Raw genomic sequence first — 288,358 nt, forward strand, 5'->3', positions numbered from 1 at the left:
GAAACACTCATCACTGCACAGATAAGCTCAGCATTGCCCAATTCAAAGACCAGCTAGATTCCCCATAGAAAACAGAGCCGAAGACACAAGCTTGTGTGAAGGCAGTATATATTGGGAAGTAATCCCAGAAATGCAGGAAAAGGCAAAACAATGTGTGTTATTAAGCTGTGGGAAACTGGAACTTGATCTCACTGGGACCCCCTAAGGAGTCCTGTAGAATGCATTTCAGAATTAAGGTAACCAACAGCAACATGGGATTTCCAGTGCTAACTCAGAGAAAACTCAGATCCGTGGAAAGCCAGGATGAGTTCATCACCCTTTCAGAATCATCTGCTCAAGAGTCAGAAGAGACGAATATTTATCAACTAGTTCATGTCCTGCAGTGGTTACATTGCCCCATGAGATGCCAACTCCCTTGCACTTGCATACTTGCATATGTGACAGTCAAAATACATTTCTAACAATGTCCAAGGAAGTTGAGCAAGAGCAGCCCCAGGGCAGAATGAGATGCAGGGCAGCCACGTTGTAACTGAATGCAAGTCTGGCTGCTCGTGACTTGAGAGCCAAAATATGAGAAGCAAGTAAAAGGAAAGCAACTTTATTCAAATGCTAGCAATTGGGAAATGGCCAGGCTTGTGCCTCCAAAAGACCATTTCAAGTGTTAGACCGAAGGAAGGGATTTTAAAGGGGGAGACTTGGCCAGGTGCAGTGGCTCATGCCTGTAATCCCAGCACTTTGTGAGGCCGAGGCTGTCCGATTGCTTGAACCGAGGAGTTTGAAACTAGCCTGGGCAACATGGTGAAAACCCATCTCTACAAAAAATATTAAAAAAAATTAGCCAGATGTGGTGGTGCACACCTGTAGTCCCAGCTACTCTGGAGGCTAAGAGTTGGGAGGACTGCTTGAGCCTGGGAGTTGAGGCTGCAGTGAGCCATGTTCACACCACTGCACTTCAGCCTGAGCAACAGAGAGAGACTCTGTTTCAAAAAATATATTAAAAATAAATAAAAAATAAAAAGGGGAGACTTAGTATGAGAACCATGCCAGAGTATCACAAGATACAGGCCTGCATGTCTTCTTCCAAGGGTTATTTTGAGTTGTTGTCCACTTGGAGTGCTGGCTGGTGCCATCTCAGTTGTAGCCAGGTTATAGATGTCTGTCATGAGGTAATCTCCAAGTAGAGGAGAATTCTGCAGCTGGGTCTCCTTGCCTGGCTGTTATGTAAAATCAGCCTCTGGAATTTATTAACAAGTATACAGTTAGATACGTGTCCATGGTGCAAGGGAGAATCTGGTGGGAAAGAGAGGGAAGCAGAGTTTCAAAGTACATTTCAAGGTATATTTTAAGACTAAGGAAAAGAGAGTTTCTACAGTCTGTTTCAAGGTTACATCATAAGACTTGAAAGAGAGGAAAAAAGTTTTAAAATGCATTCAAAGTTGAAAGACTCATTTACAAAGTGAAGGAATGTAGATTCACTTCTCTGGGTGCTGGGTGCTGCAGCAGGGACTGGAGAAAAGGTAGGTTGAGAGGACGTGAGGCAGTGCAGAAGCGGTGTCTCACACAGGGCATGAAGGGCAGGCAGCCTTGGTCCCTAGGCTGGTAAGACTTCAGTACCAAGTGACCCTTTGGGACCTGGAGGATGGTGACTACAATCCATGAAAGGACACTTTATCAAACTGATCCACTTTGTGGCTTTCCTTCTTGCCTTTATCACTTTCTTCTTTCCTCCCTCAACAAATATTTAGTGAGTACCTATCATATGCCAGAGACTATGTTAGTTACTTAAAACATAACTAAACATAATCCTTATCCTCAAGAAGCATGTAGGGGAGGGACCAACCAGAAAACAGACAGCTATAATACAATATGATGCTGCCAGAGAGAATGGGCCAGAGGGGAAAGGGAGAAGAAAGATTTCATGTAAGGAAGTAATATCAAAGCTGAGTCTCTAAGGATTACAAGAATAGTAACAATAGTAGATAACTTTTATGGGATGCTTACAAAAAGCCAGGCAATGTTCTAAGTTCTTTACAGTACTAATGCAATTAATCCTTACAATAGCCCTATGAAGGAGGTGCCACGATGATCCTCAACTTTGAAATGACAAAGCTGAACTATAGGAAAATTAAATAAGCATGCCAAGGTTTAAGGCACAATGGCACACACTGCTAGCTGGTCATTCACCAAAACTCATTTTCTCTTCTTCTTGGGCACACAGTTAGATGACGTTTCCCAGCCTCCCTTGCAGCTAGATGTAGCCTTGTGACTGAATTCTAGCTAGTGGAATGGGAGCAGAAGTGATGTGTACCATGTCCAGAGCTAACCCATAAAAGCCTCTCACATATACCCTCTATATGCTTCCCCCTGTTAATGGAGAAACTGAACTCCATAAAAAAATTGTTTTTCTTTCTTTCTTTCTTTCTTTTTCTTTCTTTCCTTCTTTTTCTTTTCTTTCTTTCTTTCTTTCGTTCTTTCTTTCTTTCTACCTTTCTCTCTCTCTCTCTTTCTTTCTTACTTTCTTTCTTTCTCTCTCTCTTTCTTTTCTTTTCTTTCTTTCTTTTTCTTTTCTTCTTTTCCTTAAACAAGGTCTTGCTCTGTTACCCAGGCTGGAGTGCAGTGGAATGATCATAATCATAGCTCACTGCAGCCTCAAACTCTGGGCTCAAGCGATCCTCCCACTTCAGCCTCCTGAGCAGCTAGGACTGCAGGTATGTGCTACCATACCCAGCTAATTTTTTTTTTTTGTAGAGATAGGATCTTGCTATGTTCTTCAGGCTGGGCATTAAACTCCTGGCCTCAAGCTAACCTCTAGCCATGGCCTCCCAAAGTGCTGGGATTATGAGTGTTAGCCACCACACCTGGCTAAAATATTTTAAAGAGGTTATTCTGAGTCAATATGAGTGACCACGGCCTGGGGAACACAGTTTCAAGAGGTCCTGAGAAAGTGCACCTTTGGTAGTAGGATTACAGTACAGTTTTACACATTTTAGGGAGGCAGGCGTTACAGGCAAAGATATAAATCAATCACATGGAAGGTATTTACACTGATTCAGCCTGAAAAGGTGGGATATCTTGAAGCAGGTGCTTACAGGGTATAAGTAAATTCAGAGACTGTTTAATTTACAATTGGTTAAAGAAATAAAGCTTTGTCTAAAAATTTGGAGGCAGCAAAAAAGGAATATTTCATATTAAGATATTGTTTTCCAGTACACTGGGTTACAGTGAATTATAAGAATGTGTGACTCAACCCTTCTTGTGTCGTGTTAGGTCCTATTTGTAATTTGGCATCTTATTGTGACAATAAGTCCATTTTGTTAGCTTTACGATCTCTATTTTAACACTAATGCTGTTCAGTTGTGCCTAAACTCCAAAAGGGAGGGAGGATAACAAAGCATATTGGACCTTCCCTTCTTGTGATGGCCAGGAATTCAGTTTTTAAGTTTTTCTTGAGGTCTCCTTGGCCAAGAGGGGGTCTGTTCAGTTGGTTGGAGGGCTTAGGATTTTATTTTTAGTTTACATTCTCTTCTGGATGTCTGGAAAGGGTGACCTTGGAAAGCAAATGTTGAAAATGGTTGTCTCAGGCTAGGCGCAGTGGCTCACGCCTGTAATCCCAGCACTTTGGGAAGCCAAGGCGGGCAGATCACCTGAGGTTAGGACTTTGAGACCAGCCTGGCCAACGTGGCGAAACCCTGTCTCTACTAAAAATACAAAAATTAGTCGAGCGTGGTGGTGGGTGCCTATAATCCCAGGTGCTCAGGAGGCTGAGGCAGGAGAATCGCTTGAACCCGGGCGGCGGAGGTTGCAGCAAGCCTAGATCGCGCCACTGCACTCCAGCCTGGGTGACAGAGCAAGACTCCATCAGAAAAAAAAAAAAAAAAAAAAAAAAAAAAGAAAGGAAGAAAGAAAGAGAGAGAGGGAGGGAGGGAGGGAGGGAAGGAAATGGTTGCCTCTCTATTAGTTTAAGTCCCTACATAGAGAAGGGCATATGCCACTGATTATTTGCTTGCCTATAATTGTTATTTGAGCAAGAAATAAACTTTTACAGGGTTTAGGCCATTGTAGACCTTTGGGTCTTTCTGTTGCAGCAATAATTCCACCAATTTTATGAGTCTATTTGGTAAAGCAGTTAGTCTACCATAATTAACATGGGCACATATAAAAAGATGGCAGAAAATCAGGTTGAAAAGATAAATGAAGGGTGCCATGCATTGTATTTAAAAGTTTACCTTTTTCCCAAAAGTATTGATGAATTTTTCTTCTAAGATGGAGCAGAAGGGGGAAAAACAGACAGATACAGTTCCAGTTGGAAAGAAGGGATAGTTGAAGTTCATATAACTTGCACTCCTTTTGTGAGCACTAAGAGGCAGTGTCAACTTCTTAGGGCATGCTGGATGTGTGAGTGTGTGTGGGTTGCAAAGGAGCAGGCCAGGAGCACCAGAAAGGTTTAGAACAACGCGAGAGGCAGTTAGGAGGGCAGACTTTGGAGCTTGAATCAGTCAGACTCCAGTAGAAAAAACAGGTATCACTCTAAGCATTTTCAAGAAGAAGGAATTTGATACAGGAAATTGAGTGTTCACAGAACTTATGGAAAGACCTGAGAAGGCAAAATTCAGGCAACTCTCCACTAGCTTTCAGTTTCGTTGCCTCAGAGCTGGAGAGCTGCTGCCATCCAACTTAGAATCCTGCAGGAAACGACTGCCAACTTCAGAGACCTCCACCATCCCAAGGCAGGTAAACTGGCAGGGAAATGTAGTGTCTGCTGTAACAACTCATGCTTGCGAACTCTACTGGGATGTTTTTAAAACATAACTGCACATTCTTTCATGTTCTTTTCATCAAGAGATGTGGCCTGTGTCCCTTTCCCTGGAATCTGAATGGGCTGTGACTGCTTCAACCCATGGGGTATGGAAATAAAGCTATGTGACTTCTTTTTTTAATATAATTTTTATTTTTATTTGTTTATTTTTATTTTTTATTTATTTTAAGATCTGGGATACATGTGAAGAACATGCAGGTTTCTTACATAGCTATACATGTGCCATGGTGGTTTGCTGCACCTATCAACCCGTCATCTAGGTTTTTTTTTTTTATTATACTTTAAGTTTTAGGGTATACCTGTGCACAATGTGCAGGTTTGTTACATACGCATACATGTGCCATGTTGGTGTGCTGTACCCATTAACTCGTCATTTAGCATTAGGTATATCTCCTAATGCTATCTCTCCCCTCTCCCCCCACCCCACAAGAGTCCCCGGAGTGTGATGTTCCCCTTCCTGTGTCCATGTGTTCTCATTGTTCAATTCCCACTTATGAGTGAGAATATGCGGTGTTTGGTTTTTTGTCCTTGCGATAGTTTGCTGAGAATGATGGTTTCCAGCTTCATCCATGTCCCTACAAAGGACATGAACTCATCATTTTTTATGGCTGCATAGTATTCCATGGTGTATATGTGCCACATTTTCTTAATCCAGTCTATCATTGTTGGACATTTGGGTTGGTTCCAAGTCTTTGCTATTGTGAATAGTGCTGCAGTAAACATACCTGTGCATGTGTTTTTATAGTAGCATGATTTATAATCCTTTGGGTATATACCCAGTAATGGGATGGCTAGGTCAAATGGTATTTCTAGTTCTAGATCCCTGAGGAATCACCACACTGACTTCCACAATGGTTAAACTAGTTTACAGTCCCACCAACAGTGTAAAAGTGTTCCTATTTCTCCACATCCTCTCCAGCACCTGTTGTTTCCTGACTTTTTAATGATGGCCATTCTAACTGGTGTGAGATGGTATCTCATTGTGGTTTTGATTTGTATTTCTCTGATGGCCAGTGATGATGAGCATTTTTTCATGTATTTTTTGGCTGCATAAATGTCTTCTTTTGAGAAGTGTCTGTTCATATCCTTTGCCCACTTTTTGATGGGGTTGTTTGTTTTTTTCTTGTGAATTTGTTTGAGTTCATTGTAGATTCTGGATATTAGCCCTTTGTCACATGAGTAGGTTGCGAAAATTTTCTCCCATTTTGTAGGTTGCCTGTTCACTCTGATGGTATTTTCTTTTGCTGTGCAGAAGCTCTTTAGTTTAATTAGATCCCATTTGTCAATTTTGGCTTTTATTGCCATTGCCTTTGGTGTTTTAGACATGAAGTCCTTGCCCATGCCTATGTCCTGGATGGTATTGCCTAGGTTTTCTTCTAGGATTTTTATGGTTTTAGGTCTAACATGTTAAGTCTTTAATCCATCTTGAATTAATTTTTGTATATGGTGTAAGGAAGGGATCCAGTTTCAGCTTTCTACAAATGGCTAGCCAGTTTTCCCAGCACCACTTATTAAATAGGGAATCCTTTCCCCATTGCTTGTTTTTCTCAGGTTTGTCAAAGATCAGATGGTTGTAGATATGCAGCATTATTTCTGAGGGCTCTGTTCTGTTCCATTGATCTATATCTCTGTTTTGGTACCAGTACCATGCTGTTCTGGTTACTGTAGCCTTGTAGTATAGTTTGAAGTCAGGTAGTGTGATGCCTCCAGCTTTGTTCTTTTGGCTTAGGATTGACTTGGCAATACAGGCTCTTTTTTGGTTCCATATGAACTTTAAAGTAGTTTTTTCCAATTCTGTGAAGAAAGTCATTGGTAGCTTGATGGGGATGGCATTGAATCTATAAATTACTTTGGGCAGTATGGCCATTTTCACAATATTGATTCTTCCTACCCATGAGCATGGAATGTTCTTCCATTTGTTTATATCCTCTTTTATTTCACTGAGCAGTGGTTTGTAGTTCTCCTTGAAGAGGTCCTTCACATCCCTTGTAAGTTGGATTCCTAGGTATTTTATTCTCTTTGAAGCAATTGTGAATGGGAGTTCACTCATGATTTGGCTCTCTGTTTGTGTGTTGTTGGTGTATAAGAATGCTTATGATTTTTGTACATTGACTTTGCTGAAGTTGCTTATCAGCTTAAGGAGATTTTGGGCTGAGACAATGGGGTTTTCTAGATATACAATCATGTCATCTGCAAACAGGGAAAATTTGACTTCCTCTTTTCCTAATTGGATACCCTTTATTTCCTTCTCCTGCCTAATTGCCCTGGCCAGAACTTCCAACACTACATTGAATAGGAGTGGTGAGAGAGGGCATCCCTGTCTTGTGCCAGTTTTCAAAGGGAATGCTTCCAGTTTTTGCCCATTCAGTATGATATTGGCTGTGGGTTTGTCATGGATAGCTCTTATTATTTTGAGATATGTCCCATCAATACCTAATTTATTGAGAGTTTTTAGCATGAAGCGTTGTTGAATTTTGTCAAAGGCCTTTTCTGCATCTATTGAGATAATCATGTGGTTTTTGTCTTTGGTTCTGTTTATATGCTGGATTACATTGATTGATTTGCATATGTTGAACCAGCCTTGCATCCCAGGGATGAAGCCCACTTGATCATGGTGGATAAGCTTTTTGATGTGCTGCTGGATTCGGTTTGCCAGTATTTTATTGAGGATTTTTGCATCAATGTTCATCAAGGATATTGGTCCAAAATTCTCTTTTTTGGTTGTGTCTCTGCCAGGCTTTGGTATCAGGATGATGCTGGCCTCATAAAATGAGTTGGGGAGGATTCCCTCTTTTTCTATTGATTGGAATAGTTTCAGAAGGAATGGTACCAGCTCCTCCTTGTACCTCTGGTAGAATTCGGCTGTGAATCCATCTGGTCCTGGACTTTTTTTGGTTGGTAAGCTATTGATTATTGCCACAATTTCAGATCCTGTTATTGGTCTATTCAGAGATTCAAATTCTTCCTGGTTTAGTCTTGGGAGGGTGTATGTGTTGAGGAATGTATCCATTTCTTCTAGATTTTCTAGTTTATTTGCGTAGAGGTGTTTGTAGTATTCTCTGATGGTAGTTTGTATTTCTGTGGGATCGGTGGTGATATCCCCTTTATCATTTTTTATTGCATCTATTTGATTCTTCTCTCTTTTCTTCTTTATTAGTCTTGCTAGCGGTCTATCAATTTTGTTGATCCTTTCAAAAAACCAGCTCCTGGATTCATTAATTTTTTGAAGGGTTTTTTTGTGTCTCTATTTCCTTCAGTTCTGCTCTGATTTTAGTTATTTCTTGCCTTCTGCTAGCTTTTGAATGTGTTTGCTCTTGCTTTTCTAGTTCTTTTAATCGTGATGTTAGGGTGTCAATTTTGGATCTTTCCTGCTTTCTCTTGTGGGCATTTAGTGCTATAAATTTCCCTCTACACACTGCTTTGAATGTGTCCCAGAGATTCTGGTATGTTGTGTCTTTGTTCTCATTGGTTTCAAAGAACATCTTTATATCTGCCGTCATTTCGTTATGTACCCAGTAGTCATTCAGGAGCAGGTTGTTCAGTTTCCATGTAGTTGAGCAGTTTTGAGTGAGTTTCTTAATCCTGAGTTCTAGTTTGATTGCACTGTGGTCTGAGAGACAGTTTGTTATAATTTCTGTTCTTTTACATTTGCTGAGGAGAGCTTTCCTTCCAACTATGTGGTCAATTTTGGAATAGGTGTGGTGTGGTGCTGAAAAAAATGTATATTCTGTTGATTTGGGGTGGAGAGTTCTGTAGATGTCTATTAGGTCCGCTTGGTGCAGAGCTGAGTTCAATTCCTGGGTATCCTTTTTAACTTTCTGTCTCATTGATCTGTCTAATGTTGACAGTGGGGTGTTAAAGTCTCCCATTATTAATGTGTGGGAGTCTAAGTCTCTTTGTAGGTCACTAAGGACTTGCTTTATGAATCTGGGTGCTCCTGTATTGGGCGCATATATATTTAGGATAGTTAGCTCTTCTTGTTGAATTGATCCCTTTACCATTATGTTGTGGCCTTCTTTGTCTCTTTTGATCTTTGTTGGTTTAAAGTCTGTTCTATCTGAGACTAGGATTGCAACCCCTGCCTTTTTTTGTTTTCCATTTGCTTGGTAGATCTTCCTCCATCCCTTTATTTTGAGCCTATGTGTGTCTCTGCACGTGAGATGGGTTTCCTGAATACAGCACACTGATGGGTCTTGACTCTTTATCCAATTTGCCAGTCTGTGTCTTTTAATTGGAGCATTTAGCCCATTTACATTTAAAGTTAATATTGTTATATGTGAATTTGGTCCTGTCATTATGATGTTAGCTGGTTATTTTGCTCGTTAGTTGATGCAGTTTCTTCCTAGCCTCGTCATCTAGGTTTTAAGCCCTGCATGCATTAGGTATTTGTCCCTCCCCTCATCCCTCATCCCACAACAGGACCCAGAGTGTGTTGTTCCCCTCCCTGTGTCCATGACTTCTCATTCTTCAACTCCCACATGGAATACAAAGCTATGTGACTTCTAATGTGAATTCATAAAAGAGCATGGAGCTTTTGTTTTGCTTGCTGGAAACACTCATTTTTGTAGCCTTGAGCCACCATGTCTGTCTACCCTGTGGCCACCATGCTGTAAGAAAGCACAATCCATATGGAGAGGCTGATAATGGACAGGCAAGAGTGTCAGAGAAGGCAATGAGACAATGGAGTCAAGGGAGAGGCGAGGTGATGGCGGAAGCAGAGATTGGAGTGAAACAGGCCATAATCCAAGGAATTCTGGCAGCCTCTAGAAGCTGGAAAAACCAAAGAAACAGATTGTCCCCTGGGGCCTCCATAAGGAACAGCCCAGATGATCCATTTCAGACTTCTGACCTCCAGAACATATGTTGTTTTAAGGCACTAAGTTTGTGGTAATATGTTGCAGCAACAGCAAACTACTACAATGCCTGACTCGCAGTAGACTCTCAGTAAATGTTTGTTAGTAAGTAAACAAATAAACCAGATTATAAATATCTCTTCTTACAAGAAAATGTGAATTTATACTCCAGGTACTTTTAAAAGATGAATTCATTCTTTGCCACCTAAATATTTAGTATTATGATATTTTCAGCTCTCTTGAATGCCTAAACCCAGACTAAATGCACACAAGAACAAGCCAAATAGGAAAATGCTGTATTTTTAGAGGAAATATAATAGCTAAAATTTATTGAGCACTTGCTATGTGCTTTATTTTCTTTCTTTCATTTAATCTGCCCAACAACCCTATGAGGCCCAGTACTATTACCATCATTGATAGAGGGGTTAAATAATTTGTCCAAAGTCTCATAAGTAATAAGCAACAGGCCAGGTTGAATACCCAGGCTGGCTGGGCATGGTGGCTCACGCCTGTAATCCCAGCACTTTGGGAGGCCGAGGTGGGCGGACCATCTTAGGTCAGGAGTTCGAGAGCAGCCTGACCAACATGGAGAAACCCTGTCTCTACTAAAAATACAAAATTAGCTGGGCGTGGTGGTGCATGCCTGTAATCCCAGCTACTCAGGAGGCTAAGGCAGGAGAATAGCTTGAATCCGGGAGGTGGAGGTTGCAGTGAGCGGAGATCACGCCATTGCACTCCAGCCTGAGCAACAAGAGCAAAACTCCGTCTCAAAAAAAAAAAAAAAAGAAAGGAAGGAAGAAAGAAAACCCAGGCTAACTGCCTCCAAAGTGCAAGCACGTGGCCACTGCTGTGTTCTTGGCGTGAGAAGAGAACAGCACAGGACCGTGGAAGGTCTGCTGTGTGGGGAGTCAGCAGGCAAACATCTAGACCCACGTGTGTCCCTCACTCACTGTGTGGCCCTGGGCAAGTCCCCTAACTTTGGTGCCTGGTTTTTTTTCTGAAAAAATATGGAGATTGGGCCAGATGATCCTTAAGGTCTCTTTCAAAACAGGGTCTCTCTGCCTATTTCCAACTCAAAAAAAATCACATATGCTAAATGGGTGGAATCAGGATAGGATAGCTTCATCCCCTGCATGTACTGAGGAATTTGTGCTTAGCAGGCACCTGGTTATGCTCCAGTATCCAGTTGCTCCTTTTCTCTCTACCACCACTGTTTAATTATGGGAACAATTATGATAAATGTGGTAGACTGATTGCAAAAATGTCTCCAATTCTCCACCCCTCCCTGTGGTAGCCATGCCCTTTGCAATAGGAATTTGCAGCTCTTCGGAGTAGAGACTATTTCCTCCATCCTTAAATATGGACCTTCCTTGTGACTTACTGTACCCAACAAAATGCTGTGGGAGTGGTACTGTGACCATTATGAGCTTAGACCTTGCATTCTACCTGTCTGTCTCAGAACCCTGCTTTACCATGAAAAAAGCTCAGGATAGCCTGATGGATGATGAGAGATGCTGTGAAGCAGAGCCAGGTAGTTGGGTCATTTAAGCCAAAACTGTGCTAGATTAGCCAGCCCCCAGCCAGTCTGCCAGCTGACCACAGACACATGAATGAGCCCAGCCAAGATCAGCCAAGACCAATCCAGAATAGCAGAGCCACTCAGCCAACTGTAGACTTGTTGCATGCCACTGTGGTTGTTTTACAAGCAACTTCATTGTGGCAAGAGATAACTGATACAGTGAGCTTCCAGGTTTCAAGGTGAGGCAGAAAGTCTAGTATATAAATTATTCTTGTACTAATTGGAACAATTAATTAATCAGAAAAAATTAATCTAGGTTACAAGTGACAGAAAGCTGACTCAGCCTTGCCTATACACACAAGGGGATATATTGCCTTATGTTACTGAAAAGTCCAAGCGTTGGGGAAGTCTCAAAAAAAAAAAATTTCCTCTCATGTAACAGCTAAGAATCAAACAGACTACAGCTGGGGGTTCTGCTGTCTTCCACTTTTGGCTTCCAAGGATTCTTCAATCATTATTTCCCAGCCAATAGGAGAGAGAAAGAAAGAATCCAAGGCAAGCAGCTTTATCTTTTAGCAAATGACCTGGAAGTTACGCAGAGCACTTCCCATGGGGCTGACCTTGATCACAAGGCTGTATCTAGGTGCAGGGGGGCAGGAGAGTAGAATGGATCTGGGGAAATGAAGATTGTAATGTACAGATGCATAATCAAGTAAACTTTGAGATGAGTCTTCTTTTTCTAAAAGATGAATGGAACAATGAATTCTACGGAACAATTAACAGCTTCTGCCACACACTACTCACCAGCTATATTATCTCCATGGCACTTACTGCATCTGACAGTCTATAAATTCACATGTTTTTTTCTTTTTGTCCCTCCAAACTAGAACCTGAAAGTAAATAAATTTTTCTTTTCCAATTGGTGTCTGAGGCACTCACTTTTCTTTCTGATCCACTTTGGATGTGAGTGGATCCAAATTTTCCTGGTTTCTAGTACTCCTGAGATTCCAGTCCTACTTCTTCTTGGGGCTCCCAGGATTCAAGAGTAAGGTGTTGTCTTTCCTGATTCCATTTCATAGAGGACTTCAGAATGAGAGGCAGAAGGAATTACAGAGAGACATATTTTTTAAAAAAAATTAATAGACTTTATTTTTATAGTGGTTTTAGGTTTATAGAAAAATTGAACAGAAAGTACAGAGAGTTTCCATATGCCTACTTTCCCTCCCCGCACAATTTTCTTCATTAATAATATGTTGCATTAGTCATGTATCTATAATTACAGTGTCATAAAAGTAGTGTCACTGACCTAAGAATGCCCTGTGTTCCACCTAATGATCCCTCCCTTCTTTCCCCCACCCACTCTAGTACCACTGATATTTTTATTGTCTCTACAGTTTTAACTTTTCTAGAATGTCATAGTTGGAGTCTTAAAGATGAAGCCTATGTAGCCTTTTCAGATTGGTTTCTTTCACTTTGCAATAGCCTGATAGTTAGCTCGTTTCTTTTTATCCCGGAATAATATTCCATTGTCTAAATGTTCCATGGTTTGTTTATCCATTGAAGAACATCTTGGTCACTTCCAATTTTTGGCAATTATGAATAAAGCTGCTATAAATATTTGTGTGCTGGTTTTTGTGTGGCTATAAGTTTTCAGTTCATTTGGATGAGTACTTAAGAGCACAATTGCTGGATCATATGGTAAACCTATGTTTCGCTTTCTAAGAAATAGGTGTCTCCTAAAGTGGCTGTGCCATTTTGTATTCTCACCAGCAATGAATGAGAATTTCTGCTGCTCCACGTCCTTTCCAGCATTTAGTGTTGTCAGTATTTTGGAGTGGAGCCACTGTAATAGGTGTGTAGTGGTATCTTGTTATTTTAAATTTCAATTCTCTAATGACATATGATGTTGAGCATCTTTTCATACTGTATATATTCTGCATTGAGGTGTCTGTTCAGATCTCTCATTCATTTTTTAATTGGGCTATTTGTTTTTTATTGTGGAGTTTTAAGGGTGTTTGCATATTTTGAATACAAAACTTTTATTAGATATGTGTTTTGCAGATATTTTTCCCAGTCTGTGGCTTGTCTTATTCTCTTAAGATGCATTTTTAAGTGTATCTTTAAAGGTATTCTGTCACCCAGATCAGTGCATATGGCATATGAGAGACTGAGAAATGTCCACTCCTAGGTCTTTCCTTCACTAATATTGAAAACTAATTATTGGATATACAGAAGAAGTTCTGGGAGCAACTCTAATAAATTACTTACTTGACTTTATATCATGCAACATTCAAAATATGTTTGTGTACATTACTTTTTTGTTGCAGGGTTAATTTTTCATATTTTACAGCATTAGTTTCACACATTTTACAAAGTCACATGGCTAAGTGAACCTCCTAGGATCAGCACCCAGGTTTTCTGACTCCTAGTCTGAGACACTTTCCAATCCATCCCATTGACTGTTATCATCAAGACTTTGTATTTGACTTTTTTAATTCTTACTCACATATTTGTGTTCAGAGGAAGGCTTAGGTTTCCAATCTTATGAGCTACATACAAATCTTAAATTATCGGCAGAAATTCTACATTGTTTTGGTTGCAAATGACAGAACCCAACTCAAATTGGCTTAAACACAAAAGAGGGAATTAGTGAACTAAGGTTACTGAAAGTCCAAGGACTGGATGGATCCAATAAGCTAATCAATACTTATTATCAATTTCTCTCTCCCTGTTCCCTCTGTTTTCCTTTGCATAGGCTTCATTCTCAGGCCGACCTCTCCATGAAGTGACAACGAGGACCACCAAAAACTTCAGGCTCCTAGCATCCTGGCAAATCTAAGAAAAAGAAGCACCTTCTTACCTATGGCTTAGCTCTAGTAAAAGTTCAGCTCAGGGGCTTGGCCCAGCTTGGGGTACCTGCCCATCTCTAAGCCAATGATGTTGTCAAAGAAATGCAGCCTAGGACACAGACCTTCCCTGGACCCTAGCTCGAACCTCAGACACTAAGAGTGAAGGCAGATTGATTCTTCAAAGGAAAATCAGGATGCTGTTTCCTGAAAAGGGGTCCCCAACCCCCGAGCCACGGACCGGTACCGGTTCATGGCCTGTTAGGAACTGGGCTGCGCAACAGGAGGTGAGAGATAGGCAAAAGAGCATTACAATCTGAGCTTCGCCCCCTGTCAGATCAGCGGTGGCATTAGATTCTCATAGGAGTGGAACCCCATTGTGAACTGCGCATACAGGGATCCAGCTTGCAGTGCTTCTTATGAGAATCTAACTAATGCTTGTTGATCTGAGGCAGAACAGTTTCATCCTGAAACCACCCCCTCACTCGCAGCCCCCAGTCTGTGGAAAAATTGTCTTCCACGAAACCAGCCCCTGGTGCCAACAAGGTTGGGGACTGCTGCTGAAAAGAGAGGACAAGGAAATCTACAAATATCTACAACAGCCAAGCATTTATTTATCTTTTTTTCCTTTTTTTGAGACGGAGTCTCGCTCTGTCTCCCAGGTTGGAGTGCAGTGGCATGGTCTCAGCTCACAGCAATCTCTGCTTCCTGGGTTCTAGCAATTCTCCTGACTCAGCCTCCTGAGTAAGTGGGACTACAGGCATGTGCCACCACACCTGGCTAATTTTGTATTTTTAGTAGAGACAGGGTTTCATCATGTTGGCCAGGCTGGTCTCAAACTCTGACCTCAAGTGATCCACCCACCTCAGCCTCCCAAAGTGCTGGGATTACAGGCGTGAGCCACCATGCCTGGCCAATTTATCTAAATTTGCCCCTATTAGTTTACACTCTTAAGATGTGGGATAGTGTGGGGACATGAAACAGAGCACTGAACATGAAGTTAGAAGACCCAGCTTCAACTCTTTCTACCATTTAGCAGTTCTCTGAGCCTCAGATCCCTCATTTAAAATGAGGCTACTTATAAAGAACAAAGCTAGAGGTATCACATTACCTGACTTCGAATTATATTGCAAAACTATAGTAACCAAAAACATAATATACTGGCATAAAAATAGACACATAAAACAATGGAACAAGATGGAGAACCTAGAAATAAATCCACATGTTTACAGTCAACTCCCCCCTCCTTTTTTTTTTTTTTGAGATGAGTCTCACTTTGTTGCCCAAGCTGGAGTGCAGTGGCATGATTTTGGCTCACTGCAACCTCCGCCTCCTGGATTCCAGTGATTCTCTCACCTCGGCCTCTGGAATAGCTGGGATTACAAGCGTGTGCCACCACATCTGGCTAATTTTTTGTATTTTTAGTAGAGATGGGGTTTCACTATGTTGGCCAGGCTGGTCTCAAACTCCTGACCTCAAATGATCCGCCCACCTCGGCCTCCCAAAGTGCTGGGTTACAGGCAAGAGCCACTGTGCCCAGCCAGTCAATTCTTTTTTTGACAAAGGCATCAAGAACATACATTGGGGAAAGGACAGTGTCTTCAACAAATGATGCTGGGAAAACTGGATATCCACATGCAGAAGAATGAAACTAGACTCCTTTCTCTCATCATATACAAAAATCAAATCAAATCAAAATGACTTAAATACTTAAATCTGAGACCCCAAACTATGAAATTACTAGAAGAAAACATTGAGGAAATGCTCAAGGACATTAGTCTGGACAAAGATTTCCTGAGTAAGACCTCAAAAGCATAGGCAGCCAAGGCAAAAATGGACAGATGAGATTACATCAAACTATAAAAGCTTCTGCACAGCAAAGGAAACAACCAACAAAGTGAAGAAACAATCCATGGAGAGAAAATATTTTCAAAGCCCATCTGGCAAGGGATTAATAACCAGAATATAGAAGAAGCTCAATAGTAAAAATAAATGTGATTTAAAAAATGGGCAAAATATTTGGATAGACATTTCTGAAAAGAAGACATACAAATGGCAAATAGGCATGTAAAAAGGTGCTCGACATCACTTATCATCAGAGAAATGCAAATCAAAACTACAAGTAGTCCCAGCTACTTTGGATGCTGAGGCAGGAGGATGCCTGAGCCTAGGAGTTCAAGGCTGCAGTGAGTTATGATCATGCCACTGCACTCCAGCCTGGGAAATGCTCAAGTCTGACAAACAAAACAAAATTTTAAAAAGCCCCACAAACCACTACAATGAGGTATCATCTCACTCCGGTTAAAATGACTTTTATAAAAAAGACAGGCAATAATGGGTGCTGGTGATAATGTGGAGAAAGGGAACTCTCATATGTTGTTGGTGGAAATGTAAATTAGTACAACGGCTATGGAGAACAGTATAGAGAGTCCTCGAAAAACTAAAATTAGACCTATGATATGATCCAGCAATCTCACTGCTGGGTATATATCAAAAGAAAAGGAAATCAGCATATCAAAGAGATATCTGCATTCCAATATTTATTGCAGTACTATTCATAATAATCAACATAGCCTCAATCTAAGTGTTCATTAATGGATGCATGGGTAAAGAAAATGTAGTAAATATACACAATGGAATATTATTCAGCCATAAAAAATATGAAATCCTATCATTTGCAACAGCATGGATGGAACTGGAGGATGTTATGTAAAATGAAGTAAGCCAGGCACAGAAAAACAAATAATATGAGTGTTCTCACTCATATGTGGGAGCTAAAAAAATTGATCTCATGGAGATAGAATGTAGAATGATGGTTACCAGAAGCTGGGAAGGGTAGTGGAGGAAGCATAAAAAGGGGCTGGTTATTGGATACAAAAATACAATGAAATTGAAGGAATAAGATCCAGTGTTTGGTAGCATAATAGAGCAACTGTAGTTAACAATAATTTATTGCACATCTCAAAATAACTAGAAGATGGGAGCTGGATTGTTTCTAACAAAAAGAAATAATAAAAGCTTGAGGTGATGAATATCCCAATTACCCTAATTTGACCATTACACATTGTATACTTGTATTAAAATATCACATGTAGCCCATAAATATATATAATTATTATGTATCCATAAAAATAAAAAATAAAAAGGCTAATACTATCATACTACTATATCAGAGAGATGAATAGAAGAATTAAATAAAGAATTAAATAATAATGTTTACAAACATTTATGTAAAGACTAGACAGTAATAAGAATAAACACTTTCTGTAGCACATGGTATGTGTTGGACAATGTTCTAGGTGCTGTAGTATATGTTAAGTCAGTGATTCCCACACTAGAGCCTGCCTCAGAATCACCTGGAAGGCTTATGAAAGCAGTTTGCTGGGCCCCATCCCCAGAGTTCTTGATTCAGGAGGGTTGGAGCAGGGCCTGAGAAGTTACAGTGCTAACCAAGTTCTCATGAGGTGCTGATACTGCTGGTCAGGGACCACACTTGAGAAGCAATGTATGAGGTCATTGCCTCCTCATAACCACCCCATGAGGGGCACTAGTATCCCCCCTATTGATGAGTAAATGGAAGCTCCTAGAGCAGTGGCAGCCCAAGTGTGTGAGCCTGGGAGGGCTGGGTGCAGAGTCCAAGCTCCTTTGTACTGTGATGTAGCGCCTTGTGTTCAAAGAAGCAATCACACTGTAACAATGGAAACCAAAACCAAACCAAGAGAAAGGTGAGAAAATAAAGGGGAGATACAACCCAGTGGTGAGACTACTCATCCTTCCTAAACATGATGCCAACAGTTTAGCTAATGATCAAAAGAAAGGATAAAAATCATAAACAGGGGTAGGTAAAAGTATGTGGATGTTTAAATTGTTCTAAAAGCAGGTTAATTTAGATTATCCTCTGAGATATCTTACTTTAAAGAATAAGGAAATTAAAGTCCATGACAGAAATGCAACTGGTGAGTGAAAGTGAGGAAGGAAAACAAGCTGAATACAGACCACAGTGGTGTGTGTGTGTGTGTATGTGTGTGTGTGTTCAGGGATAGGGAAGGTATTTGAATACCAACTGAAAAACTGCACTGACTCCCTTATAAAAAGTTGAGTCACTCAACTGGGCGCGGTAGCTCATGCCTGTAATCCCAGCACTTTGGGAGGCCGAGGCAGGTGGATCACTTGAGGTCAGGAGTTCGAGACCAGCCTGGACAACATGGCGAAATTCTGTCTCTACTAAAAATACAAAAATTAGCCAGGCATGGTGGCGGGCGCCTGTAATCCCAGCTATGTGGGAGGCTGAGGCAGGAGAATCACTTGAACCTGAGAGGTGGAGGTTGCAGTGAGCCGAGATCACGCCAGTGCACTCCAGCCTGGAAGACAGAGTGAGAGTCTGTCTCAAACAACAGAAACAACAACAGCAACAACAAGTTGAGTCACTCACTGCATTAAACAATAAAAGCAGCTGCAGACGCAACAAAAAAATAATCTGCTGCCTATGAGGCATGTTTAAAACCAAAGACGAGAACAGCCTTCTGCCTGAGGAATATTCTGAGGCAGAGGCTACACACTGAGCTTTCCACAGGGGCCAGGTATCCACCTTAAGTCATGACATGGGCCTGGGGTAGGACAAAAAGGAAGGAGTGGTGTGCACAGAGACAAAGTGGTGGCATCAAAGAGCCACTACTACTCAACTCCAGCTGGTTGTTGCTTCTCAAAATATGGGCCCAGTATTGCAGTTTTCTTTTTTTTACTTTTCAAGAGAAGTTGAAAATCTAGAGTTTTACCTAAAATTTTCAGATTTTTAACAAATTAAAACATTTGTGATTCTGCTGAGAGAGTATCTGATTATAAAAAATAAAAATAAATTTCAAGAATATCATCTGGTATGCTGGGCATGGCAGCTCATGTCTGTAATGCCAGCACTTTGGGAAGCTGGAATAGGAAGATCACTTGAGCCCAGTAGTTCGAGATCAGCCTGGGCAACACAGCAAGACTCACCTCTAAAAATGTTTTTAAAATTAGCTGGACATGGTGATGCACACCTGTAGTACCTGTAGCTACCAGGGAGGCTGGGGTGGGAGGATTGCTTGAGCCAAGGAGCTTGAGGTTGGCAGTAAGTGACGATTGTGCCACTGTACTCCAGCCTGGACAACGGAGCGAGGCACTGTCTTAAAAAAAAAAAGAAGAAGAAGAATATGTTTGGTAAACAAAACTTATCTGTGGGCTACCTGAGCTTATAGGCCCCACAAATCTGCAATTTCTGGTCTAATGTTTCTAATGCCTGAGCTTCAAAATAAGGAAAGGAGAATAGAAGCTCTGTGGTCTCAGGGCTGAACATGATCACACAATGCAAAGGGAAACAATACTTAGTGTTTCTGTAACTCCTCTGTATTGGTTACAGGGGACTTTGCCTGCTTTATATTGAATGGTCTTCTTAGCAACCGTTAAGGGAAAAGGCAGAACTAGTTATTATGCCTGCTTTAAAGATGAGGAAACTGAGGCTGAAAGGTTAAGTCAGTTGCCCAGTTACTGGCTAATACATGAAAAATGCTAGAACTGGGACCCAGTTGTCCCAAATCCAAACTCCATGCTCTCACTGCTTCCTGATTTACACACACTGTCAACAATACACAGTTTTCTCAAGAAGAGATGCGTGGATCAGCTTTCCTTACTACCACAGTCAAGAACTACTCGGCTGGGCAGGAGGATCGCTTGAGCCCAGGAGTTCAAGACCAGCCTGGGCAATGTAGTGAGACCCCTGTCTCTATTTAAGAAAAAACCAACAAAGAATTACTAAAACTTTCTCTTCTCTTTCTTTTTTTTACATTCACTTCCTTGGTCCCTTGTTCTGAGTCAAATCCTCTCTGCCCTGATACACAGCACTCCTTGAACTGCTTTCTAAACAAGACCATGCCACTAGGTCGACTTGCCCCCTTCCAGATCACCACATACAATGTGTTAATTACTAGACTTGATCTTAGCCAAAAGGCTGAGAAGTGATACAATGTGTTAATTAATCTTTTAACTGTCTCATATGACTGTTGACTTTCTCATATGTCTATCTCACTTTACAGATGAGAAAACCAAGGCTCTTCTTACCTCTGAGCTTCATCTTGTCCCTATTCTTTCCTATTATTAGTCCAAGGATGCTAAAGATGATACCCATGGCCAATGCTAATTTGACAGGGTGTGGCTTTGCCTTGGAAACTAAAAGTAACCAAATTTGTCTCAACCGTTTTGAGACAAATGCCTATACTCCTCCCTCTACCTAGATAACACCATTCATGTCCATTCCTTGCCTGGCTAATTCCTATTCATTTTCCAGGTCTCAGCTTAGATGTCACTTCCCCCAAGAAGCCTTCTCTGGATTCCACTTTCTTATCTAGGCTGGGTAAACTCCTCATGTGCTTTCTTCCCTTCCTTTCCCTCCTCTCCCCTCCCTTCCTTTCCTTTACTTTCCCTTCTTTCTCCCTCTCCTTCCTTCCTTTTTTTTCTTTCAAGACAGGGTCTCACTCTGTTACCCAAGCTGGAGTGCAGTCGCAGGATCACAGCACTGGAGCCTTGACCTCCTGGATCAAGTGTTCCTCCCACTTTAGCCTCCTGAGTAGCTGGGACTACAGGTGCACATCCCCATGTCTGGCTAATTTTTGTATTTTTTGTAGAGATGGGATTTCACCATGTTGCCCAAGACTGGTCTCAAATTTCTGGGTTCAAGCAATCCTCTCACCTTGACCTCCCAAAGCTCTGGGATTACAGGCATGAGCCACTGGGCCTAGCTCTCACATGCTCTTAAAGTTTCTTGGCTTGAAATTGCAGCACGCTAAGCAATAAGGAAACAAAAATTAAAAAGCAAAACTTCCAGGAGCGCCCTATAAAGCTTAAGAATAAAAGAATGAAAAAATAATGTATGTTATTTACTGGCTGGAGTAGTTAGGACAGGCAGAGCCCTAATGGAAAAAGGATATAAAGGATGGTATAGGATATTCAAAGGCCTTGACAGAGGACAAACGCTGGAGGCAAGGAAATGTTTATAAGAAACACTCGTGCTCTTCACGGATGCTTTCGGTATTCCATTAAAGCTTAGAAACTTAGTTTTGAGAGATACCAAAAATCATGTGGTGCAATTCACATCCAATGCTGGAACTATATTACTCTTAAATTTGTCCGGGTCAATGTAAGTATTATAAGCTTTGGTAATTCAACAGACATTCATTAAACAACTCTTATGTTCAAGGGAACTGATGACACAAAGTTGAAAAAGTATAAGGTGTCAGCCCTTAAGGAACTTGTCAGGTAGCCAGGTAGTAGAGAATAAATGGTCATTTATTTATCCACTTAGCAAACATTTATTTCATGCTCTATGCACCAACACAGTATCTTGAAAGACTGGTATTATTGTCATCTCTATTTTATAGATGAGGAGATTGGGTCTCAGAAAGGTTAAGTAATTTCTGAGCTTGCGCAATTATGGTGTCTGGCACATTCTAAGCATCTTTTATCCATTAGCTTATTTACTCTGCATAATCACCATCCGTGAGGTAGCTACTTTTGTTAGCTTCATTTACATATACGGAAATGTCACTCTGAAAGGGTAATTGACCCTACTAATAAATGGCAGAACCAGGATTACCTCCAGACAACCTGGTTCCAGCATCTATGCTCTCAACCACCATGTTCTATTGACATATTGTTAAGCCAGTCAGAGTCAAGTCAGTGTATGAGGGTCATGTAATGAAGAACAATGCAAACAATAAATGGTCAATATAACATGTGTCAGTTCTTTCAGTTTCTTTGATTTTTCTCTTCACTCCTTATTGTCCAGTTAACTCCATTACCAAAAATAAATTGCAGAGAAGGAAAATGGCACAATGATGTGGGGGTGATTTTGGCAACAGGTTGGGAAAATATTGCTTTGAGTGGGGGCTTCTACCCTCAGTTAACTGCAGGCTTCTAACTCTCTGAAACGTGCACATTTTAGTGTGGATGAGCTTCTTTGCATCTTTCTGGGAGAAGTTCTACAGCTTTCTTAGATTTCCCTGTGACCCATAAAAGGCTTTTAAAAAAAAAAAAGACCAATTATTAGCCTACTGAAAGCCAATGGAACATTAGGCACGTCAATATTTTATTATAAAAAAATCTATAAATGCTATGGAGGCATTAAAATATTTAGAACAACCCTGTGGTGACACAGAAAATGTTGATGTGATAATGCCAATAACAATTTGAAAGTGTTATGTTCACTTTCTCAACTCTGATTACCTCCTCAATCCATGCATATTTCACTTCCTTTCTTCCAACTAGACTGTACTTAGCAAGGTCACCAGTGACCTTCACCTTGTCAGATCCAGCAACCACTTCTCTATCCTCGAATTTGCAGTATAGTTGGCCACCAGCTCTGCTTCCATGCCATAACTAGTCTGTTTCTACCTTACTGGCTCTCTTTCCCAGTCGCAAATGCCTCACACTTGAGGTATTTAGGTGTATTTAAGTCACGTCTGCAGCCCAGACTGCTACAGTGAGCTCTGTACAACAATATATCCAATTGTCTACTTAACATCACTCCTTGACTAAAATGTAAGCATCTCAGACCAAGTATTTCCAGTCTGGGCATGGTGGCTCACCCCTGTAATCCCAGCACTTTGGGAGGCCAAGCCAAGAGGACTGCTTGAGTCCAGAAGTTTGATACCAGCCTGGGCAATATAGCAAGATCCCATCTCTACAAATAATAATAATAATAATAATAATAAAAGAGCTGGGTGTGGTGGTGCATGCCTGTAGCCCTAGCTACTTGGGAGGCTGAGGTGGGAGGCTCACTTTAGCCCAGGAATTGAAGGCTGTGAATATTTTCAAATAATTATTAATACTATTATTGCCTTTCTCGTTTGGCTCCCAGAACAGTACCTGGTCCACAGAGGACTCTCAAGAAATAGTTGCTGAATGAATGAATGTAAAATGGGGTAAATAATTATATTTTTAAATTATTTTTTAAAATTGTACATATATATATATAACTGTACAATTTAACAACATGCTATGTGTAGACAGTAAAGTGATGGGAAAAACACCAAACATTAACAGCGGTTGTGCATGAAATTAAAAGATTTTTCTTAAAACTCCTTCTCTATTTTTCAATTTTATTTACAGCGTAGTGGTTAAGAATACCAAAATTTAGAGTCTGAGTGAAGACTGCCAGTTACCAGCTGCACAATCTTGGTTTCCTCTTGTGTCAAATTGGCTTAAAAATATACACAGTACCGGCCAGGCGCGGTGGCTCACACCTGTAATCCCAGCACTTTGGGAAACCGAGGCGGGCGGATTGCCTGAGCTCAGGAGTTCGCGACCAGCCTGGGCAACAAGGTGAAACCCCGTCTCTACTAAAATACAAAAGAATTAGCCGGGCGTGGAGGCGGGTGCCTGTAGTCCCAGCTACTTTGGACGCTGAGGCAGGGGAACTGCTTGAACCCGGGAGGCGGAGATTGTAGTGAGCCGAGATCGCGCCACTGCCCTCCAGCCTGGGAGACAGAGTGAGACTCCGTCTCAAAAAAAAAAAAAAAAGTATATATCTATATATAGATATATAGATAGACGCAGTACCTCCTTTGTATTAACATCCCTAATAAGCTTTACTGTGAAATTATGGATGAAAGGATCTTTGCACGATGCAGGGTACGTAGTGAGGGACAGTAATGTTAGTTGATAACGATGACAGGTATGTTTTATTTTATAATGAAAATACATTTGTCTTCTAAACCTTTACCGAAGGGAGTGAAAAGAACACCTCACCCAAACGCCCGCCCTTATGTGCGCAGCCCCGCCTCCTGTAGGCCCCCGCCAAAGGGTGCGCCTGCGCCGTTCTATTTTTCCGTCCACGTGACCCACTCAGGCTCCTCCTTGTCTCCAACATGGCGGCGCCCAGGGGCTCAAGCCGCACGTGAGAAAGTCTGGGCATCTGGGAATCGGAGAGTATAGCCTGTGAGCCGCTTTCCCCTCCTTACTGTCGGTTGCATCCCTTCGACACTCCCGAGGCCGTCGCGGGCCACTGGCCCTCTGCAGCCATGAAGACAAAGCCCGTTTCCCACAAGACCGAGAACACCTACCGGGTGAGCGCGGGAGCTTAGGCAGGGAGCCGCGGGTCTCCGCTGCCTCAGTCGTGAGACAGGCTCTGAGCGAGATTCCAGGGGCCTCAGACTTCTAGGCCGAGTGTGTCACTTTCCTGGAGGCTCCGGCGAAAGAGGGAGACACTGAATGTAGTAAACATGGGTTGGGGGAGGAAAGAAGTCTGGACAGCAAGTTTCACCCATGTTTTATGGGGTCTGGCCAGTCCTGGGAATTTCCTGTAGTCCAGAATTAAATTCACTATTCCAAGAGATTGCTTAGGACCAATTCTCCCCTGCTCTTTTATCTTTAAAGACCGAATTGGGCGAGTCGGCTGGCGGTGAGTGATTCCCAGCTAAGGGCAAATATACAGCGCTTTCTCTGTTTGCCCCTTGATAGATTGTTTCCAGGTCTTCGTTAGGATACAATCATAGGTCTGTATATGTTTAAAAACACTTTTATTGCAGCGACTTTGCTAGGTCCCCATGCTTATGGGAGGGTATGAAACCTAATAGATCTAGCGAGACTAATTGCCAGCATCCACCTAGGCTCACCAGTCTAGCAATGGAAATTTTATTTGAAATGACATAGCTGAGAGAAATTATGCAAACATATAGAAGTATTCATTATCTTTGAACAGTGATGCAGTAAATTTGTTTATGGCCGTATGTTTTTCAGTTTATTTTTCCACTTATCCTTTGTGATTAGAGATGCCTACATGCAGCATTCAAATAGATATTAAAGATCTGATAAATATTAAATAATTATGTATCTTAAATATACTTTCCCTTCCAGTTTCTTACATTTGCTGAACGACTGGGGAATGTTAATATTGATATTATTCACCGGATTGATAGAACTGCAAGCTATGAGGAGGTAAGAGAATGTGATACTAGTCAGTCTTCAAGTGTTCATGGTGTTTTAGTTTCTTCTGTTAGTAGAAGTGAATTGTTTTTCAAGGTATTCCTTTTTGGACATGAAATGCTTTAGACCTGTGCTGTTTCATACAGTAGCCACATATGACAAATTGGATTTAAAGTAAATTAAAAATTTGGGTGCCCAAATGTGGCTAGTTGCTAACATATTGAATAAATATAGAATTGGAACATTTTCATCTTTGCAGAAAGTTCTATTGGGTGAAGCTCTATTAGACAATTGACTTGACTTTCAGCTTCCTTTGTGATTCTAGCCTCTCCCTTTCCCTTATGCATTCCAAGCACTGCTGCAGATCCATATTCCTGAAGCTATAACTTTAAAGTGATTTTGAGGAAGCCCTTTTCCCAGGGCTTAATTTTCTCCTTTATAAAAATAAAGGGGCTAGACTACATAATATTTTCCAGTTTTAACCATACTCTGACTCTGTCATCCCTTTATTTTATTTTTATTTATTTATTCATTTTTTTGAGATGGAGTCTTGCTCTGTCTCCAGGTTGGAGTGCAGTGGCGTGATCTTGGCTCACTGCAATCTCCACCTCCCAGGTTTAAGCGATTCTCCTGCCTCAGCCTCCCGAGTAGCTGGGATTACAGGTGCGTGCCACCACACTCAGCTAATTTTTGCATTTTTAGTAGAGACGGGGTTTCAACATGTTGGCCAGGATGGTCTCAATCTCCTGACCTCGTGATCTGCTTGCCTTGGCCTCCGAAAGTGCTGGGATTACAGGTGTGAGCCACCACGCCCGGCCTTGTCATCCCTTTATGCAGAAGTCTTTTTCTGCATCATGTCATTATTCCTCCTAGCCTTTTAAGGTCCTGTGTAACATGCCTATACCTTGGCGATCCAATCTCAGTTCTTAATATTCTTCTTTACTATAATCAGACTCCACTCACTGTGTCTTTGAATGCATTATCTCTACCATATAAATTCAATGTGTTAAATGATGTTGTCTAGGTGAGCACATTGTGCTTTGGGAACTCATAGTAAAGGGAACCTAACCTACATTCTTTAGGGGTGTCAAAAAGGGTGATCTAGACGAGGCGACACCTGAATTGCATCTTGTTTATATAGGTTTTAACATGATAAAGAGGACAGGAAAGGCTGTTCCAGGCGGAGGGAGAAGCCTATATAAAGGAACAGAAGCTAGAGAATGCATGTCACATTCAAGAAACTGCAAAGCAGTGCAGTGTGGTTATAGGTGTGTATAGGGTGTTTTTTTGTATTCATAGTGACTGGGATGGGGCAAGGGGGTAGCTGGTGAGATAAAGCTGGAGAGGTAGGCAAGGATCATAAAGGGCTTCATATGTCAAGCTAAGTTTGGGTTTTATCCTGAAGCCATAGGGACTTAGAGTTCTAGGACTGTAAGCAGAGGAATGAATGACATGATCAGGTTTAAATTTCCAATCTCTGGCTTTAGTGTGGAGAAAAGAGCAGGACTGCAGTCCTGCATCATGTCATGATTCCTCTGCTAGCCTTTTAAGGTCCTGTGTAACATGCCTTTAACTTGGAGATCCAATCTCAGTTGTCCAGTTGTGAGGATTTGACTGTCATCTAAGTAAGAAATGATTATGGTAGCAGGAATCAAGATAGAGAGAAGAGAAAGATTCCAGAGATATTGAGGAAGTAGAATGAATGGATAGGACTTGTGACCTGCTGGGTTTGCAGCAAGGAAGATAATGAGGTTAAGGCTGAATGGTTGAGGATGTTACTCATCAAGATATATTTATAGGTAAAGGAGCACAAGGTTGTAAAAATAAGATAATTAGTTCCATTTGGGGCTTGAGTTTGAAATATCTGTGGCCATCCAAATGATAGTGTCCAAGAGATGTTTGTATATATGGATCTGGAGTATAGGTGACTTCAGAGGTGAAATTACAGATTTGGCATTTAGAATATGGTTAATAGTTTAAGCCACAGGAGAGGTTGAAAGTATCAAGAGGCAGTGTTAAGAAGGCAGAGAAGACAGCCTGAAATTAGAATCCTGGACTGGATGGTCCAGAATGGCCTCTGTCATGTGTCTGGCAGTTGGCTGTGGCTTGTTGATCTTGGTTCTTTTCATGGCCTCTTATTCCCCAATAAGCTAGACTAGGCTTCTTTTCATGGTGGCAGAATCTTTTCAATAAAGTGAAGGCAGAAGCTGTCAAGACCTCATAAAGTTTTGCTTTGGTCATCAGAGTCACTTTCATCGCATGTTATTAGTCAAAGCAAGTCAGGAGGCCAGGCCAGATTCAAAGGGTGAGGAAACAGGCTCCGTCTCTTGGTGAAAGGAGCTCCAGAATTACCTTGCAAAAGGATGTGACATGGTCTCTCACACATAGCTGACATGTGCCAGGTCTGTGCTAGGCTAGAAATGCATTCTGCATTTAAGTTTTAAACTGTGTGGCATATTTTCCTTCTGCCTTAAAGGACATGAAAATGCCTTAAAGGACATGAAAACAACAAAAAAATTTTTTTAAATATTTTTACTTTTGAAAAGTAGAGATAGGATCTCGTGTTGTTGCCTAGGCTAGTCTCAAACTCCTGGGCTCAAATGCTCTTCCTGCCTCAGCCTCCCACTGTTGGGATTACAGGCATGAGCCATTGTCCCCAGCCTAAAACAAAATTTAATGGGATTCTCTTTCTTTTCTGCCTTTTTTTTTTAATTTTTAGTTTTTAATATTTGTGGTTACATAGTATCTATTCTGCCTAACTATTGATTTTAAAGATTTCCAAAGAACAGTTTAAGGATTTTTTTTTGAGATTGTAGATTTGGCATGCTGTTTGCATGTGTGCTTATGTGTTTATTCTCTCTTTTTTCTCTCTGTCTATAAACACGTATTTGTATTTATTTTTATTTTTATTTCAACTTTGATTTTAGATACAGGGGGTCCCTGTGCAGGTTTGTTACATGGGAATATTGTGTGTTGCTGAGGTTTGGAGTATGGATCCTGTCACCCAGGTAGTGAGCATAGTACCCCACAGGTAGTTTTTTTTAACCCATCCCCACTTCCTCCACCCTCTAGTAATCCGCAGTGTTCATTGTTCTTATATTTATGTCTACGTGTACTCAATATTTAGCTCCCACTTATAAGTCAGAACATGCAGTTTTTGCTTTTCTGTTCCTATGTTAATTTGCTTAGTATTATGGACTCCAGCTGTATCCATGTTGCTGCAAAGGACACGATTTCATTCTTTTTTAAGGCATATAATATTCCATGGTGTATATGTACTATATTTTCTTTATCCAATCTACTGTTGATGGACACCTGGGGCAATTCAATGTCTTTGCTATTGTGGATAGTGTAGAGATGAACATACGAATGCATGTATCTTTTTGGTAGAATGATTGCTTTGGGGGGGTATGCATTTATTTATACATCTATATACACACATACATACATGTATACATACATGTCATACATGTATGATAATTTATTGGCTTTACCTTTCAAAGTACAAAGTAATTGATACCATGTTAACAAGTTAAGTAACATAGTGGTAAACTTACGAAAAGCCCATTATCTCACTCCTCCCACCCCTAATTCCCAAGGAAGCCAACACTGACAGTTCAGTATAGTTGTATTCTTCCATACTGTCCTCTCATGTTCGTATGTACAAACATTTATAGAGGGTTTTTTATTTTTGTTTTTTAAGGAAAATTGAATCCTGCCATACCCTCTCACTGCATAACTTTTATCATTTTGGGGGCATATCTTCAGTGTAGTTCTAGTTCAATAGAGATATAGCTCTTTTTAGTAGCCACATAATATACCTTAGTATATATAGACCATGGGCTATTCCAACCATTTTCCTATTGTCGGATATTTTAGCCTGTTTAATGTTTCCCCACACTGTAGTTAAGCTGAATAAACATCTTTTACTTATAGGCTTGCAAACTTTGTAAGAACTACCTGGGTCAAAGAGCATAACTATTTTGAATTTTAATAGGAATGCCATATTACTTCTTTATAAGGTTGTAGTAATTCATATTTCTAAAAGCAGAATGAAGGAACTGTAAAGAACCAACACCTTATTCTTTGCCTAAAATTATAAAAAAACACAGAAAATAATTTTCCCTTAGTGGACAATATATATAGGCTACAGAAAATTATTTGCTGAAACCAAATCAACAAAACAGTATTTTATAAGTGGCCTATTGATAACTTCTGATTGCTTTTTAGTGTGTTACTTAATGGCCTGTTTTAAAGAACTAAAAGGAGTTCTTAAACTCTTCAGTATCATTGTCTTAAGATATTAATATATCATTATTCTATTTACCTTGATCATTGCTTTCTTAGAGTTATTTGATTAATGGACTGCTTTAATCTTGACAGGAGGTTGAAACCTACTTTTTTGAGGGTCTGCTGAAATGGAGAGAATTAAACCTCACAGAACACTTCGGTATTTTCTATTTTGTTTCTATTTTATTCACCCATAGTTTGCACTTTATATGTTCCATACAGCTGAATAGTGGTGTGATAGAAAAGAACATATTTTTTTTCCCCCACTCAGGAAAATTTTACAAAGAAGTTATTGACAAATGCCAATCATTCAATCAGTTGGTGTATCATCAAAACGAGGTAGTTCAGAGTTTGAAGACTCACCTGCAAGTTAAGAACAGTTTTGCCTATCAACCCCTTTTGGAGTAAGTAGCATCTTGAGAGAAAGCTCACAACTATATTTGTCTGAATTTTAAGAAAGATTGTGTTTCAAAGCTACATATACCGCAGATCAGGTGCTCATAATTTAGAAACAAGAAGGATTTTCCTTTTCTGTTAGGAATGAGTGCATTACCATAAAGTGGAATCTTGGGATATAATTTCGCATTTGTTATATACTAAGATAATCTCATTTTTCTTTGACACTATAGGAACAGTTGGCTACAACTTGTGATGGAATGTAACTTCTTGCCTGATTTCTTTGCTGAGGTCTTAAGATTTAAAGAATTTTATAATTTTTCAGACTTGATTTAGAAGTATTTTTATTTAATTAATCCTATGATCATAGGCCACCTACTATCGTTAAGTAGATTTGTAGCCTTTTAAAAAAATCCACATGATCAGTTGCTTCTTTTTTTAATCCAGTTTGGTTGTACAGTTGGCACGAGATCTGCAGATGGATTTCTACCCACACTTTCCAGAGTTTTTTTTGACTATCACCTCGATCCTGGAGACTCAGGACACAGAGTTGTTAGAATGGGCTTTCACCTCGTTATCATATCTTTATAAGTACCTGTGGAGACTGATGGTGAAGGACATGTCCAGTATATACAGGTAACCCCTTTCTCTCTCTAGTATGTTTTTTAATTGCCTGCTTCTTTTTCCCTGGCTTCTTTATGACTCCAAACCACTTTGCCAGCTCAGTGCCTAATTGTTTCCATGTACAAAGTTGATTCTCCAGCCAAAGTGGTCCACAATCTAGTCTGCCAGTCTGAGTTGCCATGACCATCTCTCCTCTCCAGCTACTGGAAGTGTACCCACCCAAGAAGGCCTGACTCGGTCCCTACAGCCTCCACAAACAGGCACCTTTGCCAGAAGTATTAATAAAATTTTGTACTCTCTATCCTCTTGGCATTTTTTAACCACCTATGTCACACAACTTTTACCAGAATTGTTTGGTTATAATGTATTGCTGTCCTCTCTACACCTGGTATAAGGGAGGTTTAAGACAGGTTAAGAGCCCTGTTTTAAACACTGACATTTCCCCAGCCACTAATACTTACTAAGGTGAAAGAGACACTCAGTATTTGTGAGTAAATGTGGACAAGGAAAGAGAATGAATTTTGTAGTAACCTTTTGTTTAAAGTAAGCATAAATTGTCTTATTATCTGTTTAAGTCTGGGGTTTGGTGGGATTTTCCACTTGGTCTTCCGGTTGTTTTCATGTTCTATAATTGCCACGGGAGTGTTTAATATCAGTCATCAGCCCCTTACCCCACAGTAAATGGTGTATGCATGGTATGGGACAATAGACTTTGTTTTATGCCACCCCTTTCACTCAGCCCACCGTTCTCTTTTAGGAACTTTGAATGAAGAAAGAGAAAGAAATCTTTTTCCAGCTTTTACTAGTTCCCTATGAAGCTTTTGGTCAAATATGTTAGAAACCAATATTATTTCATTAAACAACCAACAAGGTCTTTGGGGAATAATTGATTTAGTTTTATGACTTCAGCTGTCATAAAAGCTGCCACTTGTATGTCTCCTAAGTCAGGCTCTTCAGTTCTAAATTTATTTGCTTTCGGTATGACAACTTCAGTAGCCTGGCTATTTTCACTTGTATTACTGAAACTGAACTCAACACTTTCCTGTTAAATCAACTCCTCTTATCTGTACATTCATTCAAGTGTTCAGTAAATAGGTATTGAGTGTCTGCAGTATGCCAGGCCCTGTTTGGTTGCCCATTTTCTGTCATTAATACTAACGTTCTTCCTGTCTCTGAGTTTTGGGATATCAGAGGCATCACTAACCCAGTTGTCTTCAGAGGTATCCAAATCCTCTTGATTCTGTCATTCATGCATTTGCTCAGTCAATATTTATTGGACACTGTCTGTATGTCAGGCACTTGAGATACAGTCACAGATAAAACAGATAAAAAACGCTCTTCTCACAAAGTTTACATTTTAGCAGGGGGAGAACGTCTTGGGCACATGCCCGGCAAGAAGTTTTAGGTGGCCGAGCAGTCTGTATAAGGGTGAGACTAGCTAAGTGATGTCAGAGAAGCAGTAGTAAGGCGCCAGATCATCCAGGGCCCTGTGGACCGCTGTAAGGTCTTCAGCTTCATTGTGGGCACTCCTGAAATGTCTACTGGGTTCATCCCTTGCCATTTTGCCTCTCCTTCCAGTCTCTTTCATGCCTGTTAGCCCAAGCTTGTATGACTTGAGCACCTTTCTGATTGAATTAGCAGACTCTTCTTTCCTCCTTTATTTTATCCTGTATATTGCTGCCAAATTAGTCTTTCTGAAAATAGTCATTTCTCATTCAGCCAACATTTATTAGTACCTGCTGTCAGCAAGGAACTATTAGGTACTGGGGTTATGAGAAAATTGGAGAGAGATATTCCATACCCTTCTATCATTAGGGAGACCAAATTTAACAATGTGATTATATATAAGTAATTATTTAGTTATAGATGCATGGCTGCTTGACCTTGAGCAAGTTGCTTATGCTTTCTGCCTCACTTTCATTATCTGTAGAATGGGGGGATTATAATAGTACCCATCCCATAGAGTTATTGTGCTGATTAAATGGAGTAACACAGAGTAAGTGCTTATACAGATGTAAGCTAGAGCTGTCTACCTGACCAACTTTATCCATAGCTGCCCTCCTCTACTGTATCATCTTTCCTCTTTTAGATGGACCAGCCTCCTTGTCATGACCATGATCATTTCCACCTGCCTCATCTTTGCTCTTGCTTTTATACCAATAATATGGACTGCAGTCCCCACCTAATTCTTCTTTCATTCAGAGCTCATTACAAATTTCAACTTTTCCTGGAGTCTTGTTTGTAAAACCAGTACCATCAGTCCTAGGACTCTTCATGTCTGTGGTCAAGTCTTCCTTTCAACATGTGGGTGTCTCCATAAATGAATGAGATTTTAAATTTGTTTGATACCTGCTGTGTATTCCTTGCATACCCAGCACATTGTTGCCCATATTGTTGACATGTAGTATGTATTTATTACAATTATATGATTAATGAAATATATCTTATTTTTTTCATGTATAGCATGTACAGCACACTCCTGGCTCATAAAAAGCTACATATAAGAAATTTTGCTGCTGAAAGTTTTACTTTTTTGATGAGAAAGGTTAGTCTGGTATTTTATCTGTTTGTTGCTAATCATCAAGAATCTGATGAATAGGCCAGGCGTGGTGGCTCATGCCTGTAATCCCAACACCTTGGGAGGCCGAGGCAGGTGTATTACCTGAGGTCAGGAATTGGAGACCAGCCTGACCAACATGGCAAAACCCTGTCTCTACTAAAAATGCAAAAATTAGCCGGGCATGGTGGCGTGCACTTGTATCCTCAGCTACTCGGGAGGCTGAGACGTGAGAATTGCTTGAGCCCAGGAGGTGGAAGTTGCAGTGAGCTGAGATCACACCACTGCACTCCAGCCTAGGCAACAGAGCAAGACTCCATATCACACACACACACACACATACACACACACACTAGTAATAATAATAATAATCTGATGAATAGAAGTAGATATCTTTTAAAAATGTGGTTATTATGGGCTAATTTTTTCTATGTATCTATATATATACTTAACAGAAGTCTGTTACTATTTTGAATTTATCTTACAGTAAGACTTATTTGTTGCTCACAAATTGATGTGATCTAATTTGGGTCACTATTGTATTGTTATTTAGGTTTGTGATAGCTTTCAGTGTGTATATATCAAAAATGCTCTCTAATTCAAGTCAGTAAATACATGAACTGTGACATTAACAAGAACTTTTCTAATAGTTTCCTGGAAGTAACTGGTAGCATGGTGTCATTTGTGTTTGTATAAAATATTCATAGTAAATTTTAGAGGGTTTTTGTAATAAAACAAAAACATTAATATTAAATTTTTTATTTCATAAAATACAAATATTTTACTGTATACAATACAAAATACAAATGTATTTACTTTAAAAGATAGAATGTTGACTTCTGTAGTTTTTTTTTGTAGTACATATCTTCCTGTAATACCAATGAATTCACTCTTTTGTGTGACATTCCAAGTGAGAACACACTATTAGAGTAGTTTGAAATCATTACAAATGTCTGTTCCTTTCACAATTTTTTCCTAAGTATATTTAAATAACAATATGTAGAATAGCAAATGAGAGTTCTTCATTTGGATATGTTTATGTTTGTGAATATAATTTTCCATTTCTACTTTATATTTTAGGTCTCTGATAAAAATGCACTTTTCAATTTAATGTTTCTTGATCTTGATAAACATCCAGAAAAAGTTGAAGGTGTTGGACAGTTGCTCTTTGAAATGTGCAAAGGAGTTAGAAATATGTTTCACTCCTGTACAGGCCAGGTACATAATGGGGAGGGGTGCTTAGAGTCTCTGTGGATGGATGAAACAGAAAGTAGAAAAGAATGAGGCAAATGATGTGGAGGGAAGACAGCCTAGAGTAGGTAGCACTAGATGAGGAGTGTTGGGTGTTCAGTAACAATGCTTACCCAATGTAGGCCTTGGACAGTGAGATGTTACTTACAGAGCCATTGATGTCTTCTTTATTTTGGATGCTAGGGGGTAAGATAAATTGATTAATGGGCAAGGGCAGGTGGGGAGGGAACAGTTGTAATGGTAAAATTCCCATCCTAGTTTAGAAGTTCCTTTTGGGACACGTTATTAACCATCAAAGTTGCCATATCCTTGACTATTCCAGACCTGATTTTTAAGGTAGCTAATGTAATCAGAGTGGTGACTCCCAGAGCAATACTTGAAAATAAGAGTTTATATATTAATGTTAATGACTTGTATTCCCACAGGCAGTGAAGCTAATTTTGCGAAAGCTAGGACCAGTCACTGAAACAGAAACTCAACTACCATGGATGTTAATTGGAGAAACACTCAAAAACATGGTCAAATCCACTGTATCCTACATCTCCAAGGAACATTTTGGTACATTTTTTGAATGTTTGCAAGTGAGTTCTAATCTTTAAGGATGGGTTTTTGATAAGGAGTCTAAGGATTTACTGTTTCTGCTCTCAGTTTTGCAAATCACTCCTAGAAGTTATATTTTATAATTGTTTTATTTATACTTCTATACACATATTAAAATTTTCCTTCCCTCTGCCCCCCTGTGCTATTTTTTATTTGATATGTTATCTTGAGATGCAGTAGAAGGCTCTGGAGCCAGACTGCCTATTTGAATCTTGACCCTTCCACTTACTGCTAGTGTAACCTGGGAAAATTATTTGAAATCTCGATTCCCCAGTCTCTTCAGATAATAAATGGGGGTAGTAATATTCTCTCCCTCAGGGTTGCTGTGAGGATGATGAGTGAATACTTGTAAAAAACTTAGAATGGGCCAGGCACAGTGGCTCACACCTGTACTCCCAGCACTTTGGGAGGCCGAGGTGGGTGGATCACCTGAGGTCGGGAGTTCGAGACCAGCCTGAACAACATGGAGAAATGCTGTCTCTACTAAAAATACAAAATGGCGCATGCCTGCAATCCCAGCTACTTGGGAGGGTGAGGCAGGAGAATCGCTTGAACCTGGGAGGCAGAGGTTGCGGTGAGCCAAGATTGCGCCATTGCACTCCAGCCTGGGCAATAAGAGTGAAACTCCATCTCAAAAAAAAAAAAAAAAAAAGACTTAGAACAATGCCCTCAGCCAATGTTAGCTGTTATCGTTAGTGAGTCCTCGTAAATGTATCTTTTTCTTCCAAAGCAAAAGAATGGGAAAAGTTGAACTGTCTCACAGTTTTTATTGTTGGATTAACAGTTGAGTTTGATACTTTATATTCTCTCTGTTAAATTCTTTGTTTGCAGGAATCGCTCTTGGATCTACATACAAAAGTAACAAAAACTAACTGTTGTCAAAGTTCTGAACAGATTAAAAGGTTGTTGGAAACATACCTTATACTTGTAAAACATGGAAGTGGGACAAAGATAACCACGCCTGCTGATGTCTGTAAGGTGAGTTCCCAACTTAATATGCTCGAGAGTCTGGTTTTTAAAAGCTGATTGCTGAGTATGCATTGTTTTTTCTTTTTGCAGGTGTTATCTCAAACACTGCAAGTAGCCAGTCTCTCCACATCTTGCTGGGAGACCCTCTTGGATGTAATTTCTGCTTTGATCCTGGGTGAAAATGTTTCCTTGCCGGAGACCCTCATCAAAGAAACCATAGAAAAAGTAATTTATTTCAACAAATATTAATTGAGCAGTTAATAATATGTTTAGCATTGAGTAACCTTCTGAGGAATACAAGTGAAGTGTGACAAAGGCTCTGCCCTCAAGGAATTTATAATCTTGTTAAGGAAATGGGAATTGCATGCAGTAATGTAAATAAGCAAAATAAAGTGTGATAAAAGCTTAATTTATATAGCAAATAAGCAAAATAAAGTGTGGCAAAACCTAAATCTATACATATTCTGCAATATATGTAAGCACATATTGCAGTAAGCAGTAGAGCTTACTGTGTGCTGGGTATGAGCTGGGTATTCCAGGGTAAACAGTGATGCCTGCAGGTTTTGATAGTTGTTGGAGAAATGGAGCCTGGAACCGAGTAGTTATAGTCTAGCGAATTTGTCTGTTGGAGATATATTGAATTATAACTATTAATTCTGCCTGGGGTTTAGGAACAGAGAAAGCTTTTCAAAGGACTTGTATTTGGGATAGTCCTTGAAGGCTGAAAAGCAGTCTGCCAGTCAGAAGCGGGGTTAAAAATACTAAGAGAGGGAACAGAAAGGACATGTGTTCATAAATGTTTGCAGTCTGAGCACATGGACACATGATATGACATGATATCAGCAAAGCTCTGGCTTGGCTTTGAAAAGTTAGGTTGGGTTTTATCCTGCATTAGTGGAGGACCCTGAAAGAATTCCAAGCAGGAATATGATTTGATGAGATTTGCATTTTAGTGAATTTGGAAGTGGGATTGAAAATAGAAAGGTTGGTTAAGTTCTTTCTAGCTTAATGGAGCACAGTAGTACACTTTGAGGGAAGATATACAATCATGCTGTTTGCCCTTTCATAATTCACTGTAGCTGGGCAAGAGTTGAGCAGCCTTTAGGCAGAGCCCTGTGTAATCAGCAGAAGCCCTTTGCATCTGTGGAAGCACCTTTGGAGAAGGCCGGGCAACTGGACGGAGCACTGAGTGAAGTGTGCCTGCCATTCCCTTCTATAGCTGCTTGCTGGGGGGATGGGGAAAATACTCTCTGTGTACTTACATTAATATTTTTTACCTTGGTCACAGATATTTGAGAGCAGATTTGAAAAACATTTAATTTTCAGTTTTTCTGAAGTCATGTTTGCCATGAAGCAGTTTGAGCAGGTAAGCAAGTTACCAAGTTCGGAGTATTTTTAAAAACAAATCTGTCAGGAAAAAACGATCAAATTTGAAATCCTGTTATTTCTGTTTGTTTTTTGAGAGGAACAGGATAAGTGCTTGATGTTTTAGTCAATATGTTTTTTAAAGAAATTATATTCAATTCTAGATTACTTGTTTTTTTTAATAATCCTTTAGGTAGTTACAGAGCCGTGTGGTAAGATTGAAAAAACAGTTTAAGAAACTTTTATGTGAATTTGAAGCATAGAAAATAGTTTGTGAAACAATTTGCACTGGCGGAAGTTTGCAAATTGATTTCATTGCTCCAAAATAAGGTAACTGAGTGAGGGAGAAAATGTTCTTATCTAATCCTGAATTTATTTTATTTTTTTCTCTTCCTTCTCATCAAACACTTGGCCCTCCTCCTAACTAGTAACCCTACAGTATATGTCATGGAAACATATCTCTGTATCTGTCCTCTCAATATTCTTCCTTTTAGCCTTTAATACTATATATTCTCATTTGCCTAAAAAGAACACTTTTGTACCTGTCCAAGATCTGTTTCTTTCTGCCCCAGGAAGACTCTTCATCTCGCTCTGTTTAACAACTGCATTTTTCCTTTCTCCCGTGTTTCCTTTGGTCTATTTATTTTTTTTAATCTTATTTTTATCCAAATACTGCTTACACGTCTGTAGTTTAGGAAGTCAAACCAGGTTAAACGGCAGTCATTTGTTTTCTGCTCCCATCTTATTAGCAGCCATCGGGTCTAATGATTTTTAGCTATTTTTTTTCTTTTCTTTCTTTTTTTTTTTTTAGAGACAGAGTCTCACTCTGTCGCCCAGGCTGGAGTGCAGTGGCACGATCTCGGCTCACTGCAACCTCTGCCTCCCAGGTTCATGCCATTCTCCTGCCTCAGCCTCCCAAGTAGCTGGGACTACAGGCACCCGCCACCACGCCTGGCTGATTTTTTGTATTTTTAGTGGAGAGGGGTTTCACCATGTTAGCCAGGATGGTCTCGATCTCCTGACCTTGTGATCCGCCTGCCTCGGCCAGCTATTTTTTTCTTATATTTACTTTATACTTTTAAATCATCTGAATATACTGCTTTACCTTGGTTTGCTAGTTTTGGTTCTCATGTGTAGACTTCCTCCTATGGCAGATGGACTTTAGTTCCTTTATACCTCTCATGCTCCCAATAGAATTATATTAGAAATTTTGGTTGAATCCATATTCACCACATACTTATATAAACAAGGAGTATTTTATGATTATATGACCTTTTTGTATACATTCTCGTTTTTCTTTCTTTTTTTTTTTTTTTGTCGAGACATAGTCTCACTCTGTCACCCAGGCTGGAGTGTAGTGGTGCCATCTCTGCTTACTGCAACCTCCACCCCCCGGGTTCAAGTGATTCTCCTGCTTCAGGCTCCTGAGTAGCTGGGATTACAGTCATGTGCCCCCACGCCTGGCTAATTTTTGTATGTTTAGTGGAGACGGGGTTTTACCATGTTGGCCAGGCTGGTCTCTTAACTCCTGACCTCAGGTGATCTGCCTGCCTCGGCCTCCCAAAGTGTTGGGATTACAGGCATGAGCCACCACACCTGGCCTCATTTTTCTTAGAGTTTATAATTGCCTCGTTCTTTAAAAACTGGAAATTGTTTTCTTTGAATGGCTGGCCAAAGAGTCTGTCTTCCAGCAGCTTTATAAATGTCCTTCACATGACAAAACTGTCAGATAATTTAGCAGCTCAATTGTTCTTTTTCTTCTTTCTTGGAGACATTTCTCCTGGAGCAAGTCCAGTCTAAATGCATTGCTTTCTCTGCCCAGTGCACAAATGTTGTACTGGGACTTCCTTTTGCTTCTCTCTTGTTTCCTGGGTTCCGTGTTTTCTTCTTCTTATAGTTTAGTCTCTAATTTTGGTGGAATTTATTTTTCATAATTTCCTGGGGGTAGGGAGGGTTCATGGAGATAAAATATTGAGATGTAATACATCTGAAAATGTCTTTATTCTCTCCTCACACTGCATTATTAGTAGACAGGCTATAGAATTCTAGATTCTAAGTCATCCTTCCTCAGAGTTTTTAAGACATGGCTGCACAGTCTTTAGTTTCCATTGTTCCTATGTAGAGGTCTAATGCCATTGTGATTCTTGATCCTTTGTTTTTGGTCTAGTTTTTTGAATTGTTAGCATCTTCTCTTTATTATATCTGTTAATAAGTGTGATTTTTTTTTCTTAACTTTAGCTTTTTCTACCAAGCTTTCTGTCATATATTGTGAATTGCTTCTTAATTGATGATGCTGTAGTCAAAGATGAAGCTCTGGCCATTCTGGCCAAGCTCATTCTGAACAAAGCAGCACCTCCCACTGCTGGCTCGATGGCAATTGAAAAGTACCCTCTGGTTTTCTCACCGCAGATGGTGGGGTGAGTTCTAACTTTTTATTCCTGTAATGATGGTAAGTTTACCCATTTAAATATAATGTATCAAGAATACTGTAAAAAAATGATCTATATGTAACGGGAAAGATGTGCATGATAAGTTGTGTGAAAAAAGCAAGTTGTAGAGCTACACACATAGTACGTATAGTATGATCTTATTTTGCAAGGTAAAGCAAAAAGTGTGTATGAACATAGAAAAACATGTGGAAGGATACACAAACTTGTTAACTTTGTTTAATCAGAAGGATGGTAAGGGAAAGACAGAGGTGACTTAATTTTTTAACCATTTATTTTAAAGTTATTGTAGATTCATGTGCAGTTGCAAGAAATAGTACAGAGAGGTTTCCTATACTCTTCACTCAGATTACTCCATTGGTACATCTTGCATGAGCATACTGCGATATCACAACTGTAGAATTGACATTGGTGCAATCCATCAATCTTATCAGATATCATCAGTTGTATGTGCACTCATCTGAGTGTGTATACTTATATAGATATATAGTCGTATGTAGTTTTATCATGTGTTGATTTGTAACCACCACCAGAGTGAATATCTGGAACTGTTCCCTCACCACGAGGATTCCTCATGCTACCTTTAATAACCACACTCCTGGCCAGGCGTGGTGGCTCACGCCTGTAATCCCAGCACTTTGGGAGGCCGAGGAGGGCAGATCACGAGGTCAGGAGATCAAGACCATCCTGGCTAACACGGTGAAACCCTGTCTCTATTAAAAATACAAAAAATTAGCCAGGCGTGGTGGCGGACGCCTGTAGTCCTAGCTACTCGGGAGGCTGAGGCAGGAGAATGGCGTGAACCCGGGAGATGGAGCTTGCAGTGAGCCGAGATCGTGCCACTGCCCTCCAGCCTGCACGACAGAGCGAGACTTCATCTCAAAAAAAAAAATAAAAAGAAAAATACAAAAAATTAGGTGGGTGTGGTGGCGGGCACCTGTAGTCCTAGGTACTGAGGAGGCTGAGGCAGGAGAATGGCGTGAACCCAGGAGGTAGAGGTTGCAGTGAGCCGAGATCACGCCACTGCACTCCAGCCTGGGCGACAGAGCAAGACTCTATCTCAAAAAAATAAAATAAAATAAAATAAAAATAAAAATTATATACCTTTGTATTGTTTCAGTTGTGAAGTGTCATGGATTACTTTCTTAATTTCATTCAAAATGACACATTCTTTAGAAGTTAAAAACAGCTTATTTACATACATGAGAAGATTCATTGTATCATTTCTCAAATAGTTAAGTGGGTATGCTTCTAGAAATTGTAGCTTAGGAAACCAGTTCCCTTGTCATTCCTTTGTTTTTATACTTAATCTTCTTATTTCTCTTGGAGTAGTTAGACCTGTTGTTGTGTTTTTGGTTTGCTTTGAGGCGGAATTGATGGGCATTCCTTGAGTTTGTGCTGAATACTCGACTTTGAAACATCCATGGAGGTGGGAGTTACTGCCCCACAGTCACAGAGCAGAGCTAGCTTTTGAGTTTGATCAGCTTGAGATTCTGGAGGAACCTATTTTCTTTTTAAAATGTTTTATTTATTATTATTATTATTTTGAGAGCAGGTCTTGCTCTGTCGCCCAGGCCGGAGTGCAGTGGCAAAATCACGGCTCACTGCAGCCTCGATCTCCAGGGCCTAAGCTATCTTCTCACTTGAGCCTCCCAGGTAGCTGGAACCATAGGCACGCACCACCATGCCCAGCTAATTTTTTAATTTTTGTAGAGACGAGGTCTCGCTATGTTGCCCAGGCTGGTCTCAAACTCCTGGACTCAAGTGATCTTCCTACCTTGGCCTCTCAAAGTGTTGGGGTTACAGGTTGAGCCACTGTGTTTAGCAAACTCATCTTAACACCTACTTATATCTTCTGTATACCTTACAAATTGCTTCTCTATTAAAATATGCCAACAGAATCTTGTTGGTTTTTAAATGTATTGAATTCTGATTCCTGAGGAATGGGTAGTGAGTAACTCCAATAGAATTATTCCTTTGAAACTTTTCCCTTGATTTGTCAACACCCAAGCCCATCTCCAACAGGCAGATTCCTTGCACATGCCAAAACTGGGTTCTGTGCAGGGATAGTGAAGCTGCTTTGTTGTTTGGCTTCCATGAGGTGAAGCTAAGGGACTGACTGAGACTGGGCGTCAGACCTTCTTACCCCATCATCTCAGCCATCTCAGATCCTCCCAGGAGGGTGACGTGTTAAATAAATAAATTTCGATGTGCTAACTCATGGCAAGTTCTTCCACTTCTGTGTTTCTTTCTCTGCAAAAACACCCCTCTGCCACCCCCAACGGAGATATGGTATGTGTGAATGGTCACCTTTGTTTTGATTCCTTCTATGAAGATTTTAAAATCATAGTTTGAATATTACTAGTAACACTCTATCTACCCATCTCACCAGTTTGCTGTGAGAAAAAATAAAGATAATAAATGTGAAAAGACTCTTTAGGAGATAAACTTACTGTCATTTGACAACTACTTACAGTATCAGGCACTGGATACTGGGGTGCAACAAAGAATAAGAAAAAAGTTCCTTCTTTTGGGGAAAGGAATGTGGTGAGGCGGGTAAGCAAATAAGCGAGATGATTTCAGATCGTGATCGTGGTAAAAGAAGACAAAGCAGTGTTGAGAGGGAGACTGAATGGAGAGGGGTCACTTTCCAGAGAGGGAACGTTTGGTCCAATTTTAAGCTGGGAAGGATCCAGCCTTGCAAAGATCTCAGTGAGAGACTCTCCAGACAGAAGGAAAAGTTAACTGCAGAGACTCTGGGACAGGAATAAGCTCAGCATGTTTGAAGTACAGAAAGAAAACCTCTGTGGGTAAAGAGTAAGGAGGAGATTGGGATGAGAGGAGATGGAGGTGGGCGAGGGTCAAATCACAGAGGGCCTTACAGGATGACTTAAGGAGTATGGACTTCATTGGTGGAGCCATTGGCAGGTCTAGAAAACGGGAATGACGTGGCAACTAATGACTCATTTTTGTTTTTTAAAGCATCTTAGTATTTTGTAAGATTTTTGCAGATTGTTGAGTCATGATTATTACTAAAAAGACTATATATATCAAGATGTGGTGACTTTAAGGAATTGATAATTAAATTAACTTAATTATCTATCATGATTTCCAAACACTAAACATCCTGGTAAGTATGAAACAAAAGAGAATGTAGCTTTTTGGAGAATTTTTTTTCTTTGTTTTTGGTTTTTTTTTTTCCTTCCTTCCCCTACCTGACCATTTTTTGGTGAATTTTAATGATAAAAAGGGTGCAAGAGTAAAAACCTGATATTCCACTTCTATTGCATAACAAGCTAACCAAACTGGAGTTGGAGGATAAATTGTAAAACAGATCATTTAACTTAAGATTTCTGTGATTTTTCTTTTGATTAGATTTTTGTCTTTCAAATAGGACCGAGGTGTAGTACACTGGCAAAAATAAAAAGAGGCTAACAAGAATAGTTAGCCTCTATCTAATCTGTGACCAGAGTCACAGATATTCAAAACAGAACGTCATGTCAGAAAATGTCATTGAGCAACTGTGTATCTGATCAAAGCAGCAGGAGAAAATTACTTATATGTCATAATCATTTTAGTGGTATTCGTCAACTTCATCACAGTAACTTTGCAACATCATTCCACATTTGTGGAAAGTAGTAAAATTCATGTCAAAAAGGAAAGGGAGAATGGAGGAAGTCAGTTCACTCCAGTGAATTGCCAATCAAAAACATGCCCAGGAGCACAAAATTGAGAAATCATACTTAAAACTAGAAGAAACTTGGTTTAAGTTATAAAGCAAATTAAAATAGAAGTGAAAGGAAGTAGAGCCAGTGGAGTTGAAAAAGCTTCTCACTGAAAACTCAGTAAATGACTCACATTTGTTTAGCTCAACCACCACCACCAATTCCTTCCCTCTAATGCTCCACAATGGTAAGAATCCAATTTTGTTTCAGACTTCAGAGGGCAAGAGCGATTACATTCTCTGTTATTTTAAACATTTTTTTTAATCCTTCAGATCCTATATAAAGCAGAAGAAGACTAGATCCAAGGGAAGAAATGAACAGTTTCCAGTATTGGACCATCTTTTATCTATAATTAAGTTACCCTCAAATAAAGATACTACTTACCTTTCACAATCTTGGGCAGCCCTCGTGGTGTTACCTCATATTAGGTAAGAAAATAAACTATGTTTAATTTTGAAAGAGATAACATGCTGATTAAAATATGTTAGCCATTCCTTGCTGTTCTCTGAAACAAACCATTGAATGCCAGTTTGAACTTTTCCCTTTTTCTCCCCCTTGGACAGACCTCTTGAGAAAGAGAAGGTGATACCACTCCTCACCGGCTTCATAGAGGCACTCTTCATGACTGTTGACAAAGGAAGCTTTGGGAAAGGTCAGTTACAATCATCATTTGTTCTCTTCTTTTCTGGCACACTCAAAGTAATTGTAAACACATGAGCTATTAGAGAATAATACTTACATTGTGTTCTGGCATAACCCCCTGGATGATAAATCTGGAAGAAATGAAGATATGATGGGCATGTCTCACTTGTACCACATAATGTGGTGACTGGGTCACGGTGGCTTGAGCATAAGGAAGGGGACATATCAAAAGGATGCCATGGCTTAGAAGGCCATTTGTTTTTGAGCCCCATACCAGGTCCTCTTTTTCATCTCCCACATACATCTGACTCCTAGTATACACCTTATGCTCCAAGCAAATCCATTTGCTTACGCTGAGAAAGACACATTCTTTTGCAACTTTTACAACTGTATGGCTGCCTTTGCCCATGTGTTTTCTCTGCATGGAGACCCTTCTAGGTCTTTGTCATTCAGTGAACTCTTGCTTATCTTTCAAAACTCAGCTCAGGCACAACACCTCTAGGAAGGCCTTTATGACTCTTTAGGCAGAATTAGACTGCCCTGCCCAAAACACCATTTCCTATTAGATATTTATATGTCTCCCCCGCTAGCCTGCAAATGGCAATTCAAAAGCAGTTATTTAATATTTTGTTTTATTCTAATGCAAAATTTTTTAAAAATCACGTGTATATAGTGGTCATTCATTCACTTAAATATTAATGTGCTACATTCTGTGTTAGATACTAAGCAGACATATTAGAGAATAAAGTGGACTCGCCGCATGTCAAGTGCTCTGTAGCCATATGTGACTGGTGGCTGCTGTACTGGATTGTGGCGACATATTAGGACAAGTATTTTTACCATTGTAGAAAATTCTGTTATACAGCACTGATCTAGAGCCTAGAGCAGGGACTGGTAAAATCTTTTTGTAAAGGACCAGACAGTAAATGTTTTAGGTCTTATGGGCCACATTCAGTCTTTGTGGCATATATATGTATATATACACACATACATGTATATATTTTTTTAAACAACCCCTTCAAAATGTAAAAAACATTTTTAGCTTGCAGTCCATATAGAAACAGGCTGCTTACCAGATCTGACTTGCAGACCATATAGTTTGCTGACCTCTGGGCCAGAGACTAAATGAGTGTTTAATTAATATCATTAATTATGTTGGATATCATGGCTTAGGCCTGTAATCCCAGCACTTTGGGAGGCTGAGGCGGGAGGATCACTTGAGGCCAGGAGTTCAAGACCAGCCTGGGAAACATAGTGAGACCCCCCCCGCCGCCGACTCTCTATTTAAAAAAATAAGCCTGGGTGTGGTGGCTCATGCCGGTAATCCCAGCACTTTGCGAGGCTGAAGTGAGTGGATCACCTGAGGTCAGGAGTTTGAGACCAGCCTGGCCAACACGGGGAAACCCCATCTCTACTAAAAATACAAAAATTAGCTGGGTATGATAGCACATGCCTGTAATCCCAGCTACTGGGGAGGCTGAGGCAGGAGAATCACTTGAACCTGGGAAGTGGAGGTTGCAGTGAGCCGAGATCACACCACCGCACTCCAGCCTGAGCGACGGAGCAAGATTCTGTCTCAAAATAAATAAATAAATAAATAATATCATTAATTGAATGTATTATGGGTAGTAGCCATTGAACATGTGACTTCTTATAAACTTGAAAAATAAAATCAACAAGTTTTATACCAAGATAATTTCTTAGCTATTGATAAATCCAAGCCTGCACTCCTCAAAAGTACTAGTTTTGATAACATCAGTGAGTGGGACCATTATACTTGGTACTCATTTTGGTTAATGGAACATACACATTTTTATTCTCTACTTCTGAGTATTTATTTATTTATTTATTTTGAGACTGTCTTGCTCTGTCACCCAGGCTGGAGGGCAGTGGCACGATCATGGCTTACTGCAGCCTTGATCTCCCAGGCTGAAGCAATCCTCCCATCTCAGCCTCCTGAGTAGCTGGGACTACAGGTGTGAACCACCATGCCCAGCTAATTTTTAATCTTTTATAGAGATGAAGTCTCACTGTGTGGCCCAGGCTAGGTGTTGAACTCCTGGCCTCAAGTGGTCCTCCCACCTCAGCACCCCCAAAGTGCTGGGATTACAGGTATGAGCCACCATGCCCAGCCTGTATTTTTCTTAAGAAAGGTAAAATATAGGACTTGGAAACTTCTCTTTTCTGTTTCTTTCTGCTATATTCGGATGTTTGACAGACAATTCTTTGGAAGGCATAAATTCACTTTAAGAACTTCCCATAAGTAGCAAGTATTCAATACATAAGGTGTTTGATAGTTAATAATGTCAAAGAAATAAGTAATGTGGTTTCTTCTGTTTTTCTGCCCTTAGGAAACTTATTTGTTCTTTGTCAAGCTGTAAATACTCTACTAAGTTTGGAAGAATCTTCTGAACTTCTTCAATTGGTTCCTGTGGAACGTGTGAAGAATTTAGTATTGTAAGTAAACATCTTCCAGTTGGCTTAGTAATGAATAAAATATAAAAGCCTCTGTTGTTGTGAAATCTTGGACACAAAGAAAATCCCTTTGATCTATTTTATACCTGAGTTGTATTCACATAGTGAAATTTAATATTGATTTAGATCCTCCAGTTAAAATAAGTACATTTGACACAGTCTTTAAATACAGATTCATCTTTGTAAAGGGTGTTTTATTGCGTATGTAGATTAATGTCGTAAAGTTTGAAGGGTTTGTAATGCTGATCATTCCCAACTGTAACGTGGCATGGTGTTGACCTTTTATAACTTCTTTAGTGGTTCCAACATGCACATTCCCACTCTTGTTCGGCCTCAACTTGAGGTGATCAGCATTTCAGAAAACTTCCCTGTGGTCTTTTTACTACACACTGAAACAATCCAGTTTCTTTTTTTTTGTTGGTTTGGTTTCTCTGTTTGCTTTTTAAGTGTAGTTTAGCCAGCCTTTGATTTTGATAGCAGCACAGAGCCATTTGAGAGGAGCCAACAATATATCTTTTCTAAAGGTCAAGCCTTGCTGCTTTTTCCTGAAGTCTACTCCATTTTATTTCCAAGTGTTTTAAAGATTTATTCATTCACTTTGTTCAGTAGGTAATCATTTGCTTTTCTCACATGCCAAGCCCTGTTCCAGGCACTGTGAAACATAGTGAATAAAACAGACAAAATTCCCTGCCTTCTTGTAGCTAATGCTCTAGCCAGAAGAGGCACTAAACAGAATTAAAAGTAAACTATATAGCGTGTTAGGAGGTGCTAAGTGCTGTGAAGAAAAACAAAGCAGGGTCAGGAGATAGGGAGAGTCCAGAGGTGAGGGGAGCGGTAGCAGTTTTAAATCAAGGTGAACTTACTGAGGAGGAGACACTTAAGCAGAAGGCGGAAAGCAGTGAGGGATGTAAGCCATGAGGATACCTGCGGTCTGGGCTGCTCCCTGGGTTCCAGACCTAGAGGCGACATGAATGCCAACGCTCTGTGGGGGTGGTGGGTGCCTGGCTCGAACAGCAAGGAGAGGTCATCTTGGCTGAGCAGAGCATGAGAGTGGGCGGTAGGAGAAGAGGACAGAGAGGTGGAGGCAGTAGACCTCCTTAGGTCACCGTAGGGCCTTGGCTTTTACTCTGAATGAAAGGGGAGGCCATGGGAGGATTTTTGGCAGTGGAATGACTTTGACCTAAACAGAATCACTCCGGCTGCTGTGTTGAGACTGTAGGGGAATACTATAATAATCTGGAATCTCTTTGCCTTTCCAAATCTGGGTGAAGTTGGCATTTCTCCATGGTTAATTGCATTGGTTTAAATTAACTTCCTGTAGAGAGGATTAGTTCTTTGACATCACCACATTTACCATATTACATAGTCTCCCTTTTAAAATAATTCTGTTTAAACTTCTCATACTTTCACCCTTGGTATAAACAATTGAAGGTGGCTGTAGAAGTTGAAACAAAAGACACACATAGCGCAGAATGGGGTTCATGTTCCCCTTGGGGAAGGCCAGCTTGCCTCCCAGCCAGGTGGCTCTAAGCCTTGGAGACACAGAGTTGTCCAACAGGAGTGGCTCTGGTTTTGAGGGCAGGGGCATAAACTTGCAGAGTAGACGCAGGATTCTGTTCTCTTTGCTATGCTAGTAGACTGATGAGCACCTAGGTTTCACAGCCAAGATTGCCTGGTTTTGACTCTTGAATCCACCACTTACTAGCTGTAGCCTTGGGTGACTTAGTTAACCTCAACTTGATTATCTCTCAAAAAGGGGTAGTGAAGAAAAAAAGGAAGGAATAGAAATCTCACCTTGTAGAGATTAAGTTGTACAATGCATGCAATAATAGTAATAAACAATTGCATTGATTGTGTCACAATTCCATGATGTGTGGGTACTGTTATCAGTATAGATGGAGGAACTAAAGTTTCAAAAGAAAGCCCTGGTCTGAACTCCTTTCTTCCGCTCTTGCCCTGCTGCTTCTAAGTATAGGACAGATCATGCCACTCCTTTGCTCATCACCCTCTAATACAGTGCTTCTCAACTGGGAGCAACCCTGGAGACTTTCCAGCTGTCACAGCGTGGGGAAAGAGCACTGTTACTGGCATCTAGTGGGTGGAGGCCAGGGATGCTGCTGAGCCCCCTGCAGTGGGCAGCACTGCCCTCCACCACAAAGAGTTCTCTGGCCCAAAATGTCAGTAGTGCTACTGTAGAGAAACCTTGCTCGAGAGGTATCCCATCTCACTCTATAAAATCCAGCATCCTCATCATGTTCCTCGGGGCTCCGTATGAGCTAACCCCTGGCTAGTTCTGACATCTTCAGGCACTCTTTGTTAGTTCCAGCTGAGATGGCCTCCTCGACGTTCCTGCAGGCAAGCACACCTCAGACTGGCATTGCAGTTCCCTCTGCCTAGAATGCTTTTCTTTCAGATACCCTTTTAGCTGACTTTTTCACTTCCTTTGGTCTCCGTTTTTTAGGAGCACCCCTGTATCAATGGTGCTTCTCTTCACCTCCACACTGTCTCCCCACAACTCCCTGCATGTCAATCTCTTTGTCAAGCCTTTTTCCCCTGGTTTTCTGGAGAAAACCAGGGTTTTCTCCAGAACCTGGTTTCTCCAAACCTGGTTTCATGGAGCCTTTCTCCATGACGCTCATCACTGTCATAGTACTTATTTATTGGCTACTTTCCCCTACTAGAATATAAGTTCCAGGAAAAGGAACTTTGTCTTTTGTTAACTGCTATATCTACAGTATCTAGAAAAGTCACAGTACATAGTAGGTACTCAATGAATATTTGTTGCATAAGGATGGTACCAAGAGGTTAAGCAACTTGCCTGAGGTTACACTGCTTATGAGTAATGGTGCCAGATTCAACCCTGGGCTGCCCTACCCCAGAGCTCGTGTGTCAGACTACTCCTCTCTACTATCCTCATTAGCTCGGTGCCTGGCACATGACAAACACTTAATAAATATTATATATATATATGTATTTTTTTTTAACAAAAGCCACATATATATATATAAAAGTGGCTGTCATTTCCAACTATGTGGATTGAAGAGGCAACATTGGAGTCTAGCATATTCTGCTCCCGCCTCTGCCTGCAACCAGCTGTGTGTCCTTGCATATGTCACTCATTGTTGCTGGGCCTCAGATGCTTCATCTATGAAGTGAGCCAGATATCCACGTGAGACTTTTGCCTGTTACCTTTTACATTTTCTTCATCAGTGATCATTTTCTGTGGCTTATACTATAGTCTAGATACTCTGGGTTATATGGTACAGTTTGGGTCTAATGAACATCTCGTTGCAGAACCTTTCCCCTGGAGCCGTCTGTGTTGCTGTTGACTGATCTCTATTATCAGAGATTAGCCTTGTGTGGCTGCAAAGGGCCACTTTCCCAGGAGGCTTTAATGGAATTATTTCCCAAGTTACAAGCAAACATTTCAACTGGTGTATCCAAGGTAATGGTGTTTTGTGGTAGTGTGTCCTCAATCTCTCTTCTCCTGTTTCTATATGGACTGCAGTGGTTTTCAGAGCATCTTAGTTAGAAAGTGTTGCTGTGGGATGATTTCTGTTTAAAGCAATGATTCTTAAATATTGGCCTACAAACCGATTGCAGTAGGATTAGTTAGGGAGATAAATAAAAATATAAATTCTGGGTCCCTACCCTCAAAGATTCCAATTCAGTAGGGCTAGGGTAGAACTGAAAAATCAACATAGTTTTTTTTTTTAAGTCTTCTAGGTGGTTCTCCTGCTCATTTAGGTATGCAGAAATACCTGAATATTGTACATTACTTAGGAATAAAAATCACTAACTTTAATTGAATTGTCAACTTAATCAACTTCTTTGTACTTATTTACAGACATGGTTATAGTGTCATAGTTCAAAGAGACTACTGATTGTTCCATGTACTATTTTAACTAGGTGTTGGTTGGTGTTGAATATGAAATAAGGGCTAGAATAGGCACATATTACTCTGGTCAAATGGTATTTTTTTTTTAATTGTATAAAACTTAAATCTTGCTGACTGTGAATCAGTTTCTTTTTATGGTTAAACTTTGGAATTTGAAAGATGCCTTTTACTTTCTCCAGATTCGGCTTTTGACAGTAAGGATCCTAAACCATTTTGATGTCCAGCTTCCGGAATCAATGGAGGTATTTTAACTGTTTGAGTGGATAGGTTTTAAAAAAATATAGTTTTACATATTATTGTGGTTTCCAAAATGATACCTTTGCAGAAAATTAACACACTATATAAATATCTATCGTAAAAATTGATTTTTTTGGCTGGGCGCGGTGGCTCACGCCTGTAATCCCAGCACTTTGGGAGGCCGAGGCGGGGAGATCATGAGGCCAGGAGATCGAGACCATACTGGCTAACATGGTGAAACTCCGTCTCTACCAAAAACACAAAAAAAGAAATTAGCCAGGCGTGGTGGCGGGCACCTGTAGTCCCAGCTACTCGGGAGGCTGAGGCAGGAGAATGGTGTGAACCCGGGAGGCGGAGCTTGCAGTGAGCCAAGATCACGCCACTGCACTCCAGCCGGGGCGACAGAGCGAGACTCCGTCTCAAAAAAAAAAAAAAAAAATTGATTTTTTTTTTTGGTAACTCTTACTCCTGTCTACCAATAAAGTCACCACTGAAAATCCACCATTAATCGGCGAATATTCTTTCAAACTTTTTGAACACACACACACACACACACACACACATAATTTAAACAAATGGGGTTTTTCCATATGATTACCTCTATATCTACCTCATACCTCATTTCTTTTCTTTTTACGGGGTCTCACTCTGTCACCTAGGCTGGAATGCAGTGGCGTGATTTCGGCTCACTGCAATCTCCACCTCCCCGGCTCAAGCGATCCTCCTGGCTCATCCTTCTGAGTAGCTGAGATTATAGGTGCCTGCCACCACGCCTGGCTAATTTTTGTATTGTTAGTAAAGATGGAGTTTTGCCATGTTGGCAAGGCTGGTCTCGAACTCCAGACCTCAAGTGATCTGCCCACCTCATCCTCCCAAAGTGCTGGGATTACAGGTGTGAGCCACTGTACCCAGCCAATATCTATCTCATTCCTTTTGAAGTTTGAATACTACTCCACAGTTGAAAATGTCTTATTTAGCCATTTTCTTGTTGACGGATGGTTAGGTAGGTTTTGCATTTTTTTAGGATTTCAAACAATACTGCAGTGAACATCCTTATACGGATATGTTTATGTAAGGAAATAGTTCCATAATGCAGATTACTAGGAATAGATTTGTGAAGCAAAAGCATATATGCATTTTATTTTTATTTCAACAAATGTTGCCAATCAATGTGAGTGACTTGAGAATGATTTTCCTGTTGTTTAGTTGTCATTTATGCACTAGACACTAAATTATCTACCAAGAAGTAAATGGTATGGGGAGAAAAGAATCATTTACCAAAAAAAAAAAGTGTTGCTTATTTCATTAAAAATATTAACATATTCCAGTTTTTCTATTTTTAGACCTTTGGTCACATTTAATGTTCTTTTTGGAAAATCAAAATACTGACCGGTCTTCTCCATGGCTTTCTCTGGTTATTCAGGATGATGGGCTCTCAGAGCGGCAGTCTGTCTTTGCTATATTACGCCAGGCAGAACTTGTTCCAGCAACTGTGAATGATTATAGAGAGAAGCTTCTTCATTTGAGAAAACTAAGACATGATGTGGTACAGACTGCTGTCCCTGATGGGCCGTTACAGGAGGTAAAAATAGTGTTCTTTTATTTTTCCTTTTTAATTCATGCTTTAAATCCTGTTTGGGGAAGCACACCAAGTAGTCACCAAAATAATAATAATAATAATAATTTAAAAATGATAAGGGAAATCCCCAGTTCTCTTAGATGCTTTGAGTTAAACAGCTCTACCAGCTTTTTAAGTAGTAGGAATAATTTAGTATTCTCTGTTTCAGGCATGAGCCACTGTACCTGGCCACGTTAGTACCTTTTTAGAAATGAGTAAGCAGGGGCTCATTGAACCTGAGTGACGCAGGTAGGTAGGTAGGTAGTGGCAACAGGACTTAATGTCAGGTTTAAAGCTTGCTCTTCTTCACTAGATTTGTTTGCTGCTGCAGAACATCAGCCCTCTATGTTTTTTTTTTTTTTTGGAGATGGAGTCTCGCTCTGTCGCCCAGGCTGGAGTGCAGTGGCGCGATCTCTGCTCACTGCAAGCTCTGCCTCCCGGGTTCACACCATTCTCCTGCCTCAGCCTCCCGAGTTGCTGGAACTACAGTTGCATGCCACCATACCTGGCTAATTTTTTTGTATTTTTAGTAGAGATGGGGTTTCACCGTGTTAGCCAGGATGGTCTTGATCTCCTGACCTCGTGATCCGCCCTCCTCGGCCTCCCAAAGTGCTGGGATTACAGACATGAGCCACTGCGCCCGGCCCAGCCCTCTTTGTTTTATATCAGGGTTTTCATTCCATGACCCTTGAAGATACATCACAGACCTCTTTGGGAGTAAGGCCAAAAGGAGGCATTCTCCCTTCAGTCAGAGCAGTTCTTCTCTTACCTGTTTTATAAATTAGGTATATAAATATACTTCTGTTTCATTTGGAAAAAAGACTGCTGCTAGAATATATACAAACACCCCATCCCTAAATAATAATAAAACTACCAGTCTGGATGGTGCCTCCCTAGCACATGGGAATGTTAGTAATAATGACCCTTATTCCAAAAGGTGACCGGGAAACTTTAGACCCTCTTACTGAACTTGCAAAGCCTCAGTCATTCACAGCATGTTTCCTTGCGTTCTTCGGCATGTGTGCATTTCTGACTACTGTTGAAGTTTTGTCTTAATCTGGTGACAGCAACATTTGTTAGAAGGGAATTTAATCATTAGTCAAATCTGTTCATTTAAATGAATGAATACCTGGAGTGAATTTGAATACTATGTTTGCTGTAGCGATTCTTCTATTTTAAATAGTGAGTCACATTTTGGGGAGAAGAGGAAAATTAGTATACATTGAATTTTGGATTGGTGCCTGCAACTTTTTTTCTTATCGCACAGGCTTCTTTCCAAACCTCAGGTTGTCCAACTTGGGATGTTTGCATTTCAGTACTTCTGTTCTATACTGTATTTCATTACCCAATACTAAACTAGTCTTTTGTGATTGCAGGTGCCGCTTCGTTATTTGTTAGGCATGCTATATATTAATTTCAGTGCACTCTGGGATCCTGTTATTGAACTCATAAGGTAAACATGGGTTAAATGGGATGAAACTATTATACTTTAACTACTGCAGAATGATGGGGCCCAGATTATACTCCTTCTGGGTGTGATTTAAATGAATGGGTGTATATGGTATTTACAGTACTTTAAATCCTTTGTGAGACAAGGTGAATTAAAAATAAACATGAATTATTCTCTCTGATGCCACATCTTCAGTAGTTCCAATATTATACGTGTGTTTCTTTGTGTGTTGAAATAACTTTGAAGGAGTTTCTCTTTTTGCTTTTTATGATACTTTTGTGTTATTAAAATTTGTTACAGCAAGGAAGTATAATAATTGCATAATTTTATTTCTATATTTTGAGTCATTGAGCCATACTTTAAAAATAAAGACTTTTTCAAAACCTTGCTGTCTAGCATCCAAAATCCCTTTAGCCCCAAAATGTCTTCAGTGGTCACATAGAAAATACATGTTATAGGCCGGGCACGGTGACTCATGCCTGTAATCCCAGCACTTTGGGCGGCTGAGGCAGGTGGATCACCTGAGGTCGGGAGTTCGAGACCAGCCTGACCAACATGGAGAAACACCATTTCTACTAAAAATACAAAATTAGCCAGGCATGGTGGCACATTCCTGTAATGCTAGCGACTCGGGAGGCTGAGGCAGGAGAATCACTTGAACCTGGGAGGTGGAGGTTGTGGTGAGCCGAGATTGCACCATTGCACTCCAGCCTGGGAAACAAGAGTGAAACTCTGTCTCCCAAAAAAAAAAAAAAAAAAAAAAAAACATGTTATGGCTCATGTGTAGAAATCTGTCTTCAGACATTTGTCTTCAGATAATACACACTCACTTTTTTTTATCAGATTGGAAATATGTCATGTGAGGCCTTTCAAAACCCCAACGATTAGTTATTAGTTCTTATTTGACAGAATAAGAGAGTTAACATTTATAGACAGATCCCTTTACAATTTGAAACTAATTTGTCTACCTTTACTACCCTTGTCTACCTTTTACTACAATTTGTCTACCTTTTACTACCTTTCAAAGCCATCAAAACCAGTGTGCCAAAAGCAAGATTCTCCCAACATTAGCTTCATTATTTTGTTTATTACACTTTCAGAAGAGAGAATTTGACATACATGTTACCAGTAGCACACTATCAACAGTGTTGGTTCTTTAATTACTGAATGCCATGAGGCATTCTCCCTAGTGGCTGGGCTGTCTTCCTGTTGGGTATCTCTTTCTGTTTGGAAGGATAGAAACAACAACATACCTGTTGGTTTGTTTTCTGAGTAGAGTCATTTCCCAACATATATAATACATGTCATGTGTAAAGTTTATGCATATTCTTAGAAAATTAGTGACAGAATATTTGAGAGTATTGTTGCTAGGATATCAAACTACATAAGCACTTTATGTGATCCATCTAATGTCTCCTTTTAAGTTCTGAAAAGTGTGTTTCATGTAGTTAGTGAATGTTTATTTTGTCTTTGTGTTAATAAATATATTTAAATTTGGTGGAGGGAAACTCATTATTTTTAAGTTAGTTTTGAACAAACTGACTTTTCTCTCCAGAGGGCCCCTTCTTCTCTTAATGGATCTTATTCATGCCCCATGCCCCAGTTTCATCAGTGTGCCTTTAAAAATGATTTTCTCTTAAGGATCTACTTATATTTTTAAAAATACTCTTTAGTGCTTTATGACTATAAAAATAATTTGTGCTCAGTGCAGGCATTTTGAAAAATATAGAAAAATGCAAAAGGTGTTTACAACTCCACATTGAGGGATAACCTAATTAACATTTTAGTTATATCCTTTCACTCTTTTTTTTTTCTATGAGCAATCTTAAAATGACCATACCACACTTTTTATTTTGTGATTTTTTTTTCCTTAGTTCTCATGCACACGAAATGGAAAATAAGCAATTTTGGAAAGTCTACTATGAGCATCTAGAAAAAGCAGCTACGCATGCTGGTATGTAAAGGGGTTGTGAGGAAGCTGCGAAGAAAAGTGGTTGTTTAACTGTTTTGTTTTTACTGCTTAATTACTCACGAAATTGGAAAACAGAGATGAAACATATATTATCATGATAACTTTTGGGAGTGACATTCTTTCCTTACATTATAGAGAAAGAAATGCCCTCTCTTGAGAAAACACTTAAGATAAATGTTGATATTTGTCTGGTGGTTATGACAACTTTCTTTCTTGCAGAAAAGGAACTACAGAATGATATGACAGATGAGAAGTCCGTTGGAGATGAAAGTTGGGAGCAGACCCAGGAAGGAGATGTTGGAGCTCTTTATCATGAGCAGTTAGCATTGAAAACTGACTGTCAGGAAAGACTTGACCACACCAACTTCAGATTCCTGCTCTGGAGAGCTCTGACCAAATTCCCAGAAAGAGTAGAGCCACGGTCCAGGGAGCTTTCCCCGCTTTTCTTGAGATTTATCAAGTAAGTTTCCTCTTCTAAGAATATGTCCCTGGTGGGGCATGAAGAAGAGAATGTGAGAAGTATTAACCTCCCAAAGTGGCTGAGTTCTTTGTTTTTTGCCTTCTTTCTTTCTGCTTCTAATCATCCATTAGGCTGAGGTATTTTTTGTTTGTTTGTTTGTTTGTTTGTTTTTAGACAGAGTTTTGCTCTTGTTGCCCAGGGGTGCAGTGGTGCGATCTCGGCTCACTGCAACCTTCACCTCCCAGATTCAAGCGATTCTTCTGCCTCAGTCTCCCAGAGTAGCTGGGCACAGGCATGTGCCATCACGCCTGGCTAATTTTGTATTTTTAGTACAGACGGGGTTTCTCCATGTTGGTCAGGCTATTCTTGAACTCCTGACCTCAGGTGATCCACCCACCTCGGCTTCCCAAAGTGCTGGGATTACAGGCGTGAGCCACCACGCCCAGCCTAGGCTGAGTTCTTTATACATCTGTCATGTTTTCAAATCATTGGCACAGCTACAAAGCACTGGCTCTATCAGATAACAACTAAACTAGTTTAGTTCACCATTTGATTTTGATCTAAATCAAAATTTAACCAGCACACAAGTGGTATTAATAAAAAATTCCGGGTTACAGTATAAGAAGGGCCATACTGAGTTTGATTCATGTAGAAAGGCCTTATTATTTCTTGCCCTGTTATTCATTATTTTATTGCCTGCCTGGGGCTTGAAGGTATTTTCCAGTGACCCAACAGCAACACTGCTTGGGGCCTCTTGATGTTTCTGCCTATGATGCTGAGGAATAACAAGAGTTTTCTGGAGCATTGTTTTGTTTTAACTGGGTATGCTATGTGAGAGTCTGATTGTATTAAAACTAAAGATGAGGGGTGTGGTGTGCAGAACATTACTAAGTAATACATAAAAAGCATGTTTTCCTATAGTAGTTTCCTGGGAAAATGCTGTAGGGTTAGGTCAAGCAGGCCATAAACCACAACATGCCTGGCTTGTTCAAAGAACAGCAAGGTCTGAGTGGTTCTAGCAGAATGATCCAGGGAGGACATGGTTGGAGATGAGGGCAGAAAGTCAGCAGGAGATGAAAGTGTGTAGGCCTTTAAGTGATAGGAAGGACTTTGGCTCTTACTTTTGGTGAAATGAGAAGCCATTTGGAGGTTTAAGCAGAAGGCTGACCTGACCTAAGTTTTCTTAAGGATTTTTATGGCTGCTGTGTTGAGAATAGACTGTAGAATGACATTGGTGAGAGTAGAGAGACCAGTCATGAGGAGATTGCAAGTCCAAGCAAGAAGTGATGGCGACTTAACCAAAGTTATAGCAGTGAAGATGGGTATTTTTTGAATGATTTCAATTCGATAAGATAACATTTATGAAAGGTTGCAACTAGATCAGCCTGTGAGATTTGCCAGCAGATCAGATGTGGGACGGGTGTGTGTGGTGGGGAGTGGGACAGGAAGGAGGGAGGGAAGGAATGGGGGAGGGACAGAATCAAGGATGTTCCCTAAGGCTTTGGCCTGAGCAACTAGAAGAAAGTTCTCATTTACTGAGATAGGAGGAATGCAGGAGTTGCAGGTCTGTGGGGGAGAATTAGAAGTTCATTTTTAGATGTTTTAAGTTTAGGACACTGAATAAATAACCAAGTAGAGTTGTCATGTAGAGAGGCATTTAATTTAGAAGTTCAAAGCTCAAGGGAAAGGTTTGATCTGGAGATAACAAATTGGAAATTATCAATATATGGATGGTATTTTAAATGATCAGATAGGGAATAAAGTCATCTAGAGTGTGACTGTAGAGAGAAAAGACTTTCAGGGACTGATACCAATATTTAGAAGTTGGGAGATAAGGAACCAGCAAAGGAAGCCAGGAAAGAGTGATAAAAGAAGAAAGACCACTTGCTATCCTGGAAACCAAGTGAAGAGACTAAAGGCGGCAGTAAACAGTTGACTCAGATGTGTCTGAAAAGTCCATCAGGTGAATAAAGTGACCATTGGCTTTGGAGTGACCTTAGTCAGAGTGACCCACATGAAGGTGACCTTAACGAGTTGTTTTGATTAATCTGATAGGGATGACAGCCTAATTAAAATAAGCTTGGCTGGGTGCGGTGGCTCATGCCTGTAATCCCAGCACTTTGGGAGGCCGAGGCTGGTGGATCACAAGGTCAGGATATCGAGACCATCCTGGCTAACACAGTGAAACCCTGTCTGTACTAAAAATACAAAAAATTAGCTGGGCATGGTGGTGGGCGCCTGTAGTCCCAGCTACTCGGGAGGCTGAGGCAGGAGAATGGCATGAACCCGGGAGGTGGAGGTTGCAGTGAGCCAAAATTGTGTCACTGCACTCCAGCCTGGGCGACAGAGCGAGACTCTGTCTCAAAAAAAAAAAAAAGAAACTCAAGAAAGAGGAAAAGAAAAATGAAAACAGCAAGTTTGGACAGTTTTTGTAGTAAAAAAGAAACAGACATAGGGATGTAGGTGGAGGGAAATGCGGGGGCAGAGAGGGAGCTGTTGTTGTTGGGGTTAAGACTTAACAGTGTTGGCTGGGCACAGTGGCTCACACCTATAATCCCAGCACTTTGAGAGGCCTAGGTGGGCAGATCACATGAGGTCAGGAGTTAGAGACCAGCCTGGTGAAATCCCGTCTCTACTAAAAATACAAAAATTAGCTGGGCATGGTGGTGCCTGCCTGTAAGTCCCAGCTATTTGGGAGGCTGAGGCAGGAGAATCACATGAACCTGGAGGCAGAGGTTGCAGTGAGCCGAGATCGTTCCATGGCACTCCAACCTGGGCAACAGACAGAACGAGACTTTGTCTCTGCTCCCAAAAAAAGACGTAACTGTGTGTGTATGTGACACCAGTGCAAGTGATCCAGACGGGAGGGGAAAATTGGTAATGCAAGAAAGGATAAAATGGCTAGAACCTGCCAGGCACGGTGGCTCACGCCTGTAATCCCAGCACTTTGGGAGGCCGAGGTGGGCAGATCATGAGATCAGGGGTTCAAGATCAGCCTGGCCAATATGGTGAAACCCTGTCTCTACCAAAAATACAAAAATTAGCCGGGCCTGGTGGCATGCACCTGTAGTCCCAGCTACTCAGGAGGCTGAGGCGGAAGAATCGCTTGAACCCGGGAGGCAGAGGTTGCAACGAGCTGAGATTGTGCCACTGCACTCCAGCCTGGGTGACAGAGCGAGATTCCGCCTAAAAAAAAAAAAAAAAGGCTAGAACCATGTCTTCAAATAGGTAAGAGGAGATGGACACAGTACATAAATTCAAAGGTTTGCATGGATAATTCATTCTGGCAAGGCACAAGCAAAGATGTAGCAGGTCAGTAGATATAGTGGCAGAAAAGCAATGATTTTCTCTTTTTCAAATAATTCTTTGGGCATAAATTTATGGAATGAGAATGATGTTTAGCTTTTTTTGCTTTGTTTTGAGGGTTATATAAAATAACATTTATCAGTTTTTTGAACTGCAAGGGCTGTACATATGCCAGCTGGCATTTATGGTGTTAGTAGCATATAAACTTCATACCATGTTAATTTTCCAAGTTTTTCCCTAAAGAATTAGTTTACCCCACGGCTTAAGGATAAGATCTTAGTCTAATGGTACAAGATTCTGTGGGGTAGAGGTAGAAACAGGAGCCTGTAACAGGGAGTGGGTCTCTGAGTTTAGAAAGATTTAGATACTAAAGATACACAATTCTAAGGAATGTTTAATACTGATTGGCATGGATTACCTATAAATAATACATTTATAGATGATCCGAACTAATGGAAAACCCAAATGTCACCTTTAATTCTGACTTTGAAGTATATTACAGGCTTTTTATTTTTTGGCTAGCAATTTATATTTCTAAATATGTTTCAATTAATTTGGTATTAGAACTAATTTGTGAATCCCTTGTAAACATTCTCTGAGACGAACCAAACCAGGAACAAGAACGAATGACTAACAATGGCAACAGCATCCCAATAAAAGGTGACATTTAGTGAGTACTCACTGTGTGCTGGACACTCTTATGGATGCTTTGTGTGAATTGTTTTATTTAATAAATGAATGAGTGAACATGCTGTTCACGGAGATAAAGGTTACAGTATGTAATGTGTGGTTAATTGAATGTTGTAAGTATAATAGGTATGATATTAAGTGGATGATGGTGCAGTTTGTAACTTATAGAAACTTTACTTGTTTCATTCATCCATTTTTTGATTTATTAAGTGCTAGATTCTGCCAGATGAAAATACCAAGTACCACAGTGTCCCAGCCCTCAGATTGTAGTTTAGTGTTATTGATCTGGAGGTTAACTTGGGCTAAGCTAGAGTTTCTTTTAGGAGGGTTGGTAGGGTGCTGTCCTCAAACATGTTATTTTATCAGTGTGTTTTTGAGTGAGGACTTGAAAGGCCATCCAATCAGTTTCCTAGCATCTTTAGCCCAGTGCCCTGCATTCAATAGACAACAAAAGGTTAATTGTTTGGGTGAGTGAATGAAAGTGACATAAACTAATGCATTAAATGACAGACTTCAAGATAATATTCATTAATTGCAACATTGGACTAAAAATAAAGGATGAAATTTAATAAGAACAAAGTGAATACTGTATTAAGCTTAGCTGCACAAGCTTAGTTTAGAGAGATAAAACATAAAGACTCACTGATTTTCATTACATGGACATTCAGTTTCAATCTTTGTCATGTTGTGGCTTCTCAAAAAAGTTCTGGAGATGGTAGTTCCATGTGTCTTATCAATCCATACCTGGAGGACTAAATTTTGTGGTGGTACTATATTTTCAAGAGAACTTTGGCAAAGTAGAATGTATCTGATGGAAAGTGACCAGCACAGTCCTAATGCTATACTTTAATCATTTAATATCATCCATCCCTAACCCCTCATCCCCCAGTGGTGGTTCCAGAGATAGGGAGGCTGATTTCCACTTAGTCCAAAATAGACATTTCAAATATTTTCAACAGTATAACAGTGGAATGGGCTATCTTCTACAGTTAGTGATTCGCTTGTCAAATAGCATACTAAAGAAGGACCAAGTTAGAAAAGAGTAATATTGCGGAAGCTTGACTAAGGTGCCACTATGTCTCTTCAGTGTGTGATTCTGTGAACTGTGGACATCTCTCATGAACAGAATCAGCACCTTTCAGATTGGTGTGCGTTCTTCATCAGTATCCTGTGACTTTCTTTCCACGGTAGCAATGAGTATTACCCAGCAGATCTGCAAGTTGCTCCAACCCAGGATCTACGGAGAAAAGGCAAAGGGATGGTGGCAGAGGAAATCGAAGAGGAACCTGCCGCAGGAGATGATGAAGAGTTGGAGGAAGAGGCAGTGCCCCAAGATGAATCCTCACAGAAGAAAAAGACGAGGAGAGCTGCAGCAAAGTAAGTTCACCATTGCTGAAAGATCACAGATCCACAGTTCTGGGAGGAACAGGAAGAGGTCTCTTACGGCTTTATACAAAATCAACTACTCAGATAATTATTTACGTAAGCACTACATCTTCCTGGGATTTTCTTTAACAGCCTAAAACTGTCAGGCTTCCAAGTTTTTTGGCTGATTACTTATTAGTTTTTTCTTGGTTAGCTACATAATGTTAGATTGGGGGACTTTTGAGAGTCATCTAATTGTAGCTCCTTTTTATAGATGAGAACTTTGGGACCTGGAGTGTTTGGATATTCTTTTGACCTTTGTCGTGCACTTTCCCAGCGTGAGGGTGTTGTGTTTGCATGCTAGGGGAACATGTAATGGAACATCCTTTTTCTTAAAAATAAGCATGTTAGCACTTTTTTTTTCCTTCCACCCACCTTCCCCACCATCCTGTTAGCACTTTTCTCTGCCTTTTAACTTGCCTTCTACTGGTTACTTTTTTCTCATGCTGTTGTTATACTCTCTTTCTTATTCTCTTAGTTGTTCATTTACCTAAATTGTTAGAAACCTAAAAGAAGAAGTGATCATGCTTTTAGAAGTTACTTCAGCTTACTTGATGATTGTCTGAATTGAGTGTCTCAGGTCCACTGGATTGGTGCAAATGTTATTTTAACACTTTAGATCTCAATCTGATATGCCCACTTGTTTGCATATTTCCCCTGAGCCATTTATTAGTTCATCCATTCCACAACTGTATTGAGTACCCTTTGCTAAGTGCTGGTGTGCAGAGATGAATTGTACAGAGCCACTGCAATGCAGGAGTCATAGTTAATCCTGCCTGGGTGAAATATTTTTATAGGAGAAATATTTTTAAAGAAGTTATTGCTGCACAGTAAGGAATTCCAGGCGTGGTGGCTCACACCTGTAATCCCAGCACTTTGGGAGGCTGAGGTGGGTGGATCACTTGAGGTTAGGAGTTTGAGACCAGCCTGGCCAACATGGTAAAACACTGTCTCTACTGAAAATATAAAAATTAGTCAGGCATGGTGGTGCACGCCTGTAATCCCAGCTACTTGGGAGGCTGAGGTAAGAGAATCACTTGAACCCAGGAGGCAGAGGTTGTTGTGAGCCGAGGTTGTGCCACTGCACTCCAGCCTGGGCCACAGATTGAGACTCCATCTTGAAAAAAAAAAAAAAAAAGACCCAGGGAAGGCCCTCTGATGCTGAAAGATGAAAATTTGCCAGACAGCTAGAACCAAGAAAGTCTTGTCCACTAACAGAAGTAGTGTATGAAGCACAGGGGCAGGAAAGATTATGGCCAGCCTTCATGTCACTATACAATACTCTCCCCTTATCCATGGTTTCACTTCCCACGATTTCAGTTTCCCATGCTCAACCACAGTCTGAAGATATTCAGATATATTTCTTCTTCCTTCTTGGTGAGCAACAGCCATTGGTTGCCTTAACCTGGACCTCTGTTGCCTGACATCTGTATTTACATTATATGAAAGTGAGGGAGAATATATTCTACTACTTTCCTGTCTGCCACATAGAACCTAGACAAGGAATAATTCCAAAAATCATCTGAGTTCAATTTTGGAATATTTTACTAGTTTGGTTACTTTCTAATTTTTGTTCAATTTAAACCATTCTGAGCACACACTGAATGATTTTTTGGTGTGGAGAACCTGAATTTTAGGGACAGATCTGCCCAAAATATGGGATTTCTGGAGAATAATTTCCTAAATGTAAATAACTAAGCCTTGTTTATATAATAGTGAAACTATAGGCGGGGTGTTTGAAGTTCTAGTCGGAATAAAATTGTAGATGTCAGTTTAAGAAAATGATCTCAATTCTTTAATTCTGTAACACTCTCTGTTTTGTTTTTGTTTAGGCAATTAATTGCTCATTTGCAAGTTTTCTCTAAATTTTCAAATCCACGGGCCTTATATCTGGAATCCAAACTATATGAGTTATATCTTCAGGTCAGTAAAATAAACTCTTGGCATTATAATTCTTTGTGAACTTTTCTCTATCATTTTCTTTGTCAGAGTAGCTTAGATTTTCAATAATTGCTGAATAGGGCCCATGTCTACATTTTAAGTATTAAAGCCTTTTTTTTTTTAATTAATAGACATATTTTCTGTTATCTTGAGAAACAATTTTAGTACTAACAGCTGATTTTGAAGGCATTTTGGGTGACTAAACGTTGATTGGCTGTGTTAACAGTGAGAATAGCAAAGCATGAATTATATCATGGAAATTAGCTTTTAGAAGGGAGTAGGGTTTATACAAAAAAACAAGTGACTACTTTTCCCTTCTAGTTTAGTCAGACTTCATAGAGGACTGGGATTTCAGGATCTGTTGTAGTCCATTGCAGTCATAATTACGTGGCCCTGAATTTCAGATAAGCTTGCAGAAAAAAATTAATATCAGAAATGAAGTAAACATTGGATGTCATTCTAAGCCATCTGGGGAAACAAAATTTTCATTTTTCATTTGGAAAATGAAATTTCTTCTGGCATCTTATTGACTATCGTTACCTTCATAGGATAAGAGATTTTCCTTAGTACATGACCAGCCTAGTTGGCTTAAATCCAGATTCACATAGAGAATCGGCCTCACCAGGCCGCACACAGTAGCTCACGCCTGTAATCCCAGCACTTTGGGAGGCCAAGGCGGGCAGATCACCTGAGCTCAGGAGTTCGAGACCAGCCTGGGTAACATGGTGAAACTGCGTCTCTACCAAAAACAAAAAAATTAGCTAGGTGTGGTGGTGGGTGCCTGTGGTTCCAGCTTCTCGGGAGGCTGAGGCAGGAGAATCGTTTGAACCCAGGAGGCAGAGGTTGCAGTGAGTCGAGATCGTATCACTGCCCTCCAGCCTGGAAAACAGAGCAAGACTCTGTTTGAGAAAAAAAAAAGAGAGAGAGAGGATTGGCCTCACCCAAAAGCTGGTAGACCCCAGGGTATGACTGTGGGATGCAGGTGTCAGAGAGTTTTGTTTCCATTTTTACTTTGCACGTATTCTGTTCATCTTTTTTTACTTCCAGGAAAATGTGAAGCTGTTGTTAGCAATCAGGTTTAGGTCTTGTGTAAAAATTTAGAATTTTTCAAATCTCATTTAGCAAATAACCACAAGTAAATTGCTATCCTATGGTATATGTATATATGACTTCATTAATTCTGTAAAATACCGTTCTTAGTTGTTGCTACACCAAGATCAAATGGTGCAAAAAATAACCTTGGATTGCATAATGACATATAAACATCCTCATGTCCTCCCTTACAGGTAAGTTACTTGAAGCTTAAAGAACTGTTATTTCTTCAGCTGATTTTTATATTTCTGCCTAAGAGCCTCTTCTAGAATAATTTATTAAAGGCCTAGAAAGTTTCCCTTTTTTCTGAGGTCATCGTATTTCCAAGCAAGAAATGAAAACGAGTAGTATATTTGTTGGGTTGTTCTCCATGATACTAAAATAGAGAATGTTAATTTTAAAACTGTGTTGTAAATATTATGTCATTTTCCTCTTCTTATTAATATAATGCCATAGAATCTTGGTGGTTACTTAGAGAATCAAAGTCACTCTAAGAACTGAGGAAAGCTTTTTGTATCATGCTTTTTTAAACAGCTGAGTTATGGACAGAATCTAATCTTTTCTAATCCATTATACCTTTTGAAATGTACAAATCTGTCATTTTAGGAGATTTTTTTGAGGATTTTCCTTTATGGATATCAACCATAATATGTACTATATACCTTATTTTAGTTATTACTCTGTGTACATATTTCACTCTTTCATTATTCAAAAGCACTGTTGATAAAGTGGTGATTTGTGCTGTTCTCTGTTTTTAAAGGGAAAACTTACAAAGGTTGCTTGAAGACAGAAGTTTTAAGGAAGAGATAGTGCATTTTAGCATTTCAGAAGATAATGCTGTAGTGAAAACAGCCCACCGAGCAGATCTATTTCCTATTCTGATGAGGTATTTATGCTGTTCAAACACTGATTTTTAAAAAGTTAATAACAAACACAATTGTGAGTACAGTATTATGGTTCTTTCAACAATTGTAATAGAAAATTTCATTTTCTATTTTCTTTTGATTGCATTTTCTTTGGAGATGGGGTCTTGCTCTGTCACCCAGGCTGGAGTGCAGTGGCATGATCACAGCTCATTGCAGCCTAGACCTCCCAGGCTCAAGTGATGCTCCCACCTTGGCCTCCCAACGTGCTAAGATTACAAATGTGAGCCATCACCGCCAGCTGCTTTTTTTTTGAATTGTACCTTTGGGAGAAGTCAAATTGTTATAGAGACTAAATTTTGTTCCTAACATAAAGAAAGATCTTTATTTATTTTTTTTTTTTAGAGGGAGTCTCACTCTGTCACCCAGGCTGGAGTGCAGTTGTGTGATCTCAGCTCACTGCAACCTCCGCCTTCCCAGGTTCAAGCTATTCTTGTGCCTCAGCCTCCTGAGTAGCTGGGATCACAAGCGTGTGCCACCATGCCTGGCTAATTTTTGTATTTTTAGTAGAGAAAGAGTTTCACCATGTTGGCCAGGCTGGTCTCGAACTCCTGACCTCAGGCGATCCACCCGCCTCTGCCTCCCAAAGTGCTGGGATTACAGGCGTGAGCCACCGCGCCTGGCCCCTAATATAAAGAAGATCTTACCATAGTATTATTGTGATAATAATATAATTAAATTTAATATTTTCCTAAATTTTACTGTTGAGATACAGTAGAAATATTTCACTCTGTTGTCCAAATATCATGTGATATTTAATGATGTTATTATTCCTTTAATTATAAATGGTAGAGCAAAAAGATGATCCATAAATAATACAAAGTTTATATTTGCTGGGTATAAAGAAAAATGAAGCTTAAATCTTTCATCTCACCAGCTCTGGAATGATGAGAATTGGAAAGATCATGGGATTGGGATTTAACAGGTTTGCTTTTGGTCCCGCCCTGTACTGTGTAGTTCTATCAGATAGAGAAAGTCTTTTAGATCCACTGGGCTTCTGTTTCCTTAATAGGAGCTGGTTCAGATATGCTCAGGGACTCTGCTAGCACTTATCTAATGGCTCTGTTTAGTTCCATTTGTAGCCAGCATTAAGATTCCATTTATAGCAAGCTTTAAGAACTTTACTATAATAGACATAAAAATATTTGAGGGAGTGAATAAGTGAATATACAAAATTACAGTTATTGGTGGATTACAGAAACAATAAAAATAGAAAGCAGAAATCATCTTATATCCAAACACTCAAAAATAACTACTATCAACTTTATAATCTCAAAAACAATAGTAAATAGGAAACATCTGCAATACTTGTATATTTTAAATGTCTAAGAGTAAAAAGCAGATGTGGTTGTATGAAGTCCAGAGTAGTTGAATACAAGCTACCAAAAAACATCTAAATAATACACCCATACAAGTTTTTGAAAGAAAATTGAGATGATATTTTATAAAATGTTTTATAACCTTTTTTCACTTAATATTTTACAAGAATTTTCTTAGATCATGAAATGTTTCAAAATGTGATTCTTCATCATATAGACAAGCTGTCATTTACTTGTGTTGAGCATTTTGCCTGTCTGTAGTTTTTGTTGTTTATTTTGGTTTTTTTGCAAAATAGAAAATCTTACATTGAATACCTATAAATCTTATTCGATTGATGGATTAGAATAGATTCTTGATAGGAAAATTGATGAAAATTTTAAAACTTTTTGGTGTATATTACCAAATTGTTGTTCAGAACTACTTCTTTCCAACCATAAGTTTGAACCACTTTATATTCCTACCAGCAGTAGGATGCCTGTTTCACACCATTCCAACACTAGGGTGTTTGTTGTTATTATTTTTTGATTGTTTTAATTCTTGCTAATTTGTCAGTGATAAATGATATCATGTTGTATGACTTCACATATTTTAGATTTACTAGTGAAGATGAATTGTTTTAAAAGATTATGGGTCATTTGTGTTTATTTTCTCATGAAATTTTTTTTTAATGTCTGACAACTTGTATTTTCTAAAACCAGGTAAATAATATTCCTCTCTGTTTTCTTCTCATTCTGTTTGTTTTAATTTGATTATTTTATTCATCTGGAATTTATTTTGATGTATGAAATGAAGTAAGGATTAAACCTAATTTCTTTCCAAATAATGTTACCCAATTGTCGCAAGACCATTTCATTTAAAAAATCCAGACTTTCAGCTGGACGCCCCCTGGTGGCTTACGCATGTAATCCCAGCTCTTTGGGAGGCGGAGGTGGATGGATCTCGAGGTCAGGAGTTGGAGACCAGCCTGACCAACATGGTGAAACCCCATCTCTACTAAAAATACCGAAATAAGCTGGGCGTGGTGGCGCGTGCCTGTAATCCCAGCTATTTGGGAGGCTGAGGCAGGAGAATCACTTGAACCCGGGAGGCGGAGGTTGCAGTGAGCCGAGATCGCGCCACTGTACTCCAGCCTGGGTGACAGAGCGAGACTCTGTCTCAAAAAAAAAAAAAAAAAAAAAATAATAATAAATAAATAAATAATAATTTTTTTTAAAAAGTCTAAACTTTCTCTACTGATTTGAGAGCCACATTTATTTATTTATTTCAGAGACGAGGTCTCTCTCTGTCACCCAGGCTGGAAGGCAGTGGTGCCAGCACAGCTCACTGCAGCCTCGATCTCCTGGGCTCGAGTGATCCCCCCGCCTCAGCTCCCCAAGTACCTGGGACTACAGGCACGTGCCAAAACGCCCAGTTAATTTTTGTATTTTTTTGTAGAAATGGAGTTTCACCGGCTGAAAATTTTTGTATTTTTTTGTAGAGATGTTGTCCCGGCTGGTCTCAAAACTCCTGAGCTCAGGCTGTCCACCCACCTTGGCTTCGCAAAGTGCTATGATTACACACATGAGCCACCACGTCCAGCCAGAGTGCCACTTTTAATATGCACTAAATATCCATGTATAATTGACTCTTCAGTTGGCTTTTGCTGGTTTTACATTAATCTGCCTTGTTCCAATTCTGCACTGGTTTGTTTATAATAACAATCACAAATCTCATTAGTCCTTTCTTTCCAAAATATTTTGTTTTTTTTCTAGAATCTAGATGAACATTTACTTTGATTTTCCCAAAGTAATTTCCCCTTTTGATTTGAGGAGAAGTTGCATCAGTATTTATATTCATTTATTCAAATCATTCCTTTTTTGTAGTCTTTCAATAAAGTGTTTTCATTTTATAACTACGTTTTGTTCTTGTAGAGGGAATTTTCCATTTTATATTTTCTAGCTTATTTTTGCTACATAACTAATTATATATAAAAGCTATTGATTTTTGTGTTATTTAGCCATCCACATGACAAAACTTTTATTAGTTTTAGTAGTTTTCATTGGGTTTTCTTGTATTTTCTCTATTAAAAAAATCATAAATGGTAATAACAGTCACAGATTATGTTAGTCCCCTCTTTACAAACCTTTTGACATCTCATTTTACTCAGAATATAATAGAAAGTCCTTACTGCTACCTACAGGGCTTGATATGGTGGCTTCAAATGATATCTGTAACCATATTTCTTCCTGTTTACCACCTCTCTCAGAACCCACTTTAAATTCTTTGCATTTGCTCATCCCCCTGCATAGAAGACATGCCAGCTGACATCTCATTCATTTGGTCTCATCTCAAATGCGTCCTTATCAGCGATGCCTTCTTCAAGTAGTTTGAGCCTCTGCTGCTGGCCAAAAGTTTTTTATGCTACTACTACTAAGACATTATCTTTTTTCACTGTGTTGACATTTGTACTGACAAGGCAAAAACAATGGTGGGTAAAACTCCTAGTACCCTAGCACATGAATCAAGACGGTGGCACCAAATTCTACTAGTCATTCTTCATTGCCACATACTTGGAGTTATTTAACAAACAAACACACTTGATGAATCTTGACCCTGAGTACATGTATGATAAAGTGGGAAGAATGCATAAAATACTTTTGCTGTGCATGGGCTGTCTCAATGAATGGCACCCGTGTGAGTATTTGATGTACAAGCTGAACTAGCTACTTTTCTTATTTGTAAGACATATACGCTAGGATTCTTTTCACAGGCATTTTCTTGAACATGAACGCAGTGAGCCTGCCACTTCAAGGAAAACAACTGTCAGCATTTATTTCCAATAACTAAATTCTAGCATTCAAGTGGAAATTAGGATTGGAGAAAACTTTTATCTGGTACTGTGAACCTGACATCTTCCCAATGCTTAAAGACTTTTCTGATGAGATGATTAGTGATATTAACAAATGTTAATAAACAAATTTCTTTTTTTGGTTTGCAGTGAAATGTGTCAACATTTGACATTTCTGCATAACTTAGTAAACCAATATTTTCCGAGTAACTGATGCATGTAATAGTATCATGTATGGGTAAAAGATTCATTCAAAGTGCAAGATAGATGGATTTTAGTGTAACAGAGTTCATAAGTTTGTTGAACATATATTAAAATGATTATATTAACTTTTACCAGGAACGATTAATCTGTATTAATCTAGTAGATTTTACTAATGACTCTTTCTTGCATTTCCTGGGGCAATCCTTATTTGATTTCAGTGCAGCACTGGATACTATAGTTACAAATGTTGTATTTTATGTTTGTAAGCAAGATTGGCATGTAGTTTTATTTTCATTAACCCTTCTCAATATCATAATTATGCCACATTAATAAATGAGAAAAGACTGTTTCCCTCTTTCTCTCTGCTATGAAACTTCATAGCATAGAAATTATTTTTTTTCCTTGAAAGTTTAAAAAGCCCACTTGTAAACTGTATTAGCTTTGTGTTTTCCAATAAGTATCGGTCTCTGTGGGTTTTCTTCTCAAGTTCCTTTTATTTATTTATATTTATGTGTTTTTTCCTGAAAATTAGCTTTTTCATTGAACTGTTTCCAGCTTCCTTATTTTACTTACAATTGTATTCTCTTATTTTATTTCCTTTTAATCTATATATTCTTATTTTCATTTTTTCTTGATTAGACTTACCTTTGATTTGCCTACTTTTTCTCCCATAACAAACCACCTTCTGGCCTTTGTCCTTCCTGCTTCCCTTAGCTTTGTTTTTTGTTGTGTTTTGTTTGAATTTTTGAATTTTTTTATAGAGACGTGGTCTCACTAAGTTGCCCAGGCTGGCTTTAAACTCCTGAGCTCAAGTGATCCTCTGGCCTCAGCCCCTCAGGTAGCTGGGACTACAGGCACGTAGCACTGCACCCAGCTCTCTTAGCCTTATTTTGTTGTTGACTTTTTTCATTGTCTGTGTTAAATATCTAATTTCTGTTTTCATGTTTCTGTGTTTTATAATATATCCATTTAAATCTATTGAGTTGCTCTTCTGGCCTTTTAGGCAAATAAAACAACTCATATTTTAGAATTAATGTGCAAACAAATAATGTGCTTTTGCCTTTTCAGAATTTTGTATGGGCGAATGAAGAATAAGACTGGGAGTAAAACTCAGGGGAAATCTGCTTCAGGCACCCGCATGGCCATTGTCCTGCGGTTCCTGGCCGGGACCCAACCTGAGGAGATCCAGATATTCTTAGACCTGCTGTTTGAACCTGTGAAGCATTTCAAGAATGGTAACTATCAGCTACCTCTCACTCTAATACCTGTTGTCTGCGGTGGACTTCTCACATCTCAGGCTACATTTCCCATGCTCCTGGGCGTCTTTCTAACAGGGTTGTTCCTCCCAATCTTGATGGCAATCTTTTTGCTGAAGTGCAGCTCATTTTAAACTTCGATTAAATTGCGTGAAACTGACTGTTGGCCCTGTGGATTATCGGCACCCTTGTGTTAGAGCCCCTGATGAGAAATGTGTATTTTTATTGCATATTTAGGCCATTTGAAAAATGGTTATTACTTACCCATATAATACAAAGAATAGGTTTCTTCTAAGAAATTCAAAGCACACTGCAAATTAATCTTAATTGTTTGGCATTTATTCATTCCCTGAGTCATTCATCTATTCAGTAATGATTTATTGAATACCTCCTGTGCCCTGGACACTCTGTTAAGTTAAAAATAGAAAAGTACAATCTCTGCCCTCAACCTGATAGTTGAGATGAAATGAATGTGTCGTGTATACATTGAGCTAGAGTGCTCTGTGGTATGTTCTTTGGTATGCAGTGTCAGTAATTATTAATAACAGTAATGACTAACATGTATTGAGTGCTTACTTTATGCCAGATGTTATGACAGACCCATTTACTTATAACTCAGTTGGTCCTTCAGACAATCAACCACATGAGCTGTCATTACTTGATTATCCCCATTTTACACATGGGGAAACTTAGGCTTAGAAAGGTATTTCGCCCATCGTAACTCAGATGAAAAGTGGTAGAGTTGGGATTCAAACTCAGACCTTTCTGGTTATGAAACCTCTGTTCCAGTCCCCAAATTGCTTTGCTTGAGGCCAAACATAGAGAATTATTTATAGGGTATTCTGTTGCATTTGTTTTTGTATTTTTTTCTATGATAATAGGTCCAGCTGTTAACAGGTTTTTCATTCAGTATAATATTGCCCTGTAAAGGAGGTTGGCTCTGATGAATGCCAAAAAAAGTTTCTGTTCAATGTATAACTCCCAGTGTAGGAGGTAGGTATAGATGATACTCTTATGGATGGCCCGTTTGGGAGTATGAATCCATAAGCTCATGACCTCACATCAGATGGTTTGAAATAAAGGTCAAGCAATAACAATTCATATCTTTTCAGTAAATTTTGAAATTAATATGGCAGCAGCTGTTTATAAGGGACTCTGATTTTATTTACTAACTAGGATTTACAAGAGAAATAAAACTTGATTCTCAGCCTTCAAGGAACTTGTAATACAGAAAGTTACTTCTAGTGAAACTGCCAAACTCAGTACAGCTGAGTGAAACGGAAAGTAAGAAAAGTGTATAGAAAGTTACCAGATGGAGGGCCAGGCGCAGTGGCTCAGGCCAGTAATCCCAACACTTTGGGAGGCTGAGGTGGGTGGATCACCTGAGGTCAGTAGTTCGAGACCAGCCTGGCCAGCATGGTGAAACTCCAACTCTACTAAAAATACAAAAACCAGCCAGGTGTGGTGGTGGGCACCTATAATCCCAGCTACTTGGGAAGCTGAGGCAGGAGAACCGCTTGGACCCGGGAGGCAGAGATTGCAGTGAGCCGAGATCGCGCCAGTGCACTCCAGCCTGGGCGACAGAGTGAGACTCTGTCTCAAAAAAAAAAAAAAATTACCAGATGGAATAAGAAACTATTCATAACTCAGGTTTTGAGGGATGGTGTAAAGAAATTGGATGAGAATTAGGCTTAGAGACTTAGTTCTGTCGCAGATTTCTTACCCTCTATTTCCTTAGTTTCTTCTTCTCTAAAGTGGGGGTAGTTAAACCTGTCTTATGTCGCTCATTGAATATTTGGTAAGAGTCAAAAGGAGATAATATGTAAGAAAAATGCATTGTCATCTATAAATTACCATGACAGTAGAAAATACTGTATTATTAAGGGAAATGGAAATAAAACTACAATTATAAATAGTAACAAACTAACATGTTACCTTACATGACCTCTCGTCCTCTTTGTTTCACTAGGAGAGTGCCATTCTGCAGTCATTCAAGCAGTAGAAGACTTGGATTTGTCTAAAGTTCTTCCTTTAGGTCGTCAGCACGGTATCTTAAACAGCCTTGAGATAGTACTGAAAAACATTAGTCATCTGATCAGCGCATACCTGCCAAAGATTTTGCAGATACTGCTCTGTATGACAGCAACCGTATCACACATCCTTGACCAGCGAGAAAAGGTTAGAGATTCACTATAGATGCTTTCTTCTTGGGCTAATGGGTGTCTGTGTTGTCCTTGGGCATTGGGTTGGGCCTGGTTTACTAACACTCTCCCAAGTTAAATCCTTATACAACCCTTTGAAAGTATCTTCTTAAAACAGTCTTCCACATAGTGGGACTCTTTGCTGTTATAAATATTTACTTATAACCAGAAAATGCAAATTGTTTCAAGTGTATATTTTAAAAAGAGATGGATTAGTAGTGAGTGGGTTAGTTCTCTGTGTTTCTCAGGAATCCAAGTCAAGTGCTTGAGCTGATATTTCTTGGATTTTAATTCCAAGAGCCTAGAAGTATAAGGTATCTTCCAACTCTCATTTCTCCAGAATGGCTGGAGAATGAATAGACCATTGTTACCATCAGCCCTGTTATTTTGAAAGTTGCCTGGAAGTCTTTAAAAAGTAAATGCTTACCTACAATAAGTGCAGTGTTTTGAATAAATGTAAGTAGCAAGATGGAGCAAGACAAAGCAGCTGGCCAACTGCCAAAAGGTACTCAGGAAGTGTTTTCTAATTGTCTTCAAAACTATTTGTGTTGTGTTGAAATAGATCTGTGGACATGAGTGAACTCTTTGGAGTTTAGGGAAATAGTCCATAATGTCTTTTTTTTTTTTTTTTTTGAGATGGAGTCTCGCTCTGTTGCCTAGGCTGGAGTGCAGTGGCGTGATCCCGGCTCACTGGAACCTCCGCCTCCCAGGTTCAAGTGATTCTCCTGCCCCAGCTTCCCGAGCAGTCCTCAGCTGGGACTACAGGCGCCCACCATCACGCCCAGCTCATTTTTGTATTTTTAGTAGAGACGGGGTTTCACCATATTGGCCAGGCTGGTCTCGAACTCCTGACGTCAGGTGATCCACCTGCCTCGGCCTCCAAAAGTGCTGGGATTACAGGCATGAGTCACTGCGCCCAGCCTCATAATATCTTAGGGACTGAAGGCTTCTGGGAGAAAATGCAACTGGAAGTAGAGCTCCAGACTCAGATTTCTGCTGTTGACTCTCAGTTAATTCCAGATAGGCACAGTTTTAATTTGGCCAAAATTTATTTCATTTGATTTCTAGATATGCCCAGTGAACTGCCTGTCAAATATGATCATGATAAGTGAAAATTGACTGCCAAAATTTTAGGCTGCTGATTTGGGCTATGCATGGATGTGAATCTGTTTTAGTAATGAAATTATATTCTCTGATAACCAAGATGCAGAGATTTAGAACACTTCTTCCATTTTGGTAGGCACCATTTTGTTTTTCTCATTCTTTCATTCATTTCTTCAATAAATATTAATTGAGCCTCTACCATGTGTCAGGCACTGTACTAAGCACTGGGAATAGTCAACAAAGCACACAGACATTTATGTTCATTTATTTGTTCATTAAGTACTTATTGAGCACCTACTGTATGCCAGACATTGTTCCGGGTAGGGAGTGAGACATGTGAGGACTCAGTACATGGGGAGAAAAAGAATAAATAAATAAATACACATAATTAAAATAATGTCAGAGGGAAGTATATTCTGAGAGGAAAATAAAATGAGGAGACCCTTCTGCAAGTCCCTGAGGCTCATTCTCTGTGTAGCTCTCTCCTGTCCAGTACTCTGCCCTGTGAGTTCTAGCTGCCTTTGCCTCCCCAAGTTGCCCAGCTCTGTCTCTTTATCTCAGGGTCACTGGACTCTGCCTGGACTCTTCCTCCCTGCACTGAGGCCTGAAAACTCTCCAGGCAGTAAGCTAGGGAAATCACAGGGCTCATTTCCATTGCTTTCCGCCTCTCAGGGATCACTGTTCTCTGCTGCCTGATGTCCAATGTCTGGAAATTATTGTTTATATATTTCGTTCACTTCCTTAGTTGCTTAAGAGAGGAGGGTAAATCCAGTCCCTTTTACTCCGTCTTGGTTGGAAGTGCAAAACCACTATAAAGGAGCAGGCAAAACAGTCCTCAGACTAACACAGGACTGGAAATAGCCTACATCCCCAACAGCCACAGTAGAAATCCCATAATACACAATGCACCAGGGGAGAGTCTTTGGAAGATGTTGCCTCTGTCATGGATCCAAATTAGCACTAGAATAGAGGCTGCTATGGGCTCACTTTAAAAGGTCAAACGTTTTTCAAGTTTGATCCCAGAACAAAGCCCAAAATTTTAAATGATTTAAGTGAAAATAAATTTCACAATATCTGACATGCAGTCAAACATTACTAGGTGTACAAAGAAGGAGGAAAATTTTACCCATAATGAGGAGAAAAGGCAATCAATAAAAGCAGATCCAGAAATGACACAGATAATAGAATTAGACAAGGAGGCTGATGCCACCACTTTGGGAGGCCAAGGTGAGAGGATCACTGGAGGCCAGGAGTTTGAGACCAGCCTGGACAACATAGCAAGACCCCATTTTTGCAAAAAAGTAAAAAATTAGCCAGGTGCGGTAGTGCACACCTGTACTCAGGAGGCTAAAGTGAGAGGATCACTTGATCCCAGGAGATTGAGGCTGTAGTAGGCCAAGATCACACCACTGCATTCCAGCATGGGCAACAGAGTGAGACTCTGCCTCTTAAAAAAAAAAAAAAAGAAAGAAAAAAAAAGGGACATTAAAATAGTTATTATAAAAACACTCCATATATTAGAGAAAGTAGAAGAAATCATGAGCATGTTAAGGAGAGACATGGAAGATGTGCAAAATTTAATGTAAGACGAGGAAATATAATAGAAAGTGATCAGTGTAGGGGTGGATAGGTGCTGCATTTACTAGGATGGTGAGGGTCCTCTATAAAAAGGTGATCTTTGAGCTTACACCTCACCATGAGAAGAACATTTCAGGCAAAGAAAATGACTAGTGCAAAATCCCTGGTTGGGAATGGTCTTGACATGTTGTAAGAATAGATGAGGCTGTGGTGGCTAGAGCACCAGGAGCAGGAAGAGTCATGTAAGGTGAGGATGAAGAGGTAGGTCGTAGGGGCTCTGTAGGACTTTGTAGGCTATGATGAGGGGGTGAATTTACTTCTAAGGATAATGGAAACTGCTGAGAAGCTCGAAGCAGGTGAGTGATAAGGACTGTGTAGTGTTTTAAAAATATTGCTTTGGTTGCTTTTTGGAAAAGGGACTATAGGAGACCAAGAATGGAAGCAGAAAAGAGGTCTTAGAAAGTTCTTTCTCTGTTATATGAGAGTGTAATAAGGGCCATGGGAAGAATCAGGTGAGAACCTGTTTATGCTTTGTAGCAAGTGATAGTGACTTTGTCTGTATATGAATATATTAAATTGTGAAAGGTTTGCCTGTGTAGTGCCTTCACATTTTTGGTTAACTTAGGAGTTACTTAGTAATGCAGCCTCACTCCCAAGTCAATAATCAGTAACTCAAAGGATAATTTATGCAGTTTCACAGTTCATTAGTTAATGAGATTTTAAGCTTGTTGACAGATAGGAGCTTTCTTATATTTTCCTTTGAAATTCTTGGACCCATCCAAGGAATTCCTTAAAGTGAATTATTGCACAGTAGTTTTGCTTAAGTGAGTTAAAGTTCTACATTTATGTGCTTGAGCTCAGTTATATATTTACTTTTTTGTGTCTTTCCTTTAGGGCATTGATCGGCATTGAAAGATACTTGAAAATTGTTGGTTTTGAGGTTTTTTTGTACATTTAAGCAACAGTGTAACTTGTAAACATACACAAACTCAGTCATATTGACTGTTCCTCTAGGAATTAAATTCTATGATTGCTCATTTTCAGGATTTTTCTCTAGTTTATTCAACAATTATTGAGTAAATTGGGCAGCTGGCACTTTAGTTACAGAAATGAATAGAACATGCAGATTGTACCCAATGGGAAGGGTGGTTGGTGGGAATGGGAGATGGATGGGGAGTGTCTATTTGATACCATGTTTGCAGTTGTGAGCTTCATATTTGCTCCAGATACTATGTTTTTTCAAATATCAGGGATAATTTTTATCTTTCACTAAACTTGATGTAGCTGATGAAAATATTGCTAGTAGAATTGAAGCAGAGCAGAATGACTTGTAACTACATCACCTTGTGCTTGCTTACCTGTCATTTCCTTTGTAACTTGTATAAGATAATAAGCTGAAAGTAGACCATATGTGAGATACCGTGATTCCTGAGGCTTGCTCACCAAACTAGTGACATCCTTGTTCATATTTACTTGAATTTAAAATGTGCTGTATCAGATTCAAATACCTCTGTCTGTCAGATTATCAGATTTTCATGATAAGTAATTTTCCTATTAGTTTTCTTCATGTTATCTTGGCCATAAGACTTGATATTCACTATATGAGAGCATTTGTGTTGTCTTTATAAATTGCAAGGTGGCTTTTAGGTTTTAATGTAGGTAATTAAGGTGATATATAAAAATAAATTATCACTTGTATGTCTAGAGCCCACAGTTTACTAATCAAGTGGGAAAACAATTAGGGGTTGAATCTTCTCCCATTTGTTTTGTTTTTTTTTAACATTCTGTGCTAGGGAAAAATCCCTTTGAGGCCCTTGTCTTTCCTCTGCTTGGCCTAAAGCTCTTCATTCTTTAATACCCAGTAGAAATCTGCCTATTCCATGAAGCTCTATCCTGAAATTTGTAGTAATTCCTCCTACTGAAATATCTTTGGGCTGGGTGCGGTGGCTCACACCTGCAATCCCAGCACTTTGGGAGTCCGAGGCGGGCAGATCACCTGAGATGGGGAGTTCGAGACCAGCCTGACCAACATGGAGAAACCCCGTCTCTACTGAAAATACAAAATGAACGGGGCGTGGTGGTGCATGCCTGTAATCCCAGCTACTCGGGAGGCTGAGGCAGGAGAATCACTTGAACCCAGGAGGTGGAGGTTGCGGTGAGCCCAGATTGTGCCATTGCACTCCAACCTGGGCAACAAGAGCGAAGCTCCATCTCAAAAAGAAAAAAAAGAAATGTCTTTCGCATTTTCAGTCTCTCACATACATTCAATAAATTTGCCTTTAATAAGATTTTCAGTTGAATTGAGGTCAGGACCTCAATTCATACTAATGGCATGCCACTGGAGCCATTAGTAGGGACTCAATAAATTGTCCTACTCTGAGCCTGAACAAATTGGCTGCGTATTTGTGATTTTATAACTCACAGCGAAGGAGATGCCAGTGGAAGTAGCAATATTTGTTATTTTAAAGGTTTGCTTTTATTTCACACTCATTCCAGCCTCTATGCCTCTAAACAGACAAATCGTATTTCTTTCTAAATTGCATTTTTCTTTGAACTATGTATGTTGAGATCTTCCTATCCCTTGACTCAGTCACATCATCCTCTTGCTGTACAAAGTATTTCACTGTATGGAAAAATCATAAATTCCTTAACTAGTCCCCTAGACTAATTTTAACAAGAATAATTTATAACTTCTAGTCTTAAAAAAGTAAAATATTAAGTATGGAAATAAATAGAAAAATGGCTTTTATTTGAAATGAAGATTTAATTTTTTTCCCCCTAATATAAGGCATTATGTTGGGAAAAAAATTTAAAAAAAAAGTTTTGCTTTGTTTAGAATGTTCTGTTCATGGGAAGAAATCAGGATTTTACTTGAATGAAAAAGTAAAACAATACAGAATACAAAACAACTATTCCAGTTGTAATATTTTTTCTTAAGGATAACTAGTGTGACTACTAGGCAGTGATATTGTTTTAAGACTCTGCTTTCTTTTCTTGTTCAATGAGAAAAGTAAGACAGTTTGCTTGGTTGGTGTTCCCATGTAAATCAAGTCAGCAGATTTAGTAACAGGATTTCCAGTTTGATTCTTAGCCACCTGAGCAAGAGTGCCTCTCTGAGGAATCAGGGATAAAAATGATACATACGTATTTTTTGAACAGAAGATCTTTGTTTTACAGATACAGCTGAGATTTATTAATCCATTGAAAAATTTAAGACGTCTTGGAATCAAAATGGTAACTGATATCTTTTTGGACTGGGAATCGTATCAGTTTAGAACAGAAGAAATTGATGCTGTGTTTCATGGTGCAGTTTGGCCCCAGGTAAACCTCAATTTCTACATCTGCCTATGTACCTTCTGCTTTTTCCTTTATTACTAACTCACCAACATAGCTACCACCCAGACATGAATGCTTACCTGGGTCTTTCCTTTTACATTGAGCCCTTCTTTCTGGAAGTTTTTAGAACACTTTTCTTTGCCTTCACTACCACCTAAAACTCAAGAGTTAGTTTCTGCTATACCATGGCATTTACACTTAAGGCTCGGTTGAATATGAATGTGTCTCTTAAGCAACTGTAACATAACTGTTTTTTTGAGATAGAGTCTTGCTTACTGCAACCTCTGCCTCCTGGATTCAAGAAAGAGATTCTCCTGCCTCAGCCTCCCAAGTAGCTGGGATTACAGCCATGCACCACAATGTCCAGCTAATTTTTGTATTTTTAGTCGAGATGGAGTTTCGCCATGTTGGCCAGGCTGGTCTTGAACTCCTGACCTCAGGTGATCCGCCTGCCTCGGCCTCCCAAAGTGCTGGGATTACAGGCGTGAGCCACTGTGCCCGGCCTGTAACATGACTTTTATAGCACCTCACATAGCGTTGCCTCTGGCTTTGGACAAGTGTGAGGGAAAACACTCAGGTGTTTTTATTACATACTTCCTATTTTGATTTCTCTGGTTGTAACCCCTTGGTGATGGTAACTGGTATAGGTATAGACTGAAGGAGAGATTTGATTTTAGGAAATGTTTCTAGGTGTTTGAGGTCCCAGTCATTTCCAACACTCTGAAACCTAAAATACCATTTCCTTTCAGGCGTCTAGCACTTCCATGCATCACCTTTGCCATTTTTCCTATGTAGATGTTCTTTTGGATCTCTTTATACTTTTTCTTATTGTGTCATTTGGATGTTCATCTCTGTCCCTTGTCTTTTTCATCCTGTGCTGTGATTTCTGTACTTGTTAGTTATTTGTGGTTTTTCTATAATTTGGTATATGTATTTGGTATTCTGTTTTTTACTTTGTCTCCTAGATCAGCAGGCTTGGATCTGAGAGTCAATATTCTCCTACTCCTCTGCTGAAACTGATCAGTATCTGGAGCAGAAACGCAAGGTATAACCTTTCTTTTTTCCTTCTTTAAAAAGGGCAGTGTTTTAGATGAATCTGGTTAAAGCAGTCCAGGAAACTAATAGTGTAATTTATGGTCTTTCCATACAGTGAACTACTTTTGGTACAGTTAGAGAATGAGGCAGCTGAGTAAAAGCAAGGAAAGATCTCAAAATACATAGTTTAAAGAAAAATGTAGCCATGCACAGTGGCTCACGCCTGTAATCCCAGCACTTTGGGAGGCAGAGGCAGGATTGCTTGACCTCAGGAGTTCGAGACCAGTCTGGACAACGTAGTGAGGGCTTGTCTCTACTGAAAATCAAAAAATTGGCTGGGCCTGTGGCGCATGCCTTTAGTTCCAGCTACTTGGAGGCTGAGGTGGGAGGATTGCTTGAGCCGACAAAGTTGAGGCTACAATGAGCCATGATCATGCCACTGCATTCTAGCCTGGGTGAAAGCGAGACCCTGTCTCAAAAAAAAAAAAAAAGATAAAAAGATAAATTGCTAGACAGTATATATAGTGTGATCCAGGAAGGTATGTGTCTATGTGTATAAATATGAAGTGAAATAGAAACTGTCCAGAAGGACACATGAGAACTGTTAACAATGTGGCCATAGCACGTGGAGGTTTGGGTAGACCAGAGCAGGGAGAGGAGACTTTTCATAATACATCCTTTGGACTGTTTGAATTTTTTATAATAATTAAACAGGAAAAATAGGTAAAATAACATCTTGCAAAGTAATGAAAATTTTAGAGTACGTATTACAGCTAAAACTAATACTTTTTAATAATTTTTACAGTTTGATTAAAACTTGAAAATTTTAAGTATTAGAATTGATAGAGATGTTCTTCCAATATATGTAATAATTATGTCAGCAGTTTGATTTGGCCTGGCAAAGGGAGAAACAGAATGTGAAACACACCAGATAGTTATATCATCACATAAATATTATCATTTTCTGCATGCTTGCTTAAAAATAAATGCTGACTTGTAATTGGCATTCTGTGTCTTTCTCCCAGTTCCCACTGAAAATCAGGAAAACTTCACAAGCTTTCTAGATTTTCTAGACCATTGTCTTCTTTGTGAAACTCCATCTAAATGTACATTCAGCTCTCATGGTCAGAAAAGGTTTTATTATTGATTCAGTGATGTTAAAATCATAGTCTTGGTTTTTACAAGATTGGAATCATACTGTACTGGCTTTTGATTTTGTTTTTTTCATGTATCTTTATGTCATGAACATTTCTTCATGTTACTAGTCTTCAGAAACAAACCAAAAACCGTGACATTGTCTTCCTCAGGAAAACTTGTTTATTTTACTAATAGTATGTTCTCTACATTTATTCCCCAATTTGACACAGCAATTTTATATCTTTATCATTGGACATTTGTAAGCGACACTTCATAGGCTTACTTGAGAAATGCTGTATAGTTTTGTCATTTCTATGCAAATAAGCCATGAAGGACTTTCATCCAGGAAGACTTTACAATAGAGATTCATTTTTATATTCATTGGGTCCTTATTGAAGGTATTGAGCCACATTGTTGGATGCCACTTCATTCTTTTCTGCAATTTCTCATTTTTTGGTTGGGTAAATAGAAGCCATATAGCAATGGAAGAGTTAGGCAGCAGAACCTTTTTTTCCCTTTTATACTTAACACTCACCTGAAGAAATCTATAAAAGTGTTGACTTCCCTTGGAATCCACATAACAATAGATATGCATATGAAGTTGTGTGTGGAAGAATTAATGAATGAGTATTTCAGAACCCCTTCAATGGGAATGTTACTTTTTAATTTAAAAAATTTAGATTTTGAAGTGTAGTTGCAGTTTACATAGTGTCAATCAGAAATTAAAACAGATTTTTCATCTATAGAGAAGTCTAGCATTTTACTAGCTTATAAGTAAGTTTAAATTTTCTCAGAAATAGCTGAACTCAGGACAGCAAAAACTTACTAATTAGGGTGAACATGTACTTTTTTGTCCAAACTGAAAAACTCCTGAGGTTGAAAAGAGTTGTAGTAAGTAAGTCAAAACAGCCAATGTAAGCTGGGACTGTCCCAGACCCCTCTCTTAGCTGCTCTGGTTCTAGTCACCACAGCCCCAGCATAGCAGTCTCTTCTTCCTGCATGCTCTTTCCAGCTCTGTAAGGCCCTGTCATCACATACTGCCTTTGTTGTATTCATCTATCTTCATAACGTATTATCCACAGCTCCTTCAGGGCAAAGACCATGTCTCATTTATTACTCCACAGAGGGTTACACATCTCCATCCATGTGTAGCTGATGATCATTGCATGTTGTCTGAGTGATTGGAATTGCTGATTGAGCCATTCACGTTAGCATGTAGCATGCTCATTGTACTGTGGCAGCAAGTTACGTTGGTCAAGGGAAAACGGTTTGGTCACTGGGAAGTTGCATTGTATCTGAATGGGCTCTTGCTAGGACTTTACTCGCAGTTGAAAGCAGTTCCCTTCCCTTTTCTGCTAGAAAAATTTTAAGACGACAAAACAACAGTGGTTAAGAGCACAGTTTCTGAAGCCTCACTAACCTAGCTTCAAATCCTAGCACCACTGTGCGTTCTTTTGGTCAAGTTTGCCTCTGAGCCTCAGTTTCATCACCTGTAAAATGGATATAATAACAGACCTACTTCATTGATAATAGAGATGATAATATATAATATAGTGTCTTGTGTAGAGCCTACCCGTACCATGCACAGTATTTGTTGGACTGAAAGATGTATGAATATAACCTCTTAGAACTTTTCTGTCAGTTTGTCAATGCTAAGTATGTTAAAGAGCTCAAGCTCTTTTGTTTTTTTTCCAGTGATGATAAATTGAAAAAGGCAAACTATCTGAATTGTTTCTGTTTGACCTTCCTAGTAATTGTTAGGATTGCATTTCTGACGGAATCAACTGCCGGTTTACCCTTGGCTGGAAAGCCTTTGTCTCTCTGCCCTTGTTGGTGCATTTGCATCAGGAAGGATATTTATAACTTTCATGTGAGTCTTTCATTATTGGGGATGGATTCATCCCTGTCTCCCAACATTGAATGTTCCATATCCTAATCAATAAACGTTTGTTTGGTCTGTACTCCTAACTCCTATGTTCTAGTACATAGGGTTTTATGTGAGTGTATAAACATTCACATTCTTGAAAGCTTATAATTGAAAAGTAGTTTGTTTTCAGTAAGTCTCTTTTAGAAAGAGCTTAGACATTGGAATTAGATTGTGATTCAAATCTCAGCTCTATTATTAGCTCAGTGGCTTCGGACAAATCTGTTTTTTCATCTGTAATGTAGGGATAATGATACGACCACATAGAAACGTTGTGAGAATTAAATGAGAAATATATATAAAGTTCCTAAGTAATATGTTTGTAAGGTAATACTTAGAATTATTATCCATCAAATTTTAGATTTAAACTAATTCCCCTTTGAATAATCTTATTAATGTTGAATATTTGTTAAACTCATGGTGAACATTCATATGGACATGTTTTTAGAAGTGAACATATTGAGAATAAGATGATTACCACGATGTTTTTTCTTCCAGATATTTCCCTTTGCTGGCTAAACAGAAGCCTGGGCACCCAGAATGTGATATCCTGACCAATGTTTTTGCAATTCTCTCAGCGAAGAATCTTTCTGATGCCACAGCCAGTATTGTAATGGACATAGTTGATGACCTTCTTAACCTTCCAGATTTCGAGCCTACAGAAACAGTTTTGAACTTGCTGGTAACTGGATGTGTATACCCTGGCATAGCAGAAAACATCGGTGGTATGTATGCTGACAAAGCAGATAATTCTTAGACTTCTGCTGTAGCATTTGTTTCCTTAGAAGAGAAAAAAAATCAGTATAATTTGACTCACTCGAGAGCATATGCTCAGAAGTTTCTTTTCCCTGGGAACTAATACTAATTTATATAAACTGAATTTTCTTTGTAGTTATAAGAATAGATTATTTACTCTCCAAGAAGTCTCAACTCTGCTGCAGGAAATTATGAAAATGATTTCTACTGTCATGTCTCTACATTCTTCTTACCATATTATCCCAAATAATTCCCTTACTATTACCAAAAAATGGTTTAAATAAAGCCTCAGGGGTCTCTTAAATAAGTTCTTGATTTAGCTAGTAATATAGCTATTTTGAATAAGAAGAAAGTTGTTTATTTAGAATTTAGAATTTATTTAGAATTGAAATTTAACTTAAATGTTCATAGTGGTTGAGTGCTTTTCTTATCATGAAGATTTTGTACAATTATGCCTTAAGAGAGCTTATTAAAATCAAATCAAATCACTATCTATTTCAGAGTCTATCACAATAGGAGGAAGATTAATTCTACCTCATGTACCTGCAATTCTTCAGTATCTCAGCAAAACCACAATAAGCGCAGAAAAGGTGAAAAAGAAAAAGAATAGAGCACAAGTCAGTAAAGAGCTTGGCATTCTTTCAAAGTAAGTGATATGTTGATACTTAAAAGATAACATTACCATCCTTGGTTTTAACTTTTTAAAAAATTATTATCTTGGCCAGGCGTGGTGGCTCACACCTGTAATCCCAGCACTTTGGGAGGCTGAGGTGGGTGGATCACCTGAGGTCAGGGGTTCAAGACCAGCCTGACCAACATGGCAAAACCCTGTCTCTACTAAAAATACAAAAGTTAGCTGGGCGTGGTGGTGGACACCTGTAATCTCAGCTACTCAGGAGACTGAGGCAGGAGAATGGCTTGAACCCAGGAAGCGGAGGTTGCAGTGAGCCAAGATCGCGCCACTGCACTCCAGCCTGGGCGACAGAGTGAGACTCCATCTCAAAAATAAAATAAAATAAAATAAATTTAAAAAAATTATTATCTTGTTTTTCAGGTGTTGGAATCTGGCAATAAGAAGCTAAAAAGTTTTTTAGTATTTTTGAATGCCCTTTACTTTTAAGTTAATGCAGAATTCCCTTTCTCTGCTGGATTACTTACTAGAAACCGTTCATAGCATCTGCCTTTATTTAATAAAATTAAAGGGGACAGATTTTTCAAAATCCTAAAGTAGACTAATAGATTTGTTTGTTTAGCCTTTGTGTATTTTGAGTTTTGTGGAATTGCAGTTTTTTACTCTTCAGTGTAATGATAAAAATAATTAACTTAAAAGAGCAGATTGTTCGGTTTTTTGAGTCAAGATCTCACAAGGGTTGTTAAAGAGTCTGTTTGGCAGTAGACCTAGGAGTGTATTGTGATTTCGGTAAAGGGAAAGGTTAATAAACCTGAGTGCAAGAAACAATTCTATCTTAATTTTAAGTTGACCATTACAAGGCTTAGTTGTTGAAAATGTATTTTTTCTGTTACTTACAACAATATCAACAAAAAGTGATATGTTTGAATCCTCTAGAAACTTCTTTGCAATGCATTTTAAAATACTATTGTATTTCTAAGTTATGCAGAGTGGGAAATCATACTAATACACTCATTAAATTTCATCCCAGGCTATGTAGTAGTAGAAAGATGATGAGAGGAGATTAGGAACCAGAAAGACCAGAGTTTGAAAGACCTGCTGTACTTCTTCTAGCTGTGAGACATCAGTTTCTCTGAGTCTCAGTTTTTTTCCGGGCAAAATCAGGCTGATGATTCCTATATTGCAGGGCTATCGTGGGTGTTAAATTGAAATACTGTACATAAACCCTTAAGTCTTGGCACTTAAAAATGTTATTTCTTTTCGAAATAAAACAATTACTAATTACCAGACTGGAGTTCACGCTAACCCACCTATTCACCTGTTCACTCTAACCCACACAATCAGATATTGCAAAAGAAATAGAATAGTGGCCATGAGCTTGATGTTGGAGAGGAGTAAGAGTGAGCACAGCTAAGTAACTGAGGTAAACTTTTTATACATGCACACATACTTAAAAGCTAGCTGCGTATTGGAATGCTAAAACTGTCTTTAGTCATTGTTTTTCTACAAAAAGTTTAACTTCTTAGAGAAATATCCTTGTATATGTTCCTTACATATCCGTTTTTTCCTTCTTTAGGATCAGCAAGTTTATGAAAGACAAAGAACAAAGTTCTGTACTCATTACGCTTCTCCTTCCATTCCTCCACCGTGGCAATATTGCTGAGGTACAAACTCATAGGACACTTACTTTGTCTCTAGAGTGGCACTTTATCACTAGGTTTACTTGTGAGCAGCAATTTTACTGGCTAGATTTTGTGATGCATTTGTCCCAAGGAACTTAAAATACTTTATATAGACATAAAAAAAATTAGAAATAGAGGGAAAAGATTGGGACAGACACTAGGAATGGGGGCAGGCAAGAAAGCAGAGACATCGTCATCTACAACAACAAAGTACTAGCCCCTTTATTTCCCTTGTTTAGCTTCTGATTCATTTCAGGGGTTTTTCTTTCTCTAACAAGCCTGGAACCCAAGAAGTGCATTGTGTAATCTTTTTTTTTTTTTTTTTTTGAGATGGAGTTTCACTCTTGTCCTCCAGGCTGGAGTGCAGTGGCACAATCTCGGCTCACTGCAACCTCCACCTCCTGGGTTCAAGCAATTCTCCTGCCTCAGCCTCCCAAGTAGCTGGGACTACAGGTGCCTGCCACCACGCCCAGCTAATTTTTTTGTATTTTTAGTAGGGATGGGGTTTCACCGTGTTGGCCAGGCTGGCCTGAAACTCCTGACCTCGGGTGATCTGCCCGCCTCGGCCTCCCAAAGTGCTGGGATTACAGGCATGAGCCATCGCGCCCGGCCTCATTATATAATCTTAATTGTAGATCACAGTGGCAAAACAGAATAAAAATCAGACTTTTAATATTCAGACACAGCTAAGTGTTCCTGATACGATTTTCAAACCCTAGTTCAATCTTAATTAGGAGTCCTCCAGTGGCTCAAGCTCATTTGTCAGACCTCAGTAGTGATACTAAACATTTCTCCCCACATAGTTGTTCAATTTAGAAGACTACAGATCTGTAGACAACCAGAAATGTATACAGTTGGCCCTCTGTATTCACATTTCCACATATGTGGATTCAACCAATCATAGATGAAAATATTTGGAGAAATAACAATATAATTATAAAAATGATAGAAACTTTAACTGGCAGGGCACGGTGGCTCACGCCTGTAATCCCCGCACTTTGGGAGGCCGAGGCGGGCAGATCACGAGGTCAGGAGTTCAAGACCAGGGTGGCCAACATAGTGAAACCCTGTTTCTACTAAAAATAAAAAAATTAGCCTGGCGTGGTGGCGTATGTCTGTATTCCCAGCTACTCAGAAGGCTGAGGCAGGAGAATCGCTTGAACCCAGGAGGTGGAGGTTGTGGTGAGCTGAGATCATGCCACTGCACTCCAGACTGGACAACAGAGTGAGACTCCATCTCAAAAAATATATAAATAAAATAAAAATAAAAAATAAAAATAATACAAATTTTAAAAATGCAGTATAACAACTATTTACATAGCATTTACATTGTATTGGGTATTATAAGTAATTTAGAGGTGACTTAAAATATACAGAAGGGTGTGTGTGGGTGATATGCAAATACCATGCCATTTTATATAAGGGACTTAAACATCCTTGGAGTTTGGTATTTTTTGGGGTCCTGGAACCAGTCCCCCTTGGATACTGAGGGACGACTGTACTTCAGCAAGCTCATTTTCTTGTATCTTTTTTGATTAGACAATAGAAGAAATTATGTTTCAAAACTACATATATTGCTTATTAGAATTAACGGAAGAAACTGGTTCACACATTCTTATGGGTTTTACATTAAATTAAAATGCTAAAAACTTTTAAAAGACGATAAAATAATTTTTCCAATTACTACTTTTACATCTTATTCACAATTGTTTTCTGTGCTATAATATATTAAAGTATAAGTTGACCAGTTTATAACTTACTGAAATATGATTTCTCTGATTATTTCTTCTCAAGGATACAGAGGTTGATATTCTGGTGACAGTACAAAACTTGTTAAAGCATTGTGTGGACCCTACAAGCTTCCTCAAGCCTATAGCAAAACTTTTCTCAGTTATTAAGAACAAATTGTCAAGAAAATTGCTTTGTACGGTTTTTGAGGTCTGTACTATTCATTTTTACTCCAAATCACCCTTTTTAAAAAAATGTAATTATGACTTGTAAACCATATTAGGGGCTTTCTTCATGCCAGGGTGATGTTTTTATATGAATTTGAATGGGGACAGGTAGCTGAGGGGAGGAGGGCAGAAAAGTTAAAGTTTTATTCACTGATAAATACACTGTTTTCTTTCCTTTCAGACTCTTTCTGATTTTGAGAGTGGGTTAAAATATATTACTGATGTTGTCAAGGTAAGAAAGAAGGGTTTCTCTTTGGCTTCAAAAGTATTATCATTTTTGTTTACTGAAGATTTATATGCCTTCTTTTATATAATTTCAATGGCATTTCTTATAGCTTAACGCCTTCGATCAAAGACATCTTGATGATATCAACTTCGACGTTCGCTTTGAGACTTTCCAGACCATCACCTCTTATATTAAAGAAACGCAAATTGTGGATGTTAACTACCTAATTCCAGTTATGCATAATTGTTTCTATAATCTAGAGGTAGGTTATTATAGCAAAATTTTTAAATTATTTTTTATTATTTTGGTAATACGGCTGCCTAATACAGTGACTTGATCTTTAAATTTGTTTTTTGAGGGGGGACAAAGGTTTTTAGGATTAAATTTCTTTTAGATGAAGAATCTTATGTCTGGCAAAACAGTTATTCTCATGATTTAAAAGGCAAATATTGTGAATAAAATAATACATATGAAAGCATTTTGAAAAAAATCAAGAAGTTATGTATTAGAATAGGGAAATCCATAGAGATGAAGTACATTAGGTCACTAAAGGCTGCAGAAAGGGAGGAATGGGGCATGATTTCTAATGGGTATAGGGTTTCTTTTGGGAGTGATGAAAATGTTCTGGAATTAGTGGTGATGATCACACAACCTCATGAATATACTTAAAACCACTGAATTGTAAATTTTTTTTTGGAGACAGGATCTCGTTCTGTCACCCAGGCTAGAGTGCAGTGATGCGATCTTGGTTCACTGCAGCCTCTGCCGCCAGGTTCAACCAATTCTCCCACCTCAGTCTCCCGAATAGTAGCTGGGATTACAGGGGCACGCCACCACACCCACCCAATTTTTGCATTTTATTAGAGACGAGGTTTCACCATGTTGGCCAGGCTAGTCTCGAACTTCTGACCTCAGGTGATCCGCCCATCTTGGCCTCCCAAAGTGCTGGGATTATAGGTGTGGGCCACCGCACCCAGCCAAATAGTAAATTTTTTAAAAGGGTGAATTTTATGGTGTGTCAATTATGTCAATTTTTAAACATGCAACTATACTAATTGAAAATTATCCCTTTTTTATTGAAGTTATAAGAGAATTAAAAAGTGTTTGGAATATATTAAGTGCTATGTTGCTGAACTAAATTAAAATCCAAAAATGCAGAAAATGAAACCTTTGATTATTGTTAATCATGTAGTGGCATCAGTGATCTCTTTGTGGCATTTTATAGTTATTCATCTAATATTAAGGATTACATAATATATGAAAAAATAATCTCCCCGTTTTATACTCATTCTTCATAATCATGCCAAAATTCAGCACAAAAAATTCTAAGTCGCTGCCTGGCTGGCTGAGTCAAGGATACCTTCCCTACACTCACTTCGACATTCTTCAAACCACAAACTCTGGAGCAGCCAATTCTGTCATTTTCAGTAATGACCTGATACTGATTATTGAAAACTGGCTTTAGTGAACCTTTTAGACTGCCTGCTTTGGGAAGTAAAACTAATTAACAAGGACATTTCATAGTGCTGCCTGAAATTAAATGACACTTCTTGGGAAGCGTGGTTTTTCAGCCATTTACAGTATTATATTCCTCACAGAACATTTGGTTCTCCCTTAGGTTTGAAATATTTGTGGGAACTTGCTTAGTAGGCATTTTTACAAGCACAGTGACAGAATTTTGTAGATGCTTGCACTGGGAAGTAATATTCCATATTGTAGTTATTACAGAGAATAATTTCTTTTTTATTTCTCTTTTTTGCAGTTAGGAGATATGAGTTTAAGTGATAATGCCAGCATGTGCCTGATGAGTATCATCAAAAAGCTAGCTGCCTTGAATGTCACAGAGAAAGACTATAGAGAAATCATCCACCGTTCACTCCTGGAGAAATTGAGAAAAGGTCTGAAGAGCCAGACAGAGGTATATAACTTTGTGTTTTAGGCACTACTGTCTGAGGCTGTGTTTTGTTTTGTTTTCCCATGTTTGCTACTGTTGTATAGAAAAGTAGTCAGGCTTAGTGCATTTAATGAGAATACTTGGTTGAGTAAATAGTCACCAGACTTTTAATGGGAGTGGGTCTAGAAAGGAGAGCACTTTTTTTTGTTTTTTTTGTTTTTTGTTTTTGAGACGGAGTCTAGCTCTGTTGCCCAGGCTGGACTGCAGTGGCGTGATCTTGGCTCACTGCAGCCTCCGCCTCCCGGGTTCAAGTGATTCTCCTGCCTCAGCCTCCAGAGTAGCCAGGATTACAGGCACATGCCACCACGCCCAGCTAATTTTTGTATTTTTAGTAGAGACGGGGTTTCACCATGTTGGCCAAGCTGGTCCCGAACTCCTGACCTCAAGTGATCCACCTGCCTCAGCCTCCCAAATTGCTGGGATTACAGGCATGAGCCACCATGCCTGGCCACCAGTCACTTTGGATCTAATATAGCTGTCAGGTTTTTTTTGTTTTTTTTGAGACAGGGACTCACTTTGTTGCCTAGGCTGGAGTACACCACCACACCTGGCTGATTTTTGTATTTTTTGTAGAGACAGGATTTCACCATGTTGTCCAGGCTGTCCTCAAACTCCTGGGCTCAAGCAATCTTGATTTTTTTTTTTAACAGTGGAAATATTTTACTTTTTAAAATTTTATGTTTTTTTCTGTTTCCTCATATTATCTCAGAAACAAATTCTTTTTAAAATAAAATGTTTTTTCTCCACTTCATATTTACAGAGTATTCAGCAGGATTATACCACGATACTTTCCTGTTTAATTCAAACCTTTCCAAACCAACTGGAATTCAAAGACTTGGTACAACTTACTCATTACCATGACCCAGAAATGGACTTCTTTGAGAACATGAAGCACATTCAGGTAGAAGACAATTCTGCTTTTTCCTACCTACGACATAAGCATACATATTTCAAACAGTTCTACCTCATTTGGAAAGACATGTTTTAACTTTCCAAAAAGGTTTAAGCTTCTCTTTCCTTGGTCTTTATGATCATCATTGAAATTTGTATTAAGATGATCATTTCCTGGATTCTAATTTCTTTGGTGGTATCACAAACCACAGTTAATAATAGTGTCGCTTTTCTCTGCCTTTTCCTAAGAAGTGTAAATGCTTTGGGTCCATTGTTAAACAAATGCTATGGATTATATCTCTGAAAGCAAATCAAGGCACAGGTGTTTGCTCTTGTAACACATGGACTGTGTTTCACTTCCTTAATCTTTGTCTTTTTTTTTTTTTTTTTTTGAGATGGAGCTTCGCTCTTGTTGCCCAGGCTGGAGTGCAATGGCGCACTCTGCTCACTGTAACCTCCGCCTCCAGGGTTCAAGTGATTCTCCTGCCTCAGCCTCCTGAGTAGCTGGGATTACAGGCATGCACCACCACACCCACCTAATTTTGTAGTTTTAGTAGAGACGGGGTTTTCTCCATGTTGGTCAGGCTGGTCTTGAACTCCCGACCTCAGGTGATCTGCCCATCTCGGCCTCCCAAGTGCTGGGATTACAGGCATGAGCCACCGCACCTGGCCACTCCTTTAATCTTTTCATGAAAAGAGAATATGATACTAAAATGGAGCTGGTTGTAGGTGAGATTATTTGGTAACTAATTCATATTTTATCTTACTCATAGATCCACAGAAGAGCAAGAGCCTTGAAGAAACTTGCAAAACAACTAATGGAAGGCAAAGTTGTTCTGTCTTCTAAATCTCTTCAGAATTACATCATGCCTTATGCCATGACTCCAATTTTTGATGAGAAAATGCTCAAGGTAGGTCATTAGATCTAGAAACCAAGGACCCTCTTCCCATACCATGACACACTTTGCCAAAATAAACATGGAGTTGGTGGTGTTTGTGTTGATGTCATCACCATAGAGGTTTAGAATAGTTCTAAAGTTCTTAGAACTGTGCCTGACACATAGTAAATGCTATATAAATGGTGACTATTATTTGTGTTTTTGCTATTATTAGCTCACAAAAGCCGAGGGCAAAATATTCTTCCTCCTAGAAATTATCCCATTATTAAAATTGCATACTTTTATTTTTGTGTCATAGGACTTAAATCTGGTTAACTCCCCTAGTCAGCAGTCATTATTTTTGCAAATGATTTACAAGAAATGAAATGAAATAGTATGTTATCATTAACACCATACCAGATACCAGGCACTATTTCAAGTGCTTCATTCTCACAACAACTCAACCCCCTGGAGTAGGGTAGGGACTATTCTTCAACTACTATTTTACAGGATAGTAATCTGAGAAGAAGTGAGGTTGTATAACTTTCTCAGAGACACCCAGAGTCGGAACTGGTATTCCAACTTAGGGCTGTTTTAACCTTTATATTACACAGTGCCTAGAATGGTGCCTGGCACATAGTAAAGACTAGATAAGTAATTATTGATTAAAAAGATGAATGAGGTCAAGTGCAGTGGCTCACACCTGTAATCTCAGCACTTTAGGAGGCCGAGGCAGGTGGATCACTTGAGGTCAGGAGTTTGAGACCAGCCTGGCCAACATGGCAAAAACCCATGTGTACCAAAAATATAAAAATTAGCCATGCCTGGTGGTGCATGCCTGTAATCCCAGCTACTCGGGAGGCTGAGGCAGGAGGATCATTTGAACCCAGGAGGCAGAGGCTGCAGTGAGCCGAGATCATGCCACTACACTCCAGCCTGGGTGACAGAGCGAGACTATTTGAAAAAAAAAAAGATTAATGAAAGGTGGTATTAAATGATCATAGAAATTCAAATCTAACTGTAGTAATGTCAGGATTTGTGACTTAAATTTATACTGTTGATTACATGGCCTTATACAATAATAGATTTCCTCTGTTGTTTCAGGATATTCAAAATGTTTAAAAGAATTACCTAAGTAGTTAAAAGATAGCTCCCTTATATTCTAGTTTAAAAGCTAGTAAGCACAACCTAACTGTTTGATGCCATTGAAATATGAATGGTATGTAGACAGGAAAAAAATAAAGTATACTTAGCTTTGGTTGATGTTCACATGGTATCTCCTTTTTTTGAGATGGAATCTCACTCTGTCACCTAGGCTGGAGTGCAGTAGCGTGATCTCAGCTCACTGCAACCTCCACCTCCCAGGTTCCAGTGATTCTCCTGCCTCAGCCTCCTGAGTAGCTGGGATTACAGGCGCCCGCCACCACGCCCAGCTAATTTTTGTAGTTTTAGTAAAGATGGGGTTTTGCCATATTCTCCAGGCTGGTCTCTAACTCCTGACCTTAGGTGATCTGCCCACCTCAGCCTCCCAAGGTGCTGGGATTACAGGCGTGAGCCACCACGCCCGGCTGGTATATCCTTTTCTAGCCTTATATTTTTAACCTAATTATGAGTTTACATTTAAAGTTGGTTTCTTATTGGTAGCTTTTAACTGGGTCTTGTTTTTTATCCAGTCCAACAACCTTTTAACTGGTATTTAGACCATTCACATTTAATATGATTATTTATAAGGTTGTGTTTAGATCTGAGTCTTGTTATTTTCCATTTGACCCAATTTTTTTCTTTTTTTCTCTTTGTCTTTTTTCTATTGGATTAATTGTACTTTTTGAGATTTTATTTTATCTCCATTGGCTTATTAGTTATTGAGGGATTTTTGCCATAGGTTTTTGCCTCTCCATTCATTTTAAACCACACAGTACATTGTTGTCATTTTCACTTTAAGTAGTCAATTATCTTTTAAGGAGCTCTTTGAAAATAAAGAAAAGGTCTTTTATATTTGCTTACATATTTGTAGTTTCTGGTGCTCTTTGTTTCTTTGTGGAGATCCAAATATTGATCTGGTATCATTTTTCTTCTTTAAATTATATTTTTAAAATTTCTTATTTATTTGTTGTGGCAGGAAACAAAGGAGGATTTTTTTGTTGTTGTTTGTTTTTTTGTGTGTGTATGTGAGTTTTTGGGTTTTTTTTTGGAGAGACAGGGTCTCCTTTGTTGCTCAGGCTGGTCTTAAACACCTGGCCTCAAGCAACCCTCCCACCCTAGCCTCCAAAGTACTGAGATTACAGGCATGAGCCACTGTGCCTGGACTTCATTTTATTTCTGACAAGAGGACTTCCCTTAAGTTTTAGTACAGGTCTGCTAGTGATTGATTCTTGCAGCTTTTGTTTGTCTTTTCTTGTCTTTGTTTTTGCAAGGTAATGTTGCTGGGTATAGAATTCTAGATTGACAGGTTTATTGTTTTTTTTGTTTTTGTTTTTTCCTTCCAGTACTTTAAAGATGGTGCTCAACTGTATTCTGGCTTGTATTATTTCCAATGAGAAGTTATTCTTAACTTTGTTCCCCCAAATGTAATGTGTTTGGGGTTTTTTTGTTTTTGTTTTGTTTTGTTTTTTGTTTGTTGTTGTTATTGTATGGCCTGGCCCTTGTAGACAGTTTCTGGATTTTTTTTCATAGTTTTTTCTTAACTGCTTTTAAAAATGTATCTCTTTACCTTTGGTTTTAAGCCATTTGATTATGAGTGCCTTAGTGTCATTTCTTTTATGATTCTTGTGCTTGGGGTTCATTGACCTTGAATATGTAGATATGTAGTTTGCATCAAACTTGAAAATTTTCTTTTTCTTTTTTTTTTTTTTTTTTTTTTTTTTGAGACAGAATCTCACTCTGTCACCCAGGCTGGAGTGAGAATGTCACTCTGTCACCCAGGCTGCAGTGGCACAATCTCTGCTTACTGCAACCTCTGTCTCTCAGGTTCAAGTGATTCTCCTACCTCAGCCTCTCTGGTAACTGGGACTACAGCTATACACCTTGACTCTTGGCTGATTTTATTATATTTTTGGTAGAGACAGGGTTTCATTATGTTTTCCAGGCTGGTCTCGAACTCCTGACCTCAAGTGATCCACCCACCATGGCCTCCCAAAGTGTTGAGATTACAGGGTTGAGCCACTGTTCCCAGCCAAACTTGGAAATTTTCAAATATTATTTCTTTTAATATTTTTGGGTCCCCTTCTTGCCTTTGGAGACTCCAGTGTACATTATTAGGTCACTTGAAGTTGTTCCATAACTCAGAGGCTTTTATATTGTTTTGCTTTTTTTTTTCATCTTTTTTTTTTCTCGGTTTCATTTTGTTTCATTTTTCTGTTGCTCTGTCTTCAGGTTCACTAATCTTTTCTTCTGCATTGTCTAATCTGCTGTAAATCCCATCCAGTATATCTTCCCTCTCAGAATTGTCTTTTTTATCTCTAGAAGTTCAATTTCATCTTTTTAAAATATCTTTCATGTCTCTCCTTAACATGCTCATATTTTTCTCTCACTTCTTTTATTTTTCTAAATATTAATGTTTCAACTGCTTATAACCATATGAGAATTTTATAAATTATTGCCAAGGCTGTTAGAAAACTTGCACAGTGTCTCGCTCTGTCTCCCAGGCTGAAGTGCAGTGGTATGATCATAGCTCACTGCAGCTTCAAACTCCTGGACTCAAATGATCCTCCTACCTCTGCCTCCCAAGTACCTGGGACTCCAGGTGTACACCACTGCACCTGGCTAATTTTTAATTTATTTTTTTGTAGAGATGGGGTTCTCACTTTGTTGCCCAGGCTACTCTCAAGTGATCCTCCCACATTGGCCTCCCGAGTAGCTGGGACTACAGGCAAGCACCACCATGCCCAGCTGTAATTTCTTATTAGGTGCCAGACATTATGAATTTTACCTTACTGGGTGTTGGGTACATTTGGATGTCTTTAAGTATTCCTGAGAATTATTCTCAGGTGCAGTTAGGTTACTTGTGAATAGTCTAATTCTTTAGAGTCTTGCTTTCAAGCTCTCTTAGGGCAGGAGCAGCCTTTAGTTTATGACTAATATGGCCCTGGTACTGAGACACTACCATTCTAAGTACCTAAATGCCCAATGCCCTGTGTAGCATGAGGCATTTCACTCTGGCTGATAGGACTGTGAACTAGCCTCAACCTTATATGGTCTTTGATGATTGTTTTGCCTGTTCCCTTCTGTGGTTCTTTTCCCGTGTCTTCCTTACTCACGCTTACTGCTCAGTACTCAGCCGAAGACTCCGGGGGCTTGCTCTGTGCAGCTTCCCTCTGTGCAGCTCTCCTCTCTGGTGCTGTGCCCCGTGGACTCTAGCTACCGTAGCCTCAACCCTGTCTCCTAACTCAGGAAGACCACTGGGCTCTTTTTGGGTTTCTCTTCCTGTGCTGCAACTTAACAGTTCTCTCCACACAGTAAATTGGGGTAATTATAAGCCTCACTTTATTTATTTCTTTTCTCTCTCAGAGATCACTGGCCTGTAGTGGTTGATATCCAAGATTTGGAAACTGTTGTTTCATGTATTTTTTTTTTTTTTTTTTTTTTTTCCGAGACGCAGTCTCACTCTGTCGCCTAGGGTGGGGTGCAGTGGCACAATCTTGGCTCACTGCAACCTCTGCCTCCCGGGATCAAGTGATCCTCCTGCCACAGCCTCCTGAGTAGCTGGGATTACAGGTGCACACCACCATGCCCAGCTAATTTTTGTATTTTTAGTAGAGATGGGGTTTCACCATGTTGGTCAGGCTGGTCTTGAACTCCTGACCTCGTGATCCACCAGCCTCGGCCGCCCAAAGTGCTGGGATTACAGGCGTGTGCCACCGCGCCTGGTCCGTTTCATGTATTTTGCCTGCTTTTCTAGTTTAAGGTCTAAAGGTAAATCCACTCTCTGTTTTTCATCATGGCCTGAAAGAGATGTCTCTGAGGCAGTGTACTTTTTTTTTTTTTTGATAAAAGTTGCAGGGTACATGTGCAGGATGTGCAGGTTTATTACATAGGTAAACATGTGCCGTGGTGGTTTGCTGTACCTACTAACCCATCACCTAGGTATTAAGCCCAGCATGCATTAGCTATTTTTCCGATGATCTCCCTCCCCTCGACCCCCACCACCCACAATGTACTTTTGAGGGCTGAGTAGCACAATATATAGTTTTTGTCATTTGTCGATTTTTCTACATTGAATTTATTTCATTCGCTTTCTGTAGTCTTGAACCTATCAGGGAGGTCTGAGTGGAAAAGAGTCCAAAATATGTTAATAGCCTTTAAAGAATGATGTCATTCCTTTAAATCTATAGCATATTTTCCTAGGGTTAGAGGGAAAAAATTAGTATAGTTTGGACATTCTTTCTCTTCTGTAATTACTGAGAACTTATTAACTTTTTCAATATACTGAGTTAGCCTTGCATTTTATTAGCAAATACTTGTTCTGCATTGATGTTCTTGATTTATTTTACAGCATGAAAATATAACCACTGCTGCCACAGAGATTATTGGAGCCATTTGCAAACATCTCTCTTGGTCAGCGTATATGTATTACTTGAAACATTTCATTCATGTCTTACAAACGGGACAGATCAATCAAAAACTGGGTGTCAGGTGTGGTCAAACTTCTTATTTTTGTTTTGTTTTTTAAATGTAATTTTAAAAATATTTTCTGAATTAGTCTTTCTGTAATCTCAATTTACTTTTATCTTGTATTAATAAGGTTATGCTAATACTTGTTAAAATTAAAAATACTAATAAAAATAATTTTAATGTTTATTAGTGTTTAAATTTCCTCTCCTTTTATAATCCAGTGATATTAATAATCAAATGAACATCTCTGTGTACTTTTTTTTTTAACAGTTTGCTAGTGATAGTGTTAGAAGCATTCCACTTTGACCACAAAACTCTTGAAGAACAAATGGGAAAAATTGAGAACGAAGAAAGTAAGTTTCTTAAACTTTCTTAAACAAGTTTTTCATCTTATTCTTGGATAGTGTATGATAATGAATTAAAGATGGTGATGTTCAACTTATTCCCTTTGTCTGCTCTTACTAGCAATGGACAGTTAATGAGTCAGGAGGGAGGCTAAAATAAATGGTTTAAGTATTCTTGGAAAACTTTATTTAACAAAAGAGAAGGCTAGTCTAAATTGTATTAGTGAAAAAATGTTAGCTGTAGATTATTTATATAGAAATCCAATTTTATCACTTTTTTTTTTTTTTTTTTTTTTTTGAGACGGAGTCTCGCTGTGTCTCCCAGGTTGGAGTGCAGTGGCGCGATCTCGGCTCACTGCAAGCTCCGCCTCCCAGGTTCACACCATTCTCCTGCCTCAGCCTCCCAAGTAGCTGGGACTACAGGCGCCCGCCAACACGCCCGGCTAATTTTTTGTATTTTTAGTAGAAACGGGGTTTCACCGTGTTAGCCAAGATGGTCTCGATCTCCTGACCTCGTGATCCGCCCGTCTCGGCCTCCCAAAGTGCTAGGATTACAGGCGTGAGCCACCGCGCCCGGCCATTTTATCACTTTCTTTTGTGAAAAGAGCAGTACGCAATGAATGGAAAGAAAGTGTAAGAAAATAAGTAATTAAAAATTAAAGCAGCAATTGGTGAAAAATAAACTGGATACAATAGAAAAGATCAACAAAGCTAAAAATAAGTAAGTATTTGAAAAGATTATAAATTGGGCCAGGGACAGTGGCTCACAACTGTAATCCCAGCGACTTGGAAGGCTAAGGCAGAAGGATCAGTGGAGCCCAGGAGCTGGCTGCAGTGAGCTATGATCACCATAGCACCACTGCCTTCTAGCTTGGGTGACAGAGTGAGACCCTATGTCTAAAAAAAAAAAAGAAAATAAATTTTTTAAAGATTATAAATTGGCAAATGCCTGACAAGATTGATCTGTAAAAATAGAAGATGTAATAAACATTACTAGGAATTAAAAAGGGTCACAATTAAGTGAAAAGGTATCTTTGTATTTATAAATGTGAATACTTGGCTGAGATGTACAAATTCTTAGAAAAATATAATACAAAAACTGACTTTAGAAGAAAATAGAAAATCCAGATAGATTTCTAACCATTAAAGGAATTGAATGCACAGTTAGGTTGGGGCACGGTGGCTCACACCTGTAATCCCAGCACTTTTGGGAGGCCTACGCAGGTGGATCACTTGAGGCCAGGAGGTCGAGACTAGCCTGGTCAACATAGTGAAACCCTGTCTCTACTAAATATACAAAAAATTAGCTGGATATGGTGGTGCACACTTGTAATCTCAACTGCTCAGGAGGCTAAGGCATGAGAACTGCTTGAACCCAGGAGGCAGATGTTGCGGTAAGCTGAGATGTCACTACTGTACTCCAGCCTGGGTGACACAGCAAGACTCTGTCTAAAAAAAAAAGAAAAGAAAAAGAAATTCAATCTGCAGTTAGTCGTCTGATGAAAACACCAGGCACAGATTGTTTTATGGCTAAGTTTTACCAAACATTCAAGGGGTAGATCATTTCAGCCTATACCAGCTATTTCAGATGATTGGAAAAGAGGAATTCCCACTAACTTGTAAAATTGTTGTAATCGCATACCAGAAACTGACAAAGACTCTGGGCAGTTGGCTGTCATTAGGATTTTCATGCTCATGAAGGGAGGTGCTTTATTTGGTTAAGATGTTCCTGCCCCGCAAGCCTCCCAGTGTGTTCCCCAATTACCCTGTACTTGCAGTTCTGTGTTCTTTTATAATCGGCAGTTTATTTGTCTCTCTTTAAACTCTAAACTGTGAGAAAGCAAAACCCATGGCCCTCTCATTTACTGCTCTTTCCTCAGCACTTACCTTGCCTGCCCACAGTTGCTGATTAGATATTTTTTATCGGAAGTTGGATGTTGGTGGGAAAAACTGCTTACCACAACTGTGTGGTTTCATTATTTGCTTTAAGGTGACTTTTGTTGTTTATTAAACATAGATACAATTGAAGCAATTGAGTTACCAGAACCTGAGGCCATGGAATTAGAGCGTGTGGATGAGGAAGAGAAGGAATATACATGCAAGAGTTTGTCAGACAGCGGACAACCGGGAACCCCTGATCCAGCTGACTCTGGAGGAACATCAGCTAAAGAATCCGAGTGTATCACAAAGCCTGTCTCTTTCCTTCCTCAAAACAAGGAAGAAATAGAGAGAACAATTAAAAATATCCAAGGAACCATAACCGGGGATATTCTCCCCAGGCTACATAAATGCCTTGCATCTACGGTAATAACTTTATTCGGGGTCCAGCAGGTCTGTGTGAATTCTGGTGTTGGTGGGGCCCTGTCACACTGAGGCTCTTGGTGATTACTGATTGATTTCAGCTTTTAGATTTCCTTTTATCTCAACACTTCACAATTCACCCCTCTACTCTTATCTCTTCAGCTTCAGGCTTATCCTGCTGCAACTAAGCAGTAACGCTCCTTCTTTATGATTTTGATAGGGTAGATAAATGCTTTTCCATCTCCAAAGTAGTTATTAAGAGACTCCCATGTCCCAAAAAGGTTATTAAAAATTAGAATGTTTCCATTTTCTACTTTTTGGTCAGTTCTGCACTATTCAAAATTCATCTTTCCTAGTTAACAGGGATAACATTCAGCAGTGCATTCTCATGAAGCCAGAGCCTTTCCTTCCTGCTCAGGGTGAAACACGGGTTGGCCAACTATGGCTCAGGGACTAAATCTAGCCTGTGGCCTGTTTTTATATGGCTTTATTGGAACACAGTTATCCACTTGTTTACGTAGTGTTTAGTACTGCCTTTTCATCACAACAGCAGAGTTGAGAAACTTCAACAGAGCCCATAAAGCCACAAATACTATATGGCCTTGTTCAGAAAAATTTTGCTAACTCCTGGTATAAAATATTGATTTATATTTTGTATATTTGTAAATATTTATTTATATTTTGTATATTTGTAATACAAATTTATATATTTGTAAATAAACCTTTATTTGAGGCCCTGTATTTATTATATACTAACAGTGTCACTCACACAGTTGACAGTTCCCACCGACACACGTTTTATATGAGTTTCCTATACTTGACAGCAGTCTTAACCCACATTGGTGAAAATCTGGCTTTATTTTTTTCTCATGGCTTCTTCGAAAAGTAGAACATTCTTACACCTGTTATTTTGATAATTTTTAGAGGGTTATCCTCAAATTGGATATTTGGTTTGTTTTTAAATAAACTTAGAAATGGGCTTAAGATCTATAGAAAGAGCTGTTTTTCTTTTCTTTCTTTTTCTTTTTGAGATGGACTTTCCCTCTTGTTGCCCAGGCTGGAGTGCAGTGGCACGATCTCGGCTCACCACAACCTCCGCCTCCCAGGTTCAAGCAATTCTTCTGCCTCAGCCTCCCAAGTAGCTGGGATTACAGGCATGCACCGCCATGCCCGGCTAATTTTGTATTTTTAGTAGAGACGGGGTTTCTCCAGGTTGGTCAGGATGGTCTCAAACTCCCGATCTCAGGTGATCCGCCCACCTCGGCTTCCCAAAGTGCTGGGATTACAGGCATGAGCCGCCGCACCCAGCCTTTTCTTTCTTCTTTTTATGATCATCCATCCTTCTAGAAAAACTTGCCTTTCAAATACAAAGTTGCAGTGTTGGTAGATCACTGATCCATTTATTTTCATTTTAGCTTAACCTAAATTTTTCTTACAGACTAAAAGGGAAGAAGAACACAAGCTTGTCAAGTCAAAGGTTGTGAATGATGAGGAAGTCGTTCGAGTTCCATTAGCTTTTGCCATGGTTAAACTAATGCAGTCCCTTCCACAAGAAGTTATGGAAGCTAATCTGCCAAGGTATGTTTTTTAACAAATTAGAAGTTTAGTGAAACTCAAAAATTGGTTCTTTTCTTCCTTACTTTTGAGTCTCTTTTGTCAGGAAGAGGAAAAAGTACTGTCATAACTTGCTGTGGTTTCGAATCTTAACAGGAAAATTTGAGTTACGAGTAATTAAGAGACTAAAGGATATGTGTATGTTTAATTGCTTCTGTTTATTTGATTAGTCATTTTTCAACTTCTCATTTTCTAGTATTTTGCTGAAAGTGTGTGCCCTACTCAAGAACAGAGCCCAAGAAATCAGAGACATTGCACGCAGCACTCTTGCGAAAATAATAGAGGATCTTGGTGTGCACTTCCTCCAATATGTTTTAAAAGAATTACAGACTACTCTTGTCCGTGGATACCAGGTAAATTGCATCTTGTGCTTTATATTCAAGTTGTATTGGAGTTAAAATATTTGCAGCTTGAACATTGTAAGTTATGGAACTTCGGGCCTGTCTTTAATAAATTTGATCCACTGAAACACTGAGCAGTAATATTCAAAAGTTTCCACTTAGTATTAAGGAAATCTGTTGTTTAAATAGTTCCTATATCTGATTTTTAAAAGATGCTTATAGGCCTGGGTTACATGACCTATCTTTTTCTCTCAAATTACTTCATATCAAGTTTTATATTCTCGGAGTTCTTAATATAATTCTTTTGGGATGTGTATTGACTATTATCACTGGTGTGAATGATAAAGAACATACACATCTGTTTAAGAGTTGGAATATAAAATGTAAATTACAAAATAAGGGGCTGGGTGCAGTGGCTTATGCCTGTATACCCAGCACTTTAGGAGGCCAAGACGGGAGGATCACTTTAGGCCAGGAGTTCAAGACCAGCCTGGTTAACATAGTGAGACCTTTTCCCTACAAAAACTAATAATAAAAATAGCCAAGTTTGGTGGCACACGTTTGTGGTCCCAGCTACTCAGGAGGCTGAGGTGGGAGGATTGCTTGAGCCTGGAAGGTCAAGGCTGCAGTGAGCTGTGATCGTGCCACAGAACTCCAGCCTGGGCTGCAGAGTGAAACCCTGTCTCAAAAAATAAAATAAGAGCGCCAAGTGGAATATACAGCACTCCAAGTAGTTATGTGGTATCTAGCCCCTCGCTGCTCCAAGCATGGCACCTGGACAGACAGTATCAGCAGCATCTGGGGGGTTGTGAGAAATGTAGGATTTAAAGGTCCTACACCTGACCCTACAGAAACTGCATTTTCATATGATCCCTGGGTGATTTAAAGTTTGAGGAACGCTGCAGCTTCTTTTCAAGTAAGCAGCCATGTTACTTGTTGGGGTGGGGATGAAGAATGATGCTCAAAGAAAACAATTTTGGTACAGTCTACATGATTAAGACTCCTGGTAGTTAGCTTTACTTTGTACATCCTAGTTTGTTGATGGGTAAGGTTCCTAGTCTACAGACTGTAAGTCTAACACACTAAGAAATGTCATATTCATTTAGACTATCTTTCTTTGTATAGATTTTTAGTAGTTGCTCTATCGATTACCATATATTTCAATAGTCTACTGAGAATCAGTATTTTACCAATTCAAGTGGAATGTAGAAACCATATCACCCTGTATGGCCCTTTGCCCTTCACCCTTTGTATTTTAGCTCTTTATGTATTAACGTCTCCGTACATTGAAAACTTCATTAGGCAATGTTATAATTTTTGCTTATAATTGTCAAACAAGTTTTAAGCACTCAAGAGGAGAGTAGTCTGTTCTACCTAGATATTTACTATTTCTGCTGTTCTTCCTTCATTTCTGAATTTCCACACTTCTTTCTAATATCATTTTGCCGTAGTCTAGAGGGTGTCCTTTAGCAATGCGGTGGAGCAGGCATGATGGGAACAGATTCTGTTAGTTTTCTTTCTTCTATGAATGTCTTCCTTTTACCTTCATTCCTGAAACATATTGTTGCTGGATATATAATTTCACTTTAACAGTTCTTTCTTTTTAGCTGTTTAGTTCTTTCCTTTAAAAATATTGTTCTATTTCCTTCCAGCCTTTGTTTTCTTTTCTTTTTTTTCCCACATCAGGCAGATAATGCCCAACTGTTGTAACAAGGTTGAGGGAGACATATCTCACACATAAACACAGAAACCCAACCATCACACTTATAGATTATGAAGCATCCCTTCCTACCTTTCTGATGAGTTATTTAATTTGTTGTCCCCCTCTTACTAATGTGCTGTTTTTCTCAGGCTGCTTTAAAGACTTTATCGTTATTTTTCAGCAGTTTGATCATGATGTGTCTAAGTGTGGATTTCTTTGGTTTACTCTGGTTGGCATTTTCTGAGCTTCTTGACCAAATTTGAAGACTTCGGCCAGTATTTCTTTGTTTTTTTGTTTTGTTGTCTTTTGTTTCTGGAGACAGAGTCCTGCTCTGTTGCTCAGGCTGGAGTGCACTGCGATCTTGGCTTACTGCAACCTCCACTTCTCGGGTTCAAGCAGTTCTCATGCCTCAGCCTCCGAAGTAGCTGGGATTACAGGCATGAGCCACCATGCCCAGCTAATTTTTTTGTATTTTTAGTAGAGATGGGGTTTCACCGTGTTACCCAGGCTGGTCTCAAATTCCTGGCCTCAAGAGATCTGCCTGCCTTGGCCTCCCAAAATGCTGGGATTACAGGCGTGAGCGACTGCACCCAGCCCCAGTATTTTTTAAAGTAAATTTCCTGCAGTGCACTCTTTCTTCTCTCCTGGGACTCCAGTGAAATGAATGTTTATTTTTCTCCCACTGGTTCCTGAGGCTGTGTGTGTGTGTGTGTGTATGTGTGTGTGTGTGTGTGTGTGTGTGTGTGTGTGTGTGTGTGTATATATATATATATATATATATATATTGCTCTTCTTCCACTCTGTTTAGGTTGATAATTTCTTTCAGTCTATCTGCAGCTTCACTGACTCTTCCCTCTTTCATATCTTTCTGCAGTTGAGCTCATCCAATGAGTTTCTTATTTCAGTTTTTGGGTTTTTCAGTTCTAAAATTTTCATTTATTTTTTTCTTTAGATCTTCTGTTTCTTTGCTGACACTTAATTTTTGCATTTGTTTCAGTCTTTCAGCTAGAAAACTGGGGCTTTATTTTTCCCACTCTGCCATGTGCCTCCTGCAGCTGTGCCCATGTCAGGGGCCAAGCAATGGCAGCACAGAAAGAGAAAAGCAACTAGACTAGGCCAACCCTCTCAGAACTGTAGTTCCAATGAATGGAGAGGAAGCTTCCCCTCCCAGAGTTGTAGCTCCTGCCCTTCCCTGTTTCAAGGCCACTGCCACCACCACAGCATTGCGAGACATGGTATATTGAGAACTGGACATACAAGGAGGAATACATCTCTGTTCTTGAGGATTCATGCACACATTTTTAAGGAACACCTGAGGCGTTTAAATGAGTAGCCCTTTTTTTCTCTAACCATCTGTTCTTCAAGTCTATCCCATTATTAGTTAAAATAACTAAATTAGAGTTGAGAGAACAACTGATTTCAGCTTTAGTGTTAATCATGTAGACTGTACCAAAATTGTTCTCTTCGAGCATCACTCGTCATCCTCACCTCCACCAAAAGGATTTTTTACAGTTACAGGAAAGTTGGGCACAGTGGTGTGTACCTTTAGTGCCAGCAACTCAGGTGGCCGAAGTGGGAGGTGAACACCTTGAGCCCAGGGTGTTCAAAACCAGCATGATAACATAGCAAGACCCTGTCTCAAAATATGTATGTTAATTTCACAGCAAACATTTCAAATACAGGTGCTTTTTGACTTTTATGATGAGACAGTGTCCCAATAAATCCATCATAAAGTTGAAAAATCATAGATCAAAACATTGTAAGTCAGGAACCGTCTATATATAAAAGTACTTAAAGATCACAAGTAGGGGCCGAATGCTGTGGCTCACACCTGTAATCCTAGCACTTTGGAAAGCTGAGGTGGGCAGATCACTTGAGGTCAGGAGTTCAAGACCAGCCTGGCCAACATGCCGAAACCCTGTCTCTACTAAAAAATATCTGTATATAAAAATTGGCATGGTGGCACATGCCTGTAATCCCAGCTACTCGGAAGGCTGAGGCATAAGAATTTCTTGAACCCGGGAGGCAGAGGTTGCAGTGAGCTGAGATCGCACCACTGCACTCCAGCCTGGGTGACAGAACAAGACTCTGCCTCCAAAAAAAATAAAAGATCACAAGAAGGTACATAAGAAACTATGCGTTTAAGACCCAGTCTACGTTTTGACAACTAAATGTTTCCTTAGCCTATAACCATTATCTGATATTTACCTTGTTAATTTCACAGCACTAGAAGCAGCATAAAGAATTCAAAAAGCTTGAGAGGCAGGATAACCTGTTGTGGAGCCTGGGACTCTGGTTTCTAATCTTCACTCCACCAGTTCCTACCTATGACCTCTTTGTGCCTCAGCTTCCTCATCTAAAAACTGCTGATGATGTAGTACCTACTCCATAGATTGGATGAGTGAGGCTTAAATGATTTAATACATGTAAGGTATTAATATAGTACCTACCTTGTAGTAAGCTCTCAGAAAACATCAGCTTGATTTTTGTTGGGTGCAAAAACTTGTTTCCTTCATAATATTTTATTTACAAGCTTTGATTACATTCAACATGGGCAAGCTCCTTAATTCACAGGTTGGTCTTCTTTCTTTAAAGTTCAGGACTCTTGGCCAGGCATGGTGGCTCACTCCTGTAATCGCTGCACTTAGGGAGGCTGAGGCAGGCAAATCACCTGTGGTCAGGAGTTCGAGATCAGCCTGGCCAACATGATGAAACCCCATCTTTACTAAAAATACAAAAAAATTAGCCAGGCATGGTGCCGGGTGACTGTAATCCTAGCTACTCGGGAGGCTGAGACAGAAGAATCTCTTAAACTCGGGAGACGAAGGTTGCAGTGAGCCAAGATCGCACCATTGCACTCCAGCCTGGGCTACAAGAGCAACACTCTGTCTCAAAAATAAATAAATAAATAAATAAATAAATAAAAATAAAGTTCAAGACTCTTGTGCCTTTCTTTATAAATCACTGGCCTGGTTTAGTCACAACAATAGATCCTAAGAATGGTAGTGGGTTTCTGAACACCTTTGGTACAAAGTGATCATTTGGTTACAAGATTTTAGATAGTGAAATAACTATGTGTCATTTGTCGAAGCTTCTCCTGGCAATAAAAGACTTATAAACTCTGGGTGTTCTCTTTGCAGTGCTTCCTAGATCTTATGTTTTCCTAGTGTGACATTGTTAATATTCATGTTGTTGCTGTGTGTCTCATGTTAGGTCCATGTGCTGACTTTCACCGTTCACATGCTGCTGCAAGGCCTCACCAATAAGCTGCAGGTCGGAGATTTGGACTCTTGTTTAGATATAATGATTGAGGTAAGACTTACAGAAACGAATTCTAATTTTTTTTTAAGTGGGCCAACGACACAAAAAAATCAATTCACCAAATAAGAAATAATAATAGCCCATAAAAATGAAAATAATGTAACACCTCATCTTTTAGATTAGCAGAGGTTTAAAGAGCTAAGACTAAAGCGAGATGGGCACTCTGTCACTGCAAGGAGGTCATAAATTGATATGATCTTTCCGGAAAGTAAGTTGCCATTTTGTATCAAGAGCTTTTGAAATGAGAAAAGATTTTCAGTCACATCTAAGAATCTATTTTTAAGAAAGAAGTTATGTTCACAGGAGCTTTATTTATAATACAGTCGGAAATTAATAATAACTTTTAAAATTGGGCCGGGCACTGTGGCTCATGCCTGTAAACCCAGCACTTTGGGAGGCTGAGGTGGGCAGATCACTTGAGTCCAGGAGTTTGAAACCAGCCTGGCCAACATGGTGAAACCCCGTCTCTAACAAAAATACAAAAACTAGCCAGGCATGGTGGTGTGCACCTGTAATCCCAGCTACCCAGGAGGCTGAAGCAGGAGAATCCCCTGAACCTGGGCTGTGGAGGTTGCAGTGAGCACAGACCGCGCCACTGCACTTCAGCCTGGGCAACAGAGTGAGACTCTGTCTCAAAAAAACAAAACAAAACAAAACAAAATTGGATAGTGTGTTAATTTGGAGGCTACCATTGTGAAGATAATAAATTTGCTACATAACCTTTTGTTCATTTGTTTTAAAATGTAGACACTAACATTTTGAATCTCAATTTAAATATTTACATTAGGCCAGGCACAATGGCTCACACCTGTAATCCCAGCACTTTGGGATGCTGAAGTGGGTGGATGACTTGAGACCAGGAGTTTGAGACCAGCCTGTGCTACATGGTGAAACCCCGTCTCTGCTAAAAATACAAAAGTTAGTCAGGTGGGGTGGCACATGCCTGTGATCCCAGCTACTTAGGAGGCTGAGACACAAGAATTGCTTGAACCCAGGAGCTGGAGGTTGCAATGAGCTGAGATCATGCCACTGCACTCCAGCCTGGGTGCCAGAGTGGGACTCTGTCTCAAAAAATAAGGTAATTAATTAGACTAATAATTAGATTGCAAATATTTGTAGTTTATAATTAGAATGTAAATAATTAATTAGATTGCAAATATTCTGAGAACTTCTTGAAGGGAAATTAAGCTACTCTTTGGTACATCAAAAAAGAAGTAACTGTCTGTAAAGTCATACAATTATATATGTACATCTGTGAAGGATTTTTCTTTGTTTCCCGTTAGTATCACCTTTAAGTGTTTCTTATGTGTTTGTTTTTTTAGTAATTGGTCCCTAAATTGCATTGAAAACAAGTGCATTCTAAAAGAAATTTCTTCCATCTAATTTGAGTCCAGTCCAACTTGCATTTCTTTGATTTGGACATACCAGGGCCTTTTTTCAGTGACTGCTTATGTTGGCATATCTTGCTGAGTGCATATAATTGCCATTTGTCCTTTTTCTTCCAAAGATTTTTAACCATGAGTTGTTTGGTGCTGTTGCTGAAGAGAAGGAAGTAAAGCAGATCCTCTCCAAAGTCATGGAAGCACGAAGAAGCAAAAGTTACGACTCTTATGAAATCCTCGGCAAGTTTGTAGGAAAAGATCAGGTTACAAAACTCATCCTTCCATTAAAAGAGGTAAGGACGTAAATGCAATTCAGGAGATCACAGCTTTACAGTCTCATGAGTTCCTAAAAGGAACCATGCGGGGCAAACTGAAACACTGTTCTTGATCACCCATGATTTCCTTTGGTGATAGGGCCCCAGGACCATATGGCCAGTGAGTGAATGCTTTGATTCAAAAATCATAGTCCCCTATGTAAACCATGAGATGAGAAAGAAAGGCAACAAGAATTGAGTGCAGGTGAATATTATAGCTGGGTCAAGTCAGCAGCTAAGAACATGAAGAAATCCAGAGGCACACAAGCCGCATAGTGCTTATCTTTGAGGTTGAGGTTGTGAGTAACATTTCCTTATATGTTATGTCCATGTTTGAAATTTTATTAAGAATTTGTTTTAGGCCAAGCATGGTGGCTCACACCTGTAATTCCAGCAATTTGGAAAGCCAAGGCGGGAGGAATTGCTTGAGCCCAGGAGTTTGAGACCAGCCTGGGTAACATAGCAAGACCCTGTCTCTATTTAAAAATGTATATTTACATTTACAAAAAAATTCATTTTAGTTAGGAGTAAATACATATTAGAAAGCCTTTGGACAAATTGCCACTTCCAGGTTGCCAAGAGGAAGAAAACTGGCATTTATTGACATACTATATTCTAAGCACTGCTACATTATCTCTCCTAATCTGCACACCCTGTGAGATTGATGGTACTTCCATTTTACAAATAAGAAAATTCAGGCTTGGAAAGGTAGAAAGGAACATGGTTAAAGAGAAAAGTCAGGGTTTAGGGTTTAGTTCCAGATCTTTCTGATCCAAGTTCACATTCCTACCATGGTTTCATTCTGCCTCCTGAAGATCAGGGAATGTAATTTACCCACCTTCCTATTGATTTCTGTGCCTGTTGCAGAGGTGAACATCCAGTAAATGTTATTAATTTATTAGTTTTGTGTATTAAAACTAGAGCAAAGAGCACTATCTGTTGACATGAATTACATTAGGTCTAAATGTTCTGGTGCTAGATGAACTCCATAATTACTCCTAGAATGCATTTAGTTTTATCTGAGCCTTATCTTAGAATGTTAGATGCATTTTCAGGATGAAAAAGAGTCAACAGAGCACATATATCCGTGATGTATATTACAAAGTCCCTCCAAGGTATTGAGAGTTAATACCATGTCTCATGCAAGATAATAGCTCTGAAGCACCAAGTATTTCCTGAGGTTGCTGATCCTGGTTCCTATTAGGTTCCTCTGATTTGGCCCAATAATTGATATCAGACCCTGAGGCTTGGCCATAGTAGCACTTCATTCTCGTGGTTTTCTATGAGGAGTGAACACATTTTGTTGATTGTGTGTGTGTGTGTTGTGTGTGTGTGTGTGTTTGCCTCTAAGTCACCCCTGTTAATGTACCAGGAGAGTTGATGTTAACTTAGAAGTCTCATATCTCTGGCATTGTGCCCTGAGGCCTCACCAGCAGAGAACAGGGAGGGAGTGGAGGAAACCCCGAGGCTCACAAGCCTGCACAGTGGTTCTTCCTGGGATTGAGATTATAGTTAACTTTCACCTTATATGTTATATCTGTGTTTGAAATTATATTAAGAATGCTTTTTAATTAGGAGAAAGCCAAATGTATATTAGAAAGCTAATATAGAAAAGAAAACTGCCATTATGACAAATCAAAATGCATTTCTGTGTCATCTCAGCATGACATTTATGTTTTGCCTTTAGATCTTACAAAATACCACGAGTTTGAAACTGGCCCGGAAGGTTCATGAAACTTTACGCCGAATCACAGTGGGATTAATTGTAAATCAGGAAATGACAGCTGAATCCATTCTATTACTCAGTTATGGTTTGATCAGTGAAAATCTTCCCCTGTTAACAGAGAAAGAAAAGTAAGTTGGAAAAAAAACAAACTGTCATTTAGGTCTCTGCGTCTGATAAGCCATTCTGTGGGTTGTTTTAATAATTTGCTTTAGTAAAAAATAAAATTATATCCACCTGAGTTCTCAGATGGTACTTTATGGTGTGATACATTTCAACATGAGATTTTCTCGTAAATGAGGTAGCAGTGACAACAGCCAATTATTTTGGCATTTCCCTGATACCATTTTTTAAAAAGATTTATTGATTCAAAGATAGGATAGATTTTAAATCTGTATCTTGTATTCTGATTAAACAGAGATTGAGACCTTAAAAGATTTTAAAATATCTTATAGGCTGGGCACAGTGGCTCATGCCTGTAATCCCACAGCACTTTCGGAGGCTGAGGAGGGCAGATCACCTGAGGTCAGGAGTTTAAGACCAGCCTGGCCAACTTGGTGAAACCCCGTTCTCTACTAAAAACACAAAAATTAGCCAGGCATGGTGCTGGGCACCTGTAATCCCAGCTACACAGGAGGCTGAGGCAGGATAATCACTTGAACCCGGGAGGCGGAGGTTGGAGTGAGCCGAGATCGCGCCACTGTACTCCAGGCTGGGCAACAGAGCGAGACGGTCTCAAAAAACAAAATCTTATATATTAGTAAACTTCATTTTGGTCTTGCTTCTATGGTCTAAGAGAGACTCGTTGGCATTTATTTTCAGAAATCAAACAAGGGAGTATCCTGCTGTTGATCCTAATATAAATATGTTGTCCTAGTAACCTTAGTCAACAGCCTAATAATCTCTTCTGTGTCTCATGGTTTGGGGGTTCGGGGAGGGGCAGAACCCAAGCAAATGGCACATTATTTAGTGCTGGGCTCTCGTCACTTTAGAAGGGCCACTCTAACTTCTTGGAATGCAGCTGACAGTGTTCTTTACCCTCTTCTCATGCCACGTGATTGACAGAAATCCAGTAGCCCCAGCACCAGATCCACGTCTACCACCCCAGAGCTGCCTTCTGCTTCCCCCAACTCCAGTTCGAGGTGGACAGAAAGCTGTTGTGAGCAGGAAAACCAACATGCACATATTTATTGAGTCCGGGCTTCGGGTAAGAATTAACCTTAAAATGAGACTTGCTACTTTCAGGGAGTCTGTACCTTTTAATCTTCTGTTGAATTTCTAGTACTGCTCACTTCCATTGGAAATGCCTTACTGTAAATACATTTTAGATTTTTTTTTTTTACAGGTGCATTGGTCCATTTACTATTTATCTCTTGCAGCACTTACATTTGAAGATGTAACTGTCCCAGAATTAATGATTCTGCTCTAATATGTATTAAGGTCTTACTGATGCTTTGCCCATGAGTCCCTCTGAACTACTTTGAATTTTTTTAAGAGATGGTGAGTGGCCAGACATGGTAGCTCACACCCATAATCCCAGCACTTTGGGAGGCTAAGGCAGGAGGATCACTTGAGGAGAGGAGTCTGAAACCAGCCTGGGCAACATAGCAAGACTCTATCTCTACAAAAAAAAAAATATTTTTTAATTAGCCAGGCATGATGGCACGTACCTGTAGTCCTAGTTACTCAGGAGGCTAAGGTGGGAGAATCACTTGAGCCCAGGAGTTTGAGGCTGCAGTGAGCTATTAACGCACCACTGCACTCCAATATGGACAATATGGTGAGACCCTGTCTCTAAAAAAAAATAAATAAATAAAATAAAAGATGGTGAGCTTTTAAAAGCATAAATCTAATCATTTCCTTTTTAAAACCCTTCATTGACTCGCATTTTTCTAACACACGTTCCAGCCACCCTGGCTTCCCTTCCCATCTAGAAAGTCACCATACTCTTTCCTGCCCTAGGAACTCACCGCCCACTCTTTGCTCTACAAAGATTCCCACAGAACTCTCAAAGCACCCTACCTGTACACATCATCATTTCCTTAGAGTCTGGCTAAGATCCATCAAGACAGAGACCATGTCCATCCTGGTTATTGCCATATCCTGCGTACTGAGCCAGTGCCTGGAATCACAGTAGATGCTGAGAAAATTGACTGGTAAACAGTGGTAGCATCTCAGCTGCACAGCGAGCTCTCACTTTGACTTACTGAGACCCTCCCAGGCAGTTTGTCATTCCTTAAAAATTTTTTATCATTTTTAATAGAAGTATCTTAATATTTCTTGCTTTTCTCTAAACATCATTTCACATTTACCTAACTCATCTGGTCTAATGGGCAACTAATGTGAAATACCTGTTTGAACTCTCTTAGCTGCTGCATCTGAGTCTGAAGGCTTCCAAGATCAAGTCTTCAGGTGAACATGTCCTGGAAATGCTGGATCCTTTTGTGTCTCTCCTCATAGACTGCCTGGGCTCCATGGATGTAAAGGTAAGCATCGGTTTGCACTCTGCATTGGAGCATTTATTTCTTCAGAAGATCTATGTTTTGCAGAATACCTAATGGTTGTATTTGGGCTCAAGCTTTATGAGATGATTGAGGTTTTTTTGTTTGGTTGGTGGATTTTTTGGGTTTTTTGGGGTTTTTGGGTTTTTTTTTTTTTTTGAGACAGAGTGTCGCTTTGTCACCTAGGCTGGAGTGCAGTGGTGCAATCTTGACTCATTGCAACCTCCACCTCCTAGGTTCAAAGGATTCTCCTGCCTCAGTCTTGCCTCAGCCTCCCAAGTAGCGGGGACTACAGATGCACACCACCACGCCCGGCTAACTTTTGTATTTTTAGTAGACACGGGGTTTCATCTTGTTGGCCAGACTGGTCTCGAACCCCTGACCTCAGATGATCCGCCCTCCTTGGCCTCCTAAAATGCTGGGATTACGGGCATGAGCCACCGTGCCCGGCCGAGATTATTGAGTTTTTAAAGAGATTTATGACATCGTGAACCACCACTATTTGCTACATTAAATCGCTTCTCAATTTACTAATTCTATAAATTTGGATAGCCTTTAACAGTTCTAAAAGCCCTCCTAGGTACCTTAAGTATTTCACTGGATCCTCACAACTTCATGAGGGTGAATGATTTTGTCCCCTTACCAATCATCATCATCACCTTTGTCACTATTACTGCTCCGTGCTATGAATCCCAAGAACATTATTTCTGATCCTCACAACAAACCCTGAGGCATATATTCTTACTATTTATGTTTTATAAATGAGAAAATTAGGGCGAGGGCCTAGGTACAGATCTAGGCTATGAACCTAGGTGCCGAGAGGTTAAGTAACATCTCTAGAGTCAAACAGGTAATCAGTTGCAGAGCTGGGATGTAAGCCAAGGTCTTTCCGACTCCCAAGCTCGCTCTTCTGTGTCTTAATCCAGCCCACTGAAGAGCTCTCAGCAGCCAGAGCAGCACGGGTGTTATTAGATGGAGCTGAACTAGCTGATCCCGGTGCTTTCAAAGGTTTGGCCTTAGAGGTTCAGGGATCTCAGCACACTTTTCCCATATCTTTTGCCATAGCACTTAACTATATTAAATGATAGTCAATTGTTCCCGTGCCTAATTTCTGAGTTAACTGTCTGCTGCATAAATGCAGAGATGGTATCCTTTTTATCTTTGTATTTATAATACCCAGTAGAGTGCCTTGTATACCTAATTCAAGCTTAGTAAGAGTAGATTACATTAAAGTACCATTCTAGAAAACAGAAAAGTCATTTAAGATGTATTTTTCCAAAAAAATTGTAAAATTGACCAACCTATCCAAATCATATAACCTCCATAAACCCCTATAAGTAGGTTAAAAATATGGCCGGGCATGGTGGCTCAGGCCTATGACCCCAGCACTTGGGAGGCTGAGGCAGGGGGATTGCTTGAGCCCAGGAGTTCAAGACCAGCCCAAAAATGTTTAAACAAAGATTAAATTGTAAAAAGAATATGGTGCCTTTTGTTATTTCCTCATGATCTACCATCATAAGGATCCATTGTTACGGATAAGCAATAAATTCTTCTACAACCAGGAATTGTAAATGTCTTTATCTTCTTATATTTTGGGCACAGTTCTTCCAGAGTGGGCTGCGCTTAGCATCTTATTTATTCAGCACAATCATTTAAAGAGTCTGCATAGCCTCAGGTGCTGCATAGTTGGATTCGGTCACATCACAAGTTGGTGGTGTTTTGTTTTGTTTTTTTCAGGTGATCACAGGTGCTTTACAGTGCCTCATCTGGGTCTTGAGGTTCCCGCTACCTTCCATAGAAACAAAAGCAGAGCAGCTGACAAAACACCTCTTCCTTCTGCTGAAGGACTATGCAAAGCTCGGGGCCGCCAGGGGCCAGAACTTCCACCTTGTGGTCAATTGTTTCAAGGTGAGATGTCTTCACTTGCACTTGGAAAAAGCCAGGATGGAGCCGGATGCAGTGGCTTGTACCTATAATCCCAGCACTTTGGGAGGCTGAGGTGGAAGGATTACTTGAGCCTAAGAGTTCAAGACCAGCTGGGTCAGCATAACGAGACCCCGTGTCTACATTAAAAAAAAAAAAAAATTAGCTGGGCATGGTGATGTGTACCTGTAGTCCCAGCTACTTGGGATGCTGAGGCAGGAGGATCACTTGACGGGAGTTAGAGGCTGCAGTGAGCTATGATCACATCACTGCACTCCAGCCTGGGTGACAGAGCGAGACCCTGACTCATAAAAAGCTAGAACCAGGATTAACATCAAAGTTAGTTTTCCCCATTGCCCTTTGTGGTTATGGCCAAAATTTTTTCCGGAGTAATTTGCCAAGGCTAGAGGGCTGGCACCCTGTGTGGAAAAGCATACTTGTGTGTTGTGTTAAGTCCTTGTCATTTCACTGGATCCCAACTGTGGGATGTGCTGGCTGTTAACATCACTATTGTAACTTGCAGTGTGTGACCATACTTGTCAAGAAAGTCAAGTCTTACCAGATAACTGAAAAACAGCTCCAAGTTCTACTGGCCTATGCTGAGGAGGACATTTATGATACTTCAAGACAAGCCACTGCCTTTGGTCTTCTGAAGGTATGGTGTCACCAGAATGTTGACTGTTACGGTTTATGAGTTTCACAGCAGATATTTTGAACACATAGATCATAGTGTTTTGACTAGCCGTAGACTTCTGAAATTGAGTAATTTGTAAAGATTATTATGATTTTGGTGGGTCAATTACAGGCGAACATTTGCTTATGAAAAATGTTTAAATGTGAGCTCTGTATTAACATTTCCGGGGAATTCTGTACAAATACAGGTATTCTGTTTTTATTTATATGTTTTTCTTCTTAGTGTAGTAAAATGTACATAACATAAAACTCACCATTTTAAAAAATTCACCATTTTTACCCATTTGAAGTGTATGTTTAAGTGTTGTGTGTTCTTTGTGCTTAAGCGTGTATCCTTTTTCTTTTGAAGATACTTTCTTGTGTTTGAAAATGTCCTGTGGTTGCTTTAGCATCAAATCTGCTTCCACGCATCTGCAGCAAAACACATGAAATGAGAATGTCTTTTCCTTTTGTATCTTAGGCAATTTTATCAAGAAAGCTGTTGGTCCCAGAAATCGATGACGTCATGCGGAAAGTATCCAAGTTGGCAGTCTCTGCACAAAGTGAACCTGCCAGGGTCCAGTGCAGACAGGTTTGTAGAGAGCACTTATCCCCATAGCAAGGGCTGGGCCCTGCCGCATCTTTGTGGCAGAGGTGTCAACATTGGCTGAATTCTGAAGACTACCTTGTGTCGTATTGTTGCTTTATGCTGAGACTTGTGCGTCCTGGTGCAGGTGGTCAGGGGAGGCTTTTCTGGGGACTGACAGGCAGGCCAAAATTTGAAGGAAGAAAAAGGCTTAGCTTTCAAGGTGAGGGGGCAGTAGAGGCTTGAGGTGAGTGAGAGCTTAGCTTGGTTGAGGAGCTCAACACAGGTAAGTGAATTGAGGGGTGGGGAGCCAGGTTGGGCAGGACCTTGTGGTCTTGTTAAAGATTTGGGGCTTTGTTCTTTTTTTTTTTTTTGAGACTTAGTCTCACTCTGTCGCCAGGCTGGAGTGCAGTGGCGTGATCTCGGCTCACTGCCACCTCCACCTCCCAGGTTCAAGTGATTCTCCTGCCTCAGCCTCCTGAGTAGCTGGGACTACAGGCATGCACCACCACGCCCAGCTAATTTTTGTATTTTTAGTAGAGATGAGGTTTCACCATGTTGGCCAGGATGGTCTTGATCTCTTGACCTCGTGATCCACCCACCTTGGCCTCCCAAAGTGCTGGGATTACAGGCATGAGCCATGGTGCCTGGTGGGGCTTTGTTCTAAGAATAGCAAGGAGCTTTTAAATCCTTAGGGAGAGGAGTGACAGGATCAGGTTTATATCTATACATCTGTCAATCTCTAATTTTATGAGCACATACTGTGCCCAAAGAGGTGGAAAGGTCTAAATTGGAAATAGGAACTCAGGGTTGCAGGTGGGTTTGGGCTGCTGAGGAGGCCAGGGTGGAAGGGAAGATGCATGTCTCTGGAAATAATTGCTTGGCCACTATTAGGAAGAAGAAGGGTCAGCTGCTATTAAGCACTAGCTGTGTGCCTAGCACTTTAAATGCATGACCTCTGTTTACAGGTACCCTTCAGAAGAAACGGTATCCCCATTTTACCGCGAGGGAAAGGCAGGCCTTGGAAACTTGAATGATGTCGCTTAGTTCTCACAGTTTATTAATAAAGGAGGCTAGATACCATAGTGGTTTGAAAGTGCAGCCTTTGGACACAGACTAGGCATGGAATTCTGGCAGTGTCACATGAACAAGTTTCTTATTGTCTCGGCCAACTTCATTCCCTTCAACTAGAAAATGGGCTATTATCACGAACTTCTTAAGGGAATGATGAGATTTAACTGAGAAACACTTAACGCAGTGCTTGGCACATAGAGGGTTTTTAGTAAATGCATTAGTTATTATTATCAGTATTGATATTATCACTATGTTGTTATTCTTGTTGAAGGGGAGATACCAGATTGGACCACAGTCCATACTGTGGTACACCTGTCACCACCTGTCACAGAGAGATCAGCTTCCAACCTGTGGGCTTAGATTTGAAGTCTTAAACCAGTGCCAGTGGCAGGCCAGGGCTTGCCTCTGTCAGGCACATAGGGCAGGACCAGATAAATGGTGGGAGAAATGAAGGGTCACAGTTGCTATTGACTTCATAGGCAGATTTAGCTGGAGTGCATTGGAAAGCCTGATTGATTGCCATTCTGTAAAGTTTTTATAACCTACCAGTGAGTTCCAGAAAGCAGCTTAGGAAACAGCAGTACTAGAGCTGAGATCCAAATAATCATCTGTGTGACTTTTGTTCCTAGGTTTTTCTGAAATATATTCTTGACTATCCCCTGGGTGACAAATTGAGACCAAACTTGGAATTCATGCTCGCTCAACTGAAGTAAGCTTAAGCTGTTAACTACACAGGGGCGGAGGGTAGTTTCTTCCTTCCCTTTAACATGGCGGCTGTCTTAAAAAGGATGGGGCCTAAGTATAATGGTACATTCTCTGAGCATACTGTTATATGACTCATTGACTTGATAATCAGACATTGTGCTTGGCTTCATATAGCCGTTCTCTGAGTTGCTTTTCAATCTAGTTTAACCGTTGATTGTCATAAGAGTCCACTTAGGAGAATGTTGAAATCTGACACACTTACATTTAAAACTGTACAATGATAGCTTAATGGATACATACAAGCATTAAAATTAGGAAAACAGAGCATTTTCCATTTTTTAAAGAAGTAAACTGACACCTTGATACAATATTTTCATTTTTAAAATAATTATTTGTAAATTTAGAAGATACTAACAAATCCACCTAATGTCTTTCCCCTAGTTACGAACATGAGACCGGGAGAGAGTCCACCTTGGAAATGATCGCCTATCTCTTTGACACGTTCCCTCAGGTACTGTGACCCCAGAGATAAGCCCCACGACTCCTGGAAGTCCTCAGTCCCCCTTTGCTAGAGCATCTGTAGGAATTCCATTCTGAGTGCTCGCACGTGCCTCTTTTCTTTTAGGGGCTGCTCCATGAGAACTGTGGAATGTTCTTTATCCCTCTTTGTCTAATGACGATCAATGATGACTCTGCCACGTGCAAAAAGATGGCATCCATGACAATCAAGTCCCTACTTGGTAAAATCAGCCTCGAGAAAAAAGATTGGCTGTTTGATATGGTTACCACTTGGTTTGGAGCAAAAAAGGTATGCATTGCTTTTAGTCACAGTTCAGTGACAAGTCCTAGCTTTGGGATCATAGTTTAAGTAAGAATGTATGTCATACACTGTTGAATTGGTTTTTTTCCCAAATAGTGTTATTTTTGTCTGATTATGCAAATAGTATATTCTTAAAGTTTCCCAAAGTGTAAGAAGTTATAGAAAGTAATATAAAAATCACCCGTATTCCTACTACGTTATTGTTAGGAAAGTATTCCACTACATGAATGTAACATAATTTACTTAACCAGCTCCTAATGATGAATACCTTTGTTTCCAGTTTTGCATATTTGATTACTGAAATGTAATTTTTATCCTTTTATCCACTTGTTACCTCTGCCACCATCATTGTTGGCCCATCTTTGTGAAACATAAACAACATGTGCCCTGTGTTAATGAGTAACTTGTTGCATACCCACTTAATGTGGGGTGGGCATGAGACTTCTTTCCATTTCCTTTTAATTAAAAATGGAAAAAAAAATTAAAGTATTCACTGGATAATAATAATGCCTCTTTTTAAAATGTTATTCTTGAGTGTAAAAATTTCCCCACATTTTGTATATTGGCCATCAAAGCTCCATAATTTACTGATTTCTGGCATCAGAAAGAAATGTTTATTTTCTCTGAATGTTGAGGACAAAATAACGCCCACCTTTATTTTACAGTTTCAGTAAAGGCCTCCCAAGTTCTCTTGACATTGTCTTGTGGTTTATTTTTGGTAGCGCTTAAATAGACAACTTGCTGCCCTGATCTGTGGCTTGTTTGTGGAAAGTGAAGGAGTTGATTTTGAGAAAAGACTTGGAACTGTCCTTCCTGTGATTGAAAAGGAAATTGATCCTGAAAACTTTAAAGATGTAAGTAATTTGCTAGGGAATAAAACTTTTCTAACTTATAGTTTTACTTGAGGTGATGTAGCTAACAGATTAGATATCAGCTTATAGGTTAAATATTTACATTTATAGCTATAGCTATTTATAGCTAATCAATTAAATATTTGTGTTCAAATAGTGTCCTTTATCATAAAAGCAAAAATTCAGTGTAATTGGAACTTTTTAAAATGAGCATTATAGCCAGGCATGGTAGCGCATGCCTGTATTTCCACCTTTTCAGGAGGCTGAGGCAGGGGGACCGTGCCAGTGTACTCCAGCCTGGCTAACAGAGCAAGACCCTGACTCAAAAAAAAATGGGGGGTTGGGGGATTAAAGTTAAAGTATCTTCATGGTATATGAAGATCAAAGGTTCTCAACTCAGGCGATTTTACCCCCCCAGGTGACATTTGGCAATGTCTGGAAACATTTTTGATTGTCACAACTGGAGGGTGGAGGTGCTACTGGGATCTAGAGCATAGAGAAGCAGGGATGCTGGTAACATCCTACAGTGCACATGGCAGCCCCCACAGGAAAGGATCATCTGGCCCACAATGTCAGGAGTGCCGAGGGAGGTTCAGAAACGGGTGGATTGACGTGCTGGAGTAAAATTGTCCATCAGATACTTTCAGATTGTTGTTTTCATTGATTTACATCCGCCTTGTTTTTAGATCATGGAAGAAACTGAAGAAAAAGCTGCAGATCGCCTTCTGTTTAGTTTTCTTACACTGATAACTAAACTTATCAAGGAATGTAATATTATTCAGTTTACCAAACCCGCTGAGACTTTGAGTAAAATCTGGAGTAAGTATTTCCTTTTTTATTTAAATCAAACACATTTGTTGTCAAGAATTACTGAAAGTAGATTTGAGAAATTTGAATATGAATACTTCAGAAAGTATACAATGTCAGGAAAAGAGTCCATGAGAAAAAACTTAAAAGGTTCTATCAGAGTGATCACAGTGAAAATGTTCCCTTCTGAAAAAAAAAGTATCTATGATTTCATAAGTAATACCTTTCAAAGTCCTGTTTGGTACTTAATAATTTCAGATATGTGTCTCTTTTTTTCCTATTTATTTATTTTCCCTCAGGTACAACTGACAAGTAAAAACTGTATATATTTATGGTGTACAATGTATTATTTTGATGTATGTACTTGTGGTCTGTATTTCCATCCAGTCTTTCTTTTTATTCAGTAGGCATAGGGTTTTTTTGAGAGGTTGCTTAGTTCCATATAAACTTTGATATCCTGTTTGTACCTAAGTAAGCATATTACTATCTATAAGACACCTAGTAGATATCCTTTTAAATAGCTATATAGTAGTCCATTATGTACATATGCCATTATTTACTAAATGATTTCACAAGTTGTCACACAGTTGCGCATCACCTAACAATAGAGATACATTCTGAGAAATATATTGTTATGCGATTTTGTTGTTTGAACTTCATAACAGTATACTTAGACAAATCTAGATGGTATAGCCTATTACACCCCTAGACTATATGGTCCAGCCTGTTGCTAAAAACCTTTACAGCATGTACTGTACTGAACACTGTAGGCATTCGTAACAGGGTCATTGTGAATCTAAACACAGCCAAAAATAGAAAGGGTACAGTAAAAATACAGTGTGTATTTTTTTTTAATGAGTAGTGCCAAACTGTTTTATAATCTTATGGAACCACTTTTTTTGTTTGTTTGTTTGTTTTTGAGACAGTGTCTCGCTCTGTCACCCAGACTGGAGTGCAATGGCATGATCTCAGCGCACTGCAACCTCCTCCGCCTTCCGGACTCAAGTGATTCTTCCGCCTCAGCCTCCCAAGTAGCTGGGATTACAGGCACATGCTACCATACTGGCTAATTTTTGTATTTTTGTAGAGATGGGGTTTCACCATGATGGCCAGGCTGGTCTTGAACTCCTGACCTCAGGTGATCTACCCGCCTCGACCTCCCAAAGTGCTGGGATTACAGGTGTGAGCCATCACACCCGGCTAATTTTTGTATTTCTGTAGAGATGGGTTTCACCATGTTAGCCAGGCTGGTCTTGAACTCCTGACCTCAGGTGATCCACCTGCCTCAGCCTCCCAAAGTGCTGGGATTACAGGCATGAGCCACTGTGCCCAGCAGGGACCACGTCTTATGTGGTCTGTTGTTAACTGAAATAAAGTATTCACCTGGTTTAAGAGCCAGAACTCAGATTTGTGAGAAATAACAAGGTTACTGTATGACCTTCTCAGGTGTGGCTTCATTGCAACATGGCCAGATTATTACAAAGATTCATGTAGATCAAAAGTAAAAACATGTCTATGAAATATAGCAGCAAAGACTAAAACTGAGATATGACATGGTTAATCCATCCTGTTCCCCAAAACCCACATTATAAAACTTTTTTTTTTTGAGATGGAGTCTCACTCTGTCGCCAGGCTGGAGTGCAGTTGTGTGATCTCAGCTCACTGCAACCTTTGCCTCCCGGGTTCAAGTGATTCTTCTGCCTTAGCCTCCTGAGTAGCTGGGACTACAGGCACGTGCCACCATGCCCAGCTAATTTTTGTATTTTTTAGTAGAGACAGGTTTTCACCATGTTGGCCAGGATGGTCTCCATCTCTTGACCTCGTGATCCACCTGCCTCGGCCTCCCAAAGTGCTGGGATTACAGGCATGAGGCACTGCACCCAGCCTAAAACTTTTTTTTCTTTTTTTTCCTTTACACAGAGGGGAGATACAGCAGGGAAGGGGAAGTTTGGGTCTCAATGGAGTGGTGGTCACTGGAGAGGGGTCACACTCAACGCCAAGTTTTCTTCAAAGATGATTTTTAGACCATTAGTGTAGTCAGACTTTTAATTTGCGTATTTAGCATGCCCATCTTCCATTATATGTTTAAGTCCTTTACCAGCATTGGGAAATAAGATTAATACTGTCTGTGCTGCCTCCTAAGAACTTTGTTGATGGTTAAATATGATCATATTCATGAAAATGTTAGGGTCTCAGCTGGGCATGGAGGCTCATGCCTGTCATCCCAGCACTTTGGGAGGCTGAGGCTTGCAGATTGCTTAAGCTCAGGAGTTCAAGACCAGCGTGGGCAACATGGTGAAACCCCATCTCTATAAAAAGTAACTTTCTGAGTGTGGTGTATGGAGAATGGCCACGTAGCCAAATGTTGAAGAATTAAGAGTTTGAAGGTCAGATCAAGCTAGGGCCCAGGCCTGGCTCTGCCTGTTATAGCTTAGCATGTCACACAGCCTTTCTGGAACACTTGTTTCTTCATCTGTAAGATGGAAATTATAATTCCAATGTCACAGAATTGTTATGAGGTCTAAATGAGATAATACATGTAACACAATTAGCCCTGTCCCTGGCATATAGAAAACCTTCAGTAAGTAAATGATAGCTTTACAGGCAGCTACTTGGAGCCACCAATTCTGCTGATTAGAAACAAGCCTGTACCTATATACATACTTACATTACTCACTTTAGAAAATGTAACTGTTGGCCAGGCGCAGTGGCTCACACCTGTAATCTCAGCACTTTGGAAGGCTGAGGCAAGTGGATCACTTAAGGAGTTTGAGACCAGCCTGGCCAACATGATGAAACCCTGTCTCTACTAAAAATACAAAAATTAGCTGGGTGTGGTGGTGAGTACCTGTAGTAACAGTTACTCAGGAGGCTGAGGCAGGGGGATTGCTTGAACCCAGGAGGCAGAGGTTGTAGTGAGCCGAGAGTACACCACTGCACTCCAGCCTGGGCAATGGGAATGAAACCCTGTCGCAAAAAAAAAAAAAAAAAAAGAAAAAAAGAAAAAAAGAAAAAAAAGAAAATGTAACTGTTAATGTCACCTTATCTCCCTTGAATCTGAAACTAGTTCTTATGGAACTGGTCTGTTTGAGGGCTGTTTATACCCCATTAGAGTCATTTAACCACTCTAGGAGTTGGTTTTCTAGTCGTTTCCAGTACCTCTCCCACCTCACTTCTCTCTAGCTCCTGTGAGCTTCTAAGAAGCAAGGACTATTTGTCTTTTTCTAAATTGATACATAATTATGCCTACTTATGGGGTATCTATGATATTTTGATACATGCATACAATGTCCAATGATCCAATTGGGGTAATGAGAATATCCTTCCCCTTGAACATTTATTCTCTCTTTGTGTTGGGAACATTTCAAATCTTCCAGCTATTTTGAAATGTACAGTACATCAGTGTTAACTATAGTCACCCTACTGTGCTGTCCAACACTAAACTTATTCCTTCTGTCTAATTCTATTTTTGTACACATTAACCAATCTCTTTTCATCCCCTGCCCCCACTTCCCAGCCATTGGCTTATTTTGTTCATCTTTGGTTCCCCACTCCAAACACATAATACTCTGTAAATGCTTAACTTAGTCATATTTACCTCTAATCAGGAAGGCCATGTGACATCCACGAATGCTTTTTGGTTCCCTTAGGTCATGTGCATTCTCACCTGAGACATCCACACAACTGGGTGTGGCTCACAGCAGCCCAGATTTTTGGATTACTCTTTGCCTCTTGCCAGCCAGAGGAGCTTATTCAAAAATGGAATACCAAAAAGACCAAAAAACACCTCCCAGAACCTGTAGCAATCAAGTTCCTAGCCAGTGACCTTGACCAAAAGGTAAGGTTTCTCTCAAACCTTTTCCTTCCCTCATGACTGTAAGATGTTCCTTCTGGTTCATGTAACTATCTTCGGGCCAGCCCTTGGGAGAAACTCTTCCAACCAACAATTTGTTGTACAGGTGAATCAATAGGAATATTAGTCACTGGAGAGGGGTCACTCTCAAGGCCAGGGTTTTTTCAAAGATAATTTTTAGACCATTAGTGTAGTCAGACTTTTAATTTGCTTATTTAGCATGCCCATCTTCCATTATATGTTTAAGTTTTTTTTTGTCTTTTCTGAGATGGAGTCTCACTCTGTCACCCAGGCTGGCGTGCAGTGGTGTGATCTCGGGTCACTGCAACCTCTGCCTCCCGAATTCAAGGGATTCTTCTGCCTCAGCCTCCCGGGTACCTGGGATTACAGGCACACGCCACCACGCCCAGCTAATAAGTTCTTTATCGGCATTGGAAAATAAGATAAATACTGTCTGTCTTGCCTCCTAATAACCTTGTTGATGATGTAAATGAGATCACGTTCATGAAAATGTCAGGGTCCAGGCCAGGCATGGTGATTCACATCTGTCATCCCAGCACTTTAGGAGGCTGAGGCAAGCAGATCACTTGAGCTCAGGAGTTCGAGACTAGCCTGGGCAACATGGCGAAAACCTATCTCTACAAAAAATACAGAAATTAGCTGGGCATGGTGGTGTACACCTGTAGTCCTAGCTACTTGGGAGACTTACATAGGGGGATCACCTGAGCCTGGGGAGGTCAAGGTTACAGTGGGCTGTGATCATGCCACTGCACTCCAGTCTGGGCAAGACCGAGATCTTATCTCAAAAAAAGAAAAAGAAAGAAAGAAAAGAAAAGAAAATGTTAGGGACCATGATATATGTGTCTCTGGTTTCCTAGGTCCTAGCACAATGTCTCACTCATAGTGGAACCCCATAAATATTGAATGAGTGGAGGGTAGAAGGGAAGAAAAGAGGAAGAAAAAAATATTGGACTGTAGTAAAGTGCTCTACTAGTAATGTAGAGAATTGGCCGGGCGCGGTGGCTCATGCCTGTAATCCCATCACATTGGGAGGCCGAGGTGGGTGGATCACCTGAGGTCAGGAGTTCGAGACCAGCCTGGCCAACATGGCGAAACCCCATCACTACTAAAAATACAAAAAATTAGCTGTGTGTGGTGGTAGGTGCCTGTAATCCCAGCTACTTGGGAGGCTAAGGCAGGAGAATTGCTTGACCCCAGGAAGCAGAGGTTGCAGTGAGCCGAGATCACTCCACTGCAGTCCAGCCCGGGCCACAGAGTGAGACTCTGTCTTAAAAAAAAAAAAGAAAAAGAAAAAAATGTAGAGGATTATTACCTGTTTCTCCCCAAAATGTGAAAGTATCCCATTTATTTGGGATGAAATGCTTAGGGCAGGTAGAAGGGAGCAGTACACCACTTCTGGTCATGAACCTTTCCTCTCCATATCTATACAGGTGGTCATTCAGAGCAAAATCCAGTACGTTAGTTGTATTACAGTTGTTATGTTTAGCTTTTTAAAAACAATCAGAAATGTCCTGTGTTTTGTCTACCAATGTCCATTTTCTTTTCACAGATGAAAAGTATCTCTCTCGCCTCTTGCCATCAATTGCATTCCAAATTCTTGGATCAGTCTCTAGGAGAACAGGTAAGAATTGTAGTTCTCCCAGTTTAAAAGAAGGGGCCGGCTGGGCATGGTGGCTCGCGCCTGTAATCCCAGCACTTTGAGAGGCCGAGGCGGCCAGATCACCCCGAGGTCAGGAGTTCGAGATGAGCCTGGCCAACATGGCGAAACCCCATCTCTACTAAAAATACAAAAAAATTAGCAGGGCATGGTTGCGGGTGCCTGTAATCTGAGCTACTCGGGAGGCTGAGGCAGGGAGAATTGCTTGAACGTGGGAGGCGGAGGATGCAGTAAGCCAAAATCACGCCACTGCACTCCATCCTAGGTGACAGAGCGAGACTCCGTCTCAGAAATAAAGAAGGGGCCTATTCTATCAACAGTCTAAGCTTACATTTGTTATTTTGTTTTGTTTTGAACCTATCTTAATGCTTGGGGGATTAGATGAAATACAGACATACACTCAAATATATGTTCAAATACACATATGTCTTGTCAACGCTGGGTCCGTATTGGGATTACTCTTTGCTCCATTTAAAATTCCCAATAAGGGTCTGGGTGCGGTGACTGACGCCTATAATCCCAGCACTTTGGGAGGCCGAGGCAGGTGCATCACTTGAGGCCAGGAGTTCAAGACCATCTTGGCCAATATGGTGAAACTTCATCTCTACTAAAAAGACAAAAATTAGCTGGGCATGGTGGCGCATGCCTGTAGTCCCAGCTACACAAGAGGCTGAGGCAAGAGACTCACTTGAACTGGGGAGGCAGAGGTTGCACTAAGCCGAAATCACCACACTGCATTCCAGCCTGGGCAACAGAGCTAGACTCTGTATCAAAAAAAAAAAAAAAGAGAGAGAGAAATAGTTATTTCTATGTAGAATGGCGGAAGGAATTTAATGGAGGTAGAGATGAAAGCTGTTGTTAAAAATGTAAAATGGGGCTGGTGTGGTGACTCTCACCTGTAACATCAGCACTTCAGGAGGCCGAGATGAGCAGATCTCTCGAGGCCAGGAGTTCAAGACCAGCCTGGCCAACATGGCGAAACCCTGTCTCTACTAAAAATACAAAAATTAGCTGAGCACGGTAGCCTGTAGTCCCAGTTGCTAGGGTGGCTGAGGCATGAGAATTGCTTGAACCCAGAGGCAGAGGTTTCACTGAGCCGAGATCGCACCACTGCACTCCAGCCTGGGTAACAAAGTGAGACTCTGTCTCAAAAAATACCCAAAAAACAAAACAAAACAAAAAATGTAAATGGAGGGCCTAGAAGGAAATTGTTTCCTTATTCTGTGTGACTTTAAAGGGTAGAACTAGTCCAGATAGATCAAAATCACATGGAAATGGGTTTGGATGCCCTATGAGGAAGAACTTAAGAATGATCTAGGCCAGGCACGGTGGCTCACACCTGTAATCACAGCACTTTGGGAAGCTGAAGCAGGCAGATCACCTGAGGTCAGGAGTTTGAGACCAGCCTGGCCAACATGGCGAAACCCCGTCTCTACTAAAAGTATAAAAATTAGCCAGGCATGGTGGTGCACGCCTGTAATCCCAGCTTCTCAGGAGGCTGAGGCATGAGAATCATTTAAACCTGGGAGGGGGATGTCACAGTGAGCCGAGATTGCACCACTGCCCTCAGCCTGGGTAACAGAGTGAGGCTCTGTCTTTAAAAAAAAAAAAAAAAGGAATATCTAAAAATGGAGCCTTCATCATTTAATAGTTGTTAAACAGTTGTAATACCTAGTTTGTTTTTGTTTTCTAATTGTAGAATACCTATTTTAGCTTATGCTCTACTAAGCCTTATTTATTTCAAAATCAATGTCCAATTTCTTCCCCCACCCCGTTTTTTTTTAAAGGTTGTTAAGAATTTGTTGTTCGCAGCCAAAGTCTTGTATTTACTGGAACTTTATTGTGAGGATAAGCAAAGTAAGATAAAAGAAGACCTGGAAGAACAAGAAGCTTTAGAAGATGGTGTGGCCTGTGCAGATGAGAAGGCGGAGTCTGACAGAGAAGAGAAGGAAGAGGTGAAGGAAGAGCTCGGCAGGCCGGCCACGCTGCTGTGGTTGATCCAGAAGCTGTCCCGGATTGCAAAACTGGAAGCTGCTTATTCGCCGAGAAACCCCTTAAAGGTGCGATGAATGCACAGAATGACTGAGAGTAGTCATTTCTCTTTAAAAAGTATTTTAATGATATTAGTGATCGTCCTAAGTCCCTAGAAACTTTATCTTTGAACCCCAAACTGCAGCAATAACATCCGTCCCAAAATAGACTGAGCCCTGTTTTCTCAATTAATGCTGTGTCTATGATTGAGTGCTAAAGAGAAGTCTTTCAAATGAAAAAAATGATCTGTACTTTCAGAGAACATGCATCTTTAAGTTCCTCGGTGCCGTAGCAATGGATCTTGGGATAGACAAGGTAAAGCCGTATCTCCCAATGATCATAGCTCCTTTGTTTCGAGAACTCAACAGCACCTATTCAGAGCAAGGTAACCCTGCCTCGTCTGTTCTCCTGCCTTTTGCACATGAGGATTTCTAACTTCTCTCCTGAATGTTTCCTTCTTCCTTTCTGTCCTCCCTCCCTGCCTGAGATTTATTTTTATTTATATATATATTTTAATTATATATTATATACTTATATATGTTTATATTTATATATATATACACACACACACACACACATACATTTAAAAAAAAGAGAGAGACGAATAGTGGTCTATGTTATGCCAGGCTGGTCTTGGTCTCAAACTCCTGGCTTCAAGCAGTCTTCCAACCTCAGCCTCCCAAAGTGTTGAGACTATAGAAGTGAGCTACTGTACCCAGCCAGAGTTTATTTTTAAAAAGAACACTTATATCAAGATAATTAACAAATAGGCATATTTGTATTATATTTGATTGCCCTCTTCTGTATGCTTTCTGCTGTCCCAGAAAGAATGTTTCTCACATAAAAGATGATGCTTTATCCTCAACATAGATTAAATAGTCAAAGAAAACTATGGTTCAGGGTAGTTTTAAACCTCATAGCACAATGAATAATAATGAACAATAAAATGTCATTACATTCTCATCTTAAAAATTATAGGCTGGGCGTAGTGGCTCACGCCTGTAATCCCACACTTTGGGAAGCCAAGTTGGGAGGATCACTTGAGCCCAGAAGTTCAAGACCAGCCTGGGCAACATGGCAAAACCCCATCTCTACAAAAGATACAAAAATTAGCTGGGTGTGGTGGTGCACACCTATAATTGCAGCTACTTAGGAGGCTGAGGTGGGGGCATCTCTTGAGGCTGTGAGGTCGAGGCTTCAGTGAGCCGTGATTGCACCACTGCACTCCTGCTTGGGCAACAGAGTGAGACACTGTCTCAAAAGAAAGATTATATGGCAAAAATATAAGTATTATCATTTTTATATGAAATAGTTTTAAAATATCATTTTAACATTTCTTCTTTTTCCTTGCCTGATACATTTCCCTCACTTATTCTAATTGTTGGTAATAACAGGTAAAGAGGGAACTGGGGGCAGGAAGGAAAGGAGGTAAAGTGAATGTTCAGAGTTTGAAAATAAAACAAATGAAGCAAATGTCAAAGCAAGAGCTTTTACATTCCTACAACCTTGGGAGAAAGTTTCCTCACTCTTACAAAGGAAAAAGCAATGGTAAAGGTTGAGGCTGCTGACAAAAGCAGGTTCAGGTGTGCTTTGGTTCAACCCAGTCAACATTTAATGAGCATCTAATATCTGCCAGGCACTAGGGATTCAACAGCAGGAAAGTTTTCAAGAAGCTTGTGATCTAGAACAGATGTCCTGAGCTCCTGTGAAATTGAAATCGGGGGTTATTTGTATATAGGGGTGAGTGGCAGAGAAGGGTGGGAGAAATGGCTTTTTTGTCAACTTCACAAAGGAGGCTTTGACACTCCCCCGCCGAAAAAAAAAAAAAGTTACTGTGGGCAGAGCTAAGCCTCTGTGACCCATCATGGATTAGAGAGGGAATCTCTTACTTTTCCCCCCATCTGCAAGAGCTCAACAGGTAAACAGAGGTAATTCAAAACGTTTCTGTCAAGGTCCCAAGTTACTTTAATGTCTTCAGGGCCAGGTTTCCGCTGGGAAGTGGGCCTCATGTTCTCTGATTTCTTATTGCATCCTGGGTGAGGTGGTGGCTGGAGTGCTATGTCTAGCATTGCTGGTTTCTCCATCCCAGGAACATAGAGGCTAGTTTTATATCAGTGTTTAATGTTGAAGTAACAGTGATAATGCTGCAAGAGTTGAAATTTTTTTTTGTTTTATTTGGGGTTTCTTGCCAGATCAGTAGCTGGATATAAATGTTGTACATATTGTTGATTTTGTTGATGTTCAAATGTGTCCTTTCCTACCTGTCTCTGATCATTACTCTTTGTGTGTGATTAGATCCTTTGCTGAAGAATCTATCCCAGGAAATCATAGAATTACTCAAAAAGCTGGTTGGGCTTGAGAGCTTCTCATTAGCCTTTGCCTCTGTACAGAAACAGGCTAATGAGAAAAGGGCACTCCGGAAAAAGAGGAAGGCCCTGGAGGTAAGTTTGCTCTTTGAAAATATGGCATGTTCACTGGACTTGATAACTACTAAGTGTGCATGTTTGTGTCACACTTACACTTAGGGAGGATCAAGGGTTTGAGCGGTTGGGGACTTTATAGCTGGGACTTCAGATTTTCTTTAATGAGCATGTGTTTTTTACATTTATTTCTGTATTTGATTCTTATTGGTTTAACATTTACTTTAAAAGTAATATAAAATTTCTATTCTCTTTTCCAGTTTGTAACTAATCCTGATATTGCTGCCAAGAAAAAAATGAAGAAACACAAAAATAAAAGTGAAGCAAAGAAGAGAAAGATAGAGTTCCTGCGTCCAGGATATAAGGCCAAGAGACAAAAAAGCCATAGCCTGAAAGATTTAGCAATGGTGGAGTAATGTCTCCCTGTGCTGATACAAGCATGAACTTTCTGGAATATTCTGCTAGTCTGAAATTACAGCAGGTCGTCTGGGGTAGGGGGGAGGCGTTTTTTTTTTTTTTTTTTTGAGACAAGGTCTCACTCTGTCACCCAAGGTGGAGTGCAGTGATGACATCACAGCTCACTGCAGCCTCAACCTTGGGTTCAAGTGATCCTCTCACCTCAGCCTCCCAAGTAGTTGTGCCTCCTAGGCACACACCACTATGCCCGGCAAATTTTTTGTATTTTGTATTTTTTGTAGAAACAGGATTTCGCCATGTTGGCCAGGCTGGTCTCGAACACCTGGGCTCAACTGATCCGCCTGCCTCGGCCTCCCAAAGTGCTGGGATTACAGGTGTGAGCCACCCTGCTCAACCAGGTTTTATTATTTAAGTTAAACTTTGGATAGATTGTATAATATATAGTTTAATGTAATCATGCTCATATTTTTTAAATAAATAAAACACTATACTACTGCTGGGTCTTCACTGTCTAAAAAGCATGTGACACTAGTCAGAGTTTAAAATATACTTTGTAAATAAAAGGATACATTTTTAAATAGCAAGAAAAAATGTAGAAGTTAGCAATTAATCAAACAAAAGATTTGCAAATACTGCTCTATAGTACTTGCTAAAATTTTAGGAAAAGGCAGTAAGAAAGATCTGCACAAATGGAACTATAACCATGTTCATGGCTAGGAAGATTCAGGATCATAAAACGCTACTTTTTCCCAAGTTGATCCTTTGGTTAAATGTGTATCTGAGCAAAATCCCAAGAGTTCTTCACGTTAACCCAACAAGCTAATTCTAAAATGTATATGGAAGATGATATTAAGCCAAGAATAACCATGACACTCTCACGAAAGTAGAACAGGATGAGGGGCTTGCCCTATTGGATATCAAAAGTAAGACACAAAAACTATCTATAGAGAGAACGTGTAATAAATCCTACTTCATTAAGAACTTCTGCTTAGGAAAAAACACAAACTGGGACATGGCATACAACACATACTGTTAAACAATTAGTAGTACCAGGACATATAATGAATACTGATGAATCAACACAGATAATCTAGTGGAAAAAGTGGCAAAAGAGAGAAATGAGCATTGCACAAAAGGAGAAACATAAATGGTCCTTAAACATTGTTAGCTGATATGGCTGTAACTTTTTTCTTTAAGTATTATGCACCGCTTGGTAAGTCATTACATTGAGACCCCCAAGTGCCACCCTGGCTACATGAGGTTCTTAGATTACATACCTTCTCACACCAGAAGTTAAAGAATACCTGGACTAGTCGGAGTCCTACTGTACTAGCTATGTCTAGTTGTTAAATTGTTTGAGTCACTCCTGTATTTAGCCTCATTAGTAATTAGGAAAATGCCAGTTATCACCAGAATTAGATTCCATTTTGAAATCATCAGATGGATAAAGCTGACAATACCAAGTGCTGGCAAGCATGGTGGAGCCATAGGAAATTTATAAACCACTTTGGAAAGCAGTTTGACATTATCTTGTAAACCTGAAGACAGGTATACTCTCTGATCCCAAATTCCACTCCTAGAGAAACCATGAACCATGGATCTGAAGAATGTTCTTGAACCATTGCTAAAAGTCAAGAACTAGAAGCAATCCAAATGTCCTTCCACAAGAGAATAAATAAAATGGTTTATTCATATACTGAAATAAAGTAGCGGAAATCAGCTAATTATATATATATATATATATATAGATGATATTCTAGAAACAATGTTGAGTGGGGGGAAAAAATTAGAGTTGAATAACACTAATAAAATTTTGTGTACATATATAAATTTGTAGAAAAAAATTAACGATTTCAAAGTTTTCAGGATAGAAGGTACTTCTGAGCAGGAATAGGATCAAGGGAGAAGAACATGGTGGGGTTGGGGGACTTAAACTGTCCTCATAATGTTCAGTGTCTTACATTTGGTGCCAGATTTCCAAGTTTATAATGCTTCATTACATTACTTTCTGTACATAAAATATTTCCTGATAACATTTTCTAACGTTCGGCCAAAACCACATTAATACAAAGTTATTAGTACAAAGAAAACAGGTGGTTTCTTTGAAACTTTACTTTGAAGGCAAATTGGATAAAGAGTCAGGACCCATCAGTGTGTTGTATTCAGGAAACCCACCTTACATGCAGAGACACACATAGGCTCAAAATAAAAGGATGGAGGAAGATCTGCTAAGCAAATGGAAAACAAAAAAAGGCAGGGGTTGCAATCCTAGTCTCTGATTAAACAGACTTTAAACCAACAAAGATCAAAAAAGACAAAGAAGGCCATTACATAATGGTAAAGGGATCAATTCAACAAGAAGAGCTAACTATCCTAAATATACATGCACTCAATACAGGAGCACCCAGATTCATAAAGCAAGTCCTGAGTGACCTACAAAGAGACTTAGACTCCCACACATTAATAATGGGAGACTTTAACACCCCACTGTCAACATTAGACAGATCAACGAGACAGAAAGTCAACAAGCATACCCAGGAATTGAATTCAGCTCTGCACCAAGCGGACCTAATAGACATCTACAGAACTCTCCACCCCAAATCAACAGAATATTCATTTTTTTCAGCACCACACCACACCTATTCCAAAATTGACCACACAGTTGGAAGTAAAGCTCTCCTCAGCAAATGTAAAAGAACACAAATTATAACAAACTCTCTCTCAGACCACAGTGCAATCAAACTAGAACTCAGGATTAAGAAACTCACTCAAAACTGCTCAACTACATGGAAACTGAACAACCTGCTCCTGAATGACTACTGGGTACATAACGAAATGAAGGCAGAAATAAAGATGTTCTTTGAAACCAACGAGAACAAAGACACAACATACCAGAATCTCTGGGACACATTCAAAGCAGTGTGTAGAGGGAAATTTATAGCACTAAATGCCCACAAGAGAAAGCAGGAAAGATCCAAAATTGACACCCTAACATCACAACTAAAAGAACTAGAAAAGCAAGAGCAAACACATTCAAAAGCTAGCAGAAGGCAAGAAATAACTAAAATCAGAGCAGAACTGAAGGAAATAGAGACATAAAAAACCCTTCAAAAAATTCATGAATCCAGGAGCTGGTTTTTTGAAAGGATCAACAAAATTGATAGACCGCTAGCAAGACTAATAAAGAAAAAGAGAAGAATCACATAGACGCAATAAAAAATGATAAAGGGGATATCACCACCGATCCCACAGAAATACAAACTACCATCAGAGAATACTACAAACACCTCTACGCAAATAAACTAGAAAATCTAGAAGAAATGGATAAATTCCTCGACACATACACTCTCCCAAGACTAAACCAGGAAGAAGTTGAATCTCTGAACAGACCAATAACAGGAGCTAAAATTGTGGCAATAATCAATAGCGTACCAACCAAAAAGAGTCCAGGACCAGATGGATTCACAGCCGAATTCTACCAGAGGTACAAGGAGGAACTGGTACCATTCCTTCTGAAACTATTCCAATCAACAGAAAAAGAGGGAATCCTCCCTAACTCATTTTATGAGGCCAGCATCATCCTGATACCAAAGCCTGGCAGAGACACAACCAAAAAAAGAGAATTTTAGACTAATATCCTTGATGAACATTGATGCAAAAATCCTCAATAAAATACTGGCAAACCGAATCCAGCAGCACATCAAAAAGCTTATCCACCATGATCAAGTGGGCTTCATCCCTGGGATGCAAGGCTGGTTCAATATATGCAAATCAATAAACGTAATCCAGCATATAAACAGAACCAAAGACAAAAACCACATGATTATCTCAATAGATGCAGAAAAGGCCTTTGACAAAATTCAACAACCCTTCATGCTAAAAACTCTCAATAAATTAGGTATTGATGGGACGTATTTCAAAATAATAAGAGCTATCTATGACAAACCCACAGCCAATATCATACTGAATGGGCAAAAACTGGAAGCATTCCCTTTGAAAACTGGCACAAGACAGGGATGCCCTCTCTCACCACTCCTATTCAACATAGTGTTGGAAGTTCTGGCCAGGGCAATTAGGCAGGAGAAGGAAATAAAGGGTATCCAATTAGGAAAAGAGGAAGTCAAATTGTCCCTGTTTGCAGACGACATGATTGTATATCTAGAAAACCCCATTGTTTCAGCCCAAAATCTCCTTAAGCTGATAAGCAACTTCAGCAAAGTCTCAGGATACAAAATCAATGTACAAAAATCACAAGCATTCTTATACACCAATAACAGACAAACAGAGAGCCAAATCATGAGTGAACTCCCATTCACAATTGCTTCAAAGAGAATAAAATACCTAGGAATCCAACTTACAAGGGACGTGAAGTACCTCTTCAAGGAGAACTACAAACCACTGCTCAATGAAATAAAAGAGGATACAAACAAATGGAAGAACATTCCATGCTAATGGGTAGGAAGAATCAATATCGTGAAAATGGCCATACTGCCCAAGGTAATTTATAGATTCAATGCCATCCCCATCAAGCTACCAATGACTTTCTTCACAGAATTGGAAAAAACTACTTTAAAGTTCATATGGAACCAAAAAAGAGCCTGCATCGCCAAGTCAATCCTAAGCCAAAAGAACAAAGCTGGAGGCATCACACTACCTAACTTTAAACTATACCACAAGGCTACAGTAACCAAAACAGCATGGTACTGGTACCAAAACAGAGACATAGATCAATGGAACAGAACAGCGCTCTCAGAAATAATGCCGCATATCTACAACTATCTGATCTTTGACAAACCTGAGAAAAGCAATGGGGAAAGGATTCCCTATTTAATAAATGGTGCTGGGAAAACTGGCTAGCCATATGTAGAAAGCTGAAACTGGATCCCTTCCTTACACCTTATACAAAAATCAATTCAAGATGGATTAAAGACTTAAACGTTAGACCTAAAACCATAAAAATCCTAGAAGAAAACCTAGGCAATACCATTCAGGACATAGGCATGGGCAAGGACTTCATGTCTAAAACACCAAAAGCAATGGCATCAAAAGCCAAAATTGACAAATGGGATCTAATTAAACTAAAGAGCTTCTGCACAGCAAAAGAAACTACCATCAGAGTGAACAGGCAACCCACAAAACGGGAGAAAATTTTCGCAACCTACTCATCTGACAAAGGGCTAATATCCAGAATCTACAATGAACTCAAACAAATTCACAAGAAAAAAAACAACCCCATCAACAAGTGGGCGAAGGACATGAACAGACACTTCTCAAAAGAAGGCATTTATGCAGCCAAAAACACATGAAAAAATGCTCACCATCACTGGCCATCAGAGAAATTCAAATCAAAACCACAATGAGATACCATCTCACACCAGTTAGAATGGCAATCATTAAAAAGTCAGGAAACAACAGGTGCTGGAGAGGATGTGGAGAAATAGGAACACTTTTACACTGTTGGTGGGACTGTAAACTAGTTCAACCACTGTGGAAGTCAGTGTGGCGATTCCTCAGGGATCTAGAACTAGAAATACCATTTGACCCAGCCATCCCATTACTGGGTATATACCCAAAGGACTATAAATCATGCTGCTATAAAGACACATGCACACATATGTTTATTGCGGCACTATTCACAATAGCAAAGACTTGGAACCAACCTAAATGTCCAACAATGATAGACTGGATTAAGAAAATGTGGCACATATACACCATGGAATACTATGCAGCCATAAAAAATGATGAGTTCATGTCCTTTGTAGGGACATGGATGAAATTGGAAATCATCATTATCAGTAAACTATCGCCTAGAACAAAAAACCAAACACCACATATTCTCACTCATAGGTGGGAATTGAACAATGAGAACACATGGACTCAGGAAGGGGAACATCACACTCTGGGGACTGTTGTGAGGTGGGGGGAGGGGGGAGGGATAGCATTAGGAGATATACCTAATGCTAGATGACGAGTTAGTGGGTGTAGTGCACCAGCATGTCACATGTATACATATGTAACTAACCTGCACGTTGTGCACATATACCCTAAAACTTAAAGTATAATAATAAAAAAAAAAACCTAAAACTGTAATAAGTCACACTTATTTAGAGGTGGCTCAAGTTGTTTCTGTTGTTCAACCACATAGCATCTTTTGCCTCACCCTATACTTGATGTGGAAGAAATATTCTTTAGTGCCCCATATATTTGGGGACATATGGGGTGGGAAATCCACCCTATGTGCCAGGCACTTTGGATACATTTTGTTTAATCCTAGTATTCCTGAGAGATTTCTACAATTGGTTCCTATTTTACAGATGAAGAAACTGAGACTCAGAGTAAATAACTTGCCTAAGGGTGATACAGGATGTAGGTGCTACAATCAAGATTCAAAGTCCATGCTTTGAGCTGAGCATGGTGGCTCACACCTGTAATCCCAGCACTTTGGGAGGCCAAGGCAGGTGGATCACTTGAGGTCAGGAGTTCGAGACCAGCCTGGCCAACATGATGAAACCCTGTCTCTACTAAAAATACAAAAATTAGCCGGGCGTGGTGGCACGGCACCTGTAGTCCCAGCTACTCGGGAGGCTGAGCCAGGAGAATCGCTTGCGCCTGGGAGAAAGAGGTTACAGTGAGCCGAGATCGTGCCACTGCACTCCAGCCTGGGTGACAGTGTGACTCCATCTCAAAAAAAAAAAAAAGTCCATGCTTTATAATTTGTAATTACGGGCTTAGAATATGACAGTATGTGGCACAGAAATCAAATGTTCATTCACTTCAGCATCTGTGCTTTGATGTAGTGTGTATCTCAAACGGGAATTCTCACCCTTCTAAGGGCTTTGTAATGTATCAAAAGGAGGCCATCTTAGAAGACTGATTTTAATTAATTCTAAGTGACTTAAATGCATGTATTGCTTTCATAAAATTTTTAAAAATAAAGTACTAAGGCAAAGATCAGAAAGGACAAATATATCTGGCATATTGAAGACGTCTTTGTTTTTAATCAATACATATTTATTGAGTGCCTACTGTGTGCCAGGTGCACCACACTAGATGCAACGGATACTAACAGTAAATAAGATACGGTCCCTGCCCTCAGAGCTTACATTTCGACAGTTTAAAGTGCATCTCAGGTATTTCAGATAACAGAAGTAATTCTACCACTCTCAAAATTTTTTTTTTAATGCAAGACACAACACAATCATAGGCCAGAGTTATAAAATAGAATGTTAGAAAGAAACGTTTGGTATCATTTGTCCAGATCCCATTTTACAGAAAAGAAACTACAGGAGTGGCCATTTGCACCTATGTTCTGATTTCAAGTTTGGTGTTTTACCCATTGCCAGGCCTCTCATAAAACAATATTCAGATTTGCCATGTATATATCAATATCCAAACGCTGGTAGCATACCTGTGCAGTTGTCTCCTGCTAGACAAGGACCATATAATTTATAGCTTATTTAAGTGTCCACTTTCTTTATCCCATCCTATTCTTTGTGATAAACCAGAGGAATCAGGCTTAACCAAGTGCTGAACTTTGGGGAAACTTCATGCCCTAGGATTCAAGATGGCCAGCGGCTACATGCCAGGTCTGCCTGCCAGGACCTTACTTCCCATTTTCTGCAGTTTTCCTGAACTGCCGGGAGGCAGCTGTACAAGCTTTATAAGCCTCAGGCCGTAAGTGAACTTGCTTTCTGCATTTTCCAGCCATGTGCCATTGACCAGGAGTGAACTCAAGTATAAATTGCAAAGGGCTACTTGTCAAGATGACAAATATCTATCCCACTGTTTCAACTATGAACATATTCTGAAATGCCATATGCCAGGCGCCATATCAGATACTAGGGACATAAATATGAAAAAGTCTTTGCCCCTCAGGAGTAATATTGGTTGTACTGGAACACTTGTAGCTGAAGGAAAATCTCCAAAAAAGATTTCAAAGAGACTAAAGTAGGAATGGGTGCTGGAGAATGAGCAAGAAGGGTGAGAGTCCCACGGGTGAAGGGAGAAAGCAGCAGAGAATGAATATAAGCCCAGAGAATGAACATAAATGTGAGGGGAAGAGGCCAGAGGCCAACACTGGAAGGACAGTGAGGGCCAAGAAAGGAACTACTAATGTTTCTGAGACCTGCGGGGAACCATGGTATTAAGCTCTCATTACCAGCACCTAATTTTTTAGAGGCTGGTTTTCCAACTTAAGTGAAAGAAATTCACCCTGTTTTTAGCAATTATGACGCACTATATTTACTTCTGTCACATTAGCTGATTCTGTGGTGGACTGGGTAATCTGAAAAGCTCCTTTGAAAATGAATTGTTTTTAAACTTACAGTGTAGCAATAAGCCTAATTTTTAAAACAGAATGCTTAATTTCTCCCTGTACAATCAGTAAGATTTTGATTTTTAACAAGTTTAGGCCGGGCGCGGTGGCTCACGCCTGTAATCCCAGCACTTTGGGAGGCCGAGGCGGGCGGATCACGAGGTCAGGAGATCGAGACCATCCTGGCTAACACGGTGAAACCCCGTCTCTACTAAAAATACAAAAAATTAGCCGGGCGTGGTAGCGGGCGCCTGTAGTCCCAGCTACTCGGGAGGCTGAGGCAGGAGAATGGCGTGAACCCGGGAGGCGGAGCTTGCAGTGAGCCGAGATCGCGCCACTGCACTCCAGCCTGGGCGACAGAGCGAGACTCCGTCTCAAAAAAACAAAAAAAACAAAAAAAAAACAAGTTTACATGTCCAATTACCTGTAGATAAAAGGAATGAAAACCAGTAAAGACACCTTTTATAATCTGAAAATAGATTTTTAAACCTTCCTTTAATGTGAAATTTTCTCTTTAATGTGTTATGAATTCCATCAAATATAACCATTTAGGATTATTTATAGTATGTCACTGATCACTTCTACTAGTATAGACAAATAAATTTATAAACATTATTTTGAATGTAACTAATTAGCATAATTTTATTTAAGAGTTAGACTGTGTTGTCAATACTGACATTTTTGGGAATATATAGTATAGTTTATGAGTCAAGCTTCTGAACCAAAAGTTTTACTTTGAGCCCTATTCCTACCTTACCAGCTAGCAGGTGACCTTGGGCAAGCCAACCTATTAGAACCCTGGGTTCACGTCCATACAGTGAAGACATCATAACCTGTCCTACCTACTTCACAAGCTTCCTCTACCGATCAACTAGATCAATATATGTAAGATTTTTTTTGACAACTGTAAAGTACTATAAAATGACACTTACAGATAAGTCAGTGAAGTTAACCATCAAAACAATATTCATGCCTATAACCAAAAGCTTTTAAACAAAACAGCTTAATAAAAAGTGGTCAGGTAAGCAAATAAAGATTATATTACACAAACTATGTTCCTCACCTACTCTCATACTAAGTCTAATCTTTGGAAAGATAATTCATTTTAAGGGGAAAAAAATCTGTTAAGGTATTTTTTAGTATTTATACAAACAAGCTGCAACTACTATTCAAAAATAGGTTTTTTTCATCCAATAGGAGTATACTCTTTAATAGAACTGTATTTGAATAAGAATTCCATACAAATAGAATATATACCTTAACACAAGAAAGCAAGAAAAGAATATTTTACATTACATAGAACATTCAGGTGATTCGATCAAATTATCCCTCCAACTAAATACTTATTTTCCCTATTTACTACAAATATTGCAGTCAGTCAGTATATGCCAATAATCATATAGTTTTAACATCTAGTAGTGTGAAGTACACTTGACTGTTTCCAAAGGGAGAGAGGTGATGTAGTCTTCATTTCAGGGGAGAAGAATGGACTGAATTACTGTCTGCTTTTTAATGTTTCAACTAACCTGTAAAGAGAAAATGAACTGTTTTATAAAATTAATTTTCAGGTATAAAGCATGATCATCTATAATAAACTTTGTATTGGAGGTGGATTCCAAAGTACTTAAAATGATGACAGCTAACACAGATGAGGTTATGCACTAGATATCCATAAGGTTCCGCTAAGCTTTGAATTTGTCTATGATTTGAATGAAAAATTCAAAAAAGACCAAATACCTATTTTCCAGGCTACTACTACTTCTGGGCTACATATGGATGACTCAGAGGTGAAACTAGTCTCAATCCTCAAGGAGGTGATTATCTAATGAGTAGATGAACAAATCAAACTTACAAGACAGCAAAACAAGTACTATGTCACTAATCTGTGACAAGAACATCTAACTTTAAGTGAGTGATTAGGCAGTAGGAATAGAGATACATTAGGAAAAGCTCTTCAGAAGAGAGTCTTAAGCTAATTCCTGAAGGATAAGGAATTGGAGGGTGAGGTGAGGCAGGGAAAAGGCTAAAAATTGGCAAAGAATTTGCTTATCTAAGTAACTGTAATCAGGTAGGTGTGGTTGAGAAGACAGATGCACCTGAAGACCAGTGAGAGAAAACGCTTGAGGAACTTATTAAATAAGCTGCTAAGTAAATCAAAGTTTCATCCTCAACACGGGAGAAAAATTACACGTGGACGTGCACAGCTGCAAGCACACACAAATGCACAGATGGCTTCTGGAAGCATGATACTTGCCATTCCATTGCCTCATCAAGGCCGGTGCCTTTGGTTGCTGACGTTTTGAATATCTGCCATTTTCGGTCCTTCAAGGCAGGTAACCCAAGTGAATTTGCCATCTCTGAGGAAGTCATGGCCTGTTCCATGTCCTGTTTATTTGCAAACACCACTAAAATGGCTTTTCTCAGCTCTTCTTCCTAAATGAAATTGAAAATATTTAATTTCTTTTAACTAATGTGCTCTCTCGAGTTTAGAAAATGTCCAAAAATACATTTTAAACGTGTATTTTATAATTAATATATTACACATTATGAAATTATATAGAAATTATATAGAGAAGTATAAAGAAAAGAAGCTTCACTCATAATCCTACCTCCCAAATATGATCACTGTTAACATTTTGGGTGTTTTCTACTAGTACTTTGTTTTGCAGATACTTCACAGTTTATTTAGTAAATACATTTACACATTTAAGATCACATTTATATATAGTTCCATACCCTGCCTAAAAATTAAAATCACGTTTCTCCAAACTACAACAACTTTTTCAAAATAAAAAAATGGCTAAATATGCTCTACACTATGGATGCATGCACCATAAACTGTGTTAACTATTTTCTAGTATCTGACTCTTATTAGAGTCTTTCCACTAGACTATTAGATAAACCCAAGTGACAGGGTCTTTATACAAAAATTTCTGTTTGAATCTGTTTCCTTAACACAATATTCTAAAAATGGAGTCAAAGTATGAACAGTTTTTTTCAGGCTTTGATAAACTGAATACATGCATGAACAGCTTTCCAGAAAGGTTACCCTACCAACAGTGTATAAAAGTCTCCATCTTCAATGCAGCCTTTGTAGAGTTGGGAATTATTTACTTTTCCAAACATAGCATCTCATTATATATTACTAGGGTATTCGAAATGCACATGGGCTGAGGCAGGAGGATCGCTTAAGTCCAGGAGTTTGAGACCAGCCTGAGCAACACAGGGGTCTCTACAAAAATTTTTTTAAAAAACAAACAAAAAAGGAAGCAGAGAGGAGCTCAAGGTTATAATAAGCTTTGGTTGTGCCACTGCACTCCAGCCTAGGGGACAGAGGGAGACCCTGTCTCTTTTTTTTTTTTCTTTTTTTAAGACAGTGTCTTGCTCAGTTGCTCAGGCTGAAGTTGCAGTGGTGCAGTCTTGGCTCACTGCAGCCTCTGCATCCTGGGTTCAAGTGATTCTCCTGCCTCAGCCTCCTGAGTAGCTGGGACTACAGGTGCCCACTGCCACGCCCAACTAATTTTTGTATTTTTAGTAGAGATGAGGTTTCACCATGTTGGTCACTCAGACTGGTCTCGAACTCCTGACCTCGTGATCCACCCGCCTCGGCCTCCCAAAGTGCTGGGATTACAGGCATAAGCCACCGCGCCCTGCTGACCCTGTCTCTTTAAAAACAAATGCAAATGTTATTAGCAATGTTTTTCCCCTACGAATTGCCTTTTGCTCATTTTGCAAAAGATCTTGCTATGATTCAGATCACTAATCCTTAGTCATTGGCTTCTGGTTAGGCCTGGTTTCTTATCTTAATCTTGTTTATATTTGCCATATCTGAGCTTTGGGGGAGTTTTGTTTACATTAATATAATTAAATCTCATCTTTTGAATTCCTTATATGTTCTTATAATTTTCATTTTTTACATTTAATTATTTACCCATTTAGAATTCATTTTTGTGTATAAGAAAGTTGAAAGGCCAGGCGCGGTGGCTCACATCTGTAATCCCAGCACTTTGGGAGGCTGAGGTGGGTGGATCACCAGGTCAGGAGTTCAAGACCAGCCTGACCAACATGGTGAAACCCCGTCTCTACTAAAATTACAAAAATTAGCCGGGTGTGGTGGTGTGCGCTTGCAATCCCAGCTACTCAGGAGGCTGAGGCAGGAGAATTGCTTGAACCTGGCAGGTGGAGGATGCAGTGAGCTGAGATTGCACCACTGCACTCCAGCCTGGGCAACAATAGTGAAACTCCGTCTCAAAAAAAAAAAAAAAAGTTGAAACCTAAACTGCTTTTGTGTCTATACTATATATTTTTTGTTTGTTTGTTTTGAGATGGAGTCTCACTCCATCACTCAGGTTGGAGTGCAGTGGCACTATCTCAGCTCACTGCAACCTCCGCCTCCTGGGTTCAAGTGACTCTCCTGCCTCAGCCTCCCGTGTAGCTGGGATTACAGGCGTGCGCCACTACACCCGGCTCATTTTTGTATTTTTAGTAGATATGGGTGGCCAGGCTGGTCTCAAACTCCTGACCTGAAGTGATCCACCTGCCTCGGCCTCCCAAAGTGCTGGGATTACAGGCATGAGCCACCACACCTGGCCTGTGTCTGTATGTTTTAACATTAACAGTTGACTCGTACTTGGCCCATACTTAACATAACATGATATTTATTGATGAATTAAAAGTGACTTCCTAAAGAAAGAATCCAATTTTTACTTCTCTCTCTGTAAGACTTTATAAGTCAAATCCTAACACTGCAAGTAACAACAATCCTGCACAACTCAAGAATTGTAAACTGAAGTCAATAATCCATTCCTTTTAAGCAATACTTTATATGATAAAAATACACTATATCATATGACTTATACCTAAATAAAACTGTTCTTTAAAAAACCTATTATACCCAAGGCAATTAAACCTTATCCTTACATTTAAATTTGGTCTAAGAAGCTCTTATAATAAATATAATGCTATGATGTAAAAAAAAAAAAAATTAACCAAATGTTTAAAACTATTAAGTCTGCAATTTATAACTTGGAAGCCATTAAGTCAGTAGTTCAAGAAATCAAAAGTCCTGGGCTGAGCGCGGTGGCTCATGCCTGTAATCCCAGTACTTTGGGAGGCCAAGGCTGGCAGATCAGGAGGCGGGCAAACTGCTGAGGTCAGGAGTTCGAGACCAGCCTGGCCAACATGGTGAAACCCCATCTCTGCTACAAATACAAAAATAAGCCGGGTGTGGTGGCAGAAGCCTATAGTCCCAGCTACTCAGAAGGCTGAAACAGAAGAATCGCTTGAACCCAGGAGGCGAAAATTGTAGTGAGTGGAGATCACGCCACTGCACTCCAGCCTGGGCGACAGAGCAAGACTCTGTCTAAAAAAAAAAAAAAAAAAGAATTCAAAAGTACATAGTCCCCTCGTCTGAGGATGCTTTTACCTAGGTATCAACTGGCCTAGAACTTATATTTAAACATCCCTTGATTAAACAATTCAGAATCCAGTTTTTGACAAGAGAAAGAAACTTATCCATCTAATTTTCCAGAGCAAGGGCAATTTTATTATTATCATAGTACATTTGATTATTTTTTCATTTTTAAAAAATGGATTATTTAATGCATCCTCTGAATTTGATCAGTTAGCCAATATATGATCTTATTAACTTCAGTGAATAAGATGTATTGAATTCTTAATTAAGTACTATACATTGTTCCTCCTATCAGGGTAAACTCAAAGAATTTACATTTTAGAGGGAGAGATACATAAGTAAACAAATATACTTTTTTTTAATTTTTATTTTTTGAGACGGAGTCTCACTCTTGTCACCCAGGCTGTAGTGCAGGGGCACGATCTCGGCTCACTGCAACCTCTGCCTCCTGGGTTCAAGTGACTCTCCTGCCTTAGCCTCCCAAGTAGCTGGGACTACAGGCACACACCACCATGCCCAGTTAATTTTCTTGTATTTTCAGTAGAGATGAGGTTTCACCATGTTGGACAGGCTGGTCTCAAACTCCTGATGATCTCTGGTGACCTGCCTGCCTCGGCCTCCCAAAGTGCTGGGATTACAGGCGTGAGCCACCACGCCCAGCCAACAAATACATTTAAAAATAATGTAAAAAAACAGTAAGTGGGGTGCAATGGCTCACACCTGTAATCCCAACACTAGGAGGCCGAAGCAGGAGGATCACTTGAGGACAGGAGTTTGGGACCAGCCTGGGCACCATAGGTAGACCCCGTCTCTACAAAAAAAAAAGAAAAAGAAAAAAAAGAAACAATATAGGTATAAAGAATAAAGAAGGGTAAAGGATTAGAGAATAAATAAGACTTCTTTCTGGGGAAGAGATGTGGGAAGAAACACATCAGGAAAGCAGCCATGCAAAGATGCTGGAGAATAGTATTCCAAGCAGACGGATCAGCAAGTGCAAAAGGCCCGAGCCAGGTGTGCAAGCTCGTGTCCGAAGAACAGAAAGAAGGTCAAAAGCACTGTAAATACTGGGAAGGATAAAAAAACGATAAACGTGAGGCCAGCATTGTGCCAGTAACCCAGAAATACATATTTCTCTGAACTTGAATCCTTCTAAACCAGCTAAAAATAAAAAGACATATTTTAAAAGTCACATCAAAGAAGTGACTTAGAATAGATGCTTTTGTTTAAGTGAACTCTGAACCTCCTGGAAAATCAAGCAATCTGGCTTGAAGAGGAAGTTACGAGGTTAATTTTTGTTGTTGTTTTGTCTCCAACCCTCCTCAACTGTATTTTTGGAATAGAAAATCATTTCCATAAAAGAAAATAATTTTAAAAGGATGGAGGGAACAACCCCTGCATTCTTTTTAATTATTCTTCAATGTAATAATATGTAAATGACTGCCCCACATTTTAAAGTGGTTACGTTTTCTTACCTCCAACATGGCAACTAACTCTGATTTGGAAATGCCAATTCGGTCTCGGTCACAACTGTCTACTACATAAATGACTGCATCTGTGTTTGAATAGTAACATCTCCAGTATGGCCTAGAGAAAATTTAAAAGGGGAGAACATATTGTTATTGTTTTAAAGAAGAAACTGACATATCAATTGCCAATTCTGTCCCACACATGTTAGAATCAATGCCTTAATGATTCACTGTTTCTGGTGGATATATGTACCATATCCCTCAGATGTGATGGAGTCAAAAGAATGTTGATAAACATTGGCTGGGCACGGTGGCTCACATCTGTAATCCCAGCATTTTGGGAGGCTGAGGCGGGCAGATCAACTGAGGTCGGGAGTTCGAGACCAGCCTGACCAACATGGAGAAACCCCGTCTCTACTAAAAATACAAAATTAGCTGGACATGGTGGCAGGTGCCTGTAATCCCAGCTACTCGGGAGGCTGAGGCAGGAAAATCACTTCAACCAGGAAGGCAGAGGTTCCAGTGAGCTGAGGTGGTGCCATTGCACTCCAGCCTGGGCAACAAGAGTGAAACTCTGTCTCAAAAAAAAAAAAAAAAAAAAAAAGAATGTTGATAAACATTGACTCACAGGACCAGGGAGTTTCCAAATGAATTCAGACTTCAGGCTGACAAAATTTATTTATAATCTATGAAATCACTAAATATACTGATAGAAAAGTTGTACACAGACCTGATCATTACATCTTCTTAAACAAATCTTTAACTAGGCACCCCTTAAGAGGAATAAACTTTTTAAACGTGATTTTATTTAACAGTCATGAAATTAATCACTGACATCAAGCAGTAGAAATGGCTAAAATTATAAATAAACTCAAAAGTGATTCAATGGAGTCTCTCTGAGCCTACTCTGGCTTGGGAGGCTGCATAATTTAAAAAAAAAGAAACGTGATTCAAGAAATGAGTTAAAAGAAGTCAGAATGTTTGGAGAATGCATTACTAATCTTTTAAGATGGTACTATCGTGACCAACTACTGACGGTCACCAAACATTCACTGTTGCCATGTCAAGCCCAAAATGCTAAGCAGAAGACCTGAACTTCAGAAGGCATTTATTTTTTATTTATTCATTTATTTTTTTTGAGACAGAGTCTCGCTCTGTAGCCTAGGCTGGAGTGCAGTCGCGCGATCTCAGCTCACTGCAACCTCCAGCTCCCAAGTCCCGGTACAAGTAATTCTGCCTCAGCCTCCCAGGTAGCTGGAATTATAGGCACGCACCACCATGCCCAGCTAATTTTTGTGTTTTTAGTAGAGACGAGGTTTCACCATGTTGGTCAGGCTGGTCTCCAACTCCTGACCTGATGATCCGCCCACCTCGGCCTCCCAAAGTGCTGGGATTACAGGCGTGAGCTACCATGCCCGGCCAATGGCATTTATTTTTATATTAGCCCTAAATGGTATGCCTGCAAGGTACTTTAATGAATTCTAAAACAATGTGTTTCAGAGAGGAGAGACTGACAAGAACTAAATGGAGGGTCCTTTCTAGTTGAGAATAGCTGAAGTAATAAGGTCTTGAGATTTTCGTGAAAAGATTTTCATTAAACAGGTATCTGGAAAACTGGGCTTCCTTAAGTTTTAACTCAATGGATGCTCTAAGGAAATAGTTCCCAATTTTACCTCATTTTAAACTAGGTGGCTCCATTTAAATTACAATAGAACACATATTCGGGTTTACTGATTTTAACCCTTAAAAGAATCAATAAATGTCAAATACTACCAAATAACCTGGTCTTTGTACCATACCTGATACTTGTCTGTCCTCCTAAATCCCAGACTTGGAATTTAAGGTTTTTGTACGTCACCGTCTCTACGTTAAATCCAATGGCTGGAAGAGAAATCAAATCAGTGGTATGTGTAGACTAATACATTCCACCTTCAAAATATCCTATCTAATTGAGTTACAGCAATTAATGGTAACTGTTATTAGAGTTTAAAAAATATATATATATAATTTGTCTTAGGATTCGAGTGAAAAAGAAATGGTAATTGTTGAATCACATTATTGGTTGAGATTTTATACCATTTAAGACGAAATAGTATGCTCTGCTCCCCCACACATGTGCAGGTGTGTGCACAAAACATCAATTAGCAAGATCAATACCATCTTCAGGATATTTTTTAAAAGCCAGCAGTTCTGCAAATAAAGTATATAATTTTAGCTCAAATAAATTAAAAAAAGAATTTAAAAAAGAAATAAAAAGGAAAACATAATTTTTAGCTCAATGGAAATCCTATTATATTAAACTCCCCTCATAATAGAGTAGTTAAAAGTGTTGGAAAGCTGTATTTAGAAAGTACAGTTGTGGATGTACTATAAAAAGCAGAATTTTGGCTGGCAGCAAATAAACAGACCAAAAGCAAAAAAAGCTAAACTTCAGTTCTAAACTACAGCATGGACACAGCCATGGCTGCAGCTTTCAATCTCACAGCCCATCTGCAGACATTCTCCAGAACTCACTTGTAATAAGGTCATGGCTGGGTGGTCAAAGGGCAGGTGTCCCATCCCTTTTCTCTGCCATCCTTCTTAGGTGAAAAATAGGTAAAAAATAACTTCCATGGCTGGGTGCGGTGGCTCACACCTGTAATCCCAGCACTTTGGGAGGCCAAGGCGGGTGGATCACCTGAGGTCAGGAGTTCGAGACCAGCCTAGCCAACACTGTGAAACCCCATCTCTTCTAAAAATACAAAAATTAGCCGGGTGTGGTGGCACATGCCTGTAATCCCAGCCACTCTGGAGGCTGATACATGAGAATCGCTTGAACCTGGGAGGCACAGGTTGCAGTGAGCCGAGATCTTGCCACTGCACTTCAGCCTGGGCAATAGAGTGAGACTCTGTCTCAAAAAAATAAATAAATAAAAAATAACTTCCAGCTATAACTGGACAATTAGCTTTTGTTTTATATTTAAGTCTGCAGTGGTAAGTGATACCTTTGAGTATTTGGCAAGTATGTCTATTACAATTAAAAAATAACAATACTATGACAAATTTAAGCAAAAAACTAAAATGCAAGTTCATGATGTCTCCCTTAGAATTAGGTAGGAGTGTAATCACAATGTTCACCAATAGTAAAAAACATCGTTTATATATGCAAGACAAGAGAATGGTGTAGACTGGGTGCAGTGGCTCATGCCTGTAATCCCAACACTTTGGGAGGCTGAGGTGGGAAGATCGCTTGAGCCCAGGAGGTAGAGGTAGAGGTAGAGGCTGCAGTGAGCTATGAATGTGCCACTGCACTCCAGCCTGGGCAAAAAAGCAAGACACTGTCTCAACAAAGAGTGTGGTGTAAAGCAGCACTCACTGAAACTCCAAACTATCCACTGCGCTGCTCTGTGCACTGCAGGAGATGCCCAGATAGAGATGGGTGATTTTGAGAAGCAAAAACTAAGGGCACTAAAATTTACTGAAGGTAGCAAAAAGGAATAACAGACATTACAGGGTTCAAAACGCTCTTCTTTCTTAGAGGCTAGCCTCTTTCATTTTAGTCCATAAATTTAAACAGTAACAATATAGAAATACCCTGAGTGACAGACTAACATTAGAGGCATAATTTAAAAAATCTTGAGCAAACTGTATGAACTCTTTAATTTAAATGTACTACTCTTCTCTAAGTAAATTCAAGGCAACAAATGAAAAAAGTATAAATAACAACAGTATTCTCATATAGTCAGTAAGACTGCTGGAGAATATTTTTGTAAGACAGTAATAATTGATTAAAATTGAGGTATTTCTTCTCTTAATAAATATATACATATACACATATATATTTTGAGACCTAGTTTTGCTCTTGTTGCCCAGGCTGGAGTGCAATGGTGCAATCTTGGCTTGCCACAACCTCTGCCTCCCAGGTTCAAGCGATTCTCCTGCCTCAGCCTTCCGAGTAGTTGGGATTACAGGCATGCACCACCACGCCTGGCTAATTTTGTATTTTTAGTAGAGATGGGGTTTCTCCATGTTGGTTGGGCTGGTCTCCAACTCCCGACCTCAGGTGATCCACCCGCCTTGGCCTCCCAAAGTGCTGCCATTACAGGCGTGAGCTCCTATGCCCGGCCTTCTCTTGATATTTTTAAGGTACCAAATTACTTCAACACTCAGTCTCTGCAACTCAGATCTTTAAAAGTAATCAATAGAATTACCTAAGATAAACTAATCTTAATTAAAATAGTAACAAATACAGGAAAAAAAGGCACTTCACATGTAACATCACTTAACATTTATATAATTCTTTACACAGATTTAAAAGGTACTTTTACCTACTTTGTTTATTTTCCCCTGAAAACCAGTGGGTATTTGTTATCTTATGTATTTTATTAGTAAAGATACTGGCTCTCAGTAAGATTTAGTAACTTAAACCTATAAACAGCCCAACCCGGCCGTAAACCAGAACAAGGGTCCTTAAATTACACTAAGCTGCCTCTTAGTTGATGGAAAAAGTGTTATCAATGTTATGTTCATACTAGCAGTTTACAAACTTTATCAAATACTTTATTATATGAATTAATTTATTCAGAAATAGGCCTGGCATAGTGGCTCATGCCTGTAATCCCAGCACTTTGGGAGGCCAAGGCAGGAGGATCACTTGAGGCCAAGAGTCTAAGACCAGCTTGGGCAACATAGTGATGATACCTGATCTCTACTAAAACAAACAAAAAAGAAAGAAAGAAATAGAGTTATGTTGGATGGAGACCAGAAAGTCCCTACAATTAGCTCATCATACCAACACTTACTAGGTATAGTAGTAACAACTTCTCCAACTTGTAATCTGTACAAAATTGTGGTTTTTCCTGCTCCATCTAATCCCAAAATTAAAATTCTCATTTCCCGAGTTCCAAACAGACTGGAAAATATACTTGAGAAAAAGCCACCTAAAAAATAATAAAAGAAAAAACATACACAATGTCATTTTGTGAACTAGGTATACAAAACATCTAACCTTGTCCTTTGAGAGCTAAATACCAAATTAAATATTATAATTTCCTGGATGCGTAGGTGCATATTTTTCCTCCCAATGAAATATATTATTCAATATCAAACAAGTAATTAGTTATGTTACTATGTCCTTAGTTATGTTACTACTGTGTCATGCAGGCACAGAAGATAAACCAAATAATAAGAGAAATATGGCCGCGGCCTTTGGGAATCTCATTTTCTAATCGGCAGAATAGGAATATTTTAGCATGATCCCCTCACTACCCCTAAAAACCAAGGGGCCAGTAAGGAGGAGAGTGGGACAATGTAATCCTCGCACAGGAAAAGTACTGTACAGCAGCAGTACCACTATAACCAATTTCAATCAGAGTTCTCCACGAAGCAATAGAGCTAGTACAAGAAATTGAGAAAAAAGCTGAAAACAGTAACTATTTTTGACAAAAAACCCACTTTTAAAAATAATAAAGCTCTATCCAATGCATCACAAAATATTCCCAGAAAGCTTCCTGTACACCAAGTATTGTGTAGTATAAAAAGCACAGTCCTTTTCCCATCCAGAGCCATTAGAGAAGATTAAAAACAAGTTACATTAATACAAAAAAAATAGTTAACATCAGAAGTGACGCCACACTGTTATTTGGCAAAGACATGGCATAACTAAGAGCTGCGAGTTGAAAAATGAACAACACCATGGGCTAGAGAACCTTGGGAAAGTTCAACAGAATGGGTGTGACTTGACAAAGTCCTTTCTACCATTTACAGGTAGAAGAGAGGCGGAACAAAACTGAAGGCGGTTATGGAAGACAGGACAGCGCCTGTGATGCTTGGGAGCAAGAAGTATGCTCCCCAGAAAACTGTGGAGGGATTTAACCAAGCCAAAGAATCTGCACCTTCATTTGGAGGGTGAGAAACGAGTTAAAGAATGTGCACCCTCACTTGGGTTCTAGCGGGGCGAGGGTGTTACCTGATGCTTGTGAGAATGCAGTTCCCTCAATCAGCGGGCCAAGAACTGAGAATAAAATTTCATTCGCCGACTAGAAATACCCGTATTATTACATTAAACGCTACAGCAGATTAGCAGACAAATGCCAAACTGGCCATAAAACAACATAAGCAACACCTGCTCTCAGGTTTTTCAAACTGACGCCGTCCCAGCGCCCCTGGTAAAGAGAATAATTAAGCTTCCACTCTGGGGCCGCAGCTCATCTTTCACCAAGAAACCTCGGCGAACCTGCGACTGACGCGTTGCCAGCCTCCGCAAGAACAACTCTGCCCAGCAAGTGGAGCTGGGGATGAGGGAAAACTTCATGATAAGGGTAAAGAACTCGAACCCAGGCTCTGCGGACGTCCCCAAGCTGTCCGGCTCCCTGGACTCCGCGGGATTGAAGCGGAACCGAGAGAGGGCGGAGGAGAACGCGAGAGGCCGGATCCACCCCTACAGATGAAGATCCAAAGTATGTCAAGTCCTCCGCGACCCGCCCCCTGAGGAGCTGGCTACTCTAGGGTATCCTGGCCGGCCCCTCTCCTCCTCTGCACCCCAGCCCTCGGCCGCGGCTCCCTCGAGCGCGCCCAGGTGCCCTTCTCGAACCCCTCACCCATGATGAACCCCCTGTCCTCCCTCGCCGATCTTCAGTGATTCCTTGGCCTTCGGCTGCAGCTCCGAGGCGGTTTCCTCGCAAGCCCAGTCAGCCAGCAACTTCCACGTCGGACTCCAGGCGGGGGCGGGAGCGAGGGTCAGCTGCGACTGCGCGCCGGGAACGGTGGCCTGAGCATCCGCGTCGTCGCTTTCGACTCACGGTCCCCGCTCACTGGATGTAGATACCGTGGAGGCCAGAAGAGACGAATAATTCAAAAACCTGAAGTCTCTCCTGCTTGTGTTTTCCTGGACAGAAAGAGCTTCTGAAATAGAGAAATTGGAATTTTTGTTTTAAATTCTGACACCAAAAAGTGGCGAATCTGACAACTAAAAATGCGAGTCGGGCCTCGATGAGTCGTCCCGGTCGAACGCTGGCGCAGGCTGCGGCGTTGCAGAGGACGCGTGTCCCGGAGCGCCCTGCGGGGCCAGCCCAACTGTCCCTAGGTGCTTTCTCCCAGAAAGAAACAAGACTACGTAATAATAATAGGAATGGTACCGCGCTGCCAATGCGGAGCAGCCTTGCACCTGAGGCCAGTAACCAGAGGTTTTTGTCTTCGCTGTAGCCTGCAGGACGAGGACCTCGCCGGCTTTTTTTCTCGCTGACCGAGCAGCTGAGACCGCCTTTCAGGGGTCGGCAGTGTGGACTGGCTGGTCCCGATCGTGGGGACCAGGGACTTATTCCCTCGAGGGTCGACTGTTGGAAGTAATGTAGGTTTTGATAGTGAAGTGTGTGGAGAGGAAGAAGGAAGCACACCTATAGGATGTGGAGAAGGGATTTCCCCTAGAGAAATTTTTAAAGGTTGAGCATGTATGTTTTGAAACTTCCCAAAGATCCATTGAAAAGTAAACCTTCCGGCCGGGCGCGGTGGCTCACGCCTGTAATCCCAGCACTTTGGGAGGCCGAGGCGGGCGGATCACGAGGTCAGGAGATCGAGACCATCCTGGCTAATACGGTGAAACCCCGTCTCTACTAAAAATACAGAAAATTCACCAGGCGTGGTGGCGGGCGCCTGTAGTCCCAGCTACTCAGGAGGCTGAGGCAGGAGAATCACTTGAACTCAGGAGGCAGAAGTTGTAGTGAGTCGAGATCGTGCCACTGCACTCCAGCCTGGGCGACAGAGCGACACTCCGTCTCAAAAAAAAAAAAGAGAAAAGTAAACCTTCCATCCCTAATACCTTGTATCTCGGTGATCCCCAGTAGTCACTACTGTTAATACTCTCTTAGGTTTTCTTCCAAATCTTATTAATACCTTTGCATATTATGTTTATATTTATGGTAGAGATTTTCATCCATTCAACAGAAGCTTATGGACTGCCTTTTTAGTTTATTTTAAAAGAATTTTTCTAGCTTTAAATAAAAATTGTATATATTTACAGTGTACCATGTGATGTTTTCATAGATGTATATGTTGTGAAATGATAACATACCCATCAGCTCACATAGTCCTGTGTGCTTGTGTGCATATGTTTATTTTGTGCTAAGAATATTTAAGGTCGGCCAGGTGTCGTGGCTCAGGCCTGTAATCCCAGCATTTTGGGAGGCCGAGGCGGGCAGATCCCTTGAGCCCAGGAGTTGGAGTCCAGCCTGGGCAACATAGTGAGACCCCATCTCTACAAAAAAATAAAAAAATTAGCCAGGCACAGTGGCACCTGTAGTCCCAGCTACTTGAGAGGCTGAGATGGGAGGATCACTTGAGCCTGGGAGGCAGAGGTTGCAGTGAGCCAAGATCCCGCCATTATTCTGCTCTCTAATTCTATGAGTTCCACTTTTTTTGACTCTACATATAATTGGGATCATGAAGTATTTGTGTTTCTGTGCCTGGCTTATTTCCCTTAGCATAAATTCACCCATGTTGTCACAAATGACAGGATTTTCTTCTTTTTAAAGGCTGCATAGTATTCATTATATATATAAATATACATACATATACCACATTTTTATATTTCACGTTTTCTTTATCCATCAGTTCACTCTTAAGTGATTCCATACTTTGGCTATTATGAATAATGCTGCAATGAGCATGGTGATGCAGATATCTCTTTGACATACTGATTTCATTTTCTTTGGATATATACCCAGAATATATGGTATATACGTATATATTGTATGTATGGTACATATGCATATATGATATATATGGTATATACTAGATGGTTTATACTGTAGTTCTATTTTTAATTTTTTGAGGAGCCTCCATACTGCCTTCCATAATGGCTATACCAATTTACATGCTCACCAACCATGCCTATCTTGGTTTTGATTTGTTTGCAGACCCCACTAGTTGTCTAGGTTCTGAACTAGTTTTTGCCTCTTGCTCTCATCCTTGCCCCCAAAACCACAGGTTCATGGAAATTTTCCTGCAAGGAAAAGTTTTGTTTTGTTTATTTTTATTTTTGTTAATGGTTTGAGAAGGGGAGAAGGGCTCTACCTAAACACCTGAACCTTTCTAAGGCTATCCTTTGTAAGCACTGTGTGGTCTAATTATTGGACCTCTGTGCTTATGATTCTATAATACCTCCTCTTAAACAAGATTAGTTTGCTGCTGCTTGAAAGATCTTGGCCATTACTACTTCAAACTTCGGTCAATGTCAGATTTATATTTGAGTATGATGTGTGTAATTCTTGAAAATACAGATTCCCTTTAAAAGAGAACTGAGGCGGGGCACGGTGACTCATGCCTGTAATCCCAGCCCTCTGGGAGGCCGAGGTGGGTGGATCACCTGAGGACAGGAGTTCAAGACCAGCTCGGCCAACATGGTGAAACCCTGTCTCTACTAAAAATGCAAAAATTAGCCGGGTGTGGTGGCAGGTGCCTGTAATGCCAGCTGCTCGGGAGGCTGAGGCAGGAGAATCTCTTGAACCCGGGAGGCGAAGGTTGCAGTAAGCTGAGATCGCACCACTGCACTCCAGCCTGGGCGACAGAGCAAGACTCCATCTCAAAAAAATAAATAAAATAGAACTGAAAGGAAAAATATGCTGTAATATAATTGTGTATTCAAACTACATATTCTGAACCAGATAAATGAGATATATATCGCGATGCTTTGTAAACTGAAATACTATATACAAATTTAAATGTATTGACAGCCTTTCAGAATCTATATTAAGCACCTAATTACAAGTCACTGTGGAAATAACAGTGTAATAAAGACTGAAAAAGACCCATTAGGCATTTTGACAAAAAATCTCATTTTTCAAAATTTGATCATATAATGCTTTGCTTTGTTATTAAAGAACTGACATAATTCCCTACAGGCATTGAAAACAAAACAAAGGCCAGAGCAATGGCTCATGCCTGTAATCCTAGCACTTTGGATTGAGGCGGAAGGATAGATTGAGGTCAGCAGTTCAAGACCAGCTGGGCAATATAATGAGACCCCGTATCTAAAAAAGAAAATTATTTTTGTAATTAGCCAGGCCTGGTGACACACACCTGTGGTCCCGGCTACTTAGGAGGCTGAGGCAGAAGGATTGCTTGAGCCCAGGAGTTTGAGGCTGCTGTGAGCTATGATCAAGCCACTACGATCTAGCTAGGGCAACAGAGCAAGACCTTTTTGCTAATAAATGGATAAATAAAGTGTTGAGACATTGAATAAAGAGATTTAATGAGCCAACACACATGAAATAGAATAGTTATCAACACATAATACTCAAGGTTTTTTAAAAAAGTATTGAGAGCTTGTTTCAGCAGCACATACACTAAAATTGAAGAATACAAGGAAGATTAGCATGGCCTCTGCACAACAATGACATGCAAATTGAAGTGTTCCATATTTTAAAAAATTTTAAAAAAGAATAAAAGTGTTGAGACAAATTTATAATTAACAAAGTCATAAATAGCCAAGAGAAACTTAGCTAATCTTTATTGGTGATTACATCCCACCTCCACCACTGCTTCTCTCAATTTATGACCACAGCAAGGTTCCTACTTTTATAGGAACGCAAATGCATAAAGGTCATGACAAGGTGTTGAAAAATAAAATAACAAAACTGCCATTTCCTGTATATTTTATGATTCTAACTAATGACAGCCATTACTCTGTAGGAAAGATACATATCTTTAGGGCAATGTTGCTTTTCAAAATGTAGTCATTCCTATTAATATTGACCTAGCATTATAGTTTCCTGCTTATTAAAATGAAGTCTTTGAGGAAGTAGAATTATAGCATCATGCTAGAATTAAAACTAAATGTTTGGTTTTCATTTATTTATGTATTTATTTATTTGAGACAGGGTCTCACTTTGTCACCGAGGCTGGAGTACAGTAGTGTCATCATGGCTCATGTCAGCCTAGACCTCCAGGGCTCAAGCGATTCTCCCAGCTCAGCCTCACAAGTAACTGGGACCACAGGCGTGAAAAGCAAATTAAAAAATTTTTAATTTGTTCATAGAAATGGGGTCCCATTATGTTGCCCAGGCTGAGCTTGACTTCTTAGACTCAAGTGATCCTCCTGCCTCAGCCTCCCAAAGTGTTAGGATTACAGGTATGAGCCACTGCACCTGGTCAAAACTAAATGTTAAGATTGTAAGTCTTTGGAATTTTTTTCTTTAAAGTCTTTAGAAGTTTTTTCTGTAGACAACCATGTAGAATTGATCTCACCTCAAATGTCATCCTATTTAAAAATTGCAACTATGAACTGGCTCTCTGTTTGTCTGTTATTGGTGTATAAGAATGCCTGTAATTTTTGCACATTGATTTTGTATCCTGAGACTTTGCTGAAGTATCAGCTTAAGGAGATTTTTGGGCTGAGACGATGGGGTTTTCTAAATATACAATCATGTCTTCTGCAAACAGGGACAATTTGACTTCCTCTTTTCCTAATTGAATACCCTTTATTTCTTTCTCCCGCCTGATTGCCCTGGCCAGAACTTCCAATACAGTGTTGAATAGGAGTGGTGAGAGAGGGCATCCTTGTCTTGTGCCAGTTTTCTTCAAAGAGAATAAAATACCTAGGAATCCAACTTACAAGGCATGTGAAGGACCTCTTCAAGGAGAACTACAAACCACTGCTCAACAAAATAAAAGAGGACACAAACAAATGGAAGAACATTCCATTCTCATGGATGGGAAGAATCAGTATTGTGAAAATGGCCATACTGCCCAAGGTAATTTATAGATTCAATGCCATCCCCATGAAGCTACCAATTACTTTCCTCACAGAATTGGAAAAAACTACTTTAAAGTTCATATGGAACCAAAAAAGAGCCCGCGTTGCCAAGTCAATCCTAAGCCAAAAGAACAAAGCTGGAGGCATCATGCTACCTGACTTCAACTATACTACAAGGCTACATTAACCAAAACAGCATGATACTGGTACCAAAACAGAGATATAGACCAATGATACAGAACAGAGCCCTCAGAAATAATACCACACATCTACAACCATCTGATCTTTGACAAACCTGAAAAAAACAAGAAATGGGTAAAGGATTCCCTATTTAATAAATGGTGCTGGGAAAACTAGCTAGCCATATGTAGAAAGCTGAAACTGGATCCCTTCCTTACACCATATACAAAAATTAATTCAAAATGGATTAAAGACTTAAATGTTAGACCTAAAACCATAAAAGCCCTAGAAAAAACCTAGGCAATACCATTCAGGACATAGGCATGGGCAAGGACTTCATGTCTAAAACACCAAAAGCAATGGCAACAAAAGCCAAAATTGACAAATGGGATCTAATTAAACTAAAGAGCTTCTGCACAGCAAAAGAAACTACCATCAGAGTGAACAGACAACCTACAGAATGGGAGAAAATTTTTGCAATCTACTCATCTGACAAAGGGCTAATATCCAGGATCTACAAAGAACTCAAACAAATTTACAAGAAAAAAACAAACAACCCCATCAAAAAGTGGGCAAAGGATATGAACAGACACTTCTCAAAAGAAGATATTTATGCAGCTAAAAGACACATGAAAAAATGCTCATCGTCACTGGCCATCAGAGAAATGCAAATCAAAAGCACAATGATCTCACACCAGTTAGAATGGCAATCATTAAAAAGTCAGGAAACAACAGGTGCTGGAGAGGATGTGGAGAAATAGGAACAATTTTACACTGTTGGTGGGACTGTAAACTAGTACAACCATTGCGGAAGACAGTGTGGTGATTCCTCAAGGATCTAGAACTAGAAATACCATTTGACCCAGCCATCCCATTACTGGGTATATACCCAAAGGATTATAAATCGTGCTGCTATAAAGACACATGCACACGTATGTTTATTGCAGCACTACTCACAATAGCAAAGACTTGGAACCAACCCAAATCTCCATCAATGATAGACTGGATTAAGAAAATGAGGCACATACACACCATGGAATACTATGCAACCATAAAAAAGGATGAGTTCATGTCCTTTGTAGGGACATGGATGCAGCTGGAAACCATCATTCTCAGCCGACTATCACAAGGACAATAAACCAAACACCACATGTTCTCACTCATAGGTGGGAATTGAACAATGAGAAAACTTGGACACAGGAAGGGGAACATCACACACCGAGGCCTGTAGTGGGGTGAGGGGAGGGGGGAGGGATAGCATTAGGAGATATACCTAATGCAAATGACGAGTTAATGGGTGCAGCACACCAACATGGCACATGTATACATATGTAACAAACCTGCACCTTGTGCACATGTACCCTAGAACTTAAAGTATAATTTAAAAAAAAATTGCAACCTACCCTTAGCCTGATGTTTTAATACAACTTCTCACCAGATTATAATTTACTTGCTTATTATGCTGATTATTTATTGTCTTACATTCACTAGAATGCAAGATCTATGAATGCAAGTATTTTTGTCTATTTGTTCACTATTTTGTTCTTGTACATGGCCATTAAACAAATATTTAAATTACAAAATAAGTTTTTGAGGCCAAGGCCCTAAATATTAGTTTAGTTCTTAAGCATATATTCTGCAATATGATTAAACTTGTTTCCTAAGATAGTCGTAACTGAAGCACTTGTCCTAATTTGATACAAGAGGCCAAACCATCATCTTCAAGGAAATTGTGATATTTGAAGAGAAGCCACCAGGTGGTGGTGGTGTTTCAGACTAATTCCTACTAGGATCAGGTCAATTGGTCAGTTTACTAAAAGCTGAGAGGGCAGTTTCATCCTTTTCAGATCTTATGGTCCAGGAATCACTAAATTTTAAAATGTGAATGTTTTAATGCAGTTCAAGCAAATAAAATAATTCAAAAACTCCTTTGACTATAAGTCACAATAAGATCAAATAAGCTCAGAATTTTAAAGCTAGAAAAATCCTCAATTTCAGCCACCTCAATTACACATAAAGAAGTAAAAACAAGCTAGACAACAAAGCCAGGACAGAAAATTTGATAATTTAACTTGGCCTGGAATAACTAAATTATGATGTCTTTTGTAACTGAGCCATGATCTATACATTTCATAAATTTCTTTTCAAATACATACCTATGCCTCAAGTATTTGCTGTAGTTTCCAAAGTTAAGAACTTAGCATTTATGTGTGTTCCATTGCCTATTGGAAGTTACATTCTGTTGTTCAGATTTTATTCTACGAAGAAGAAACCCATAATAAGCATAAATATATAAGTATAATATAGGCTTCATAAGGGCTTATAACTGTGTATATTTATAATTGTATTTTAAATTTAGGAGCAATTTGAGATCATAACTAGGTGTGTTGAGTTTCCCAAATTAGGATGTGTATAGTGTGTTTCAAACATGTTTCCTTTTAATGACATGTATTTTGCCAACAAAGCAGAATTTCTCTTTAGACTAAAGGTTGTTATTTTTTCAATTAAGATAAAATTCACATACCATAACTCACCATTTTTAAATGTACAATTCAGTGGTTTTTAAGAGATTCACAAGGTTTGCAACTGTCACCACTATCTAATACCAGAACATTTTCAGCACCCTGAATAGAAAGTCTATACCCATTAAGTAATAATTCTCTAGTCCTTGCCCCAAATTCCTGCCTCTGGTAACCTCTAATCTACTTTCTTTCTCTATGAATTTGCCTAATCTAGGTAGTTCATATAAGTAGGATCATACAGTATTTGTTCTTTTGTGTTTGGCTTATTTGGCATAATGTTTTCAAGGTTCATCCATATTGTAGCATGTATCAATATGTCATTCCTTTTTATGGCTGAATAATATTCTGTTATATGAACATACCACAATTTGTTTATCCATTCATAAGTTAGTGGACATTGGGTGGTTTTCACTTTTTGGCTATTTGAATAAAGATGCTATTAACATCTCTGCACAAGTTTTTGTGGGTACATATGTTTTCAGTTCTCTTGGGTATATACCTAGGAGTGGAATTGGTGGGTCATATGTATGTTTAACTTTTTGAAGAACTACCAAACTATTTCCCATGGTGGCTATGCCATTTTACATTCACACCAGCAATGCATCTGGGTTCTGTTTTTTCCACATTCTCACCATCACTTATTTTCCACTTTTTAAATTATAGCCATCCTAGCAGGTGGTTTGCATCGTGGTTTTTTGAATTTTGCTGATAAAAACTAATGATTTTGAAAATCTTTTCACATGTTTATTGGACATATGTATATCTTCTTTGGAGAAATGTCTCTTCACATCTTTTGACCATCTTTTAGTTGGATTATTTTTCTATTGTTGAGTTGTAAAAGTTCTTTATATATTCTGTGTACTAGATCCTTATCAGATTTATGATTTACAAATATTTTCTCCCATTCTGTGAGTTTTTTCACTTTGTTGAGCATGCCCTTTGACACACAAACGTTTTTAATTTTTGTTTGTTTGTTTGAGATGCAGTCTTGCTCTGTCGCCCAGGCTGGAGTGCAGTGGCACAATCTCGGCTCACTGCAAGCTCCGCCTCCTGGGTTCATGCCATTCTCCTGCCTCAGCCTCCTGAGTAGCTGGGACTACAGGCGCCTGCCACCATGCCCAGCTAATTTTTTTATATTTTTAGTAGAGACGGGGTTTCACCGTGTTAGCCAGGATGGTCTCGATCTCCTGACCTCGTGATCCACCCGTCTCGGCCTCCCAAAGTGCTGGGATTACAGGCTTGAGCCACCGCGCCCGGCCAAAAGTTTTTAATTTTGTTGAAGTCCAGTGCTCTGGTTTGAATGTGTCCTCCAAAGTTCATGTGTTGGAAACATGATCCCCAATGCCACACTACTGAGAAGCGGGACATTTATGAGGTAATTAGATCATGAGGGCTTTATCCTCATGAATGAATTCATGTTGTTATCAAAGGAGTGGGTTTGTTATCACTAGAGTAAATTTGTTATGAAAGCGAGTTCTGCCCTTTCTCTCAAGAATGCTCTCTTGCCCTTCCACCTTCTGCCATGGGATGACAGAGCAAGAAGGCCCTCACAGGATGCAGGCATCTTGATGTTGGACTTTCCAGCCTCCAGAATTGTGAGAAGTAATTTTTTCTTCTTTATAAATTACTCAATCTACAATATTCTTTTATAACAACACAAAATGGACTAAGACATACAAGTTATCTATTTTTTTTTTCAGCTGGGTGTGGTGGCCCATGCCTGCAATCCTAGCACTTTGAAAGGCCAAGATGGGTGAACCACCCGAGGTCAGGAGTTCAAGACCAGCCTGGCCAATATGGTGAAACCCCGTCTCTACTAAAAATACAAAAATTAGCCAGGTGTGGTGGTACACACCTGTAATCCCAGTTACCCAGGAGGCTGAGGCAGGAGAATCCCTTGAGCCCAGGAGGTGGAGGTTGCAGCGAGCCAAGATTGTGCCACTGCACTCCAGCCTGGGCAACAGAGCAAGACTCTCTCTCAAAAAAAAAAAAATCTACTTTTTTCTTTTGTAGCTTGTGCTTTTGGTATCATATCTGAGAAACCATTGCCTAACCCAAGCTCACAAAGATTTACAGTTGTATTTTCTTCTGGGAGTTTTATTGTTTTAGCTCTTATATTTTGATCTTTTTCTATTTTGGGTTGATTTTTGCAAATTGTGTGAAATATGGATCCAAATTCATTTGCTTGGCCAGGCTTGGGTGGCTCATGCCTGTAATCCCAGTACTTTGGGAGGGCAAGGCAGGCAGATCGCTTGAGGCCAGGAGTTTGAAACCAGCCTGGCCAACATGGTGAAACCTGTCTCTACTAAAAATACAAAAATTAGCCAGGTGTGGTGTTGCATGCTTGTAATCCCATCTACTCGGGAGGCTGAAGCAGGAGAATCACTTGAACTTGGGAGGTGGAGGTTGCAGTGAGCCAAGATTGTACCACTGCACTCCTGCCTGTGTGACAGAGAGACTGTCTCAAAAAAACAAAACAAAACAAAAAACAAACCCTGCCATGTGAATATCCAGTTGTCCTGGCACCTTTTGTTGAAGAAAGTAGACTTTCTCCATTAAATGGTCTTCACACCTTGTCAAAAATCAATTGATCATAGGTAATATAAATTTCTTTTTTCTTTTCTTTTTTTTTTTTGAGACAGAGTCTCTCTCTGTCGCCCAGGCTGAAGTGTAGTGGCGCAGTCTCCACTCACTGCAACTTCCACCTCCTGGGCTCAATCGATTCTCCTGCCTCAGCCTCCCAAGTAGCTGGGACTACATGTGTGTGCCACCACGCCCAGCTAATTTTTTTTTTTTTTTTGAGATGGAGTCTCACTCTGTTGCCCAAGCTGGAATGCAGTGGTGCAAACTCGGCTCACCACAACCTCCACCTCCCAGGTTCAAGTGATTCTCCTGCCTCCTCCTCCCAAGCAGCTGAGATTACAGGCGCCTGCCACCGTGCCTGGCTGATTTTTTGTATGTTTAGTAGAGACAGGGTTTCACCATGTTGGCCAAGCTGGTCTTGAACTCCTAACCTCAGGTGATCTGCCCACCTTGGGCTCCCAAAGTGCTGGGATTACAGGTGTGAGCCACTGCACCCAGCCTCTTTTTTTCTTTTTTCCCTTATTTTTTTTTCTTTTGAGATGGGGTCTTGCTCTGTCACTTAGGCTGAAGTGCAGTGGCATAATCTCAGCTCACTACAACCTCTGCCTCCCGGGCTCAAGTGATCCTCCCACCTAGGCTTCTGAGTAGCTGGAACTGCAGGTGTGCACCACCACACCCAGATAATTTTTGTATTTTTAGTAGAGACAGGGTTTCACCATGTTGCCAAGGCTGGTCTCAAACTTCTGAACTCAAGTGATCTGCCTGCCTTGGCCTCCCAAAGTGCTGCTGGCATTGCAGAGGTGAGCCACCACACTTGGCCCATCTTTTTTCTTTTTTTAAATAATTTTAACTAAGTTTACAAAAAAAGTCAGTATTCATTTCACATTACTACATTACAAGTTTATTTCTGAATTCTCTCTCTTTTTTTTTTTTCTGAGACAGAGTCTCCCTCTGTTGCCCAGGCTGGAGTACAGGGACACAATCTTGGCTCACTGCAACTTTCACCTCCTGGGTTCAAGTGATTCTCATGCCTCAGCCTCCCAAGTAGGTGGCATTACATGTGCACACAACCATGCCTGGCTAATTTTTGTTTTTTTAGTAGAAACGGGTTTTCACCATGTTGGCCAGGCTGATCTCAAACTCCTGGCCTCAAGTGATCCGCCCACCTTGGCCTCCCAAAGTGCTGGGATTACAGGCATGAGCTACTGTGCCCAACCTCTGAATTATCAATTCTAGTCCATTGATGTATATGTTTATCTTTGTGCCAGTACCACACACACCGTGTTTTGTTTTTTTTTTTTAATTTTGAGACAGAGCATCACTCTGTTGCCCAGATTGGAGTATGATGATGCAATCATAGCTCACTGTAGCCTCAAACTCCTGGACTCAAGCAATCCCCCTGCCTCAGTCTCCTGAATAGCAAGGACTATGAGTGTAACACCATCCCTGGCTAATTTTTTAATTTTTTGCAGAGATGGAGCCTCACTATGTCGCCCAGGCTGGTCTTAAACTCCTGGCCTTGAGTGATCCTCCCACCTTAGCCTTCCAAAGCAGCTGTTGATTGTTGTAGCTTTGTAGTAGCTTTTAAAATTAGGAAGTATGAGTCCTCCAACTTTGTTCTTTTCCTACTTTGTCTTGGCTATTCTGGGTCCCTTCCATTTCCATGTGAATTTTAGAATCAGTTTATTCATTTCTGCAAAAAAAAAAGGCAGTTGGAATTTTTATAGGGATTACATTGAATCTGTAGATTAATTTGGGAAATGTCTTAGCTTGTTCCTGCTGCTATAACAAAATACCTTAGACTGAGTAATTTATAAACAATAGAAATTTATTTATCGTTGTTCTAGAGCTGGGAAGTCCAAGATCAACACACTAGCAGATTTGGTGCTTGGTAAGGATTGCTATCTGCTTCCAAGATGGCACCTCTTGGTCCTTTCTCATATGGTTGAAGGACAAAAGGCATGGAGCACTCCTTTCTACCTTTTTTTTTTGAGATGGAGTCTCACTCTGTCAGCAGGCTGGAGTGCAATGGCGAGATCTCGGCTCACTGCAACCTCCGCCTCCCAGGTTCAAGCGATTCTCCTGCCTCAGCCTCCCAAGTAGCTGGGACTACGGCACGTGCCACCACACCTGGCTAATTTTTGTATTTTTAGTAGAGAGGGGGTTTCACCACGTTGGCCAGGATGGTCTCGACCTCCTGACCTCGTGATCCACCTGCCTCGGCCTCCCAAAGTGCTGGGATTACAGGCGTGAGCCACCACGCTCGGCCCCCTTCAACTTTTTAAAAAAGAGTACTAATCCATACATGAGGTCAGAGCCCTCGTGAATTAATCCCTTCAATAGAAGTCCTACCTCTTAATACTGTCACATAAATAGAGTAGTTTCCCCTTATCTGTGGTGAACTTTTCGAGGTTTCACTTACCCATGGTCCATCTCGGTCCAAAAATATTAAATTGAAAATTCCAGAAATAATTCATAAGTTTTAAATTTCTTGCTATTCTGCGTAGCATGTTAAAATCTCACACCATCCTGCTCTGTGCTGTCCTGGATGCTAATTTTATCCCTTTGTTCAGCATATCCCTGCGGTATATGCTACCCACCTGCTAGTCACTTAGTAGCCATCTCAGTTATCAACTGTCACAGTATTACAGTGCTTGTGTTCAAGCAACTCTTGTTTTGCTTAATAATCACCCCAGGCTGGGCGCGGTGGCTCATGCCTGTAATCCCAACCCTTCAGGTGGATCACCTGAGGTCAGGAGTTTGAGAACAGCCTGACCAATGTGGTGAAACCCCATCTCTACTAAAAATACAAAATTGGCGGGACGCGGTGGCTCATGCCTGTAATCCCAGCACTTTGGGAGGCTGAGGTGGCAGATCATGAGGTCAGGAGTTCAAGACCAGCCTGGTCAACCTGATGAAACCCCGACTCTACTAAAAATACAAAAATTAGCTGGGCATGGGGGTGTGTGCCTGTAATCTCAGTTTACTCAGGAGGCTGAGTCAGGAGAATCACTTGAACCCTGGAGGCGGAGGTTCCAGTGAGCTGAGATCGTGCCCCGCATTCCAGCCTGAGCAACAGAGCAACACTCTATCTCACAAAAATAAATAAATAAATAAATAAATAAGCCGCATATGGTGGCGCATGCCTGTAATCCCAGCTACTAGGGAGGCAGAGGCAGGAGAATCACCTGAACCCAGGAGGCAGTGGTTGTAGTGAGCTAAGATTGCACCATTGTACTCCAGCCTGTACAATAAGAGCGAAACTCTGTCACAAAAGAAAAAAAAAAGAAAAGAAAATCACCCCAAAATGCAAGAGTAGTGATCCTGGCAATTCTGATATGCCAAAAAGAAGCCTTTGCTTTTTCCAACCCTCCCTTCCATACTACTCATTTTCTGACTCCCATGCTTTGTACTCTGATGCAGTACTCTTAGTAATCAGCAGTGAGGAGATCTAGTCCTGGGCGCTCCAGAGCATTGTCATATACAGTTTGATACTATCTGCAGTTTCAGGCATCCACTGGGAGTCTTGAAACATATCCCCCATAGATAAGGTCAAGAGGAGGGTACCGTGTTGAATTCCAACATATGAATTTTGGAGGGATACCTACGTTCAAACCATAGCAGGAAGTGCTGTCATCTTAACAACATTTATGGGCCAGGCACAGCAGTTTATGCCGGTAATCCCAGCATTTTTGTAGGCCAAGGCCTGGGTTTTGTAGGCCAAACCCAGGAGTTTGAGACCAGCCTGGGCAACATGGTAAAACCTCATAACTATTAAAAAAAAAAAAATTAGGCTGGGCGCTTTGGCTCACGCCTATAATCCCACCATTTTGGGAGGCCAAGGCAGGCGGATCACGAAGTCAGTAGTTCGAGACCAGCCTGGCCAACATAGTGAAACCCCATCTCTACTAAAAATACAAAAATTAGCCGGGCGTGGTTGCATGCGCCTGTAGTCCCAGATACTTGAGAGGCTGAGGTGGGATAATCACTTGAACTTGGGAGACGGTGGTTGTAGTGAGCTGAGATCATGCCATGGCACTCCAGCCTGGGCGACAGAATGAGACTCCCTCTCAAAAAAAAAAAAAAAATTACAAAAATTAGCTGGGCATGGTGGCACACACCTGTAATCCTAGCTACTCAGAAGGCTGAGGTGAGAGGATCGATTGAGTTCAGAAAGTCAAGGTTGCAGTGAGCTGTGATCTCACCACTGCACTCCAGCATGGGAAACAGAGAGAGACCTTGTCTGAAAAAAAAAAAAAAACCATAAAAAACAATATTATATAGGCCAGGAGTGGTGGCTCATGCCTGTAATCCCAACACTTTGGGAGGCCGAGGTGGGTGGATCACCTGAGGCCAAGATTTCGAGTTCAGCCTGGCCAACATGGCGAAACCCCATCTCTACTAAAAATACTAAAATTAGCCTGCGTGGCGGTGTGTGTCTGTAGTCTCAGCTACTCGGGAGGCTGAGGCAAGAGAATTGCTTGAACCCAGGAGGCAGAGGTTGCAGTGAGCTGAGATTGTGCCATCACACTCCAGCCTGGACGACAGAGTGAGATACAAATACATATATAAATTTTTGTCAATGTTTTGGAGTTTTCAGTAACAGGTATTACAGTTCTTTGGTTAAACTTACTTATTTTGTTGAGACAAATGGTTCTTAACCTGACATTCTGTTAATTCACAGTAGACTTCTGGGAGCCTGCACACCTATTAAAATTATTTTCAGAATTTTATCTCTGTGTGTACATGCATTTTTTTTTTTTTTTTTTGAGATGGACTCTCGCTCTGTCACCTGGGCTAGAGTGCAATGGTGTGATCTCGGCTCACTGCAACCTCCGCCTCCCAGGTTCAAGCAATTCTCCTGCCTCAGTCTCCCAAGTAGCTGGAATTACAGGCGCGCGTTACCACGCCTGCTACCACGCCTGGCTAATTTTTGTATTTTTAGTAGAGATGGGGTTTCACCATGTTCGTCAGGCTGGTCTCAAACTCCTGACCTCATGATCCGCCTGCCTCGGCCACCCAAAGTGCTGGAATTACAGGTGTGAGCCACCACACCTGGGCCATGCATTCTTTTCTCAGAAAGACAGTCTGGAACCTCTATCAGAATCTCAAAGGATCGGTCTCTGACCAAATTTTTTTTTTTTTTTTTTTTTTGAGACGGAGTCTCACTCTATTGCCCAGGCTGGAGTGCAATGGCACGATCTCGGCTCACTGCAACCTCCACCTCCCAGATTCAAGTGATTTTCCTCCCTCAGCCTCCTGAATAGCTGGGATTATAGGCACGCGTTACCATGCCTGGCTAATTTTTGTTTTTTTACTAGAGACGGGGTTTCACCACGTTGGCCAGGCTGGTCTCGAACTCCTGCGCCTGGCCTGTGACCTAAATTTGTATTTTTGTTTTTATTTATTTATTATATATAATAAACAGAAATGTATTGGCTCATGATTCGGGAGGCTGGGAAGTCCAAGACTGAGAAGCTGACATCTGGCAAGGGCCTTATTCTGTGTTATCCCATGGTGGAAGGGCAAAGAGAGGGCAAGAGAGAGCCAAAAGGGGGTCAAACTCATCCTTTGATAAAGAAACTTTGATGCCTGGGAGCAGTGGCTCATGTCTGTAATCCCAGCATTTTGTAAGGCTAAAGAGGGTGGATCACTTGAGCCCAAGAATTTGAGACCAGCATGGGCAACATGATGAAACCTCATCTGTATAAAAAATTTAAAAATCAGCCAGGCACAATGGCTCATGCCTGTAATCCCAGCACTTTGGGAGGCTGAGGTGGGTGGATCACGAGGTCAGAAGTTCGAGACCAGCCTGGCCAATATGATGAAACCCCGTCTCTACTAAAAATACAAAAATTAGCTGGGCATGGTGGCGTGCTCCTAGTAATCCCAGCAACTTGGCAGGCTGAGGCAGAAGAATCACTTGAACCCAGGAGGTGGAGGTTGCAGTGAGCCAGCATTGCCCCACTGTACTCCAGCCTGGGCAACAGAATGAGACTCCATCTCAAAAAAAAAAAGTTGCCTGGCGCAGTGGCTCATGCCTGTAATCCCAGCACTTTGGGAGGCTGAGGCTGGCAGATCACCTGAGGTCAGGAGTTCGAGACCAGCCTGACCAACATAGAGAAACTCTGTCTCTACTAAAAATACAAAATTAGCTGGGTATGGTGGCGCATGCCTGTAAGCCCAGCTACTTGGGAGGGTGAGGCAGGAGAATCGCTTGAACCCGGGAGGTGGAGGGTGTGGTGAGCCAAGATTGCGCCATTGCACTCCAGCCCGGGCAACAAGAGCGAAACTCTGTCTCAAAAAAAAAAAAGTAAAAAGTCCTTTCTGGCAGTGATGACCTACCCACGAGAACATGCCTCTTGCAAAGGATCTCCTTCATCCCTCTTCAGGAGAGAAGAAGAGGAAACCCAAGAGGAAACGCCTGGTGCAGAGCCCCAATTCCTACTTCATGGATGTGAAATACCCAGGATGCTATAAAATCACCATGGTCTTTAGCATGCACAAACAGTAGTTTTGTGTTTTGGCTGCTCTACTGTCCACTGCTAGCCCACAAGAGGAAAAGCAAGGCTTACAGAAGGATGTTCCTTTAGGAGAAAGCAGCACTAAAAGCACTCTGAATCAAGAGGAGTGGGAAACCATCTCAATAAGCACATTTTGGATTAAAAAAAAAATTAGCCGGGCATGTTGGCACACATCTGTAGTCCCAGCTATTTGGGAGGCTAAGGTGGAAAGAATCACTTGAGCCTGGGAGGTGGCTCATGCCTGTAATTCCAGCAGTTTGAGAGGCTGAGGCAGGCGGGTCACTTGAGTCCAGGAATTCAAGACCAGCCTGGGCAACATGGTGAAACCCAGTCTTTATTATTTAAAAAAAAAAAAGTTCAAAAAATTAAAAATTAAATTATTAGTTACATAATTTTTAGAGGAACTTAAAGTACCCAGCTATGCATTAACTATAATAACTATTTATATAGTTGATCAAATTTTTTAGGCTATAGGACAGCTGTTGTTTCTGAAGTTAAAGTTAGCTAAAATATTTTAAAAAGTGAACACTTGCATGATAAAATATATTACAATAGGACTTGGAAAATGGAGTTAAAAAAAAACTTGGTTACTGGCATTTTTGCTGTTAATGTTGCACTGGCAGGAAAAAGAAATTAGGTGACTTTTGTGATGTAGGGGCCAAAGGAAAGGTTCCTTTTGGCCTTCTGAATGGTATTGAAAAACCAATCCACAAAAAAGCAGATTAATTGAAGAAAATGCATACAACAACTGGGGACAGTTGGGGCACATCTGTAATCCCAGCAACTCAGAAGGCTCAGGCAGGAGGATTGTTTGAGGCCTGGAGTTGGAGACCAGCCTGGGAAACATAGCAAGACCCAGTCTCTAAAGAATAAAATAAAATAAATGAAAGACAAAAACAGAAAAGACATACGGATTTATTTAACATGTATACACAGAAGCCTTTAGAATGAAGATCCAAAAATACAGGGAAAATTGTCCTTTAATGTTTAGGTTTACAAACTAGAACAGTGGTGTAGAAATGTGATTGGACAAAAAGGTTATGACCTAATGCTAATAGCCTGAGTAGGACACCCAGAAATGCCTGTGTGTCTAGATTCTTTTCAGCCTCTCTGGGTATTTTTTTTTCTGGTTATGGGGCAGGACCCTCTCTGGAATGGAGGGTCTTAGGATCAACAGTCAAAGAAGATAGCTCAGATAATTTTTTTTGGCCAATTTTTACACAGAAAGATAGAAGGAAAATAAAAGTAATCTTTTTAGGTTTTATGGCTGACTTTGGGGAAAAAGGGTTCTGATTTCTATGATCTGCCTTGGGAAGAGGGATTCTGGTTTCTATGGCTAGTTTTTGGGGAGAATGGGACTGAAAGAACATCAGGAGAAAGACAAAAAGTTTTGCTTCTGAGGCCTTCATTTTGGGGGTATTGTGTTTTTTTTAAGAGACAGGGTTTCACTCTGTCACCCAGACTGGAGTGCAGTGGCATGATCTCGGCTCACTGCAGCCTCAGCCTCCCAGGTTCAAGCGAACCTCCCACCTCAGCCTCCCAGGTAGCTGAAACTACTACACCACCACATCCAGCTAATTTCTAAATTTTTTTTGTAGAGACGGGGTCTCACTATGTTGCCAGGCTGGTCTCAAACTCCTGGCCTCAAGTGATCCTCCTGCCTCAGCCTTCAAGTAGCTAGGATTACAGGCACATGCCACCATGCCTGGCTATTTTGTTTTTGTTTTTGTAGAGACAGAGTCTTGCTGTGTTACCCAGGCTGATCTCGATCTCCTGGCCTCAAGCAATCGCCCGCCTCAGCCTCCTAAAGTGCTGGATTACAAGCATAAGCGACTATACTCAGCCAGATATCGTTTTCTGAGTCCCAAAAGTGACACAACGATTGTTATAATGAAACATAACTGTGTTAGTTGTAGCTGAGAAAGCAAAGGCTTTGGAACTTTATTTAAAGGCAAACAAAGCCAGGCGTGGTGGTGCATGCCTGTAGTCCCAGCACTTCGGGAGGATGAGGCAGGAAGATTACTTGAGCTGGGGAGATTGAGGCTGCACCAGTGAGTAATCATGCCACTGCACTCCAGCCTGACCAACAGAGTGAGACCCTGTCTCTAAATAAATAAATAAAAGCAAACGAAATATATCTAACCAATCAAAAACTTGAAACTGCCCAATCAATCCTATTGACTTACCAGTGATTAAAATGAACTGTTGGCCTTTTTTTCTTTCTTTCTTTCTTTTTTTTTTTTTTTAAGAGACAGGGTCTCCTTCTGTCACCCATGCTGGGATGTATGGCACGATCATAGCTCACTGCAGCTTTGAACTCCAAGTCTCAAGCAATCCTCTTGCCTCAGCCTCCCAAAGAAAATGGATTCTTATAAACAAAAACATCTTATGAACCCTTTCTCCAGTCCTGATTTTCTCTCAAGCTTCTGTTCTGAATCTCCAACTACTTACTAGAGAGTTCTTTATGGGATATTCACTCAAGCTTCATATGTCTAAAACCAAACATACCTTTTTGCTAACTAAAAAGTAAAACAAACACAACTCTAAAAATCTGATTTACTCTCCCAACTTTCTTATTTCTCTGCTCAATGAGCCAAATTCTACCTCTCCTTGCCACCTATGGGTTAATGCAGAGGGCCTTTCTCTGGCCTCACAGTGACCAAATCTTGTTCATTCATCCTTTATCTCCTACTCTCGGACAGTAGCCTATTTTTCCTCACCCTCAAATACCTTTGAATACCACCACTTTGCATCTAATAAAGTCTGTCCTGTACTAGGTACTCAATAAATGTTCACAGAATATGTCATGTTAATTTCTCTATTAGAAACCTTTAAAACTCATTGCCAAGGATGTTTGTAATGGTTGGTTACTATCTTAATCAGTTTTCTGCTGCTATAATGGAATACCACAGGCTGGGTAATTTATAAAGAAAACAAATTAATTTCTCACAGTTCTGGAGACTGGAAAGTCCAAGAGCTTGGCATTGCCTCTGGCGAGGCCTTTGTGTTGCATCATAACATGGCAGAAGGTTAAGCAAGCTTATGAGAACAAGAGGAGAAATAGAACTGAATTCATCCTTTATCAGGAGCCCACTCCTGAGATAATAGCGTTAATCCATTTATGATGGCAGAGCTCTCATGACTGAATTACCTCTTAAAGAAAGCACCTCTTACACCTGTAATCCCAGCACTTTGGGAGGCCGAGGCAGGTGGATCACAAGGTCAGGAGATTGAGACCATCCTGGCTAACGCAGTGAAACCCCGTCTCTACTAAAAATACAAAAAAATTACCAGGCGTGGTGGCGGGTGCCTGTAGTCCCAGCTATTTGGGAGGCTGAGGCAGGAGAATGGTGTGAACCTGGGAGGTGGAGCTTGCAGTGAGCTGAGATCACACCACTGCACTCCAGCCTGGGTGACAGAGCAAGACTCCATCTCAAAAAAAAAAAAAAAAGAGAAAGCACCTCTTTTTTGTTTTGTTTTGTTTTGAGGCAAGGTCTTGCTATGTTGCCAAGGATGGTCTCAAACTCCCGGCCTCAAGTGATCCTCCTGCCTCAGCCTTCCAAAGTGCTGGGATTACAGGCATGAGCCTCTGTGCCCAGCTAACAGCACCTCTTAATACTGTTATAATGGCAATTATGCTTTTTTTTTTGAGTTGGAGTCTCACTCTGTCACCCAGGCTGGAGTGCAATGGTGTGATCTCAGCTCACTGCAACCTCCTCCTCCCAGATTCAAGCAATTCTCCTGACTCAGCCTCCCAAGTAACTGGGATTACAGGCGCCCATCACCACACCCAGCTAATTTTTGTATTTTTAGTAGAGACAGGGTTTCACCATGTTGGCCAGGCTGGTTTCGAAATCCTGACCCCGTGATCCGCCCACCTCGGCCTCCCAAAGTGTTGGGATTACAGGCGTGAGCCACCGCGCCCGACTGGCAATTACATTTGAACATGAGTTTTGGCAGGAACATTTAAATAATAGCAGTTACTTACATTTTTAGAAGGCTAACTTTTTAAGGGCAGCGTCTTTCTTATTCTTCTCTGTATCCCCAGTGCTACCACACTGGAGTTCAATAAATGTTTGTTGAATTCATGAAGGATGAGGCTTGAATTTCTTAACTTAGCATTCAGATACTTCCATAATCAGATCCAACTGACTACCTCTCTCCAGTTCAGTCAAACATTGTGGAATCGGGGGGAAACTCACTGTTTCCAGGACTCTGTAGATTTTGCTTCTATAGTGAGGTTTGCCATTACCATTGGGAAAGCCATCCAGCCACTCTGTGGTTCAGATTCCTCTGCAAAATGAAGGATTAGTCAAGAGTGAAACTCCTCAGACTTTAATGTCTACATACAAAGCACCTGGCCGGGCGAGGTGGCTCAAGCCTGTAATCCCAGCACTTTGGGAGGCTGAGGCAGGTAGATCACGAGGTCAGGAGAACGAGACCATCCTGGCTAACAGAGTGAAACCCCATCTCTACTAAAAATACAAAAATTAGCTGGGCGTGGTGGCGGGCGCCTGTAGTCCCAGCTACTCGGGAGGCTGAGGCAGGAGAATGGCGTGAACCTGGAGGTGGAGCTTGCAGTGAGCCGAGATGGTGCCACTGCACTCCAGCCTGGGCGACAGAGTGAGACTCCATCTCTAAAAAAACAAAACAAAAAAACAAACAAAAAAAGCACCAAAGACCTTGAACATGCACAATCAGACTGTGATTCTGCATTTCTACAAGCTCCCAGGGGATGCTAATGCATGAATATTTGTACCTTTTTCTACCTTTCAAAGATCATGTTGAAATTTAATCCCCAGTGTGGCAGTATTGAGAAGTGGGGCCTTTAAGAGGTGACTGGGCCATGAGGGCTCTGCTTTCATGACGGATTAATCCATTTCTGGATTCACGGATTCATGAATTAATGGATTATTATGAGAGTAGGACTGGTGGCTTTCTAAGAAAAGGGAGACACCTGAGCTAGCATACTCAGTCCCCTTACCATGAGACATCCTGCACAGCCTTGGGAGTCTGCAGAGAGTCCTCACCAGCAAGAAGGCTCTCACCAGATATGGTCCCTTGACCTTGGACTTCTTGGCCTCCATAACTATAAGGAATAAATTCCTTTTCTTATAAATTACCCAGTTTCAGTTATTCTGTTTTAAGCAACAGAAAACAGACTAAGACAACTATTGAAGTAATTTTGAAGTTCTATGTTCTCTGGTCTATTTATTGTCTTTTTCATGACTGATGCTATAAAGTTCTGTATATTGCTTCTCTTTCCTGAGATGCTTTCTCTATTCATTTCCCTCCATATAAATCCAACTCACCTTTTCAAGCTCTTTCTCCTGGGCAAAGCCTTCCATTACTACTCTAGTTCCCCAATTCCCCCCATCTTTATTATATTATAGTATCCATTGCTGGCACTTGGAATGTTACACTAATCACCTACAACTATTAATTGTTGCTTATCATTATGTACACAAGTAACCAGTTATATATATTTTTTTCTTTCCTAGGAGGCTTACCACAGTGGCTCAGGTATAGTAAGTTGCAAGTTTTGTTGAATAAATGAATGAATGAATGAATAACTTACTACAGCATTGGTGCTCCAGAGAGATATCAAATGTTTCAGTATTTTATAAAATTGTTTTCCAGAACATAGAGGAAACTGCCAATTTGGAATTTCCCCAGCCTATTCAAATGAGGCAGTCCAAGCTAAGCAATAATTTGATCCATTCAAAAGTTAACGATATTAAAAATAAATGTTGATATTAAATTTCAAATTTCTCTTTAGCTTCTGAAACACTGGCATTTGCTACTGCTGTTTTTGTCTCACTTTTCAAAGCCAAATACACACAATATATTATGCATGAGAAATTAGCATCATATTGCATAAAAGATTTGTCCATAGAGTATGATTTGTTATTATATCATGATTTCAACAGCTTGGTCAAACAATCTGCTTTATACTAAATATCATGCTGCATGCCAAATAATGAAGTGGACTTTCTGCCTGTTGAAAGACAAAGAATCTTTATTATTGATATAGAGAAGTTGTTTTAATCTTAAAGTTAAAATAAGGAAGTTCTTTGAATATTGCTTAACTCACAACTGTGGGAAAAAACGTAGAAGCATTTCAGAACCTACCATCCTACTTTGCATTTCTATTGAACAGTTGTGTTTTAACCACCTTGCAATATTTGTTGTATAAAATACACTTTAACCCTAATATAAATTTATAATTTTTGACAAGAGTAAGTAACTATATTACATATTACCAAATTTTTGATCAGATAAATATTTTGGTTGTAAGTCATTATAATTGAAATTTACTGTAAAATCTCTTGGTAAACTTGTAAAGTATTAGCTCCACAAATGTAAAGCATTATAATCATTACTATGCAAAACATATAATATTTCTGAAAATGCTGGAAAATATAAGCTAAATGAGTACACCTAGTAAAAGTAATGTATCACTTGAATAGGAGCTATAAAGTATAATGAATCTTATTCTTAACAGATTTTAGTCATTTAAGTTTGTTTTCTTTAAAGAATTTCTATTCTTAATTTAGTTTACATACCTCTGATGGAAACTTCTCTTCACAAAGTAAAGTGAAAATTCTCAGAAGACAGACATTAATATTCACTTTTAACTATCTTTTCATTTATGTAGTTCTCTAGCTTCTGATAAAATATTTATGGAAGGAGGTCATCTTTAGTTCTGGTTTTGCAAAGCTCTCTGTCATCTGTAATCTCAGTTCTTCAGAATAGAGCAACACAGAATACAGAATTCATAGAGACCAGAAGGGCTGACTCAGGCCTGGCATTTTTATAGAATGCTTAGAGCCAGAAGAACCTCGGAGATCATCTGTTCCAGTCTCCTTGTTTTACAACTGGGGATGCTGTGGCCTTGAGGTCACCCTGCTCATTAACTTGAACTCTTCTTTTCTTCAGTCCGTAGTTCTTTCCATCTTGTGAAGTGAGACATGGGAAAACTAAGAATACTAAGAGCATCAGAAAACACAGGTAGGTGAAAGAGGTAACAAAGTCTCTTCCAGACGGCCGTGAAGCCCTGCCATTTGCAGCTTGCATCTCCACACCTGGCTCAACTCTCAATGGCTGCCATCCTTGAGCGGCTTAAACCTCAACCAGTGACTGGCAATTACTAGACTGTTGATTAGACAAATGGAATATCTCTAAATGGGTTTTATTATCTGTATCTGTCACAAGATAGCCACACTTTTCAAAAAGGAAAACAAATGTTTACTTTATCCCACAGATTCTTATCGTGTGTGCACTGAATGTTCATTACACGTACTTCCTTCTAACATTTATCAAGCGCTTACTGTGGGCCAGTCAGTATGCTGTTTGCTTCAACCGCATTGCATAGTCCCCCCGTGTCTGCAGGGGATACGTTCCATGACTCCAGTGGGTGCCTGGAACTGCAGATAGTATCCTGAACCCTATATATACTGTTTTATCCTATATCTACAAACCTATGATAAAGTTAAACTTATAAATTAGGCACAGAAATAAATTAACAACAATAACTAATAATAAAATAAAACAGCAATTATAACAATACACTGTAATAAAAGTTATGTGAATGTAATCTCTCTGTCTCAAAATGTCTTACTGTACTGTATTCACCTATTTTCCTCAACCAGGGTTGACCGTGGGTAACTGAAATCAAGGAAAGCAAAACCACAGATAAGGGGCAACTATTGTACTTCATTAAATCTTTATAGCTGGCTGGGCGCGGTGGCTTAAACCTGTAATCCCAGCACTTTGGGAGGCCAAGGCGGGCGGATCACGAGGTCAGGAGATCGAGACCATCTTGGCTAACACGGTGAAACCCCGTCTCTACTAAAAATACAAAAAAATAAGCCAGGCGTGCTGGTGGGCGCCTGTAGTCCCACCTACTTGGGAGGCTGAGGCAGGAGAATAGCGTGAACCTGAGAGGAGGAGCTTGCAGTGAGCCGAGATCGCGCCACTGCACTCCAGCCCGGGTGACGGAGCGAGACTCCATCTCAAAAAAAAAAAAAAAAATCTTTATAGCTGAGTGTGGTGGCTCACACCTGTAATCCCAGCATTTTGGGACACTGAGGCGGGTGGATAACCTGAAGTCAGGAGTTCGAGACCAGCCTGGCCAACATGGTAAGACCTTGTCTCTACTAAGAATACAAAAAATTAGCCAGGTGTGGTAGTGGTGCCTGTAATCCCAGCTGCTCAGGAGGCTGAGGCAGGAGAATCGCTTGAACCTGGGAGGCAGTGGGTACAGTGAGCCAAGATTGCGCCATTGCACTCCAGCCTGGGAGAGTGAGACTCCATCTCCAAAATAAATAAATAAATAAATCTTTATAAACAACACCATTAAGTAAATACTATTATTCTTCCATATTTTAAAGGCAATGAAATTGAAGCTTAGGTAAGTTAAGCAATTTGCCCAAGGTGCATAGCTAGTAAGCAGCAGAGCTAGAATTAGAGTCCAAGCTGTCTGACATCAGAACCAGACCTCCTCAGCACTATTTCTGTGCTCTGCCTCTGGGGAAAAAAAAAACTGGCCTACCCAAAATAAGAAATTTCCTTATAAAAAGAAATAACACATACACACATACACATATGAAAACTGAAAATATTTACAAATTATTCTCTAAATGGCGTGTTCTTCTTTTCCTATTATTTGGGAAGAGTAAGTACGTCATCAATACTATGAGAAACTTCAGAGTAATTCACCAGTATTTTTTTTTTTTTCTTTGAGGCAGGGTCTTACTCTGTCACCCAGGCTGGAATGAAGTAGTGTAATCTTGGCTCACTGCAGCCTCAACCTCCAGGCTCAAGCAATCCTCCCACTTGGGACTACAGGCATGTGCCACTATGCCTGGCTATTTTTTTTTTTTTAATGTTTTGGTAGAGTTGAAGTCTCACTATGTTGTCCAGGCTGAGTCATTTTCAATTTCAATTATATTTTTGCAATGCATCATTTTAAATACATATATATATATCTCTACAACCCTAACTTCCTCACCCAGAATCTCCTTCTCAGAACTAATCACTATTTTTTTTTTTTTTTTTGAGATAGACTTTTGCTCTTATTGCCCAGGCTGGAGTGCAGTGGTGCAATCTCGGCTCACCGCAACCTCCACCTCCCAGGTTCAAGCGATTCTCCTGCCTCAGCCTCCCAAGTAGCTGGGATTACAGGCATGCACCACGATGCCCGGCTAATTTTGTATTTTTAGTAGAAACAAGGTTTCTCCATGTTGGTCAGGCTGACCTCGAAATCCCAACCTCAGGTGATCCACCCTCCTTGGCCTCCCAAAGTGCTGGGATTACAGGCGTGAGCCGCCACGCCTGGCCAAACTAATTACTATTAATGGTCTTGTGTTTCTTTCTAAATGTATTATATGCATATACAGATGCATGCATATTTCCTTTAATATAAATAGCAGCATAATATTTACACTGTTCTGTATCTTTTTACACTTAAAAATAACATATCTTGGCAAATATTCTGTATCAATACATGTAGAGTTACTTCGTTCTTTTCAACAGCTGTAAAACATTCTGTTGGGGAGATACTGGGAAGAAGATGAACTGAAAAGGGAGAAATTTATTAACAATAATACATAGCATTTCTCAGGCTCTGTTTTCTATGCATAAAACTGTAAGACTCCTAACCCCCATGCAAAGCCCATGCGTGCGTGTTCTCTCAGCCTACAATGGGGAGATATTCAGGTGCACTCTCCGATGTGCCAACACACAGAGAGGTTCAAGCCGTGCAGGGTAGTCCTTTCCCCATCACGTCTCATAAAAACTTCTGTGTCAAGTCAAAAGAACTTACTCGGCCGGGTGCAGTGGCTCATGCCTGTAATCCTAGCACTTTGGGAGGCTGAGGCGGGCAGATCACTTCAGGTCAGGAGTTCGAGGCCAGCCTGGCCAACATGATGAAAACTTGTCTTCTAAAGATACAAAAATTAGCCGGGCGTGGTGGCACGTGGCTGTAGTCCCAGCTACCTGGGGGGCTGTAGAATTGCTTGAACCGGGAGGGGGAGGTTGCAGTGAGCTGAGATCGAGCCACTGCACTCGAGCCTGGGAGACAGAGTAAGATGTCTCCAAAAAAAAGAGAAAAAAAATCAACTTAGTTCTGGTTTCAACATGATACATAAACTCTTCAAATCTGAGTGAGTAGCAACATGCAACATTCAGAATTGGCTTTGTCCTACAGTAACTAAGTGATTCCTTGGAATAAGAATCTTCTTAGAAGGCTCCTGATCTTTCATGCAAATAGACCTCTGGTGGGCCCTCTCTAGCTAACCTCCCAACAGTCCCATTAGGGTCTCAATCCATTTAATGAAACCGTAACCATTGGCTCAAGATGAGTGATTCCAGTCTTCCCTGCCATCCCCTAAATACACACAATGAGGTGCTCCTGTAGAGTCAGCGCACCTCCTGTAAGCCTCATTGGTAGGCATGGAGAAAAGAGACTTCCATTAATGGACACCAAAGTTGGTGTTATTGCTCTCACTTACAGCTGAGGAAAGTGAGGTTAAGTACTAGCTAAGGAAAGAAGTGGGGCTGAAGTATTCATACAGGGGACAGTTATTAGTCTTCTCTTCCCACAAACTGCCTCTCCAGGGCTGGAGAACCCCTGTCTATCCACAACCATTCCAAGCACAACCTGTATTCACACTCCTATTAAATTCTAAGTTTATCATGTACAGCTGTGTGCCCTTGGGCACTATGCATGTTTGATCATTCATTCATTCAATAAATATTCATCCCAGCACTTTGGGAGGCCAAAGCAGGTGGGTCACTTGAGGTCAGGAATTCAAGACTAGCCTGGCCAACATGGCAAAACCCTGTCTCTACTAAACATACAAAAATTAGCCGGGTGCGGTGGCTCATGCCTGTAATCCCAGCACTTTGGGAGGCCAAGGTGGGCAGATCACCTGGGGTCAGGAATTTGAGACCAGCCTGGCCAACATGGCAAATCCCTGTCTTTACTAAAAATACAAAAATTAGCTAGGGATGGTGGCGGACGCCTGTAATCTCAGCTACTGGGGAGGCTGAGGCAGGGGAATCACTTGAACCCCGGGAAGCAGAGGTTGCAGTGAGCCAAGATTGCACCACTGTACTCCAGCCTGGGTGACAGAGCAGACTCCATCTCAAAAATAAATAAATAAGGCTGGGCATGGTGGCTCATGCCTGTAATCCCAGCACTTTGGGAGGCCAAGGCAGGTGGATCACCTGAGGTCAGGAGTTTGAGACCAGCCTGACCAACATGGAGATGCTCCGTCTCTACTAAAAATATAAAATTAGCCAGGTGTGGTGGCGCATGCCTGTAACCTCAGCTACCTGGGAGGCTGAGGCAGGAGAATCACTTGAACCTGGAAGGTGGAGGTTGCAGTGAGGCGAGATCATACCATTGCACTCCAACCTGGGCAAGAAGAGTGAAACTCCATCTTAAAAATATATATAAATAAAAATAAATAAATAAATAAATATTTACTGAGTCCTGGCCATTGAGCCCAGGCATGCTTTCTCCTGGGGCTTTGTCCCAAAAGAGGCACAACTTGAAGCTTTCAACATGTAAACAAGTAGGTAAGTAAGATATATACAGTTAGCAATAAATTCTCTGGAGGAGAGGAAGGGTAAGGTGATAAAGTGTAACTAGGAAGAAGAGGCTGTTTTAGATAGAAGGGCCAGGAAAAGGCTCAAAGAAGGTGACATTCCAGCTGAAGCCTGAAGTGTGGGAGGTAAGAAGGAACCAGTCATGCAAAGACTGAGGATAAGCATATAGGCACAGTGTACAGCAGCTGCTGGACCTGTTCGGCTCATTTCAGCATAGCACAATGTGTCACTCAAAATATACCTATCAAATAAAAATGAATCCACATTGCTTTGCCAAGGACTAAAACATATTTTAAGGCCAAGTATTACCATAAAATTTTACTTAAAATATATTGAAATAGGCTGGGCGCAGTGGCTCATGCCTCATGCCTGTAATTCCAGCACTTCGGGAGGCCGAGGCAGGTGGATCACCTGAGTTCAGGAGTTCAAGACCAGCCTGACCAACATAGGAAAACCCCATCCCTACTAAAAATAACAAAAATTAGCCAAGCGTAATCCCAGCTACTTGGGAGGCTGAAGCAGGAGAATCACTTGAACCTGGGAGGCAGAGGTTGCAGTGAGCAGAAATCATGCCTGGGCAACAAGAGTAAAACTCTGTCTCAAAAAAAAAAAAAAAAAAAACAATTAAAATAGTTTATATTATTACATTTATTTATTTATTTATGTATTTTGAGACGTAATTTTGCTCTTTGTTTCCCAGACTAGAGTGCAATGGCACAATCTTGGCTCCCTGCAACCTCCACCTCCTGCCTCCCGAGTTCAAGTGATTCTCCTGCCTCAGCCTCCCAAATAGCTAGGATTACAGGTGTGCACCACCACACCCAGCTAATTTTGCATTTTTAGTAGAGATGGGTTTTCACCATGTTGGTCAGGCTGGTCTCGAACTCGTGATCTCAAGAGATCCACCTGCCTAAGCCTCCCAAAGTGTTAGGATTACAGACATGAGCCACTATGCCCAGCATTACATTATTTTAATAAATTTTTTAATGTGTATTATAATGATAACCTTGGCTAGGCAAGATGGCTCACACCTATAATTCCAAGCACTTTGGGAGACCAAGGCATGCAGATTGCTTGACCCCAGGAATTCAAGACCAGCCTGGGCAATATGGCAAAACCCCATCTCTATAAAAAAATTTTTTAAAAATCATTAAAATATATATATATAAGTGATTATCTCTATTTGATATTGACTGAGTCAGCATAATATATTCTTTCACGATCCTATGATATGTTGAACTCTGTGTGATAAAATAGTGATGCAAAGAAAGTTTATTTAAAAATGAATGCTGGGGCCAGGCATGGTGGCTGACACCTGTAATCCCAGCACTTTGGGAGGCCAAGGCGAACAGATCACTTGAGGTCAAGAGTTTGAGACCAGCCTGGGCAACATGGTAAAACCCCATCTCTACTAAAACTACAAAAATTATCCAGGCATGGTGGTGCATGCCTGTAGTATCAGCTACTTCGGAGGCTGAGGTAAGAGAATAGCTTGAACCCGGAAGGCAGAGGTTGCAGTGAGCCAAGAGCGTGCCACTGCACTGCAGCCTGGGTGACAGACTGAGACTCTGTCTCAAAAAAAAAAAATTTTTTTTAATGAGTACTGGGTTGAGAATCAAACACCAAGGTTCTAGTACCCGGTTCTCTCTCTCTCTCTTTTTCTTTTTTTTTTTTGAGATGGAGTCTTGCTTTGTCGGCCAGGTTGGAGTGCAGTGGCATGATCCCAGCTCACTGCAACCTTCACCTACCAGGTACAAGAGATTCTCCTGCCTCAGCCTCCTGAATAGCTGGGATTACAGGTACCTGCCACCACGCCCTGCTAATTTTTGTATTTTCAGTAGCGATGAGGTTTCACCATCTTGGCCAGGCTAGTCTCAAACTCCTGACCGCAAGTGATCATCCACCTTGGCCTCCCAAAGTGTTGGGATTATAGGTGTGAGCCACCATGCTGGGCCCCAGACTCTCTTTTAAACCAGCTTTATGTTTTGGGACCAGCCAGTTAACCTAAGTTAGGCAACCTGGTTTTCCTTTTTGAGCAGCATCAACAGCTTGGGATAGATCAGTGATTTTTGAAACAGTTCTATGATGCCTTTGGAGGGCCAGATGTGAGGCACAGTCTCAGTTACCTTCCCCACTACGGTAGCTTTCCTGTGTTTTATATGTTGACATTCCATGTGACAGTCTGTTGTAGGAATATGTTCCACTGGTTAAAAAAGAAAAAGATTTGAAAACCACTGGATCCCCAAATTTCCTTCTGTAATACAAGATATGGATATAATTGTGAAGAATTTTTTTCTCTTTTCTTAGAATTCCTTACAAACTATATGTGTACATCATATTTGAGACAACTCAAGAATAATATGAAATATGGGAGCTAAGCTATGAGGATGCAAAGGCATAAGAATGATACAATGGACTTTGGGGGCTACACATTGAGTACAGTGTACACTCCTCGGGTGACGGGTGCACCAAAATCTCAGAGATTACCACTAGAGAACTCATCCATGTAACCAAAATCCACCTGTTCCCCAAAAACTATTGAAATAAGAATAGTTAAAAAAATAATAATTTCATTGACCAGCAAAAGAAAAGAATAACATGAAATAAAGTGAATTGGCCGGGCGTGGTGGCTCATGCCTGTAATCCTAGCACTTTGGGAGGCTGAGGCGGATGGATGACCTGAGATCAGGAGTTCGGGACTAGCCTGGCCAACATAGTGAAACCCCATCTCTACTAAAAATACAAAAAGTTAGCCAGGCGTGATGGTGGGCACCTGTAATCCCAGCTGCTTGGGAGGCTGAGGTGGGAGAATTACTTGAACCTGGGAGGTGGAGGTTGCAGTGAGCTGAGATCGCACCATTGCACTCCAGTATGGGCAAGAAGAGTGAAACTCTGTCTGTAAATAAATAAATAAATAAAGTGAATTACTTCACTTGAATGAATGCAGAAAATATATTTACTTTTAATATAAATATGACATTTTCCTCCAAGAACACAGAACATTAACCAAAGTTCCTTGCCCTTTCAATTAAAAAAAAGTAATTGTTTCTGATTTAAATTCTACTTGTTCTATCAGAATTGTTGAGAATATTCTACACACATTCGAATGGACTTCTTTTCTCCTTTCAAAATACTGACAATATTTAACAATAAGGAAGGAAATGCCAATCTGGCAAAATGCGGGATGTGAAAATGGTGCTATGGGCATGAGAAAACTCCTCCTATTAAGTTAGCAAGTTTCGAGTCCTTTACAAAAAGAAGAACTGACTTATTAATACCAGCTTTGCTTAGTCATGTCATTTTTTTAAAGTTATTTTGCTGTTATGTATTGACTTTTTCGCTGGCATCAACGTGGGAATCAATGTCACATGAATTCATGTTCATGCTAATTTTTTCTTGTTCTTTTTGTCTTTAACAGCTATCTGATGTACACAGATGTTATGGATCTGGTAGCAAAGACCTTCAGTCATTCAAAAAAATTCACACTCCTTTCTTCTCTTGTTTGAAGTACTTAGACTATGCTTCTTTCTTTAGAGTATGCAAGACCATTGTTGCATGGTATAGTGCTTCATAATAGGTAGTGAACATATTTGGTAATGAACATGTCAGGCACTCATTGTTATCCCCTGAAAACACTGTGCAGTAAAGTTATTTTTCCTTGACTTTTCTTTAAATTAAACAACATTTTTCTTTGAAACAGGTCTTGTTCTGTCACCCAGGCTGGAGTGCAGTGGCTCAATCACAGCTCACTGCAGTTTGACTTCCTGGGCTCCAGCAATCCTCCTACCTCAGCCTCCCGAGTAGCTGGGACCACAGGCACGAGCCACACACACCTGGTTAATTTTTGTATTTTTTGTAGAGACGGGTTTTTACCATGTTGCCCAGGCTGGTCTCAAACTCCTGAGTTCTATGACACTGTGTCCGGCTTGATCTTTGATTTTGGGTCCCCTTGGCCTGGCAGCCAGGGTCTTCCTAGGGCATCCCCATTTCTGGACCCCAACCTAAGTCTGCATTCTCTGGCCAAGTCCCTCAAACTCCAGGTCTTTCTGAACTCCTTCCTTAGCGTCCAGTGACTTCAACATGAGCAAAACTGTCTCAACAAAAAGAAAAGAAAAGAAAAGAAAAAAAGAAATTCACACTCAAGTATTAGATAGGAATGGCCAGGCGCGGTGGCTCACGCCTGTAATCCCAGCACTTTGGGAGGCCAAGGCGGGTGGATCACGAGGTCAGAAGATCGAGACCATCCTGGCTAACACGGTGAAACCCCGTCTCTACTAAAAATACAAAAAAATTAGCCGGGCGTGGTGGCGGGCGCTTGTAGTCCCAGCTACTCAGGAGGCTGAGGCAGGAGAATGGCGTGAACCGGGGAGGCAGAGCTTGCAGTGAGCCGAGATCGCGCCACTGCACTCCAGCCTGGGCGACAGAGCGAGACTCCATCTCAAAAAAAAAAAAAAAGTGTTAGACAGGAAAAAAAAAGTGGTATTGTTTCCAAGTAAACATATTCATTGTCATTCAATAGTTTTCTGAAGAGTTATGAATACCATGGGATTTCAGGTAGTTAGAAGGAGATGTTATCCCATTACCAGCTTTCTTAGCATTCTTTTCAAATGCCACCACAGAGAGGGCCATCTTTGCTAAATGAATGTAAGCTGCCTTTTTCTTATTCAATGAAACTTGCTTACTCATAGCTCACAAAGTTCCTCTGAAGATGATTAGTAAGCAATATTTCAAAGTTTCAGCAAAAACATTGAAGGAGGCTACCCATGACTATTGGATTCACATTAGCAGTATGAAAAGAAGTCACATTGCCGTATCAGCTAGCCAATGTTTCTGCTAAATTGTTTTTTTCCATTAAAAAACTGCTTACACACATAAAGAGAAAGGACTTCACAAAGAAATATAGAATATTAGAGCTGGAAGGGAGCTTTATGATCATCTAAGCCAATGTACTTATACAGAAAAAAATGAGGCTATTAAGTTACCAAAGATCATCCAGCTGGTGGTAGATCTCATTTCTCAGCTACAGGCTCTCATAGCACCCTGGTTCCCTCTTTTCTTTAGAGCATGACACCAGTAACACTTTTCAAAAAATTAATACATAATAGTTGTACATATTTTGGGGGTGCATGTGATATTTTTATACATACATACAATGTGTAATGATCAAATCAGAGTGATTGGGGTATGCATCTCCTCAAACGTTTATTCTTTATGTTGGAAACATTCCAATTCTTCTCTTCTAGCTATTTTGAAATATATAATATATTGCTGTTAACTATAGTCACCCTACTGTACTATCAAACATGAGATCTTGTTCTTTCTAACTGTACTTTTGTACCCATTCACCAATCTCTCTTCCTTGTCCCCTGCCCCACTCCTCTTGCCAGCCTCTGGTAACCACCAATCAACTCTACCTCTATGAGATCCACTTTCTAAGCTCCCACATATGAGTGAGATCATGTGGTATTTGTCATACTGTGCCTGGCTCATTTCACTTAACATAATAACCTCCAGTTCCATCCATGTTGCTGCATTTTACAGGATTTTACTCTTATGTATGGCTGAATAATATTTCATTATATATGTACCATATTTTCTTTAACTATTTATCCATTGGTGGACACTCAGGCTGATTCCACGTCTTGGCTATTGTAAATGGTGCTGCAATAAACATGGGAGTGCAGATAATTCTTCCATACTGTGATTTCCTTTCTTTTGGATATATACCCAGCAGTGGGATTGCTACATGATATGGTAGTTCTATTTTTAGTTTTTTGAGGAACTGCCATACTGTTCTGCATAGTGGTTGTATTAGTTTACAATCCCACCAACAGTGCACAAGCATTTCCCTTTTTCCACATCCTCATCAGCATCCATTATTTTTTGTCTTTTTGGTTATAGCCATTTTAACTGGAATGAGATAATATCTCAGTTTGGTTTTGATTTGCATTTGTCTGATGATTAGTGATGTTGAGCATTTTTTCACATACACTTGTAAGCCATTTGTCTTCTTTTTGAGAAATGTCTATTCAGATCTTTTGTTCATTTTAAAATCAGATTATCCTTTTTTTTGCTATTTGGTTGTTTGAGTTCCTTATATATTTTGGCTATTAATCTCTTGTTGGATGGCTGGTTTGCAAATACTTTCTCCCATTCTGTAAACTCTCTCTTCATTTTGTTGATTGTTTCCTTTGCTGTGCAGAAGCTTTTTAGCTTGATGTAATCCCATTTGTCTATTTTTGTTTTTGTTGCCTGTGCTTTTGAGGTCTTACCCAAAAAGTCTTTGCCCAGACCAATGTCCTGAAGCATTTCCCAATGTTTTCTTCTAGTAGTTGCATAGTTTCAGGTCTTAGATTTAAGTCTTTAATCCATTTTGATTTGATTCTTATATATGGTGAGAGATAGGGGTCTAGCTTCATTCTTCAGCATAGGGTTATCCTATGCAGTTTTCCCATCACCATTTATTAAAGAGGCTGTCCTTTCTCCAACATATCTTCTTGGTGCCTCTGTCAAAAATGAGTTGACTGTAAATTTGCGGTTTTGTATCTGAGTTATCTATTGTGTTCTGTCGGTCTATGTGTCCGTTTTCATGCCAGTGATACATCCACTTGTCATTATTTCATTAATGCCTGTCTCCCCCACTAGACTATTCCTTCTTGAATGCAAGAACCCTGTATTGGCCGGGCGCAATGGCTCACATTAGTAATCCCAGCACTTTGGAAGGCCGAGGCAGGTGGATCACTTGAGATTAGGAGTTCGAGACCAGCCTGGCCAACATGGTGAAATCCCATCCCTACTAAAAGTATAAAAATTAGTCAGGCACGGTGGCACGCCCCTGTAGTCTCAGCTACTCAGGGGACTGAGGCAGGAGAATTGCTTGAACTCAGGAGGTGGAGGTTGCAGTGAGCTGAATCGAACCACTGCACTCCAGTCTAGGCTAGAGAGGGAGATTCTGTCTCGAAAAAACAAACAACAGCAACAACAACAAAAACCCTGTCTAGTTTTCCTTGCTGTTTGACAGTACAGTGTCAGATATGTAGTCAGTGCTCAGTAAATATGTGTTGAATGAGTATCAGGAAACACAGAATAAACTATCGATAAACTATCAATAAACATACAATCAATAGTATACTTAGACTGGGCATGGTGGCTCACATCTGTAATCCCAGCACTTTGGGAGGCTGAGGTGGGAGGATCATTTGAGCCCAGGAGTTCAAGATCAGCCTAGGCAACATAGTAAGACCCCATCTCTACAAAAAGTTTGTTTATTTATTTACATTTTTTGCGATGAAGTTTTGCTTTCGTTGCCCAGGCTGGAGTGCAGTGGCACAATCTTGGCTCACTGCAACCTCCGCCTCCTGGGTTCAAGTGATTCTCCTGCTTCAGCCTCCCAAGTAGCTGGGACTACAGGCAAGCGCCACCACTCCCAGCTAATTTTGTATTTTTATTAGAGATGGAGTTTCACCATTTTGGCCAGGGTGGTCTCGAACTCCTGACCTCAAGTGATCCATCCACCTCGGTCTTCCAAAGTGCAGTGATTACAGGTGTGAGCCACCAAGCCCGGCCTTATTTATTTATTTTATTTTATTTTTTTGAGATGGAGTCTTGCTCTGTCACCCAGGCTGGCATGCAGTGGCGCAGGGTCTCAGCTCACTGCAACCTCTGCTTCCCCAAGTGATTGTCCTGCCTTAACCTTCCAAGTAGCTGGGATTACAGGCACCCACCACAATGCCCGGCTAATTTTGTATTTTGAGTAGAGGTGGGTTTTTGCGATGTTAGCCAGGCTGGTCTCAAACTCCTGACCTCAAGTGATCCGCCTGCCTCGGCCTCCCAAAGTGCTGAAATTACTGGTGCAAGCCATTGCGTCTGGTCCCCCAATTTATTATTTTTTTAAATTAACCAGGTGTGGTGGCACTCGCCTATAGTCCCAGCTACTCGTGAGGCTGAGGTGAGAGGATCATTTGAGCCCAGGAGGTTGAGGCTGCAGTGAGCTGTGATTGCACCACTGCACTACAGCCTGGACTATAGAGTGAGACCCCGACTCAAAAAAAAAAAAAAAAAAGAAAAGAAAAGAAAAAAGGAAAAGAAAGAAAAAGAAAAAAGAAAAACAACCATAAAAACTTGTATATTTAGTCTGTGGAATAATTGTCAAACTATCATTCACACCTTATATGGACATGCTACTTACATTAGTCCAGGATATGTTAGATTCTGCTGCAGTAAAATACAAACCTTGATATGTCTGTGGCTGGAGACAAAAAGATTTACCTTTTTTTTTTTTTTTTTTTTTTTTTTTTAGAGGGAGTCTCGCTCTGTTGCTCAGGCTGGAGTGCAATGGCGCAATCTCAGCTCGCTGCAACCTCCACCTCCCGGGTTCGAGCGATTCTCCTGCCTCAGCCTCCTGAGTAGGTGGGATTATAGGCATGCGTCACCACGACCGGCTAATTTTTGTATTTTTAGTAGAGACGGGGTTTCACCGTGTTGGCCAGGCTCAACTCCTAACCTCGTGATCCGCCCACCTCAGCCTCTCAAAGTGCTGGGATTACAGGCGTGAGCCACCGCACCTGGCCAAGATTTACTTCTTATTCATTGAAATTCTATATGTGACAGGCAACCTATCTCCATCTTGTAGCTACTTCTCCTGGAGCATGCATCTTCCAAGGTCCCTGTAGCAGGGGAAGTTCCAGATAGAGGCAGCATATGGCACTTCCACCTATAGTTTTTTGGCCAGAACGAATCATATGGCCCTATCCCAGTGGCAAAAGAGATGGACAAAGTCTTAGGGAGAACAACCGTCTCTGCTTGATCTTGTGTGTATTAATTATAATAATAGGCCGGGCGCGGTGGCTCACGCCTGTAATCCCAGCACTTTGGGAGGCTGAGGCGGGTGGATCACGAGGTCAAGAGATGGAGATCATCCTGGCCAACATGGTGAAACCCCGTCTCTACTAAAAAACACAAAAAGTAGCTGGGCGTGGTGGCGCATGCCTGTAGTCCCAGCTACTCGGGAGGCTGAGGCAGGAGAATTGCTTGAACCTGTGAGGTGGAGGTTGCAGTGAGCCCAGATCACGCCACTGCACTCTAGCCTGGTGACAGAGTGAGACTCTGTCTCAAAAAAACAAAAACAAAAAGAAAAAAAATTGTAATAATAACAATCATGCCCCTAGTGGTCTAGTGGCTAGGATTTAAAAAAAAAAAAATCTTGAATAATTATTGAGCTCTTACTTTGTGCCAGGCCACGTGCTGGGTGCTTTATTACATTGATTGCTTCATTTAACACCATTACAAGCAAATGAGCTGCAGGGACTCTCATTACAATCAGTTTCCAAATGAGGAAACTACAGAATTAGTTAATTGTTCAAGGTTACTCCTGATAAATGAGATCAGGGGTTTGAACCACTATGTGTCAGGCACTCTAGCCTGTGCCCTTAGCCACTCTGACTTAATATCTTCTATGTGTTTCAACAGTGGAGGCTTTTGAAGAACACCAGATTGGTTTTTAATAACACAAATAGAAGATAGGAAAGAATTATAAAATCCATTTGTTGTTGGGTATTGTGGTTCACGCCTGTAACCTTAGCACCTTGGGAGGCCCAGACAGGTGGACTGCTTGAGCTCAGGGGTTTGAGACCAGCCTGGGCAACATGGCAAAACCCCGTCTCTACCAAAAAATACAAAACTTAGCTGCGTGTGGTGGTGCACGTCTGTGGTCCCAGCTACTTGGAAGGCTGAGGTGGGAGAATGGCTTGAGCCTGGGAGGCGGAGGTTGGTTGCAGTGAGCCGAGATCACAACACTGCACTCCAACCTAGGTGACAGAGTGACAGAGTGAGACCCCATCTCAAAAAAAAAAAAAAATCCATTTGTTTGTAACTAATATCAATTTAGCTACCCAGCTCAAGAAGCGTCTGTCATTAACATCACCAATAGTGAAGAAAGCTGAGATCATATATGCCTCCTGATATAATGCACTGAGGACACAACATTTCATGTAGCATATCTGCCCAAAGTGCATGATCAGAACCTAATCATGAGGAAACCCAAATTGAGGGACAGTCTATGAAAGAACTAGCCTGCAGGCTTCAAAATGTCAATGATGCCATGCGCCATGGCATGCAACTGTAGTCCTAACTACTTTGGAGGCTGAAGCAGGAGGATTGCTTCAGTCCAAGAGTTCAAGACCAGACTGAACAACATAGCAAGACCCTGTCTTATGAAACAAAAAAAAAGTTACCTGTAATCCTAGCAATTTGAGAGGCCGAGGCAAGAGGACCACTTGAGATCAGGAGTTCCAGACCACCCTGGGCAACATGGCAAAACCCCATCTCTACAAAAAAAAAAAAAAAATTAAAAAAAAGAGTTAATGCTGTGAAGGACAAAGAAAGGCTGAGGAACTCCTCCAGATTTAAAGGGATGAAATGGAACCACCACAAAGTGCAATGTATGGTCTTGAATTGGATCCTGGCGAGAAGGGGGTCAAAAGTGCTATAAAGGATATATCCGGGGTAACTGGTGATATTCTAATATAAACATTATATTAGATAACAATATTATAACAATAATAAACTCCTCAAATGTGATCATGATACAGTAGTGATACATATCATCAAAATAGTGAGATATTTAGACATGAAGTCATAAACCTGGCTATTCCAAAGGTAGTGAGTGACCTCAATTGATTGTTTGCAGTCAAAGATTGAAATCCTTATTCTCCTCTTTTCCCCCTCTCACTACTGCACTTGACTAGTCTTAAAAAGATAAATAAACATAATAAATATGCTGGGCATGGTGGCTCACACATGTAATCCCCACATTTTGGGAGGCTGAGGTGGGAGGATCACTTGAGCCCAGGAGTTCAAGAACAGCCTGGAAAACATGGCAAAATCCCACCTCTACAAAAAATACAAAAATTAGCCAGGCATGGTGGCACACACCTGTAGTTCCAGCTACCCAGGGGACTGAGGCAAGAGGATCATTTGAGCCTGGGAGGTCGAGGCTGCAGTGAGCCAAGATCACACCACTACACTCCAGCCTGGGCCACAGACTGAGACCCTGTCTTTAAAATAAATACATAAATAAATAACATAAACTTTAGATACTTGATTTCAAGTTTCATAACTTTATAACTTCAGCATATTGCACAGGCAAAGAATAATGATGAAGAAATAAAATAATTTATATACCAGGAGAAATACTAATTGAAGCATAGTTAGATTTTCAATTTCCCATGAATTTCTTTAATCCTGCCAGCCATTGTCATTTTTAGGAGAGGATGAAAAGCTTTCTTTTTTTAATCGTTAGAATTTTATTTATTTATTTATTTTTACTTTTAGTATTTATTTATTTATTTATTTATTTATTTATTTATTTTTGAGATGGAGTTTCAGTCTTTTTTCCCAGGCTGAGTGCAATGGCATGATCTCGGCTCACTGCAACCTCCACCTCCTGGCTTCAAGTGATTCTCCTGCCTCAGCCTCCCAAGTAGCTGGGATTACAGGCATGTGCCACCATGCCCTGCTAATTTTGTATTTTTAGTAGAGACGGGGTTTCACCATGTTGGCCACGCTGGTCTCAAACTCCTGATCTCAGGCGATCCATCCGCCTCAGCCTCCCAAAGTGCTAGGATTATGGGCGTGAGCCACCTTGCCTGGCCTAATTTTTAGAATTTTAAAATTTTAAATTTTTATTTATTTATTTCATAAACACTGTAAATAACACTGTTTAGGTGTTCTTTGGTTTTTCTCAGTCATGTGTAGCATATAGGTATTGCACATATTTTGTTAAATTTATCCTTGAGTATTTCATTTTGTTGCTATCATGAATGATATTTTAATATATATATTCATTTATTTCAATAGCTTTTGTGGTACAAGCAGTTTCTGGTTACACTGATGAATTGTATAGTTGTAAAGTCTGAGATTTACGTATCACCCAAGTAGTATACATTGTACCCAATATGCAGTTTTTTAATCCATCATCCCTCTTCTACAACTCCGCCTTCTGAGTTTTCAAAGTCCATTATATCAATCTGTATGCCTTTGCATACCCATAGTTTAGCTCCCACTTATAAATGAGAATATGTAGTATTTGGTTTTCCATTCCTGAGTTACTTCATTTAGAATAATGGCCTCCAGCTCCATCCATGTTGCTGCAAAAGACATTATTCGGTTCTTTTTATGACTGAGTAGTATCCATGGTGTATATATATCACATTTTCTTTGTCCACTCATGGGTTGATGGGCACCAATCAACCAATTGGTTGGTTGCGTATCTTTGCAATTGTGAACTGTGCAGCAATAAACATGCATGTGCAGGTGTCTTTTTGATATAATGACTTATTTTCCTTTGGGTAGATACCCAGTAGTGGGATTGCTGGATCAAATGGTAGATCTTTAAGAAATCTCCATACTAGACATTAAAAGATCAGTGGTTGTCAGGAGTTGTGGGCGGGGAGGGAGGGATGAATAGGTGGAACACAGAGGATTTTTCGGGCAGTGAAAATACTCTGTGTAATACTATAAAGATAGATTAAATGTCATTATAAATTTGTCCAAACCCATAGAATGTACAACACTGAGAGTGAACTTTAATGTAAACCATGGACTCTGGGTAATTACGATGTGTCAATGCAGGTTTGTCAATTGTAACAAATGTACAGGTGGGGGATGTTGACAGTGGGGAGGCTGTGCATGTGGCGGGGCGGGTGGGGGGATTGGGGGGCGGGGTAAATGAGAAATCTCTGTACCTTTCTCTCAATTTTGCTGTGAACCTAAAACTTGTAAAAATAAAGTCTTTAATAAAATTTAAAAAAAAAAGAACTCTCCATACTGTTTCCATAGAGGTTGTACAAATTTACATTCTCACAAGCAATGTATAAGCACTCCCTTTTCACCACATCCACATCAAAATCTATTGTTTTTTGTCTTTTTAATAATGGCAATTCTGGGCCAGGTGCAGTGGCTCATGCCTGTAATCCCAGCACTTTGGGAGGCCTAGGTGTGTGGATCGCTTGCGTCCAGGAGTTCAAAACCAGCCTGGGCAACATGGTGAAACCCCATTTCTACAAAAAATACCAAAAAAAAAAAAAAAAAAAAAAAATTAGCAGGGCATGGTGGTGAATGCCTATGGTCCCAGCTACTCAAGAGGCTGAGGTGGGAGGATTGCTTCAACCCAGGAGGAGAGGTTGCAGTGAGCCAAGATTGTGGCACTACACTCCAACCTGGGTGATAGAGCGACACCTTATCTCAAAAAACAAAACAAAACAACGACAACAACAAAACAAAACTCAATTCTGGCTGGGGTAAGGTGGTATTTCATTGTGGTTTTAATGTGCATTTCCCTGATGATTAGTGATGTTGAGCATTTTTTCATATTTTTTTGGCCATTTGCAATATCTTTTTTTTTTGAGAAGTGTCTATTCATGTCATTTGCCTACTTTTTGATGAGATAATTTTTTTTCTTGACGATTTGTTTGAGTTTTTTGTAGATTCTGGATATTACCTCTTCGTGGGATGCATAATTTGCAAATATTTTCTATCGCTTTGTAGGTTGTCTGTTTACTCTGATGATTATTTCTCTTGCTGAGCAAGAAGCTTTTTAGTTTACTTCTGTCCCATTTATTTATTTTTGGTTTTGTTGCATTAGCTTTTGGGGTCTTAGTCATAAATTCTTTATGTAGGCCAATGTCCCAAACAGTTTTTCCTAGGTTTTTGACTAGAATTTTTATGGTTTCAGGTTTTAGGTTTAAATCTTAAATTCATCTTGAGTTGACTTTTGTATATGGATCCCTATGGAGATAGGGATTCAGTTTCACTCTTCAGCAGGTGGCTATCCAGTTTTACCAGCACCACTTATTGAATATTGTTCTTTCCCCAATTTATGTTTTTGTATGTTTTGTTGAACACTAGGTGGTTGTAAGTATTTGGTCTTATCTCTGGATCCTCTATTCCAGATCTATGTATCTACCTTTATACTAGTACCATGCTGTTTTGGTAACTATAGCCTTGTAGCATACTTTGAATTCAGGTAATGTGATGCCTTCAGATTTGCTCTTTTTGCTTAAGATTGCTTTGTCTACTTGAGCTCTTTTTTGGGTCCATATTAATTTTTGGATTTTTCTAATTCTGTGAAAAATGATGTTTGTATTTTAATAAGAATTGCACTTCTTGATAAAAACCCATCTCTATTAAAAATACACAAATTAGGCTGGATGCGGTGGCTCATGCCTGTAATCTCAGCACTCTGGGAGGCTGAAGTGGGTGGATCATGTGGTCAGGAGTTCGAGGCCAGCCTGGCCACATAGTGAAACCTCGTCTCTACTAAAAATAAAAGTAAAAAATTAGCTGGGCGTGGTGGTGTGTGCCTGTAGTCCCAGCTACTTGGGAGGCTGAGGCAGGAGAATCGCTTGAACCTGGGAGGTGGAAGTTGTGGTGAGCCAAGATGGTGCCACTGCACTCCAGCCTGGGAAACAGAGCAAGACTCCATCTCAAAAAAAAAAAAAAAAAATTAGCTGGGCGTGATGCTGGGTGCCTGTAATCCCAGTTACTCAGGAAGCTAAGATAGAAGAATCGCTTGAACCCAGGAGGTGGAGGTTGCAGTCAGCCGACATGGTGCCGTTGCACTCCAGCCTGGGCAACAATAGTGAAACTCCATCTCAAAAAAAAAAGTCAATTGCATTGAATCTGTAGATTGCTTTGGGAAATATGGTCATTTTCACAATGTTGATTCTTCTTCCAATTCATAAGAATAGGACATATCTCCATCTGTTTGTATCATCTATGATTTCTTTCAGCAGTGTTTTGTAGTTCTCCTTTTAGAGATCTTTCACCTCCTTGATTAAAAGAGATCCTTTCACCTCCTTGGTTAAGTATATTGCTAGGTATTTGTTTTGTTTGTTTATTGTTTTTTTTGCAGCTATTTTACTTTTTTTTTTGAATCAACAAAAGCAGAGATTTATTGAAAACGAAAAGTACATTCCACAGGGTGGGAGCGGGTCCTAGCAAGCAGCTCAGGAGCCACTATTATTATTGTTACTTTTTTTATAGAGACAGGGTCTCGCTATGTTGACCAGACTGGTCTCGAACTCCTGCCCTTTCACCTCCTTGGTTAAAAGAGATCCTTTCACCTCCTTGGTTAAGTACATTCCTAGTTTTTTGGGTTTTTTTTTTTCAGCTATTTTATTTTATTTTTTTGCATGCAGCTATTTTATTATTTTTTTTATAGAGATGGAGTCTTGCTATGTTGACCAGGCTGGTCTTGAACTCCTGGCCTCAAGTGATCCTCCTATCTCAGCCTCCCAAAGTGCGAGGATTACAGGTTTGAGCAACCACACCCTGCCTTTTGCAGCTATTTTTAAAGAGATTGAGTTCTTGATTTGATTTTCAGCTTTGTTGTTGTTGATGCATAGCAGTGATACTGATTTGCGTACATTGATTTTCTTTTTTTCTTCTTTTTTCTTTTTTTTTTCATTTTTTTGGAGATGGAGTCTCTCTCTGTTGCCCAGGCTGGAGTGCAGTGGCACGATCTCAGCTCACTGCAACCTCTGCCTCCCAGGTTCAAGCAATTCTCCTGCCTCAGCCTCCCGAGTAGCTGGGATCACAGGCATGCACAACCATACCTGGATAATTTTTGTATTTGTTTTTTTTAGTAGAGATGGGGTTTCACCATGTTGGCCAAGCTGGTCTGGAACTCCTGACCTCAGGCAATCCATCTGCCTCAGCCTCCCAAAGTGCTGGGATTACAAGTATGAGCCACTTCACCTGACGTGTACATTGATTTTGTACCCTGAGAGTTTACTGAATTCATTTATCAAATATAGGCAGCTTTTGGAGGAGTCTTTAAGATTTTCTAGGTATATGATTGTATCATTGGCAAAAAGATAGTTTGACTTCCTTTTCCAATTCGGATGCCCTTTATTTTTTTTCTTGCCTGATTGCTCTGGCTAAGAATTCCTATTTATTTATTTACTTTAGTTTTCAGAAAACCATAGGTAAAAAGCTAACTTTCAAATTTCTCTTTTTTTGCAGGCATGCTTCTTTTTTTTTTTTTTTTTTTTTTTTTTTTTTTTTTTTTGAGATGGAGTCTTGCTTTGTTGTCCAGGCTGGAGTGCAATGGCATGATCTCAGCTCACCACAACCTCCACCTCCTGGGTTCAAGTGATTCTCCTGCCTCAGCCACCTGGGCTGGGATTACCAGTACCTGCCACCATGCCTGGCTAATTGTTGTACTTTTAGTAGAGATGGGGTTTTGTCATGTTGGCCAGGTTGGTCTCGAACTCCTGACCTCAGGTGATCCGCCCCCTTTGGCCTCCCAAAGTGCTGGGATTACAGGTGAGCCACCGCACCCTGCCACAGGCATGCTTCTTTTGCAGACCAATATAGAAAACATAGAATACGGCCACCTGTGGTGGCTCACGCCTGTAATCCTAACACTTTGGAAGCAGAGGCAGCCGGATCACCTGAGGTCAGGAGTTTGAGACCAGCCTGGCCAATGTGGTGAAACCCCATCTCTACTAAAAATACAAGTTAGCCGGGCGTGGTGGTGCATGCCTGTAGTCCCAGCTACTCGGGAGGCTGAGGCAGGAGAATCACTTGAACCCCAGAGGCAGAGGTTGCAGTGAGCCAAGATTGCACTGCTGCACTCCAGCCTGGGTGACAGAGTGAGACACTCAAAGAAAAAAAAAAAAAGAAAGAAAAAGTCAATACAGAATAAATGATTTAATATATGTGAGATGCTTAAAACTTAAAACAATGCTGGACACATAGTACATTCTCAATTAAGGATAGCTGATTTTTGAAAAGTGATAAAATATAAATATTAGCTGAGCAGAGTTGAAATTGACCCTCACTTAACCTATAGTTATCTCAGAACAGGTAAGGATCCATTGCAAAGTGTTCTAGGGACCTAGAACTTCATTCAAAGCATTAGAAATGTTTACCTGGAAGGGCATGGAATTGGGAGACTGGTAGTTCTAGGTTCAAATCACTCGGATTAGTAAACTTTTGAATGCTTTCGTTGTCAAATTGGACTTTGTTCTGACATTCCTGGGTAGTCTAAGTTCCTTAGAATCAACCACAGCTGATTATTTTTCTTTTTTCCATTATTTTTTATGTTGTATTTTATTTTGAGACAAGGTCTTATTCTGTGGCCCAGGCTGGAGTGCAGTGATGCCATCTTGGCTCACTGTAACCTCCGCCTCCTGGGTTCAGGCGATTCTCTTGCCTCAGGCTCCAGAGTAGCTGGGATTACAGGTTCACACCACCATGCCTGGCTAATTTTTGTGTTTTTAGTAGAGATAGAATTTTGCCATGTTGGTCAGGCTGGTGTCGAACTCCTGGCCTCAAATAAGCCACCTGCCTCGGCCTCCCAAAGTGCTGGAATGACAGGCATAAGCGACCACTCCCAGCCTGTTTTATTTTTTAGAGGCAGGGTCTTGCTCTGTTGTCCATACTGAAGTGCGATGACACAATCATAGCTCACTGCAGCCTCAAACTCCTGGGTTCAAGCCATCCTCCTGCCTCAGCCTCCAGAGTTGCCGGGATTACAGGCGCACACCACCACACCCAGTTCCAATAGCAGGCTATTATTATGTGTGCCCAGAAGGAAAGAACAATGGAGAAAAGCATGAACTTTAGAAGGTCACTGTGCTTGGTTCCACCACCTCCTAGATTTTGACCTTGAGAATCTGTGTGACTTGATTTCCTTCGTTGCATCATGGTACTGATACTACTAATTACCTGGGGGTAAAACTGTTGGGCAGATTAAAAAGAGCGAATACATCCAAAGTGCTTAGAACAGGAAACACCCAAGATATTCTAGATAATTGATAAATGTTAGCCCTCTTGTTATGGCTATGCTAAGTACGCCTGTGGTGACCAAGTCTTCCTGGTTAACCTGGGACTTTTTTTGTTGTTGTTTAGATGGAGTTTCACTCTTGTTTCCCAAACTGGAGTGCAATGGCATGATTTCGGCTCACTGCAACCTCCGCCTCCCAGGTTCAAGTGATTCTCCTGCCTCAGCCTCCTGAGTAGCTGGGATTACAGGCACCCGCCACCACGCCTGGCTAATTTTTTGTTTTTTTAATAGAGATGGGGTTTCACCATGTTGGCCAAGCTGGTCTGGAAATCCTGACCTCAGACGATCCACCCACCTCCACCTCCCAAAGTGCTGGGATTACAGGCGTGAGCCACCATGCCCAGCTAAAATTTGAGTTTTATTATTATTATTATTATTATTATTATTATTATTGAGAGAGGGTCTAGCTTTTCTGTCCAGGCTGGAGTGCAGTGGTGCAATCTCAGCTCACGGCAACCTCCACCTCCTGGATTCAAGCGATCCTCTTGCCTCAGCCTCCCAAGTAGCTAGGATTACAGGCATGCGCCACGATGCCCAGCTAATTTTTGTACTTTTTGTAGAGAGGAGCCTTCACCATGTTGACCAGGCTGGGCTCCAACTCCTGACCTCAAGGGATCCACTCGCCTCAGCCTCCCAAAGTGGTGGGATTACAGGTGTGAGCCACTGCACCCAACCAATTTTTCTACTACTATTAGTTTATTTATTTATTGAAACAGAGTCTCATTCTGTTGCCCAGGCTGGAGTGCAATGGCACAATCTTGGCTCACTGCAACCTCTACCTCCTGGGTTGAAATGATTCTCGTGCCTCAGCCTCCCAAGTAGCTGGGATTACAGGTGTGCACCACCACACCCAGCTAATGTTTTTGTATTTTTAGTAGAGACGGGATTTTGCCATGTTGCCCAGGCTGGTTTCGAACTCCTGAACTCAAGTGATCTGCCTGCCTCATCCTCCCAAAGTGCTGGGATTACAGGCGTGAGCCACCCCATCCAACAAGACCAAAACCCTGTTTCTTTTCTTTTCTTTTTTTTTTTTTTTGGAGATGGAGTTTCGCTCTTTGTTGCCCAGGCTGGAGTGCAATGGCGTGATCTCGGCTCACCTCAACCTCTGCCTCCTGGGTTCAAGATTCCCCTGCCTTAGCCTCCCAAGTAGCTGGGATTACAGGCATGCGTCACCACACCTGGCTAATTTTGTATTTTTAGTGGAGATGGGATTTCTCCATGTAGGTATGTAGGTCAGGCTGGTCTCAAACTCCCGACCTCAGGTGATCCGCCCGCCTCAACCTCCCAAAATGCTGGGATTACAAGTGTGAGCCACCGTGCCTGGCCAACACTTTTAATATTAAACAAATAAATGGAAGCTACGTATTCATTTAAGAAAGATAAATAAAAACAAGTAAGATAATTATTTACCTAATTTTGGGGGAATCAGTGATGAAGGCAGTCACAGTGGCCATGGGTTAAATTAAGGAATAAATGTTTGCAAAGCAAAAATTGTTGAAAGTGCCTCCCCTCACCCAAAGCAAACACTGATGAAAATGGCGGCTCTCTGAGCGCTCTTGTGTCACATCACTTATTGTCATGCATTTGTATAATTATCCTATACTTTACAAACTTTTATTTTACAATAATTTGTATAAATTTCTTCATTCCTTTCCCAATCTGCTTATTCCAGTTCCGGGTTGAAGGTGGCCAGAGCCTCTCCAACAGCTCAGGGCTCAGGTTGGAAACAGCCCTGAAAGGACACCATCCCATCTCAGGGTGGGTCCATACCCACAACCACACCTACACTCGCTCAGACTGGGACCATGTAGACACCCCAATGAACCTAACATACCCATATTTGGGATGTGAGAGGAAACTGGAGTACCAAAACAAACCCATACAGACTATGGAGAGAAGGTGCCAACCCCACACAGGAAGTGCCAACCCCACAGAGGAAGTACCAACCCCATACAGGAAGTGGCCCAGGCCAGGAATCCATTTGTTTTCTCATCAAAGTTAGAGCCAAAGGACAAAAGAAGGTGGACGGAAAGGATGTGTTATTTGAGGGCTTGATGTATGTTCTTTCAGTTTGTGGCTTGGGTTTTAATTTTCTTCACAGTGTCCTTTGAAGAGACAAAGTTAAATTTTAATGAAGTTCAGTTTTTCAAGCCTTTCTTTTTTTTTTTTTTTTTTTTGAGACAGAGTCTCATCCTATCACCCACACTGAAGTGCAGTAGTGGGACGGCACATTGCAACCTCCACCTCCTGAGTTCAAGCAATTCTCCTGCCTCAGCCTCCTGAGTAGCTGGGATTATGATATTGGTATATAGAAATACCCTCATATTCTGCAACCTTTTTGTGAATTTCTTAGGATTGTAATCATAACCAATCATATCATATTCAAATAAAGACAATTTTACTTCTTCCTTTCCAATCTGAATGCTCATTCCTTTTTCTTGCCTTATTACATTGGTTAGGACCACCAATACAATGTTAAATAGAAGTGTACCCAGAGCCTCATTCTGTCGCCCAGGCTGGAGTGCATTGGTATGATCATGGCTCACTGCAGCCTCAAACTCCTGGGCTCAGGCAGTCCTCCCATCTCAGCCTCCCCGGTAGCTGGGTTTACAAATGCAAGCCACCACACCCAGTTTAACTTGCTTTTTAAAAAGAGCTAAACTTTTCTGGAACCTGAACAATGGATATGGGGCAAGAGGTAATCCTGCTTAAAATGTAAGTTTTAGGCTGGGTGTGGTGGCTCACGCCTGTAATCCCAGCACTTTGGGAGGCTGAGGCGGGCAGATCACGAGTTCAGGAGATTGAGACCACCCTGGCTAACACGGTGAAACCCTGTCTCTACTAAAAATACAAAAATTAGTCGGGTGTGGTGGTGGGTGCCTGTAGTCCCAGCTACTCAGGAGGCTGAGGCAGGAGAATGGCGTGAACCCAGGAGGCAGAGCTTGCAGTGAGCCGAGATTACCCCACTGCACTCCAGCCTGGGCAACAGAGCAAGACTCCATCTCTAAAAAAAAAAAAAAAAAAAAAAATATATATATATATATATATATATATATATATATAAAAGTTTTAGGCCATGCCCAGCCAGTGTTTAAATGCATACTGAAGGTTTTGTTTTTCATTTTGTCAACACCTAAGAGAGTTTCTTTATTCTGTTGAGGCTATGTATTAATGGAATATTCCTAAGTGTTTTCAAAGTACATTTTATTCCTAATTGTGAAAAATTTCTTCCAAAGGAGGAACATATATATTAAACCTGTGTTACATGAGAAAATTTAGCCTTTAACTTTTAAAAGGTTTTATATTTTTATTTATTTAGTTAGTTGTTTATTTATTTATTTATTTATATTTTGAGATGGGGTCTTGCACTGTCACCCAGGCTGGAGTGCAGTGGTGCAATCTTGGCTCACTACAACCTCTGCCTCCCAGATTCAAGTGATTCTCCTGCCTCGGCCTCCCAAGTAGCTGGGACAACAGGCGTGAGCCACCATACCCAGTTAATTTTTTGTATTTTTATTAGAGATGGGGTTTCTCCATGTTGGCAAGGCTGGTCTCAAACTCCTGACCTCAGGTCATCTGCCCACCTTGGCCTCCCAAAGTGCTGGGATTACAGGCATGAGCCACTGCACCAGCTTTATATTTTTTAAAACTAGATGATTAAAAAATTCAGAGTATCAAAAGGTATATAGTGAAAAATAAGTCTCCTATCTGTAGTATCCAATCTCTAGTCTTGCCTAGAGACACCCATTTTTAGTAATTTATTATGTATCCTTGCAGGCTATTCCATGGATACCATGTATAGATAAGCACATATAATATTTAACGTATTTTTTTTCTTTTTCTTTTCTTTTTTTTTGAGAGAGAGAGACAAGGTCCCACCATGTTGCCCAGGCTGGTCTTGAATTCTTGGGCTCAAGTGCTCTAGCGATCCTCCCTCACTGGCCTCTCAAAGTGCTGGGATTACAGGTGTGAGCCACCCCACCTGGCCCAATATATCCTTTAAAATATAAATTAAATTAGGCTACTCATGGTATGGCTCCTCACATTTTTTATTTCATAATATAATATACCTTAGGGTTCCATATTGATATAAATAAAATAATTCATTCTAATGGCTACACAGCATTCCTATCAGGTGGATTACCATGGTTTGCTTCATAATTCTTTATTGATGGACAAGATTTGTTTCCCATCTTTTGCTGAAAAGAATACTTTTTTATTTTTTACTTTTTTTTGAGACGGAGTCTCTCTCTGTTGCCCAGGCTGAAGTGCAGTGGCACAATCTCATCTCATTGCAACCTCTGCCTCCCAGGTTCAAGTGATTCTCCTGCCTCAGTCTCCCGAGTAGCTGTGATTATAGGCACGCACCACCACACCCAGCTAATTTTTGTATTTTTAGTAGAAAAGGGGTTTCACTGTATTGGCCAGGCTGGTCTTGAACTCCTGACCTCAGGTGATCCACCCACTTCGGCCTCCCAGAGTTCTGGGATTACAGGCATGAGCCACCGTGCCCATCCAATGAATACTTTATTATTATTATTATTATTATTATTTTGAGACAGTCTCACTCTGTTGCCCAGGCTGGAGTGCAGTGGTGAGATCTCAGCTCACTGCAACCTTCACCTCCTGGGTTTAAGCAATCCTCCTGCCTCGGCCTCCCCAATAGCTGGGGTTACAGGCACGTGCCACCACGCCTGGCTAATTTTTGTATTTTTAGTAGAGATGGGATTTCACCATATTGGTCAGGCTGGTCTCAAACTCCTGACCTCAAGTGATCTGCCTGCCTCGGCCTCCCAAAGTATTGGAATTACAGGCACGAGCCATTGCACCTGCTCTGAAATGAATACTTTTATATACATATCCCTGTATATATTATTTGTGAGTGTATCTGCAAAAAAAAAAAAAAAAGAAAAAAGAAAATCCTAGAAGTACTGCGGGTAGAAGGGATACAACATGCTGTTTGTAATCTTCTGAGACTTGATGTTTTACTCAACATTGTGTTGCTGAGATTCCATTTCATTGGTGCATACTATTCAGTTATGTAAATATACTCTACCCTTGTTCTGTCAATGGGCATTTGAATTATCGTCTCCTTTTTGCTATAATGAACAACACTGGTTTGCACATGATTGTCTATGTCCCTTAGTACACATTAGCCAGAGTTTCTCTTGAATATATGCATAAAAATGGTATAAATATTTGTGAATGTTCAAATTGCCAGATAAAACTAAACTATGTTCCAAAATGATTGTGCCAGTTTACACTTCTGCCCCACTGGTGTCTGAGTTTCAGTTGGTTATCTTCTCCAGTTGCTTGTCTTCTCATTTTCTTTAATTTTTTTTTTTTTTTTGAAACGTGGTTTCACTCTTGTCTCCCAGGCTGAAATGCAATGGCATGATCTCGGCTCACTACAACCTCCCCCTCCTGTGTTCAAGTGATTCTTCTGCCTCAGCCTCTTGAGTAGCTGAGATTACAGGTGCCTGCCACCATGCCCAGCTAATTTTTTGTATTTTTGGTAAAGACAGGGTTTCACCATGTTGGCTAGGGTGGTCTTGAACTCCTGACCTCAGGTGATCCACCCTCCTCGGCTTCCCAAAATGCTGAGATTATAGGCATGAGCCACCTTGCCCAGCCTCATTTTCTTCAAATTTTTTTTTTAAATGTCACTTTTAAAATTTAAATTGGCAATACTTCATTCCATAAAATTGAGTAAGTGGTGGCTCTTTTCATTTTCTTTAAGATGCTTTTTAATTATTATGAGTCTTGCTTGCCCCTCTAGGTTGATTTCCACCTCCCCTCTGCCCCTGAATGCCTTCCTATATGAAGCTCATCAGTGGGCTTTATATTCCCTACTTTCTACTTGAGTTTGGCGAGAAAGAGGAACCCCAGCAGGAAGTTGGAGGGAACAGAATGAGGTCAGGGTTTTTTTCTTCCTAGCTCTTTCCCTGCGAGGTTGCATGAGGTGCTGCATTTCCTGGCCAAAGGAGCCCTGTCTTGGAGGATTCTCCTTCTCTTTCAGGTTCTGTTTACCTCTCTGTCCCTCCTGTTGGTGGAGGGAGCTCCTCTACGGCTAACCCAGGCTTCCTGCATTGTTTTCTTGATAGTTCCCCAACACTCTGTTCCTCCTGTTATAGTTAATCCCTTTGTAAACAAACTCTAGTTGAATCATCTTGGCCTGAGTTTGTCATCTGTTTGCAATTGAAACTTGGCCTGGGCTAGGTGCGGTGGCTCAGGCCTGTAATCCCAGCACTTTGGGAAGCCGAAGTGGGTGGATCACCTGAGGTCAGAAGTTCAAGACCAGCCTGGCCAACATGGTGAAACCCTGTCTCTACTAAAAATAAAAAAATTAGCTGGGTGTGGTAGCGGGTGCCTGTAATCCCAGCTACTTGGGAGGCTGAGGCAGGAGAATTGCTTGAACTGGTGAGGCAGAGGTTGCAGTGAGCCGAGATTGTGCCATTGCACTCCAGCCTGGGCAACAGAGCGAGAGTCTGTCTCCAAAAAAAGAAAAGAAGAAAAAGAAGCAGAAACTCTGCCTGATACAGTTCTTCACATTAAGATTAAGGTGAAATGTTTGAATTTTTATTTGATTAGTATTTGTTTTGTGTGTTCTTCTCTAAAGAAGTTCTTTTCAGCTGGGTGCAGTGGCCTGTAATCCCAGCTACTTAGGAGGCTGAGGCAGGAGAATTGCTTGAACCCGGGAGGCAGAGTTTGCAGTGAGCTGAGATCATACCACGGCACTCCAGCCTGGGCGACAGAGTGAGACTCTGTCTCAAAATAAATAAATAAATTAGCCAGGCATGATGGTGCATACCTGTAATCTCAACTACTTGGGAGGCTGAGGCAGGAGAATCAGTTGAACCTGAGAGGCAGAGGTTGTAGAACCTCACAGGTTCAAGCGATTCTCCTGCTTCAGCTTCCCGTGTAGCTGGGACTACAGGCGCCGGCCACCACACCCAGCTAATTTTTGTATTTTTAGTAGAGACGGGGTTTCTCCATGTTAGTTAGGCTGGTCTCGAACTCCCGACCTCAGGTGATCCTCCCGCCTCAGCCTCCCAAAGTGCTGGGATTACAGGCGTGAGCCACCACAACCCAGCTGACACACACCATAATTTCTTAAGCCATTCATCCATAAAAAACACTTTATTTGTTTCCATATCTTGGTTATTGTGAATAATGCTGCAATGAAAATGGGAATGCAGATACCTCTGCAACATACTGGTTTTCTTTCCTTTGGGTATGTACCCCGAGGTGGGATTGCTGGATCATGTGGTAATTCTATTTTTAATTGGAACCTCTGTACCGTTTTCCATAGTGTCTGCACCAACTTAAATTCCCACCAATAGTGTACAGTGGTCCCCTTTTCTCCACACCCTATTTAATGCATCAGAAGAGATGGAAACAAATAGGCATCTAGTTTCTAATTTGGTACACTCTCAAACGCACATTCCTTAAATATCAACTTGATGTTTAAAGCATTTAGGAGTGCATCCGACTACAAGAAGGATGAAAAAAAGATTCTTTCTTTCTTTCTTTCTTTCTTTCTTTCTTTCTTTCTTTTTTTTTTTTGAGATGGAGTCTCACTCTGTCACCAGGCTGAAGTGCAGTGGCGCGATCTCAGCTCACTGCAACCTCCGCCTCCCGGGTTCAAGCGATTCTCCTGCTTCAGCTTCCAGAGTAGCTGGGACTACAGGCATGCACCACCACACCCAGCTAATTTTTTTGTATTTTTAGTAGAGACGGGGTTTCACCATGTTGGCCAGGATGGTCTTGATCTCTTGACCTCGTGATCCGCCTGCCTCGGCCTCCCAAAGTGCTGGGATTATAGGCGTAAGCCACTGCGCCCAGCCTCTTTCTTTCTTTTTCTTTTTTTTTTTTTTTTGTTCCTTTTTTTTTTCTTGAGACAGGGTTTCGCTCTTTTTGCCCGGGCTGAAGTGCAATGGTGCGATCTTGGCTCACTGCAATCTCTGCCTCTCTGGTTCAAGCAATTCTCCTGCCTCAGCCTCCCAGATAGCTGGGATTACAGGCGTACGCCACCATGCCTAGCTAATTTTTGTAGTTTTAGTGGAGACAGGGTTTCACCATGTTGGCCAGGCTGGTCTTGAACTCCTGACCTCACGTGATCTGCCCATCTCGGCCCCCCAGAGTGCTGGGATTACAGGCATGAGCCACTGTACCCAGCCAAAAGATCACTTTCATCAGCCCCCAAGCAACCAATATAGTCCTCCAATGAACTGGGACCCTCCCTCCAGAAAGGCACTCAAACCCTCAGCTCTCATGTTCTCGAAGCCTATGAGCTGCTAGCTGTCTCTCTCTCTTTTTTTTTTTTTTTTTTGAGACAGAGTCTCATTCCATCACCCAGGCTGGAGTGCAGTAGCATGATCTCGGCTCAATGCAAACTTCACCTCCCGGATTCAAGTGATTCTCCTGCCTCAGCCTCCTGACCTCAAGTGATCTGCCCATCTCGACTTCCCAAAATGCTGGTATTACAGGCGTGAGCCACTGAGCCGGGCCCTCTTTTTTTGAGGGGGGACAGGATCTTGCTCTGTCACCCAGGCTCTGTCACTGCAGCCTTGACCTCTTGAGCTCAAGCAATCCTCCCACCTCAGCCTCCCAGGTAGCTGGGATCACAGGCATGTGACACCATGCCCGGCTAATTTTTGTATTTGTTGTAGAGATGGGGTTTTGCCATATTGCCCAGGCTAGTTTTGAACTCCTGAGCTCATGTGATCCTGCTGTGTTGGCCTTCCAAAGTGCTGGGATTACAGGCGTGAGGAGCTGCTATTTCACTTGCTGTTCCCTTGCCTGAGTCATCTTCCCACAGATGTTCACACGATTAACTTCTTCACCTCCTTCAAGTCTTTGCCCAAATGCTACTGTCTTAATATGGCATGGCTGGATCACTCTATGTAAAGGGGGACCCTCTCACATTCTAGATTCTCCTTACCCTGCTTGGCTTTTTATTCTTTCACAAACTATTCATTTTCTACTATGGATTCTAATTCATGCATCAGACCCATGCTTATTGTAGAAATGATACAAAGACAGGAATCTCTGTCTGCTTTGTTCATTGATGTATCCCAGCATCTAGAGCAGCAACTATTGGTGCTCAGTAGATGTTCATGAGACGATTAAAGGAAGGCATCTCAGGGACTATCATGGAGACAAGAGCAGATCCCTCAGCTCCTCCATGGTTTATCAAACATTTTTTCCAACCCATATAATCCAGTCCTCAAGAGGAATTCTGGTAAATAGATTTCGCCAATATCCTTACATTTATGGTAATATTTTAGAGCTCATTGTAAAGTGTTGTTCTGGATCTTGTCTGTCTGGCCCACTTTTGGTCTGTCTCTGCATCTCACAAGGGTGCTGGTCTCCTTGAACATTTCTGAAATACTCTAAAATTCACGGCCTATCACACCCTGCATCCATCTTCGCAATAGCGATGACTTTGTTCAGAAATGGATTGCTTCCTCCTCCTCACTTCGGAGGCTGAGGTGGGAAAATCACTTGAGCCCAGGAGTTCGAGACCAGCCTTGGCAACATAGTGAGACCCTGTCTTAATCAAGCGTTTCTTCTTTCATATTTACCCACACTGGCACACCAAGAAACATGAATCGAGACAGTCCATATGTTAACTATAGTGTTATCTGATGGCAAAATTATTCCCATTTGAGTACAGGACTTTATTTTTTTATTTTTTATTTTATTTTATTATATTTTTTGAGACAGAGTCTCGCTCCGTCACCCAGGCTGGAGTGCAGTGGTGTGATCTTGGCTCACTGCAACCTCCAAATCCTAGGTTCAAGTGATTCTAGTGCCTCAGCCTCCCAAGTAGCTGGGATTACAGGTGCACGCCACCACACCTGGCTAATTTTTGTATTTTTAGTAGAGACGGGGTTTTACCTGTTGGCCAGGCTGGTCTCAAACTCCTGACCTCAGGTGATCTGCCCTCCTCAGCCTCCCAAAGTGTTAGGATTACAGGCGTGAGCCACCGCGCCCAGCCGAGTATAGGACTTTAAACAAGAAAAAATCTCTTGCAATTGAAGGGAGCAGAATGAGTTTCCAAAACTTTTCTTTTTTTTTTTTTTTTGAGACAGGGTCTCGCTCTGTCACCCAGGCTGGGGTGTAGTGGCATGATCATAGCTCACTGCAGACTGGACCTTCTGGGTGCAAGTGATCCTCCCACCTCAGCCTCCCAAGTAGCTGAGAACACAAACACATGCCACCATGCCCAGGCTATGTTGCCCGGGCTGGTCTCGAACTCCTGGGCTCAAGCTATTCTCCTGCTTTGGCCTCCCAAAGTGCTGGGATTAGAGGCTTGAGCCACCATGCCCAGCCTGTTCTCCAAACTTTCATAATTTATTTCTGTCATAAATTGAACTATTATACTTAAATCAGGCAAGAGTTTTCACATAATGAAAACTAATTTTACAATACTGAATGATGAATGTTTTCACTGTTAAAAGCAAAATTGTGTCACTGCACTCCAGGCTGGGTGACAGAGCAAGACCTTGTCTTAAAAAAAAAAAAAAAGAAAAAAAAAGAAAGAAGCAGCAGCAGCAAAATTGTTTCCTTAGAATTTTTTTTGAAACTTCACTTGCTTTGTTAGTTGACCTTCTCTTATCCCTTGTTCCTTTTGTCTGTCATTGTTTATTATTATTTTCGTTGTTATTATTTTTTGTCTGTCATTATTTTAGTTGTTTATGATGTTATGTTTTTTGAAATATACAAAAGCATATATGTGATACTTCAGTGAAATAAACACCCATGAACCCATCTCCTGGCCCAAAAACAAAAAAAAAATTTTTTTTTTTTTTGAGACAGAGTCTTGCTTTGTCACTGATGCTAGAGTGAGGTGGCATGATTTTGGCTCACTGCAACCTCCACCTCCCGGGTTCAAGTGATTCTCCTGCCTCAGCCTCCCAAGTAGCTGGGACTACAGGCATGCACCACCACATTCAGCTAATTTTTGTATTTTTAGTGGAGACGGGCTTCGCCATGTTGGCCAGAATGGTCTCGAACTCCTGATCTCAGGTGACCTACCCGCCTCAGTCTTCCAAAGTGCTGGGACTACATGCGTGAGCCACCATGCCCAGCTAAAAAAAATTGTTGTGATAAATTATGTGCCACACCTAGATCATCTATTTCCCTGCCTTCCCATTCCTAAAAGTATCCATTGCCCTAAATTTTGTGCTTATTATTCCCTTGCTTTACTCACACACACACACGATTGATGATAGATAGATAGATAGATAGATAGATAGATAGATAGATAGATAGATAGATAGATAGAGGTAGACAAATAATATATTGTGTAGTTGTTTATTTTTGAACTCTGTAGAAATCTTATCATATTTTAAGTGGTTTTCTAGGTTTTCCTTTTTTCACTGAATATTATGTGTTCAGGATTCTTCCAAGTAATTGCACTTAGCTATAATTTATTCATTTTCACATTTCTATATTCTATTATGTGAACATACCACAATTCACTTATTCTCTTGTCACTATGTATGTGAGTATATATCTATCAGACCTATATATGTTTATCTATCTATACTTACATATCTATAGAAAGATATATAGTTTGTAGTTCTTTCCCCTTATAAACATGGTTGCTAAAACCATCTTCTTTCCACATATGTCCTGATGCTTGTATACAAGAATTTCTCTTATATATATGCCTGAAAAGGATTTGTGAGCTAAGCTTTGCTAACGACTACTTTCTTAAATGGTTGTCCCAATTTAGACTCCTACCAGCAGTGAATTCTCACTGATGACAACTGGAACCAGAAACTTATAGCCAGTTATAAGCACGTAGCTGAAACTTGGGATCCCATTAATGTGCCTGTTTCCTAAACTTCTTTGAGTTTACAGGACTCCCCAACCCTTCTTCTCTACTCCCAGTTAACCAGCTAACTTCTGTAAGAACAGGATGCCTCTTCCCTGTAAAAAGGACATTATTGCCCTGCTAATTAATTTTGTTAAAACAGGGAGAGTTGCCACTCACAAACTGCTAGAAAAAAAAAATTCCTTACCAAAAGGACCTAAATTTAAAGCAGAATCAATTGCAAGTCTGTCTTCTTAGTAAACTAGAAAGTGAAAATAAGCATTACAAACCCACTAAGAGATGAAGGGAGGAGTCATTTTCCTCTTCCCTTTCCCAGGCTGGTAAATGGCTTAGGTTTAGAAACTTCTGAGGCCAAAAGGGAGGAAGCAGAGGCATATGTGTTCTTCAGGCTTAGGATAAAGATGTATAAAGAATTTGGTAGACCAGCCTGGGCAACATGGTGAAACCCCGTCTCTATAAAAAATACACAAATTAGCCAGGCCTGGTGGTGCGCACCTGTAGTCCCAGCTACTAGTGGGGCTGAGACGGGAGGATCGCTTGAGCCAGGGAGGTCGAGGCTGCAGTGAGCCGTGATTGCACCACTGCACTTCAGCCTGGCAGAGTGAGACCCTGTCTCAAAAAAAAAAAAAAAAAAGAAAAAAGAAAAAGGAGGCTGGGCGCAGTGGCTCATGTTTATAGTCCTAGCACTTTGGGAAGCTGAGGCAGGAGGATCACGAGTACAAGAGATCCAGACCATCCTGGCCAACATGGTGAAACCCCATCTCTACTAAAAATACAAAAATTAGCTGAGCATGGTGGCATGTGCCTGTAGTCCCAGCTACTCGGGAGGCTGAGGCAGGAGAATTGCTTGAACCCAGGAGGCAGAGGTTGCAGTGAGCCCAGATTGCGTCACTGCACTCCAGTCTGGCAACAGAGAGAGACTCCGTCCAAAAAAAAAAAAGTCTAGTATACTCTGGTATCTCTTCAGATTATATCAATTTTTCACCTTTACCTAAAGATTTATGTGAAGAGAAACAATTCTGTCTTAACCAAATTTTTTGAGGCCTTTAGTCTTCAAGGCAATTTTATTTTATTATTATTATTTTTTGAGATGGAGTCTCACTTTGTCGCCCAGGCTGGAGTGCAGTGTTGCGATCTTGGCTCACTGCAACCCCCACTGCCGGGGTCCAAGCAATTCTTCTGCCTCAGCCTCCCAAGTAGCTGGGTTACAGTCATGCACCACCATACCCAGCTAATTTTTGTATTTTTAGTAGTGGCGGGGTTTCACCATGTTGGCCAGGTTGTTCTCGAACTCCTGACCTCAGGTGATTTGCCCACCTCGGCTTCCCAAAGTTCGTGATTACAGGCATGAGCCACTGCGATTCAGGGCTAATTTAAAAAGAACAACAACAAAAAAAAAAACAAAAAAAAGAATTTGGCTGTGATTTAGCCCACCTCTCTGTGCCTAGAATTAGAATGCAGTAAGATACACCAGTAGGTCCTCAGTTTAGCTGCTTCAGAAAGACTAGAAAGTGCCCTTTCACAATCAGTCATGGTTCAGAACACAAGACTAAAAAAGTCACTACCTTGCTGGCACCCAATGGGGACGATGAGAATGGGTCTGTAGTGTCATCTTTTTCTGTGCAGCTGTGCTGTTCCCTACTAGTCCTGTGTCAGAGAAGTTTCCTCTGTTGGTATAAACACTGGCAGGAGCCATTAAAGTAATTATGGTCAATACATAGAGCCTATGGGGAATAGTTGTGCAACCTGATGATCAGGAAGAGGTACCAGACATGGCAAGGGAAGAACTGAGTTTGAGCCCTGGTTCTGCCACTTACCAGCGAGGCTGCAGGTCCCAGACATGGTAAAAGCAGAGCACTTCTGGTGATATAACAGCTATCATGGTGAGTGTTTACTCCTGTTCTCAAGCACCATAAAAGCTCTCAAGGCCAGGTGCGGAGGCTCACGCCTGTAATCCTAGCACTTTGGGATGCCGTGGCGGCCGGATCACCTGAGGTCAGAAGTTAAAGACCAGCCTGGCCAACATGGTGAAACCTCGTCTCTACTAAAAATACTAAAATTAGCCTGGCGTGGTGGCACACGCCTGTAATCCCAGCTACTCGGGAGGCTGAGGCAGGAGAATTGCTTGAACCCGGGAGGCGGAGGTTGCAGTGAGCCAAGATCGCGCCACTGCACTCCGGCCTGGGTGACAGAGCAAGACTCTGTCTCAAAAAAAAAAAATAAATAAATAAAATAAAATAAATAAATAAATAAATAGCTCTCAAGAGCCATAGGACATAAGGCCATTGCTATCACATTCTTCTTCTTCTTATCCTCACTCCATATAAGGAAAGAAAGATAGGCAGAATGGTTAAAAACCTCTAGTTAGAACCGGTTTGAAAACCTCCACCTCTATCTCTTCCTAGCTGCGTGACCTTGAATATGCTACTTAGCCTCCCTGAGCCTGTTTCTTCATCTGTAAAATGAGGGTAATTAAGAAAGCGAAGGCTGGGCGTGGTGGCTCACGCCTGTAATCCCAGCACTTTGGGAGGCTAAGGTGGGCGGATCACGAGGTCAGGAGATCAAGAACATCCTGGCTAACAGGGTGAAACCCTGTCACTACTAAAAATACAAAAAAAATTAGCCAGGCATGGTGACGGGCGCCTGTAGTCGCAGCTACTCAGGAGGCTGAGGCAGGAGAATGGTGTGAACCCGGGAGGTGGAGCTTGCAGTGAATCAAGATCATGCCACTACACTCCAGTCTGGGAGACAGAGCAAGACTCTGTCTCAAAAAAAGAAAGAAAGAAAGAAAGAAAAGAAGGAAAGAAAGAAAAAGAGAGAAAGAAAGAAAGAAAGAGAAAGAAGGAAGGAAAGAAAGAAAGAAGGAAAGAAAGACCTAGCCTTCTAAAATGTTTATTTATTTATTTATTTTGATATGGAGTCTTGCTCTTGTCACCCAGGCTATAGTGCAATGGCACAATCTTGGCTCACTGCAACCTCCGCCTCAACTGATTCTCCTGCCTCAGCCTCCCTAGTAGCTGGGATTACAGGCATGTGCCACCACGTCAGGCTAATTTTAGTATTTTTAGTAGAGACGGGGTTTCACTATGTTGGCCAGGCTGGTCTCAAACTCCTGACCTCAGGTGATCCGCCCACCTCGGCCTCCCAAAGTGCTGGGATTATAGGCATGAGCCACCACACCAGGCTGAGCATGTATTAAAACCAGGACTGCCCCAAGCACATTACATAGATTCCCTGGGATAAATTTACACACTAACCTTACTTATAAGTAAAATTATTATCCACAATTTACAGAAGAAGAAACTGAGAGATTAAGTTATTTGTTCAGGTTTACACAGCTAGCAGATACAGAGTCACAGATAGAACTCAGGGACAATAATACCACCTCACAACATTACTGTGAGGCTTAAATAGTCAACTGTGATAACATGTAGGAGTTATCACATGTGAATAGACGACAACAGTAGCACAAAGAATGGGAGGTGACGTAAAGGGAATTATCCTTCTTCCATTATACATAAAGTGGTATAATATTAACCCAAAGTAGACTGTGATAAATTAAAAATACATATTGTAATCCCCACAGCAACCACAAAAAAAAATCTACAAAAGTGTATCATATAATCAGGCCAGGCGCAGTGGCTCATACCTGTAATTCCAACACTTTGGGAGGCTGATTCAGGAAGATTAGCCCAGGAGTTTGAGACCAGCCTCGGCAATATAGCAAGACTCCTGTCTCCACAAAAATAAAAACAAAAATTAAAAATATTTAAAACCCCCCCACACACAAAGAAAAATATATAATCACATTATAATGAGATGATAGAGGAAATAAAGTGAAATAATAAAAATATTCAATACAAAAGAAAGTAAGCAAGCAAGAGCAAAGGAACAGAAAATAAGTGGGATCAATAGAAAACAAATAGCAAAATGGTAGACTTAAACCGAGCTATATCAGGAGTTACTACATTGGACTAAACACTAAAAAGGCAGAGATTGTCAAACTAGATTAATAAGCCATCCCCAACTATATGCTGCTTAAAGCGACATACTTTAAATAGAGAGACACAGACAAGTGGGACAGGTTGCAAGTAAAAATATAAATGGTATATACACTAAGGAGAAGAAAACTGAGGTGGTTAATATCAAAGTAGACTTCAAGACAGGGAGGATTACCAGAAAAAAAAAAAGACAGAAATTTTATAATGACAAAAGGCTCAATTTATCAAGAACACATAGCAATTAATTATGAGTATGCAGCTAATGAGAAAATTTCAAAATACGTGAAGCAAAAATAGACAGAACTAAAGAAGAGAAATAGACACACTCACAATTATAATTGGAGATTTCCCTTACACTAATTTATAGACCATGAAGACAAAAGAAGCCCCTCAAAATATAAAAGATTTGAACAATATTATCAGCCAACTAGATATAATTGATATTTATCAGCCACAGCATTTTGTAGCTGCAAAGTATACATTCTTCCAAGTGCAAATTCAGTCAAAATGGACTCCATGTTGGGCCACAAAACAAGTCTCAGTAAATTTCAAAGAATATCTATTGCAAGTAATTATTATTAAAATGAGGGTGAGGGTTAACTATTGGTCTCATAATCTCTGGTTCTATGACTCCTCCTACTCAAATGTGAGGAATTGTTTTTCTTTTTCCTTTTTTTTTTGAGATGGAGTTTCGCTCTTTGTTTTGCTTTTTGTTTTTGCTTTTTTGAAACGGAGTCTCGCTCTTGTAGCCCAGGCTGGAGTGCAATGGTGTGATCTCGACTCACCGCAACCTCCACCTCCTGGGTTCAAGCAATTCTCCTGCCTCAGCCTCCTGAGTAGCTGGGATTACAGGCACCCGCCACCACGCCCTACCAATTTTGTATTTTTAGTAGAGACGGGGTTTCTCCATGTTGGTCAGGCTGGTCTCGAACTCCCGCCTTGGCCTCCCAAAGTGCTGGGATTACAGGCACGAGCCAGCGTGCCCAGCCTTCCTTTCTTTTTTTAAAAAAATAATTGAGATGGGGGTCTCACTATGTTGACCAGGCTGGTCTTGAACTCCTGGCCTCAAGCGATCCTCTCACTTTAGCCACCCAAAGTAATGAGATTATAGGTGTGAGCCACCGCACCCAGCCAAACATGAGGAGTTTTCTAGCACCTTCTCCCCAGTCTGCTAACAATCTTTATTATTTGCTTATTGGAGTTTCCAAAGATCTTGCCAAGATTAAGACCAAATTCTTTAGTCACTTCAACAACTGAATTATTGAAGAAGAAATTGTGACAAATGATAAGAGCTTGAACTTGATCTCCCTTTTTGGGTTCTGCAGTTCCCTATTCTCAGAAAACACAGTCTTCCACCTGAAGCGTGTCACCATATGATTTGTACGCCAGCACATGTGTTGCTTAAGATTTTCTAAAATAATCTCCATTGCCACTGAGGACAATGAACTTCTGCAAAAGTGAATCTGTCAATCAGGGATCCTCTCTTCAGAGCCCTTAGCTTGTTACTCAGCTCATTTCTGGAGTTGAGGGAAACACTGGTGTCCATATATTAAATAAATACTGCAGGGGCTCCGAAATTGGAGTTCACTGGCCCTACTGGGAGAGTTTGCCTGAAAATGTGTGCTGATGGCATTTTCCTGGGAAAATAACTGCCAGCTTTCATCAGATTCTCAAGAAATAGAAGTTTTGACTTCTAAAATGCTAAAAGTCTATTGCATTAACTTTTCAAGTTGCCAAAACAACTTCACATCTTAGCCCTACAGAGAACCCTAAAGCTGCATTTCTGTTTTTGCATCTGTAACGTAGGGTTGTATATATACACATATATCTCCAATAGGCCGTATGCAGTGTCTCACACCTGTATTCCCAGTACTTTGGGAGGCCGAGGCAGGAGGATGGCTTAAGCCCAGGAGTTCGAGACCAACCTGGGCAACATGGTGAGACCCCATCTCTACAAAAAATTTAAAAATTAGCTCGGCATGGTGGTGCCTGCCTGCAGTCCCAGCTACTTGGGAGGTTGAGGCAGGAGGATCACTTGAGCCTAAGAGGTTGAGGCTTTAGTGAGCTATGATTACACCACTGCACTCCAGCCTGAGTGACAGAGTGAGACCCTACCTCAAAAAAAAAAAAAAAAAAAAAAATCAACACACTCATTGACTTCACTAAGGAAGTTCTAGGCAGCAACCCTAGCTTCCACTCAACACTTTTGCCAGGTTCATTTATTAATATCCTGCATAATCAAACTCTAGAGACAATAGTTGGGGAAATGCTAGCTTAGAAAGTTTACTTGTTGGCCGGGCACGGTGACTCATGTCTGTAATCCTAGCACTTTGGGAGGCCGAGGCGGGAAGATCACTTGAGGTAAGTAAGGAGTTTGAGATCAGCCTGGCCAACATGGTGAAACCCCATCTCTACTAAAAATAGAAAAATTAGCCAGGCATGGTGGCAGGCACCTGTAATCACAGCTACTTGGGAGGCTGAGGCATGAGAATCGCTTAAACCTTGGAGGTGGATGTTGCATTAAGCTGATATGGTGCCACTGCACTCCAGCCTGGGCGATAGAGCAAGGCTCACTCTCAAAAAAAAAAAAAAAAAATCACTTTTTTATGGCCATAACACCTTGAACAGGCCTGACCTCTTCTGATTTTGGACACCAAGGAGTGTAGGGCCAGTTTAGTACTTGGATGAGATCCCGCCTAGAAATATCAGGGTTTTAATTTATTTACATTAAAAAAAAAATAGGCCAGGCATGGTGGCTCATGCCTGTAATCCCAGCAATTTGGGAGGCCGAGGCAGGCATATCACCTGAGGTCAGGAGTTTGAGACCAGCCTGGCCAACATGGTGAAACCCCATCTCTACTAAAAATGCAAAAATTAACCCGGTGCGATGGCGTGGGCCTGTAATCCCAGCTACTCAGGAGGCTGAGGCAGGAGAATCACTTGAACCTGGTAGGCAGAGGTTGCAGTGAGCCGAGATCACGTCACTGAACTCCAGCCTGGGCGACAGAGACTCCATCTTGAAAATAAAAATAAAAATTAAAAATTAAAAAAAAAAGAAAGTTCAGGCTGGGTGTAGTGGCTCAGGCCTGTAATCCCAGCACTTTGGGAGGCCAAGGCTGGCGGATCACCTGAGGTCAGGAGTTCAAGACCAGCCTGGCCAACATGGTGAAACCCCATCTCTACTAAAAATACAAAAATTAACCAGCCTGAGTAGCTGGGATTACAGCCTGGCCAATATGGTGAAACCCCGTCTCTACTAAAAATACAAAAATTAGCTGGATGTGGTGGTGGCCTGTAATCCCAGCTACTCGGCAGGCTGAGGCAGGAGAATCGCTTGAACCAAGGAGGTGGAAGTTGCAGTGAGCCAAGATCATGCGATTGCACTCCAGCCTAGGGGATTGAGGGAGACTGTCTCAAAAAAAAAAAAACAAAAAGTTCACTGTGTTTACATTCATTTCAAATACTCACCACACCTGTAGTATTAATATGTGACAAGCATGGGCTGGGTGCTGTGGAGTTTGCCGTTGGGACTGAGCACCTGGTCGAAGGCAGCCTCAACTGCACACACAGGTCTCCAGGGCTGAGAGCGTGCACATGAAGTGGAATTAACCCAAATTTGGATCTGGCCCAGCCCACCTCACTAGAAGTTGAACCTTAGGGAAAATCACAAAACATCTTTGAACTTCAGTTTAGATTCCTCATCTGTGACATGGGGGTACACAGATAACGACTGCCATACATGACTTGTGATTATTTTAGGGCTTGATGTGTATGTTGATCTGGATCCTGCCTCTTTCTTCTCCAACTTTGCCTCTTAGCCCCCAGGTGCATTTTCCTGCAGCCTCCTCTCCTCCTCCCGCTTTTTTTCTGTGTCTTGAATGCCAAACTCATTTCCATCCCAGGCTCTTTGCACCTGCTGTTTCCTCTGCCAGGGGGTGCTCCTCCAAATATTTGCATCTCTGCTTTTTGTTTTGCTCACTCCTTCATTTTTCTGAGGCAGGGTGGGGAGGCAGGGCTTGGGGGTTTCACTGTGCTGTCCAGGCTGGTCTCAAACTCCTGGCCTCAAGCCATCCTCCTTTGTAGCTGCTTAGCGGGGATATAAGCACCAGACACCCTGCCCGCCTGCTCACTCTTAAGTCTTCTTCTTGGGTTTCAGCTCACACCGCTTTCCTCCTCAGAGATTTTTCCTGGCTATTCGCACACTGTCTTCATAATCTTTCTCTTTTGTATTGTTGTTTTTGACACTTCTTATCTAATACTTTACCAATGTGTTTATTTTTTAAAAATCATTTCTTCTCATAAGGATTTGTTCAGGGCTGTAGCTCCTGGACATGGGGCAGTGCCCAGAAGAGTGAAGAGCTCAGTAATATGTTGAACGAATGAACCAAATAAGGTGGCTTGAAAAGGGTGTAGACTAGTACAGATTAAAAACAAATCAACATTAGTGATTACCGTTTTATACTTGCTATTATAAGATCTACATATCAGAAGAAGGACTGTGTGTTAACATTTGCATAACAAATTGGCTCAAAAAAGTAATTGGTCCAAAACAATAGTCCCCTATCAAAGGTGAGGTTAGGCTCCAACAATGCAAAACTGAAATTACTGGCAGCTTTGAAATCACAGACCCTCTTCACTCTCCCCACCCACAAGGTTTACAAAAAATTCTTAGGCGGTTTTCCCCCTGGCCAAAATGTGACAGCTATTAAAATGGCAGGTTTCAGGTTAGCCAAGTGAGAGGCAGACATGTGTTTCAGGGGACGGGAAGGTTATTTCCACCGTGTACAAGTGGATGCTGCTTTGGACACTGATGGACAGGTAACATAAAATGGGCGAATCTGCAGGGGGATGAACTGGGAAGAAAGCATTTTAGGTGGAGGGAGCGTCTCATAATTTCCAACAGAGCCACCCCAAATAAACCTTGAAGCCAAGTAAGAGAACGGGACCTGCATTAGGAATGCAGCAGCCTCAGGTATGTCCAACCACATGGCCCCCCATAAGGTTTTCCTAACCATTTTGGAGCCGCTACTGAATTTAGGTGTGGAGGAAAGCAAGAGCATGGATTCTATTATCCCCACTCAAGTGAGTGGCAAGATATAAGGCTAAGGCTCAAGAGCCTTGAATGTCAGGACAAGGGCCCTAAGCCTTTAAGCTCTCTAAGTAAGGCGATCAGTGAATGGCAGTGTAAGTAAAGTGGTTTAGGAGGAAAGACCGATTTGGAGAGTCGAGAGTGAAGGCTGTTGACAGTCCAGGCAAGAAAGAGAGTATAGAGTCCAGAATTGGGAGAGAAGTAATATGAATTTAAAAAAGAAGGGTGGGCCTGAGTTGCATGGGTTAGAAGTTTCCGGTGGGGCTATGCAGTCTGAAGAGCTGCAACCTAAGTTGGGCGGGGGATTCATGGGGCTTGTTCTAATGCTTTTTTGCTTTTTGGCTGATGGGTTGCAAACTACTATGTGCCTCTTCAAAATAATAGCCCCTGGTGTCTACTAGTCATATCATGAAATAGAAATTGTGAAGGCACTGTATCTTTTAAAAAAAATCCCCTTTTGAAGAACTTCCTTAAAAACAGCTATTTAATGCAACTCTGCCAGTGTGTTCTTGATGGTTATGTCTTAACAATTCTAATTTTTAAAAAAATTATTACTTTTTTTTTCATCAGAGCCATTGCACTGGAAAATAATTTTTTATTTTCATGATAGCCTACCGTTGAATTTACCGTTCTGATATTAATGAAACATCTCTATAAAGGGTTGAAGTGTCTTCCCGGTAAGTTCTCAGCTTATGTTTTTCTAAATATCTTCTAATCACTGTTCATTTTTTCCTTTGGCCTAATGAGTGTTTCTCACTGTCTGCGTGTTCAGATGCAAGAAATATTAAGCAATCATAGTAATCAATAATGTTTTCAAGCTTTTTCTTCCTTTTAGATTTGCTACTTGTAATAGTTGCGATAGTCTTGTGGAGCATTTTAGTCAAAGAGAACATGTTCATTTTTAAATATTTAATTCCAAATTCAACATTCAGTGCTTCTGCACTTTTGAGTCAAAGCAGTTCATTGAAAATCACTGACATGGCTTTTAAAAAATATGTACTACTGATAATATTCACTAAAGACCATGAGCCGAAGAGTGATTTCTGGATTTTCTTCTATTTTCTTTTAACTGACATGATGTAATGATTTCAAAGAGCCAAACAGAATTTTGATATTTAATATGTTATGTTGATATATGATGGATATATATAATATTGGCATTAGATTACATCATCTCATTTTATTATTCAGCGTTAAACACTAAAGAGTAAACACATTGTGTTTGCGGGTAAATACTAAGAAGATAAATACTTGCATAAAAAGAACTGCTGGGTTTACTTAATGGAATGATAAGCAATTTTGGACCCACCACAGTTCTTTTTATTATGTGGGTTGGTTTTTGTTTGTTTGTTCCCTGTGTTGGTCTATAGAACGTAGAGTTAAAAGCATTTAATTGTGGGTCGGTGTGATAATTGTTTATCTAAAGCAAAATCAGAATTACTTAGAGATAAGAAAGTAAATAACAAAATTATAGACGAGTTTTCTTAGCCTAGGATTCAAGCAAGTCCAAGGATAGTCTTCACAGGCTACATTTTATTTGCAATATAAGTCCAATTTTCATGGGAGGAAAAGGATGGCTTTTGCCAGATTCTCAGAAGGCAATATAACACCAAAGAAAGGTTTTTAAAAAAAGCCCTACTTTTATAAAGCTATGCTAAGCTAAAAAGGATTTTGATTTTCAGAATTTTAGAATATTTAAAATAATTTTGAAATACTTTTATATACTTTTGAGTTATTTCCACTTTCTCTTATCAATCAAGCAGCTTAGATAATTAAATATATAGCTATTTTAATATTTAAAGCATTTTGTAATCATGGAAAAGCAAAAAGAAATGTTTGTAGAAAATTTTGTAGAAAAAAATTTGTACTCATCAAAGAGAATTCAGGAGGTACTCTTGGTTTATGTAAGGTATTTTCAGAAAATATTTTTGAGCAAGATCTTATTCAGAATCAAATTAGAGACTGCATTTAATTTTGCTTTTTAAATATTAAACTTTTTCAGGATTGTCAACTTATTTTATTTTGTTTTATTTTCTTCAAGCAACAATTGCTAAGGAACAGAATTGTCAATTTATTAATGAAATATGGTAAGCTGACATTTTAAAATTTTCTTTACTCTGTCCACAGAGGAGCTCTACAGCATAATAATTAAAAATTTTTTTTCTTTACTCTCCCTCCATTTTAAAAATAAAATATATCGATCATATTAATAAGGATATGAAATAGTTTGCAAAGCAATTCAATTTTAGGTCTTGGAGACATAAGAGCATTTCATTTTTAAACAACAATTCATAGGTTCTGTTTCATTGAAGATATTTCCTTGACCCTTTTTTTCTAAATCACTCTCCTCTGCTCTACAACTCCTTGCTAAAATTTTGCAATAATGTTAAATACTGTACTATAGAATGAATACCATTCTCTAAATACTATACTATAATGGAGTGTGTTTCAACTGTGATTGATTTTGTGCCTCAGGGTACATTTGGTGATGTCGGAAACATTTTTGACGGTCACAACTGTGAAGGTACTACTGGCAACCAGTGGGTAGGGGTCAGGGAAGCTGCTAAACATCGTACAATGCACAGGCAGCCCCCTGACAACAGAGACAGCCAACACCAAATGTCCATAGTGTCAAGATTGAGAAACCCTCCTTTAGACTAAATACTATTTTAAATCAGGGAGATTAAGTTTAATTGGTAATTCTAAAACTCCAGAATTCTATCATTGTTCCAACAGACGTGTGTTGAACAAGACAAGCTGGGTCAAGCATTTGAAGATGCTTTTGAGGTTCTGAGGCAACATTCAACTGGAGATCTTCAGTACTCGCCAGGTAAAGATGAGTCATTTACCCTCTTCTGCTGGTACATCAAATGGCTTGTTGGTCACATACACATGTAAGAATAATGATCAGCTGACCAGGTGTGGTGGCTCACATCTGTAATCCCAGCACTTTGGGAGGCCAAGGTGGGCAGATCACTTAAGACCAGGAATTCAAGACCTGCCTGGCCAATATGGCGAAACCCTGTCTCTACTAAAAATACAAAAATTAGCTAGGCATGGTGGCGCGACTGTAATCCCAGCTACTCTGGGGGCTGAGGCTTAAGAATTGCTGAACCTGAGAGGCAGAAGCTTTAGTAAGCCGAGATGGCACCACTGTATTCCAGAATAATGATCAGAACAGAGAAGACCTTTTTTTTCTTTTTTCTTTTTTTTTTTTTTTGAGACGAAGTCTCACTCTGTCGCCCAGGCTGGCGTGCAGTGGCGCGATCTCGGCTCACTGCAAGCTCCGCCTCCCGGGTTCACGCCATTCTCCTGCCTCAGCCTCCCGAGTAGCTGGGACTACAGGCGCCCGCCACCACGCCCGGCTAATTTTTTGTATTTTTAGTAGAGATGGGGTTTCACCGTGTTAGCCAGGATGTTCTCGATCTCCTGACCTCGTGATCCACCCATCTCGGCCTCCCAAAGCGCCTGGATTACAGGCATGAGCCACTGTGCCCGGTGACCTTTTTTATCTTTAATTTAATTTTTATTTGTTTATTTTTTTTGTAGAGACAGGGTCTCACTATGTTGCCCAGGCTGGTCTGGAACTCCTGAACTCAAAAACGAGATCATTTTTACCTGAAGCATCCAGGATTAATTCTAGCAAAGGCAAAATATGTCCAGGAGTATCTAGCCTAAATAAAACTAAAGTCTCACATATAAAAATGCAGAGAATATAGAGGATGACATTCCACACAGGAATACAAAGATATATAATTATCTGCTATTAGAAATATCTGGTTGACATTCATTTATCTAATAGACAGTTCATTTTAACTATTCACGAAAGGCTTTTAAATTGTTCCAATGAATCTTATAGACCTTCCACCCACACAACAAGATATATTCTACTTGGAAGAATAAGTATTTTTATCCTTCCTCACCCATTATCCTATGGACTATATAGTCTAAATAGAATGCAAATATGTTATGTATTAAGTTTATATAGGGTATTACAGAGTGTTCCAAGATAAGAGAAATCATGTGGGCAGGGCATGGTGGCTCACACCTGTGATTCCAGCACTTTGGGAGGCCAAGGTGGGTGGATCACTTGAGCCCAGGAGTTCAAGACCAGCCTGGGCAACATGGCAAAACCCTGTGTCTACAAAAAATACAAAAATTAGCCAAATGTGGTGGCGTGTGCCTGGAGTCCCAGCTACTTGGGAGGCTGAGGTGGGAGGATCACTTGAGGCCAGGAGGCACAGGCTGCAGTGAACCGAAATAACGTGGCTGCACTCCAGCCTGGGTAACAGAGCAAGACCCTGTCTTAAAAAAGAAAGAAAGAAAGAAAGAAATCATGCGGTTTCAGCCTGCAAGGAGCATGTTCTCCAAATGGGATATGTATAACAGTATCCATAATAGCAGCATAATGAGATAAACACCACAAGAGAAGTGCAAAGTGGCAAGAAAACATAGATGAGAGCAATTGCATCTATAAGTGCATATATATATATACACACACATATTTATATGCACAAATACAAACTTTGACTTTTTTAGTTTCTTTCTCTGATTTAAAATTAGATTACAGAAATTACCTGGCTTTAATCAACCATCGTCCTCATGTCAAAGGAAATTCCAGCTGCTATGGAGTGTTGCCTACAGAGGAGCCTGTCTATAATTGGAGAACGGTAATTGTAAGTATCAGACCATCCCTTAGTAACAGGCAAATATCCTATTCTTGCCAGCCTTCCATTTCACATACACTGTCTGAAACCCAGCTTAAAGACAGCATTGACTATGAAAATGGTTTTTTCTTTCTTTCTTTTTTTTTGAGATGGAGTCTGGCTCTGTCACCCAGGCTGGGGTTCAGTGGCTCAATCTCGGCTCACTGCAACCTCTGCCTCCCAGGTTCAAGTGATTCTCCTGCCTCAGCCTCCCAAGTAGCTGGGGTTACAGGCGTGCACCACAACGCCCAGTTAACTTCTGTATTTTTAGTGGAGACAGGATTTCCACATATTGGCCAGGCTGGTCTCAAACTCCTGACTTCAGGTGATCCACCGGCCTCAGCCTCCCAAAGGGAAGGATTACAGGCGTGAGCCACTGTGCTCTACCTGAAAATGCTTTTTAAGGGCCATCAGCTGTAGTCTGAACTTGACAGTCAACATGGATGATCATATGCTGTTAGGAAGGAAATAACCCTTCATCATTGCTCTCTACTTAGCCTCAGACTGGTTTGGATGACTTCGTAAAAAGGAGGTGTTTTCAGGATGTTAATATCAGTTGCTTCTCCTTAGTCCATCTGGGAAATTGCAAAAAGTTTCCCCTAAAAGCCACAGGGCAAAGATCCAAACTGCCCCTGCACTGGTTTTACCTACAGTCTTGTATTAGACTGCTCTGTTTTCCTTCTCAAACTCAGTGTTATCTGCATGTATTGGACCAATTCATTGATATTTTATTAATAGCAGCATCTGCAAAGGGAAACGCCCTGCCATCTCCCCATTCATGTATTCTTTTAGTTGTCTTCTTCATGCCTCCATTTTATCAAGCGATCTTCATGGGATGAGGTATAAATGTGAATTGGTTTTTATTTTTCTTCAGTCACTACCTTCAATCACACCATGTCAAATGTCCTTTTTCTGTTTCTATAAATTGTTCCCTTGGGGCCTCTTCATAAGACATTTTATTTTAAGAGAGTGCTTTGGGCTGGGCTCAGTGGCTCACGCCTGTAATCCCAAAGTTTTGGGAGGCTGAGGAGGCAGGATCACTTGAGCCCAAGAGTTTGAGACCAACCTGGGCAACAGAGCAAGACCCTGTCTCAAAAAAAAATTTGTAAATAAAAATTTTAAATAGAGGGTGCTTTGGTTCCAGCTTAACCTCTTCCACCTCCACTTAGGGTTGCCAGGTAAAATGCAAGACGCCCAATATTTTGTTTGCTAAATCTGGCAACCCTTCTTCTTTCTACTTCAGCTCCCATTTTCTAGCATGCGCCTCACAGCCTCTTATCCCTGGGGACTCCTTGCCTGCTGGTCAGCCTTCTTGATTGGGGTGTGGAAAGACAGCTCAAGCCCAGCCCCTTCCGGTGTTTAACCCTTGGAAACCCACATATTCTTCTTGCCATATGTAAATGGTAGAAGCTTGGGCTGCTTCTTCCTGTCCCCTTTCTTTATTCTGCCTTCCCTTGGCTGTCATCTTTTTTTTTTAAGACAGGGTATTGTTCTCTCACCTAGGTTGGAGTGCAGTGGTGCGATTATAGCTCACCGAAGCTTCAAATTCCTGGGGTCAAGGGATCCTCCTGCCTCAGCTTCCCAAGTAGCTGGGACTATAGACATGTGCCACCAGGCCTCGGTAATTTTTAAATTTAAATTTTTTTGTTCTGTTGCCCAGGCTGTAGTGCAATGGCACCATCTCGGCTCACTGCAACCTCTGCCTCCTGGGTTCAAGTGATTCTCCTGCCTCGGCCTCCCACGTAGGTGGGATTACAGGTGCCCACCACCATCCACGGCTAATTTTTTTTTTTTTTTTGAGACAGAGTTTCACTGTTGTCACCCAGGCTGGAGTGCAATAGTGTGATCTCAGCTCACTGCATCCTCCGCCTCCCAGGTTCAAGCAATTCTCCTGCCTCAGCCTCCCTAGTAGCTAGCTGGGATTACAGGCGCCTGCCACCATGCCCAGCTAATTTTTGTATTTTTAGTAGAGACGGGGTTTTACCATGTTGGCCAGGCTGATCTCAAACACCTGACCTCAGGTGATCCACCCACCTCGGCCTCCCAAAGTGTTGGAATTACAAGTGTGAGCCACTGTGCACCCAGCCAATTTTTTTGTACTTTTAGTAGAGACGGGGTTTCACCATGTTGGCCAGGCTGGTCTCGAACTCTTGACTTCAGGCGATCCGCCCGCCTCGGCCTCCCAAAGTGCTGGGATTACAGGCATGAGCCACCGTGCCTGGCGTACAAAAAGGCCAGGCATGGTGTCTCATGCCTGTAATCCCAGCACTTTGGGAGGCCGAGGCAGGTGGATCGCCTGAGGTCGGGAGTTAAAGACCAGCCCGGCCAACATGGAGAAACCCCATCTCTACTAAAAATACAAAATTAGCCGGGCATGGTGGCACGCCCAGCTACTAGGGAGGCTGAGGCAGGAGAATCCCTTGAAACTGGGAGGCGGAGGTTGCATTGAGCCGAGATCGCACCATTGCACTCCAGCCTAGGCAACAAGAGTGAAACTCTGTCTCAAAAAAAAAAAAAAAAATTTGTAGAGGTGGGGTCTCTCTAAGTTGCCCAGGCTGGTCTTGAACTCCTGGGCTCAAGTGATTCCCCTGCCTTGGCTTCCCAAACTGTTGAGATTACAGGCATGAGCCACCGTGCTCGGCTCTTTCTTGTCTTGTAAAATTTTTATTGTTTTCATTACTTATTTATTTTATCTTCCCAGCTGCCTACTGACATCTTTCTTTTCTTATCTCCCCTTGCCTACATGGGCATCCAACACAGGAATGGAAGCCCATCTTCCCTTTCTGATGGTACCACAGACTTTAAGCAATCCCTTCTTTCTTGTAGGGAGGGTAGGACATGACACTCCTCACAAAGCCAAGGATTACCCTCTGTCCCCTGGTCCTCTCCTTATGTGGGTTTGATGCTAGTGCTGCCCTGGGAGCTATCTGGCTGCAGTTGGGGGTAATTCCTTTTGCAATCTGGGAGACGCTTAGCCTCTTTTTCCCCTAACTTTTGACTTCAGCCTATAATAGGGGGCAACAGGGAAAGTCTCACTTAACATCCTGCTTCATTATTTACATAGAACAGTGCTGCGGACTTCTATTTTGAAGGAAATATTCATCAATCTCTGCAGAACATAACTGAAAACCAGCTGGTACAACCCACTGTTCTCCAGCAAAAGGGGGGAAAAGGTACGTTGATCCATCATTCGCTATACAGGTAAAGGAACCAGATCTTCCTCATAGCTGCTTTAAAGGGATTTTATAACTGAGTTTGGAATTGAATTTGCAAAATATTCTTTTATCACATTTGAGAGTAATTTAACTCTGACTTCTTGAACCAGTCCAAGCCATGCATCTTGGGTGAGACTTCCTGTGTTTTTCTTTTTTTTTCTGAGACAGAGTCTTACTCTGTTGTCCAGGCTGGGTCTGAAACTCCTGGACTCAAGCCATCCAAAGTGCTGGGATTACAGGTGTGAGCCACCACACCCAGCCTCCTATTTTTAAATTTTTTTATTTTTATTTTTATTTTTTACTTTTTGAGCTTATGTTGTTAAAAACAGAGACACAAACACACACATTAGCCTAGGAGTAACAGTGACAGGATCGTCACTATCACTGTCTTCCACCTCCACATCTTGTCCCACTGGAAGGTCTTCAGGGACAATAACACATAGAGCTGTCATCTCCTGTGATAACAGCGCCTTCTGGAATACCTGCTGAAGAACCTGCCTGAGGCTGATTCACAGTTAGCTTTCTATTTTTTAATTTTTATTTAATTATTTATTGATTGTTTTACAGTTAAATTTAAAAGAAAATTAAGTAGAAGGAGTACAATCTAAAATAATGATAAAACATATATATAGTAGATACTAGGTGATAGGAATTTTTCAGCTCAACTATCATCTTTTTTTTCTTTTTTTTAATTGTTGCCCAGGTTAGGATGTAGTGGCATCATCTCAGCTCACTGCAGCTTCTGCCTCCCTGACTCAAGCAATTCTCCTGCCTCAGCCTCCTGAGTAGCTGGGATTACAGGCACTCACCACCACGCCTGGCCCATTTTTTGTATTTTTAGTAGAGACGGGGTTTTGTCATGTTGGCCAGGCTGGTCTCGAACCCCTGGCCTCAGGTGATCCAGTCTTCCAAAGTGCTGGGATTACAGGTGTGAGCTACCATGCCTGGCCATATAATTTTTTTAAAATGTGATTCAGGCAGCCCCCCGAACCAAAATAGGTTCAGAGAGACTCCCTCACCAATATATTTTATTTATTTATTTTTATTTTTATTTATTCATTTATTTATTTTTTAATTTTTTTGAAACAGAGTCTAGCTCTTTTTATTTTTCAAAATAGAAGTATTATATACTCATGGTAAAAGACTCAAACCAAAGTACAAAGTGAAAGTAAAAGTTCCAGTGTATTTTACATATTTCTAGAAAAGCTTTTTTTAAAAAAATTTTCACATATACAAGTATATGCATATCCTTTGAAATTACACATGGGATTGTACTCTTGCACTTTTTCCAGTAAATAATATATCTTAAGTAAATTCTGGGCATGGTGGCTCATGCCTGTAATCCTAGCACTTTGGGAGGCCAAAGTAGACGGATCACATGGGGTCAGGAGTTCGAGACGAGCCTGGCCAACATGGTGAAGCTCCGTCTCTACAAAAAATAAAAAAAATTTAGCCGGGCATGGTGGTGGGTGCCTGTAATCCCAGCTACTGGGGAGGCTGAGGTGGGAGGATCACTTGAGTCCAGGAGGTGGAGGTTGCAGTGAGCCAAGATCAAGCCACTGCACTCCAGCCTGGGTGACAGAGTGAGTCTCCAACTCAAAAAATAATAATAATAAATAAAATAAAGAAAATAAATAGATAGATAAATATATAGTTGAGGGAGTCTCTCTGAACCTATTCTGGTTCAAGGAGGCTACCTGATTCACTTTTAAAAAAAATTATAGGCCAGGCATGGTTAAAAAAAATTATAGGCCAGGCATGGTGGCTCATGCCTGTAATCCCAGCACTTTGGGAGACTGAGGCAGGCAGATCACTCGAGGTCAGGAGGCTGAGGCAGGAGAATCGCTTGAACCCGGGAGGCAGAGGTTGCAGTGAGCCAAGATTGCGCCACTGCACTCCAGCCTGGTCGACAGAGCGAGACTCCATCTCCAAAAATTAATAAATAAAATAAAATAAAATAAAATTTAAACATAAAAAAATACGGAAAACTTTAAAAGTTGATGATCCATTAAGACCAATTTGATCACTGAATGAGAGACAGAGGAGTTTTGTTTAAGCTGTGACTTTAATTCATGATGTGTTTTTTGGTAAGTCCCTTTCATTTCTCAATTCATAAACTCAAGATAATATAATACAAAAGATAATCTTTGTAAAAATGTTTGAGGTCTTTGGATGAGTGATAAATGCATCATGCAAGAGTATTATTCCCCAGAGACTGTTTAAAGCAGTTTGGGAATCCACTAGTATACCTCCTCAAGGGAAAATGGAATTTGGCTGCAAATTTTTTAGCTACTGACAGATCTGGCAGAGCACAGTATTTACAGACTAACTCAGAAGTCACAAAATGGGCTGTCACTTTTGTTCTCATGAGCTGTTATGCAAAAGAAATCCTATCAACTGAACAAAACCCACACAGATTCTCTCAAAATTTCCTGCCTAGTTATTTTGAAATATAAATGGCTGTGTTCCTAAGATTCTAGTGGTACTATTTATTTCACAACAATGAGAAATATCACAGTGCCCATTGCATTGTTAAATGAATAATGTTAAAGTGATATAAAAACATTTTTGGCATTTCCATATGAGTTTTTCTCCTTTTTTATTTTTCAAGTAATTGTGCAAACCCAGAGTTAACACTTTTACCTAGGTCTTCGGTATTAATTTCCTTAATATTACCTTACATTTGCATTCTATTTTGCATTTTACAAAGTGCATTTACATCCCTTAATTCATTTGAATAAAGCCCCTTAAAATGACTTGTTTTCTGGAAATGGCTTTTTGAGGCTTCTCTTCGAAACTGCTAAACTTGTGGTCCATTTTGCTCAATGTTGTTCTGTGGAAAGTTTGTTTTGTTTTGTTTTGTTTTTTGAGACAGATTCTCGCTCTGTTGCCCAGGCTGGAGTGCAGTGGCGCGATCTCGGCTCACTGCAGCCTCCACCTCAAATGATTCTCCTGGGTTCGAGGGAGAATCCTCAGGGGACTGCCTCAGCCTCCCGAGTAGCTGGGATTACAGGCGCGTGCCACCCTGCCTGGCTGATTTTTGTATTTTTAGTAGAGACAGGATTTCACCATATTGGCCAGGCTGGTGAAATCCTGACCTCAAGTGATCCGCCCTCCTCGGCCTCCCAAAGTGCTGGGACTACAGGCGTGAGCCATCACGCCCGGCCAGGCAACATTCTTAACAACTTCTCCAACAAAGAAAGATCCAGTTGAAACTTCAATAGGGCAAATAGATCCTCTACCTTCGAATCCCATAAAATGATGCCATCATGCATTCGTAAGGGCAGTGAGTGGGAGAAAAACCAGTCTCGATGCAGCTTTTAATTCGGTAGTTGCTCAACAAACCCTTTCTGAGGATGTTCTCGGTTTACAGCCACGGTGGAGTTTGACCTTGTTTCCCTTCATTTTAGGCAGGAAGAAGCTCCGACTGTTTGAATACCTTCACGAATCCCTGTATAATCCGGAGATGGCATCTTGTATTCAGTGGGTAGATAAAACCAAAGGCATCTTTCAGTTTGTATCAAAAAACAAAGAAAAACTTGCCGAGCTTTGGGGGAAAAGAAAAGGCAACAGGAAGACCATGACTTACCAGAAAATGGCCAGGGCACTCAGAAATTACGGAAGAAGTGGGGAAATTACCAAAATCCGGAGGAAGCTGACTTACCAGTTCAGTGAGGCCATTCTCCAAAGACTCTCTCCATCCTATTTCCTGGGGAAAGAGATCTTCTATTCACAATGTGTTCAACCTGATCAAGAATATCTCAGTTTAAATAACTGGAATGCAAATTATAATTATACATATGCCAATTACCATGAGCTAAATCACCATGATTGCTAAATATACTTTCATATTTCATGGTTTACTGGCATCGGAAATCTCTACAAGTTTTAATGATTTCTCCCTCCCTCTCTTTTTTTCCTCCTCTGAAGAAATTTAGGATTTTTCTCTTAAAGCAAATACTAAAGAGGAAAAAAAATTAACTTTATTGTTGCTTTTATCAAAGAGTATGTAATCTATACTAACTTGTTGGGAAATTCTGCCAATGAACAACTTTTTTATAATACTTTGTGAAGATTCAATGAACAACTTCATTGTTTCAAATGATCAAGCCCATTTGAAAGTATAGACTAAGGTCCTTGCTCTGCTCTTACTATTCTCTCTCTATTAAAATTTTTATTTTTTTATTTTTTTATTTTTTAAAGAGGTCTCAGCCAAGATAATTTTTTATTTTTATGGATTTAGGAGTACAAGTGCAGTTTTGTTGCTTTGATATATTGCATAGTGGTGAAATATATTGCATAGCATCCTCATCACCAGAATAGTGAACACTGTACCCAATAGGTAGGATTTCATCCCTCATCCCCCTGGCATCCTCCCATCTTTCAGAGCCTCCAGTGTCCATTACTCCATTCTGTATGACCATTGCTAAGCTCCCAACTATACCCACTTTATTTTATTTTAAAAATTGTTTTCTTTTGCTGCATACTTCAATGGATGCAAAGTCTTTTTTCTTTTTTTCTTTTCTTTTCACAGACGATGACTTCTTTGTTTGTTTGTTTGTTTGTTTTTGGCTGCTAACTCCCAAGCACAACACTGACAGTGACTTATATTTTTAATTTTTTTTTTTTTTTTTGAGACAGAGTCTCGCTCTGTCGCCCAGGCTGGAGTGCTGTGGCGCAATCTCGGCTCACTGCAAGCTCCACCTCCCGGGTTCACGCCATTCTCCTGCCTCAGCCTCCCGAGTAGCTGGGACTGCAGGCGCCTGCCACCACGCCCGGCTGATTTTTTTGTATTTTTAGTAGAGACGGGGTTTCACTGTGTTAACCAGGATGGTCTCGATCTCCTGACCTCGTGATCCGCCCGCCTCGGCCTCCCAAAATGCTGGGATTACAGGCGTGAGTCACCGCGCCCGGCTATTTTTAATTTTTTTAAGAGGCAAAGCCTACCTCTGAAGCTCTCTTTTTTTTTCTTTTCACACTTCAATAAGCTGGTTTAAATTCTTGCTATTCTCTATGCAACCACCTTCTTCTAGATTAACAGTGCCAGTACAGATGATTTGATTTATATATTGATTTCAGCATTTTCTTGTCATGTACTCAGGTGAGAAAATTCACACTTTTATATGATGGCTTTACAGAAAAATTTTGTAAATGACTGCATATGATAAAGCCTTTGTGCCAAAATGGGTTCATGGCTTTAAAAACATCACTAGAAATGTCTGTTCAGCTTCCTTACATATTTTTTTATTTCCTTCTCTTTTGATCTTACCCATTTTTACAACTTAAAGCTTTTTTTTTTTTTTTTTGAGACAGGGTCTCACTCTGTCACCTATGCTCAGGTGCAGTGACACAAACATGGATGAAGCCCAGCTAATTTTTTTTTTTTTTTTTTTGTAGAGACTGTTTTGCCATGTTGCCCAGGCTGGTCTCTAACTCCTGGGCTCAGGTGATCTGCCCACCTTGGCCTTCAGAAGTGCTAGGATTACAGGTGTGAGCCACCGAGCTGGCCCCAAAACTTTTTTAATGTTTAAATTTTACCACTGTACTAAGGAGGAGTTATCCATTTTTTTAATTGCCTTTTTTCTTCCTTCTTATTAGGGAGGGGTAAGGAAGAAGACCTTGTCAGCAGAAAGCAGGTCTTAATTGCTTTTTTGTTTGTTTGTTTTGTTGCTATTGAGTTGTTTGAGTTCCTTATATGTATTGGATATTAAACCCTTGTCAGATGTCTGGCTTGCAAATGTTTTCTCCCATTCCATAGGCTGTCTCTTTACTCTGGTGATTATTTCCTTTGCTGTGCAGAAGCTTTTTAGTTTGTTTGTTTTAGCTACACGTCATGAACTAAGAAGCTTTTTAGTTTGATGTGATACCATTTGTCTACATTTAATTTTGTTGTCCATGCTTTCGGGATCAAATCCAAAATATCACTACCCACACCAATGTCTTATATGTTTCCCTTATGTTTTCTTTCTTTATTTTCTTTCTTTCTCTTTCTTTCTTTCTTTCTTTCTTTCTTTCTTTCTTTCTTTCTTTCTTTCTTTCTTTCTTCTTTCTTTCCACTGTCATCTGACCCCCTATGTTTTCTCCAGGTAGTTTTAGGGTTCTTGGTCTTATGTTTAAGTCTTTCTTTCTTTCTCTTTCTTTCTTTCTTTCTTTCTTTCTTTCTTTCTTTCTTTCTTTCTTTCTTTCTTTCTTTTCTTTCTTTCTTTCTTTCTTTCTTTCTTTCTTTCTTTCTTTCTTTCTTTCTTTTTCTTGTTGACAATTTTCCTGAGCAAACTAATGCAGGAATGTTTAAGCTTTTAATCCATTTTGAATTGACTTTAGTATATGGTGTTGAAATAAGGGTCCAATTTTATTTTTCTGTTTGCCGAAATTCAGTTTTCCATACACCATTTATTAAATAAAGCTGTCTTTTTCTTCTTGGCATGTTGAAAATCAGTTCCATTTTCAACATACCATCTCTAATCTGGGCTTTCTAATCTGTTCCATTCATTGATACATCTTTTTCTTTTTTGCCAATTCCATGCTGTTTTGATTAGTATAGCTTTGCAGTGTAGTTTAAAACCAGGTAGTGTGATACCTCCAGCTTTGTCAACTTTAGAGACCTTTAGAGACCTCCAGCATTGTTCTTTTTGCTCATGATTGCCTTGGCTTTTTTTTTTTTTTTTTTTTTTTTTTGCTGTTTCATATGAATTTAAAATTTTTTTCTTTTGTTAATTTAAATTTTTACTTTACTTTAAGTTCCAGGATACACATGCAGAATGTGCAGGTTACATAGGTATACATGTGCCATGGTGGTTTGCTGCACCTATCAACCCGTCATCTAGGTTTTAAGCCCCACATGCATTAGGTATTTGTTCTAATGCTCTCCCTCCCCTTGCCCCCTACCTCCTGACAGGCCCCAGTGTGTGATATTCCCCTCCCTGTGTCCATGTGTTCTCATTGTTCGTCTCTCATGTATGAGTGAGAACATGCGGTGTTTGGATTTCTGTTCCTGTGTTAGTTTGCTGAGGATGATGGTTTCCAGCTTCAAGTCCCTGCAAAGGGCTTTTCTTTTTTTTCTTTTCTTTTTTTTTTTTTTGACACAGGGTCTGCCAGGCTGGAGTGCTGTGTCACAATCATGGCTCACTGCAGCCTCAACCTCCTGGGCTCAAACAAACAATCCTCCTACTTTAGCCCCTGGAGTAGCTGGTACCACAGGTGTGCATTGCCAGGCCGGGCTAAGTTTTTTTGCCTGTGTGGGGGTAGAGACAAACTCCTTGGCTCAAGCAGTTCTTCCGCTTTAGCCTCCCAAAGTGCCGGGATTACAGGCTAGAAATTTTTTTTTTTTCCTTTTTGAGACAGGGTCTTACTCTGTTGCCCAGGCTGGAATGCAGTGATACAATTATAACTCATTGCATCCTTGAACTCCTTGGCTCAAGCAAACCTCCCACCTCAGTTGCCCATGTAGTTTGGACCACAGGCGCACACCACCATGACTGGTTAATTTTTTGATTTTTTGTAGAGATGGAGTCTCTCTCTCTCTCTCTTTTTTTTTTTTTTCCTGAGACAAAGTCTCACCTTATTGTCCAGGCGCTATGGTGTGATCTCAGCTCACTGCAACCTCTGCCTCCCAGGTTCAAGTAATTCTCCTGCCTCAGCCTCCTGAGTAGCTGGGATTACAGGCATGTGCCACCACACTTGGCTAAGTTTTTGTATCTTTAGTTCAAGTGATCCTTCCCATCTTGCCCTCCCAAAGTGCTGGGATTACAGGCATGAGCCACTGCGCCCAATCAAGAGCTGATTGTTGAAAAGATCCTGGCACCTCCTGCCCCTCTCTCTTGCTTCCACTCTCTCACCATGTAATCTGCACATTCTGGCTCCCCTTCACTTTCCACCATGTGTGGAAGCTTCCTGAGGCCCTTACCAGAAGCAGATTTGGCACCATGCTTGTACAGCCTGCAGAAACATGAGCCAAATAAATCATGTTTCTTTATAAATTACCTGGGCTTAGGTATTTTATTGAGCAACAGAAACAGACTAAAACAGTATAAATCCTTGTCTTCCTCCAGATCTTACAGGAAAGGTTTTGAGTGTAATGTTAGCTGTGGGCCTCTCATAAATGACCTTTATTGTGTTGAGTTACATTTCATTTCTTCTTCTTTTTTTTTTTTTTTTCCAAGAAAGAATCTCACTGTGTCACCCAGGCTGGAGGGCAATGGCATGATCTTGGCTCATTGCAACCTCCGCCTCCCAGGTTCAAGTGATTCTCCTGCTTCAGCCTCCCGAGTAGCTGGGACTACAGGCGTGTGCCACCACACCCAGCTAATTTTTTATATTTTTGGTAGAGATGGGGTTTCACCATGTTGACCAGGCTGGTCTCAAACTCCTGCCCTCAAGTGATCCACCCACCTTGGCCTCCCAAAGTGCTGGGATTATAGGCATGAGCCACTGCGCCCAGCCTTACATTTCTCTTTTAAAAATTGGCACTCAAGGGTATCCTCAAAGAGGTATATGCCCTCTACATCTAATTTGGTGAACTTTTTTTTTGTCATCTTTCCCTCTCTCCCTCTCTCTTGCTCTCAATGTCTGCCTAGAGAATAGAAGATAAGAGAAAGTTTTTATCATAAAAGGATATTAAATTTTGTGAAATGATTTTTGGTATCTAATAGATGATTATATGGTTTTTGTCTTTCATTCTGTTAATGCAGCATGTCACATTTATTGATTTTCATCTGTTGAACTATCCTTGCATTCCAGTGATAAAAACATTTCTCAAAAAAAGACAGGCAAATAGCCAATAGACAATGAAAAAATGCTCAGCATCACTAATCATTAGAGAAATGCAAATTAAAACCACAATAAGATATAATCTCTCACCTGTCACAACGTCTTAAAATGTTTATTATTATGTTTTTAATCATTCTGTACTTTATTTCAAAACAATGTTTTCAAATGAAGACACAAAAGATAAGTGTTGGTAAGGATGTAGAGCAAAGGAAACACTTGTACACTGTTGGTGGAAATGTAAATTGGTGTAGCCATTATGGAAAACGGTATGGAAAATCCCCCCCTCCAAAAAAAAACTAAAAATAGAATTATATGATCTAGAAATCCCACTTCGGGGTATTAATGCAAAAGACTCGAAATCAGTTTGTGGAAGGGATATCTGCATTCCTATGTTCATTGCAACACTACGCACAATAGCCAAGTTAGGGAATCAATCTCTATCAACAGATGAACGGATTAAAAAAATTGCATATACACGATGGAATACTATTCAGCCTTTAAAAAGAAGGACATTCTGGCCAGGTGCAATGGCTCACACCTGTAATTCCAACACTTTAGGAGATCAAGGCAGGCAGATCACTTGAAGTCAGGAGTTTGAAACCAGCCTGGCCAACATGGTGAAACCCCATCTCTACTAAAAATACAACAATTAGCCGGGTATGATGATGCATGCCTGTAATCTCAGCTACTTGGGAGGCTGAGGCAGGAGAATGGCTTGAACCTTGGAGGCAGAGGTTTCAGTGAGTTGAGATGGCACTACTGCACTCCAGCCTGGGCGACAGAGTGAGACTCCATCTCAAAAAAAAAAAAAAAGGAAGGAAATCCTGAAATTTGTGACAACATTGATGAAATTGGAGAACATTATGCTAAGTGAAATAAGTCAGGGCTAGAAAGACAAATACCACATGTTCTCATTTATATGTGGAGTTAAAACAATGAACTTATAGAAGTGGAGAGTAGAATTGTGGTGACAGAAGCTGGAGGAGGGGGAGATGGGGAGGTGATGAGCAAAGGGTATACAATTTCAAACAGGGAGAATATGTTTTCTCTTTTTGTGCATTCTATTGCACAGCATGGTGAATATAGTTAATAGTAGAGTGCTGTACATTTCAAATTGCTAAGTAAACTTCAAATGTTCTTACCTCAAAGAAAGTTAAGTATTTGAGGTGATGGGTATGTTAACTAGCTTGACTGAATTATTTCATATGGTGTTCACAAATCATAACATCATTTTGTACCCCATAAATTTTTTCCCCACACAACTCTCTCTTTACAGAACCCATAAATCTATACAATTATAAATAGTCAATTTACAATAAAAAAGAAAAAAACTTTAGTGGGTATCTTGAGTCTGTATTTTCTCTGCACTTCCACCCATGATCTGTAACCATGTGGCATTCAACAGATGACAGCCTAAGGAAAATGCCACTTTCCTTAATGATAATAAAAATCTAAAGCTTACACCTCCTACAAATCCCCTTCGTGGTTGACGTTTTTCTTAGGTAGATCCAGGTGCTAATATTTCTTGCTATCCTGCCACGAAGCCATAGGGAGGTGCTGTTGCCCGGTATCTATCTGGCACATGGTCTCTTCCCTTGAACTAGCCCAGTGGAGACAGGCTAGAACAGTTAGAGAAGGAAAATAAAAAGACTTTATAAAGGCTAGATACCAGCAAATAGTAAACTCAGGCAGGAACCAGGATATAAGCAGTCTGGCTTGAAAGCTATGGCTTATTCTCCACATTTCACAAAGAACCCTGGAAATAAATGCTTTCTTTCTTCATGCTTGGCAGGTGACTGCGTATGTCATTTGTATTACCACAAGGCAGGAAAACTTTCTAGACTACATGGGCCATCTTCAGTCCAGGCCAAGAGCTCCCTGGGCCTGACCTCTGGGAGCTGTAGAATGTCCAGTGTCCTCTTTTCCTTCATGTCCCTCTCTTGTGTGCCCTACCTTCCCCAGGGACTCTGAGGAAAAGACATGATCAATCCAGAGTGACTGAGGGAAGGTGGACTTGATATTGGCCGTCTCCAAATGTAGTCTATTTCAATCCATGCTCGTCTCAAAGCAGGACTGAGATTTACACCCATGCCCCCACAAAGAAAATGCCTTATAAAGCATTAATAAGAAACATAAATTTTGGCTGGGTGTGATGGCTCACACCCATAATCATAGCACTTTGGGAGGCCAAGGCAGGAGGATCACTTGAGACCAAGAGTTTGAGACCAGCCCAGACAACATAGTGAGACCCCATCTCTATTTAAAATAGCAACAACAGTGAAGTTAAAAAGAAACATAAGTTTTATCAAAGATTGAAAGGGGAAATGGCCCCTGGGCAATGGGAACTTGAAAAAAAATAATAAAAAAAAGAAAGGAGAAAGGGTAAAAAGGGTGTATCACACAAATCATTCAGCCAACAACTTAATACAATTCCATCAACATTTAGTTCTCCCCATAGTTCCTCCTATAACCTATGCCAGCTTGAGGGGTTCATCTTGACAATTCTTCCCCAAAGCTCCCAGTCAGTTCTAAATCTCTTCCCTACATTATACAGAGTTGCTTTCTCTCAGGCAGAAGCCTGGGCTCTGCCTTCAGTGCAAAAAGCGCTGACCAAAGCCCATTTTTGTAAGCAGGTTCCTCCTTATAAAGACATGCTCATACCAGTGCTCAGAGATTAAAACCCTCTTCCTCTATTATGAAAAATGATGTCCTATTACACACAGGGTCATTCTTCCCTGCCATGGCATGTGCACCCACCTGCTAAGGACAAGGAAGGAAGACTTCCTAGTTTTATTCATGGCCCCTCAATCTCTAGTGTATGGTACTCCATCCTCCATTTTGTCACTTTTATCTGGTTGAATGGCTCAGTTAAACTCTTCTCCACTGAGCTGGAGGTCTGAGAAGCAAACTTGACCTACTCACTGTGCATCCCATGGGCAGCTTCCCATTACTAGTTTTCTTGGCCCAGGTATTATGCATTAAACTTCTGCTTCCATGTGCTTCCTGTCAGTGCTTCCTTTATTTTATTATTTTTGTAGACATGATTTTATTTATTTTTTAAGAGCTTTATTGAAGTATAATTGATATACAATAAAGACTGCACATTTAGTGTATACAATTTCATAAGTTTGATATATGTGTACACCCATGATACCATCACCACTATCAAGGAAATAAACATATCCACCACCTCCAAAAGTTTCCCTGTGTCCCTTTGTGTGTGGAGGGTGGGTCAGGGAAGGTAGGTAGGTCAGGGGTGTCCCAGTAGTAAGAAATCTTTTTTTTTTTTTTTTTGAGACGGTCTCACTCTGTTGCCCAGGCTAGGGTACAATGGCGTGATCTTGACTGACTGCAACCTCTGCCTCCTGGGTTCAAGTGATTCTCCTGCCTCAGCCTACTGAGTAGTTGGGATTACAGGCGCCCACCATCATGGCCAGCTAATTTTTGTATTTTTAGTAAAGATGAGGTTTTGCCATGTTGGTCAGGCTGGTCTCGAACTCCTGACCTCAGGTGATACGCCTGCCTTGGCCTCCCAAAGTGCTGAGATTACAGGCATGAGCCACCATGCCCGGCCTAGAAAGAACTCTTAACATGAGATCTACCCTCTTAACAGATTTTTAGGAATACAATACCATATTGTGAACTATAGGCACTATATTAGTCTCATGCTGCTAATAAAGACATACTCGAGACTGGGTAGTTTATAAAGGAAAGAGGTTTAATTGACTCACAGTTCCACATGGCTGGGGAGGCTTCACAATCATGGCGGAAGTCATGTCTTACATGGCGGCAGAAAAGAGAGTGTGCAAGGGAACTCCCCTTTTTAAAACCACCAGATCTCGTGAGACTGATTCACTACCATGAGAAAAGTATGGGGGAAACCATCCCCATGATTCAATTACCTCCACCTGGCCCCGCCCTTGACACGTGAAGATTATTACAATTCAAGGTGAGATTTGGGTGGGGACACAGGCAAACCACATCAGGCCCTATGTTGTACAGCAGATCTCTAGAACATTTTCGTCTTAGCATCACTGAAACTTTATATACCTTGAGCAACAACTCTCCCTTTCCTCCTTCCCCCTGCCCCTAGCAATCTCTGTTCTAGTGTCTCCTTCTGAGTATGACTATTTTAGATATCTCATATAAGTGAAATCATGCAATATTTGTCCTTCTGTGACTAGCTTGTTTCATTTAGCATAATGTCTTCCAGGTTCATCCATGTTGTCACAAATTGGAGAATTAGCTTCTTTTTCACAGTGAATAGTACTATACACACACACATACACACACGCACACACAGACACACACCACACCACACCACATTTTCTTTATCTATTCATCTGTTGATGGACATTTGGGTTGTTTCCATATCTTGGCTATTGTGAATGATGCTGCAACAAATGTGGGAATGCTGATATCATTTCAATATTCTGATTACAATTCTTTTGGATTAAAGTCTTTTGGAGTGGGATTGTTGGATCTCATGGTAGTACTATTTTTAAATTTTTGAGGAACCTCCACGTTGTTTTCCATAGTGGCCATGCCATTTTACATTCCCACCGACGATGTACAAGAGTTCTAATTTCTCCACAGTCTTACCAACATTTAGTCTGATAAAAACCATCTTAACAGGTGTGAGGTGATACCTCATTGTGGTTTTGATTTGCATTTCCCTGATGATCAGTGATAGCACTTCTTTTAAATCACTGGATGCTCCTCTGAGCTCTGGTCCTGAAGCAGGTGGGCCTTCTGGTTGATTTATCCTTTTTTCTCCTTTCAGTTCTTCCTATTCATAGGCATAAGTGCCAAGGATATTTTTTTTTCCTCATCTCAGCCATCTGTTCTGTATAAAAAATACTCTATGGAGCAGCCCTACTCAAAGTCATCTTCCTTACTAAATTAAGGAAAAAGCCAAATGCATTAAGTGGAGGATGGCATTAATTATAATAAACTGAAAGACAGCTTCAATATGTGTCCTTCCTCTCTCCCACCCTCTATTCTTCCTTCCTATTCTTCTCCTGCTTTTCCTGTGCAAGGTAGATTATGCCACATCAGGGGTATCCAGTATGAAGTGAAAAAGCTTTTTAAATAAAAAAGAAATTAAAAAAAGAAAAGATCCTTTCAATGAATTCAATGAATGTCATTAGTTATATGCTCATCTTCTTCCCCCCACCCCCCTCGCCCCATTTTCTCCTTCCTTATTGCTAAGGTCTTCTAGTCTTCTCTCTGGGCCCTCTTGCCACTTCCCTGTCTCTTCTGGGTCCTCTCACCCTCTTCTGCCAAAGCCGACATCAAAGAGCTGTGCAGGGGGTGAAGTTAGCACACCAGGGAGAAGGGTGACAGGTAAGTTCCTCTCTGAGCCACTTTCTTAGCAGTAACAATGGCTAACATTTACTTGGCACTTTTATATGGCAGGCATTTTGCTAAGTACTTTCCATTTTCTATTCACAGCAATCCTATAAAGTATGTGTTCCTTTTATCTTCATTTGGCCAGGCGCAGTGGCTCACGCCTGTAATCCCAGCACTTTGGGAGGCAGAGGTGGGCGGATCACGAGGTCAGGAGATCGAGACCATCCTGGCTAACACGGTGAAACCCCGTCTCTACTAAAAATACAAAAAATTAGCCGGGCGTGGTGGCGGGCGCCTGTAGTCCCAGCTACTCGGGAGGCTGAGGCAGGAGAATGGCATGAACCCGGGAGGTGGAGCTTGCACTGAGCCGAGATTGCGCCATTGCGCTCCAGCCTGGGTGACAGAGCGAGACTCCATCTCAAAAAAAATTAAATTGAATTGAATTAAATAATAAAAATCCACTAAGAATGCCTTGAGGCATATGCTACTTTCATTTTTTTTTTTAATTTTAATTTTGACTGGAGTCTTGCATTTCTTTTTTTTTTATTTTAATTTTGACTGCTTCTTTTTTTTTCTTTTTGAGACAGAGACTCACTCCATCACCCAGGCTGTAGTGCAGTGGCGTGATCTTGGCTCACTGCAATCTCCACCTTCCAGCTTCAAGCAATTCTTGTACCTCAGCCTCCCAAGCAGCTAGAATTATAGATGCATGCCACCATGCCTGGCTAATTTTTGTATTTTCAGTAGAGATGACGTTTCGCCATGGTGGCTAGGCTGGTCTTGAACTCCCGACCTCAAGTGATCCACCCACCTCGGCCTCCCAAAGTGTTGGGATTACAGGCATGAGACACGCCTGGCTTTTTTTTTTTTCTTTTTGAGGCAGTGTCTTGCTCTGTTGCCCAGGATGGAATGCAGTGGCACAATCTTGACTCACTGCAGCCTCTACTTCCCAGGTTCAAATGATCCTCTAGACTCAGCCTCTCGAGTAGCTGGATTACAGATGCCCACCACCAGATCTGGCTAACTTTTGTATTTTTTATAGAGGCAGGGTTTCACTATGCTGCCCAGGCTGGTCTCGAACTGCTGAGCTGAAGCCATCTGCCTGCCTCGACCTCCCAAAGTGCTGGGATTATAGGCATGAGCCACCGTGCCCGGCCTGCTACTTTCATGTAAACAATTTCCTATGATTTCCAAGATTCAAATCCCCTAATTCTAGGTTTTTAAAGGTAGAGTATATCTAAGTTGAAATCATTCTAAGGCTCCTGCTGGCTAGCATCAGATGGATAACAGCCTGGTTTAGACTTAGCTTCTAATTTTTTTCAAGGGGTATAATAAATATAAAGTGCACTAATATTTACTGTATATTGTGATTGATGTATACACCCATATAACCAACATCCAGACCAAAATACAGAATATTCCTAGCACCTTCTAATGTTCCCTCACGTTGTTTTCCAATCTATACCCACCTTCTTGACTATCACATAAGTGAATTCATATAGTATGTAGTGTTAAGACTCCCTTTAAAAAAAAAAATTCTTTTAAATATTTGGTAGAATTCAGCGGTGAAGCCATTTAGTTCTGGGCTTTTATTGCTGTTTTTTTTGTTTTGTTTTGTTTTTGAGATGGAGTCTTGCTCCATTGTTCAGGCTGGAGTACAGTGGCATGATCTGGGCTCACTTCAATCTCTACCTCCTGGGTTCAAGCGATTCTCCTGCCTCAGCCTCCTGAGTAGCTGGGATTACAGGCACACACCACCATGCCCGGCTAATTTTTGTCTTTTTAGTAGCGACAGGGTTTTGCCATGTTGGCTAGGCTGGTCTTCAACTCCTGACCTCAAGTTATCCTCCCGCCTCAGTCTACCAAGGTACTGGGATTATAAGCATGAACCACTGCGCCCGGCCTTATATTTTTAAAAATTGGTCTTTGTCCTTCTTTCTTGGCATGCAGCTCCTAAAACCCTTCAAATTTCCCTGAGTGATAGGAGTATCTTTTTTATTTGATTTGATTTTTAGAAAGGTCTTGCTGTGTCACCCAGGCTGGAGTGCCATGGCATGATCACGGCTCACTGCAGCCTGCCTTTGTCTCCCAGGTTCAAGCAATCCTCCCACCTCAGCCTCTTGAATACTTGAGACTACCGGCATGTGCTACCATGCCCAGCTCGTTGTTTATTTTTTTAGTAGACACAGGTCTTCCTATGTTGCCCAGACTGGCTTTGAACCCCTGGTCTCAAGCAATCCTCTGGTTTCAGCCTCCCAAAGTGCTGAGATTACAGGCATGAGCCACCATGCCCTAGCAAGGGAGTATCTTTTACTATTTTTAACAAGTCCCCTTTTATCACATGAAGTTTATGCTAATGAGATGACTTAGGGTGGGGCCTCTAGATAGCCTAAGGATGGGGTGTGTCCCAGAAAGAGCCGGTGGTTAAAGGGTGTGAATTTTCAGCCCCACCTACAGACCTGTGGGAAGGAGATGGAGACGTGATTGAGCTCTTTTTTTTTTTTTAATTTTTAAATTTTTTTTTTTTTAAGAAAGAGTCTCACTCTGTCACCCAGGCTGGAGTGCAGTGGCGTGATCTTGGCTCACTGCAACCTCCACCTCCTAGGTTCAAGCAATTCTCCTGACTCAGCCTCCTGAGTAGCTGGGACTACAGGCACCCGCCACCACACCTGGCTAATTTTCGTATTTTACTAGAGATGGGCTTTTGCCATGTTGGCCAGGCTGGTCTCGAACTCCTGACCTCAAGTGATCCACCCGCCTCGGCCTCCCAAAGTGCTGAGATTACAGGTGTGTGCTGAGATTACAGGTGTGAGCCACCATGCCAAGCCAGAGATTGAGCTCTTTAGAAACTCTTGAACAATGAGACCGGGAAAGCTTCAGCCTGGCGAAGACATGGACTTGCTGGAAGAGTGATGTCAAATTAAACAGCTGGTCTCCATTGTTTCAGGTGTCCCAAATTCCTTCTAGATGTCCAGAATAAATTATAGGAATTTGGACCAATTGAACAAGTGGGCAGTGTTAGTGCTTGTTCAGACACCTGGTCACTTTGAGGATTTGTTAAGACACAGTCAGGTGTCCAGTTGATGTACATGTGGGTTGGGGGACCCTCTTAAGGTGTGAAAATGTGGATCCAGGAGTCTGTTACAACTCCAGGTTTCAGTGGGCACTGAGATCCCCTGTTAAGACATTATTAACAACTGTATTTCTTAACGTTTCTTGACCACAAATCTAAGCTCAAGATACCTTAGATTTGCCCTTGCAATATGAAGAAAAAGTGTTTTGAGTTTGGTGGATGGCTGCCTCTCTAATTTAGGCCTGGATGGATTTTAAGGGCATGGATAGATTCAAGAGAGAAAGAGGACTGCAGGTAGGGATTGGGTGTGCTTTGCTGTGGTTGTGTGAAATAGAGTACTTCAATAATTTTCTGGCCAGGCACGGTGGCTCACAGTTGTAATCTTAGCACTTTGGGAGGCCAAGACCAGCCTGGCCAACACGGCAAAACTCCGTCTCTACTAAAAATACAAAAATTAGCTGGGTGTGTTGATGCTTGCCTATAATCCTAGCTACTTGAGAGGCTGAGGCACAAGAATCACTCGAATCCAGGAGGTGGAGGTTGCAGTGAGTGGGGCTCATGCCACTGCACTCTAGCCTGGGTGACAGAGCAAGACTCTGTCTCAAAAATACAAAAATAAATTTTCTGTCAGGGGCAGTCCCAACTTACTCCAGTCATGAATAAAGAGCTGAAAGTGGAAGATGAATCTGTAGCATCCAGGTTTCTCAGCCGTGGACCACATGATTAAAAACCCAAAAATAGAGTACCACATGAATATGTTACGTAACATATTCATGGTGATCTTGAGCCAATAATTGGTGCCAGAGAAGTAGATGTGGTTCAAATAAGAGATATTTGCAATTTGTGCAAGAACAAAGCATTGCAAAATGTTTGGATTAGCTGTCAGAGGTAGCTTTATTCTCTACAGCTGTAGGAACTAGTGAAGATTCTCTTTGACAAGTAAACCCATCTGGGATCTGTAGTGGTGAATTAATCAATGAAAGCCTGATGAGTCCACATGCAGCTCAAGTAAGCAAACCAAATTTCTTATAATAAACATTTTTTGTTTGTCGTGTGTGTGTGTGTGTGTGTGTGTGTGTGTTTAAGAGACAGGGTCTCGCTCTGTTACCCAGGCTGGAGTGCAGTGGCAAGATCACAGCTCACTGCAGCCTCGAATTCCTGGGCTCAAGCAATCTTTTCACCTCAGCTTCTCAAGTAGCTGGAATTACAGTTGTACACCACCATATCTGGCTAAATTTTAATTTTTTTTTGTAGAGACTAGGTCTCTATACGTTGCCCCTATCGGTCTTGAACTTCTGGCCTCAAGCGATCCTCCCACCTTGGCCTCCAAAAGCGTTGGGATTACAGGCATGAGCCACCATGCCTGGCCAATAAACACCTTATGATGTAAGCGAACAATAAGTTTTTATATAACCAGCATGTTTTACACAAGCAATTAAATTCTAGCAAGTCATGTGGTGAAAGATCACATTTACAAGCTTTGCAGTCAGAACAGCTATTTCTTGGAATACTTTGTTTCTTCTCATTAACTCAGTAAAAGCAAGAAGATTGGTTAGGATACTGTGGGCATCACGTAACAAAAAAATTCTGACATGAACTGGTTTAAACAATAAAATTTATTACGCCACTGACCAAGAAGTCCAAAGGAAGAGTGGGCTACAACCGTGATACATTCTTGCTCTGCCTTCAGTTTTAGTTGAGTCTTTGGTCTCTTCTTCTTGCCACTGGCCTTATCTTCACACTGCAGTTCCAGATACATCTCAACACAGCAATGTTCAGGGGCAGAAAGGGTCATTTCTTCCAGTGTCTCCTTTGTGGCCATGAGGAAACCACCTAGAGCCCCCCAGAACACATCTCCTCATGTCTTGGTGACCAGACCTGGGTCTCATGCTCAGCACTGAATCAATCACTGGCAAGAAGGGGACAGCTGTGACTGATTCAAACCAAATAGGATTTCTCTCTGGAGGAGAGAGGTCACTGTAGGAGAGGACAAACACCTGAATAAAATGAGTTTTTCTTGGAAGGAGAAAGAGAGTAGTGGATATTGAGTAGGAAACCAACAACTTTTGCTCTAGTGCACCTCTTTGCCCACGTTTTCTGAAAACACTTAAAAGATGTTCATGTCTTTGTGGAAATTATTCAAATACTCTAAGGAATGGCAACCCTAAGTCTCATGGGGTCACTACCTCCAAGCCCAGGATTGCGGTGTAACGTTCGGTTGTCTCCTCTGATCCATGACTGAATTTGCTCTTCCAGCAGCACAGCAGTCCTGCAATAGACAACAATATAAAGTCTGATCTGGAAAGGGGAGGAGCAGAAAACAACTCCCACTTGTCTATAACGCATATTAACACATATCTTATCCAAGAAAATGTGGGACATATACACCATGGAATAGTATGCAGCCACAAAAAAGAAACAAAATCATGTCCTTTGCAGCAACATAGATGCAGCTGGAGGCCACTATACTAATTAACACAGAAACAGAAAAGCAAATACCGCATGTTCTACTTCTAAGTGGGAGTTAAACAATAGCTACTCATGGACATAAAGATGGCAACAGTAGCCACTGGGGACTACTAGAGTGGGAGGCAGGGAAGGGGGTAAGGGTTGAAAAACTACTTATTGGGAATTATGCTCACTACCTGGTTGACGGGATCATTAATTCCCCAAACCTCTTCATCACACAATATACCCTTGTAACAAACCTGCACATGTAATGTACTCCCTGAATCTTTTATTTATTTATTTATTGAGACAGAGTCTTGTTCTATTGCCCAGGCTGGAGTGCAGTCTGGCTAATTATTGTATTTTTTATAGAGACAGAGTTTTGCCATGTTGGCCAAGCTAGTTTCAAACTCCTGAGCTCAGGTGATCTGCCCTCCTTGGCCTCCCAACATGCTGGGATTACAGGTGTGAGCCACTGTGCCCAGCCCTGAATCTCAATAGAAGTTGAAATTATAAATAAGCAAGCAAGTAAGTAAATAAAACACATGTTTTGTAAGTAAATAAGTAAAACACATGTCTTATCCAACATCACACGAGTGGTGAGATTCCTGCCTGGGAGCGGACGTTCTTTAGTCATCCCCTCAGGCTGGCCCTATTTCCACTCTCTTCAGGGAATACTCTTTACCATATCCTCCATGGGCCCTGGCCCTGCTTCTGCCTTTTGGGATAATTTTCCTGTTTATGTTTTTCTATGGCACTCTCTGAGATGGACATTAGAAAGATGTTTTTCTTGGTGCTGTATAGCAATATGTTCATATGCGTTCAGGGGTTTGGGACTGCCAGTTCTACATTTTGGCATTTGCTACTGACAACACCCTTCTTCCTGGGTGCTGAATTTTGAAGCAGTAAACTTTCCTGTTTGTAACTAACTGAAATCAGCTTCGCCTCACTTAGGTGCAAAGGGAACTTGCTGAATGGTATTAGATGGCTTATGGAATCTCTGAGAAGGCTAGAGAACATGCAGTCAGACAAAGCCCTGAACCACACCAAAGATCTATTCAAGAGAAGACATCATTGTCCCTGTTACCAACCCCTAGTTGCCTCTAGTTTATGTCACTCAGACATCACTGAACAGAACTAGCATATCATCCACAGTGTCGTGGCTGCGCCCAGAAGCTCTCTGGCTGCAACTGCCATTGTGTTCAGAGATGGTTCTCCATCATCCCTGTCTCTTGACATCCCTAACCTCCCATTCAAATTCTTGGGGAGGGGGCTTCTGATTGGCTGAGGTTTCCCTGCTTCTTCTCGATATCCCTATCACCCTTTCAAATTCTAGAGGAAGGGGCTTCTGATTGGCTGAGGCTAAGTCAGGAGCCCATGTTTGGCTGTGAAGAAAACTAGAAAATTGATTATCTGGAACTCTCAACTCTTATACTGGGAGACTGTTTCTTCTTCCTACCAAGACACAAGGTCAAGAATTCCCCAAACATAGGAAGGAGTTCAGATGCTGGGCAGCCAAAAAAATGACAAACGTTTATTAGATTTTTTAAACCGTAACAACAAGGATCACAGCATGTATAGTTTAATTCTAAAGACCTTTGCCCCACCTGGCTAATCTCCAAAAATACTGTTTGTTCTTAGTACTTCTGTGGTCATAGGAATTTAAATAGCTCCTAAACGACTTTTCCTTATCTTTCTGAGAGGGCAATTTCAGCACGGTATTTAAATTCTCCAAATAGCAAGTAAAATTGTAACTTACATTTCTGTAACTGAAGCTAGTCTAAAAAAATTAAAGTCTGCAATTTCTAACTTTCTCAATATAGAGGCTTTCTTTATATGGTTTCCTTCTTCCAGGAAGCTCTTATCATATTCCGGTTTTATGATTTAATTTCACTAAAATTAAGTTTGAAGAGCTCAAAATAATGCAATCAACCAGTTACAATTATAGAAGATAATTGATGCTGCCTCTTTGCCCAGGAGCCCTTTCTGGCTGCCAGAGCTCACTTTGAGGACTTGAGGGGTACCTTGGAAGTACTCAGGTTTTAATGTCCCCTTGGGGGTTGTTCTTAATCAATGACAACTGGGAGTGGTAGACACATGCCTCTGTTTCTTCACCCTTAGTTGGGATAATTCTGAGACATGTTCTACACGGTTTCTCCAGAATTACCCAGTAGGACCGAGTTCCAGTAACCTGCTGGATAACTTGCCTTCAATTGACTTTCTTCTCTTCTCCGTCTTACTTCCCTACTCTCCTACTGATGCTTCCTGGACCACCTCTTAAAAACTAACATTCACATTCTTGTCTCAGGGTCTGCTTCTGAGGGTGAAGGAGAACCCAACATAAACCATTAACTGAATCAAGTTACTTATGACACTCAGTTGATCAATTATAAATAAGAGCAGTGGTCAGGTAGTCAGAGCTTAGTAGAATACTAGCATGTTTGCTAACTGACTCTCTCCGTCTCTTTCAGGCAAGCTACACCATGATCAGGGTGGGTGTTAACAGCTCCATTTTATAAATGGAGAAACTGGTGCTGGAAGAATTTTAATATCTTTTCTAAATTCATACAGCTAACGAGTCAATTTGAACTCAGGTTTCATTGTCAATTTGAATTCAGGTCCATCTAATTATTTCTACTATTCCACCCTACTCACTGACTAAGGACTATCTAAGGAATGCATTCCTGTAGGTTCTCCACCTGCAGCAATGTCAGATCTCCATAACATTATCATTTGCCAAAAAGCCTTTGCTAAGTTTATTCAATGTTATTAGCAAAAATCATATGCAAAATAACTGCCTCCTCTCTGTCACTGTTAATAGGAGTATACATTAGTACAACCTTTGGAGGACAACATGGCAATTATTTTCTAAACCTGTATTTCAGGTCCAGGGGTACATGTGCAGGTTTGTTATATAGGTAAACTTGTGTCCCAGGGGTTTCTCTGCCTTCTCATTTTGGAACTTCTAACTGGTAGACCTAATGAATTGACTGTAGAAGTCTCATCATTGTTATTCTCTTTTTGTATTTCTTCTACTTTCTGGGAGACTTTTTTCAACTTCTTCTTCCAATTCCTCATTTAAAGTTTATTTTAGCTATTATATTTTTAGCTTCCAAGTGTTTTATCTTGTTTTCTGGTTGTTTCATTTTCATTATATCTTGTTTTTATTCTATGAAAGCATTATCCTTTATATCTGTAAGTTATTAATTACATATGTAGCTTTAAGTTTTCTTCCATTTCCAGTATAATCTTTCTTTCCAAGCCCCTCCTTTACTTCATGTTTTTCCTACTTGCTTTCCCCTCTCTTTTATGCTTGTTACTTTCTTCAACTGTCTATTGATTCTTGTCTCTTTACTAATGTGTAAGTGTGAGGCACAGAAAGGCATTTACGGATAGAACTTGCTGACTATGGGGTCCATTTTAAGATGATATAGTTGGGAGCAGGATATTTTGGAGGGAACCCAAATATCATCACATGGAGAAAAATCTTTCTTAGAAGAATATTCCAGTCTCTTGACTGGAGGGGCATATGCTTGGTTCCTGAGGTTTTCAGAGCAGATTGAATAAGAATCTGAGGCTCCTACCATTCAATAAGCAGATGTTCACTAATCTTCATGTTTTCAGGTTCATACTTCACTTTGCCCTCCAACCTAAATTGGAGCCATTCTGATTCAAGTTATCTACATAATAAAACTGATCTCCTAGGAGATGAAATAGTTACCTTTTGGGATAGTGGACTTAGGGATGTATTTGCTCCACTTAAAAATTTACAACCAAGGACCCTATTTTCAACCCTACGTTGACCTCTGTTTTCCATGATTCTTGGTGCCCTCAAATTCCAAACTTCTTAGTTTGGAAAATCAACTTTGCTCTTAAGTTTCCCCTTCTGTGAATACATAGATTGAAGTTTTCTCTTCTTGGCCAAGGCAGTTATTATACCTCTGTTGTATAAGCAGTGAGTCTGTTTCTTTTTCTTTTTTTTTTTTTTTTTTTTGTTTTGAGACGGAGTTTTGCTCTTGTTGCCCAGGCTGGAGTGCAATGTCACGATTGCAGCTCACCACAACCTCTGCCTCCCGGGTTCAAGCGATTCTCCTGTCTCAGCCTCCCAAGTAGCTGGGATTACAGCCACGTGCCACCACGCCTGGCTAATTTTGTATTTTTAATAGAGACGGGGTTTCTCCATGTTGGTGAGGTTGGTCTTGAACTCCCGACCTCAGGTGATCTGCCTGCCTCGGCCTCCCAAAGTGCTGGGGTTACAGGTGTGAGCCACTGTGCCCAGCCAATGGGTCTGTTTCTATTGTCTTTCTTTTCTTGGTCTCATTTCTTGATTTTATTAATTTTTTTTTTTTTTTGAGATGGAGTCTCACTCTGTCGCCCAGGCTAGAGTGCAGTGGTATGATCTTGGCTCACTGCAACCTCCACCTCCTGGGTTCAAGCAATTCTCCTGCCTCAGCCTCCTGAGTAGCTGGGATTACAGGTGTGCACCATCACATGTGGTAATTTTTTATATTTTTGGTAGAGACAGGGTTTCACCATGTTGGCCAGGCTGGTCTCGAACTCCTGATGACAAGTGATCCACCCACCTCAGCCTCCCAAAGTGCTGGGATTATAGGCGTGAGCCACTGTGCCTGGCCAATTTTATTAATTTTTAAGAGAATGTTAGATATTGCAGATGAAAAATTATAGGCTGTGAATGATACTATTTCCTCCAGAAAGAATTTATCTTAGCTTTAATTGAGGACAGATTAGGAGTAGATCACCTTATGCAGTCAGAGACCGAGCTAATTCAAGACAGTCTTTATATTTTATAAAGACTAAAACCTATTTCCCTTTTTACATTATCTCCTGGGGGGATATCCCTGCCCATATATTATATTTAAATTTAAAGATTCTACTTTAAAAAGTCTGTTATATGATTTTTAAAAATTTTCTTTTTTTGAGAGAGTCTCACACTGTCCCCCAGGCTGGAGTGCAGTGGCAAGATCTTGGCTTGCTGCAACTTCTGCTTCCTGGGTTCAAGCAATTCTCCTGCCTCAGCCTCCTGAGTAGCTGGGATTACAGGTGTGCACAACCACATCCGGCTAATTTTTAAAAATATTTTCAGTGGAGATGGGGTTTCACCATGTTGGCCAGACTGGTCTCAAACTCCTGACCTCAGGTGATCTGCCTGTCTCAGCCCCCTAAAGTGTTGGGATTACAGGCGTGAGCCATTAAACACAGCCTGATTTTTAAAAATTAATAAGATGAGAAATTTGTAAACTTAGACTTCTAAAATTATATTTACTTCCCAGGGGTAAGAGGAAATGTATCATATTGTGGGAACATGGTGTTAAGCTACAGAATTAACATGGTACTTTATTTTGGAGAACAAATTTTACTCCATGGAATGGTTTGGTTCTGTGTCCCCACCCAAATCTCATCTTGAATTGTACTCCCATAATTACCACGTGTTGTGGGAGGGACCCAGTGGGAGATAATTTGAATCATAGGGATGGTTTCCCCCATACTGTTCTTGTGGTAGTGAATAAGTCTCATGAGATCTGATGGTTTTACCAGGGGTTTCTGCTTTTGCATCTTCCTTATTTTCTCTTGCCACCACGGTGTAAGCAGTGACTTTCACCTTTTGCCGTGATTCTGAGGCCTCCCCAGCCATGTGGAACTCTAAGTCCAGTTAAACCTCTTTTTCTTCCCAGTCTCAGGTATGTGTTTATCAGTAGTGTGAAAACAGACTAATACAGTAAATTGGTACCAGGAGAGGGATGCTGCTGAAAAGATACCCCAAAATGTGGAAGTGACTTTGGAACTGGGTAACAGGCAGAGGTTGGAACAGTTTGAAAGGCTCAGAAGACAGGAAAATGTGGGAAAATTTGGAACCTTCTAGAGAGTTGTTGAATGGCTTTGACAAAAATACTGATAATGATAGGGACAATGAAATTCAGGCTGAGGGGGTCTCAGATGGAGATGAGGAACTTGTTGGGAACTGGAGAAAAGGTGACTCTTACTATGTTTTACCAAAGAGACTAGTGGCATTTTGCCCCTTCCCTAGAGATCTGTGGAACTATGAACTTCAGGGAGATAATTTAGGGTATCTGGTGGAATAAAGGAATAAATTTCTAAGCAGCGAAGCATTAGAGGTGACTTGGGTGTTGTTAAAGGCATTCAGTTTTAAAAAGGAAACAGCATAAAAGTTTGGAAAATTTGCAGCCTGACTTTGCAATAGAAAAGAAAATCCCATTTTCTGTGGAGAAATTCAAGCCAGCTGCAGATATTTGCATGATTAACAAGGAGCTGAATGTTAATCACCAAGACAACGGGGAAAATGTCTCCAGGGCTTTTCAGAGACCTGTGTGGCAGCCTCTCCCATCACAGGCCCAGAGGTCTACGAGGAAAAAATGGTTTTGTGGGCAGGGCCCAAAGTCCCCATGCTGTGCGCTATCTAGGGACTTGGTGCCCTGTGTCCCAGCTATTCCAGTGATGGCTGAAAAGAGCCAACATAGAGCTTGGGCTGTGGCTTCAGAGGGTGCAAGCCCCAAGCCTTGGCAGTTTCCATGTGGTGTTGAGCCTACAGGTGCACAGAAGTCACGAATTGAGGTTTGGGAACCTGCACCTAGATTTCAGAAGATGTATGGAAATGTATGGATGTCCAGGCAGAAGTTTGCTGCAGGGGCAGGACTCTCATGGAGAACCTCTGCTAGGGCAGTGCAGAAGGGAAACGTGGGGTCAGAGCCCCACAGAGTCCCTACTGGGGCACTACCTAGCGGAGCTGTGAGAAGAAGGCCCCTGTCTTCCGGACCTCAGAATGGTAGATCCACTTGTAGTTTGCACCGTGAAGCTGGAAAAGCTGCAGACATTCAATGCTAGCCCATGAAAGCAGCCTGGAGGGAGGCTCTACCCTGCAAACCATAATGGCATAGCTGCCCAAGACCATGGGAACCCACCTCTTGCATCAGTGTGACCTGGATGTGAGACATGGAGTCAAAGGAGATTATTTTGGAGCTTTACAATTTCACTGCCCTGCTGGGGTTCGGACTGGCATGGGGCCTTTAGCCCCTTTGTTTGGGCCAATTTCTCCCATTTAGAATGGGTGTATTTACCCATACCTGTACCCCCCCCCCCCCCCATTGCATCTAGGTAGTAACTAGCTTACTTTTGATTTTACAGGCTCATAGGTGGAAAGGACTTGCCTTGTCTCAGATGAGACTTTGGACTGTGGACTTTGGGGTAAATGCTGAAATGAGTTAAGACTTTGGGGACTGTTGGGAAGGCATGATTGGTTTTGAAATGTGAGGACATGAGATTTGGAGGGACAAGGGGTGGAATGATATTGTTTGGCTCTGAGTCCATACCCAAATCTCATCTTGAATTGTATTCTCATAATTCTCACCTGTTGTAGGAGGGACCCAGTGGGAGATGGCTGGATCGTGGGAGTGGTTTCCCCCATACTGTTCTCATGGTAGTGAATAAGTCTCATGAAATCTGATGGTTTTATCAGGGGTTTCTGCTTTTGCATCTTTCTCATTTTTTCCTGCTGCTGCCATGTAAGAGGTGCTTTTCACTTCCTGCCATGATTATGAGGCCTCCCCAGCCATGCGGAACTGTAAGTCCAATTAAATCTCTTTTTCTTCCCAGTCTCAGGTTTGTCTTTATCAGCAGCATGAAAACAGACTAATACACTCTAGATTAGGGACAATAAAAATTATTATTTTAAAATTAATTCCAATATGTCGAAGATAGACTGCAGTATTTTAATGAATTCTTACACTAAATTGCAAAATGATTTCTCACTTCTGGCGGATTGTTTCAGTCTATGCACCCCAGGAGTCATTCTCTTTGAAGTCTATGGGAAAAGTTTCAGAAGCACTGATTCTATCTAATTCTCCTTCTTTCTCCTTCTTTCTTCTTGTTTTGGTAGCCAGGAACTTCAAAACATTACATAATAGGCATTCAGTAATAATCTTATTAATTTATTCATTTATTTAAGCACTCTATGGCTTCTGATTTAATTTTCACTTTTTTGTCTATATTTGGTTTCTGTTTTTTTCCTTATCTTTATCCAATATGCTTTTTGTGTGTTTATTGTCTGCTGCTTTATAGTCTTTTAAGGTACTATATCAATCTATTATTTATATCTGTATACATGTACCTATCTATTGCATTGATTATTTTGTTTATTGCTTTTTTTTTTTTTCTTTTTCAAGGCAGAGTTTCACTCTGTCACCCAGGCTGGAGTGCAGTGGTGCGATCTTGGCTCACTGCAACCCTGCCTCCCAAGTTCAAGCAATTCTCCTGCCTCAGCCTCCTCAGTAGCTGGGATTACAGGTGCCCGCCACTGCACCCTGCTAATTTTTGTATTTTTAGTAGAGACGAGGTTTCACCATGTTGGCCAGGCTGGTCTCGAACTCCTGACCTCGTGATTTGCCTGCCTCAGCCTCCCAAAGTGCATGGAATACAGGCGTGAGCCACCGCACCCGGCTTCATTGCTTTTTTTGTAAGGTGACAATTTCCTTCAAAGACAGTGATATGATTTGTTAATTTTGTGTAACATTTTTTGATAAGTCACTGGGAAATCAACTTAACCTAATACAAAGAATTTAGATAATCAGCGTTAGAGACATTTGGTGTTTCTTAGACTGTGTAAAAAATTTCTTAGACTTTATTTTGCTATACTTAAAATATGTAAGACATTTTAAAATACAAGAAAAATTTTCTACCTCTCCTCACATTAATACAAAAAAATAAAATACAAGGAAAACTATCAGTTATATGCATTTGCCCACATGAAATTAATATTTCTTATAGATCTCTCTATGCAAATTTATTCAGAGGCAAAAACAACCCAACATTTATTATAGATATTTTTAGAAACATTTCTATGTAGGGACTACTTGATAGCAGGATGATGTAAAAACATTTTTGTAGAGCAAGAATATCCTATCATGTCCCCTGAGTGGCAGAAGGAATATGTCAATCCAACTCATAAAAATATTTTGCTATCTTATTACCTTCATACTGAATAAGTTATTCAACTCATTTGACTTTGGTGGAGTACAGAGACTTACTTTGGTTGGTAAATAAATAAAAAATAATGAAGAGAACTTAGCCATAAATTCTTTGCCTAGGCCAATGTCTAGGAGATTATTTCCTAGGTTATCTTTTAGGATTTTTTTATAGTATGAGGTCTTACATTTAAGTTTTTTTTTTTTTTTTTTTTTTTTTGAGACAGAGTCTTGCTGTGTCACCCAGGTTGGAGTGCAGTGGTGCCATCTTGGCTCACTGCAACCTCTGCCTCCCAGGTTCAAGCAGTTCTCATGCCTCAGCCTCCCAAATAGCTGGAACTATAGGTATGCACTAACACACCTGGCTAATTTTTGTATTTTTGGTAGAGATGGGGTTTTGCCATGTTGCCCACGTTGGTCTGGAATGCCTTGCTTCAAGTGATCTACCTGCTTCAGCCTTCCAAAGTGATGAGATTACAGATGTGAGCCACCATGCTCTGCCACAGTTATGTCTCTAATCCATCTTGAGTTAATTTTTGTACCTGGTGAGAGGTAGTAGTCAAGTTTCATTATTCTGCATATGGTTAACCAGTTTTCCCAGCAACATTTATCGAATAGAGTGTCCTTTCCCTATTGTTTATTTTTGTCAGCTTTGTCTAAGATTAATTGGTTGTAGGTGTGCGACTTTATTTCTGGGTTCTCTATTCTGCTCTATTGGTCTATATGTCTATTTTTGTACCAATACCATGCTGTATTGGTTATGATAGCCTTGTAGTATAGTTTGAAGTCGGGTAATGTGATGCTTCTGGCTTTGCTCTTTTTGTTTCAGATGGCTTTGGCTATTAGACTCTTTTTTGGTGCCGTATGTGTTTTGTAATAGTTTTTCTAATTCTGTGAAGAACAATGTTGGTAATTTCATGGGAATTGCATTGAGTCTATAGATTGTTTTGGGCAGTATGGACACTTTAATGATATTGTTTCTTCCAATCTATGAGCATTGACTGTTCTTCCATTTGTTTGTGTCATCTACAATTTCTTTCAGCAATGTTTTGTGGTTCTCCTTGTAGAGGTATTTCACCTCCTTTTTAGATATATTTTATTTTGTGTATGGTTATTGTAAGTGGCATCATGTTTTTTATTTGGTTCTTAGCTTGAGGATTATTGGTGTATAGAAATGCTACTAAATTCTGGCTAGGCACAGTGGCTCATGTCTGTAATTTCAGCACTTTGGGAGGCTGAGGTAGGAGGATAGCATGAGTCCAGGAGTCTGAGACCAGCCTGAGCAACATAGGGATACCATATCTCTTAAAAAAAAAAATGCAAAAATTAGCTGGGTGTGGTGGCACACACCTGTGGTCTAGCTACTTGGGAAGTTGAGGTAAGAGGATCACTTGGACCCAGGAGGTCAAGGCTGCAGTGAGCCATGATCATGCTACTGCACTGCAGTTTGGGTGACAGAGTGAGACTCTGTCTCAAAAAAACAAAAATAAAAAAAATTAGAAGTTATACTGGTTTTTATACATTGATTTTGTATCCTGGAAATTTACTGAAGTTGTTTATCGGGTCTAGGAGTCTTTTGGTGTAATCTTTAGGGTTTTCTAGGTATGGAATTATATAATCAGCAAAGAGAGATAATGTGACCTCCTCTTTTCCTGTTTGGATGCCTTTTTATTTCTTTCTCTTGCCTGATTGCTCTGGCTGGGAATTCCAGTACTACATTGAATAGGAGTAGTGAGAGTGGGCATCCTTGTCTTATTCAAGTTCTTGAGGGGAATGCTTCCAGCTTTTGCCTATTCAGGATGATATTCGCTGTGGGTTTGTCATAGATGGCTCTTATAATTTTGAGTTACGTTCCTTTAATGCCTAGTCTGTTGAGGGTTTATATCATGAAGGGATGTTGGGTTTTTGTTGTTTTTTGAGACAGGGTCTCACTCTGTCACCCAGGCTGGAGTGCAGTGGCATGATCACAGCTCACTGCAGTCTCGACCTCCCAGGTTCAAACAATCCTCCCACCTCAGCCTCCAGAGTAGCTGGGTCCAGAGGCGCATGCAACCATGCCCAGCTAATTTTTGTATTTTTTGCAGAGAAGGGGTTTCACCATGTTGTCCAGGCTGTTCTCAAACTCCTAGCCTGAAATGATCTGGCCACCTTGGCCTTCCAAAGTGCTGGGATTATAGGCATGAGTTACCACAACTGGTCAGATGTTGGATTATATAGAATGCTTTTTCTGCCTCCATTAAAATGATCGTATGGTTTTTGTTTTTAATTCTGTTTATGTGGTGAATCACATTTGTTGATTTGCATATGTTGAAACATCCTTCCATCCCAGGAATAGAGCCTACTTGATTGTGGTGAATTAACTTTTGATGTTAATTCAACTGCCAGATTCAGTTTGCTAGTATTCTGTTGAAGATTTTTGCATCTATGTTCATCAGAAATATTGGCCTGTAGTTTTCTTTTTTGTGTGCGTTTTTGCCAGATTTTGGTATCAGACAATACTGATTGCATAGAATTAATTGGGGAGGAATATTTCCTCCTCAATTCTGTAAAGCAAATGCAACAAAAACAAAAACTGAAAATTGGAACATAATTAAACTAAAGAGCTTCTGCACAGCAAAAGAAACCATTAACAGAGTAAGCAGACAACCTACTGAATGGGAGAAAATATTTGCAAACTATGCATCTGACAAAGGAATAATATCCAGAATCTATAAAGAACTTAAACAAATCAGTAAGAAAAGCACAAACAACTCCATTAAAAAGTAGGCAAAGGACATGAACAGATACTTCTCAAAAGAAGGCATACAAGTGGCCAACAAGCATATGAAAAAATGTTCAACATCACTAATAATCAGAAAAATGCAAATCAAAACCACAATGAGATACCATCATGCACCAGTCGGAATGGGTATTATTTAAAAGTCAGAAAATGACAGAAGTTGGCAAGGTTGCAGAGAAAAGGGGATGCTCATACACTGTTGGTGGGGTTGTAAATTAGTTCAGCCCCTGTGGAAAGCAGTTTGGAGATTTCTCAAAGAATTAAAAACAGAGTTACCATTCAAACCAGCAATTCCATTACTGGGTATTGGAATTACTGATTCAAAAATCAATCATTCTACCAAAAAGTTACCTGCATTTCCATGTTTATCACAGCACTGTTCATAATAACCAAGATATGGAATCAAACCAAGTGCCCATCAACAGTAGATTGGATAAAGAAAATGTAGTAAATATATACCATGGAATACTATGCAGCCATAAAAAGAATGAAATCATGTCCTTTGCAGCAACATAAACGCAGCTGGAGGCTCTTATCTTAAGTGAATTAACATAGGAATAGAAAACCAAATACCACATGTTCTCACTTACAAGTGGGAGCTAAACATTGTGTATGCATGGACATAATGCTGGGAACAATAGATACTGGGGACTCCAAAAGGCGATGAGAAGGAAGGGGGCAAGAATTGAAAAACTGTCTCTTGGGTACTATGTTCACTATCTGGGTGTTGGGTTCAATCAAAGCCCAAACCTCATCATCATGCAATATATCCATGTAACAAACCTGCACATGTACCCTCTGCATCTAAATATTGAAAATAAAAATGATTTAAAAACATGTAAAAGAGAAGAGAATTTTTAAACTTATTTCTTGGACTGGTATATGGTTTTTTTTTTTTTTTTTTTTTGAGGTGGAGTCTCTCTCTGTCACCCAGGCTGGAGTGCGGTGGCGCGATCTCGACTCACTGCAACCTCCACCTCCCAGGTTCAAGTGATTCTCCTGCCTCAGCCTCCTGAGTAGCTGGGACTACAGGCGCCCACCACCACCCGTGCCCAGCTAATTTTTGTATTTTTAGTAGACAGGGTTTCACCACGTTGGCCAGGATGGTCTCGATCTCCTGACCTCGTGATCCACCTGCCTCAGCCTCCCTAAATGCTGGGATTACAGGTGTGAGCCACCCCACCCGGCTGATTTTTATATTTTTAGTAGAGATGGGGTTTCACCATTTTGGCCAGGCTGGTCTCAAACTGCTGACCTCAGGTGATCCTCCCATCTCAGCCTCCCAAAGTGCGAGGATTACAGACATGAGCCACTACGCCTGGCTGGTATATGGCTTTTGATGAGGAGACTATGACTATCTGGCAAGTCATTTGTAGGAGAAAGGGAATCACAAGTAAATTAAATAGTTATAGCTGAAATTAAATAGATGAAAGAGCATTACAACAAGGCTTATGGCATAGAAAATTAAATAGATGAAAGAGCATTACAACAAGGCTTATGGCACAGAAAATTAAATAGATGAAAGAGCATTACAACAAGGCTTATGGCATAGAAAATTAAATAGATGAAAGAGCATTACAACAAGGCTTATGGCATATGGTGTTGTGCTTTTTAATATGAGTGGTTGACAAGTATTAAGTTCCTTCGGTGAAAGTACACCAGATTTAGAGTAGAAAAATCTGAGTTTGAATCTTCATTCTTGGACAAGTGACTTAAATTATTTGAGACACAAAGAATTATTATTATTTGTTGTTCTAATGTAGATATTACTGTCTCTCAAGGCTATCATGAGGGCTAAATGACATATCTGCCCCACAGAAAAGCTATATTTCCCCCAATTAAAACTGACTCCATATATAACTCAATCCCTTGTTTTCTCACTGAGGTGTCCAAAAAACAAGTTTTCAGTCACTTGAAAATACAAACTTCAGCCAGGCACGGTGGCTCATGCCTGTAATCCTAGCACTTTGGGAGGCCGAGGTGGGTGGATTGCCTGAGTCCAGGAGTTTGAGACCAGCCTAGGGAACACGGTGAAACTCCATCTCTACTGAAAATACAAAAAATTAGCCGGGCCTGGTGGCATGCACCTTTAATCCCAGCTACTCAGGAGGCTGAGGCAGGAGAATTGCTTGAACCCGGGAGGCGGAGGTTGCAGTAAGCCAAGATCGCTCCATTGTACTCCAGCCTGGGCGACAGAGGGAGACTCCGCCTCAAAAAAAAGAAAAAGAAAATACAAACTTCTAGGGTATAGATTAGTCAAATGACTACATTTAGTATAGTAATGTTATTACTCATAAATATTTAAAATTATGTATATAAAATAATATAGAATAATTTATAATTATATCAATAATATAAATGTGTTATTGGTTTAAAGAGATATGTATGGGTGCCAAGTTGACAAGAGGTGGACTGGTGATAGTTGATTTTATGTGTCAACTGGACGGGGCCACAGGTTGCCTAGATATTTGGCCACACATTATTCTGACTGTGTCTATATTATTCAGGTGTTTCTGGAGGAGATTAACATTTGAATTGGCAGACTGAATAAGGGAAGTTGCCCTCTGTTATAGCAGAAGAACTCAAACTGTTCTTTTGCTCTCACACAACAAAAATCAACCCAGAAGACTTCTGTAACCTGATGTGCATGGGATTTTCCCCACCAGCAAACGAGTAAGTGATTCTGCAGCAGACACCAGCTAGGTGTCCTCTGGTTCAGTTCTGACACTATCTACCTGAAGATAGTGTCAAATCCCACAGGTCGAGAGCTCAGTCCCACAAGACTGCCTCCCCTATCTTCCAGGTGCCAGTCACAAGCCTGGGCCTCCAGAACTTCTGATTGGCTTCAAGTTGAAGTTCCCATGACTCTTCTTTATTAATTTGCTCCAGTAGCTGGCAGAAATCAGGGAAACACTTACTTATGTTAACTGGCTGATGGTAAAGGATATTATAAATGATACAGATGAAGCAATGCACAGGATGAGCTATCGGTCTAAAAGCATGGACCTTCCATGCTCTCCCTGAGTGTTCCACCCTGCAGGAACCTCCACATGTTCAGCTATCCAGAAGTCCCCCGAACCCTGTTCTCTAGGGCCTTTTATGGAGATTTCATTGCATAGGCATGATTGACCAACATGCAGAAAAGTGACTGGACAAAAAGGGTGTGATCTAATACTATAAACCAAGTGGGGAAACACATTCAGATTCTTCTTGGCCTCTGTGCAGCATCCCTTCCTCTAGAGTACATGGCAGAAACCCTTCTGAAATGGGGGTCTTATGACCTACTATCAGACAAGGTGGGTCAGAGGATTTCTTCATGGCCAACTTTATTTATTCATTTATTTATTGAGATAGGGTCTCACTCTGTCACCCAGGTTGGAGTGCAGTGGCATGATCTCAGCTCACTGTAGCCTCTGCCTCCTGGGCTCAAGCGATCCTCCCTCCTCAGCCTTCCAAGTAGCTGGGACTACAGCACACACCGCCACATCTAGCTGATTTTTGTATTTGTTTTTGGTGGATATGGGGTCTTGCGATGTCGCTCAGGCTGGTCTTGAACTCCTGGGCTCAAGGGATCCACCTGCCATGGCCTCTAAAGTGTTGGGGTTACAGGCATGGGGCACTACACCAGGCGTACATGGCCAACTTTAAGATATTAATAGAAAGATGTCTGGGTATGGTGGCTCATGCATGTAATCCCAGCACTTTGTGAGGCCGAGGCAGGCAGATCGCCTGAGCCAGGAGTTCAAAACTAGCCTGGCCAACATGGTGAAATTCCATCTCTGCTAAAAATACAAAAATTAGCTGGGTGTGGTGGCACACACCTGTAATCCCAGCTACTCGGGTGGCTGAAGCAGGAGAATCACTTGAACCTGGGAGGCAGAGATTGCAGTGAGCTGAGATCATGCCACCGCACTCCAGCCTGGGCAACAGAGTGAGACTCCATCTCAATTAAAAAAATAATAATAAAATAAAAGAAAGGTGAGGGGAGATTCTTGCCTTGGAAAGATAAAGGAGCAGGTAAAGGGAGGGCAGAAGAAGGTCAGAGAGAGAGAGTCTGGTTTCTGGGCCTATTTCTGAGGTCTATAGCACCCCAACATTATAACAAAACTATGGGAATTATGAGCCAGGAACCATGGACGAAAACCTATACACACACGCATGCACATACACACACACCATGCATGTACACATACATATCATACCACACCCTCCCTAATGTGTATGGGCCTCATTCAATGAATTGAAAGCCTTAATAGAGCAAAAAGGCTAAGTAAGAAAGAACTCTAGTCTCACTGCTTGAGTTGGGACATTGGTCTTTTCTTGCCTCTGAAGTCAGACTGAAACCACTTAACACTGCAGGCTCTCCTGGTTCTCAGGCCTTCAAATTCAGACTGGAGCTACACCATCAGCTGTCCCGCATCTCCAGCTCACTGACTGCTGATCTTGAGACTTCTCCGCCTTTATAATTGGATAAGCCAATTCATTACAATAAATCTCTTTACACACACACACACACACACACACACTCTATTTTTTTGGAGAACCCTGACTAATATAAGCTTCTACAGCAAAACACAGCAGACTTGGTGGCTTTAACAACAGAAATTTATTTCTCACAGTTCTGGAGTGTGGGAAGTCCAAGATCAAGGTGCCAGCCAATTTAGTTCCCAATGAGGTCTCCCTTCCTGGCATGGCAATTGCTATCTTCTTGCTCTGTCCTCAAGAGGTGGGGAGGAGAAGGCGAGAGACAGAGAACTCTTTAGTGTCTCTTCTTATAAAGACACTAATCCCAGGAGATCAGGGCCCCACCCTTAAAGACCCCTTTTAACCTTAATTACATCCTTACTCCAATACAGTCACATTGGGAATTAGAGATTCAAAATATGAATTTGGAGGGGACACATACATTCAACCCACAGCCAATATTAACTTAGAAAAACTGCTTTTTTTTTTTTTTTTTGAGACAAAGTCTTGTTCTGTCACCCAGGCTGGAGTATAACGGCACGATCTCAGCTAACTGCAACCTCCACCTCCCGGGTTCAAGTTATTCTCCTGCCTCAGCCTTCTGAGTAGCTGGGATTACAGGTGCCTGCCACCACACCCAGCTAATTTTTGTATTTTTTGTAGAGATGGGGTTTCACCATGTTGGTCAGGCTGGTCTCAAACTCCTGACCTCGTGATCCACCCTCCTCAGCCTCCCAAAGTGCTGGGATTACAGGTGTGAGCCACTGCACCTGGCCAGGAAAAGTGTTTTTTAAAAGTGTTCTTATTCTACAGAATGTTTTTATTCCATTTTTACATGGGTCTTTAGCATCCAAGTCACTGGGGCCACTTTTTAAGCCACCAACCTAATTTGTCCTTGCCATCTGAATTGTTTCTATAGCTCTCCTTGAATCACTTATGATTCCATTACAAGAAATGTCATTGCAAGACCAAGTACTCATTTGCAAACGTTAAGGTGATCTTTTTTATACAAAAAAATAACAGATGGCTAGGATGCGGAAAAAAGAGAACTCTTACACACTGTTGGTGGGAATGAAAATTAGAATAGCCACTATGGAAAACAGTATGGAGGTGTCTCAAAAAACTAAAAATAGAACTTCCATATGATCCAGCAATCCCACTACTGGGTATCTACCCACAAGAAAAGAAATCAATATATCAACGGGATACCTGTCCTCACATGTTTATCACAGAGCTATTCGCAATAGCAAAGATATGGAATCAACCTAAATGTCCATCAACAGATGACTGGATTTTAAAATGTGGTATATATGCACAATAGGAAACATTAGACCATAAAAAAGAATAAAATCATGTCATTTGCAGCAACATGGATGGAATTGGAAGCCATTATCTTAAGTGAAATAAGCCAGGCACAAAAAGACAAATACCACACATTCTGGCTCATATGTGGGAGCTAAAATATTTGCTCACATGGAGGTAAGAGTGAAAATATAGATAACAGAGACTGGGAAGGGTGAGCTGTGGGGAGAGGAGGGGATGAATAGAAGTGGATTAAAGGGTACAACATATAGTAAGATAGAAGGAATAAATTTAAAGTGAACTTTAAAAATCTTGCTGACACCAGCACTCACAATTGTGAAGTCACATCCTCAGAAATTATAACTAAATCTGTGTTAGATTTTTCGTCTCCATTTTTACCAATTTTATAAGCCTTTCAGATGAACATTGATCGAGGTGGTTTCAGACAAATAACCCTTCCCCAAACAGAACTTTGTTGCAAAAAATAAAGTAATTGCAAGAGTGTGGCAGTGTATAAGTCTGTTTTCTCACTGCTATAAAGAACTACCTGAGACTGGGTAATTTATGAAGAAAAGAGGTTTAATTGACTCACAGTTCTGCAGGCTTAACAGGAAGCATGACTGGGAGGCATTAGGAAACTTACAATCATGATGGGGAAGCAAGCACTTTCTTCACAGGGAGGCAGAAGACAAGTGGTGGGGGGAGATGTCACACTTTTAAACCATCAGATCTCGTGAGAACTCACTCACTATCATGAGAACAGCATGGGGGAAATCTGTCCCCATGATGCAATCACTTCCCACCAGGTCCTTCCCTGACACATGGGGATTACAATTTGACATGAGATTTGGATGGGGACAGAGAGCCAAACTATATCAGTCATAATATAAATTTTTCTAAGGATTCAAAAATAGGGAGACTCTTAAGTCTCCTATTCAAAGTCTCCTTTGAATGAAACATCTTATAAACTTCCAAACTTCTTTTTTTTTTTTTTTTCTGAGAGACAATGTATTTGGGGAAATTACATTTTCAGTCCTTAAAGATCTACTATTTGAACTCGAAGCTTGTCTATTCTCTGGACACTGGTACTCCCCAGGGACTTGTTGAGACACCCACCCTCCCTTGTCCACTTTGGAAAACCCAGTTTGATTGTTTGTTTAGAAGGGGACCTTATGTTACTCTTCTGAGCATCCACATGGCATCGATGCAGCAGGGAACATTTGTTGAGCCCTTATTATGTGCCAGGAACTCTGCTAAGGGCTTTTAAATCTTATCTTACTAAATCCACTCAACAACCCAGTGGTGGTACCAACAGGTAACTTGGAAGGTCTACACAAAGTCCACCAAATCTCCATCAGGGCCTCAAAATAAACAATCTAAATAAAGAGCCAAACCAGCTCTAAACAAATCTCCTCACATCTCTTTCCAACCACACTGCTGCTCCTAAGCCCTTGCTACATAGGAATTCTGGATCTAGTATGCAATAATTATCATCCACACAGATGAAGAAAGTGAGACTCTGAAAGGTTATGATTTGTGTAAGGGGTCACAGTGAAGAAGGGGCAGAGCTGGGGTACAAGCCCAGGCTGACTGACAATAGAGACCCTGATCTAACTAACATGCTTACTGAACAAAGCTGGTGAAGTCAGTGGACCGGGAAGGAAATTTCATTTGCTACTCTTATGCAGGAGCTTTTCTTTTCTATGGACTGTTCAGGTTTTCAAGCCCAAACTGCATCATCATATGCAAGTCCTCACTTAACATCATTGACAAGTTCTTGGAAACGGTGACTTTAGGGGAAATGACATATAAAGAAACCAATTTGACCATAGGCTAATTTATATAAACAAGAGCTAAGTTCTTATGGCATATTTCTGGTCACAAAAACATCACCAAATTTCTCTTTTTTGTTGTTTTTTTTTGAGATGGAGTTTTGCTCTTGTTTCCCAGGCTGGAGTGCAATGGCACAATCCTGGCTTACCACAACCTCCACCTCCCGGGTTCAAGCGCTTCTCCTGTCTCAGCCTCCCAAGTAGCTGGGATTACAGTCATGTGCCACCATGCCTTGCTAATTGTGTTTGTTTGTTTGTTTTTGTATTTTTAGTAGAGACGGGATTTCCGCATGTTGGTCAGGCTGGTCTCGAACTCCCGACCTCAGGTGATCCACCTGCCTCGGCCCCCCAAAGTGCTGGGATTACAGGTGTGAGCCACCGCGCCCAGCCAACATCACCAAATTTCTAAATAAAGATCAAAACACTTCTCATGTTAAACATTGAAATGAATGTAAGCTATACATATGTTTAAGAAAAAATAATAAAGACAGGTAAGATAATGATTTACCCAATTATTTCAGTTCAGGGTCTCAGGAGGCTGGAGCCTGATTGAGGCACTCAAGGCACAAGGCAGGTACCATCCCTGAACAGGACACCATTTCACTGCAGGGCACACTGACAACCACACCCATACCCACTCCCACACCCACGCTTACTCACCCTGGGACCACTCAGTCGTGCCAGTTAACCTAACATGCACACATCTTTGGAATGTGGGAGGAAACCGAAGAACCTGAAGAACATCTATGCAGACATGGAGGGAACATGCAAATTTCAGACTGCAGCCCCAGCTAGGAAGCATTTTTTTTCCTCGTCAACGTTATAAGGAAACGATGTTGAAAGAAAGGACATTTTGTGAGGACCTGGTGTACTGAGATTCTTCTATACGTCATACAATCACATTCTCCTACTCTAGGGTCAAGAAAGAAACCATTCAGCCAGGCTGGGCATGGTAGCTCACGCCTGTAATCCCAGCACTTTGGGAGGCTGACGCGGGTGGATTGCTTAAGGTTCGGAGTTTGACACCAGCTTGGCCAACATGGAGAAACCCCGTCTCTACTGAAAATACAAAAACTAGCCAGGTGTGGTGGTGTGTGCCTTTAGTCCCAGCTGCTTGGGAGGCTGAAGCAGGAGAATAGCTTGAACCCGGGAGGTGGAGGTTGCAGTGAGTCAAGACTGTGCTACTGCACTCCATCCTGGGTGACACAGCAAAATTCCAGCTCAAAAAAAAGAAAAAGAAAAAAAGAAAAAGAAAAAGAAAAAAGGGAAAGAAAAGAAAAAGAAACCATTCAGCCTCTCACAGTGTGTGTGGCATGCTTAATTTTGTTAAAGACCTCCCCCCATACTCCTGCACTAATATTATATTAATAATTGGCACCAACAGAATTTCAATGAAACATTCCATAAACTGCCAAAAGAGATGAGGTCTCAGCATATTGCCCAGGTTGGTCTCGAACTCCTGGCCTCAAGCGATCCTCCAGCCTCAGCCTCCCAACGTGCTGGGATTACAGGTGTCACCCATCACAGCGGGCCCAAACTTCTTTATTAATTTAAATGAAAATTGCCCATTCATTTATTCAGCCAACATTTATTGAACCCCACTGAGCATTGCGAGGAACACAGGACAGTTGAGGTCTCAGCTTTCATGGATCTCATTTTCTAGAATGGAAAGACAGATCATGACCAAATAAATAGTTAAACAAAAATGTCCTAAGTGCCCTTCAGAGAATTCAAAGTGGAACATGGAATCAAGATGGTGGAGGGGATCCATGTTACATCAGGTAGGCAGGGAAGGCCTCCCTAAAGAGATGATCTCTGCATTGAGACCTGAAGAATGAGCCAGTCATGTGAGAAGCTGGGGGCAGCATGCACGTGATGAGAGAAAGAATGAGATGAAACGAGCTGGAGGGCAGGCCTTGGAGGTCAGGGCTGGAGTGTGATTTGATCCTAAGGGCCATAAGAAGGATTTTAAGAACTTTGAAGGAAGCTAACAGGGGAATAACATGGTCTCAATACTGAGGTCAGTTGCCTCCCCTGCCTGGTTATTTATTTTGTGTATTTTGCTATTATGTCTTTTCCCCTCCTGCCACCCTGAGTATCAATCCACTGATACCTGCCACTACTCAGGGATGCTTACGGCTTTTCATGTTAAATGATGATTTTCTTCTTTTGGAGAAAACTCAGCAAGCACAAATTCCTCCTTAAATTTTTCATGGTACTTTTTTTTTTTTTTGGACAGAGTCTTGCTGTGTTGCCAGGCTGGAGTGCAGTGGCTCAATCTTGGCTCACTGCAACCTCTGCCTCCCGGGTTCAAGTGATTCTCCTGCCTCAGCCTCCCAAGTAGCTGAGACTACAGGCGCACACCACCATGCCCAGCTAATTTTTGTATTTTTCGTAGAGACGGGGTTTCACCATGTTGGCCAGTATGGTCTCAATCTCTTGACCTTGTGATCCATCCACCTCAGCCTCCCAAAGTGCTGGGATTACAGGCTTGAGCCACTGCGCCCGGCTGGTACTTTTAACAATTGATCCAGCATCCTTTCTGCTATTAATGGGTAACAAAGTCTGCATCCTCAGCAAAGGGTTGGTTTGCTAGGAATAAATGACTTTACCATTTGTGACGTCCTTCTAAGGATTTAGGTGGAGAATTGTTTCTGGGGAACCCAGATTTAGAAAGAGAACATGGAGACAATTTGTGGCTCTACTTGACCTTGGTCAAGCCCTTTACTTATGAGCTTTGGGGTTGTCGCCCATAAATGAGGAAAACATGATGAGTCACCTTCAATACTTCTTGGTAGAATTAAACACACAAATATCATTAGACTATATTGCATTCTGTGTTAGTTTACTGAAGCAAAGTGTTGCAAACTGAGTGGCTTAATGACAATAATATATTATCTCACAGTTCTGGAGGCTAGAAGTTCAAAATCAAGGTGCCAGCAGGGTTGGCTCCTCCTGAGGGCAATGAGGGGAGGATCTGCTCCAGACCTCTCTCCTTGGCCTGCAGGTGATCACCTTCTCTCTGTGGATCTTCATGCATGGCAACACTCATGTGGATCTTCTCTCTGTGTCTTCCTTCTATGCGTGTCTGTCTCTCTGTCCAGATTTCCCCTTTTTATAAGGATACCAGTCATATTTAATTAGGACTCACGCTATTCTAGTATGACCTCATCTTAACTAATTACATCCCTATCGACTGTGTTTCCGAATAAGGCCACATTCTGGCAGGGCATGGTGGCTCACGCCTGTAATCCCAGCACTCTGGGAGGCCGAGGTGGGTGGATTACCTGAGGTCAAGAGTTCGAGACCAGCCTGGCCAACATGGTGAAATCCCATCTCTACTAAAAATACAAAAATTAGCTGGGTGTGGTGGTGGGTGCCTGTAATCTCAGCTACAGGGAGGGTGAGGCAAGAGAATCACTTGAACCTAATAGGCAGAGGTTGCAGTGAGCCGAGATCATGCCACTTCACTCCAGCCTGGGCAACAAGAGCAAAACTCCATCTCAAAAAATTTTTTAAAAATAAAAATACAAAAATTAGCCGGGTGTGGCGGCGGGTGCCTGTAATCCCAGCTACTGGATTGCTAAGGCAGGAGAATTGCTTGAACTTGGGAGGTGGAAGTTGCAGTGAACCAAGATTGCTCCACTGCCCTCCAGCCCAGGCGACAAGAGCAAAACTCTGTCTAAAAAGAAAAAAAAAAGAAAAGAAAAAGTCCACACTCTGAGCTATTAGGGGTTAAGACTTCAATATATGAATTTTGCAGAAACATAATTCAATCCATAACATACCCACTTAGAACTTTGTGCTCTGTATCATAATTGCATCATATTTAATATATTTCATATCTTCCAAACTGTTAATGAAAATGACAACACCTCTTTTAGGTTAAATATTTACTCAAAATGTTATGCCATTTAAATGAATCAAGGTTTAGGAGAATATCTAGTGAAGAAGAAAATTGAGAGTGAAAACCCTCTCTCTAAATTGGAGAGCTGAAGACTGAAGAGGACAGGTGAGTTCTGCGCTGTCGTATGGTAAGGTGAACTTTCTATTTCCCCTATTCAATGTGTTCTTTGTCAACTCTCATGGTCACAGTGCTGGAAGCTCTTTGATGTCCTGCCTTGCAGACTTCATCTCTCCTCTCCCAGGGCTCTCTGCCTTTAGTAGATGTCTGTTAGCCCTACATAAATAGTTGTCTTGGCTCTGGCCAAAGCATTCAACGTTAATTAGTCCCTGTGCACTGACTGTAAACTTTTGGACATGATGCCTGATTAATTTTTACAGCTTCTTTTTACCTTCATTGACTTTTTAGATGTTGTTTGAATACAAATCTATACATCTAATCTGCAAATCACATCAAATCAACATTATATAAACAAATTGAGGACAATTTTAGAAACAGAACACTTTGTTTTACGAGAATAGCAGAAACAAAGCTTGAGCTAAGGATGTGGGTGCTTTCTTACCCAAACCTCACCCTAGAGGATTTCCCTTAATCGCTTGTCTTGGATCCCTTGATCACCGTATTTTTTCCTTAAAAATGGAAATTGCTTCATCTTTTGTTTTCTGGTTATATCCACATAATCTATATTTATAAAAAGTTCATAGGCCAGACGCAGTGGCTCTTGCCTGTAATCCCAGCACTTTGGGAGGCCGAGGTAGGTGGATCACTTGAGACCAGTAGTTCGAGACCAGCCTAGTCAACATGATGAAACTCCATCTCTACTAAAAATACAAAAATTAGTTGGGCATGGTGGCACACGCCTGTAATCCCAGCTACTTGAGTGGCTGAGGCACGAGAATCGCTTGAACTCTGGAGGTGGAGGCTGCAGTGAGCCAAGATCACACCACTGCACTCCAGCCTGTGTGACAGAGTGAGACTCAGTTTCAAAAAAAAGAAAAAAAAGTTTATCGACTAAATATAAAGACTCAATAACCACCATTTTAGGTCTCCTTTTTCTATACACATACACATATGCAAATACTTTATAAAATGATGCCATAACTTACACTGTTTTGTAACCGTCTTTTTGCATGGAAAAATTTCATATGAATGTATTTCCTTGTTGACAAGCAACACTTCGTATCATCATTTTATAGCTGCATGGTGTTCCTTTGTGTAGCCGTCTTATGATGGACTCAACAGATTGAATCTCCAGTCTTTATCTGTGACATTTGCCAGTAAGGTTTTCAAATTTCATATCAACTTTTACCTCTTTCCTAGGGGGCTGGCCCTTTTAGAGTTCAAATTGCAAGTTTAGCAATAAAAATAGAAACCCAGAGCACTGACACCTGAGCTGTAACTCATGTCAGGTCACATCCTGCTGCAGAGTGCCACCACTTTTCCACTGTGAAACATCGCTTGACCAGATTCTCAAAATAGCACTCCCTCTTTTTAGCATGCTGGCGTCTGGCTTGTGTTACCTGGCTCTCTTGAGCCACCAGCAAGAGTTCTCAGCTCCTAGGCCTTGGAGTCCCTCTGCCCCTGTGCCAGACCAGACTTAGCAATCAAGGCATGACGTCGGGGAACTGCAAGCAATTGGGCCTTTGGGACAGCGAGTGGGAATGCAAACACACAGAGCCGGCCAGCTCCCTGTCTCCACCCGTGGCAAGATATCCTGGTGTCAGGCATAGGAGTATTCTGAGTTGGGGATAAAAGGTCAGGGGTACAGGCTAATGGTGTGCTCTAAACCCAGCCTAACCAGCTCCCATTTTGTACATGCCGTTATCTGTAAATTATGGAGCAGGTTTAGCAAGGTTATACATTTTTCTTTTCTTTTCTTTTCTTTTCTTCTCTCTCTCTCTTTTTTTTTTTTTAGAGGTAGGGGGTCTTGCTATGTTGCCCAGGCTGGTCTCAAACTCCTGGGCTCAAGTGATCCTCTCGCCTCAGCCTCTGGCATACCTGGAACTACAGGTATCTGCCACCAGGCCCAGCAGAATTTTCAATTCTTTAATTATTATTACTAGAGGTAGTATAACCTAGGGAAAGTGCATGAGCTTCAAAATCAGACTGTCCTGGGTTCAAAACTAGCTCTATCACTTATTATTCGTGGAACCCTGCACATAAGACACTGGATACACACTTACAGAGTAAGTGTATTGAGTATATATGTTTGTGAATTTGTTTTCCCAGCTGTAAAATGGGGATGATAGTAGTACCCATTTCATAGGGTTGTTGTGAGGACAAATTGATGAATGTATAATTGGCTTACAAAAGGTACTCCGTAAATTAGAGCTGCCAGAAGAGAAGAGATCTTAGCACTCTTCTTACTGAGTCCATTTTAGAGTCCTCATGCTGGATTTATTTGTTCAACAAATAGTTATTAAATAGGCACTGTATTAAGTACTGAGGAGACATGTTGACTAAGACACTGTCCAGGGGTGGGATCTAGAACTATCTCATTCATTGAGTACATAGTTATTCACTGACCACCCCTCCTTTTTTTTTGAGACAGGGTATCACTCTGTTGCCCAGGCTAGAGTGCAGTGGTGTGATCATAGCTCACTACAGCCTCAGACTCCTGGGCTCAAGCAATCCTCCTGCTTCAGCCTCTCTAATAGCTGGGACTCCAAGTGTGCACCACCACATCCGTCTCCACCGTCTATTAATCAGGTACTGAGTACACTATCATCTTCCTCCAAAATGTCTCTTGTGTCTATTTACTTACCTCCATCTCCATTGCCATCATCCAGTCAGCCTCCTAACTGATCTCCCTACTTCCACCCTTGACTCTTTTGTTGTCATTGTTGGGGGGACAGGGTCTTGTTCTGTCACCCAGGCTGGAGTGCAGTGGCATGATTATAGCTCACTGCAGCCTCAACCCCCTGAGCTCAAGTGATCCTCCTGCCTCAGCCTCCCGAGTAACTGGGACCACAGGCACACACCACCATGCCTGGCTAATTTTTAATTTTTTCTAGACAAGGGGTGTCACTATGTTGCCCAGGCTCGTCTTGAACTCCTGGAATCAAGTGATCCTCCTGCCTCAGCCTCCCAAAGTGCTGGGATTACGGGCATGAGCCACCGTGCTTAGCATCACTCTAGACTCAAACCATTTCACAGCCAGAGTGATCTTTCAAAACTGTAAAAGATTGTGATCAGATCGTGCTGCTCCTTTATTAAAGCACAAACCCTCATTCACAATAAAATGCAAACATTTTACCTTGGCCATGGGGCCTTGCATGACCTGGCCTCTGCCTACCTCTCCAGAATCAGTTCAGCCCACCTGTATCCATTGTCCTCTATGTCCCACAGCCTGTCAGCTCCTAGAACTGGCCAAGTTCTTTCCCACCTCAGGGCCTTTGTAAATGCCATTGTCCCTGTCTGAAATGCCATCTCCTAGGCTCTTCAGAAGACAGGCATCTTCTCATCCTTTATACATCAGCCTAAACATCACCTCTGCAGAGTGGTCTTCCCTAATGACCATCATTTACTCCCTAAGACAGCAGCCTTCTTACTGTGGTATACAATCTGCATTTATTGTTTTTATGTATTTGCTTATGTATTGTGTGTCTCTCCCACAAACAATATAAGAATATAGTTTCTTATAAGACACTAAGAATATAAGCCCTGTGAGGGGAGGAGCCTTGTCTTTTATTCATTGCTGCTTCTTTGTTGCCTAGGACTGTGTGTGTCACATAGTAGGTATTTGATAAAGATCTGTTACATGGAAGAATAAATGGAGGGATGGCTGAGGTTTGAAAGCCTCCAGGAAGTATATGGCCGTACCACCCAGAATGGGCCTGATCCTATCTGAAAACCTCCAACGATAGAAATTCGGAATCTTGGCCGGGCACAATGGCTCACACCTGTAATCCCAGCACTTTGGGAGGCCGAGGCGGGCCAATAACTTGAGGTCAGGAGTTCGAGAGCAGCCTGGCTAAGCCTGGTGAAGCCTCGTCTCTACTAAACATACAGAAATTAACCAGGCATGGTGGTGGGCGCCTGTAATCCCAGCTACTTGGGAGGCTGAGGCAGGAGAACCACTTGAACCTGGGAGGCGGAGGTTGCAATGAGCTGAGATTGCACCACTATACTCCAGCCTGGGCAGCAGAATGAGTGAGATTCTGCCTCAAAAAAAAGAAAAAAAAAAAATTCTAAATCTCAGGTTGGCATGCTCCAGGATAGAAATCTTTTGAGGTGAAAAGTTATTATTCTGTTGGGCTAGTTATTTTTTAAAAATCGATAGAATGTTACCTGGAGGGGAAAAAGGGAGAGTCTGTTTCCTTTAGGAGAATAGAAGTGAGGACACTCCAAGCAGTAGATTAAAAAAGGAATTTGTATTTAGGGACAGGACGTGTTACTTCTTACTCAACAGGTCCACCAAATACTGTCCACTGTCCTGGTGGGGAAGAGGAGGGCCGGTGGGGTCTGGGTCCTGGCTTCCCATTCCGTAGCCCACCACATATGAGCCGGGTGACCGTGGGCAAATTAGATAATGGCTCTGAGTCTACTTCAGTGAAAAATGGACCCCCAACTCTTCTGTAGGGCAAGTGCTCAGTGCATGTTAATTAATAATTATTCTTTTTATTCTGTTAAAAAGATTCCTTGGACACATTATTTCCTGTTTAAAAGACTCCAATAGTCAAGGCTTAGCATTGTGCTGGGCATGTCAGAGACGCTTAAAAAGTGGGATGCAACATAGAAAAGTGCCGTGGTCAAACCTGAGCTTGCATCAGTGTCGGCTGGGGGTGAGGGGGCTGATTAAAACCTATGGCTGGACACCCCCACCATGAGTTTCTGATTCAGTCGGTCTGGTGGGGCCTGATCATTTGAATTTCAAACAAGTTTCCAGGTGCTGCTACTGCTGCCTGGGGCACCACACTTGGAGAATGACTGACACAGTGGTTAAGTCACCCACTCTGGTGCTAGACTAACTGAATTCAAATCCCAACTATACCTCCTCACTAGACACGTGATCTTGAGCAAGTTGCTTAATCCTTCTGGCCTCAGTTCTTTCGTCTGAAAATGGAGATAATAATAGAGCCTTCCTCGTGAGGTTGTTACGAAGTTTAAATGAAGTCTCACGTTAATAAGCATTGATTGTTATTTGTTAATACATGCCAATTAAAATGAATTAGTAGTAGTGCTAGCTTACAGAATTTTCTGGAATTATGGAAATGTTCTATTCTGTGCTGTTCAATCTGGTAGCCACTAGCTACAAGTGGCTACTGAGAATTTAAAGTGTTGCTGGCACCACTGAAAACCTGAATATTTAATATTTTTAAATTAATTTCAATTTCAATAGCCATATGTGGCTAGTGGCTGTCATATTGGAGAGCACAGATGTCTGCTTAGAGTTCCTTCTCAGTACGTGGGCAGAGCCTTCTTGTGGCAGTGCTTTGAAAAGCTGATAACGCTGGGTAAAGGCCTGCTAATGTGTGGGTCTATCACTTTCTTTTTTTTTTTTTTTTTTGAGACCGAGTCTTGCTCTGTAGCCTGGCTGGAGTGCACTGGTGCGAACTCAGCTCACTGCAACTTCTGCCTCCCGGGTTCAAGCAATTCTCTGCCTCAGCCTCTTGAGTAGCTGGGATTATAGGCACGCACCACCGCGCCTGGCTAATTTTTGTATTTTTAGTAGAGACAGGGTTCACCCTCTTGACCAGGCTGGTCTTGAACTCCTGACTTCGTGATCCACCCGTCTTGGCCATTCAAAGTGCTGGGATTACAGACGTGAGCCACCGCGTCTGGCCCGGATCTACCACTTTCTAACCATATGATCTTGACCAAGTACCTCAGTTTCTTAGCAGCATGGCCTCATCTGTAAAATGGGAATAATAGCACTTGCCTGACTGACTTCTTCGAAAATGCTCTATGTATTTTAATGTGATGACTAAAGTAATATGGTAAACCCAATACAATTGCAAGGATTTTTTAAAGCAATATTTCACTTCTTCAGATTTTCTTTTCCGTGATCTTCTTCAAGGACAAGAACTTTATCATTCAGCCTTCTATGTCCATAGTGCTCATCTGCTCATCACACGGTAGGTCCTCATAAATGTTTGCTCAGTTAAAATGCAGCTTCCAGGTCAGGCACAGTGGCTCACCCCTGTAATCCCAGCACTTTGGGAGGCCAAGGCAGGTGGATCACTTGAGGTCAGGAGTTCAAGACCAGCCTGGCCAACATGGTGAAACCCCCTCTCTACTAAAAATATAAAAATTACCTGGGCATGGTGGTGGGTGCCTGTAATCCCATCTGCTCTGGAGGCTGAGGCAGGATAACCTGGATGCTTGAACCCGGGAGACGGAGGTTGCAGTGAGCCGAGATGGTGCCACTGCACTCCAGCCTGGGTGAGAGAGCAAGACTCTGTCTCAAAAAAAAAAAGAAAAAGAAAAAGAAAAAAAAAGCAGCTTCCATACCAAACTTCTTTTAATTTGGCCCGTTATATAAAGATGTTCTAAAATATGTGATCAAAAGGAGGAACTGTGTATGTTAATTAAACACACCAATATACTTTAAGAAGTTATTGTCTAAATGTCTTTCTAAAGTGATATCTATTTTGTCCCAATTACAAATTATTGATGGTTATTCCTAAAACTGGTAAATGCAGACTATTATAAAGAAAAAATACAATTCACTCACAATCATAACCCTCATTGACATTTTGAGACATTTCTTTCTAATTATATGAGTGGGACTGGGCGTTCACTCATTCCTTTATTTATTCAACAAACATCTTTTTAGTAGGTGCTACGGGCCAGACACTTTTCTAGGTGTTGGTGATACAGCAGGGACCAAAACAGACAAATAACCTTTGCCATCATGGTGTTTACATTCTAGTAGATGATATTTAAAGACTCAGGAAAATATACAAATTTAACAACTAAATCAGGCTAATGATTTTGTTATTGTTCAGTAAGGTGTTTATTGTTTCTTCCCTTTCCTATATGCTGGGAGCATTTTCCTTTTCTTTTTGTTTTTTTTTAAGCAAGATTGTCATTACATTGCTTTGTGAGCCAACATAAAGGCCTTGCTGGGGTAAAAGGAAAACTCAGTGTTTAAATTATGACTTCAGGAAGTTTATCCCACAGTGTGATGTTCTTAGTAGACCAATGACTGCCCAGTGGAGGCCTCAGAGTGAATTCTGGAGTATCCTGTCCTGAGAGCCAGACAATCCGAGTCCAGGACTCAATGTTCATGTCTCAGGTTTTACCAAGTTGTCAGGCATCACCGTTTCTTCTTATGACTCTGAAACATTTATTTTGGTCTTAAAAAGAAAGTTTCCTGGAGTTAACAGAACGCATATTGTTTGTAGTGCATCATCTTCTATTCCTGCAAGACTAACCTGGCTAATTACCCTGCCCCTTTGGTGGTTCTGATGAAAACAACTAAAACTTAAATCTTGAAAGAAGCTTCAGAGTAGTGAGAAGCATGGAGGTGATTGGAGGGTGGGGATGGAGCAAAGCTCATCCTGTGATGGGTATTGTCGCCCCTGGACAAACAGCGAAAGGACAGTGGGTCCCCTTCTATGTCTGGGCCACAACCATCGTGGCCTCCTCCTTTTCACACTGAGTCTCTCACTTCTAATTCCTCCCATTTCTCCTCTCTCCCACAGCCCCACATCCTTTGTCCCATAGAATCTGCAAAAAGGAAGAGAAGACTGTATTCCTCAAAATATCAAGGACGAGGATACTGTCTGACTTGGGAATAAACCAATGGCATATACGAAGGTGCTTAACATCACTAATCACTGGGGAAATGCAAGTCAAAACCATAATGACATAGCTCCTCACACCTGTTAAAATGACTATTATCAGAAAGTCAAATGGTAAGTGTTCATTGAGGGTGTGGAGCAAATGGAACTCTTGTACACTGTTGGTGGGATTGTAAATTGGTGTGGCCATTATGAAAAACAATGTGGAGGTTGCCCATAAAACTAAAAATAGAATTCCCATATGATCAGCAATTCTACTTCTGAGTGTTTATCCAAATAAATTGAAATCAGTATTTCGAATTGATATCCACACTCCCTGTTCATTACGGCATTATTCACAATAGCCAAGACATGAAAACAACCTAAGTGTCCACTGATGAATGAAGAAATAAAGAAAAGGTGGAATGTATACATATACAATGGAATATTGTTCAGCCGTAAAAAATAAGAAAATCCTGTTATTTGAAGCAACATGGAAGAAACTGGAGGACATTTGCTAAGTGAAATAAGCCAGACACAGAAAGTCAAATACTGCATGATCTCACTTATATGTGGAAACTAAAGAGGTTGAACTCATAAAATCAGGAAGTACCAAAGGAGGTTCCCAAGGGGTGGGGTGTTGGAGAAATGTGGGATTTTGGTCAAAGGATACAAATTTTCATTTATAGGATGAATAAGTTCTGGAGATCTAATGTACAGCATGGTAACTATAGTTCATAACAATGTATTGTATCCTTGAAATGTTCTGAGAGAGTAGATCTTAAGTGTTCTCATCACACATTAAAAAAGGTAGGTATACGAGGTAATGGATAGGTTAATTAGCTTCACTGTGATAATCACTTCACAATGTATATGTGTATCAAAGTATCTCATTGTACACTGTAAGTATACACAAGTTTTATCTGTTAATTCTACCTCAATAAAACTGGCAGGGAGAGAATAAATCCATGAATGAATACAACTGCTGGGTAGAGGGAGGTGTTATATTAATAGACACAAAGGTAAGTCATCAAGAGGCATGGTTTTTCTTCTGTTGTCTAGAAGGGAACAAGGAAGGTGTTGATTTGTTGTTGGTATCTGCCTATCAAAGCCCTAGCCAGGACAGAGTCTAGACATGAGGAGGCATTGCATACAATGAATAGCTCCACAGAGCTATAGGTGATGAAGACAATAGCTAACTTGTCTCCCTGCTTCAGGATTTTAATGCTGATACTTTTGGATGACATCTCTGCTTCTCTTCTTGTTTTTTATTCCACATTCTTCAATGCATTATTCACTTTACCGACAGCCTTATGCAAAATGCAGCCATAAGCCACAAAGGGCTTTACTACCAGATGGAGAGACAGTATAATGTAGTGTGAGATTGTGGATCGGCACTGTCCAACAGAAACAGAATGAAAGCCATGAATATCATTGCAAATTTTGTAGTAGCCACATTAAAAAAAGAAAAAGAATAGATTAAATTAATTTTAGTAATGTTGGTTGGGCATGGTGGCTCACACCTGTAATCCCAGCACTTTGGGAGGCCGAGGCCGGCAGCTTGCTTGAGCTCTAGAATTCGAGACCTGCCTGGGCAACATAGCAAAACCCCTTCTCTACTAAAAACATAAATGAAAAAAAAAAACAAACCCAAATTAACAAGGCATGGTGTTGCATGCCTGTGGTCCCAGGTACTGGGAAAGCTGAGGTGGAAGGATCGCTTGAGCCTGGGAGGTTGAGGCTGCAGTGTGCAGTTAGCCCAGATCCCACCACTGTACTCCAGCCTGGGTGACAAAGAGAAACCCTGTCTCAAAAAAAAAAAAGGAAAGAAAGAAAGAAAAATTAATTTTAATAATGTCTTACATAACCCTGTGTATTCAAAATATTATTTCAACACACAATCAATAGAAAAAATTATTGAGATTTTTATGTAGCATTTCATACTAAGTCTTCAAAATCTAGTATGTATTTTATACTCAGAGCACATCTTAACTCTGGTTGGGCCACATTTCAAGTGCCCAACAGCCCCATGGGCTAGTATACACATAGAAGACCTAAGTGTATAATCTTGAGAAAATTACATAATCTCTCTGTGCTTCAGTTTCCTTGTCTATAAACTGGGAGAAGTTATAGTACAAACCTCATTTAGAATTGTTATGGAGATTAAAAGAGCACTTAAAACATTGCCTGGCACAGAGTTGGTGTCCAATAAATGTTAGCTCTTACTGTAATCAGATATAAGTTTAACCACCTCCTAATGATCAAAGCAATCTCTCAGTAAGGTCTGACTTTGGGGTTTCTAAATTAGAACCGTATGTCTGATATCTTAAGATGATGAAAATCATATGCCATTTCAAAATTCCTACCTCACTTCAAAGCTTAACAGGGAAAGTTTGGTCTTGAGCTGTACTTTCACAGCTGGGCAACCTGTAATCTGACAAACTTCTTTACACCATTAAGTCTGCAAATAGACTCTTACTGAATTTTGAAAATAAGCAGTATCATATTTTTATTAGGATGTAAAATTAGGTTCACAGCTATAGAATTTTCCCAGCTTGTTTTTTGGTGATCTCTCAAGAGATTTAAACCCTACTTTACCAGGGTAAGAAGATAGAACTTGTCTTCTCAAAACTATGGCTTCCAGCCACAAATCCATATTAATATCACAGGATAACTTTGAGAGGCTGAGGTGAGTGGGTCACTTGAGGCCAGGAGTTCAAGACCAGCCTGGCCAACATGGTGAAACCCTGTCTTTACAAAAAGTACAAAAATTAGCCGTGCTGGTGGCATGCGCCTCCCAGCTACTCAGGAGGTTGAGGTGGGAGAATCACTTGAACCTGGGAGGTGGAGGTTGCAGTGAGCCAAGATCGCGCCACTATACTCTAGCCTGGGTGAAAGAGTGGGACCCTGTCTCAAAAAATAAATAAGTGAATAAAAATAAAAATCACAGGATATATTTGAGGGCCTAAGCACCGTGATATGTCAATTGTGAGCTTACTGTCCAGTCGAGCAGAAAGACGTTAATTGAATAATCACACAAATAAACTTGCCAACTGGTATCATTGCTATTAAGAAGAGGAAAGATTGCTCAGATTGTCTATGAGGAGGAAATTTGATTTGGTCAGTGATGTTTTCCCTGAAAGAAGTGCTGATGAGGCTGACAGCTGAAGGATAGGCAGAGTTAACCGGGTGGAGAGGGAGGGAAATGCATCCTAGGTGAGGAAACAGCATGAACAGAAATGCTGGTGTGGCAGGAGTGTGGTTAGATGGAAAGAGGGCAGTGGGCCTTACAAAGAGAGTAAGGACAGAGCTGAGGTTTGGCTGGAGAAATCAGTAGGACCAGAGATAGCAGGCTCTTGACAGCTATTAAAGAATTTATATTTACATGGAGAACACTGGGAAGCTGTTACTGGGTCTCCAACACTTCAGGATGCTTTTCTTTGCTGGGTTAAACCACACTTTGATTCCTTATAATGGTGATTAAATAAAAATGTCAGTGCATCAAGAGATAGAGAGACTAGGCAAAGGGCTTCACGTGCCTTTTATTCCCTATCAAGTGCAACCTGACACTATAGCCATGTAACCCCTGTCTCTGGTCTTCCCTTCGGCTACCCTTCTCCAGTTATCCAACCAATTCTGAGCCTCTGTCTCAGGATTTCTGTCTTGACGTTTGGGAGGGCAGACAACAGATAAGTTGGACCGCAGCTTAGAGGTGAACTTCGGAAGAGACCAACTCTTCCAGACAAGGAAGTGAAGCTCTTACATGTTTAAGGCCGTCAGTCTCAATTCTAGGTAGGAGGCAAAGGCAAAATACATAATTAGATTTGCCTTAGAAAAGACAACTGGCTGGGCGCAGTGGCCCATGCCTGTAATCCCAGCACTTTGGGAGGCCAAGGCAGGTGGATCACCTGAGGTTGGGAGTTCGAGACCAGCCTGGCCAATATGGCAAAATGCTCTCTCTACTAAAAATACAAAAATTAGCTGGGTGTGGTGGCACACATCTGTAATCCCAGCTACTCAGGAGGCTGAGGCAGGAGAATTGCTTGAACCCTGGAGGCGGAAGTTGCAGTGAGCCGAGATTGCGTCACTGCGCTCCAGCCTGGGTGACAGAGCAAGAGTCCGTCTAAAAAAAAAAAAAAAAAAAAGACAACTAAATATAATGTGAAAAAAAATTGTTAGAGGAGCTAAAGAGAACATGCAGGGAGACAAGAATCCTATTTGCTATAGTCCAGGCAAGAGGTGATATTAAATATGAGGACAAGTAGACAAATTTGAAAGATACTTAGAAGGTCAGAACTGGACTTGGTAATGACTGGATATAGAAGGTAAGGGAGAGGGAGATGTCGAGAATAATTCCTAGAGTTTTCAGCTGTATAGCTGGATGGATGCCTGTGCCCTTCTTCAAGACACAGAGCACAGAGAGAACAAGATTTGAGAGAAAAGACTATGTGTTCAATTTTCGGCTTGTGGAATTTGAGATGCCTCAAAGATATCCAAGAAAAAATGTGGTGTAAGCAGTGATGTTAAGGTTCAGACCAGAGACACATATTCTCCACTAATGCATGCACAATGTGCCATCAACAATTTCTCTTTAGCTTTTGAATCACGTACAATATCTAGTTCAAACCCTTAAAGGTCTTGCTCAAAACGGCAACATGGGTGAAATCTCACTGGTTCATGCTCATTCTAAGTGTAACAAAGGTCATATCAGAGACTCAAATCTAATCCAGATCAAGATTCTACCATGTGTCAGACACGAGGGTTACAGACACGAGTCAACCATGGGCTTTGTCCTTGAGATCGCTGCTGAGAAAGAACATTCAGCCTCAAACTATAGGAGGCTCAATTGTGTCTACTTCTTGGCTCCTCCATTGTAATTCTTGCTATTGTCTTTTCCTTTCAGAGGAAGAGATCATAAACATTTTGAGAACAGAACTATGCCATTTTCAGTGATGTGCCCCTTAGGCCCAGCACAGTGCCTGGCCCATGGTATTTATTTAATAAGTATTTGAATGAATGAAGGGCATGCTTCCATCTTCCTTTTGGAATACAGTATTTCCCTATGAATATCAATCTGTTCTAGATAAAGATAGCAGATGAAATATATGCAATATTCTCCACGGTCTCCTAAATACCCCATTAAAAAGCCAGTAAAAGGGTTAAAGAACAGTTACAAACCCAAACAAGGACAAAGAGAATGGATGATAAGACTTCACCCACAACACTTTGGAAGTTTGAATGTACATTGGTAATTACTAACCGGCTTTAGCAGATCTGAGAAAACAGAAGCCCATGCCAGAAGCAGGGAAAGCCAAGAAGAATTGCACAACACTATCAGTTATCTGGGGAAGCATGAGGAGATGAGGCTGAAAATTGGAAGATCATTTAAAAGGCTGTTTTTAAGAAAGATTTTAATTCCTAGTGTTAATACCTGGAATGGTGCTTGGTACATAATAGGGGCTTGATAAATATTGTTATGTGGATGAAGAGGTAAATGAAATTCAGCTACACAAAACCTTGCATACTTAAAAACATTTTTATTTATTTATATTTTTTATTTTTGTAGAGACAGGGTTTCATTCTGTCACCCAGGCTACACTAGAATGGTGCTATCATAACTCACTGCAGCCTTAAACTCCTGGGCACAAGTGACCTTCCTGCCTCCCAAATAGCTAAGATTACAGGCTTCTGCCACCTCACCTGGCAATTTTTTTTTCTTTTTTTTAGAAATAGGGCCTCACAATGTTGCCCAGCATGGTCTCAAACACTTGGCCTCAAGTGATCCTCCTGCCTCAGCCCCCCAAAATGTTGGGATTACAGGTATAAGCCACCACGCCTGGCCCTAAACATTTTTATTTTGCTGGTGCATAAAATTGCTGATTTGGCTGGTGTATCAGTTATCTACTGCTGCATAACAAACTACCCCAAAACTTAGTAGCTTAAAACAACAACCATTTATTTAGCACACATTTCTATGGGATGCCAACTTTGGCTGTTCTCTACTGAGTTCATTCACTAGTGTGTCTGAGGCCAGCTGCTAATCACCTAGGTTGTTTCGTTTCTTGGGATCAGCTAGTTGTTGGCTAGGGTGACAAGGTTTACTGGGCCATACGTCTCTCATTATCCACCATCCTGGCCCAGGCTAGTTCACTTAGTAGCTGCAGTTTCTAAGAGCAGCAAGAGAAGAAGCTTCAAGGCTTCTTGAGGTCTTGGAACTTGCAGAACATCACTTACGCCACATTCTATTGTTCAAGCCTAGATTCAAGGGGCGGGATGGGGTTGGGGTGGGTGGTGACTCTACCTCTTTATGGGAAGAACTGCAAGTCTTGAGGTTATTTTTCCACACTTACACAGCTGGGCATAGAATTCTTGGATGGAGCTAATTTTCTTTCAGAATTTTGAAAACATGGCTTTCTTTTTGTTTGTTTTGCTTCCTAGTTCCTGGCATTGCTACTGAAAACTCTGATACAATCCTGTCTTATTATTATTTATATATAATCTGTTTTTGATTTTGTTTTTACCATCTCTGAAAGCTTTGTGGATTTTTTTTTAATTGAAAGAATGCTAAGATTTTGTAATAATGTGACTTGGTATGGGTCCATTCTTATCCTTTGAGCAAGATGCCTGATGGATGCTTTCTATCTGGAAGCTCAGGTACTTCAAGCTGAAATATTTAATTGATGCTTTTCTTCCCTTCATTTCCTCTGTTCTTTCTATAACTCTTGTTATTCAGGTGTTGGAGCTTCTATGCTGGCCCTGTAATTTTATATTTCTCTCTCCTTTTTTTTTGAAACAGGGTCTCACTCTATTGCCCAGGCTGGAATGCAGTGGCGCAATCTCGGCTCACTGCAGCCTCTGCCTCCTGGGTTTAAATGATTCTTGTGCCTCAGCCTCCCGAGTAGCTGGGACTATAGGCATGTGACACCATGCCCAGCTAATTTTTTGTATTTTTAATAGAGATGGGGTTTTGCCATGTTGTCCAGGCTTGTCTCGAACTCCTGAGCTCAGGCAATCCGCCAGCTTCAGCCTCCCAAAGTGCTAGGATTACAAGCATGAGCCACCATGCCCAGTATCTCTCCTTATTTTCTTTTTCTTTTTCTTTCTTCTTTCAGCATCTCACTCTGTCACCCGGGCCAGAGTGCAGTGGCACAACCATGGCTCACTGGAGCCTTGACCTCTTGGGCTCAAATGATCCTCCCACCTCAGCCTGCCAAGTAGTTGGGACTATAGGCATGTGCTACCATGCCCAGCTAATTTTTCTGTTTTTTTGTAGAGACAGGTTCTTACTGTGTTGCCCAGGCTGGTCTCGAACTCCTGGGCTCAAGCGATCCTCCTGCTTCAACCTCCTTAAGTGCTAGGATTACAGGTATGAGCTACCACTCTCCTATTTTTCTTTTTTTGAGACGGAGTCTTGCTCTGTCGCCCAGGCTGGAGTGCAGTGGCGAGATCTCAGCTCACTGCAACCTCTGCCTCCTGGGTTCAAGTGATTCTCCTGTCTTAGCCACCTGAGTAGCTGGGATTACAGGCACATGCCCACCACACCCGGCTAATTTTTGTCTTTTTAATAGAGATGGGGTTTTGCCATGTTGGCCAGGCTGGTCTCAAACTCCAGACCTCAGGCGATCTACTTGCCTCGGCCTCCCAAAATGCTAAGATTGCAGGTTTGAGCCATCGTTGCCTAGGCAACTTCAGGTCCTATTTTTCATATCTTTCTTTTTGCCAGGTTTTCTGGATGATTTCCGCAAATTTGTCATACAGCATTTATATCAAGTGTCAGAGAAAAACTAATAAATGTAGGCCTGGCCTCACAGGGTGTTTTCTGAAAATCATCACACACCTGATTGGTGATCAATGTTCTTTAAAGTTTGGGAATTGTTGCCTTTCCTAATATGGTGAAGACCTTCAGTTTTTTTTTTTTTCTTTTTTTAAATTATAGATTCAGGGGGGTACAAGTGCAGGTTTGTTACATGAGTGTATTGTATATAATGCTGAGGTTTGAGCTTCTAGCAAACGCATCACTCCAACAGTGAACATGGCACCCAATAGGTCATTTTTCAGACCTTGCCTCACTGCCATTCTCCCCACTTTTGGAATCCCCAGTGTGTATTATTTTCTTTCTTTCTTTCTTTCTTTTTTTGAGACAAGTTTTGCTCTGTCTCCCAGGCTGGAGTGCAGTTGTGCTATCTCAGCTCGCTGCAAATTCCACCTTCCAGGTTCAAGTGATTTTCATGCCTCCGTCTCTTGAGTAGCTGGGATTACAGGTGTGCACCACCATGCCTGGCTAATTATTGTGTTTTTAGTAGAGATGGGTTTTTGCCATGGTGGCCAGGCTGGTCTTGAACTCCTGACCTCAACTGATCCCCCTGCCTCGGCCTCCCAAAGTGCTAGGATTACAGGTGTGAGCCACCGTGCCAAGCCTATTGTTTTCATCTTTATGACAAGGTGTACCTATTGTTTATCTCCCACTTATAAGTGAGAACATGTGGTATTTGATTTTCTGCTTCTGAGTTATTTCACTTAGAATAATGGCCTCCAGCTCCCATCCATGTTGCTGCAAAGGACATGATTTCACTCGTGTTTATGGCTGTGTTGTATTCCATGGTATGAATTCCCTATATATGCCACATTTTCTTTATCCAGCCATCTCTTGATGGACACAGGTTGATTCTACACCTCTGCTATTGTGAACAGTGCTGCAATACACATGCAAGTGGAGGTTTCCTTTTGATATTAGGTTTGTACAAAAGTAGTTATGGCTTTTGCCATTAAAAGTAATGGCAAAAATTACTTTTAATGGCAAAAGCCACAATTACTTTTGCACCAACATAATATATTGATTTATTTTGCTTTGAGTAGATATGCAGTAGTGGGATTGCTGGATCGAATGGTAATTCTATGTTTAGTTTTTTGAGAAGTTTCCATACTGTTTTCTGCAGTGGCTGTACTAGCTTACATTCCCACCAGCTGTGTATAAGAGTTTCCTTTTCTCCTCATCCTTGCCAACATCTGTTATTTTTGTCTTTTTAATAAAAGGCATTCTGACTGGTATAAGATTCTTATCTTGTTGTTTTGATTTACATTTCTGATGATTAATGATGCTGAGCATTTTTTACAGATGTTTGTTGGCCACTTGTATCTTCTTTTGAGAAGTGTCTGTTCATATCTTTTGCCTACTTTCCTCCCCTCCCCTCCCCTCCCCTCCTCTCTTTTCCTTTCCTTTCCTTTTTTGAGATGGAGTTTTGCTCTTGTTGTCCAGGCTGGAGTGCAATGGCACAATCTTGGCTCACTGCAACCTCTGCCTCCTGGGTTCAAGTGATTCTCCTGCCTCAGCCTCCTGAGTGGCTGGGATTACAGGTGCCTGCCACCATACCTGGCTAACTTTTTGTATTTTTGGTAGAGACAGGGTTTCACCATGTTGGCCAGGCTGGTCTCGAACT

General features: G+C 40.7%; 3 protein-coding genes, 1 long non-coding RNA gene, 3 other non-coding genes and 1 pseudogene across 8 annotated transcripts; 5 read left to right on the top strand and 3 right to left on the bottom strand.

Moving 5' to 3' along the window:
- Positions 1–23,894: 23,894 nt before the first annotated feature.
- On the top strand, positions 23,895–131,715 carry UTP20 (UTP20 small subunit processome component). The gene is made up of 62 exons (XM_003832597.4): positions 23,895–24,125; positions 24,916–24,996; positions 29,368–29,434; positions 29,546–29,678; positions 30,118–30,306; positions 32,758–32,839; positions 33,932–34,069; positions 34,528–34,683; positions 35,534–35,680; positions 35,762–35,896; positions 36,960–37,037; positions 39,275–39,453; positions 43,481–43,636; positions 43,772–43,860; positions 46,202–46,307; positions 49,620–49,770; positions 50,403–50,465; positions 51,884–52,042; positions 53,455–53,531; positions 55,403–55,482; positions 55,720–55,960; positions 61,148–61,333; positions 63,214–63,304; positions 64,523–64,608; positions 65,175–65,300; positions 70,757–70,923; positions 72,914–73,122; positions 79,005–79,148; positions 80,129–80,208; positions 83,758–83,984; positions 84,517–84,661; positions 86,223–86,310; positions 88,123–88,266; positions 88,465–88,515; positions 88,619–88,771; positions 90,272–90,427; positions 91,224–91,364; positions 92,128–92,265; positions 97,724–97,863; positions 98,113–98,195; positions 100,204–100,490; positions 101,926–102,065; positions 102,298–102,454; positions 107,358–107,456; positions 108,973–109,140; positions 110,849–111,015; positions 111,950–112,091; positions 113,254–113,370; positions 115,123–115,293; positions 115,832–115,963; positions 116,462–116,572; positions 118,270–118,349; positions 118,787–118,856; positions 118,971–119,153; positions 119,888–120,019; positions 120,703–120,835; positions 124,474–124,661; positions 126,247–126,318; positions 128,142–128,414; positions 128,644–128,770; positions 130,681–130,826; positions 131,066–131,715. The coding sequence occupies exons 1-62, from the start codon at positions 24,081–24,083 to the stop codon at positions 131,219–131,221; spliced, it is 8,358 nt and encodes a 2,785-aa protein (XP_003832645.3). The 5' UTR covers positions 23,895–24,080; the 3' UTR covers positions 131,222–131,715.
- Positions 104,123–104,224, bottom strand: LOC112436839 (small nucleolar RNA U13). Its single transcript, XR_003025521.1, has one exon. It is a non-coding gene; the product is annotated as a small nucleolar RNA U13 (small nucleolar RNA).
- On the bottom strand, positions 110,803–113,259 carry LOC134728496 (uncharacterized). The gene is made up of 2 exons (XR_010108943.1): positions 112,555–113,259; positions 110,803–110,995 (listed from the first exon to the last, which is right to left on the bottom strand). It is a non-coding gene; the product is annotated as an uncharacterized LOC134728496 (long non-coding RNA).
- A 6,496-nt stretch (positions 131,716–138,211) lies between the features above and the next one.
- Positions 138,212–154,408, bottom strand: ARL1 (ADP ribosylation factor like GTPase 1). Of its 2 annotated transcripts, XM_003832595.6 has the most exons (6): positions 152,994–154,408; positions 151,197–151,334; positions 148,215–148,296; positions 146,422–146,533; positions 141,791–141,969; positions 138,212–141,062 (listed from the first exon to the last, which is right to left on the bottom strand). In XM_003832595.6, the coding sequence occupies exons 1-6, from the start codon at positions 152,995–152,997 to the stop codon at positions 141,032–141,034; spliced, it is 546 nt and encodes a 181-aa protein (XP_003832643.1). In that variant the 5' UTR covers positions 152,998–154,408; the 3' UTR covers positions 138,212–141,031. The 2 variants fall into 2 exon arrangements, with proteins under 2 accessions (XP_003832643.1, XP_063449665.1); XM_063593595.1 differs by having other exon boundaries at positions 138,212–141,969.
- Positions 154,409–156,710: 2,302 nt separating this feature from the next.
- Positions 156,711–156,813, top strand: LOC112436756 (U6 spliceosomal RNA). Its single transcript, XR_003025457.1, has one exon. It is a non-coding gene; the product is annotated as a U6 spliceosomal RNA (small nuclear RNA).
- Positions 156,814–169,261: 12,448 nt separating this feature from the next.
- LOC106635405 (small ribosomal subunit protein eS27-like) lies at positions 169,262–170,365 on the top strand (annotated as a pseudogene).
- A 41,849-nt stretch (positions 170,366–212,214) lies between these two features.
- Positions 212,215–212,328, top strand: LOC112436862 (U5 spliceosomal RNA). The gene has a single exon (XR_003025537.1). It is a non-coding gene; the product is annotated as a U5 spliceosomal RNA (small nuclear RNA).
- Positions 212,329–220,868: 8,540 nt separating this feature from the next.
- On the top strand, positions 220,869–234,876 carry SPIC (Spi-C transcription factor). Its single transcript, XM_057299512.1, has 6 exons — positions 220,869–221,034; positions 222,360–222,444; positions 223,094–223,187; positions 224,921–225,033; positions 228,128–228,236; positions 231,689–234,876. The coding sequence occupies exons 2-6, from the start codon at positions 222,442–222,444 to the stop codon at positions 232,114–232,116; spliced, it is 747 nt and encodes a 248-aa protein (XP_057155495.1). The 5' UTR covers positions 220,869–221,034; positions 222,360–222,441; the 3' UTR covers positions 232,117–234,876.
- Positions 234,877–288,358: the final 53,482 nt, after the last annotated feature.

The sequence above is a fragment of the Pan paniscus genome, chromosome 10, assembly GCF_029289425.2.
Source record: "Pan paniscus chromosome 10, NHGRI_mPanPan1-v2.0_pri, whole genome shotgun sequence".
Taxonomy (NCBI): Eukaryota; Metazoa; Chordata; class Mammalia; order Primates; family Hominidae; genus Pan; species Pan paniscus.

Coding starts and splice junctions, on each gene's coding strand:
- UTP20 (XM_003832597.4), top strand. CDS start 24,081: ATGAAGACAAAGCCCGTTTCCCACAAGACCGAGAACACCTACCGG. Junction 34,070..34,527: donor TTCACTCCTGTACAGGCCAG/GTACATAATGGG, acceptor GTATTCCCACAG/GCAGTGAAGCTAATTTTGCG. Junction 109,141..110,848: donor TCATCCTTCCATTAAAAGAG/GTAAGGACGTAA, acceptor TTTTGCCTTTAG/ATCTTACAAAATACCACGAG.
- ARL1 (XM_063593595.1), bottom strand. Junction 148,297..151,196: donor AGTTGTTACTACTATACCTA/GTAAGTGTTGGT, acceptor TTTCTCTTCCAG/CCATTGGATTTAACGTAGAG. Junction 146,534..148,214: donor GGAGGACAGACAAGTATCAG/GTATGGTACAAA, acceptor AATTTTCTCTAG/GCCATACTGGAGATGTTACT.
- SPIC (XM_057299512.1), top strand. Junction 223,188..224,920: donor AGATCTTCAGTACTCGCCAG/GTAAAGATGAGT, acceptor ATTTAAAATTAG/ATTACAGAAATTACCTGGCT. Junction 225,034..228,127: donor ATAATTGGAGAACGGTAATT/GTAAGTATCAGA, acceptor TTATTTACATAG/AACAGTGCTGCGGACTTCTA.